We start from the raw sequence: 280,354 nt of genomic DNA, 5'->3' as shown, positions 1-280,354 counted from the left end.
ATGCAAGAAAGAGATGACTTAGCATGCTCAGCACTGAAAGAGATCATTGAAGTCTGGGCAGTGCTGAAACCCAGTAGTTAAACAAGATCGATATCTTCTTGGAATGCACAGCTGTAAAGATATCAGGCAGGACAGATTCCATTTGTCCTGCCCATGGGCGAGCAGGTTTAAGTGCTGAGGACTCGGGGGCAAAGTTGTTTTTTTCATACATAGTTATATCTTGCAATTGTTCAAGCATAAAAAAAAGAAAGTGGACTGAAAAAATCACTATCCCCTCCCTCCCCCCCCCCCCAAAAAAAAAAAGAGAAAAACTGTACATAAAAACTTGCAGTTTATTTTTCAGTTTAAGCAGCACCACAAAGAGAAAGGCTATGGAGTACTATGTGTGATAAAAGCCCAAAGCTCCACTGAGCCTACTTTCCTTCAGGCACCTGCACGTTTGGCTCAAACCCTCTGTTTGTTTACCACATGGAAACAACTGTGTAATGCATAAATCCTCATAAAGGCAATTTATTTTTCCCCTTCATTTGTTATTTCTTTCAACAGAAAAACCTACCTGAAAAGAATTGCAGCAGGTCAATAAATCAACAAAAAACTTTTTCAGATGATGTAGCACCTTTAGGATAGTGCATGCTTTGCCTACATGCATATTCTGGAGATTTATTCAACCCACATTTGAAAAGAAATGAATTCAAAGAGCCTTTGCTATAGACTGGGAGCAAAAAGAAAAAAAAAAGAGCACAATAACGGCCTACTACATAATAAACAGAGTCAAGGCTGATCTGCCAATGTCTTCTTTAAAATAAAGAAAAGTGAACAGGAATAACAGCCACCCTGAACAGTGCTACTTCCTTGGCTGAGAGGACTTGGGTCACTTTATTCAGCATAAATTCTTCCAGAAATTATCAAGGTCCTGAAAAATTCAAAAGAAATACAAGCAGTTTGTAGCATGCTGAAATCCTTCCGTTTCTACACAGAGATATGTGTGAATGGCGAGAAGCATTCTCCCTTATCACAGAAAGGCTATTTACTTGTGTATCCATGCTAAATCCTTCCAAACAGGATGTCTTTTTCAGAGACACAAAGCATTGATTTTGATGTTGTTCACGCAGCCTCTTGTCCCTCTAGTCCTTAAGTCACATTTTTGACAGTGAGCAATATTTAACCTCTGCACGTATTTAAGAAACCCCACAACAGGCAGGCAACGAACAAGCAGCTTATGACTAAACCTTGCCTTCAATCCTGACACGTGGTTTTCCTTTCCAATTTTTTCCTATTTTATGTTGATAACCATTTTGTTAAGTGTCTTACATTGTTCTGACTTTTCTTTAGCTCAGTGTACTTTCTTGTAGAGCTTGCAGAGGACAGATTTTACACCCCGCATGTTGTTTTGTAGCAGCTCTCTCAATGACGGTAGGAGAAATATAAAGGGTGAGGATGGATGTGGAAAGAACACATGGAACAGAGCCAAGATTTACTGCCCCAAACCTCATACTTCGCTACGAGAAATATTGCCATTTTTCTGCATCTATCTGCAAATTTAGGAGAAGTTCAGCCATATTCTCACATAGGCCTGCTGTACACGGCTCGCATAAGCGAATTCGAGGAATAAAGCAAAATTCTTGTTTATTTAGAAAATATATTAATAACAGTTACAATTATCACATAAAATACTAAAAAAAAAAGCAGATATTAACATTTGCAGAATACATGCTATTACTAAAATAAGGGAAATAAACCTATGTTTCTTGTGAAAGCTGGGTGTCAGCTTCTTTGGACTGTTCAGAAGTTAGTGCCACGGGAAAACTTTGTATCTTGCTCCTGGTTTACTTTTTCAACACAGCAGGAGTGCTCTCAGGGATGGTGAACAATGAGCCTTACATAACAGTGAAATGGGGCAGCAGCCCCTGCAATACATCCACACAACTAGTGCCATCAATAAGGGCTGTTTCTATTTAGACAGACAATTATTTTGACCAGGATTGAGCTCAAGTTGTGATACTGGTTCAGCTATTGCTCGACAGTGACTTTTGCTCACTACTGATCCAGACTGAATTTGTTTTTTATTTTTTAAAGAGAAACTTCTTCACCTCAATCTCTAGATGCCTCCTCTCATAGTTCAATTTGATGGTAGGGTGAATACAGTATTAAAAACAGTCTGCTTAGGTAGTTGTTTTTTTTTCTTACTGGTAAGGGAGAGAGGTATTAAAACATTCAATTTTAACTTTAGTCATCGGTATGAAAATTCAGTACTTAATTAAAACAGAGTTCCACCACGACATAAAATCATGCTGAAAACACAAACACCATTTGGCGTGATGGTGGATTTAGCATTTGACAGCCCTTGCACACCTGGGAGATGACTATGTGACCATATCTTTGTAGTCATTACAAACTGTCTGCAGTCTTTTCCTTTCACTGTGAATGAAATATTGTGTCAGCCATTACCAGGATCTTGCAAATCATCTGTTTTTGCTCTTCTTCCCTTTCCACCTGTTATCATATATCTCTTTATTTTAAATAGATTTAAACAGCCTCTATAAAAATTTCATTGAAATAAATAGAGCATTTTGTATGTAATAGAACTTCTGAAGATCTCACTGGAACAGTCTAAGTATTCTGAATTTTAAATAGACAGTAATTAAAAATTCATTGCTACTCTTCTAATGAATTAATCCAGCATTTAAATCTGCCCAGCAGCTATTCATTGGGAAAGTTCTAAATGTGGATTCTGATCTTCTCTGATTATTTGATGGTTTTCCAGATGATTTGCTGGTTTCATTTGAAGGGATGGATGCATGTGACCCTTCTCAGCAGAGTTCGTATTCACTAATTCAGAAGACTCTGAAGCATCCAGTCAATGAGAATACAAATAATTTTGCAATAAAATTTTGAGGTTTTTTTTTTTTTTTTTGCAGTTTGCACCTGCTTATTTCCTTTTAGAAAACCATGTATGTAATAAATTAACTGGGTGACTTTCCAAAGCATAATCACAGGAGTTGATGTATCATGTGACTTTTGAAAAGGAATTTTTACAATGAGTTGCAGCTATGAAATTTTACAATCATAGAGGGTTTTTCATACTATGGTGTATAAACATAACTGCTTTTGTAATTAGGCAGCTTCAGCTTCAAACTGCCAATGTGAGTAAATAGAGATTGAAAACCTTGTACAGAGAACTTCAATATAAAGTATTCCACCTGCCCTGGTTACTGAGGGACACCATGTGATGATGAAGGCACAGGATACTCTTCCAACAAACAACAGGAAATGGAAGAGGAGTTTCAATCATATACACTATGATTCCAATGATGAAAGGCAAAAAGGCAAAAAAAGGATTAGAAGAAAGGAATTAGAAAAGTAGAAAGGAAAAAAGCTGCAGCATTTTTTTTTCCTGAAGATTTACTGTTGAGGTTATTACACTCTTCAGGGAGCTAAGGAGGAGTACCAGTTTCAACAGGAATCTACATGTGCAAGGCTTTGGGTAGAAGAACTCACTTTTTTACTTTATATCTCAGCATTATTTAATTTTAGTCTTCTTTCTGGTCCAGAGAATGTCTCTGCAGTTGCTGCCATGACACTCAAATAGCAATTTCATGTAGTGAAACAAGGAAAGCTCAGTTCCTCTAAGGCAAACACACCACTACATGGGAATTCATGGACTGCATGGCTTAGAGGAGCTCCTGTTGAGAAAGAGTGCTGTTACCTGAAATGAAGTGTTACCTGAGGAGAGGCTGACCACTGCTGAAATCCTGGGGAAGGTGTTTGGATGTGGACTTGTATATAAGGTATGATCTTCTATGATCTTCATGACCAGGTGTTTTCTTTCCAGAGGCCCAAACATAAACCCAGCATATATTGAAGAGAAAGAGTTGAGACCACAATTTGCATGTTAAGAGAGGAAAACAGGTTGCTTAGGAACAAACTGTAGTTCTTGGTGGAGAGGGAAGAAGGGGTCAAATTTAAGAGCTGGAGGATTCAGCAGGTTTGACAAGAATTACTTAAATTGGGAAAAAGAGGAGACCAGCAAGAAGCAACGCTGTGCTGGTGAAAGCCTCCAAAAAGCCTGAAAATGTCTGGTGAGAGGTAAAGAAGCTGCTGTTCATCCCCCCTTTCACTGAATGTGCAAATGGGCTGAATGAAAGCTTGCCCTACCCTTTTATGTAGCATTTAACTCTTATCTTCTGTCATTAGCTAGCCTGCTTCAATACATGTAAACAGGATCAAGGGGCAAAATGGTTAATGCTGATGGAAATGCTTTATATAGTAAGGGTACGTGATAGGGAGGTGACAGGTCACCTCGTCCATTTTCCCCTATTAAGTGGTGAATGCCTCCAAGGCCCTAGTCCAACTGCTTAGCAGTGCTTTAGGACTTTATCTTTTCTCCAAGCCTCAGAAGAAAGATAGTGGTACAACATCCCCTTCAAAGCACGCTACCTCAGTGATTAAGGGTGAGGTGAAGGTGCCGGACAAAGGTGGTTTACAGCTCTGACTTAAGAGCTGTGTAGGAACTGCTCAGCCCTGACAGCAAGTCACAAAAGCCTCAGAGTTGCTGTAGTTCATACCCAGCTTTTTTATATACCCTGCAATGAATGCCATAAACCTGACCAGGTTGGATGGGGCCCTGCGCAGCCTGGTCTAGTACCTGACCTGGAGGCCCTGTCTGTGGTAGCAGGACCTTAGGCTCTCTTCCAACCCAAGCCATTCTGTGATTCCATGAAAGTATGTTCAAGTGCCTACTGATGGCAGTTGCCATCATACACTCATGCAGGAGACCCCCTGTACAGTGGATATCCCCAAAGGTATTTCCAGACTATTTAGTCTTTTTTCTGAGAAATACATATTAGAAAATAGCTAAGCGGGCCTAAATGGGAGCTCCGTATATCACTTTTCTTTGATATTCCCTACTCTCATTTGGCATATTCTTCTTCTTTCATAGTTCTCTCGATACAATTTAATAACTGAAACATCTCAGCACCGTCACCTTATCCAGTTTATTAACAACATCCATGTTTTGAGCTCAAAGAATGCACAGATCTTTTCTCATTTGCAAGTGGAACACAAATATTAAGGGAACAACGAAAAAAATTCCAAAGTGTTTATTAACGTGGAAAATTCCAGAACTCATTTTAAGAAGTGCTGGGCATCCACATGTTATAAATCTGGGAGGATTTACAGTAAAAACTACCGTCAGCAATTCTAAGTTAAAAGCGCAAAAAACTCATGTAAGCTTCAGCCAAGAATTCATTCAGTTATTACATAAAGCAGATCCCATCTTTTAGAAAAATAACCAGTTTTACTTAGAAAGTTGTTTTGGCTTTTATTTTCACTGCCAATATTTTGTAAGCATTCCGGTTATGTGTAGTCTCAGCTTCAAGATGTTGAAAGGTATGACTGTTAGATATAATTGTACTGTGTGCTGAAAACTCATACAGTAAGTATGCTTACCAGCTTGCCAGCTATGTTTATATTAACCTAAAAATTTCCAGTCGATAAACTGAATAAATCAACCTTTAGCACCTGTAAAAAGCATTTTTCCAAACCTTTAATGATTCTCCCAGTGTTTTTTGAGCAATGTCCAATTTATCTTGGTCTCAGGACACTGCAACTAATTCTAAAATTATTTACTCTAATTCTAACAGCATTTACTCTGAAAGACAAAAAAAAAAAAGGTGTAACTTCTCAGCTTATTTGATAAGCTCATGTTTATATATCCAGAAAAACAGAATATCCCTTCCAAGTACAGTGTTCCATATGGAACTTACATATAGTGCCTGTCTGCCATGATTCTCCTTTCTGTTTAAATACGATAAGCACCTTCCTACTGACTTCTATGTATTCCTGGTTTTAACTTGCAGGATTTAACATTGCGTAAATTTCCATATAGTATTTTTAACAATTTTCACCATCCCCCCATTCTGTCATTTGGTGTGTAAACCAGCTTTATTAGTTTGGTCACTCATACAGTAACTCATGCCGGGAGAAAGTTAACCTACCAGCAAGAAAAGAAGAAAATAAAGAAAAACTTCTGCATTTTTAGATCATTGTCAAAAATAGGCATTCTAGCAAGTTCAAAAGCTCTGCTGGAGAGTTAGGGACTAATGAAAGTTACTCTACACCACCTGCTGCATCAAATTAAATCTGCTGTCTGAGTAATTACATTGTCAGGCTAAACCAGTGGCTTCAATCCCACTTTTTCACAAAATAAGAAGAAGTATGGGGAAAAAAAAGCTATTGGATTATTTAGTTTATTCTCTTCAATTCCCCTACCGTCATTTTCGTTCATTTGTTCAAAGCATTTTTATAGGTTTAGAAAGACATGACAGAGCTTCTGCCCAGCTAAGAATTTACAGCCTGCTGAACCCTGACTCCTATCTTCACATAGAAGCAATGAGCTTATTTTCCTAATAAAATAATATGTCCATTTCAACAATGTCCTTACACCTCTCTGTATGTTTGGTATTCCTACACTTCACATTCCTAAAGGTCATGTTATAAAATCCTGATTTGTTGTCAGTGATTTCAGATCCATTTCATCGAAGCTCCACTCTGGCAGTCACTTCGTGGAATTCTTTCAGAGGTTGGCACGACAGGCTGCAGGCCCTTAGGGACAAAGAGACTCTTCTTTTAGTGCCTGAAAATACCTGCAATGCTTTAAGCACTGTCAAAATACCCAAGAAAAATTCAAACACAATTACTTTTTGCAATACACGTTTAGCACTGTTGGCAAAGAAAGAAAAGATATGAAATCTTTTTTCTACCACTTATTGGTGTTCCTTCCTTGCTCTGCCTTTGTAGTCTGGTGCAATAGAGTTGTGTGAATATAAAATCAGTTATAGAATGTATCATAAAAAGAAAGATGTCAGATTGAAATATGGAAGGTTTGACACCTGGAAAGTTTGTTTTCTTATTTTTTGGATGACAATTTTTTATATTTTTGGCAATCCCATTGTGTGTTCTGCATTTTTATATAGAAGTGTCAATTTTAATGGAAAAAGCTGTTTGATTAAAAAACTTAAGAGCATCTTTGAACACTTTTACGAACTTTGTTGTTACAGTTCTCTGGAAGTGAAAAATATCCCCAGCTGCCATTTTGCCCCTAAGAAGTAGCAGAAAATATCCCTCTTCCAACAGAAAGCCTGGGAATTAAGCATAGAATCACAGAATGGTCTGGGTTGGAAGGCATCACAAAGATCATCCAGTTCCAACCCCTGCCATGGACAGGGTTGCCCACCACCAGCTCAGGCTGCCCAGGGGCCCCATCCAACCTGGCCTTGAACACCTCCAGGGATGGGGCATCCACAACTGCTCTGGGCAGCTGTGCCAGTGCTTCACTGCTCTCTGAGTAAAGAATTTCTTCCTAAAATCTAAGCTAAATCTCCCCTCATTTAGTTTAAAGCCATTTCCCCTTGTAAGATTGTGTAAAAAGTCTTCTTAAAAAGCTCCCTTCAAGTACAGGAAGGCTAAAATTAAATCTCCATGGAGCTTTCTCCATTCTAAACAAGCCCAGCTCTTCCAGTCTTTCTTCATAGTAGAGGTTCTTCAACCCTCTGACCATATTTGTGTCCCTTCTGGGGAACTCCTCGAGCAGCTCCACCTACTTCTTATGTTGGGGCCCCAGGCCTGGACATAGTACTCCAGATGGGGCCTCACGAGTTGCTCTTTAACATCTTTATCAATGATATCAATGACGGAAGCAAGCGCACCCTCAGCAAGTTTGCTGATGACACCAAGCTGAGTGGTGTGGTCGACATGGTGCAAGGAAGGGATGCCATTCAGAGGGACATCAACAGGTTTGAAAGGTGGGCCCAGGTGAACCTGATGAGGTTCAACACGGCAAAGTGCAAGATTTTGCACTTGGGCCAGAGGAATCCCAGGCATCCCTACAGACTGGAAGGAGCGGTCCTTGAGAGCAGCCCTGTGGAGAAGGACCTGGGGGTCTTGATAGATGAAAAGCTTAACATGAGCCAGCAGTGTGCCCTCAGCTTGGAAGGCAAATGGGATCCTGGGATCCATCAGAAGCGGGGTGGCCAGCAGGGACAGGGAGGTGATTGTTCCCCTCTACTCTACCCTCATAAGGCCCCATCTGGAGTACTGCATCCAAGTGTGGAGTCCCCTGCACAAAAAAGACAGAGAGCTGTTGGAGAGGGTCCAGAGGAGAGCCACAAAGATGAGCAGGGGACTGGAGCACCTCACCCATGAGGACAGGCTGAGGGAGCTGGGCTTGTTCAGCCTAGAGAAAAGAAGGCTGCGGGGTGACCTCATTGCAGCCTTTCAGTACCTAACGGGAGCCTACAAACAGGAAGGAAATCAACTCTTTGAAAGGGTAGATAACTGCAGGACAAGGGGAAATGGTTTTAAGTTGAGGGAGAGGAGATTTAGGTTGGATGTCAGGATGAAATTCTTTACAGAGAGAGTGGTGAGGTGCTGGAACAGGCTGCCTAGGGAGGTTGTGGATGCCCTGTCCCTGGAGATGGCAACCCCACCAGGTTGGATGGGGCCCTGGGCAGCCTGGTCTGGTATTGAATGGGGAGGTTGGTGGCCCTGCATGTGGCAGGGGGGTTGGAGATTCATGGTCCCTTCCAACCTTGGCCATTCTGTGATTCTGTGATTCCATGATTCCATGATTCTCAGGGCAGAGCAGAGGAGCACCATCACCTCCTGCTGGCCACTCCTCTTTTGATGCAGCCCACTGTTGGCCTTTTGGGCTGCAGGAGCACACTGCTGGCTCATTTCCAGCTTGTCATTCACTAGAATTCCCAGGGAGGAATTGGCAGGGATGAGAAATAAGTATTGTTCTAAGTACTGTCAAAGGCTTAGTGCCTCTAGATCAGCAATATGCGATGAAAGAGTGATTTACTGAAATGGAAAAGTTTTTGTCTTACAGAGACAGAATTGATTAGCTCCATGGCAAAAATGCATTCAACTGGAAGCAGTGGGCAACACCCTCCTATGTCCACTATTTTTTGAACAGGGTGAAAATTATAACACCATATAAGAGGCCTTTATGACCTGTCCTTCTACTATTACATTATTCTCTATAGTTTAGACATTTTATGTAAACATCCATAATATTGAATGAATACAATATGTTGGCTGCCTGCTTATTGCAAGATCCCTGCCTTCGTACCACACAGTGGTAGAAGCACTGCAGTGGTAGAAAGGTAGAGAAAACTTTGCTTTTTCATTTAAAGTTTTAACTTCTCCTGGAGAAGCTGGCAGCCGATGGCTTTGGACAGTTATACTCTTCACTGGGTAAAGAACTGCGTGGACTGGCAGGCCCAGAGAGTGGTGGTGAATGGGGTGAAATCCAGTGACCAGTCACTAGTGGTGTTCCCCAGGGATTGTTACTGGGACCTGTCCTGTTTAATGCCTTTATTGACGATCTGGATGAGGGGATTCAGCGTACTCTTAGCAGGTTTGCAGATGACACTAAGTTGGGAGGTTCATCTGTATGAGGGTAGGAAGGCCCTACAGGGAAAGCTGGATAGGCTGGACCAAGTGTATGAGCTTTAACAAGACCAAGTGTCAGGTCCTGTACTTTGGTCACAAAACCCCATACATTGCTTCAGGCTTGGAACAGAGTGGCTGAAAAGCTGCGCAGAGGAAAAGTATCTGGGGATGTTAGCTGACAGCTGGCTGAACATGAGCCAGCAGTGTGCCCAGGTGGCCAAGAAGACAAGTGGCATCCTGGCTTGTATCAAAAATACAGCATCCAGCAGGAGCAGGAAGGTGATTGTCCTCCTGTACTTGGCATAGAGCACCTCCAGATGTCCCTTACCTGGTTATTAAATCAGCTCTGCATATCGTGAGCGATAAGGGAGTCCGTGGTGGCTGTGGTTATTGATGCTCTTTGCAGCCTAATGACAAAAATCTAATACTTTCTGAATAAAGCCTTTGGAGCAGCAGCTGGATTAACTCCAGGTAGGCACCATGGAATTGTGTAGGAAAGCTTTACAAACGCCTTAGCTCCTTCAGGTGAACTGTTTTTGTCCTAATCGTGTACAAAAAAAAGGACATAAATCACGCTGCCTGCTTCAAGCACAAAGGCCGCACACAAGTGCATCTGCGTGGTACAGCAGGAACTGAACTCTGCACACCGCAATTCCGCAAGGTACGGGCCTGGAGAATGGGCAATAAGGAAACCTCCCGTTATTCTTGCCAGCGTGCGCTGGCAACGCTTCTCTTGCCACCAGTAAATCCGATGGGTTAACGGCTACCTCAGCGACGTGCTCAGCAGTAAGAATTGCGGGGGGCGAGGTGAGGGACGGAAGTGTTTGATGTTGTACTCGACTTTCTTCTCCTGCGCTGCGGGTCTCCCGAGGCGGCTCCGCCCAGCACAGCGCCCGAGTTCAGAGAGCGCTCAGCACCGACCGCTCTGCTATCTGCTATCTGCTGTCTGCTATCTGCTATCTGCCCCTCACAGGGCTGCCCGTCCGCGGCAAGGCGGCTTCTCCTCAGAGCCCAACGGCCCCCCTCGGCGTACCCACCCCGGCCTGGAGGGGCAGCCGAGCGCCCGCCGGCCCTGAGGGGGCGACGGAGGCCGCGCCGCTGCCCGGAACTGCCCTGCGCGTGCGCGAGGCCGCCCCGCGGGCGCCCGCCCTCCGAGCCGCGCTCCGGCGGCCGCCGCGGGTTCGCGGGCGGCCGAGGCGTCGCGGAGCGCTGGGCGGGGCGAGGCGGGGCGGGGAGCGGCGCCGCCGCCGCTGGCGGGAGCGGCCGCGGGGCGGTGACTGGGGCTGCTTCCCCGGCCCCGAGCGGCGCGTCCGTCCCGCAGCCCCTGAGTCCGCGGCGGGCGTTTGCGGCGGCCCGAGCGCCGCGCCTTCCCCTGCCCCATGTCGGCGTGGCTCGGCCGGGCGGCGCTGCTGCTGGGGCGGCCGGGGGGCCCCGCCGCGCCCTCCTCGTCCTCCTCCCGCCTGGGCTCGCTGCGGGGCCCGCCGCGCTGCTGCTGCCGCCGCCGCCGCCTGGGCTCGCTGCGGGGCGGCGCCGACGGGCTGCTGCCGGCGCGGGGAGCGCCGCCCGGGCGGGCGCTGGGCACGCACCCCAAGAAGGAGCCGATGGAGGCGCTGAACACGGCGCAGGGGGCCCGCGACTTCATCTACAGCCTGCACTCCACCGAGCGGAGCTGCCTGCTGCGGGAGCTGCACCGCTTCGAGTCCATCGCCATCGCCCAAGGTGAGCGGAGCCCGGCTCGGAGCGGCGCCGGGGCCGCGCCGAGGGCGGGCGGGGAGCGGCCTCGCCCCGGCGGGTGGGAGAGCCGGGCCGCGGGCACTGCCGCCTCCGCAACTTCACGGGGCGCTCCGTGAGCTCGGCTGCTCACCGGGAGTTTCCGAAAGCTGCGGGTGGCCATTTTTCAGAACGGGAGAAGCGACGCGCGTCTGCTCGGAAATCCTCCCGCTGCTCGTGCGGCGCTCAGCCGGTTTCGGAGCGCTGAGGAGGATCTGTGCTGCTACTCCAGAAGCTCATTCATGAACAGCGCTGCTCTGCCTGGGAGCGGCTCCCTGTCACGCAGCCGTGTGTGCCGAGGGAGGTCTTCGAGCGCAGTGCTATAGAACGCCAGTTCAGTAATTCGCGCTGATGTGTTATTATTATACGTGTATTTTGATCCAACCCTTCTTTCCAACTTGACGCTTTCCCTTTAACAGATCAAAAACTTGAGCAAGCCAAATCACGTTAATTACAGCCTCAGGACTTGTGGGTGGGATGCTCAGCTGTAATGCAGGGTGCCTTACGGCTGAGGTGACAGCAGGCACCCCAGAGCCCCGTGCTCCGATCTAGGCCTCTTTGTGACTTTGGACATAGCGTGCCCTTGGGAAGGGCATTTCGGTGGCTCCTCGCTGCTCTGTGCCTTAAGGAAGCCTCACAGCGGGCAGAAAGCGGCTCAGGGGTCAGCTATAGACTGCTGCCTTCATGAAGAAGCAGAACATTTCAGTGCTGTTTGCATTATGCTTGCATGTAAACACGGGAGCAAGAGCAGGTCAGCAAAGTAGTTCCTTCTAGGAGTTCTGTGGAGTGTAAATTGGCTGTGTTTGTTTTCCAGCTAAGTAGGAAGAGTGCTTTAAGCTGTATGTTGTCCCTAACTTTTGAGTACTAACAACTAACGCTCTAAAGGTCCTTTTCAGTGTTTATAAGGATTCTTCCCAGAGGTTTTTGTGCTGGTTTCTCTCTTGGCACTTAGGGCTCAGGTGAAAGCGGGCTGCTTACAGTGCTTCTGTATCACTGGAGGATCACACTGTGGATATTGCATGTGTTTCAGTGTGGTGTCTCAAGGTGTATACAGAGATAATTCAGCATGTGCCCCTATTAAATACCTTGTTGCTTAGTTGCTGTTAGGTGCAGTGTGAAAATCTGTTTCTGTACAATATTGTGGGGGGTCTGATCACTTAGGATTTGGAAAACTGCTAGAAAAGCATTAGTTTAAAAACGTAACTAGGTATAACCTTATTAGTAAACTGCAGACTTATTTCGTAGTGAGAACTGCAGTTCACTTGTACCAGTAGTGGTGATGTTTATCACTGGAGAGAATTATTTAACAAAAGCTCAGTTCTGTGCTTTGTGGTCCCACAGGTTGCTCCAGGTATAGTAATGCCATTGGACTGCAGTCCACAGAGTCAGGTTTTTTGATCTGCTCAGCTGGTAACTTGATTTGTTTGAAAATAGCTTTTTCCTTTACTTTCACTATTTATTCATTTCTTATTTCTTTAACCTGACTACATCATGATATCAGCTGTCACCCTTTCTGTCTGGGAAGTGATTTTTTTCTAAATGTGGTCAACAACAACAAAAAATCATGAACAAGAGCTTTTAGAAAATCTTTTGAATAAAAATTAAGGAAAGGAAAGTCTTAAAACCACAGTGTGTATCTCCTGTATGTTCCCTGATACTCTAGAGAACTAAAATCACTTTAAAGGGAGAGGAGAGGAAACAGCACCGGAATCATTCAGTGCAGATAAAACAGGGGCTCTGCATTCTTCAGAGGTACACACAGAGCATGGGGTTCCCTTCTGGGTGCATGTATTGGAGCTAAGGAGGGAAGGGAACTAATGTCAGAGGGTTGGTATTGACAGAATTCAGACTTGATACGAGGAAGGGCGTCAGTTTGCCAATTATCAGATGTGCGTCGATGCTCACTGCACCAGGCGGTGATGGAAGCAGACAAAATGAATTCTGTGCTGCACTGGGAAGAAAACAATACGATTCCTGGGCTGGATGATGACGTTCTGTACTTAATACGCTTAACTATGATAACACTTTGAATGCTTGATGTTAGTATGACGACCACAGGAATGTTTTAACTGCGTATGCAGGTTGCGGTTGAGAGTAGCACATGGGGGGGGTTGTGCCCCCACTTTCCAAATACTTTTTCCAGCTCCAATCAACTGTAATCACTTCTGATTTTTACAATCAACTAGTTCAGTGTAAATAAGGTGATTTGATCGATCTGTTTCTGCTCACTCTTCTCATCCTGAGGCAGCATGTAGGAGACTTAAGTAGTGGTTGTTTTAGAACAGCTTGCTAGTTATACTCTTGTGTTGATTTCCAATAAGGTGTGGTCCAAATGCAGCCTTCACGTTTACATTCCTACCTAAGGAAGTTCCTCTGTCCTGTTTCAGTCTGGAAAATCTGTCTTTCCTCAATCATGAAATGCACGTGCAGTTTTGTTGCTCTGTGCACTTGAGCTTGTTATGTGCCTGTGATCTTTTTTACATCTATATGGAAAGTGAGGTCTTAGTCCGTACCCTTCTTAATGTGGTCTTTATTGGGTTAAGTTTTGACCTTCTTCCTTCACTACCTCTTCTGTGCCCTAACAGACCCCATAGCAGCTCGGGCAAGCTGTCAGCAATATGGGGAGATCCGGGCACATCAAGAACCCAGTGGGGCCTGTTCCTCAGCCCATTCGCAGGCCTACCACCAGAAGGAAGCAGTTCCACCATCTAATTGCCCTAGCACGAAATATGACAGGACACACTATCTGTGGCCTCCGCTAATGGCAGAGGCTGCGGGGAAACCCGGCCGCTGTCCTCACTGCTGCGCTGAAGGATGGTCCTCAGGTAGGTGAGCTGTAACCTTTAAGTTAGCTGAGTCTCGAATGCTTTGATACTTAATGCATTTGTTTGCCCTGTAGTCATGTAACTGTAGGTGGGGAGAGGTTTGTGGCAGTGTAGCTTAGAACAGTTCCTGCCACCACACTGTCTCTGTCTTACCTGGAAACTTCCATCTGGATGCTTATTGCTTCCAGGTGCTGAGCACGGGTTGTGGGTTTAAAGTGTAGCTGACAGAGAGCAGCTGAAGCTTGTTGTCATTAACAAGTGCAGAAATGATTCTGTTTGTAGTAATGCTTCGGTCAGAGGATCGAATTGATCTGTGAGCTTGCATTGAAGGATGGCTGTGAAGCTGTACTCACTTGGAAGCCTGATTAAAATAACAGGAGGCTTTTGCATAGGAGTAGCTGGGGGAAGGATATGAAACTGAATCTAGATAGAATTGTTTTTAAAAGGGATTCTGAGAAGCGTTTTAATTGAGACTATAATCTCTACCTTGCTAACTGCCTGAAAATGTAGTCAAAACATCACCAATTTCTTCTTTCTGCAGAAAAGTGCAAGACCTTTCTGCCCGGGTTTAGTTTTCCGTTATCATTGAAGTCTTTTTTCTTTAAGTAGAAAGATGAATAGGGTCTCATATTTTCCCAGGAAGGGTTTTTGAAGTGTTTATTTTAAATTACAACTTGTGCTTGTAAGCATGTCAGCTGGAGCAGATGGAGATGATGCATGTGGATTTGAATCTAAATATTTTGTGTTTTTCATAGTTACAGAAACACTAAAGTAGCAAATTGCCCAATTTCTCCTAACTGTAATAGTGCTGCTTCCCTGTCTGTGGAGGTGGTGCTCCGTGGTTGAGGCTTTGATTTGTTGGTGACACAGTGAAGCACTCCTTGCTTCTTTTTTATATGGGGGAGATGAAAATATAGAGATGGTATTGGCAATGTCAGGAGAGGCTTAATGGTTCTGACCTTCTGTATCAGTTTTCTGTTACAGATGGAGGGGGGTTAGAAGGAAGGAATAGGGTTTATGCTCAGGTTTTCTGTCTTTAGTGTCAATTGTATATTAGAAAATGATTCATGAAAGCACCTTAAAGCAGTGCAGCAAAACTGGTAACCAGGAGGAAGGAGATTTCTGTAGCTTAGGTAAGAAATAACCATACAGTAGACGTGCTGAGGGTGCTATTCTCATCTGTGCTGGTTTAAAATGTTCTCAATCCAAAATGTAACACTTTTCTATTAATAATACTAACACTGGCTACATAGGTACTCTCAGAAATCTCACATTGTGATAAGTGAATGTGTTATTTCTTCATTCTTGCTGCAGGGATGGGAAAAATTCTGTAAGAACTATGTGCAATTCCTTCAGAGCACCGAGCTACATTTCATTATGTGAAATGTTAACTTGGAAAAGGGCCTTCTGAAATGTAATGGCTTGGGTTTTTTTGCTTGCTGATGCTGCCTTAACTGGAAAACATGCAAAAACTTGGTAGTGGTGTATGTATTCTTGTCAGGTGGATTTTGCTGGCTTAATTGACAGGTTTGGAGAATGCAGTCTCTAGCTAGATTCTTTATGAAGGCACTGGCATGTCACATCATAAATAGTTAGCAAATACTCTGACCAAACTGGCACGTTCTGATTGAAAAATGTTCATAATTCCAAGGTAGTGTGTCATGGCTTTGTGAAAAATGTAGCACTGTGAGTGAAGGGCAGTGCTCTGTGTGCAATTGGTCTGACAGCTGTGGCAAGATCTTTATGAGGGTATTGCAGACTTACAATTAGTGTCGGGCAAAATCTCACTTTGGTATCAGAAGAAGCACCTCTGCTTTATAATCTATTATTAGAGCCCAGATGCCACTACTTCCACAACTCATGCAGGGATGTGAATTTGGAAGGCTGTAAATATCATCAGACAAATATTTAACCAAAGTTCTTTAGGTGCGTCAAATGTGATCTATTATGAAAATAATTCCTTTTTTTGTGTGTGATCAGACACACCATGCTATTAAAAATAAACCAGTTATCTGCCTTTGATTTCGGGAACCATCCAGATTTAAGTGCCTCATTTTGGTACAGCTTAACCTATGTTAATACAACAAAGCATGATTTGAGCTTTTTGGCTTTACTTCTCTTGTCTGAAGAGTGATTTCTTTTTTTGTTTTTCCAATGGACAGTGAAGTTTCTTGGGAGGACTGACGGATGTGTGGAGGGAACCAGCCTTGCTAATGCACACTGACTAGCAGGCACAGTGGCACCTGAGGGGGGGCAGTTCTCTCCTCTGCAGCCTCATGGATGTGGGTGAGCTGAGCTGCATGTGGAGATAGATATCTACCTGCAGTGACCTAGGTCAAGAAATGGGTTTTTAGCTTTGGTGTTTGATTGCAATTTTAAGAAAAGGTCCTCTGGCAGACCTGCTGCTAAGCGTGTAATTTGAAGTGCTCCAGCAAGCTGATAAAATGAGCAACTCTTACAGCTTGCCTGTGCACAGTGCCCTTATGCTCGTGGTCCATCACAGCTACACCACGGCAATCGCTGGTCTCACTGCTGAGTCTAAAATACTTCATGATGAAAGAAATAACGTGGTTTGGATGGAAACAGATATTACTTTTTGCTTCTGAAATTCTTTTCTTTTCCCCTCTCAAACCATTGAGCCTTTTGATGAAGGCAGAGTACGGGAGGAGTGCTGAACCAACTGCTTATTGTTTTCTTTGATGTCTGCAGATGGAATTGTTCTGTTTTCATACGTTGGTCATCTGTGTAACGCTAAATATTTTGTTACCTGTCAAAAACCATTATAAAAAAAATCTCATCAGCCCAGATGTCAATTATTGTTAATATTAAATCTGTTTGCTTGAAACTGATGCCGTTTTTCTAGCAGAAAAGAGAGCAGTTCTGGGTTGGATCGTTTCTGTGGTTGCTCTGATACTATTTTTCTTGAGACTTGCTGAGGAGAAGGGAGAAATAATAAGCTGCAGTCAGCCCCTTAGCTGTCATATGCTGCTGTATCTACAGTGTTCAGTGTATAAATCCGTGGTGGCTTTCCCAGCCTGAGTGTGAAAAGGCAGAGCTCTGCCTGGGAGCTGGGATGGAGCTCAGCCTGGGGGGGCTGTGCTGGGCTCTGCAGGGAGCTCACTGGGCACGTGCCTGGGGAAGAGAAGCTGGAGTTGAGGAAATGACAGGGAGTTCCAGTTCCTTTTATCCCCAGATTGGATTCTTATGAAATGTAGCTAAATTTTCTTCAGATCCTTTTTATGTCCTCTCTCAAGAATATGGTTGTCCAGTACCAGAAAAGGCAAAGTGCTTGGGAAGATTTGTGCTGTGCTGGTTACCTCAGTTGAGGGATTTCATACAGCTGAAATCTAATCAGAAGGTGTGCTGCATTTCCCAAGAAACTTTTCAAGAGTGAAATCACAGTTATAAAAAAAACCCAACTCAAACACACCCCAGAGCAGCAAATGCATGAATGAAATCTCATCTCTAAGATGTACTCCAGGGCATCAGAAAATTTCTTATTTCCGTTCTTCATTTCAGCATTGTTGCGTGGCATTTGTCAATCTGACATTTCCTGAAGCTTTATTACATTTGAATGCTTATGATTTATTGGACTTCCTTTTTTAGTAGCAGAAGAACTATAATTTAAGTAGCTTAGGAGAGTTTAAATTTTTTATGATGTTGTCATCTCAGTGACCATATAGTATCTTATAGAAGTTGTCAGCCGTGTAGCAAATGTTTCATGAAACTTTAACTTAGAATAAATTTAACAATTTTCTTCTCCTCTATTAAAGCTCAGTGTTTGAGTGCAGAAGCACAGCCACGTGTTCTTGCAGAGGAAAGCCAGCAAGTGCAACGTGTGTAAGACCTAGAGAAACTCGCTCTCCTTGTTTATTCAGGTTCCCTCCTGCTGGCAGACACACTGGGATTGATTGGAAGATTTTAAGTAGTGACTTACTGCCATCTTGCTTTTGAAAACTTTTAGCATCCAGATACCCTAAACCACTGGTACCACTTGAGAAGCGAGCAAAGGAAGTATTGTCACCAGAGATGAGCAGTACTTCTGGTACAGTAAAAAGCTACAAACTACAAGTGTGTTGCTAAGACATGGCATTGCATACGGCCAGCAAGCTGCTTGTTTGACAGGCTTTCTGCTTGCTTGTTTTGATGCAGCTGGCATGTATTGCTATAAGACATAAGTGCTCGGTTTTTGCTTATTTATATTAATATAAATTTGGGACTTCAGTCTTTAAGATATGATTATAATGACTTTGGTCTCAGAGTTATGTGGTTCCCATAGTTCTTTTGGGAGTTACTCTTAATGGGGCTGAAGAAATGCGTCATGTCCTGCTCTTGTGGAAAATCTCTTGAGCTCAGGAATTCCTGGGTAATCTGGGCAAGTCTTCTTATTTCTACATTGTAACAGACTGGAGATCTCAGATTTGGACAGCTCTATTCACTTGGGGAAGCTCAAGTGTTACAAAGCTTACACCTTTTGAAAGTGCCATGCATTGACTTCTGGTCCAAATATAATGCAGAAATAATGCCATTGTTAGAGAATATAATTATTCAATTAACCACCTTTTTCCATTTGCTGTAATTAATGCTTTAGGAAGGTGAAATCTGAGAAGACTGCCCAAATGAAAACTTTATTTTCCAGATCTTGCATGTGTTTAGGCATGTAACATGTGCAAAAATTTTAATGCACAAGTATTGATTTATTTAGATGGTCAAAAAAAACCACTCAAGCCTTGAGCCTATGTTGTTTTTTGACTGCATATGTCTTGTGTAAACCAGTACATTTCGTGGCTACTGGGAGACAGACTTTCCTAGCAGCTATCCTGTCTGGTGTGAGGGCTGTTTTAACTTAGCTTTCTTTCGGAAAGATCACTAAAAATGCAACTTTTACTTGCTAAATAGCTTGAACCCTTCACTGATGGGTTATCTTTCTGTGTATATCCTGTGAACACAGGGGTACTGATTTGGTGTATAGTCTATATTAGAAGAACATGACATCCATTTCTTAAAGGAATTATTTAAAGCTTAGCCATGCAACTGAAAGCTCTTATTTTATAAAAAGATGAAGTAAATGGAAAAACTGAGATAAGTGTATCATGCAAACAGTAATTAAGGAAGCTGTTGTGGATCTCCTTGATACAGTTTATTTTTTGCTGCTAAAGAAACAGTTCAAACTGGGAGAAATATGTGTGAGTTGTCTTGTGTCACCCTGTTCCTTTCCTTTCTTCCTCCTTAAATGTCATGGCGCTGTTTCAGAAACTGGAAAGCAAATGTTTTTATTGTCATTTTACTGCTGTGTAGGATAACCTCCTTTAACATTAGCTTGCCTTTTGGAATTCTGGGGGTGTGACTAACCTGTGCCTCAAGCAGGCTTTTGCTTCCTCAAACACAGTGAGTTTTTTAAGGCGATGCTAACAAGATACATTCTTAATCCGGTAGAGCCCATATCTGATTCAAAACTGTGGGATGTGAAATCACTGACATATTTTTTTTTGGGGGGGGGGGGTGGGGGGATCATTTACTTTGCATTCTTAAATATTTGTATGTTAATTATTAATAATTCACCCCTGCAGCCATAATACATCCTGATACACAGTCTGTCTTATACATACTACGCCTTGTTTGGTGGTTGGTTGTTTTTTCATTTGATCGTTACAAATGATCTTGTAGGTCTTTTCCAACCTTGGTGTTTCTGTGGTTCTGTGACTGTGCTTTAGCTTTTGGCAGATCCCAGCATGCCACTTCTTCAACCTGCAGGTTCTCTTTTAAAAAGGGCAAGTGGAAACATTGAAAGACCACAATGTTACCTGTTTGGAGATGGGGCAACCTTCCACCTTTAAACAGTCAATAGGAGAGCAGGTGGCTTTTGTTTTCTCTCACTGCTTGTACCCAGGGACAAAAGCTTTGCTCAACCTACTTGCTAAACACTTGGTAGCTTTTAAGGGTGTTGGTGCCCATACTGTAATTTGCTGTGCAGTTGTGCTTTGCTTTTAAGAAGATTTTTCTGTGTCTGTGCCAGGTATGAGGCACTTCCAGAGTTAAGTTCTGCCTCTCCATGTGACTGCAGTCACAGTTGAAGGCTCCTGCTTGACCTGGGGAAAGGACACAATCTTAGGAAATCTTTTTCATTTCTAAAACATAAAAAAAATTTGAGAGGCTTCAACAGGGAGACCAGCTGAGAGGAAGAAGCACTGTGGGTGTCAGCAGGGGCCCAGCTATTGATCCCTGGAGCTCAATTCTCAGAGACAGTCCAGGACCAGGCTTCTGGACACCAGCGAGACTTCCTGGACCTTCTGAGGGGCCTTGGGGCTTGGCTGGGAGGGGATGCAGGAAACAGTGAGTGATTCTCATCTGTGCCACAGAGATCTGTCTGCTTCTTGGTGTGTTGTGAATGCAGAGTTCTATTATTGCACAGCTCTATATTTTCTTCACGTCCAAATGCTTACTGGGAACCAACAGATAATGTTCCATTTCACCCTGCTGTGGTTTTACTTGTAAATAGCATTGATTTCAAGTTACTTTTACTGTGAAAATACCTTTAAATCATTTGTTCTCTGTAGCTTTTGGCTGTATGCAGTGATCCATCCCTTCCTTAATGCTGGCCAGTATAACTTTGTGTTCAGAGTGCAAGTCATCAGTCTCCATTAGTATACTATGCCATTTTTCATGGCAAACAGAGTAGGTAGAAATTGTTTTACTGCCTTAGTTGAGTTTCACGGAAGACTGGAGAGAAATGTGTGTAAAACTAACTGATGGTTTTACCAGCTGCTTCTTTACATACAGTTAGCTTCAAATTTCACATTGCAAATTATTACTTCATTAAGTCCTGACAGAGGGCTGATTTTTTTTTTTATAGAGCTCAAGTAGAGATATGGTGTCACAAACGTGAAACAAACTTCTGTTCAAGAATAAAAGATTAAACCTAATATCTTTTTTTTTTTTTTTTTTTTACAAATGGTCCCATTGTGGCTGAATTCCATGCTGGCAACAGTCATTTTCTATAGGTCTGGCTGTGTTGGTGGATGAGACAAGTACTAGGTGAAGGGCAAGTCCTCTGATCAAGAAAAGATTTAGGAACATAAGGGGAAAAATAACCAAATCATCCCTTGCAGCAGCAATGTGAATGGACCTCAGCATCCATCTTATTTTCTCCTGGGAAGTGCCATGAGGACTTCTTGCCTCAGGATGGAGTTCTTCTCGTCCTTCCAGCAGCTCTGTGTCACAGACAGCACATTAAGGAGACTTGCCCTGGTGAGAAAACAGTTGGTTTTTAATCTTGTCAAGAACGTGTAATGTCATTGGAGAAGCACTGTTGACTTTATATTCCCCTTACCTCTTGTATATAGGTAGGGAGCTGTCTCTCTTCCCCTTCTTCTGCTGTCTCTTCAGGGTTGCTCCTCCTAGGATTGCCGGCTGCTGAAACCCTTCCCCTTCCTCCCTGCTGAGGAGAAGGCTGTGTAACACTGCTGAATTTGGAACAGCACACAAGAACAAGGAGAGGGAACGGTGCCAAAGGCATTCATGCCTCATCGTATAGCATGAAACAGATAGGAGGAGCACAAATGTGATCCAGCTCTCCAGCAGGCACTGGCATTACTGGTAGGTCAGTGATACAGGCAATTCACTATTGCCATAGAAGAGGCTACTTTCCACTGCCAGGAGGAAAGCTGGTAAATAGATTGCTTATTTCCTCACACGTGGAAAATAGGCTTGTTCTGCATGCTGAAATCCTTGAGGATTCAGCTGTGGATTTATATTATAATTATTAATTATCAAGCAGATTGGCAGGTGGAGGATGTAACTTCAGCTCTTACAAGAGTTTACTGCTTTATTGCAGTTGAAATTATTATAAAAGAAAGGTTAAAAAAAAAGTGGGTAAAGTTGAAATATATAGCAAAATCAAATTGTCATCAGCTAGTTTCAAGGGAAAGTGAAACAAAGCATTGGGATTAAATAAATGGATTGGATTAGTGGTACGTCATGAAGCACAAATCCCAGAGCAACTTTAGAGGGGGAATGTGTGTGCAGCTCTGCCTCTCAGTGGTGTCACTTGGGCTGAGTTAGCTCTGCTGCTGGGAGCCGCATAGGTGCACTTGGAATTGGGCTGGTTAATCCTCTGGGGCAAAGGCTGGTGGTTATTGAAGTCTGCAGAAACACTGCCCAAGAGAAACATTTCCCTCTTACTTTCTTCCTATAGGCAGTTGCTTGAAATAGTTAAGTCAGTGAGTGCTGTTCTTATAGACTTCTGAGCTTTGCTCTTCCTTTGTTGTTCTGTTTTCTTATTTATGACTTCCTTTATATAACCAACAATCTTAGTAATGTCAGATCACTCTCATGAATAGAGTAAAACATTTTTTTGGTAGGACTTAAAAATCACATACAGAAGAAATTACAGAATCAGGGGGCTGCATAACAACCCAGCAGATACTCTGTACCCTTATCCAATAAAAGCCAAGAGAAAATGTTCTGGGATTCTATGTAAACTGTATTTTGTCTTTTTTCACATGGAACGACACTCAGTGCTGCAGGTACACAGGAAGGAGGCACCCATGTGCTGAATGCACAGGGCTGCCTTTAGCAGTAGGTTAAGATTAGGTTAATTGCTACTGTGTTTTGTATGTATTGAATGCTTAATATGGAGAGGTAGCAGTTACCTGAGAGTAATTTATGACTGGAACTTATGTTGTCAGCAGTTTCTTTCAGTGCTTTTTTTGCTGATAAGTATCAAAGGTTTCTTAAGGGCTTCTGGGGAGCTCATAATTCTGCTTCTACTGCCACAATGCAGTGAGAAATCAGCAGCAGCGTGTTTACTTGCTGTGATTCTGTAACCGAATAAATGCTGTTCTGTTTTTCTGTCTGCTCTCCCCCTCTTGTTCTGGGTAGCTGCTTTAGTTCTGAGATAGATGAAAAGCAAGAAACTCTGTATGCATTTAAAGTTATTTCAGAGAAAATCTTACTTCTACAGTCTTCCATACTGCTGAAGTTGTTCTTTGGCAGGGAATGAGGTTTACCAACAGGCTGATGCTTGGTGATATGTGATAACAATGGTTTCTTCAATTTTCTGTAAATATAATGATGGCATTATCTTAAAAGAGGAAAAAATCATCCCACCAGACTCACAGCTCATGTCCTACCCTGCTGTCCACCTGTGCCTGCATATGGTGAGGGCTGTTGGTTGGGTGTTGCTGTCTGCAGGAGTACAGGTGCTGATGCTGTGGGTACCAGGCACTGTGGAAGTGCTGCTGTTGCCAGCCTTGAATTTGTTCCAATGGTGAACTTTGCTGTGTCTCTCTGAATATCAACTAAGGGGCTTTTTCTGATTTCAAGACCTCTGCGTACTGCAAAAGGCAAAAGCCAGCACTCTTTGCCTGAGAATAACAGTAACAACAGCAGATGCCTTGAAAAAAAAGTGAGTGATAACATGGACTGATCTGCTGCTGCTGGTATGGGGCACGAGCTCCCTGTCACTGGGATGCTGCGGTGGTGCTGGGGCAGAGGAGAGCTGCCCTGATCCCTTGGTGCACTGCAGGCTGCTGGTAATTGCTTGCCTGGGAGGGGTAGAAAGGAGTGAACTCCTCTCTCAACTTCTCAGATCTTGTTTTAAGACCAGGGACATGAGGAGCATCATTAAATAAAGGATCTCTCATAGTTGTGCCTGTACCTTCATGGGAATTTCATGAGCACTCGCTGCTCGGGAGTCACATCAGTGATGCCTCATGCTCCTCTATTACAAGGTGATGAAAGCCCTGCACTAGATTGAATCTTTTTGGCTGCATGTAGGGCTGTGATAACTGCTGTTAACAGATCTTTTGTGGTATCCCACAGAACAGTTTTGCTTATCCTCTTACGTGAAACTGCTACAAAGGATATCTTAAAACTGAATCTAACACATTGATAACGATATTGTGATCTTTTTCGTGGTTCTGTGCTGTTGTTGAGCTGCTTCTCTGCTCAGCTGAGAAATGTGAAGTAATGGATGCTTAACCTGAAACCAGAGAGGCGCAACAGAAAACCAAAGCTGGCAGAGATGCCAAAACATCACCTCATGGTTAGGAGGATAGATTTGGATTAGTTTAATTCCACTCTAATGATAAAGTATTTATCCAGTCTTTTTCCGCTGTTACTAGTGGAAGTGTTAATAATGCCAGGGGAAGAATTTGCTGTACCACTGAGAAATGTCCCTCCATTAGCCCCAGGGAACTCATTGAAGTCCCTGAGCTTTGAGACAGGTTGAGAGAGAAAAACACAACCTCTGTTTGGGATGATGGGTATTACGTTTCTGCAAAAGAATTTGTCTTTTTGTGGCAGAGAATTGTGTCTCTGTCTCACTGCAGTTGAGAATTGCTACAAAAGCTTGTTTCTTGGCAGCATTCTTGTACCTCCTTGTTTTTACCATTCTTTGTTAAATAATATATAATGTAATTCTGTTGTGCACAGATCATTATACCATGTTATTGTTCATATTTACTTTCCAGCAGTGACACTTCCCACATTTCTGGCACTTCTGTACAAACAATCACAGAATCGCAGAATGGCCAGGGTTGGAAGGGACCCCAAGGATCATCAAGCTTCAACCCCCCCCCCTGCCACATGCAGGGCCACCAACCTCCCCATTCAATACTAGACCAGGCTGCCCAGGGCCCCATCCAACCTGGCCTTGAACACCTCCAGGGACGGGGCATCCACAACCTCTCTAGGCAGCCTGTTCCAGTACCTCACCACTCTCTCTGTAAAGAATTTCCTCCTGACGTCCAACTTAAATTTCCCCTTCCTCAACTTAAAACCATTTCCCTTTGTCCTGCAGTTATCTACCCTTTCAAAGAGTTGATTCCCCTTCCCTCTGTAGGCTTCCTTTAGGTACTGAAAGGCTGCAATGAGGTCACCTTCTTTTCTCTAGGCTGAACAAGCCCAGCTCCCTCAGCCTGTCCTCACAGGGGAGGTGCTCCAGTCCCCTGCTCATCTTTGTGGCTCTCCTCTGGACCCTCTCCAACAGCTCCCTGTCTTTTTTGTACTGGGGGCTTCACGCTTGGATGCAGTATTCCAGATGGGGCCTCACAAGGACAGAGTAGAGGGGGACAGTCACCTCCCTGTCCCTGCTGGCCACCCGTCTTCTGATGGAGCCCAGGATACCATTTGCCTTCTGAGCTGAGGGCACACTGCTGGCTCATGTTAAGCTTTTCATCTGTCAAGACCCCCAGGTCCTTCTCCACAGGGCTGCTCTCAAGGCCCGCTCCTTCCAGTCTGTATGGATGCCTGGGATTCCTCCAGCCCAAGTGCAAAAAAAGTGCACTTTTCTGCATTGAACCTCATCAGGTTCACCCGGGCCCACCTTTCCAGCCTCTCGAGGTCCCTCTGAATGGCATCCCTTCCTTCAACCATGTCGACCGCACCACTCAGCTTGGTGTCGTCAGCAAACTTGCTGAGGGTGCACTCAATTCCGTCATCGATGTCATTGATAAAGATGTTAAAGAGCACCGGTCCCAAGACAGACCCCTGGGGGGCGCCTCTCATTACCGGCCTCCACCTGGACACAGAGCCATTGATGACCACCCTCTGTCTGCGGCCTTTCAACCAGTTTCTTATCCATCAAGTGGTCCACCCATCCACATCCCTCCAGTTTGGAGATAAGGATGTGGTGAGGGACCATGTCAAAGGCCTTGCTCAAGTCCAGGAAGAACATTTGAGCTGTTTTTCTTTTCCATTTCTCTCTGAAATGTTTATCCTCCCCCTGCATCTCTATTACAAAATGCAAGCCCTTTCTACCCGGTCATCATTTTAGCTGGTTAACCTCCTTGAATCTTGAGGCAAGCATCTTATTTCACATATTTTGCAACTGTGGTTTGAGACATCATGAAGCAAAGCATATTTTGGTATGAACCTACTTTAGTGGAAACGAAAGACTGAACTTGAATAGATGAGATGCTGTTAAGGTCAAGAAGAAACGTCTCAGTGATGAAGGTGATGATTTGTGTTTCTGGGTTCTTGTTGCCATTTTATGTTCTCTCTGATATAGTGACAGGATTTCCACCTTAGATCTGTGTTTTGTTAAATGTTTTTAGAATGGTAGGGCACATTGCATGCTTGGGAAGGTTAAAAGGATGAATGAATTGCATTCTCTCACTGTTCGGTGATGAAGATTCAGTAAGCTCTGGAGTTCAAGCTGAAATGAAGTTCTGTGGTATTTAAACCTGTACTGTCCTGTATCTGATGAGCAGTAATGTAGATTTCTGTTGCTAAAAGTGTCAGTTCTACTGATTGCAGCACTCTGCTGGCTCTGTTCAGCACGTGCTCTTATAGATAGAGCAGTGGTTTCAAATAAATGTGATCATCTCCTTCCAGGTTTTCAGGGAGGGAGATGAAATGCGATTCCTGAGTGATTTTCTGCAGTGTTAGGGAGAGCGTAAATTAGTCTTTAATGCCCATAGTGCCATATGTCCAAATAAGCATACACAGTTACCCTTTTGCAAGTAGTAGAGGAAAAGAGTTCATGTCCTCTGTTCATCTCTTACTAGTGCTTTGCTAAACTTTCTGTAGTGTGCACGTGACTGAGCTGGCTAACAGCACAGTGTATATTTAGCACTGCACGAGTCAGCATCCTTTCATGCCTTAATTGCTGTAGTAACAGGAAACCATTTGTGAGTTACAAGAAATGATGGAGATTTTTTTTTTCCTTCACTGTCAACTTTTGGATTGTTGTTTCCCATTGGAATATTATAGGCATCCAATTGAAAATCAGTGAAAATATTCTTTCAGCTTTGTTCTGTTGTATTTACTGTTTTTTTTGTTTGTTTGTTTCCATTGGGGAATGAAAACTGAAAAGGAGTGGAGGGGAAAGGATGAGTGACTCAGGAGTTTGTTCGTGGAGCTAACTTGCGATCCTTGACAGTAAATGCTGACTGATTCTGAACAAAGCAGTGCCTCACCTCATTTCCATGCTCTTATCCAGAATTGTCTGCATTTTCTAATGAATGCCACCTGTAAAGGAGTGCCTCTTCTTAATAGGCACAAAAATTGTTTGGTTTCTGGTTGTATGTAAGGGAACTTTTGCTGTCCTCAGGCTGTATGTGGGTGTGATTTCTGAGATGGCCCAGACAGTTTGGAGAGAACTGCTGCCTCAGTTCTTTCCATCTGCAACAAAACTCACCCTAACTTTCAGATGAGGAATGCCTTGTGGTGAGACTGGTATAGCTCTCTATGATTAATATTTTTCATGTTCCTCCCTCATACCATCTTCATTCATCTTAAAAAGCGGGTCACTGTTTGAACTATAAAGCACTTCTTATATTTGTCTTAGATTTAACGATGCTCAGCTGTAGTACATTACTTCATAGAGCAGCCCAGGCCACGTTGCCTGCTGTGCTGCTGCTTGTTTCCTGCCCTTGGGTGGCCAACAGATTTAGCTGTAAAACTTTATTGCAGTGCTAGCTGCAGTGTGAATGGAATGTAACAATACAAGCCTTTAGGCCTGCAGGTTCCCTTGTATTGCAGATCTTAAAAAATTGTTAATTCATAAAACTATGCTAACACTTTTAACAGACTGAAAAAATAATCCCCCCTGTCATGAGATTGAGGCTTTTGTCAATGAAGAATAATAATCTTACAACTAAATTGCAGGTACTGTCTTGGTTTAAATTGGCTACAATAGGCAGAGTTGATTTAACCTGTTGGATATGAGCCATGTTGTGGATAAATGATATTATTTGTGTTATCAGATTTATATTCCCCCTCTGGTTCTTGTTTAAAAATAAAGTATTTATTTTGCAAAAAGGTAATACTGTAAAATCAAAAAGGATTAAGACCACATTTCAGAGAGTTTTAATTCCTTTTCTTGCTCAGCAGGCTTGCTAATTCAGGACTTGTGACCTGTATGGCACTTGAGCCTTGGTTTATAACTTAATTTAGGGTAATGAATGTCAATTTGAAAAAGCAGTGTTACTTATTTAGCCATTTCATTTTATTCCTTCTGTGCTGACATGGATTCTGATGTCTGTTTTACTGAGTGATACAGAATGAGCTGCTGAATGGCTGTCCTGAAATTCATTACTGCATGCTTCTGTGCTTTTGGTTTTGGCTTTTCCCCTCTCCCCAGGTGTGTATGTTCTGCATTGTTGAATTCGGCCTAAATTCAGTTTTTGAAAAGCGGCTTTGGGCTCACAGTGTTTTTCCCCTCAGGTACAACAGCTGAAGGGCATATTTCCTCAGCTGAGCTCTCTGAAGACTTTTTTCCTCTTTTTGCTTAGCCTTGAAAGCAACTTGGAATAAATATGTTGTGAAATGCTTTCCAGAATAGGGTTGCTAGAATTGTGTTTTCTTATTTTTTTTATTGCTTTAAACCATTTTATTAGTTCTTCATGAGACATGTTCACCTGGTGCCTTCATATTGTGCAGAGTTTGGAAGTCTGTTATGCTTTAAAGAGGTGGTAATGGAAGTAATATTGGCTTTCATGCCAAAAAACATTTGTTTTCATGTACTTTTTTTCTTAGTAAAAGCAAGTTCTTAAGGTCACAGCAGGATGATGTTATCTATGCAAGAGCTCCCTAGGTGCCTTTCTCCCTAAAATAAGTATTTAGCAGGAATCCTATAGAAACAGATGAAGAGATTTTCACCTGTATTGAACCCTTCCCTGTTTCCCTCCAGCCTGTGCTGGCTCAGCTCTGCTCCTTCCACAAAGCATTGTCACCTAGCTTTCCTTCTTCTCAGAGCATCCAAAGGCAGTCTCTGTTCATGTTCTGAAGGAGGAGACTTGTGTCATTTGTAGTTAATGCGAGCATTAAAATTTCCATTATTCATGGGTTTACAGATTGATTTATTTTTTTTCTCCTGCCAAACAATTGTCCTCAGCTTTTCCTTTTGGTAATAAGTTTCTGAAATAAATAATGCACTGTGTTTTGGCTGTGTAATAGCTTTCTGACTACACCAAAGAGCATGTAATTATGTAGACTGCCATGTGCTATCAAGTTCAGACAATATCAGTGGTAGTTAAGCCCACAAGCTTAATGTTCAAGAACTCTGTTCTTGATAAGCAAATAATTTTTCATCTTCTGTATCAATACCCAAAATCGATAGGGTAATTTGTGACATCAGAGATGGTGAAGGATCTTTAGGGGTTGAATGGGGGGACGTGTGAGGAGGAGCTGAGGGCCCTGGGTGTGCTCAGCCCAGAGCAGAGGAGCTGAGGGGAGGCCTGATGGCGGCTGCAGCTCCTCCCAGGGAGCGGAGGGCAGCGCTGAGCTCTGCTCTGTGTGACAGCGACAGGGCCCGAGGGAACGGCATGGAGCTGCGTCAGGGGAGGGGCGGGTGGGGGTCAGGGACAGGGTCTGCACCAGAGGGCGGTGGGCACGGCCCTGAGCTACTGAAGCTCAAGAAGTGTCTGGACAGTTCTCTCAGACATACTGTGTGAGTTTTAGGCACTCCTGTGTGGATCCCGGAGCTGGACTTGATGATCATTGAGCCCCTTCAAATTCTGGGTATTCTGTAAAATATTTTACTTGGAGCTTATTGTAACTAACTGGGTATTATTACCACATATTAAAATTAAGCAAGCTACAAAGGAGGTCATGTCTTGAGAGCCAAAAGGAGTGTTTGCTAGGAGTCTGTGTGCCGTTCCAGATTTTTATCACAAGATCCCTGTGTCTGGAGGGTGCCTCGGGACAGGCAGTACTTGGTGGGATGGATTTGGGGCCAGGAACCACGCTGGTCGTTGTAATGGCTTCCCATGGGAGCAGAAAGGGCAGCAGCCTATGACCTCCTGTGCTTGGATTCAGCACTTTGGGATTTTGTCCTTACCCAGCATCCAGAAGGATAAAAAGAGGGAAGTTTTAACAGAAATGTGAGGACCATGGTTTCGCTTTCCTGGCCACTCTGAGGGTTCAGGAGCTCTGGAAAGCAGTGACCTTCAGTAAATCTCCTGTGTTCACAGTGGCTCTGACTTTAACAAATGCTTTAAGAATTGTTTTTCTGTTCTGTGAGAAAAGCTTCTGAAATGACAGCAGTGATGTGTACAGAATGCTCGTTCTGTGCTCCTGTAAATGCCTGTCTATCCTGCATGGATGGAGTGAGGCCAGTTCTAGCCAGGTGTGGAAGTTTGTGTTGGAAAAACAGGTCCTATCCCTGGTCCCATCCTTCCTAACAACTGCTGAGATTTGTAGCATGACTTTTTCTGACTGTGGGGCACCAGTGCTGCTTACAGCATCAACATGTTCTTTCAGGGCTCCCTGCTTGTACCCACAGGCTGCTCCTTGGCCTGTCTCCACCCTGAGCTTCAGTGATATGAATTCCATGGTGTTTTGTAGGGGGGAAGAAAACTTCTATGAGTTTCCTAGTATACAGGTTGTGCTTCTCTCACTTGTCTGCTAAGTGCAAGTGGCTGTGTCTATGGGGCTTGGATACTTGCATCTTAGGCAGATGGAAACAGCTCTTCAGCAGCTTGTCTGGAGTTCATGAAAGGTAGGTCCTGCTGGACCATCTAATCTCCTTCTACGTTCAGGTGACTGGCTTGGTGGATGAGGGAAAGGCTGTTGATGTAGTCTGCGTAGACTTCAGCAAAGCTTTTGACACTGTCTCCCACAGTATTCTCCTGGAGAAGCTTGCTGCCCATGTTTTGGACTGGTACACTCTTTGCTGGGTAAAGAACTGGCTGGAGGACCGGGCCCAGTGATGTTTGGAGTTAAATCCAGCTGGCATCTGATCACAAATGGTGTTCCACAGGGGTCAGTGATGGGGCCTGTCCTGTTTAAAATCTTTATCACTGATTTGGATGAAGGAATTGAGTGCACCCTCAGTAAGTTTGTAGATGACGGCAGCTTGGGAGGAAATGTTGAACTGCCTGACAGTCGGAAGGCTCTATGGAGAGATCTGAACAGGCTGGGTAGCTGGGCTGAGGCTAGTGAGAAGAAGTTCAACAGGACCAGGTGTTGGGTCCTGCACTTTGGTCACAACAACCCCAGGCAGCATTACAGGCTGGGGGCAGAGCGACTGGAAAGTTGCGCAAAGGAAAAGAATTTGGGATGTTAGCTGGCAGCTGGCTGAACATGAGCCATCAGAGTGACCAGGTGGCCAAGAAGACCAATGGGATCCTGGCTTGTATGAGAAATAGTGCAGCCAAGGAAGCAGAAGGGAAGCAGAGGCAGGGAGATGATTGTCCCTCTGTATTTGGCTCTGGTGAGGCTGCACCTCCACTGCTGTGTTCAGTTTTGGACTTCTCACAACAAGAAAGACATTGAGACCCTCGAGTTTGTCCAGAGAATGGCAGCAAAACTGTGAAGGATCTGGAGCACAAATTTTATGGGGAGCAGCTGAGAGCACTGGGATTGTTCAGTCGTGGAAGAGAAGGCTCAGGGGAGACCTTATTGCTTTCTACAACTCCCTGAAAGGGGGCTGTGGTGAGGTGGGGGTCGGCCTCTGCTCCCAGGTAGCAGTGATAGGATGAGGGAGAATGGCCTCAAGTTGTGCCAGGGGAGATTCAGGTTGGAGATTAGGAGAAATTTATTTTCAGAAAGAGTGGCGAGGGATTGACACAGGCTGCCCAGGGTGGTGGGGGAGTCACCATCCCTGGAGCTGTTTAAGGAAAGTGTGTATGTATTAGCTGGTGTGCAGTATTGGTGATGGTTGGATCAGATGACCTTAGAGGTCTTTTCCAGTGTTTATGATTCCATGGGTTTTTTTTTTTTTTTAAGCTTGAAAATTTTTGTAGCTTTAGGACTTCAAAGGGATTGGATTCATTTGGAAATCAGTCTCCTGGTTGGCTGAATACTGTTATGGCCTAACGGATTTATTTTTACCTGACATCATATAAGTGCTCGTATTGTTTTCTCCTTTACAACAGCTTTGAGTGCAGCAGCCTACATGGATGTAGGGATGCTCACTGTGATCTGTGCAGCTCTGGTTTGATGGTGATGTCCAAATACTTTACAGCCTGTTTGCAGCATTGCATTTTCATTCCAGCTACCATTGCTGCCACACGTACAATTTAAATACTTGGGATGGTGGTGTAGGCTCCTCTTGCATTTTGCCTTTTTTTTTTTTTTTTTTTTTTTTACCTTTCCCTGAAGAAGTTACTAATCAAAGGCAGCTTGCCAGAAGCTCAGGGTCCATTATGCTTTTTGAAGCATATTTTTTTTCCTCCTTTAAAAGGAGTGACTTATACCAAAAATCTACACATGGGGCAGGGGGAAGCTGGAAGGTTGCTTGTTTTCTCTCCCTTGTCCCCAGATGTATGCTGTGAAGCAGAGAGCTGTGGGTGCCAAGTTCTGTTTACCACCACGGCTGCACAGCGTTAGCTTCCTTCAGGCAGCTTCAGGAATGATGTTCTTCAAAGCTCTTTGTGTTTTAAGTCTATGTTACCTCAAGCATTCATGGTATGAGTGACCAAAGTGGATTTGTTATTACCAAAATCAGTGGTCTCAAATGTTGTAGTGTTTTTCTTCTGTTTTCTCATACTAGCTGTTAAATGATGTCTGCTCTCAGAACAGAAACGGTAACGTTTTCTTTTTGCAGACTGGAGGAAAGAAGCTTTTCTGCTGCATGCTTGGAGTACCCTTCAAAACAAATACTAAAATATAGTTCTTTTTAGATTTTTTTAACTAACTTTAGTGTTTTTTTTCTAATTTTCTTGTTTAATTATGCAGTAAAGATGGCTTCTGGTAATGGGCTGTTCTGATGTGTGCTCTTACTTGGCGTAATCAGTTACAAATGATAGTTTAATCTTGCAATATCAGTTGAGTAGATTTTTGGCTTTTAATATCATAGTACTTATAAAAATAACAAAAAAAAGTAACAGAGCTACTTTGTCTGCTACCAAATTAGTAATATTTATAATATATTAAAATTTATAATATATTAAACTGAGTATGTGATGAACTAGCTAACTTTCTCATTTCATTTTGACTTCTCTAGAGAAGTTGGAGGTTGCACCACCGTCTCCAGGACAACTGAGACATGGTAAAATAAGAGTATTTGATGGATGTGGTTCAGTACTGTGCAGTCTTTGTGTTCGAGTTGCTTCGTCTTTCTCCTACAAGCCATTGGTCTGTCCTCATCTCTGTACTACTGCAGAGTAGAAGAAAACCAAAGCAAGCACCTACAGTGCTTTATTTCATGGCACCTCATCTGGTGAGAGAATTCCATGCTATTTAACAAAAGTAGGACAGAAAGCCCAAACAAAGAGCACAGTTCAAAGCCAGCAGCAAATGCTGTTGGTCTAAGCCAAGTTGCATTGGTGCTGCAGTACCTTGAAGATTTGTTTTCTTTTCAAGCTTAAAACTACCGACTTGCTGTGAGTTGCATAGATGTTAACAAATTGAGATGCTAGAGCAAAATTATATAGAAATTGGAAGTAGATTTGGTTGTCTTTATAAAATCATGTTTTTTCAAATTTTGATTTCTCTTCCAAATCATTTTACTTTTATGACTTCAAACTCTGTCAGAGAGCAAATGCATTTAGTCAAATATTTTCTACTTCTAGGTATTTATGCTTATATTTTTTTTTCCCCTTGATCAATGAGGTTTTGTACACTCCATGGATTCTAAAATTCTGTCAACTTTCCTGCGAGTGTGGTCCATGATACAGCTAGGTACACACATTTTGAAAGCCTTTGGCATCTGTTTGTGTGCTTTTTTTCGCTGTTAGCTTTTTGGGGTTTTTTTGTCCTGCTATTTAAAAAGAAAAGTTAATACATTCCATGCCTTAGTCTTTTATGTGTACATTCAAGAAGGTATATATGTTATTAAAAGGTTGTTAGAGAAAACCATATGTTTTCAAATACCTGAGCATGAAATGTCTTGTGTGGCATCAGTTTTTGTGTATTGGATTCATGGTGTTTTTGAGAAGTAAACCCCAGAAGAGAGCCCTGCTGGTTTCTTCTCACCTGCTTGTGAAGTTCATACACTCTTCTTTCTTCCCTCATATGTTTGAAAGTTTATGAAATGTGATTATTAATCCTATCTGAAATGGGATAAAAATTAAATAGCTGCATTTTGAATTAAAAAAGAAAAGAGTGAAAAGAACTGATTTTCTAAGCTGTGTTTCTAGTCAAGTAGTCGGTCCTCTGTGCTGTATTTAGTATGCTAGCACCTGGAGGCAGTGCTGTGCAAATTCATACCCATCTTCATAGAGAGCTTGTAAGTTAAAAGTTGAGAGAAAAAAATAGAGTAGAACAAAAAGGAATGATACAGTAATACTGTGCTGGTTAGAAATTATTCAGACTATGTAAGTAGTCTGGTGAGACTGCTTGGCGATCTTTATTGATACTGCAGAATCCATTGGAAGGATTGTAAGTAATATCAAAGCTTGTTCAGTATCAATTTTTTTTTAATCTACTAACAGACATATGCAGCTTTCATCCAAAACTGTACATGAATTTAGAATAAGTTAATTCACATGGTTCTTCACAAGCCATTAATATGACTTGAATAGCCAAGCTTGCCAGAAATAAAAACCAAACACGAGCAGAGATAGCAGGAAAGGGATTTCCAGTGTGTTGCCTTTGTTTCTCTTAAAGGTGATATTAAACTCACGTTTCAGTTGTTTGTGTGTATTGGTGAACCCTTTATAAATATGATCTCTTTGTTACTTATTTTTTAGTGTTCTTCCACAATGCATTACCTTTTGTAGGGTTTGGATTTTTGGATAACGCAATTATGATTGCTGCGGTAAGTTCATTGTTTAATTCCCTAATCAAGCCAATACTGTTTATGTGGTACTAAATGAGAACTTCAGGAAGACTCCTTTCCTTCTATATCAACTCAACTGGTTTCTGCTCTTAATTTTTCCATTAAAATTTCTGTGCTCTATTTTGACTTTGCAGAATGCAAAGTCGTCGTTTTATCTTCTGAGGGACAGTCTTGAAACAAATTTTATTGAATTAGGAAGCAACTTGTTTTTCTTCAAATCCATGCTTCAAGATACATTTATAATCACATTGTTAATGCAGTTTTGTATCAACTAATTCTAATGTATTTATATCTTCAGTGTTCTTTTATTCCCAGTGGTGCAAGCATCGTTGGTGTTGATGCTCATTTGTACTGATGTAGCACGGTGTTGCTGAGTAATGAATGGTCTTTAAATATTTTCAGTTTATTTGAAAAATGAAATGGGTTGGTGAAACAGGAAGATGATTCAAGACCAAATATGCTATTCCTTGAGTGGAGTTATAATCGACGATGTAATGTTAATCGTGGGATAGCTCAGGCAGGAAGGAATTGCAGGAGCCACTAGGCCTCTAGTCTTGCTCTTGATTTGGACCTTTCTGGGGTCTTTAGTGTCTTGCTCAAAGCAGCTTTGGCTGAAAGGTCAGATCAAGTTGTTCATGGTATTATGAGGTGGAGCCTTGAAAAGCTCTAAGGGCAGAGACTGTGCAACCTGCAACCTGCCTGGGCTGCCTCTTCCAATGCCTGACTGTCCTCACTGTGAAAAACACTTTCATATCATGCACAACATCCTTGACTTTAAATTGGAGAGACATAAGTGTGACAGATGGACCACTTGGTGGGTAAGGAATTGATTGGATAATTGCACTCAGAGCTGTGGTCAGTGGCTTGATGTGCAGGTGGAAGCCAGTGACGAGTGGTGTTCCTCAGGGGTTGTTTTTGAGATTGGTGTTATTTAACATCTTTGCCAGTGGCACAGACAGTGGGATTGAGTGCACCCTCAGAAAGTTTGCTGGGAACATCAAGCTGTGTGGTGCAGTTGACGTGCTGGAGTGAAGAGATGCCATCCAAAGGGGACCCTGACAGGTTAGAGAGGTGGATCTTCGTGAACATTGTGATGTTCAACAAGGCCAAGTGCAAGGTCCTGCATCTGAATTAGTACAGTCTCATGCACAGAGAGCAGATCTGAGGAGAAGGATTCAGGGGGTGTCAGTGGATGAAAAAGTGGATGTGAGCTGGCAGACCAGAAAGCCAGACATCCCCTAGGCTGCATCAAAAAAGTATGGCAAGCAGGGTTTGAGGGATGCTCATTCTTTCCTACTCTGCTCTCATGAGACCCTGGAGTATTGTATCCATGTTGGGGGGCCCCTACTATAAGAAGGACATGGACTTGTTGGAGTGGCTCGTGAGGAGGGCCATGAAGGTGCTCGGAGAGCTGGAGTGCCTCTCCTGTGAAAACAGGCTGAGGGAGCTGGGCTTGTTGAGTTTGAAGAACAGAAGGCTCTGGGTAGACCTTACAGTGTGCTTCCATGACATATAGGGGAATGTACAGGAAGGATGAGGGGGGAGACTGTCAGGAAGTGTAGTGATAGAACATGAATTTTGAACTAAAAGAAGGTAGTTTCAGATTATACATAAGGAAGAATTTCTTTACTTACAAGTGGTAAGGCACCAGAACAGATTGCCAAGGGAAACTGTGGGTGCTCCATCCCTGGATGTATGTGTTCAAGGCCAGGTTGGATGGGGCTGTGAGCACCCTGCCCTCATGGAAGGAGACCCTATCTGTGGCAGGGGGATTGGACCAGAATGATGTTTAAGGTCCACTGCAACCAAAACAATTCTGTGATTCTGTTTCCATCTGGAACATCTCTTGTTCTGAAGTATGCCCCTTGTCTCTAATTCTCCTGCCACACATTGCTGCTTCATCCTGCAGTTCCATGTGATTTTGCATTTCTTCATCTGAAAACATAAAGGAGATATGACTCTACATTTTATCTCTTTGCTCAGTATTTCTGGAAGTTTGCTTTCAGAGCTGTTATGTTAAGAATTAGAGTGAAGAAAATGGTATGCAGAAATGGAGATGACTGTTTTAGCCATTAGGTTGCCATTATGAGGTAATGTAAAATATTAAATGTGTAACTGAAGTAGCTGCTTGTTGTAGGGGGTGATGCATATGCTGGGAGTGTAAGAGCTATGCAGATCTAATAGAAGTAATGTCCATTTGTCCTTTCAGTTTTGACCTAAGCAGTAAGTGATACTTTACCAATTGAATAGATACTCTATTTTAAATCCATATCCATCAAATAATGAGAACTCTTATTTTTCAGGGAACCCAAATAGAATTGTCAATTGGAGTTGTCCTAGGAATCTCAACCATGGCAGGCAAGTAATAAAAATGGAGTATGCATAGACTGATGTGACACATTCTTGTATTTTAGACTGAAAGTAGGCCGCAGGGCTTGAAATGGCTCTTCTTTAGTCTTGAAGCAGCAGTCTTTCATAATAAATAAGAATGTGTTCTATTTGCAGAAATAGGATTTCGTTTCAAATACATTCTGAAATTCTTGGGGTTTATTTGTTTGTTTTAATCTAAAAGTCCAAATCCTGGGTCACTTAGAAAAGTACATTTGCATTTCTGTAATAGAACTGCTTTTAAATTCCCCAAGATCTAATATTAATGTACATATTTGCGAGTGGCTGTTTGCTTGCAGTGCTAAGTGAAGATCAATGTTTGATGTCTCTCTGCTGTGTTGTCCAGGGTTCTCAGTGATTTTCCTGCCTCTGTGCAAGGTGCAGAGGCAGCTCTGCTCTCCAGCGCTTTGCTAAAACTGATGAGCTCTGCTTCACTGCTTCTGTGCCTTGACAGTGTGAGAGGAAAAAACTGCTTGTGAACGCATTAACTGCAGGTGTAGCATTGCTTGAAAGCACACAGATAGCTTGGATGGAAGTTTGTACAGCAGAACAATTTAATCTTCTGGAAATTTGCAGCCCTTCACTGCAATGAAAGAGAGTCACAAGCAAGAGTATATCTTTAAGATCTCCTGTGAAATCATGTATTTTAAATGTGTAACTTTAAAGTGTTACATATTCAATTGCATATAATATTTATTCCTAAGCTGACACAATGTATAGGAATGATACCTGCTTTTGAATTGCTGAACAAAGCTGTATATGCTCTATTTCCAGTGCTTCTGTGTCTCTCCAGGCACTGCAGGGCTTTTTTGGTGTCCAGTATGAGCTGGGTGAAACTCAGCTGTGTGTGGCCATTGTTGGCTCTGATCTGAGAAGTTTTTATGCCAATTTCCGAGTCATCTTTTTGCATTTGTGAAGTCTTCATGTAAGCTGAGGAAAAATGTTGCTATTCTGCTGCTGTTATTCCAAATTGTAATGAAGTCAGAAGATAAGCTCAAAAATAAAATTTCTTTTAGTTTTCTCTGCAGTGTGTACTGATAAGAGCCAGGACCAATAGCAGTGTTTGTGGAAGGATGTTGGTTGTTTTTATTCAGTATTAACATTTTGCCTTCTTCCCTCTCATCATCACCAGCTGCTGCTTTGGGAAACCTTGTTTCAGATTTAGCTGGACTGGGGTAGGTCTGAATTTAAGAATGTTTTTACTCCTTTGTAACCAGTGTTGGTGCTGCTGAACTAAAACATACAAACTGTTGAAATTGTGATTTTTTTTTTTTCTTTTTGTTGGTGTGGATGTTTTCTTGTTGGCTTTATTTTTCTTTTCCTTCCCTAGCTCTGGAGTTGTGCTTCAGTAATCCACATGACATTTGATTATATTATTGAGGCCAAAACTGCAATGCTGTAGTTTTGAAGCAGAGACTAACTTTTCCTATTACATATTATATATTTAAGTGATAACATTGGGATTTGGAATTGATGTTTAACATGATTCAGTGCTGCTGTGACAGAGTATTACCTCATCGGGTTTTCAGATCCGAGCATGTAACAACGCATGTCCTTCTCCTGAGATTCAGCAAGAATTGCAAATATAGTTGTTATATCTGAGAAGAAGGGAATAGCTTCAGATCTAGAAGTATCTATCTGCTGCCAGTAACTCAGTATTTTATTCTGTTGGATATAAGCAGATGCATTTCACTTTTCAAAAGGAAATTTCTGAGTGGATCCTAAAAGAAAATTTTCTTTCATTTTTCCCTCTAGTTTTTTTCTTCTGCAAATAAAAAAACTTATTACAGAAAAGGGTGAATGGTGTGCAACATTTTTCTTGCAAAGGTTACTTGTAAGCTGTTGTAATGTACAGTAACATTAAAGCCGGTCTTGTCTTAATGCTTGAAAAACTTCTGGAAATATGGCATATTAAATCAGTAAGAAAATTCATAGAGTTACATTGATTGAAAAAGTGTTAGAAATTTGAATACTTTTTTGTATTTACCTCTCCATGGCTTTATCAGTGTGCTGAAGGAAAAGCTATTTTCAGTGCTTTAAATAGTTCAAAATCCTTTCCTGAAGACAATTTCATATCCCAAATAATTTGTTCTTGGTTTCTAATTCTTCCAGTCTTGCAGGTTATGTAGAAGCTTTGGCTTCACGGCTGGGTCTCTCAATCCCTGATCTGACGCCCAAACAAGCTGACATGTGGCAAACACGTCTTAGTGCACACTTGGTAAGTAACCTGCAGGCAATCTTTGTGGGGATCCTTTTTGTTTAAACCAATAGGTGATAGCTCCTTTTGTCACCTTTGCCATTAAGTGTTTAATAGCTGCCAACAGTGTAAAGATTTCCTGGAAGGTTTGGTTGAGAGCCTGTATCAGCATCAGCAGAATGGATTGTTTTGTGCTTGGGCATTTCTTTGTACACAGCAAGCCACAGGTGGCTGGCAGGATGGATGATCTCTGCAGTGACTGCGTGTATGCTGTGCAGTTACCTTGGTTGAGCTCTGGCTGCTGTCTGCCAAAATGCCCTCAGTATTACCTTTACTAGTTTAACCCCTATACATTCTTTAGCAAGTGCTTGTTAGTGGTGCATCTGTGCTATTATGTATTAGTTTCAATTGGTCTGTGATTAGTTTGTATACAAAATTACCTTTTATGTGAGTAAACCTTAGCATTTGAACAGCATTCACTGCTTGGGCTTACCGTAACTTCTACAGTTTTGGGGCACTCACTTGTTCAGATGCATTTTCAGGATGATTACTTCATGAACATCAAAACATTTGAAGCAGTCCCACTTCACCAGTAACAATGTTAGTTTATTTTTGTTAAAGAAATGGATTATTAGAAACTGAGTAAGGAAGCAGGTAATTCTTTCATTTTGCCAGAACAAAATTTCATGTGGGAGAATCACTTAGCAGATTTAAGGGAATAGAAATAATGCTTTCTCAATAAAAGTTAGGAAAAAGTCTACTTCTAGCAGCAGTATATGGAGGCATTGAGCAGGGAAGAAGTGGTATATTGTCAGTGGGCTGCCCTCTAGTCTGTCCAACTTACAAGCTTTCTTACTGGAAGCTGAGTCTGGCAAGTCTGTCATTCTATGACAGTTTGTTCATAGCACTTTTCTGTGTAAAGAGTTCTGAATGTCTTGGTCTCTATGCTAGCACTTCTTTCCTGTCTTTTTATTATTTACTGCTGCATGAAGTTTCTCAGCACTATTTGTTAGCTGCTGCTGACATGCCTTCAGATGTTGTGTCTTTCATTTCTTTCCTCTCCTGTTGACTTTTATATCGAGGTAGATTGTGAAATCTTTTCCAATTACTTATTTTTGTCTTCACCTTGTGCCTTTACAAACTGTTTCGTTGCTCACTTCTGACCTTGATGATAATTTACATTTCCAGATTTAAGCGAATGCTTCTTGCAGTTGTGCCTTAATTATGTTTATCCTTTCCCATCTTCCTGGCCATCGTGCTAACCCTTTGAATCTTGAGCTCCTCATTTATTTATCATATGTGCATCTCCTCATGGGTCATTCCTCTCCTCTTTATTTAGAGTTGTCTTTTACCACATAGGATTATCTTTTAGCACAGGATTTCTTAATTTGCTGATTACACACACTTGTCTCTGTCTCACAGAAAGTTTTGAGTCTGCATGCTAGGAAAAATGTCACTCCCTACCAAAAGCTAGAACAAAGTGTCCATTGGCTTAATTTTGGTGGTACTGCACACAAATAAGTAATAATTGATCAGTGAGAAACTTATTTTTTTTCCCTCTTTCTCTAGGGTAAAGCTATTGGAGTGACCATTGGCTGCATTTTAGGAATGTTTCCTTTGTTGTTCTTTGGCGATGAGGAAGAAAAACTGGAAGAAAAAAAATAACATTTTTACAAGAAGTATACAGATGTAAACTAATGTACCTCAATTACTCAATTATGCTGTCAATATTTAGGAATTAACAGACAGTAAAAATGTATAGACTTGGGAACAAAACCTTCAGCATGTCATTTTATGGAAACACTAATTTATTGTGGCTTTGTTGTGTTCAGTACTTCTTTTTATAAGATACCATTTAGCTTTCTATTTAATGTACATTTTTGAAGTGTTTTCACTTATGGCAAATGATGTTTACCACTTCCCCTTTTGACATTATCCTTTAACAGATTATTACTTTAATAGTCCACTGTGGATGACAGTAACACTCTTCAGTTGCATATTGGTTGCTTAACAGATGTAATTGCATGACAAAAAAAATTGCAGCTGTTCATCAGGTCCTTCAATACAGATTATTAAGGAGGTCAGTTATGAGTGATTTGAAGATCCCTCACTTGACAAGAAGGCTGAGTGCCCCCTCACCAACTCTCATTTTGCACTGCCTTCACATCAGATATTTCAGTGATCAAGCATCAGTCTGATTTGCTTTCTTTATAATTCTGAATCTCTGAATTGTCATCTGAGGTGATCATTTTAATGCCCTGACCAAGGTAAGTGATTGCAGTATAATATCCTTTCCAGGTTCATCTTTAGTGGTGTCTTAACACTGCCTTCTGTACTTCTGTATTCTGTCTCTTTTTTTCCTTTTTTCTTCCTGGTAAACAATAACTTGAGAGTTCAGTTGAGATCTCCTTAAGCTTATCTTCCTGAGCTTCTCATGTATTATCAAAGAGTTCAGATTTCCTAATTCAGAAACACTTTTTTCTTTAAAAAAGTTCTGTTTAAAATGAAGTGTGAATGCTAATGGGGGAGCTAATGGGGACTGACAAAGCTGGGGAGCCTTTTGAGATATGAATGAATATTGGCATTGCAGGTTTGTGATGGGTGGCTTAAATGAAACAATAAAATATTCATATGCTGTCAGTCTGGATTAGAGGACCTGGTTTGCAGATTATAATGTTGTATTTATGATTAAACTTTTTTTTTTTTTTTTTTTTGCTGTGAGGCTTCTGAAAAAAGAAAAAATAAGACTTGAGGCCTTCTTCCTGTTCCTGCCTTTTATTTTTGCAGTCTTATTTGATGTATTATAGATCTGACAGTGCAGTCACATGTAACTGTGCTTTTTTATATGTTCATAAATTATAATTACAATTATCAAGAGAATTTCAGGATCCACCTTGCCAAATAACAATGCTAAGCTGATAACTATTTGTTAAAGGGGGGCTTTCTTACCTCTTTCAATACCATTTGGAAAGATTAATAAGAGGCACAGCTTAGGCACTTTGAAAGTTCTGTCACTGGAATTGTTAGCACTTCTGAAACCAACAAATAAATGGTTTAAAAGAAAATTCCATCCCATGATTTTTATTTGCTATACAGTCTTATTGTAACATGTGTATGTTTACAGAGCTCTCTGCTTATCTCCTGGCCGTAAATCTGTCTTCTCTGTTCTAATTTCTAGAAGCCCCTTAAACAGCAGTACTGAAACTTCGGCACCAACCTTTAGGTCACCATGATGCATCTCTTTGTGAAAAGCAGGCTCTGAAAACTTGGAGACAGTAGGCCTAGTAGCATATGCTGTCTTTTGTGTGTTAAACTAATCCTGGCCAAACTGAAACTGAAAGAAATCTCAGCTAGGCAAGAATAACGCTAAATACAGAAGTGTTCTGGCTTGCATTTTCAAAGTGGGAAGCTTTTCTTTAAGGACAACAACAATAACAACAAAAACAACAAAGGGGGTCCTGTTAGAAAATAATGCACTTCCCAGTAGGGGGTTTACAGTATGTCAGTAAGAAGGTTTTTTTTGCTTATTTCTTTAAGTTTCATTTAATTTTATTTTTTTAGACGCCCATGTTTTGCCTTGCCTTAAACTCTGACTTTTCTCCCTGTGTATTTCTGTTTTTGTTATGTTTCTAGAAAAACTGTATTTTAAAAAACCTTTTTTTTTTTTTTAAATTGAAATACACATTAAAACAATTTTGCATAACTTTTTTGTATTTTTTTTTAAATGAGAATTCCAGTGGTGTTTCTCATTGCAGTACTGGCATCTTCACTGTAGTCCTTCAGGAGCGGTCGAACCTCTTTCTTTGCTGTCATTCTACCTGGAACAGTGATTTCATCACTCTTTTTCAAAGGTCTTAAGAATAATCAGAAGGCTGTTTCAGCTCTTGTGGTAGCATTCTTTTTATAACGGCAATAGGAAAGCTCATGTACTATTGTTTAATAGTTTGTGCATGTAAATTGATGACATTGTATTGCTGTATGTCAAACTACTGTACTTCAGCCAACGCCTTTAAGGAGAATTAATGAATACCATCAAAGAAATCAGTTGTGTTTTGATATCTATTTGATATTTATAAATGTAGCGGGTGACACGTGATAAGAAACCTTACGTGTTTCAGGTGCTTGTATGATGTTACAATCAAGGTGACTTTTTGGGTTTCAGTATTTGACATAAATGAAAACTCATTTGAGAAACAGTGGCTCGGAAGGTTGAGAGAAAGCATTTGTTGGGGCCAAGGTACAACCCTAAACACAGTAGGGGTGGTTTGCTTCGCCTGTGGGATCTACTTTTTTGTGGATGTGCAATTGTTTCATGTGAAGTGGAAGATATGTGCCTGATCCTAAGGTGTCTCCTGATAATGAAAGATTTTTCTGGTGTTCATAGTTGAAAGTAATCCCCGTTGCTCTGATCATTGTCTTAAAAATATGTAACTGAAAAGACAGAGCAATAACAAAAGTCTCCTCTTTGTTTTCTGTTGTTTTCTCCTTCCTTAATAAAAGGAAATCAGACACTCTCAGAGTTACTGAGCAGCTTTAGTATTACTCTGTTTTTACTCTGTCAAGCTTGTCCTGAGTTAACAGGAGTTTTTCTTGTTAAAGGGCTGGTAGACATGAAATTGTGTTTATTTTAAATACTGTATTTTATTGTAACTTAAAATGTAAGTGTATTTTCATTTTTACTGTGTGTATCCCTAGGGAGAAAGAACATGCATCTGGTAATGTGGTTACCCAGTTCTACTTGCTGATATTTTCTCATTCATGTACTTTTACATAAATTATTTGAATTCCAAAAATGTGTTTTGTATTGTCTTTAATTAAATTGCCAAACTTTCTGTAAACTTTTGAATTACATCAGATCTGTTCTGTTTCTTTATTAGACCACATGCTGGAGGGGTAATTTAATGTCTTGTGGACATTTAGTCTCAATTAAGAAAGTGAGTTTATTATGTAAATTTTAAATGAGAGTCCCATTGTCGCTGATAGAGAAGATCAGCACCAAGGAGTAGTTTACTTTTGTCTTGCCCTGTTTGGAGGAGAAAACTTCAGCACTTAAAATGTTTGTATGGTAAATTAGCAGCATTTCTGATTAATATTAGAAGTTCTGTAGTAACTGAAGTTTGTATGCAAACTAAGGTTCTTTTGAACTCTCCTGAACTGTGGAGCTATACAGTGCTTACAGCTGTCACTAATCTAGCCAACATACTCAGACATTTTATATGGTGTAGTGATAAGCTGACAGAGTGGCTGCTCTTAAACTACAGGCCTTAGTAAAGTTTTGCTACCCTCATACTGTTTTTTCTCCTAAATACTGCATAGAACTTATGCAGTGTCCAGTAGATAACTTATCCAATGAATGTGAGCCAACTCTTACTCGTGTTGAACTCAGTGTCAACAGGTAACTCCTATTCACTGGTTTGTCACAGTGATCTTCTCTGGATGAAACCGGCTGCAATAGGAAGACATTTTTGGATAGAATCTGATACTGTTCACTGACTCCAGTTTCAGAAAGATTAAAAATCATGCAAATCATCTTGTGTTGCCTTGATCTAAATTGAGTTGTCAGTATTTGTATTTGAACTACTTTACAGAAATTGCTATTGAGTCTCCTCTTGCTGTGCTGTAATAGCAATCTCCTCCATTTTTCCTTCCCCAAAATCGTGATTCTTTGCATCTTAGAAGAAGGAATGGCAGCTGAAAGGATGAGATTTCTCTGTTTGAACGTGAAGGCCATTCATCTGGGAACTTAGATTTCTCTTCTGTGAATGGTGCTGCTTATTGAATCCTCTCGGGATCTGGTGTTCCAGGCTTGAGGTGGCTCCACTTGCCAGATGCTCAACACTTAAATTTAAAGGTAGTTTGTATTAGGTGAATGTCTGTCCTTAAAAAGTGGAAAATGCTGTTCAGAGTGAGGTTTTAGAAGGTTTAGTATTCATGTGGCATCTGTCTTCATCTCTTATACTGGAAGTGGAGGAACAACGCTTTACGTGGTGTCATGTTTAAGAAGAAAGGCATTAGACACTGACCATTTCCTATAATTATCGGTTAGGTCCAAAGCATTTCATAGTTCCCTGTTACAGGCTCCTTTACCTGGGATTTTGTGACTGTTAATTACTACTGCAAGAGGGTTGGGAGCACTTCTGTGTGTATGTATGCAAAGACTTAAGCTGCTGTGAAGTATCATACCTCTTTGAAATTATTTAGAGTTTTAAACCTGATGTATTTTCTTTTGTTTTGTTTTCATGATACTGTATCAGTGATTTTTTTTTTGTCTTCCCTTATGAAAAGTGCCCTATGTTTTTGCCTGTAGGCTGTAAGTCATTCCAAACCTAATTATTATTGATGGATAATAATAGATTCTTTCCAAGTGGATTATGAAGTATCCTGAGTGGGACCATTAACTTGTCAGAAAACATGTATCCAAAGAGTTAGAGTAAGACTTGCTGCATTAGACCAGTGCTGCTGCTCCTGTTGGGAAGAGGCTGTCGTTGAGCAGAATAGCAGTGTGGTAACAAGAACGTGTTTTGCGCGGCACTGTGGCTTGGGTTTGGCAGGTGATCCCTTTGCACACTGGTGATACTTCTCTTTCTGAGAAGATGGCTCCTCTGTTTGTTCCACATAGGAACGAGGAAGAAGTGGAGGGGAGTGGGATTCTGTCAGGTCTTTTTACACAGGAGTGCATAGAGCTTCTGCTAAAAGGTGAAAATATAATAATTTGAATTTGTGCTGCTATTCTGCTTTTCTCTGTGCCTCTGAGTGCTTTCAGCCTGCTGAGAAACTGGAAAAAAGAACTTATGAGACTTCTCTCCCTGTGTGGCTTTTCTGTACGTCTCAGCTGTTTAGCTGCCAATATTCTATACATGGAGCTAACAATAAAAGGAGAAATGATAGTAACGTGTGTCCCTTTTGAACACAGGAGCTCTTGCATGGGTTAAGTCCTTGCATAAGGAAAGTGATTACAGGTGGTTTATCTTTTCAATACACATAAAAACTAGTTAGATATTAAGAGAAAAGAGCCCATTTTTGTGAAATTTCAGGATGGATGCAGCTCTGCAGGTGACTCGTTCTGTTTCTCTTATTTCTGGTTTCCCCCCCCCCCAGCAGTTGCTTGTACCTCTTCATGCAGGAGCACTGCAGGGTGCAGATTTTCTTCCACCTGTTTTCACCTTTGAGAGCACTAAAACCTGTGAGCGGCCACAGGCCTGGGAAAAGCTGCTTCCAGAGTCATTGCTTGTCAGTTAATGTAGTAAGTGGTAATGCTGTTGATGAGACACAATTAAATCTTGATTATCTTTCATAGTCTTCTTCAGTTGATTTGTAAATGCATGCAGTCTTACAGTGGGGGCATTCTTTCTGGGAAAGCAGTTTATTTGGTGGGATCACATTAGATTTGTGAAGGTTGCAGGATGAGAACTAGGGCAGTTTTTTTTGTATGTATTAAAATGAGAGGAGGCCTCTCCCAGTTGGCACTGGGAACCTGAATGTCATTTAGAATAACTGTCTCCTTATCTCTGCTACGGATGATGGGCTCTGTTTTAGGAAATTAAAATATCCTGGGAAACCAAAAATACAGCTACAAGTCATATTTCTCCAGGTCAGTCAGATGATATGTTGTCGTCTTGGGTGCTTACATGCTCAGGCACAAATATCCCACAGGCTCCAAGGATCGTGCAGGTTTTGAGCATTCCTGAAATGGGATTTCTCTGATTTCTGTGTTGCTGCTGTACTTCATCTGGGTTACATATCCCACTGCCCCTTTACTATAGAATATACATAGGATGTCACCAGCATCCTATGTCACCAGCAATGTCTTGACCAAAAAATACAATGTTTATCCTTACTGTGTTCTGATGCTCTTTGGAGTGTGTTGTAGTTTCAGGCCTACCTTTTGCTCAGTTTGCAAAAGTTCAGATCTTTCTTGCCTGTGCCCGTTGCTTTTGATCACTTAAATTATGAATTGTGTGAATCACACGGTACGTGAAGTTGACTTTTTTTTCAAAATGAAATCATCAACTCCCTGCCTGAAAACTAGTTTTTGTTGTAGGAAGTCTAGAACTTTAATTGCAATAGGAGTGGCTTGATGGCAAGGGCAGTGAGAGGGAAACAAATGACATGAAACTTTACAGCAGGGAAGATCTCTCTTGTCTGATTGTTCTCTGTGTGGGTAGCAAATTACAACTTTTGGTTTTCATTTCAGCTTCTGTGACTGAAAATGCAAATGCCACGTGTGGCACAACAGCGGGGCTCTCTGTAGTAAATGGCTATGCCTGAAAAGTGCAATCTGTTTAAAATAATGTATTTTATTGATGTCTGTGGGTTGTGGCTGACAAATGAGGATCTTAAGAGCATATTTGTAACTCGAATGTTGTTAAATGCTGTCAGTTGCTGAAAAAGACTTAGGGATCCTGGTAAATTAAAAACTTCATGAGCCAGCAGTGTACTTATAGGCTGGATGGACAGTGGTATCCTGGGCTGAATCAGAAGAGTGATGGGCAATAGGGGGAGAGAGGAGATTGTACCCCCTCTACTCTGTCCTTGTGAGGAGGCCCCATCTGGAGTTCTGCATCGGGATCTGGGGTCCTCAGCACAGGAATGATGTGGAGCTGTTGGAGCAGGTTTGGAGGAGGGCCACTAAGATGGTCCAAAGGTTGGAGCACCTCTACTGTGAAGACAGACTGAGGGAGCTGGGCCTGTTTAGCCTGGAGAAGAGCAGGCTGCAGGAAAATCTCATTATGACCTTCTAGTATTTAAAGGGAATTTATTAAAAGGAGGGAAATCAACTTTTTACAAGGGTAGATGGTGTTAGAACAAGGGTGAAAGGTTTTAAACTAAAGGAAGGAAGATTGAGATTAGATGTCAGAGGAAATTTTTTCACTGTGAGAACGATGAGATACTGGAACAGGTTGCCCGAAGATGCTGTGGATGCCCCATTGCTGGAGGTGTTCAGGGTGAGGGTGGATGGGGCCCTGGGCAGCCTGATTCGGTACTTGATCTAGCTGTTGGCAAACCTGCCTGCAGACAGGGAGGTTGGAACTTGATGATCCCTTCAAACCCCAGGCATTCTATGATTCATCTGAAAGTTGACATCATGTAAGGCAGACCAGCTAATAAGCCAGCAGTGTGAGCTTGCAAGTAACAGGTTATGTTAGAGGTGAGATTAAAATGTCAATTTATGGGAATATTCCACATCTGCCCATTCAGTGTGGGGTACCTCATTTAATGAAATCCTGAAGAATGAAATTAGAAAGGAAGAAAATTCAGAAAGGATGTGAACTCTTCCTTCAAGAGCTCAGAGAAACAGAGACAAACAAGTTATTAATTAATATTAAAATAACTGAGAAAATAACAGCAGCAATATTTGATTGTGGCAATCCTACTGATTATTATGAAGCTGAAAGGTTTCAGGGTTGCGTCTAATGAAAACCACTTCAGTATGGGTTGTGTATTGGCTTGACTCTAATTTAAACTGAGTCATAGTAAGGAGAAATCATTAATTTTGCATGTGTTTTTTCTTAATCTTTTTATTTCCCAATGCAGTAAAGTAGGATATTTCCTGTACGTGAAGTTTGAGTAAAAGTTGCTGTTTGTTCTGTTCTTGTTATTGAAAGAGGTTATTGAAAACAACAGAGTGTATTTTTTTTGTTCCGAGGTGATAATGAATCTAACATGCAGTGGGTTTTGAAACTATCTTAATGGTTTTAGTTGGATAAATGCTATTAAGATATTGTCACATGTAAACAGAAAACTTTTCTTTTTCTCGCTCTGAATCTGAAATGGGAGTTGTTAAAAAGCATTTTGTTTTCCTCCTTAATGGCAGTCTGTGTTTTGCTTGGTCTGGGTGATAATTCCTACTGCACTTCTGTTTACAATTTAGCTCTCTTCATAAAAGACCTTACCAGACACAGAGAAAGGTGCGATGGTAACTACTTGTCCACTCTGCAGGTACCATGGCATGGTTTCATTTTGTTCCTGCTTCCTCTCTGGAATCGGCACGCAGTCTCCTGTAGCTGTCTGTTACGGTTCTGATTTTATATGTGTCTTGGTGATATGCCCTCAAATGTTGTGGAAGAAACTTTGAAAACTAACCTACTTCCAAAATAATCTGCACAGTCACCAATTCTTGCATATCAGATTTTAAATGCTCTGATGAAAGCCCTTGAAATAGAAGTCTCCAACGTGTGCGGTGACTCACACATGCTTATGATCTGGTCTAACTGAGTAATGAATCTTTGTTTCAGTTCCTACGTTTGTTTTTGTTTTTTTTCCCCCTCTAAAAAGGATTTAGGAGATGCAACTCTGTTATGTGTTTGGGTGCTGATGACCATGTGCGATCCAGGCCCAGATTGTGCCTGCAGAGGGAATGCCATCTCTGCATTGCACCAGTGCCATCACCTGCCCCAAGCTGCTGCCCTGACAGCTGTGATGTGCGCCCAAATGAAGTCAGCAGCAGTGTCCTGTGCTGGCATAGTCCCTGGTGGGGCAGCTCCTGTGTTTTGTGCCTGTGAAAGTGTAGGCCAGACAGGAAAGGCTGGAAGTATAAAAGTCACTCATTGTGTCCTGCTGAGGTCAGGCAGATGTTGCTGGAGAGTGCAATGTTTCTAGACCACTTTTCAGCTGCTGGTGAAATCTCCCAATGAATATCTTTTCTGTGTCAATATGTCTAAATGTAAATGCTGCTGAAAATGCCTTAGATTGAATTGTCTGACTACCTTGAAGTCAGGTAGTGGCACGCTGAGTGAAAGCTCTGTTTGCAGGCTCAGAGCTTGCAGAACAGCTAAACCAACTTCCAGCTGTGACTCAGGAACCAGTTAGCTAAGCAAGGTGCCTGCTAGAAAATGGGAATGACTTTTAAGAAAGCACACAAGTACTGCAGGACAAGCAACAGCCCTTTGTGTCACAGTTTGTACATCTGATTCAGTGCTTATTGTGGTTTCTGTGTACTTTATCTTGCATCCTCATCTAATCTTATTCTGGGTACATTTTGCTGGTATCTTCCATTTGGTAATGTTGGTAGTGAGATGATTGTTGGTATTTCCTCCAGAGTGAACAGTGGTGGCACAGAGGACAGGGTCTGCACTTTCTCAATGTTTTCTGTTTTCATGGAGGTTGTAGGGATGCATAAGTGTTAGGGAAAAAAGGAAGAAAAAGAAAACCACCACCAAAGCAAAATGCTACCAACCCAGCCCATAGCTGTTGATGCTACTGTCTGTGCCTCTCTGCTCTGGCTCCATCTGGCAGTTGTGTGTCCAGCATGTTGTGGGTGTATTGATTCCATAGTTCTTTTGCAAACTTTAATCTACAGCTTTGAAACATTTTGCTTTCATTAGTTTCCTTTTTTTCTCCTAATCTCCATTTTTAACTGTGCTTTAGTTCACTGCTATGAGTTAGTGCTCCACAGTGCCATGCTCAGTAATTCTTCCCTATGTTTGGGGAGCATACACACTGGAAAATACATAAATATTGCAAAGAAATCCCTTCTTTTAACCACTTTTAGTCACTGCTGAAACACACTGCTCTCTTCTGTCAGTTCTACCAGTGCCTTCATCCCACATATTGCTGTCCTCTCTGCAAGTAAAAAAGCTCCATTTACCTGTGCTTATAGTCACAGAATAGAATATTTCAAGGAATGCCACAAGATAGCTGTAAAGAATAGGAAAACTTTACTGCCTTTATCTTTCCTTCCTCCTGATGTTTCTGTGCAGTCAACTTTATCTTGGCCTTCCTTACTGCACAGAGCAAATGTTCTTCTTTTCCTCTCACCTCTGAGTTTCCAGCCCAGTGGGCTTCCAGCTCTAAATGGTTGTTTCCAATTTTGGCTGCATATGCAATTAGATTCTTACTTGTATTAAAAATGTGTGCATTTCCTCCTAGCCTCTTTGAGTTCTTACAGCACCCTGTTACTAGCAGAATGTTACCAGTAGCTGAGGGTGAAAGTGCATTTGTTTCTTAATATTTATGTTTTACTTTTTCTTTTAAATGCCTGCTATGTCAAAAAAATTATTCTTGGCACAGAAGGGATTACTGACCGCCCATGTAAAGAACATCAGTATTGTTGCTGTTTTCTCCACGGTCTTTGTCTCCTTCAGCATTATTTTAATCATTTTCAAAAACTGTTGCATATTCAAAGCATGATGCCACACTGATTTTTCTAATCTTAGAAACAGTGAATCAGTTCATAGAAGCTGGCAGTTTTGCTAGAGGAACCTACAGCACATCAGCTTGTTGTCCTGTTTGGAGGGTAGATGTGTCACTGAGCTGTGGCTGTCAGAAGTTGTATCTCTGAGCCACATGGAGAGGGAGACATCTCCAGATGATGACTGCATCTCTGCTTCCACAGAGGAAGGTTAGCTGGCTGAAAATAAAAAATCATGCAGCAACCTGTAGGCTTCTAGTAGAAGGTGAAGAAAACGGAAAGTTGCTGGCTTATGGCTTTTGAGCTGAAAGCTGCTTTCTGTCTCCTGCGCTCAGGGCATACATCTCATTGAGGGCTGTAGGGCTGTGTTTGAAGGATTGCTGCTGGGTAACTTGAATCCTGAGAGGACAAGACTGTCATACATCTAAGACAGCTGTGACCTAGCCCAGTGAAATGAACACTTGCAGATCTGCTGAGAAGGGCTGTCCTGCTTTCGTTCCCCTGACTCCTGTGATTTGGCTGCAAGGTGATTTTTGATGCATGGCTTGCAGGTTCTGGAAGATTACTGTCTCTGAAATTGGTATAGATGAATAGAAGAATGATAGGGATGGATGGGGCAATTTCTTTTAACTGACTGTGCTTCAAACTTGGAGCAAGCACAAAGCTATAATCAAGTCTTTCACCTTCAGTACTAGATGCTATTAAATTGAAAATAAAGGCATTATTTCTGGTTGTGCAGGATTGGCAGGCTCACACTTCTGTTGGCAGGTAGCAAAAAAAGCTGCTGTCCTTCACTGGAAAAAGAAGGAGTCTGCTGCGTTCTCTGCCTGAAAGAAATGCAGTGTGTCATCTGTACTGGAGGTTTGCCTTAATGTTGTAAATCAAGCGACTTCTGGAACATCAGCTCAGATTCTTTGCAAAGCTGCTTTTACAGTCTCTGGTTCTCTGTAGGGCTTGGGGATTCGGCCAGAACCAATACTGGTAATGGTGCGTCAGGTTGTCTAGGTGATTTAGGCAGATTTGGCAGGACTGTATGCAGAACACATTAGTAAATGGAAAAAGTGCTAGGACTTCTGCAAAAGAAGTTGAGCAGATGATAAGGCCTCAGTCCAGTGTCTCCTAGCATGTTGCTCAATATGAAATGCATAGTTTTCATTAGTACATGACTGTCTTGTGTAAGGATGTGTGGTGAGCATCTGGGGAAGTAGGGAGACTACATTTCCTTGAGCATAAGCCCCCAGTTATGTTTGAGACTAAGACACTGCTGCCATAGAGGCCTGCTGAGGGCAGAATCACTGAGGTGAAGATGCTGTTCAGTGTCTCTTTGCAGCAGTGTTCTGGATGGAGGGCTCATGTTATATGAGAGGCAGCACCAACAACGAGTCAGGTACGAGGTTCCATTAACCTAAAAGTTGAGGACTTCTTGTGGGCATGTGATCATTTTGGGTAATTGATAATAAAAGCTGACTTCTCTGCCAGAACTATGACAAATTACAGCATGATACTGAAACTGGGGAAGTTTCCACCTCTACTGTTATAATGTGCCTTCTGCCCACCTGATAAAACTCACTCATCACCTTATCTCGTGGTTACAGACCCTCTTGCTGAACCAGTGGTTCACCCTTGATGTGGGTGAAGAAACCTTTTTGTGAACCTTTGTTTGTTCTGAGGACTGATGGCAGGCAGTACTACTGATGGCAAAGGATTGGTACAAGCTGTGTGTGGTACCACAAGAGATTGGGGTTCATACCATCAACAGAGAGCTGTGAAGCTTTTAAAAATCCATTTGGCACTGGAAATAATTACTGTCACAGCAGTGTGCTAAATCCAACTGCTCATACTGAACACTCGGTGCTATAAAAGGGAGGATTAAATATTTTCAGCATCTTGCATCTGGTGATAACAAGAAGGGTAGCAGAGGCAGTGGGTAAGGGAAGTGGGATGAGAAGAAGGCACTGAAAGGTGTGGTGGTTGAAATGGGATGTGTAAGTTTTTTGTGAGCAGAAGTATATCACTTATATGAGGGATGTCTGTGGTGCAGCTTTACTTAGAGTGGTGGGTCAAACAGGGAAGTGTGGAGAAAACAGTTTTAGGGAGGCAAACATGGGCTGATGGGGGGGGGGGGGGAGTAATAAATCAGCAGGACAGAGGACAGGGAAATGAAGAAGGATTAAGAAATAACTTCAAGAAATTGGGAGAGAGAATAAAATATTCTTCAAAAATCTCATTAAGTGAACCAGGTTTATTAAAACATCTGGGGATGTATGGTCATTTATGGATGCTAAGGTAAGCAGCAGGAGTGGTGGGTGTACCTTGCTAGTGCTCTGAGTTCTGAGGGTGGGTGAGTGTTGCTGTGAAAATCAGACTTTGGTTGAGGAGTTTGAGAGGAGTATATTTCATTGGTTTCACTGACGTGATTAAAAGGTTGGCATCTGCATGGTTTTCCTTATGATCCCCAGGGTTTGGGTTGTTGTTGGTTTTTTTTGTAAATACTTAATCTGGCAGAGCAGCACATGTGTTTACGTTTCAAAATGGAAAATGAATAAACTGGAAAAAATCTTTTTATGGTTTAATAGCAGAGAGAAGTCAACAAGTTTCTCTTTCAACTGGCTTCAAACAGAGCCGTTTTCATTAAGATGCATATTTCAGAGCACTTTGATCTTCGTTATTAATCTTCATATAGATTATGAATTCAAGTCAAGAGACAACAAGGTTAAGTCAGTGTATGAATATCTGTGGTATATTCCTTTCACAGAATAGCACATTTATCTTCATAACATCTGTGTTGAAATGTCAGCTAATGTACTTTTCTTGAGGAGGTAAGGGGAAGAATAGTTATCTCTTCATAATGCCAACCTCATGCTTATGTTTTATTATAAAGGCTGCCCTGACAGTAACGCCTCCTATTTTATAATGTTGGCCCACAGGATCAGAACGGATGTTGGTGATACAGCAGCAGAGGTTGAGCCTTCCCACCTCTGTCCTGTAACAGGTTGTTGCTGTGTGACAGATGGCAGCAGAGGGGAGGTGTGACAAAATGGTGTCTGACATAGAAGTGTGTATGGAGTAAAGGTATGGAATTGAATTCCTCTGTGGAGAAAAGAAGTGCATCCATTGACAGGTTCATCAGTGGTTGCTGAACATCTGTGGAGACCAAACAGTGGATGTGAGCACTGTGAAGCGGTGGTTGCATTTCAGCACTGGCAAAAATGATGTGAAAGACAAGTTATATTCTTGGATGTCCACACACAGCTCTCATTCCATGAAACGAAGTGTCTTGATCAGCTCATCCACACAAGTTGGCTAAGGGTGGTGACTGTTAAAACAGTGTTTTGTAGCTGAAAATTTGCTCTATCACGTAGTGTTTTTATGCCCTCTAGTAGCTGTTGCAGTTTCTGTGGAAATAAACAGGAGACATTACTTTCACAATGACCTACATTGTTCTTATCAAGCATAATTTGAATATATATTGCTTTGGATGAGCATCTAAACTGAGTCACAATTCAAGGATCATTTTTCCTCGTGAAGGAGATGCACCAGGCGCTTAGACATCTCTGTGGCCCTGTGCTGCTCCCTGTCCAATGACGGTGCTTCATCGCCATAAAAATGTTTTTCAACTTTTCACAGTGTTTTGGTGGAAAAATAAGGGAAAATGAGCTTTACAATGAGCTAAAAGTTCATTGGCAGATAGTTTGGAAGTAGGATCCGTGGTCAGGTCCGTGTTTTGCCTTATAGAATTTTCCTTTTTCCTGCCAGAGAAAGAAGAGTATACTTTTTTGTGAACTCTCTGTAAGAATTACAGTAGGAGGGTTTTGGTGGTTGAAGCCTGGTTTGGAAAAAGGGCCTTTTAATTTTCTACTGGGAATGAGCTCCTGAAATAGCATACCATGTGCACTGTAATTATCTGTATGACATACCACAACTGGGGGTGTTTCCTAGAAAAGCTTCTGTGCCTCAGCAGTAAACAGGATCAGGATCTTTGTTACTTTTAAATGACTCTCTGATTTTTTGCTTATTTCTGTTTCTCTTCCCTTCTCATGTGAGCTCCCAAAGGCATTATAACTTCCCAGGTCAGCAGCCTGGGGGTACGACAGCTGCAGGGCCCACCTGCCTGAGAGCTGATCCCTATGGAATGGAGCAGTGCACATGAGAAATGTGGTCCCGTCCTTCTGCAGCTTGCAGGTCTTGGCATGAAATAGCTTTTCTCCTCCTGGTCAGGTGTGTCTCATTGGAGCCACTTAGCTTTTAGTCTTTTTTAGCCTTAGCTTTTAGCGGTTATTTTCCAATAAGACAATAGAAATGGTTTTAAACTAAAAGAGGGAAGATTTAGAATGGATATAAAGAAAAGGGTTTTTGTAAGAGTAGTGAAGCACTGGAACAGGTTGCCCAGAGAGAGATGGTGAATGTCCTGTCCCTGGAGATATTCAAGGTCAGGCGGGATGGGGCTCTAATCAACCAGCTTTAGCTGCAGGTGTCCCTCTTCATTGCAGGGGATTTGGCTAGATGGCCTTTAAGAGTCCCTTCTAATTCAAACAACATTTTTCTTACCAACACGGGAAACATTGTTCACTTTCAGACAATAATGTGGCGGAATTTGAGTGTTCTATCTGATTTAGAGGTAACAGCAGCAGGAGTGGATATTTCTTGTTGTCTGAGAGAAGAAAAAGGAGGAATTTTATTCTAAACTGTCTGCAGTATTAATTTAGAGATGTAAGAATGGCTGGGAAGGAGATCTAACCTGCAGTTGCCTAGTAGTGGTTATAAGGAAAAGACTGGCTGTGATGTAGGTCAGAAAGATGTTAGCAACAGAAGCTTATGAAATATCATCTGCTAAACAGCAATATTGAGTTCCAGGCATTCCACCAATGCAATCAATGTGTGAGTGGGCTGTGGGATTCCAGTGGGAGAAGAGAATGTATTTATTGCTGTAAATAAAAAAAGAAAGAAAATTTTAAAATAAAAACTTCTGCTCATCTTCAGCATTATGCAAATAGTAGATAAGAAATGTGGTTTGTCCACAGTGAGACTTTAAAGCTGCTGGAGTAAAACGCTGGAAGGCAGAAGAGCTGTTATTTAATTACAAATCAAGCCCGATCTTCTTGAATATTTCTGCTTTTCATTCTTTTGCTGCTTGACAGTGTCTGTGTAACATGGGGGAGGCTGTTAATCTAACTGTGATACCCAAAGTAGCAGTGACCTTGGGTGATGCATGAAAATGACACAATGCAAACACTATTTCACAGAATCATAGAACAGTTTACAAAGGAAAATAACCATTAAATAGTTACTAACAAGTGTTTGTGATAATTTGTAAACAAGCAAGACATATTATGGTGTAAGGGTCATGTTTAAATTCTTAAAAGGCTTAAAGAGAATCAAAATGGTATTGCAGTCTGTGCTTCAGATGGCAGTTAATGAAGGGTTTTTCATCTGGGGTAACTGTCTGCTGTGCCTTTGTACAGAAGTGTTTCAGATTGTCAATGAACTTGTTTCCAGCACTGGGTGGAATGATAAAGCTGTGTGACCAGAGATAAGCAATGGAGAAGGGGCAGCCTGATGGAGCATCATGGAGGTGCTTAAACCCATCACTAGAGATTAGAGATCATGAGAGCAGCAGCATTCAGCACAGTGAAAGTAGGAGTCATCCATTCAGACATTCCATCTGCAGGAAGGATGCTGATAGAAAGAGAAGAGATTTAGATGCCTGAGAAAATTGAGAATGGTTGCACTCAGTCCTGTTTGAATGATAACAGGCATCCAGTGACCCTGCAACCATGGCAGGTATGTCTGCTGTCACCTGTCTTCTGGTAGCTTGGTTACAGCCTGGCCTTGTATGCTGGATGGAGAAAGCCAGGTGAAGAGAGGCTTTGGAGATGGCTGTAGAGGTATTTGCCACAGAGAATGTCCTTAGTGCGATATGATAACAAACACAGATGTGCTGTTTGGTTTAACCTGATGGAGATGCCCTTGTTGTTTGTTGCCTTGTATTCAAGGTGGGTTTGAGAAGAAATTTGATTTGAAGCTGAGTGAGGAATTTGAGGTTTGGCGAGCAGTTCAGTTTTCATCGTTTTTGTAACATCTGGAACACCTGCTGTAAAATTCTTGTTACCAAAACAGTAACACAAAACAAAAATACGCAGTCTGTTAGTTCTGTCTTTGTGTGGGAAGAGAGGAGAGTTGTTTCCTGCGTCCCACTTGCAGGCTCTGGAATACAGCACTGTCTGCAGTATGACTGCTTTGCAGCCAGGCCTTGGAGACAGACACAACAACCACACTGCTCCTGAAAATGAGCTGTGAGTCTCTTCCACATCTTTGAGAATGATGAGCTGGTTTCATTGGAGTGATCCAGGTGCTCCCTACTTCTGTGTTGCAAGCCAGCCATCCCACACAGGTGAACAACTGAAGCAAAATGGTAGTCATCACTTACGTGTGAGCATTTTTAATGGCTCTGTGTTCTGCAGCAATTCAGAATTACCCAGAATTAATCTAATCTGCAGGTGGAATATTTTCATGAAGAGCATAGCTTCATCAAAATGGAGATGTTTACCTGATTCCTGCTGATTTTTATGCTTGTCTAACTGCAAGGCCTCTTTTCTTCCACCCAAGTGTCAATCATTTCATTTCGAGTCACCTCTACAAAGAGGTCATTGTAATCCCTTCAGGGTAAAACAGTATTCTATCCTGAGTGAATGGAAAAGATGCAAATAAAAAGTGCCAGTGTGAGCAGAGGGAAAGTGATAGGAGTGTTTGTTCTGTAAGAGATGCACATTTAAAAGAAAAGTTAAAATGCAGAAGTTTCTTGTCAGATATACTACTTACAATGCTTGTGCTGTTTAATAATACATTTTTAGGATAATTTATTGTAAATACAATGCCCCCTGGTGTGATGATGTTTGATCTTAAGATGTGTCATATTTAGTGACCTTTTTGGGATATAGAGGAGCCGTGAAATAATAGTCTGATCTCTCACTCCTGGAATTTCATTTTATTATTCTCCAGATCTGACACTTCAGCTGACCTTTGAGGCATTGTTTGAGTACTGGAGCTTGAACAGGTTGAGGTGGGCAGTAATGGCAGATGGACCCTGGGTGCAAAGCAGGAAATGTTTTAGTGACTGCACGATGGGGTCCAGGTTGTGGACAGTGACACGTTCAAAGGCTGTTGCATTTCCAAGGCACCCAGGAGGAATCTGGCAGTCACCAGGGGCCTGCATCTCCCTCCACCTCCTTTTTCATAGTACAGAGGTGATGACTGAGGGGTCGGACTTGGTGATGATGGAGTCCCTTCCAACCCCTATGACTCCGTGACTGGAGAGCCCCAAGCCTTCTGCCAGGGAAACGTGGTGCTGGTGAAAATCATTACTGGTGGTTGCCCTCTGAACGCAGCATTTCTACAGTAAGGCTGATGTGCCAAAGGAGCAGCACTCAGCAACCAACTTCCAACAGCTAGCTTTGAAGTCATTCTCTTGTTTTGTACAGATGCCAGACTCAGGATGAGGATTTACTTATTACAAATAATGAACTTGCTGACAGGCAGGACGGTGCCCCATCTGGGCCCTGCTCAGCCTGGCCCCTGGTGCCACTGCTTGGCACAGAGCACCAGACCTCATCAGCACATGAGGCACTGAGTGCTGCCAGCCCCATCACTGGCTGCACCTGAACATCAGGTCAGAAAAACAAAAAATACAAAGTGGGATGTCCAGGAATTATTAGGAAGGGGATGGAGCAGCAGGTTTTTTTTTTTTCATTTTTCAGCTATATGGATGGTGGTTGCCTGATGGGCTCCTGTGTGCTGCCTAGTTACTAGATTGGTTGAGAATAACCTAATGTAATGGAAGATGGCCCTGCCGATGACAGGAGGTTGGCCTAAGTGATCTGCAAGGTCCCTTCCAACCCAAACCATCCTGTGATTCGATAATTCTGTGAAAACAGTTAACGCTGAAGAGAGCACGGACCTGCAGAGCTCCTGCAACTGGGTTAACAAATTTAGGAGTCTGTGCTGTACTCCATTCCTACAAAGTTTGCAGGTGCTCAGATCATATACTCTTACTGCTATCCCCATTTCAAGTGTGCTTAAAAGGAGCTGGTAGATTCAGAAGTCACTCACTGGGGAGGTTGATGAAAAAAAGTGATCATTATGAGAATCTTGTGTTCTTTCTCTCTCAGGCAACCAAGCTGACAACTGGCTTTGTGTATGGAAAACTGCAGTGAATCACATCTGAGAGCCTTTAAACAAGGGTAGCAGGGTACATCAGAGCATGCAGAGGGCAATTTCATACCCAAAAGTCATTAGATGTTTTTCTGTGGGCATCACTGAAAATTCGCAATGACGTGATGCAAGTTTTTGTTGGCACAAGTTTACAACTGAGTACAATATTCATGGCAAATGAAACTACCCCTGAGTTCTTTAGGGCTTGCTGAACAAGTGTTGAAAACCCAATTCCACCAAGTCACTGCACTAACTTTATTTATTTATTTTTTTTTCATACAGCAAAGCTAGGACGTTGTAGCTGTTGCAACTTTCTTTCCAGGCTTGATAGGGGGGAAATAAGATTTGACTCATAAGTATGTGTATATAAAGAAGCATCAGTGGCCTCTGTTGATAAATGACTGCACGATTCTGTATTGCAGCTTGTTTCCCAGCAGCTCAGTGGAGAGTATCTGGGTATCATGGGGCAGGATTGGCTAGCAAAGCCATGCTGAGAGTTTTATTTATCCAGCAGTAAGAAGCTCTTGTTTCTGGAAATTGTATTGTAAACCTGGTGTTTATTAAAGTCTGAAAAGACTTGTCCTGCTACTGAGATTTATAGAATATTAAAGAGAAACTTGATGCCTTGAGGGAAAAGAGAGATTTTATGTGTTATTGTGGGGGTTAATGAATTTTTGAAGCTTGCCTGAAGGAGCGATCTTCATTTTGCATAAATATTGAGCAATTAACACAAGACATACCATGGCTTTTGCCAGGTGAGCATCCAACCTCATGTGTAATTTCATAAGTGCATTGCAAAAGGTTTTCTGCCTTTCTCTCTGTGTAGTTGCAAGGATTGTCATGTTGATGGAGGAGATAATTGGCTGATTATGCACACAGCATTGACTTAAAACACAAATCATGAAAGCAAGTTAAAGTGTCTGTATGCTCTCTCAGAAGTTTTTGGCATGTTTTCTAACTACGTAACTTCACAACTTCAGGCCAAGCTTAAGGCTGTTTGAAATGATGTGTGATGTAAAAAATGCCCCAGTCTTAGTGGTGTTAGGGCATCAGCTGTTGGTCTTAGAGGTGGAAGGGTGCAGAGATAAATGGTATCTTCAGGCAAGGCACTAGTGGGTGAGAAAATAAAATGTGCAGAACAAGATAAAACATTGCAGGTTAATAATTCATCTAAACAGGAAAGTGTCCTATTTTTTCCTAATTCTTTTTCCCCTTTCCTTGCAGTACAGTGCTGCCCTTGAGATGTACAGATTGTCTTCCCGGGGTGACACCCTGAAGTTAATGGGTGCCATCCAGGGCTCACCACAACAAAGCAATGTTTAATTGCAGGTGATTTGGAGCATCATTCAAGACCTTTCTGGACCTAGGCTGTCAGGTGTCAGGTTCCTGGTGGCTAACGGGCATTGTAAAGGAAAACTCCTGAGGCCAGCATGGTAATTGGCCTTTCTCACACTGACAAGTGCTGCAGTTATCTCTGCACAGTCTAAATAAACAGTGCTAAATCTAGATTTTTTAGAGAATTTCAAATGGCTCTGCCAACATCCATTATTCCAGATCTGTCGGCATGTTGCTCTGGTCTGCCTGACAGCTTTTAGGCATCTGCTTAAAGTGGAAATCTCATTGCTCACCTTTTCAGTAGCCTCTTGCCCTGCAGAACCTCAGACATTTTGGGAAGATCTTTTTTTAAAAAAAGAAGCTTTTATTTTCTGGTGAGGCTTAATGCCCTTTAATGCATCAATTCAAAACCTCTATTGCACCCTAAACCCATTCCATGTAGCCTAAAACCATTCTAAACAACCAGAATCCATTTCTGTATTTCGAGTTTGACAGGTTAGCTTTGTCATGTGAGCCTAAATTGGCTAGTAAATAGCAAAGCTTCAGAATGGCTTTATGCCTCTAGGTTAAACTCAGGAACACTCAGAAATGACATTTTCAAGTCAAACATGCACATAGCTAATCCATTCTGATCTAGCTTTCTTATACTTACCTGTACGGATAAGAATTCTGATCAAATACTCTGATATATCTCTTTCCAACCACTTTTAGATTAAATATTCATTATTTTTTGTCCATTACAGCTTATTACTATTATGGCATTAAAAGAAACACTGAAACATTAGATTTAATTGTTTCAGAGTTGGAAAGACAAAGTTTTACCCCAGGAACTACTAGGGTCTCACCTCTGTGCCAGGAGAGATCATGGAGCAGTTCCTCCTGGAAGCCATGCGAAGGCACGTGGAAGACAGGGAGGTGATACAGGAGAACCAGAATGGCGTCACCACAGGCAAATCCTGCTTGACCAGCCTATTGGCCTTTTATGATGGTGTCATTTCATCAATGGACAAGGGAAGAGTCACTGGTGTCATCTATCTGGACTTTAGTAAGGCATTTATTATGGGAACTCCACAACATCCTTCTCTCCAAATTCAAAAGATATGGATTTGATGGGTGGACTGTTCAGTTGACAAAGAATTGGCTGCAGGATTGAGTCCAGAGTGTGGTGGTCAATGGCTCCACGTCTGGATGGAGATCTGATATCTTCATCAGTGTTGCTGATAGTGGGGTCAAGTGCACTCTCAGCAAATTTGCTGATGAGACCAAGCTATGGGGTGCAGTTGACACACCAGAGGGATGGGATGCCATCCAGAGAGGCCTAGACAAGTTTGTGCAGTGGTCCCAGGTGAACCTTATGAGGTTCAACAAATCCAAGTGCAAGATCTTGCAGCTGAGTCAAGGCAACATCCACTACCAATATAAGCTGGGGGATTAAAGGATTGAGTGCAACCCTGCTGAAAAAGACCTGGGGTACTGGTGAATGGCAAGCTGGACATGAGCCAACAGTGCGCCCTTGCAGCCCAGAAAGCCAACCATATCCTGGACTGTATCAAAAGAAGTGCAGCCAGCAGGGCAAGGGAGGTGATCCTGCCCCTCTGCTCTGCACTGGTGAGGCCCCACCTGGAGAACTGTGTCCAGGTGTGGAGTCCTCTGTGCAGAGATGCTCAGAAGTAAAGTCTTGGTGAGAGAAATCCTTGTCATATAAAGGTAGTTAAAGGGATTAACATCCTTTGAGTACTTGGTTATTTTCCACTGCTGTCCTGGCCTTCTGCACCTGAGTTTTCAAGGAGATTTTGGTGTCATTTTATGGGAATGAAGCTATTGATATAATGCACGTGAAAAACTGGCACATTGACTTTTACTATCTGAAATATTTTCTTTTTTTGCTAACAGCTTCCCAGGAGTCTGCTTTGCCATTACCTCCACAAAAGTGGAGGTTTTTACAGGAATGGTCATCCGGGAAGGACAAATTTGGTTTGGTTTAGCCTTGTGCTTTTGATAGTTCAGTCTATGTAACTTCTATACTGAGAAATCATCCTTTTTGGGGATTATCTAATCAACTTTTTTGTGCTTGTTTTTTACATCTGTTATAAATTATTTCCTTAAAAATTCTTTTTTCATTGTTCTTGGGGTTTTTTTGTTGTTGTTGTTGTTTTGGTTTGGTTTTTTTTCCTGTAGGTTACTGAGCAAGTCTACAGTCGGAAACTTTCTGCAGGGAGTTGGACCAGATGACCTTTAAGGGTCCCTTACAATTTTTGATTTTAAATGAAGTCATTTGCTTGGCTGAGGCTAACTGTAGAGTGGCAGAATCTTGTTGAGGCGTGAATCACCATGAAATCTGTAGTAATGACAGCAAAATAATACTCCCTGTGATTTAAAAACTGTTTTAATGGGTTGTGGACACCTTTCAATTACAGCTTCCATTATTTTACCCTGGAAACCACACTGACTTCTTACAGTCATCAAACAGAAAGCTACAGGACAGACAGAGGCAAACAAAGCCATAAATGCCTAAGCCAATACAGCTTTCATCAGAGCTTTGTGCTTTTGCAGGGAAGATGCTCTGTTAAGCTTTACTAAGTTCATTTTCATGCTAGTAAAAATATGGTTGCTTGTTGGTTGTTATTTTTTTTCTCATAGCTTTCTGATTTTACTCCTTTTTTTTTTTTAAATTAAGAATAGAATTAGACTTGCAATATGTGGCCACATCAGTCCCCATCCACCTATGTGTAGTGACAGCAGCAGCTGCCATTTTCCAGATGTGAGCTGGGACAGCATCTGCTTCTGGAGGAGCCTGTTTTCCTCTTCTGACGATGGAGCACAGGCAATGCTGGGCTTTGGCTTTGACTTACTTTTTGGTGCAGCCAGAGTTCAGGCCATAGACAAATCTATACATTTAGAATCACTATATAAAAGGTGATTAATGATACCTACTTCAACCAAATTCAGTTATTATTTAAATTCCATTAAATTTGCAGTAGTTTGGATTCTCTTTCAGATATGTAACTGGTATTACTATTTTATTGACTTGAGTTATGTAGGTAACACTTAGGCAACATCTCCATTTTAATGTATGTTCAGCTTTCACAGGAAAATTGATTTAATTTAAAACCCTTTATTAGTACTTTCTCTTGTATCTTTTTGCTCTACTATTAGTCTGCTTAGTAACAAGTCCAACTGTTGAGACTGAAAAATACGTAGAATTGAATTTTCTAGAGCCTCTAAAAAGATTAGACTGAATATTTGACTTCCTAATAATCTGCCTTAGAATCTGGTATTTTGTGACTTACTAGGTTTGGACGTAAAAGCTCTATCCCTCTGCATAAATTGGAAATTTCACCCTGGATGGAGGACACAGCCTTTGCTTCTCAGTGATGATGGGCTGCCAGAGCTTGGTGAGCTATGTGTCATTTCAGCCTCAGTAACCAACCTTGAGCACAGCTGGGATGGGTGGAAGAGAGTTATTAATGTAATCTTTATAGCACACCTGATTTCTCACTGATGGAAGATTATCATTAAGCCACATTAGCTACATTCCTGTAGCTAATCACACCTGTAACCTGAATCTTGTTTCTCGAGCTTGTTAGCTTCTGATCAGTCCTGGGGCAATGCAAGGAAGAGCCACAGTTGTCCTCTATGAAGAGGAAGCTGTAGAAGGCAAGAGTCATAGAGAAGAGGGTAGCCCATTGCAGGAATATGCTCAACTCAGCTTCCCCATCCTAATTTGTCACAGCAGATCTTGCAGGAGATGGCAGTAGGAGAGGGAAGACAGTTGTTTACTGCAGGAGTAACAGGTATCAGCCTCTTTGAACAACCCGAATTCCCACAGAGTGTGCTGACATGTTGGGGTGGAAGTCAGTAAAGAAGGAACATTGCCCTGGGAAAAGAAATGTAGTGATTGGTTTCTGATGGGATGAAGAACAAGTCATGGGGCAATGCATAGCCTTAGCTGATATGGGCCTGGGTGTGTGTGTGAGCTCTGAATTTTTCTTGGCTCCATCTAGATATTATGCAGATTGGCACTGGACAAGGAGTTCTACAACTGCCTTTGCTGGGATGTGCCAGAGCAACTCCACTCAGCAGTGTGAGTGAACTGTGCAGGAGTAATTCCAGTGTTATTTAATAGAAGGCCAAGCAGTACAAATCTTGTCTGCTTCCTTCATGTTGCACAGTAGGGGCCACAGAATTCAATTTTCCTTCTCAATCCAAACATGTTCTAGTGATGCATCGCACAGAGAGAATAGCACAGCATGAAGGAGAGGTGTGCAGGACAATGGCCATCTTGGTGCTATTCATCAGTCTTGTGTTTGTGAGCCAGTGCGATTACAGTCAGCGTTACACAACTCCAGCCCTACTTAATGCACCAGCACCCTCAAACTTGTTGCTTCCAGATAGGAAACTTGAAGAGAACAGGATGGACTTTATCCCATGAGAAGTCCTGGAGCTCTCTGGTAACATGAATAGAGGAGTTACTGAGGCCATCCAGACCAAAGGATGTTTCTGAGCAAACCCAGGCTCAGGATTATCCTTTTTCTAATAAACCCTAATACAGGAATTAACCAAAACTCCACATGACGTGAAATAGCACCTTAAAAGTGCCTCATGTTTTCTTACCATTATAGTTTTCTTATACCCTTGCTCCATATTTTTCATTTCTTGTAAGGTGTTCACCTTTTCTTGGTAGCCCAGAATCTGTCTTGTATGTTATTAATATTCCCAATAAAGTATGCCATATAGACATACTGGAATACAACCTAGGATGTGGGTATTTTTCCTGATAGAAATAAGGATCCAGATAATACCAAACTGCTTTAAAGCTGACCCACGGGTTACTCTTACAGTGTTTGGCAGACTGCCAGGTATCCATAGCATCAAATTTGTAATTGATGAGTTTCTAAGTGTGAGTGTTTAACATGGACAGCCTGCCATCTCTGAGCTGCTAACCAGACCTCAAGGGTACGTGGGCCATGGTCCTTTGCAACTCAAACACTTCTTGATCTGCTCCAGGTTTCTTGTGTGACCTTGATCAGCTTATTTTAGCTCTGTGCCTTGGGTGCCCATGCATAAAATGAGAGAAAGGCACCAGCTCAGTTGTGTGATAGCCAGATTGACCTGGTATGTACCAACAATATCCGTGGATGAGAAAGTTGCCAGTCACTGGTTTCTGTTGGCCTCCTTGCCAACTTCAGGAGCCAAGAGGCATGTGTCTTAATACTTAACATTACTTGTGTAATGGTGAATAGCCACCAATTTAACAGCTAGCTTGTTCAGAGTCATGCTGGGAGCAGACAGCACGTTATTTGCCTTATGACTAATCTTTGCTGCCTGGTGAGGAGGAGAGCTGGGGCTTCCTTTCCTCCTATGCAGGGCGATGGCAAAGCTCTGAACCATGATGAGAAATTTCCATTCAGGCTGGAAGCAATGAGCCCCATCAGAGTGCAGTGGACTCTGGGAAGGTTGGGGTCTGAGAAACCTCCACAAGGTGAGCAGGTGATCAGCAGTTGTCTGCAAACAGATGCTGCTCTTTTCCCCACAAAATGCCTAAGATGCTTGAAAGGTTAATCAGAGATTTATGAAGCTAAGAGGGAAAGGTGAAGGGATGTATGGCAGCTGGCCAATGTTTTATGAATGACAGCAGCATCCTTAAAATAAATGAGGCTGTTAACAAATCATTGGGTTCTTGGCATATTGTTATCAACATGCATAGGCAAACGAACAAGTGAATCATTTCATTAGCTTATTCAGTGTTTTGTGCCCGATGAATACTAATGTAAGCAATGTCAGGAAAATGGTGAGGTTATTTCTGGCTCATCTAATTATAACATAAGTGGATTTTTTTTCATTCTCACTAGTATTTTGAGATGCTTAGTTAAAATCTGCAGTGAACTAAGTGCCTGGGAAAAACTCCAATCTCTATGGAGCCTTTGCAGGAAGTCAGTGGAGATTCAGACAAGAAGCCTTACAGAGAATCATAGAATTAAGTTTGAGTTGGAAGGGACCCTTAAAGGCAGTCTGGTCCAACTCCCCTGCATGGGGACACCTGCAGCCAGGTCAGGTTGCTCAGAGCCCCATCCAGCCTGACCTTCAATGTCTCCAAGGATGGGGCATCCACCACCTCTCTGGGCAACCAGAGTTGTTCCAGTTGTTCCAGTGCTTCACTACTCTTATAAAAAAAACCCCTTTTCCTTATATCCTCCTTAGGAGTCTAAATCTCCTCTTTTAGTTTGAAACCATTTCCACTTGTCTTATCGCAACAGACCCTGCTATAGAGTCTGCTTTTTTTATAGCCCCCATTTAAATACTTTATTCTTACTGAGGATGCATACCTCCCTTCATCTTGCACTGCCTGCACTGCTTGGACAGGGAGACACAGTGATGGGGTGGAAAGGTGAGTTGGCAGCTCTGAGGAATAACTTTTCTTCCTTTGTTGTCACTGGGATTTTGTCCTAATGTAGCTGTGTGCATGTGCTACTGGGAATACAACATGGTGAGCTGTAAGTGATCTAGGAGACTCCTGGTGTCCAGCAATATTTTCCAGTTCAGGTATTGGACAGACTGACCAGAGGTGAAGCACTGCTGGGCCTGGTGCTCACCAGTGCAGAGGAGATCCTTAACGACATTAAGATCAGAGGCAGCCCATGCTGCAGCAACCATGCCCTGGTGATCTTAAGGAACGTGGGCCTGGCAAAGTGTGGAGTCAGAACCCTGAACTTCAGGAGAGTGAACTTCAGGTTGTTCAAAGAATTGTTGGTTGCTATCTCCTGGGAAGCTGTCCTTAGAGATAAAGAAGTGGAGCAAAGCTGGCTACTCCTTAAGGATGCCTTTCTGAGAGTGCTAGAGCTCTCCATTGCTCAGAATAAGAAAGTGGGCAGGGGAGGCAGGAAACCAGAATAGCTTAGCAAAGACCTGCTGGTCAGACTGAGGGAAAAGAAGGGAAAGTATTGCCTCATGAGACAGAATGTGTACAAGTCTGTGGGGATGGATGACATGCATCCCAGGGTCCTATGGGAGCTGGCTGATGTCATTGCCAAGCTGCAGTCCATCATATTTGAAAAGTGGCTGTCAAGTGAAATCTCTGATGATTGGAAAAAGAGAAACATCATTCCCATTTATAAGAAAGGGAGGAAGGAGGACCTGGGGAGCTCCAGGCCAGTGAGCCTCACCTCTGTGCCTGGGAAGATCATGGAACAGATCCTCCTGGAAAACATATTAAGGCACATGAGTGACGTGCAGGGAGACAGCCAGCATGAGTTCACCAAGAGAAGGCCATGCCTGACCAATCTGGTGGCCTTCTATGATGGAGTGATGGCATCAGTGGACAAAGGGCAGGCAACTGATGTCATCTCCTTGGACTTCCGCAAGGCATGTGGTGGTCCTGCACCACATCCTTATCTCTAAATTGGAGAGACAGAGATTTGAAGGGTGGGCTATTTGGTGGATCAGGAATTGGTTGGAAGATGATCAGAGGGTGGAGCACCTCTCTTATGAAGACAGGCTGAAGGAGCAGGGTTTGTTCAGTCTGGAGAAGAGAAGGCTGTGAGGAGACCTCATTACAGCCTTCCAGTATTTAAAGGAAGATTATAGACAGGAAGGAGATCAACTTTTTACATGGGTAGGTAATGTTAGGACAAGAGGAAATGGCTTTAAACTAAGAGGGGAAATTTAAATTAGATGTTAGGAATGAATTCTTTACTCAGAAGGTGGTGAGGCACTGGCACAGGCTGCCCAGAGCAGCTGTGGGTGCCTCAATCCTGGAGGTGTTCAAGGCCATGTTGGATGGGGCCTGGGCAGCCTAATCTGGTGGATGGCAACCACCCCACAGAAGGGGTTGGGGCTGGGTGGGGCTTGAGGTCCATTCTGACCCAAGCCATTCTGTGATTCTAAAGCACTGTTTGGCAGTGTCACAGAAGGTGTCCCTGCAATTGAATCTCTCTGCTCCTGACCACTGCCCCCAGGCCAGCCTCTCGCTGTGGTCCTGCCTTGGCCTGCTCCCCGCATTGATCCAACAGCAGGGTAAGTCCTTCTTTATTCCCTTTTAAAGTATCCATTCCTCTGTATCCATGTACATACATATTATCAAAACCAAAAGTGGTTTTTATTTTTTTTTCTTGTGGTTATGCATGACTGAAAAGCAGAAAACTAATTAAGGTTTACAAATCTCGATTACTGTAACAGGCTGAAGCAGTGAAAGATGAATGTAGCAGCTGACACTCATGACTCACCTTCTTTAAACAAATTGATGTATTTTTATGGTGTGAAGTTGTTAGTGAAGAAGCTGCTCCTTAGCTTGCATTACACTGCTGGGGTGTATGTGTAATGGTGGTGCCTGGGGGTGCTGCCTCAGTCCTGGGGGGGCTGGAGGGATCAGTGCAACGTGCAGGCAGTGCTGGGAACCCTAAAGCCATCATTAAGAATAAAATTTGCAGTGAGGCCACCAATGAGCAGGCTGCCCAAAAGCTGTGTGTACTCTCACTGAAGTCCCCCTCTACCTTCCTGCAGAAATCAGGATTTCAGCCTTCCTATAAGAGCACAACGAGGAGCTTAGACTTGAACAGCAAATTTCAGTCATTAAAAGCTCAGTTCTTTACATATATCCCCACTTTGGTTGGCCTTGCAGTGTTCCAAGATCAATTGGAAACACAAATAACACTGAAGGCTTTGATGCCGATAGTGGGACAGGAAAATTCTCTCATCAGCCTGCTGACAAATAATAAAAGCAGTTCTTGTTTGTGCAGCAGCCAAGCCATTGCTGAACAAAATGGAGCAGAAAATAATATGATTGCACTGTGTCCTCTTTTGCTGGCACATGTGAGAAAGGGTTAAAAAAAGAGAGGAACTGCTCTTTATAAAACTTCTATGTCCAGCATCAAATCAACCAACACGCTTTTAAGAGAACAAATGGATGTAATGTTTGAAAAGCAGCAAATGTCAGAGTGTGACAAAATCAGAGATGGTTCTGCTCTGAAAGGTCTCCCATTTATCACAGTCTCTGAGGCAATGGTAGTTTATGACTGGGGGTTTCTATGGCTCCGCACTGGTAATGTCTCTAGTCCTCCAGTGGTTACCCATCCTCTTTGCTGTACTTTCTGGTGGTGGTATGTCCCCTGACTCTGATTTACTGAATGCTGCACAAATATCGGTTCCTAAATCTGGGAAAGAAAAAAAAAGAAAAGAAAAGAAAAGAAACAAGAAATAATAAAAAAAGAAAGGATGAACAAAATTTGTCAGATAGAGATTAGAAAAGTAATTGAACTTTACCAAGCTGAAATGAACCTCTCTGAAGCAGCACTTCAGGCTGTATTTGGGATTGAAGTAGCTCTGATTTGTGTGAACTCAGCAGGAAAACTCCTGAGCAGGATTACACAAACCAGTGTCGGGTGCTTTTCTAAGTCTCTCCAGCTTGTCTTTCTTAATCATCTGAAAAACAGGACTGTAGTTAGGCAGTTCTACCCTGAATTCATGTTTCTAAGCGTGCTTTTGCAGACAAGGGCAGAGTTTTTATCGTTGTCTTTTGGAGATAGGAGTGAGCTCCCAGTGCCAGGCTGGGGAATGGCTGGCCCCAAACTAGAGTGGTGAGGGAAGAACTGCCGTCAGCAGAAGGCACTCAGCACACAAAAGCATCTGAGATCTCTTGGAGCTCCTACTGAGCATTTATTGAACCATTAAATAACATTGCAGAGTCACATGCATGCTTAACGCTCCTGCTGGCAGAGATGATTTGTCTTAATAAGACTGTATGGCATAAAAGCCGCTTGTGAGATAAATGAAAAGATTTTTTGCACCATGGTCCTGTAAATCTCATGCTCATAAAAAAAGATTTCTCTGTTTTGCTGCCTACTCTCCTCTCACATGTATGTCTTCACCCTTGTTTTCTTCCTGCCTGAAATCAGCTCCATAAGATCCCCAGAGGTGCATTTTTTATTGTGCATTTGCTTCAAAGCTCAACATATCACGGGAAGCACTCTCATTGACTGCAGTGTGTTTCTATTTGGGTTTTAAGTGAGCTTTAGAGAAGATGTGTGACTGGTGTTATTTAACAACCTTGTAGGCGACATGGACATTGGGATCAAGTGCACCTTCAGCAAGATTGGAGATGACACCAAGCTGAGTGGTGCAGTTGACACACTAGAGGTAAAGGAAGCCATCCAGAGGTACCTGGACAGGCTTCAGAGGTGGGCCCATGCCAACATCATGAAGCTCAACAAGGCCAAGTGCGAGGCCCTGCACCTGGGTTAGGGCAGTCCCAAGCACAGATACAGACTGGGTAGCGAATGGCTTGAGAGCAGCCCGGAGGAGAAGGATTTGAAGGTGTCAATTGATTCAACATGAGCCAACAATGTGCGCTTGCAGCCAAGAAGGCCAACCGTATCCTGGGTTGCATCAAGAGAAATGTGACCAGCAGGTTGAGAGAGGTGATTCTGCCCCTCTACACTGCTCTTGTTAGCCTCCACCTGGAGCACTGTGTTCAGTTCTGGTCTCTGGTGAGACACTGGAACAGGTTGCCCAGTGAGGCTGTGGATGGCCCCTCCCTGGAAGCATTCAAGGCCAAGCTGGATGGGGCTGTGAGCAACCTAGTCTAGAGGGAAGTGTCCCTGCCTATAGCAGGGGGTTGGAACTAGATGATCTTAAAGATCCTGTCAAACCCAAACCATTCTACAATTCTGTGGTTCCATTATATGAAGACAGGTTGTTAAAAAAAAAAAAAAAAAAAAACCCGATTTCTGTGTTTCGCTGTGATGCACTTATATGTAACTTGCTTCCAGTTGGCAGTGTCACCTTTTTCAAGACATCTTCAGGAAAAAGTAATCTTTCATATCTGACATACCACTTCTTGTATCTAAACAGGGAGACATCAAATTCCTTAAAGCACAGTGACAGCCACTCACTTGCATAGAAATACTAACTTGCAACAAGTCTGCAGGGATCTCTTAAATATGAAATATATACATCATCTACTTCTCAAAGAGGAGAAAAATGTGCCCAGTATTTACAGCAAGCCAGCAATCTTCTTTCTGTCTTTACACTTCTGTTTATTCAGGTGTAAAACCAAATTGAAAAATTCTTTCCTCGTGGGACTGTGTTAAGGTTTAATATCTGTAGAAAAGTATTCTAAACTCTGAGCAGAAAGAATTTCTTGTGCCAAATGAAGACAAATACTAAATTTGGGTTTTTGTCAGTTTGTCACAGTAGCCAAATTTGTGTTTATTTCCACTTGATTCATTCTCTTGAGCTGAGACATTAAGTTGAGCTCTTCTGTTTTAATTCCTCCAGTGCAGTGAAGAGCCTGGAAGCTCAAGCCTCTTGGGGGTTTGTAACCAAGATGGGAGGGTGTGCAGACCAATGGGTTCTACTTGAAAAGTACAGATAAAGAAGTTTTTAGAACAGGCAAGACTTCAGCAAACAGACTAAGGAAACAGAATGAAAGAATTTTCTCCTTGAATATAGATAATTCTAATTGACTCATGTAATTTAATGCTAACAGAAGCAATAAGCAATTATGACATCACTTATTTGCTGTATAGAAAATTTTGAGTGCAACCAATTATTTTGGCATAATTTATTTTGCTACCGGCAAGATATTAAAAAAGAACAGGCATTCTTAAGGGCAAGGGAGACTTAATTTTATGCTTCAGGAACATCTCTGCTAAGCAGAGGTGAAGACTTTGTTCTTCAGATTGTGCTTGGCTCAAATTCTGAGTAGTGAAAATTTAAAGATTGTGTTCTTTTTAAAAAATAATAGGTCCAGTGAATTGTGGATTTTATTTTAGGGAGATGTTCTTTGTGAATGGGCCAAATGTTGCTTCTGTCCTAAGCTTGTACAGCCTCCAGAGCAAAGTTATTTTGTATTTCTGAGTGCTAACAATACATCAATATTTATAGCTAATAATGATACCAGGGTGCAACTATTTTTGGTCTCTGTGATCAGTCAGATTAGTGATAGCAGGAGATGGGTGGTGGGGCTTAGAGCTGCTGTTCAATCACGGCATGAAGCCAGACTAAAACCGAAGACCACGAGCTATGCACAGGTTTTCACAGAATCACAGAATGGACAGGGTTGGATGGGACCTCAAGGATCCTGAATCTCCAACCCCCCTGCCACATGCAGGGCCACCAACCTCCCCTTTTAATACTAGACCAGGCTGCCCAGGGCCCCATCCAACCTGGCCTTGAACACCTCCAGGAATGGGGCATCCACAACCTCTCTGGGCAGCCTGTTCCAGCACCTCACCACTCTCTCTGTAAAGAATTTTCCCCTGACGTCCCATCTAAATCTCTCCTCCCTCAACTTAAAACCATTTCCCCTCGTCCTGCAGTTATCTACCCTTTCAAAGAGTTGATTCCCCTCCTGTTTGTAGGCTCCCTTTAGGTACTAAAAGGCTGCAATGAGATCACCCCACAGCCTTCTTTTCTCCAGGCTGAACAAGCCCAGCTCCCTCAGCCTGTCTTCATAGGGGAGATGCTCCACTCTCCTGATCATCTCCGTGGCCCTCTTCTGGACCCTCTCCAACAGCTCCCTGTCTTTTTTGTACTGGGGGCTCCACACTTGGATGCAGTACTCCAGATGGGGCCTTATGAGGGTAGAGAACAATCACCTCCCTGTCCCTGATGGCCACCCCTCTTTTGATGGAGCCCAGGATACCATTTGCCTTCTGAGCCGCAAGGGCACACTGCTGGTTCATGTTAAGCTTTTCATCTATCAAGACCCCCAGGTCCTTCTCCACAGGGCTGCTCTCAAGGACCGCTCCTTCCAGTCTGTATGGATGCTTGGGATTCCTCTAGCACAAGTGCAAAACCTTGCACTTTTCTGCATTGAGCCTCATCAGGTTCACCCGGGCCCACCTTTCCAGCCTCTCGAGGTCCCTCTGAATGGCATCCCTTCCTTCAACCATGTCAACCACACCACTCAGCTTGGTGTTGTCAGCAAACTTGCTGAGGGTGCACTCGATTTCATCATCGATGTCATTGATAAAGATGTTAAAAAGCATCAGTCCCAAGACAGACCCCTGGGGGACGCCACTTGTTACTGGCCTCCACCTGGACATGGAGCCATTGATGACCACCCTCTGTCTGCGGCCTTTCAACCAGTTTCTTATCCATCGAGTGGTCCACCCATCAAATCCACATCCCTCCAGTTTGGATAGAAGGATGTGGTGAGGGACCATGTCAAAGGCCTTGCTCAAGTCCAGGTAAATGGCATCGGTCGCCTTTCCCTTGTCCACCGATGCCATCACTCCATCATAAAAGGCCACCAGATTGGTCAAGCATGACCTTCCTCTGGTGAAGCCGTGCTGGCTGTCACGGATCACACACCCTTTCCTCACGTGATCAAGCATGTCATCCAGGATGATCTGTTCCATGATCTTCCCAGGCACAGAGGTGAGACTCACTGGCCTGTAGTTCCCGGGGTCCTCCTTGCTCCCTTTCTTGTAAATAGGAGTGATGTGACCTTTCCTCCAGTCATCTGGGACCTCACCTGACAGCCACGACTTTTCAAATATGATGGAGAGCGGCTCAGCAACCACCTCAGCCAGCTCCTTCAGAACCCTGGGATGCATGCCATCTGGCCCCATAGACTTGTACACATTCAGTCTCATGAGGAGGTCTTGGACCTGCTCTGTCCTCACAGCGGGAGGGGATTTACCACCCCGGACCCCACCCAGAGGTGTAGGGATGCAGGGCTCAGGGACGTGAGAAGTACTGGAATCCTGGCCGCCAGTGAAGACTGAAGCAAAGAACTCATTGAGTACCTCAGCCTTCTCTTCATCCATTGAAGCCAGTTCTCCTTTTACATTTACCAAAGCAGGTACACTCGCTTTGGCCTGTCTCTTCTGGCCAATGTACCTATAGAAAGTCTTCCTATTGTTTTTCACGTCCCTCACCAAGTTCAGTTCTGCCTGCGCCTTGGCTTTCCTGATCCCACATCTGCAAGTCCAAACAGTATCCCTGTATTCTTCCCAGGTGGCACGCCCTTGTTTCAGAGCTTGTACGCACCTTTCTTTGCCCTCAGCACTCCCAGCAGGTCCTTACCGAGCCACTCTGGCTTTCTCCCTCCTCTGCCCACTTTCTTGTTAGAGGGACAGAGAGTTCTTGCGCTCTCAGGAAGGCATCCTTGAAGAGTAACCAGCTCTTCTCAACATTTTTATTTTTAAAGACAGCATCCCAGGGGATCTTGGCCAACAGTCCATTGAACAGCTTAAAGTTCACTCTTCCAAAGTTCAGGTTCCTGATGCCACTCTTCACCAGGCCCACATCCCTCAAGATCATGAACTCGACCAGAGCGTGGTCACTGCAACCCAGGCTGCCTCCAACCTTAACACCATTAATGATTTGCTCCGCATTTGTGAGCAGCAGGTCCAGCAACGCTTCACCTCTGGTAGTTCTGTGCAACACCTGGACCAGAAAGTTATCATCAACACATTCCAGGAGCCTCCTAGACCTCTTGCAACTCGCTGTGTGGTCTTTCCAAGAGATATCCAGATGGTTGAAGTGCCCCATCAGGACAAGAGCCCATGAGCACGAAGCTTCCCATATCTGAAGCAAGAAAGCCTCGTCAACAGTCTTCCCTTGATCAGGTGGCCTGTAGTATACTCTTATCACCAGCTGGCCTTTGTTAGACCCATCCCTAATTCTAACCCACAGGCTCTCAACCTGATCCTGACTTCCTCAGAGGAAGCTCCTCACAGTCTATCCACTCTTTGACATAGAGGGCTACTCCCCCACCCTTCCTACCTAGCCTATCTCTTCTAAAGAGCCGATAGCCCTCAATGGTGGTATTCCAGTTATGGGTATCATCCCACCATGTTTCCATGATAGCAACAAGGTCATAACTTTCTAAGCACATCACGGTTTCCAACTCGTCCTGCTTATTTCCCAGGCTGCGTGCGTTGGTATAAAGGCACTTCAGCTGGGCTTTCTGTATCACTGCCTTTATAGTGGATCTAGGTTCCCCTAGAACAGCAGCATCCCCAACACCCCCCTGTCCCAGTCCATCCCTTTGTAATTCACTGTCATCGCCCATCAGGTTTGGTACAAGCCCTTGAATGACCCACTCAACCCCAGTGGCCCTGATTTTGCTCCCTTCCCCCTTCATGCCTAGTTTAAAGACCTGTCAATGAGTCCTGCTAGTTCCTCAGCTAAGATTCTCCTCCCCTTCAGAGACAGGCTTCTTCCATTTTCCTAATATGGAAGGTTGGCAGAGCCACTGTCAGATCCAAGGGAAAATGATATGAGAGTAGGAAGATGAGAATCACTGAATCACATAGAATCATAGAATCGTTAAGGTTGGAAAAGACCTCTAAGATCATCTAGTCCAACTGTCCACCTACCACCAATATTGCCCACTAATGTGTATTCCTCCATACCACATATTCATGGTTCTTGAACATCACTAGGGACAGTGAATCCACCACCCCTCAGGACAGCCTGTTCCAACACCTCACCACTCTTTCTGAGAAGAAATTTTTTATAATATGCAACCTGAACTTCCTGGCACAACTAGAAATCATTACCTCTCATCTTATTGCTGTTACCTGTTCAACTAGAAGAACATAAGGAAGAACACCAAAGCTTGCAAGTTGTTCTTAGCCTTTTTGTTACGGGGTGGTTTTCCTGAGTCATGAGGAGCTGGTGGAGCTGCTGTATGTCTGTGAATGCCTTGGGAACGTGTTTAAAAAAGAGATAGCTTAAGAGTGAAAGAAAGTCATAGATTAAAGACTTGCCCTCCAGTCTCACCCTGGATTCCTGGGTGGGGGATACAACAGTGAGAAATGACAGACAGTTGTGAAGTCTCCTGCCAGTAATTTATTCCGAAAAGGCATTGAAACCTATATTTTAACATACTGCCTGGAATGCTTTTTTTTTTTTCTTCCAAATATTTAGCTACAAGATAAATAAGCATAATGATTTCATCTGCTAGTGTGGAGTGTAAATGTGTGTCTTATAGTTCCTGGGAAACTTCTTTCTTACCTTCACGAAAAGACAGAATAGATAAATCACTATTAAATTAAAAATATTGCTGTCTTAAGACCTTTCAGATCAGTTTAATGACATTCCTTTGGGACCCATGCAAATTGAACTGTTGATGTCGTGCTCAGAAATGCTTTTTCTTATTAATCGCAATATTTCTTCTGACTGGCGTATATAATTATCCTCTTCTGCCATCTCTCATTCTCTTAATTCTCTACATTAATAATTGTGTCAGTCAAAAACTCATCCCAAATCTTTTGGTGTGGCATGTATTCAAAGCCATGGATTTCCTGGCAGTGCTGAGGCAATTACAATGATGAGCATTAGGACGGGCTGCCATGGTCTGCTCCTTCATGCTGACCCTAAAATATCAAGAAGCACTCTCTGACAGATCCTGTCACCTCTGCAGACTGCAGTTTACAGTATTCTGAGGAATATTTATAATAGGTGTAGCTTTTGTTCCCTGGCATCTAACAGATGTCAGCCCATTTTAATGTTTTGCCATCAAAGAACCACAGTTTTGAGCTTAGAAATGTGATTTCTTTTTCTAATATAAAGAAAATATTCCTTTATTACAAATCACTGTATTCATTCATGTCGTTTTGGATTGTGGCCATTTTAGCAAGTAATCCAGAAGGCTTGGCAAAGGTAACCCATTTTTCTGCTTGTTTTCTTCTTTACTGACCTTGTTATCTTCAGCCTTCCAGCAGTACCCAGGGTAGCCACTTTCTTCTTGTGGGAAACTCAGCTATCTTTCAGCCTGTGGTGACCTCCCTGGCTTCCCCAGAGCTGTTTAAACATCTCTGCTTACTCCCTTTACAACTCTTAGCTGCAAATTTTAGCAGATGGTGCTCACCTCCTCTGTTCTTCCTGTGGGTTGAACACAGCATTCTCCAACATCTCGTGGGTTAAATATATCCCCTTGTTCCTGTTCCCATTCAGCACAGGCCAGCTGAAGCCCAGTTGGCCTCAGTACGCCTCTGGGCACAAAAAGACTTTCTCAACTCTCTGCTACCCGTAGTACAGCCCCAACCCATGGAACTGATGCATGCTGTAATGTAGGACTGTGGGCTGTACCTTCTGTAGTAACTGCGGAACTGAAAAACCAACCAGTTATACAGCAGTCCTGGGAGCTGTCTGCCCAAACCTCCACATCTAAACCTGGTCAGAGCTGATCTGAAGATTTTCGTGTCAGAATGTCATCAGATCTAATATGTTACAGTGTGAAGCACTTTCATCTTCCGTCTGTGTGGTGGGCTCTGCCAGTCGGCACTGTCCGAAGCTGTTTGTGGGGAGATGAAGATACCATAAAATGACTTTGACTTTCTGGTCAGTTGCCATGCTGCCCACTTATGTGCTCCATAAAGGACTGTAATTGAAATAACACAACATTTCTCCAATAAAAGCAGTGACCACAATAAAAGCATGCCACAGATGAGCCACGTTAACATACCATAAGGAGTAATGTTCCAGGCAGGCAACAGTGTTCATAGGCAGCCCCCTGTGCTTTGTTCAGGGCTCCAAAACAGCTCTTGAGGGGAAAGTTTAAATAAGCAGGAAACATTAAACAGAGGTATTAAACACTCCTTGTGTCTTATTACCATTGAGTAGCCCATCAAAAGCAAATGCACTTATTAATGGATTTGTTTGCAAAACTGATTTTGCTAAATGTGGCTGAGTTCTCTGCTTATGGTAGCGCTCAAATAATTTGAAAATCAGAGGGAAGATTGTTTTATCTTGGTATAATAAGTAACCTCTTTGCCTCTAAGCTGCTATGCTTTTCTTACTGCATTCTTTCTACAGTTCTCTCCTCTGTGGTTATATCAACCCTCTCTCCCTGGGCACCCTGAGCTACTGCTTGATCTAGCAGTTGGCAAAGATGATCTTTGAGGTCCCTTCCAACCCAAGTCATTCTATGATTCTTTCCATGGAGAGGAATGCATCACCATATTCTAGGTCAAATTGGTGAAAGGTGATGGCTTCCTGTGACCCAGCACTGCCACAGTACGATGTCACACTCCTGGTGTGAGTTAGCCTTGCTATTACGTTTAATAGGCACTCACTGCTTGCTGGGTGCTGATGGGCAAATGAAGTCACCACAGCCTGCAGAACGTGATGCCAAAGGTGGGTTCTGTGTTGGGGGAAGCTGGTGAACAGCAGGAGCTGGTGGTGTGCATGAAGCTGGGCATTGGGCAAACCGCACACAGGGCTTCTGCCTGGGTATGCCTGCTTGAGCAGGGGTTGGAGCAGATGATCTCCAGAGGTCCCTTCCTACCTCTGCCATTCTGGGATTCCATTGGGAGTGGCAGTAGATGGAAGATTTTAGATCACTCAGTCATAGAAGTGGTCAGTCAGCTGGACTGCTACGGACTTCTTTTACACTCAGAAGTCACAGGCAACAAGATGACAGAGGATGGTATTCGAGATTTTCCTTTAGTGCCACGTTATTGGAAAAGTTCCCATTTTTACTACTTGCAGAGTGCAGCTGATGAGTGTCCTGTGCTGCCATAATGTTCCTGTATTGAGTGAGTTTTCTTTAATGAGCTGATATATTTCATTTGTGAAGGGCACCAATAACTCTCACTAATTCAATGGGAGCTGCAAGTGCTCAGCCCATAAAATATGGAAAATGATGTGTAAGGCTGGGTATGCATCTATCATAACAGACAAATGATAGGAAGCTGCAGTGCACTTTTATCCTAATCTGACACACAAGTCATATTGTATGCACATATTTCTCAAAACCATTTCACTTTTTATAAGGCAATCACATTATCAAAAAGTTAAAATTAGACATAGAAAGACAGATCCTGCAAGGTATTTGCAGTGTAGGGAGAGAAAACGGGCAGAGCATTATCAGGAAATGAAAATCAAGCTAACTATATTGCCTCACCAAGGGTCGTTTATTGCAAAGAAATTGTTTTTATTCCAGTGCTCAGTCAAATAAAAATCCCAAGCCATACATCTGGCTCCACTGAATTAATTTTCTTTCCAATTCAAAGCCATATGCTGAGAGAGCTTGCAGGAAAACTTGCTCTGCAGCCTTTTGTTGAGTTGTGCTATGGAATAATGGGAAGATATTTCAAGGCACCTTGCGAGTCTTCTACTGTTATTACTAGGAGAGATATTGATGTGAATTTAGTGGCATCCATGAATTTTGATCATTTCTTCTTCTTTTTTCTCATGTGCCTGTGAAGACAGTGGCCTTTGCTCTGTGTGTATACCTGCAACACAATCAAGACTGCAGCAGTTTGTGTCTCTCTCTTTGCTTTTATCACCCTTTTGTCTTCGTTTCTCAGCTGAACACTGAGCCTTGCTGATTTTCCTCACTTTCTGTTTCATAAAATATTTGGATTCCATTGAAGGAAAAAATAATGGTTTTTTTAGTCATTCAATCTTGAAAATGATTTCTTCTGCAGTCAGGTTTGATTATTAATCACCTTCAAATCTGAAAATAGCATGTTATGTAAACAAAATACTCTCCCCCTTGGTCTCTAAAAATATTTTTTGAAGTATATTTTTGCATTTAGTTAAAATGTTCTTGTTGATTAATCTTCACTCCTCCTCTAGACTTCACAGGTAGTGGCGGAGTTATATATAGTGACTGAGTCTGCTGGCAGGAAGGAAGATGTCTTTCCCAAGGAAGCTTTTGCTGATATTTGTAGGTAGCAACAGCAGACACAGTCCTATCCCACCAGTGAATAGTGTGCTGATATGACAAAAGGAAGGAATGCAATCCAAAGGGACCAAACAAGCTTGAGGAGCTGGCCCATGCCCCATTCCCGGAGGCATTCAAGGCCAGGTCCTATGGCAGCCCTGCCCACAGCAGCAATATGGCTCATGTGGTGTCAAAAAACACAAGGTGACAAACCCGGCTTATCTGGAGCACCTCTGCAAGGCAAGACGTGGTCAACAACCTTTGCAGCCTTCAGAAGCGTCGTCACACATTGCTGTGCCTCGCTCAGAGGTTGCCAGGACAATAGTAACAATATAGTGGTATGGATAACAGAGTTCCTGAACCAGGGAACATTTCCTCTGTGAGCTCCTGACAGAGGTGCAGCTGTGTGTCACCAGAGGTAAAACTGAAAACATGCACACGTGTGTATGTGCATAAGTTATATACAAAGCTATACTCGAGAGATTAAATATAGGAAACTTTTTTAGATGCTTGTGTTTATAGCAAAGATATTTAAGCCCCTAATTCTCAAAGAAATACCAATGGGAATTGTGCATCCATACATATTTGCAGGTCTCGGCCACAGTCTCTGTTGCAGAGAGTTGGTTTGTGGTGCCAGTATATATCTCTCTGCTGGTAGGAGTGAAGGACCAGCAAAAGAGTTTACACATTTTTCTCTGATCCTTCCCTTGCTTAGCATCATATTCACTTGATAAATTAGTTCCCTTTGGCTCATCATTCCCCACTCTGCTACTTTTTTATGCCAGACCATGCAGAGGAAGCTCAGAGGTACTTACAGTGATTTTGAGCATGCTAACTAACCTTCACAGCCTTTAGTGCCCCAGGAACAAAGCTGAAGGCCATAAATCTTATTTAAATTGCCAGCTGAGTGTGATCTCTTGAGGCCGTTTAGTCTGGCATTTGTATAGATCTGCACGTAAAATTCATTCATTTTCTTTATCCTGTTGCAGGTTTCACCAGCTGGCTGATCTGTAACTAGGTCAGCTTCATAAGACATCATTTCCATGCCAGGGCTTTGTCTTCATTTCAGAAGACATAACTGGAGAGGCTGGATAACAAATGAGTGAAACTACACTGTTCTGGGAGTGTTAGTTCATTGCTCTTACAAGCCTTGATACTATTTTCAGACTTGTGAATTGACATAAGCCATGAGAGACCAATCCACTAGCACTTGTTATTCCACATGGTTAATTACTGGGACATTGCCCATCAGCTTATGAGTCCCTACTGTAGCTGGAAGATGCCCAAAGAAACCATTACATTGGAACTCTTGTGATGTGCAAGGTGGCTACAGGCAGGGGAGAACATATTGGCAAACACACTGTGAGCAAAATTCCATTCCTTCTGAAAAATGGAGTTAAAATGGAAGTCTTGACAGCCGAGGGTCCAAGACAAGGCCACAGTGTAGGCAGCCTCCCCCAGAAAGGAGGCAGAGAGGGAAGTGGAACTGGCTGGAGAAGGAGGGGTTGCTCAGAAGCAGCTTCCTCTGTGACTTTGAAAAGCAAAGCAGAGTTGTTTCTAAACATAGAAGGAAAAAGCCATATAACAGTGCTTTGCAATAGTTAACTGAGTTCACATGTACAGCTACACTCTTAACCTTATCCTTATCTTGTTCTACACCAGAGGCCCTGTTCATATCAGTTTTTCAATAAAGCAGTCAAAATATAGTCCTTCAGTGGACTGGGAGGAATGAATAATTAGATTTCAGAGCAATCTGATACATAAAAATTGGTGAATTACCTTTTCTCTGGAGCTGTAACTTGATTTTTCCATTGCAGCTTTTCTCCTTACATAAAATCTACTTGTGCAAAAAATTAATGACCAAGTAATCTTCTTCCTGACATCTGTTAAATTTGAAAGTGATGAACTGGCTTATTACCTCAGTTAAATTTTTTAAAAATGCTGTTCCTAATCAATTCCAGCAGACATCTACAAATGAGGCAAGAGTTACATAATGCAAGTGTTTGAATTGCAGTAGTACTGGAAAGTAAAGGAAAAGTCTGTGTATGTGCCCTTGTGAATAGAAACAGATGTGAACATGCAGACAGACATCTATTTGGAGAATCTAACAATTAAACTGGCTCCTTTTAAAATAAGGTTTAGAATAGGATAAACAACTGTCAGCTTGCTGGGGGGTTCTCAGGTCAGATGAAGACAGTTGTCTGCTGACAGCTGTCGCCTGTAGAGGCTGGCCTCATAGCTTGGCCATCTGCTCTGGTGCAACTGAGCCTGCAGGGATCACTTCTCTGATCATAGAATCACTAAGGTTGGAAAAGACCACTGAGATCACCCAATCCAACCATCAACCTGTTACCACCATGCCCGCTGAACCACGTCCCTCAGTGCCACATCTCCATGTTTCTTGAACACCTCCAGGGACAATGACTCCACCACCTCCCTGAGCAGTTTGTACCAATGTCTCACCACTCTTTCTGAGAATAAATTTTTCATAATATCCAACCTGAACCTCCCTGCTGTAACTTTAGGCCATTACCTCTCATCCTACATCTTGTGAAGATGTATTACATGAAGACAATGTGCTGTTATTGCTAAGTAAATTGAGCAAGAGCAATACTTTCTAAGAAGACCTGGAGTACTGCCCCTGTTTATGTCCTCCACATAATCATCAGGCTGAGGAGAGTCACGACTTGTTCTTTTTGCTAGGCAAGTGTCTGTGTTGTTTCTTATGCTACTGCTGTTCTTGGTGCTCATGCATCCCGAGTCTGTAGTGCACGGGCTGGTTGCTTTTTGCCAGCACAGCTGTGCGACAGAGAATCACTTCACATGCCTGCTTGTCATGCCCTTGTTTTCATGCCCCAGTGGGAAGTTTGCCATTTCCCCAGCTCAGTGCATTCCTAAATCATCTTCTCCAGTTCCCCATTGCAGATCAGTTGTCCCTGCCAGTGCATAGGATCAAGAAACTCCTGGCCCACCTGAGGTTTTTACCTCCAACAAGACAAGTGTCACACTCCAGCACTATAATTTAAGTGACGTCTCTCAGTTTAAGAGCAGAAAAGCAGTCCCAAGGTGTCTTCTGCCGCACTTAGATGCCATGGGACATTGGTGAACTTTGTAGAAGAGGTCATTCTTGTTATCTCTTTTGGCTTTAGTATATCAGATGTCTCCAAAGCAAACTCCCGTGGGAGAGGCGAAATGTTTAGTCCCCATGTGTGTGATCATATTTGGGACCCCCAGTATAAGAAAGGTATTGAGAAACTTAAGGAAGTTTAGCAGATGTCACTAGTATGGCTGGGGCTGGAGTGATGAGGAGAGGCCAAGGAATTTGGACTTGTTCAGTCTGGACAAAGGATAGCTGAGGGGGGCCCTAAAAGTACCTTCCAATACCCATAGGGGTTATCAAGAAGATGTATCCAGGCTGTTATTCCTAGTGTGCTAAGAAGGGATTTGGTTTGCAGCAAATATTTTAGAAGGACACTTACCAGCTGTAACCTGTACTGCAGTCAGGTCCAGTCAGTTTGAACAAAATGCCATTATATGAGGAAAGTAACGCATGAGCAAGAATGAGTGAGGAGGAGACACAGCCTTTTTTCTACTTATAATAAATAGCAGTAGGTCTGCTGCTGCTGGGATGAAACCTTATTTTTATTATCACCCATGAATCCTGGTACAAACCTCAAGCAAGGATTACATTTCTTTTCAACTGAACTACATTGCCATCCAGCAAGTCCCAGCAAGCATTCTGCCACTGCATTTTTTTTCAGTATGTATTGGGGGATAGATTTTTTTTGTAAGCCCATTTTTGCTATTTTTAGAGCCCTCACTGCAAGGCCATTGTCTTCCCTAAGGCTGTGCTGCAGTGAGAGAGCAGCTGGTGAGAACAGGGCCAGAAGCATCCATGTGCTGAGTTGATTTCTTCAGCCAACCCCAAAGCAGCAGGCCCAGTCCCTGCAGCACCACGAGGTTTGTGCAGCCCCCAGGGTTGCTGTGCTCAGCACGTGGCACTGGAAGCCTTTCATTCTCCACATTGCTGTCCACTTGTTTAAATTGCTGAGCTCTAATGCAGCCAGGAAAACAGTCGGAGCTGCAGTTGGAGCTACAGCCCTGCTTTGTCTTTAGAACCTGCTGAAGTATTTTAGGAATTCACATTGTTGGAGGTAGTTTACTGCCCTAACATATGAATCTGCAATGTTGCCTCATTAAAACATAAAGTTACAGTTTGATGACCTGGGATGAAAATTGTTTCCACTTCAGCATCCTCTGATATCTGATATATCATATCTCTCATATGGCGAAGCACTGGAACAGGTCACCCAGAGATGTGGTTGATATCCTGTCCCTGGAGACTTTCAATGTGAGGCTGGAGCATGCCCTGGGCAACCTGATCTAGCTGTGTTATCCCTGTTCATTGCAGGGAAGCTGGACCAGATGGCCCTCAGAAGTCCCTTCCAACTCTAAGGATTCTATGATTCTATATTGGTGCAGCAGTGGCAGGCTGCCTGCTAATTGCACATGGCCCTGAAGGTGCCCACCTTGCAGGGAGCTGCTGTGGCTCTCTCCGGCCACATGGTCACTTGTTTCTGAGTGGAGCAGACAGAGCACCACAGAGTGCTGCTGTAAGAGGGAACTGTTGACAGTAGGACACTGCTCAGTACTGAGCATCCTTCTAAAATGTAGCAAAGGAACCCAAATAACTTGTTTTCTGCACAGATTAGCACCTGGCTCTTAATGCTGTGCTCACTCTGCAGGGACGTAGCAGTGTGAAGTTTGTGTTTACATCTGGAGAATAACTGAATTCTATGAGGTCAGTGTGTAGGGCACAGAACACTCTGTCCCAGGGGAAGGCTGCATATCTATAAAGGCTTTTGGGTGCAAGACAGAGTCTTTTGACACTTGTTGGAACCTGATTTCCTTTCAGGGACTGTCTGGTTTCTCTGAACTCACACAGCTGAAATATATCCTGACTTGTGTCCATTCCCATCCCCAGATTTCCCTTTCTCAGGTGTTGGCACGCTCATCCTTCATCTCTCACATTGGGCAAATGAAAGGAAAATGCTGCCAGTAACTTTATCATAGAATCATAGAAACACAGAATCATATAATCCTTATGGTTGGAAAAGATCCTCTAGTCTAACCATCAACCCATTCCACCATGCCAACTAAACCATGTCGTGCAGTGCCACGTTTCTTGAACACCCTTGGGGACAGTGACTCCACCAGCTCTGTGGGCAGGGAAGTGTTGCTGACAAGCAGCCTGTCGCTTATCTTCAAAACACACTGCATTAAAGAGAGGCTCAGTAGTATGTGTGTATTTCTAAAGGTCTTGCAGCTGATATGGAAATGTTTGACTTGTCTGCATTTTCTGGACCTAGCATTACAGTGAATTGTTTGTGTGGATTGACAGCTCCTTTAGATTTCAAGGTCAAAAGCCATATAAAAATAAAAATCCTCCATATGATGCTTTTAAATGAGCTTACTCTGTAGTTGGTCTGACCTTCTTAGTCGTATTTTCTGAGATAACTGTGTTCCAAGAGCTCAGAAAGGCACCTCTGTTCCCAGAGCTCTACTGGAAAATGAAAGCATTCTCTTGTTCCAGGACTTTGCTCTTGCCCAATAAGCAGTGCTAGTATCTTCCCCACAGGCCCATTGTTTAGATCCTGATGGCTTTTACACACAGATTTGTCCACAATGAACATCACTGATGTTCCAGGCTCATGTGCCTGTTGGGCAGAAAATTTGAAATCTGGATTTTGAGAATGTGTGTAAAAACTCAGAATAAAGGTTACATGGACACAGCCATGTCCTGGAAGTTGCCCACCTTCCAAGAACTCCTCTCCCAGATGTTTCTCATTGCACTATTATCTATAATTATATATCTGTTATTATCTCTTATTATCTATTACCTATTATTATTAATAATTGTTAATAATAATTATTTGAACCACCCTACCGCTTTGAGATCTCTACTAGGAAGGGTTTATCCCTTCAGTAAACAGAATGAACACATGTGGAGCAAGAGAGAGTCCATGGGACAGAGAATTCACAGCCTGGATAGGTGAGGTGGGAGAAAAGACAGAGAGCATGTGGCACTGGTTCAGGGTGTGAGCTCAGCACTTTGCAAAACACTTTAGGTAGAACCTTGAATGGTCAAGAATGGCCTTGTTCCTTCAGTGGATATTGGAGACTGGTTATTCTGGGGTGCCAAACTGTGTTTGTGTGTGTTGCCATAAGAAACTCGTACCCAGTTCTGTATTCCTCATACAGGTATTTACCTACAACTCAAGACAGACATTGAGCCAGACGCTGTTTTTTCATGCTATCATTGGCGAGAAGTAGTCTTGATGCCTAAACCTAAATTAGTTCACAGTTTGCATGACTCCACTTTAGGCTTTTCTGCCTTGTCACCTCTCCTGATGAGGCAGGGGGCAGACTTCCTTTCTTACTCCAACTGAGCGGTGGGCCATCTCTCACTAGCTTAAACTCTTACCTACTTAGGAAGCCTGGAAGGTTTCTTGACAACCATATGCTTGTTACTAGGAGAACACAATTATTCTTTACTCCTTACAAGGTGCTGTTTGCCTGTGTTACTCAGTTGGTGGGAGTGCACCTGTCCATCTCCAGCTATCTAAGAGCTGGCCACCTCAATTTTCTATAGTTCCAATATAGCCTCAAGAGACAGGACGTAAACACTTCACTTGTCACTGTTCCTCTTGTTTTAGATATAATGAGCCTATCTTTGGAAGTGCCCATCAGCTAGTGGAAGGTGCTTAGGTAGGTCTTTTATTCTAGAGTTTGATTTTCATGTGATCTAATTAATTGAGGTTAAAACCACTGGCAACAGGGAGACCATTTAAAGGAGCATTTAAAGCTTCAAAAGCTTTGCAAGAAAAAAAGTGGAAAAATCTGCAGCTAAAGGCAAGACCATATAAGAATATAGAATGCAAACATTGAAGGAGTCTCAGCATTATAATCAGCATTCTATTATAATCTAGGACTTCACCCTATCAACATAAAAATATCAGCTGTGTTTTGTTAAGGGTTTGGTGAACAGATGCATAATCCAGTGCAGGTTGTCAAGTAGTTTTCAGTTTCTACACAGAATTGAGCAAATTGCTTTTCAGTGTGTCTGCGTAAAAAAAAAAAACAAACCCTTTCTGCAAACAGTGGATGACAGGTGAGTTACTCAGTACACCAGTTAATGGAACAATTTCACACATCAAGTTAAAACTGGGTCATATATGCACATTTTCTAGATAGATAAGACACTATAGCATACACTGATAGTGGGAATGGGAATCTTTTCCTCCTGATATCAACAGGAGTTGATTTGATCCAGCCCAGAGTAGCTCAGAGTCTTTATTGCATGGGGAAAGGAATCAGCAATGGATACATCAGAGATAGTTACAAAATCACATTGAGGTGTCACAGATTTGGAGGTTAGCAAGAATCATGAATAACTACCAACATCCTGCAGGACAGTTTTCAAGTTGTTAGGTCCAGATATATTGAATTGAAAGTGATTGTTCTAGTAACACAATCAAATACTATTGTATTACTGATTGCTAATAAAATTAAATTTGAATAAAGGTATTACATGTCTCAAACTTTATGAAAAATAGAGAATCGTAGAATCATGAAGGTTGGAAAAGACCTTTGAGAGCATCTACTCCAACCATCAACCTATCCCCACCATGCCCACCAAATCATGTCCCTCAGTGCCACATCTCCACACTTCTCGAACACCTCCAGGGACAGTGGCTCCACCACCTCCCTGGGCAGTCTGTGTCAATGTCTCACCACTCTTCTGGAGAAGAAATTTTTCCTAATATCCAACCTCATATGTATATCTATATGTTTATAAAATGGATCTGTGCTGCTGAATTTGAACAAAGATGTTGTGATAAACTCCCATTTTTGTCTAAACATCTTTGATAAAGAAATAGGAACTTGAAGTGTTTATCTGACTCGCTTTAACCACTTGCATTTTAGTGAGCTGACCAGAACCCTGAAAGGCTTTGCAATGACTGAATATAGGAGGTAATAGTTACCAAAGAGGTAAATGTCTGCATTGCAGGCACCCGTAGTTCATAGGTAAATCTCACTTATTTTCACTGGAAAGATTAAAACAAAATAAAAATGTTTTTTGGATGAACCAACTGAATGCAAAATGGATGAACAAAACCAAGTTGATAGAAGCTGCCCTGGAAATGTTTATAAATTGGTCCTGGCTCACCTGTCATCTACTGGAAATAAGAATGTGGAAAAAAATAGCCTCGAATCCAGTGTGTCCTGGGATTGTGCTAAACAAGCACACATGACAGCTCAGTGAAGGCTGACAGTCTTTGCTTAAAACACGCTTCCTAGGTATTTTTATTGGAGTTAATCTGAGTCAGTAGCAATTTAAATCACTTTCAGATGAGGGAGGAACGCTGAGCAGAGTGAAGGGAGAAGAGGCTGTGAATGATAATACCCGTGTCTTGCTTTTGTTGTTGTAAATAGGAATAATACTGCCAAAGCCAGATTTAACTTGAATATTCACTCTAGCCTGTTATTATATTGCCCAAATTACAGGATTTGAAACTTCTCGTGTTTGATGTTTGATAGATAGGAGATTTTGGTGAGAGGCATAAGCCGCAAGAACAACTGTTTTCCATGTGACTCAAGATAGCCGTGTAACATCGTGTTCCCAAATCAGTTTATCTATCTTCAATGTTCAGAGATTTTTAAAACAGAAAATAAACAAATTAATAACAAATAATAAAAACAGAAAATTGAATTGTTGGTGCTGAAATGCATCATCTGCAAGATTCTGCCCAGAATATCTCCCAAGATGCAAGAAATGGAAGAAAGTATCTTCTAGTCCTACAAGCTCAGACAAAGCATATTTACCTCTTCACTTAGCTGAAGTTCCATTCTCATCTGCAGTGTTGAGATTTTTCTCTTCCCTGCACTCCTGCAAGAGGTATTGCTCATTATGTGGTAGAAACTCATGGAGTATCTTCTGTTCAGCTGAGCTGTGTGGGCAGGCTGCAGGGGAGTTAATGTGATGACATGAGGAAAGTTCTACTCAAGGATGACATTAGTACCTGCCACTGCAGAGCATCAACAAACACAAGTCCTCCCATTGCTGAGAGCCTCAGGAGATGTCCCTTGAACCTCAGAGCTGGAATCATAGAGTCATTAAGGTTGGAAAAGACTTCTAAGATCATCCAGTTCAACAATTCACCTACCACCAATGCTGCCCACTAAACCACCTTAAGTATCACATCTACACACTTCCTTGGCATGGCTTGTCCTGGAGAAATTTAAGAGGTACTACTGCTCCGTGTGGAGCTGGATCTCAAGGTTATGGGTCACTTTAGCCCGTTGTCCTGTGTCCTTCTCTCATGGGCAGCTCATGCTTTGCAGCCTCTTGCAGAGACATCTGGCAGATACCCCCAGCTGCAGTTGGGTTCCTGCTCTGCAGATCAAGGACACCTTTCCTCATCTACCCCTGCTGCACAGGAGGGATTATGATACCAGGTAACTAACACAATTTCACATTCAATGTATTTTGGCTTCTTTCTGTTTTCCTAAAAAGCCAAGTGCATCTCACCATTTTCTCTGTGTATAGAGCAGGGCAAGGAAACAAAATCAGGGCCATATGTTGTGTTTGTTTCAGCAACTGTGTGGCTCACAGTGCAGAACAAGGCACACAGAGCTACATATTGCAAAGGTATACAGCCCCACCCAGTGCAGTGACAACACAACCTCTGTGGTCCCACTGGAGGCTTTGGGTTCGCTTCTCTGCGTATCCGTGAGCAGCTGACCTTGTGCATTTTCCCTCTATGCCTTTTGCTTATTCTTACTGCTGGCAATAAATCCCCACTGACATAATGCCAGATGTATAGTGGGCCAAAGTACACTCAGTCAGGAAAGAGCAAAGAAAAATATGTGTTTTATTCATGTACATTTTACAGTTGCTATAAAAACACAGGCCTTGCTGTGCAGTGTTTACAAGAGCTGAAGCCCTGTTAATAATAGGGACTGAAGTGGTATTTCCCACGTGTATGGCTTCTTTAAGGGAGGTGCTGTGAGGTCACTACTGCCATCCAGTTTGGCAGTTTTGGAAAAGGACACCCTCTGTCATGTTAAGTCCCTTGAGCCTTATGTGCCCTCCCTTGTGCTGATGGCAGCCGTTCAACTACGTACAAAGGTTGGCTATTGAGTCACTGGAACCATAGCATCCAAACAGTGAGTTAGTGGAAAGCTATTTGCCAGGAATGGTGATTCAGTGACCCAAATCTGATGTCTTTTTTAACGTGAATTTGAGAATAATTTGATTATACTTCTGTTTTCCCAGAAAAAAATTCTCATTTCACTCTCTCCAGTTTTCCAAGAACTGGAGGCAGCAGAGCAGCCACACAGTGCAGGATGCTTCTGGCAATTTCCAAAGTGCTGTGAGAAGGATATGCCAAGAATTCTATATCTAAACATCCACCAAATGTCCTCTGTCTCTATAAAAGTCTGTGGGCCCCTTACCCTGAAAGCTAGAAAACTTTTTTTTATGCATAACTATATCAGAATTGCCTTTGTGCAAATTTGGGCCTTTTGACTGATAGGAGGAAACTGCCCAGAAAGCTCCTTGGAGTGAATCTCCTTTTCCCTGCCTTTGCCCTAGAACTGTGGTCACCAAACCAGACATCCTATCTGCTGTCGAAGGCTGAAACTCCATCCTCTACTTGTCTTTTTGGCATTCTCATTATACTGAGCCCTCCCTGACATGGCTTTCAGTAAGGAGGGATTCACTCTTATCTGAATGAGTGCTGTCTGGAGGAATGCAAGATAGAAAGCACTGAACAGAACCATATTCACCCTGCCACTATGCATTAGACTTAAAAAGCTGTCTTTGAAATCGATATTAGTCATGCTCAAATGCAGTGCTCTTTTCAGATTTTTTCAAGATTTGCACCAAATTAACAATATCTACTTTCATAATGGCTTTCAGGCTGAGATTTCAAAACGTTTACATGTGGAGGATGAGCACTGATGGGTAACTTGCAGATGACTCAGATTTAGTGGCAAAGCAAAAACAGAAGTTTCCTACTGAGCACACCCTGATACAGGAGGGCAAAATGCTGCCCTGTGTTTTGGCTTACCCATATGCACAATGTAAGAAAGGTAATTAGCGGAAGGTGATAGTTTACATGGTGTGACAACTGGGGTAGATTGGGGGATCAGACCTATTTTTTCATTTCGTATCTGTCTAGTACCCAACACGCTGTGTCTTTCTATTTCCAATGAGCTGTTAGTGATAACAGTATCATCAGAATTCAGAGCAGCCTCTGCAATTTCTGACCAAATATTTCTTCTGCATTTTAAATATCTGATCATAATAAAAGTGAATAAAGATGTAGTCTGCATGGAGCAAAGGTAAGATCTGCGCTATCAACCTTGGATGAAAGACAAAAATTATTATCTACTCTTCTGGTAGGCTGAACTGTAATACCACCAAGCACAGCCAGGAGCTACAATAAATTCAAATATCCAGAGGATAGCTGTAGGGTTATGTGTGCATATTGTTAAACACTGCCTGACAGGGGAGAATGTTTTCTTTACTTGACTGGGAGAAATAGTATCCTGAGTGCCGCTTACATTTATTTAACTAGGACAGGGAAATGTAAGCAGTGCAGGCCATGAATCTATGTGCCTGGGAATCACAGAGCAAATGAATGAGCTGTAACGAGAGTGGGAAAAAGAGTTTTCTTACAGCAGCAGCCTGCAAGATGCAGGCTATAGAGGTTTTATCCAAAAGAGTTGGGGAGTGCTTGCAGTCGTCTTGAGTGGGGTGCATGTATGGCACAGACACAAGGAGCTAGCTACCTTCTGTTGTAGTCAACTGAGAAAAACAGTGATTCCTACACAGCATCCTTAAAATAGACATCCACATTGACTTGGGAGAGTCTGGTTTGGGTGGCAGCCTGCTGTATTGTCCCTGTGGGATTTTTCATTTCTACTGAAAGACTGCCAGTTTTCCCTGAGGAAAGAGAGGGCTGTTTCTCACCAGAAGTCCTTCCAAGCTGTGTGAAACAGAAGCAGTCACGTGGGGGGAAGCATTGGACTAAAGGCAGTTCTCAAGATATTTCTGACTTTGGAAGGTTTTGGACCCTATGAGCATCTAAGCTGATGAAATGTTAATTCACTTTTGAGCCTGAATTTGAAGTAAATTTGCCACTTGACACCTAGTGGTTGGAAGGGTCCTCCAGAGGTCACCGGATGGCTCTGCCGTGCCCATTATTGCCATGCCCACATTGCTGTCCACCCACTGAGCTGGTACATTGCATAGCAGTATCTACAGTTGGAACTGAAGCCCAATAATGTCCATAAACCATTTTGATATTTCCCTGTTGTTTATAGAAGTGACATTTTGGTGCCTAGATATCATTCAGAAGAATTTGTCAAGGAACAGGTGTAAATCCTGTGGAAGAGCAGAAATTTGAACAACGTATCTGAAGCTTCAGCCTGTGCTGACTGAAGAGCCCTGCAATGTAGGAACATTAATAGTAACAAAACATGAAGGAGCACACAGCAAAGTGTGAGCTGCAAGCTTATCTTCCCTACCCTGGTTTGCCTAGAGATAAGTGAGATCACCACAAAGGGAAGGCAGGGATCTACTACAGTTGGGCATTGTATTAAGTTGGCTTCAAGACACAAGGCACACAGCCCAGCTGCAGAGGAAATGAGCTTACGGAGTGAAGGTAGGATGGCTTTCAAACGACAGTGCTGGCCAGCTGGTTTGTGGGTCCCTTCCAATTTGGGCTATTCCATGATTAGAGAAAAAATGAAGAACAGGTGAAGGTTAGTTTTGCTTCTGCCTTTCTTCCTCATCTTTATCAAAGTAGCTGAGAACACTTAATACCATTTTTTTTTTTACAAATTACACTTGTAAAGAGTAATTTGGCAACCCATGAGCTAGAATGAATACAATTAAATAGTAGTCTAGGTAGTTTACACTTTGGAAATTGGCAATTCAACTCAAACAAGCTTTAAAAGAGCGGCATCCTCTGATGTTATTGGTCACTCAGAAACTGCGGAATTATTCTGGAAATGATCACTTAAACCAGAATTGCTTGTTCTGTATGAACATTTGCTAAACTGTTGAGGTCCTTATCTTTCTATGGCAGCTTGAGTCAAATACAATCCACAGACTGAAACTTCAGAGCATCCTTCACATATGTGCCTGATGGGAGGGATTTTGGAGCTGTGAAGCAATGTGAATTTGAACACCTTGAGCTCACTGAACTGTGTAAAACAGAGCATGATGGTAACAAATGCCAACATCATTGCTTCTCAGAGGCTCGAGCAGCAATTGAGCACTACCAAAAAGGACTTTCTGATGCATTTAGGGGGAGTTTTCTGAGTAAGAAATTTATATCTCTGCAGTGATCAGCCAGAATATCACTTGGTTTGTCTGCAGCTGCTGCCTGGATGGCACAACCCCACTGCAGCACTGGAGCATTTCCTGCATCAGTCTTACAGGAAATTACAATGAAATTTTATAACTGCAATTGAGTTTCATACTGTTATGAGACCAGTTCAAACAATGGGCTGCCACAGCCAGATCTAGTGCTATTACAGATAATGTAGTGCCTTGGTACGAATTGAACTAGGATTTATCCCATGCACATTCCATGTGTGTAAACAAGCTCCAGACTACATGCAAAACCACAGTTCCCAGTTTTGTTTTGGCTCCTGCCATCCTGAGTACTCACCAACATTCCCCTGCTGGATGTAGAATTAATGCAAAACGGCATGATGCTTTTAAAGCAAAGAAATGGAGCGTTTCATTTGAAACAACCAGCTAAAGTTAAAAAACAAAATCATAATCATTGCCTGTTTAGCAGACAATTAAAGAATGACGTCGTTCATTAGACAATCTCATTAACACAATGCCAAGGAGATCAAGCAATTTATTGACAGCAATACAGGCAATTGGTTTCCTCATTTCCACTGATTTGCCTCATGTTAAATAGCAATCATTTTATTCTTAGACAAAAATAAATAATAAAAAAATCAGGTTGGCATTTTATTATGCAGTAGTTTTGCTAATAATTCCTGACCAAAACCAAGAACCAGCACTCTGCATGCTGCTAAGGTTCTACATACATATACATGATGTATATGCACTTATTAAACTAACCCGCTTACTTCCCCAAAATCCTTGAGTAGAGAGAAATTAGCCAGTGTAATATAAACATGAATTGGATAGGAATGTAAGCATTGTGTGCTGTTGATTGTTGTTGGTTTTTTTGTTTGTTTGTTTTGTTTTTTTTCCAGAAATACATTTAATTTTTTTGAACAAGCTGTGATTGATTACAATATACAACATAAGACAGGCTGCTCAGGGAGGTGGTGGAGTCATCACTGTCCTTGGAGGTGTTCAAGAAACGTAGAGAAGTGACAGCGACTTGGTTTAGGAGACAGTGTTGGTGGTAGGTGGGTGGTTGGACTAGATGATCTTAGAGGTTTTTTCCAACCTTAATGATACGATGATTTTATGACACTATAGAGAAAAATGCCTGTGGTGTTTGTTTATATCCAAGCACATCTTGCAAACAGGGGAAAACAGACTTTGTTCTGCATTGCTGCCCAAATAGGATCTTTAGATGCTCTGTTCCTTTATATGAACGATCTGAGAGTGATTCTTCAGTGAAGGTCATTACTGATTTAGAGAAATCATATACACTTAGGCTTTTTATCTATTGAATGAATACATCATTCAGATAATCACATCTGTCAAAACTGAGGCTGTTCCAAGGAGAACACTGGCCTTGCTAGGTGTTTCAATTTTAAAAGACATAGCAATATTTTTAACATAAAAAGACTAGATTTATGGTTCAAACTGGTATTTAATTATTTAAGTAAATATTTTTAACAAATGCAGTATAACATCATATTAAAACATTTTCTGCTAACATCAGGCTTTTCTACTTCTGGTTCCTGATCTAGAAACTAGCAAAGCCTCAAAAAAGAAATTACTTTTTAATCCCCAAGATAGGAAAGCAATTGGATGATACTTTTATTGATCACAGAAGCAGTGGTTTGGGGAGTTCATCTTCCTGACAGCCTATATGGCTAACACATTCTGGGGGCAGTTACATCTGTTATGAACTTTGTCAGCTGTCTGGCACTGGCTGTGCTGTTTGGTCAAAAGTCCCTTGGTAACTGTGTGTGATCTGAGGTTGTTCAGTGTTTATCTACACCGTTACTGAAATCCTATGGATATCACATCATTTATCCAGGCTACACCACAAAGTAGGTGTTTCTTAATATCATCTAATGTGCAAAACAAAGCAGCTGAATTACACAAAGCAATATAATGAAGTGGTAAATATTTTCATCAGGTTTTGTCTTAGTAGGCAGTAGCAGGAAGGCAATTACCTCCAAGGGGAGTGTCAACCAATTGTTTCTTGGCAAGACAATTCAGCTCAGGAACTGGGGTTAAAACCACCAAATGCTGTTCACAACCTTGTGTAGGCTAAATCCCTCAGCCAGGAGCATCCAGATGATAACCTCCCATAAGCACAAATAGGATTTATTTGAAACTATAATTAGCTTTAAAATTCACAATAATATGAACTGTCAGGAGCACCAGGTACATCAGTGATTAGAGTAAGGTAAAACCAGATTTTTGGTATTAAAGACTCATGAAAGGATATTTCAGCAACCATAGATTTTTTGGGGATGATTCCAGAATGGTGCTGACACATCCTCACAGCCTTCACGTCACCCAGCCCCTTGTGCTGTCACAGAGCTATCCCACAGACAAGTTCTCCAGAGTGCCCAGGTTCATCTGGCCAGGATGCAGTGGTGTGACTGAAGTAGCTGGAAGCTGTTGGAGCCTCAGCATGGATGAGGCAGACATGAGTGCCTGTGCTCTCTTTGGTGCCTTGTCCTTGAGTCTGGGAAGGTTAGAAGTGAGGTCTATCTTGCAGAAACAGCAGGGAATGAAACATCAGCTACAAACAACCCTTATTGACATAAGCTGATCTCTTCTTACCTCAGACTTGGGGCATTTAGGGGAGCTATGCTGATGGAGGGTGAAACAAATCCCCTCCACTCTGAAGGGTGAAGGGAGGGCATCCCATATCGTTATGGAACTGGCTGGTTGATAACTACTTGGTTTTTGGTAATTGGCCATTGCTGTTCTTTGCTTTTAATTTATATGTGTTCTTCCACGGAGTAGAAAATGAGATTGAATTGTGATTCCCTGGTACAGATGTGCCTAAGCAGGCCACCCTCTTCCCCAAACTTTCTCTCGGTCAAAGTATCCATCCATGCCTGGGGCTCTGAAGGAAAGCACTGAACATCTCTTGTGATTACTTTCTGCACTTGGCCCAGCTGCACATGCTATGTAGAGATGTATAGACACTCAATCCTCTGCACCTCAGCAGGTCAGTGCAAGCAGAGGTGTGTTGTCAGTCCTGCCCTATTTGGTTGAAGCTCCTGGTTCAACGTGCTTCTACTTAGAGAGGGTTGTAACTGTCTTAGTTTCAGCTGGAATGGAATTGCTTTCTTCAGAATGTCTGGTATAGTGCTATGTTTTAATTCTAGGAGAGAAATAATGTTGATAACACACTAGTGTTTATAGTTGCTGATAAGCAATGTTGTACAGAGCAATGCCATTCCCAGTGAAGGGCCCAAGATGCTGGGAGGGAACAGAATTAGGACAGCTGACTTAAACAGGCTGGAGAGATATTCCATACCATATGACATCATGTGGAAGGAGTTTTGAAGGGGATGGGAGTTCTTTTCACTCTCTTCCACTGCTCGGGGGTCTAGATGGGCATCGATCAGGGGGTGGTGAGCAGTTGCTAGAGCATCACTTGTTATATACATTCACATATATATATGTATAAATAGTCATGACTATTATCCTTTTCTTTTTCTCTTAGTAATTTTTTTTATCTCAACCCATGAGTTCTACTTTGAGTTTTTCCTGATTCTCTCCCCCATCACACTGGTAAGGAAGGGGGAGTGAATGAATGCCTGTGTGGTGCTCAGCCACCTGCTGGGTTAAACCACCTTGAGGTCATTCTCCCATATGATACCACTACATTGACAGGTATGTGTGTAGGATTGTGGTAAGACAAAATGTCTTCCCTGTTGTCTAGAAGTGCAGTCTGTTTTTGCTATTAAGGTACTGCATACATATTCAATCATAGCACAGAAAACATTTCAGCTGCCTTTGACCTTCTATAATTTTAGAGCTAGCCAAGGGAGGCAGATAAGCACATCTGGAGGGACCATCATCCCATCTGGCTTATGCACTGCTTTTAGGACAGCATGACTTATCTCCTGATACCTATATTTTCAGAAAAAAAATGGTTCTCATTTGCTGACTGAGAAGCCCAAACTTAAGGATGAAATTTTGCCTGTCTTTATTTCCATGATTTTTGAAAATCTGACTTTTATTAGAAAGACTTTATGCAGATATTTGTCTTTATCACTCTGTCTCCTTCCCATTTTACTGGCAGTGATATCAATACAGTCAGTAGTTCAAGAACACTGACCTCATTGATGCTAATGTAGATGGACTCACACCAGCTGTGCAGCTGGCCCCATGTTTTACTGAAAATCTGCCATGCTTAAATCTGTGAATATAACTTCCACAGATGGATATTCCTGTTTGCTTTACATTTCTGCACAATAACTGCAGGATCAAACTTATTACCTAAACTGCTATATTACAAGAGTCTGATGTTGGTGTACCAAAGGTGCCAGGTATCCAAGTGGCAGTAAAGACTTCCTGGAAATCTCTTTCCAGGAAGATTGGGCAGAACTGGCTGGGAGGAGGTGATAAAAGCCATCAGAGAGCCAAGACCTCGTTGATACTCAGTTGAATAAAATGACAAATTACCTTCTGAGGCAATGTCAGGGTTCACTGAATCCATTAATTTTCATGTGTTTCTCAGCACCTTCAATAAGTCACCTTCTTTCCCCACTCAGATGGCAGATGACTGTGCATTGGCAGGAAAGGAAGGAAGTCTGGTGAAATAGCTCACTAATTTTAAGAGCATGACCTGGCAGGACCAACAAAGTGAAAACAGAAGATAGCAGCCAAAATGTCTTCCCACGTCAAGACCTTGTAATCATTTTTGTTGCATAAAACCCTCATGTTTTTCTGGGAATGTAATCCAACTGAACACATTTCAAATGAATAAATAAGATTTCCCTGACGGCAAGCTAAGGGCAGAGTGGTACTGAAGCATTCAGGGTAGCTATGGTGACTGTATCTTCCTGCTAACTAAAAAAAATGCTAGAATTATAACAGGGCTTGTGACCAGCCAGTAATTGTGCGTCTAGGCCACAGTAGTTTGTAGGAGAGAGAATTGTAAAGTTGCAGGCTTTTATAAAATACTATTTGGATTTTGTGGTTATACTTGGAAAGTAGCCCAAAAGATTACACTCCAATTTTTCTGGAGGGGTGTAATTTGGCTAAGACAATTTTTTTTTTTTTGTCATTTGTGAAGGCTGTGATTTGTTACTGCTCGTATAAATTTCAACTTCTTTGGAAGTATTCTGCTGAACTTTTTACCCAGATGGTGTCTACTCACAGCCCAGCTGTTTATGGGTAGAGCTGCCCTGTTCATCCCATTGCTTTTGGGACCTGACTTACACAGACCTCCAGAGGTCTTGGAGAGGATTAGTAGTCAAGAGAAGGTGATCAGAGTGTGGTGGTGGGCAAGCACCTATCCTATGTATCTCCCCAAAGCAAAGTTCCAACATGAACTCCATTGCACATCAGGAAATTCATAATTTGCATTGTGCTTTTCCTTATGTCACCCAGCCCACCCACACCCATCCCATTAGGAGGTCCAGAAGTTTGCCCACAGTCTCATTGAGTTGTTGCTATTCAACACAAATATTCAGATACAGTAATACTTTTACTCATATGAATTTACCTGCTTTTTTGTGTATAATATTCATATTTTGATGTTAACATCTTTGAATTTAGCAAAGACACACAGCTGTTCAACTTACCTCATAGCTCATAGTATGTTAATAAACTATTCTTGCTACACCTACTGACATCTTCTATGATAAAGTGAGGAAATATATAACCAGAGATATTTGTAGAAAAGCATGAAACTTCGGAGTCTGAAAGTAAGCCAATGCCAACAAATAATCAAGATGATTCTCATCATCTCTATGTCTAGGTGAAGGCCCATGGTGAGTAGTGCTCCCCAGAGGTCCATCCTAGGACCAGTGCCTTTCAACATCTTTGTCAATGACATGGTGGGACCTAGTGCATCTTCAGCAAGTTTGTGGATGATACCAAGCTGATTGGTGCAGTTGATACAACAGAAGGAAGGATGCCACTCCCCTTCTACAACTGACAGTTGAACAATGAGACTCTTGCTGCAGGGCATTAAGAATGCTAAGATTTTATAGGGGGAAGAGCGGGAAAGATTAAATGGGATTTTACATGTACATTTCACATGGTACAAGTGAATTTGTGAAGATACCCAGCACATCCCACTAGACTTTCTGGAGTAGAAACACCAATCTTTTTTTTTTTTTTTTATCAGGAGTCCAGTGGGGTAAATTGGGAACACTGCTAGAGCAAAACAGCTTCTCCATCCTGGATCCATCTCTGACAATATCATCCATTTTCAAGAGATCCCTCACCTTGACTGCATACCCATCACAGAGTCAAAGAATCATAGAATGGGTTGGGTAGGAAGGGACTTAAAGACAATCCAGTTCCAACCCCCTTGCTATGGGCAGGGTTGCCAGCCAGGCCTTAGATAAGATTGCCCAGGACTCCATCTAACCTGGCCTTGAACACCTCCATGGATGGGATATTGTATGGGAACTGCTGAATCATGGCCTGAACCTCTGATTGATCACCTGAGACGAGCAATGAGTCAGCCAAGGGAGCACAGGTGAAAGCAATTCACCTGTGCTGCTGGAAGGGATGGAGACTGGCTCCACCTCTCCTAGACCCCTAGCTGTCTCCTAGACCCAGCTAGTCCCCAGCTGACTACCAGTGGGAAAGGATCTCTTCTGGTGATGCCTCCTCTGGAGTTTTGTTGCAAGCCCAGGACAAGGGTAAGCATTCTATCTGTTCTCTTTTGTATAATAACCTGCTTAGCCAAACTCTCTTGTTTATTTCATAGTTATAGCATCTGTACATTCATTGATTATACAGATATCCATTGCTCTGAGCAGCCTGTGCCAGTGCCTTACTGCCACCATCTCAGGGAAAATTATCTAATCTAATCTAAATCTCTCTTTTAACTTAAAACATTTTCCCCTTGTCCCAGGAGAATGGGCTGCCTGTACAACAGGAAATCAAATATGAAGCATTCCATAGGAAAAAGGATGCTGGTGGCTGTCTATTGGGAGCATTTCACCTATTTATCCTAAGTGAGCATTTGGGTTTGACTGCCTGCTGCAGCCAATATTGAATAGAGTGCCAACTCCTGAATTTGGCTGGATAGGCTCATTTTTTTTCTTGTCTTCTGGTCTTCATTTTATTGTCCTTAGCACTTTCACTGCATGCCTCACTAGAAACATTAGATTGTGTGGTTATTATTAGCATGCATTCAGGCTCTTAGCAGTGGTCGGACACAAGCAGCTGCACATGTAAGGACATCTAGTAAAGTGACCTTTTGTTTGTGCCAGTGTATGGGCATGAGTGCACAGATACAGAACGTACTTCAAATCTTTCTTCCCTCCCTTGTTCTATTTACAACTGGAGTGTATTCAGGGTATGAGGATATGAATCAAAACTGACTTACACTTTATTTAGCACTGCTGCAGTTCTTATTTTGACCCCATCAAGTATTTCCTTGGTAGCTAGATCCTCTTTGGCTCATTGATCGATCATTTGACACTAGAAGTATGCAGTTGTACTGCTGATTTATTGCTTTTTTTTTTACCTCTACAGTTAATTTTATGGAGTAGTTCTTCAAATCAGTAAATAAATGCTCTGTATCACAATGTGGCTCTTGCAGAGATGTGTACACCTGGTGTTTCCATGAAATTCTGGGAGTGAATCAGTGAATCTGTAACGTGAGCTCAGCTTGCTCATTAAGCATGCCATACTTGTAATTTTTTTCCTTTTTATAATGGGAAACGATGATGTAAAAAATGATCATTTAGGTATGGAAAAGCAATCAGTTGTAATATTTAGTAATTTTATTTCGTCTTTCACCTCAGGATCTGAATGCTTTATTAACTACATGTAAGTCTAATTAAGACTAAAAACCAGCAGGGTGTTACTTAATGAGTACTGAGACATTCTACTTCATGCTGAGCTGGAAATAATCTTGAACATACTGACAAATTTCTATTATATACCTCCCTATGGTCAGTATTAATAGGGGCTGAAATATTATGAACTGGATGCACATCCAGATATTAACGTCAAGGTAAAAATTGGGTTTTATAAAAGTAACAGCAGTAGTTTATTTTCAAAATGCCTCTGAGGAAAAAAAAGATTTTTGCAGTTTCTATTAATACAAATATTTATTTACCTAGCTGGGGAGAGGATTCCGCATTTAAAACTTCAAATATAAATCAAGTTCCAAATCCTATCATATTAACATTGTCAGTGTTCTCTTATACAACCATGTGGGAGAAGCTTTTCTTTAAAGTATAACCATTCACATTGCCAAGTAATTTCAGAATCTCTTAATACCAAATATTAAGATATATATTAGAAAATGGAGGAAGATAAGAAAAAAAAAAAAAAGGTAAAATTATTTGCTGAACCCTAAAGCAAGTCTTAGAGTCATGGAATTGTAGAGGTTGAAAAAGACCATTAAGATCATCCAGTCCAAACATCAACCTGTTGGTCATCTTGTTCAGTATTTTCTTCATGGATCAATGAAGATGTGCATTGTTATAAAACAACTTGAGTAGAGGGGTAATAAAGATGCTACTAAATCCTCACCTGCATAGAACTGATTTCTGTGTGGAATGGGACACTAGCTATGCTGTAAAGAGCAAAGGTGTTACAGATATGTTTTAAAGAAAGTTTGTGTTTCTTCACGTGCAAGGTTTGGTTTTACCCAAATTGCCATAAATACCCTGTCCTTGTGGTATTAAACTTCAGCAGCAAAAACCAAAAACATGCATAAGGTCATGAATTATGTAGTTGTGAGTACTTGCTGGTAAACTAGGAAGAGGAATGAACCTCTCTCAGAAAAAAAAACTTCTGAAAGCCTTTAGTAGCCACGTGCTGGCGTTCTTTAGGAGTTTGCCCAGATCCAAGTAACTGTAACTCTGTACTTGCTCAATTAATCACAAATCAAACTAGTGATAGTCCAACAAACATGCAATTTCTGTGTAAATTATTAATAGATTCTAATGATTTCTGTTAATGAGCTTGTTATATAATTATTAGATACTGTCCCCAAAGTACAATGGCTTCTCTGAAAGTAATGCCTCCTGTTTTATTATGTTGGCCCAAAACATCAGGTGCAAATGTTGGTGGTTTGACAGTAAAGACTGAAACTTTCCATCACTATTCCATTACATTTTGTTGCTGTGTGACAGGTGGCAACAGAGGAGCAGACTGACAAAATGGCACCTGACATAGAAGTGCACATGAGGGGATAGTGTTATTGAATTCCTTGGTGCAGAAAACTTTTTATCCATTGGCATCCAATGACACTTGCTGAACGTTTATGGAGACCAAACAGTGGATGTGAACACAGTGAGGCAGCGGTTGGTGCGTTTCAACAGTGGTGACAGTGACATGAATGACAAACAACATTCAGGACAGCCATGTAAATCTTCATGAAAATAGCATACAGGATCTTGTTCATTGCTGGCAAAATGCATATCTAATTGTGGTGACTGCGTGGGAAAATATTGTTTTGTAGTTGAGAATTTGCTTTATCAAATAGTGTTAGTGAGCTCTTTGTATTGTAGTTTCCAAATAAATAGGAGGCATTACTTTTGGAGTAATCTACATACATGATAAATTTTTTATCCACCCACTCAGGCAAGTATACTTTGATTTGAAATTTGATGTATGCAAACTGTGGGGCTTCCACCCATAAAAGCACTGGAGGTTTTCTCTAGTGAAGGGTGTTTGATTCACCAGGCTTAATATATTGCTCTGTCTTGGTCTAATCACATTATACTTTTGCCTTCTCATTTACATTGTGAACAGGTTAAGCACAAGGGGGCAATGTTTAGATTGGATGTCAACGGGAAGTGAGTGGTGAGGTGCTGGAACAGGCTGCCCAGAGAGGCTGTGGATGCTCCGTGCCTGGAGGTGTTCAAGACCAGGTTGGATGGTGCCCTGGGCAACCTCGTCTAGTGCCAGATCTGGAGCTTGGTGGCTCTGCCTGTAGCAGGGGGGTTGGAACTTAATGATACTTGGGGTCCTTTCCAACCCAAGTTATTCTAGGATTCTATGATTCTATGAATGAGTTTTAAAATGTGGAAAAATACTTCCTGTCTTCTGATGCAACAGCGAAAGTAGACAGCTTGAAAAAATCAGTCTGATGCCTGCTATTATATTTTCTGCTTTTTGATCAGCTGGGAACTTTTCTCTTCTTTTGTTACTTGGCAGAATGAATATGCTCCTTTCAGTACTCAGCGTTTGCCTGTTTTGTGTGTGTAGACAGCTACCTTGGAGTGAACACTTCAGTGTCAGTTTCTTGGGAAGATGTGACTTGTCCCTGCAAATACTGAAAACTATACTCATAGAAAAAATTTGTTTCCTTTGCACACGCTGTCATTTCTGCATATTTTCCTTATGTTGATCCTATCACATTGCTGGGAGAAGACTTGTGTACAAAATCATTGAAAATGTTGCAGTTAGCCCAGGGCAGCCAGGCATGCAGCACTGACCATAGGGCTCAATAATGAAATGAACTGTAAACTATAGAACATTCTTAGCAATTTTTTGTAGGTATATAGAGTGAGATGGGTAATGGGCATCTAAGGCACTGCATTCTGCAGATCCAGAAATATGTCATTGTCATGGTCTTTGGCCCAAGTATTTACAAGAGAATTTCTGAATTGAGTCCCATTATCTGACTCAATTCTTTCTGGGATGCCATGTTGCCAAAGGACAATCAACTGAGACACCCCACTACCATTGGACCAGCCACAATATAATACAATCTAATTGAAATTGAGAATAATAGATCAAATAAGATAGGGGAGAGAGTTCCTGAGGCCGAGTCAAACCTGAAAAGCTTGGAAAAGCTAGGAAAGCACCCTCCAGCACCCACTGCCAGGCAGTAAGAGAGCTCCCCACCCAGAAGGGTCAGATCCCATGACTTCCATAATGTATAGGGATAGGTACGTAGAACTGGAGCATTAACACTTTAATTCCAGTACATGATGTTTTGATGTGGAATACTGAAAATCAAAAAAACATAAAACCATGACAGTCATCAGTGAGAAGAGTGGCGGTGAGGCACTGGAGCAGGTTACTTAGTGTTGTGGTTGATGCCCCATCCTGGGAGACTTTCAAGGCAAGGCTGGATAAGGCTCTGGGCAACCTGATCTTGCTGTGTGTGTCCCCGTTCATTGCTGGGGAGTTGGACTAGATGGCCCTCAGAGGTTCCTTCCAACTCTAAGGATTCTATGATTCTGAGAGTTTTGGACCATTCACTACAAGAAAGACACTGAGGCCCTGAGCATGTTCAGAGAAGGGCAATGGAGCTGTAAATGTTCTGGAGCACAAATCTTATGGGGAGCGGCTAAGGGAACTGGGACTGTTCAGTCATAGAAGAGGAGGCTTAGAGGAGACCTTATCGTTGTCTACAACTCCCTGAAAGGAGGTTGTGGTGAAGTGGGGCTTGGCCTCTTCTCCCATATAACAACGATAGGATGAGGGGGAATGGCCTCAAATTGTACCGGGGAGATTGACGTCGGACATTAGGAAAAACTTCTAAGAAAGTGGGGTCATGTGTTGATATGGGCTGGCCAGGGAGCTGGTAGAGTCACCATCCCTGGAGGTGTTCAAAAGTCATGTAGATGTGGCACTGAGAGATGTGGTTCAGTGGGTATGGTGATGATGGGTTGATGGTTGGACTAAGTGACCTTAAAGGTCTTTTCCAACCTTAATGATTCTACAATTGTATGGTTTTGTCTGGAAAGGACAACAGTTATTTCCTCGTAAACAGTTCCTCTGAGATTCAGGGGTGATATTTTCTGGCACACCTAGAAAATTTCCTAAGGCTCTTCTCTGTACTTTTGCCTCAGTTTTTCTTTAAATTTACTGCTTCCAAGGAAGGAAAATGAGTCTCCTACCAGTCGCTTTCATACGCAGTAAATACCTTAGACTGCATGAGTCTGAGCCAGCAACTTAAACCTCAGCAGTTTACTATTATGGTACTGCTAATCCACTGTAACTACTTCTGCAATGAGTTTTCTTTGGTTGATAAATCTTACTCAGCAACAATAGAGGAATCACGTGAGTATTCACATCTATTTGTGTGTATATACATGTGTGTTTTTGTTCATGTATGTGCATGTGTATATTAGCAAAGCCTATATTCATACATTATTTAAATAAATTGTAATATTCAAATAAATATTAAAATAAAGGGTTGTTTTCTTTCTCTCATATTCTGATTTATCTTACTCAGGATACCTATCTATGTAATATTAATTGTTATTCTACCCAGGCACGTTCTCCATTAGCAGCTTCCAGCTCTTTACCTTGGGCTTACCTCCCTGCTTGGAGGAGCAGGAATTTGCCCTGAGCGTGCTAGAGTGAAAGAAGGATCTGAGCAGCTCCTGTTGAGTGAGTTGTAGCTTTAGCATTCTTTCTAGGCTGGATACTGTTTAATCACTTTTCAATATTGGCATACATCTAGGCATGCATCTCAGAAGAGATGCACAGAGACATTATTTTATAGCCAGTTGGTCACTTTTCCTTCCACAGCCAAAAAAAATGTAGGAATAAAATTTGCTTAGCTGTTTTTGGAGATACATTTTTGAGGAGTACAACTGAAATGCAGTGGAAACTTAGGCAATTGGCTGGAAAATAGAGCAACTCTCTACTGTCTTCAAAAATCCCTGCACTTTTAACTCTTCTATTAACTTCTCTGCCTCTCCAGCAGATATTGATTCTGTCAATTCTCATTTCAACCAGCCTGCATGTGGGAGAAAAGTCAGGTCTGGCTGACATGAAATGTACCACAAATTATTGCACAACTGTAGGAAATTCAATGCATTCTACAATGTCATAAGTCAACATTTGTTACAGATGCCAAGGCAACCAGGCTCAAGGGACCCTGAACATGTAGCAACAGACATGAAGTATACAGCCTGAGGACTGAAATCCTGATTCTTATGGATAAAAATACTTTATCAAGATTTTCTTAGATAGGATTTCTTGATCACCTTGTGAGAAAGAAATACTGATAGTGTATGTTGAAGGACTATGCAGAAGTCCAAATTGTACCTGGTTCTACTGCAAAGCTTTTGAACTGCTTTAAAGAGACAATTGAACAAGAGCTAGGGCAAGATTAAAGCACCTGTCTCAATAACAGGAATATCTGCAATCAGAGTAGACAGAGTGAAAACATATGTACTTTCATGGAAGAGATTGCTAGCTTATATTTTTTGGTTCACCAATTAATTAATACCTGAAAGAGACTGATGGAAGCCATCTTTCTGGGCAAATCACTGCATGAGCACCCTGGACAGGTCTTCAACCTTCTGGCTTCTCCAAACAGCCTGTCTCAGAGGTGGAAGGTAACGTGGTGTGCGGCTGGCCTGGTAGTCTCTTGCTTGCCCTACCTAAATGGTGGGTCTGATGGAAAATACCTTGGAGGTGTTCAAGGCCAAGTTGGACAGGGCCCTGGCCCTGATCTAATACTTGATCTAGCAGTTGGCAACCCTGCCTGCAGAAGGGAGTTGGAACTTGATAATCCTTGATGTCCCTTCCAACCCAAGCCACTCTATGATTCTATGGAAAAAAACAAACAAACAAACAAACAAAAAAAACAACAAAAAAAAAACCCAATCATTAGAAACTGCTCATCAAGAGACTGTATTGTGGTTGATATCTGCTTCAAGAGGCTACATCCCATTTGTACAGCATCCCTCTGCACTTCTTGGGAGAAAGAGAGAGACAGAAAGGGAGACAGAGGCAGACAGCATCTTTTCCTGTTTTATAACTCTATACAACACACTGCCTGTTTTCAGTGGGGACTGTAGTCTTGTCTAAGCCAAAATTTGCCTAACAGTTGCTGAGTTTGTAACATACATTGAAAGTAAAAAGGATGGAAAGTACTGAATGAGGAGCAAGACGCATTTTTAACTAGGAAGTTGTTGGGTGATCTGGCAGTGCAAAGCCTAGATGACAGATTTTCTGGCCCAAAAATCTATCCTTCATTAGGTCACAAAAAACAATAATTCAATGCTGTAGCCATGGGTATTTTACTAAGATAAATAAATGGACTATCCTAAGGCTTTACCTCTTCCCCTCTTAACACTATGTCAAATATACCATGAATCTATAATTATTAGTACTCTGTGCCCAGGAATGATCAGTGAGATTCCCTCTGCCTGTCCTTCCGCTGCTGTTTTCCAGCACTATTCTTGCCAAGCACAGAAAGGAGGGCTGTCCTGCTTCACTTACCACAGCAGTTGCCAGGGTGGCCCAGGACTTCGGCATATGCCATATCAGCATTTCAAACAGCTATGTGGATTTCTTCATAGGAAATAGGATGGAACAAAGGATGTCCTGGGATGGAAACTGGAATGGAACCAGGTCCTCAGTGTAGCCACTGGTAAATTCTGACTTTCATAGCACCTATAACAGCCCGTGCTCTGTGAGGATTTAAAAAAAAAAAAAAAAAAAAGTGTCCAAACTGTACATAAATGATTTAGAAACAGAGAAAAAGGAAGGTCAGCCTACTGAGTACTGATCTTCATGATAATTTACTTTTTACTTTTTTCAGACACTGCAGCTTCAAAAAGCGGAGAAAATGGGAGAAAATTCTCTGGCTTTTTAACTCTGACCTTATTTCCCTTCTGAAGAGCCTGCAGGGACCAGTATGCCTTCAGTAGTGGTTGGGGAGAAGATGAAGGGAGGGATTTGAGATATACCAGAGGTTTCAGTTAGAGAAGTAGTTTCTTTATTGGGTTGTTCGCTTTGGAAGTGATTTACACTATCTGTTCTTGTGCTTTAAAGGATCGAACAATTAAATACATTCTGTGTAATGCTACAAGACAATCAGGCTTAATTTTATGAGGAAGGAGACACATTCCAGCACTCTTACTCCTATGATCAGGGTCATTGTTCAGGTATGTTGGAAGCTGGTTGAGTACTTCATTCAGGACTGTTCTGGCACGCTTCAGAACTGACAGCATGAACTCCACTGATAATCACCCAAATAGCCGTAAATAGGAAGATGATTTGCCATGAAGTGAACAATAAAAGTTTAAAATAAGGGCTTTGATATAGGCCTTGTGCAAATAAATTGCCATGATTAAAGTCCATGGCTGGAGGTTACAGTTTAGAGCAGATACATTTTTGACAGTTTGGAAGGATAATTGGTGAGAACACAATAAGTGCCAGTAAGTTTCAGAGACTGGAGAGAAGACAAGTCAGCCTATATCACCACTGCAATAAAGATGCCAATGCTAGTTCCTTGGTGACCTGCTGGGTTTGAGTCATCAGCTTCCCGATGAGAGTGAGCACTGACAGCATGCATGTACTGCCTGGGACATCATTCATAGTCCTGGTTTCCTTATAGAGTTGAGGAATCTAAAAAATGACACCCATGCCTTGGAAGGGAATTGTTGGGTTCAAAGAAGCAAGAGAAACAAGAATTTCCTTGTGCATTTAAGATGTCATAAAAATGAGAAGTGATGCATCGGGTTAATTCCTTGTTATTTGCAACACAAGCTGCTCCCAAGCTTTTATTAGCATCATTCTGCTTACAAACTGACTCATAACTTGAACAGCAGCACAATGGAGCTGGACACACAGCCAGACTGTGACATCACTGCCTCCCTTTGGGCTCAACATCCTGGTTCTTGGAGATGCTGGACAGGTCTTAGCAACTTGTCTGCTTCCTACTCACTTTCTCAGGAGCTTATTATTGTTGTTGTGCTTATTGAAAGGCTTCCCTTTGCCGCAGGGTACTGTAAACCCCAGAAACTCAAAACCAACAAAAAGTACACCCAGAAGACCATGAATGTGACTTAAGTATCTCCAGAGTGGTGTTTGAGTATCAATTTTGTCCATCTCTGGTGCTGAGTCACTTGCAGTGTTGCCAGGTCTGCAAAATATGTCCATGGAGAGGATTTTGTGTCCCACAGCCACAGCGATCATTCAGCTGAGTCCTGTTTTGACACCCTGGGTGAGGGTTCCAGAAGTCACCCCTTGATGTGGCCTGTTTCAGTGAAGGAGCTCTGTGTCCACTTCTCCCTTTGGTCTTTCTCCAGCCCCAGAAGTTTTTCTCCAGTGAATAAGGGGAGGCACAGGACCATCCTCTCTCACTTCCCAGGTCTGGATCAGCAGGGCAGCCTTTTCTCCCTGCTTATTCTCAGCCATACATGTTCAGAGCAAGAGGTCAGAAGTGGATCTGCTCACGCTTTTTCCATACAACAGGGAAATAGCAGCAAGCAGAACTCTTCTGTGCTGTTGGGCTTTCTCCCATCTGCTGTAGTTGAGCTCGGCTGCTCTCCTCATTCTTCTGCCTCAGTGTCACCTGGCAGAGTTGCTAAGGGAAAGCACAATTAAAGCAGTGGCATTGAGCACTGACATGGCATTGTGCCCAGGAGAGTGGTTGCCATGAGAGGAACCAGGTGTGTTATGCAGATGAAGTATTTTGATTTCACTTATTCATCTTTCCAAAGGTGATTTTAGCAAAGCTGAATTCTCTCCCTGTTCTCCTTTTCTGTTATTATTTATCACCCTGCAATTAGGACCCACCATAATTACTCCTGGCTCTGTTCCTCTTGCCCCAGGAAGAAATGGAAATAATAACACCAGAGCAGGGAAGCTGAAGTCCGCTGAGATGCTTACAGGAAATTTCCCCTTACCTTCTGCCCTCAGACAGGATCTGGGTCCTTCCATTGCTCCTTCAGCATAGCTAGGAGAGTGGAACCAGATCACTCCTCACCCTGAGCCTAGAAGGAAACCTGCAGTGAGTCCAGCATCTCACAGCTGACTCGGGGAGCTGGTAGAAGCTTGGGAATCAGAGATTAATTCTTGGCAAAGGCGCATTTGATGTTCCAGTGCTATTAAATATGCTGGATATAAAAAGCACTGGCCTGACTGATTATTTTGCAGGATATTAAAAGCACTGGCCTGTCTGATTGTTTTGTGGGTGAGTCCAGCTAGCTGGGTTTCCTCATCATGGGAACTGGAATGCTGTTGTTTTCTGATGCCATGATGCACTGTTTTATAACTCTGTTTATTCATCATCCCTTCTCTGATACTCTCACTGCATATTCTTGTGTCTGATCTGAGTGACAGGAGCTGGAGTTCACTCCACATCTGGATTCTGTCTCCAAAAATGAGGATATTTTTAACCTGAGCTGAACTGCTGCTATTATTAGCTGCTCAGCTGGAGCCTCTTTTGTACTCTCCAATCCTCCCCCTCTTGTAGCTCCTGAGGCTTCTTATTTTCTCTCTCTCAAATCTTGTTAATGAGGATATTGGGAATATATCCCTGTTAGGAGGGGAGGAAATATTTTGGCATTGCAGTGAATGTTAAAAGGCATTAAGAATAAATTGTTTTTTTCACACAGTGCCTTAGATCCCAGATTTTATTAACATGAATAAACTCAAGACTTTATGTAGGAAACCATCATCAGTGGACTAATGTAGGGGAGGGTGTTTACTTCAAAAATAAATTTGTCCCCAATTTTTTTCTGTGGTCTTAACTTGCTAACCTTAAGAAAAAAAATCTTGAAGGAGAGCTACAGCTCCTGGTCTCTTACCTTTGATGTTAGGCAGAAATTCTTTGCTCAGAGGGCAGTGAGGCACTGGCATAAGCTGCCCAGAGAGCTGTGGGTGCTCCATCCCTGGAAGTGCTCAGGACCAGTTTGGATGGGGCCCTGGGCAGCCTGAGCTGGTGGGGGACAGGCAGCGCATGGCAGGTGTTGGGGCTGTATTGAGGCTCCTTCCAACCCAAGCCATTCTGTGATTCTGTGAATGGTGGAAGATGAAACAAAGGAGATAGGAAAGGAGCTGCGGAGAGGGTGCCTCAGAACTGTGGGTACAACTGTTCCTGCTGAGAGAAATTCTCTCATTTTCCCCACCTTCTGTACAGTGCCCTGAGAGAGCTGCTGGTTTGAAAGGTGGTGCTGCAGGAGGGAAAAGTAAGTGAGCTGATAATACCACCTTGTTTTGGTTTTTTTTTTTTTCATTCTTTTCCAAGGAAAGATAGTAAATTAGTTAGCTTTTGAAGCCTTAATTAATATAAGAGGCTGATTTCCCTCATTCAAATCACTTAATGTTTCACATCTAAGGCAATGTACAGGAGAGTTCCTCTTACCACTATGATATTATCCATGCCACAAACCTGGGAGAGGAGACAGCTCAGTTCACTCTCCGATTATAATGATATGTAACAGCAGTGATGGCAATAATGCACAATAGCTCAGGCATTAACAGAACAGGATTTGCTTTGAGGCAGTGGTTTCTCTTGAGGTATTGCCACACCACGAAGCTGCCAGCTGGGGGCTGCCCCTGGGGCTTCATGGTAACCAGGCACCAGCAAGAAAGCTGTACTGAGGTAACTTTTAATGCAGAGAAACATATTCCTTTTAGCTATGCAGCTCAGTGACTGTTTCTGACTGTGCTTTCTCAGGCTGGAAGGCAAAGCGGAGAGAGCTTAGCAAATTCAGGCTGCCTACCTTCCCTCTGCTCACAAGTTATGTGGAACCCTGTAAAAAAGGGACTGAGCAGCATGGTGGCTCCTGGCATTGTCTCCTTCCAACACTTTTTCCACTTTCCTCTTCAGCAAGAGCTCTGAGCATTTTCCATCGTTCTTGGCAGCACAAGAGGCAGTGGGCACAAACTGGAATGCTAGGTTTGTGCTGTTGGGCCGTTTGACATCAGCCATATCACACTGGTGCATCACCACTTCTCTTACTGGCTTGCAAACTAGGCTTAGCTCTATCCTCCATAGGATAGTTTTATATAAATAGACCATTTCATTTGCATTTTAATGTGCCTAAAATTTTCAGGAGCAGAACTGTGGATGGGAGGCGCCAGTTCCCTTTCCCTGTATTGGAGATGGTGAGATTGTGGCTCTGTAGGCTTGCTTCCCACTAACAGCCCTTCCCATTCTGTGACTCTGCATCAGTGATTTTATTTTCACGTTTTAAGCTTCACAGAAATGTCTGATTTTGAGCTAGTTTGGTTATCCAGCCACTTAAACTAGAAAGAGGCAGGAGAGACGAGAGAAATGCAAGGAGTTTGGGGACTGAGCTGTGACATGACAGATTTCGGTCACTTGCGCACATCCTGACGTTAGTCTTGGCTGAATGTGGAATGGGGAGAAGGCTTCTCCTGGGGCTGTGGCAGCAAGATAAGAGATGGTTTCTGTGTTGTTACTGCTGTGGGGAAAGTGGCCTACTGAATTCTTCTGAAGACTCTGTTTTGGAAAAACAATTAACAGAAAAATTACAGCCTGCTATAAAGGGAAAATGCGTATTAATACTACTACCTCCTAATCCTACTTTGCTTCTGCATAGCTCTCTGTAATCCCTGAGAATGGCCTCAAGAGGATCCATTTTGGAGCCCTGCTGTAATGTGATGACCAAATTAAAAACAAGTGGGGGCATAACACGCCCCATTCTTGCTCTGCTCACACAGCTGGGTAATTATCTCCTAGAGCAGATTCATCTTTAATCACTGTAATAGAGTCATAGGATTGCAGAATGGCTTAGTTTGGAGGAGACCGCAAAGCCCACTCAGCCCTAACCCCCTGCCATGGGCAGGGCTGCCCCCCACTAGCTTGGGCTGCCCCCAATAGCTCCTCACCACCCTCTGAGTAAATAATTTCTTCCTAACATCTAGCCTAATTTTTCCCTCTATCTTATTCCCTTTATCTTATCACTATCAGACCATGTAAGAAGTTGGTCCCCCTCCTGCTTCCTTCAAGTACTGGAAGGCTGCAATGAGGTCTCCTCCCAGCCTTTCCTTTTCCAATCTAAACAAGACAAATTCTTTCAGCCTTTCTTCATAAGGAGAGGTGCCGTCATTTCTTTCATTGTTTTCTCCCTCTGACTTTACCAGCCATACACAGTGCTTTGTAAACAGACCATTCAGTACTGACAAGAAATGAAAATGCAGGTGAGGATTTAAAAAGGAAGAACTTTATTTCTAGGTATTTTGAAAGTCTGCAGAATCTGGGAAATATTCAGCAAGAAGTGTATTGTTCCTCAGGAAGTTCTGATGGGTGATTAATATTCTTAGCTGTGAAATGGCATTTCAGCTTTAGAGCTGCAATGGCTCTGATTGTAATCTAAATGTGATGTATTAAAAGTTTTGTGTACATATTTCTTTATAGTCAACCTCATGTAGTAACTTCTGAAGCCGCTTCAGGGTGTTGTTGATAATGCTTGAAAACCATTGTAAAGCAAGAAGGGTGAATTACTAGTGGCAGAGCACAAGAAAACACAGATTAGATATTAGGAAAAATTTCTTTTCAGAAAGTGTGGTGAGGCATTGGAACAGGCTGCTCAGGGGAGTGGTTGAGTCGCCATCCCTGGAGGTATTCAAGAAACGTGTAGATGTGTCACTAAGGGACATGGTTCAGTGGGCATGGTGGGGATGGGTTTTGGTTGAACTGGATGATCTCAATGATTCTATGAAAATATGATTCTAAATCTGTTTTGGCCATTTCATGTCTAAATAGTAAGCTTCTCTTCTGTAAGATGTTCAGAATTGAAAACGTGCTTAGGAATCTGTTCTTTCTGTGCATCTCTTGAATGTAATGACAAAGTCTCTGTTTGCTTTAAAGATCTGTACTTTGTGAAAATAGACTAGTTTGGAAAGGATCACTTCTCTGGTCTGGTCACCTGTATAATATTCTTGCTGCAGTATGTTGATGTCAATCATGATGGTCAGGTTGGAGGGCAGGTTTAAGGCTTGTCTCTTTTTCCAACAGAGAATGCAGCATTTCAGAGCCAAAAAAGACCTGCCCTAAATAGAATTTTATGTAACATGGCGAGCTCATTCTCCTTCTTTTTTTTTTTTTTTTTCCCTAACAGATAAACAAACTTAATTGCTTATAACTTTGGCATATAGTTGTCACTCAAATTGAAATAATTCCTCAGAGGCTGCAAATTCAACACTTTGTCTTCCAACTCTTTTGTGGCTTTCCCTAGTTCATTTAATCTAACATCAGATGACACTGACAGTTCTTTTATGCCTCTACCTCTTTCTCATTTCAGATTTTGAGTCCTTTTTTTTCCAGTATTCTCTTGAAATCCAATTTCAAAGTGCCATGGTGCTGCCAGAGCTATCAGTGTAGCAAATAAATACTGAGTGAGGTTTTCTACTGACTGACTGACTACTCATGCATATCTGCAATACATCAATATGTGGAATAGTGTCTGTGGCTCAGGTCATCCTATCTCCAAAAGGATACAGTACAACTTGAAACGGAACTGAGGAGGGGAATAAGGATGATTTCCTAGCTCCGCTTTGAATTTAAAGGGCTCCTTGGTCTTGAATGAATGCAGAGTAGGAATGTGAAATACTGTAAAAGTATGAACAACAAGGAAAACATGAAAAGAGTGCTTATAACTTCACAACATAAGCCACAGGAATAATCCAATTAACTTAGTAGGTAATGGGTTTAAAACAAAGAAAAGGATGTACTGGCTAACAGCAAATTCAACTTCACAGCCGGGATTCTTAGAGGAGGTCAAACATGAAAACAGGCTCCAAAAAGGAAGTGATGGGCTATCAGTAGCTATTAGCACAGTTATTTGGGTGAAGTTTCTGACCAAAAGATCATCACAGCACTGATCAAAACACATTACAGTTATTTCAGGTAGTTATTACGGACTAGCTTATCTGAAAACTGAACACCCGTCAGCATCAGGAGCACTTGAGATGCTCTTGGAGCACAACTCACATTTTGTTTCAGCTGAAAGAAGCCCAGGTTCTCTCCAGCAGCTCACTGGGGCACAGACTGAAACACAATAAGCCAAGAGGACTGAGAGATTTATTTCTAAATTGCACTCCTGATCTGAGCTACAATGCATTTGAAGATGTAAGGCCAGGTTGGATGGGACCCTGGGCATCCTGATCTAGTGCCTGATTCAGTGGTTGGCAACCCTGCCCTCAGCAGAGGTTTGGAACTAGATGATCTTTGATGCCTTCCAACCCAAGCCATTTTATTATGATCATATGATTCTATGGCTCCCTATTACCCTATTAGGAGCAAAAGAGTACTTCATTTCATTGGATTCATTTTCTTTGGAAGGGGAGGATGGGAGCTAGATCATCGTCTTCTCATTACTATGCAGATGGGATAGAGGCAGGAAATGCATTTAACTGTAGGAAATGGCTAAAATACATAGTGATGCCGTGAAGCATCTGTGGAAGTGCCTTAAAGATGACCATGTGGGAAATGGGCTTTCAGTGGAAAGTAGGCTTGGCTCTCAAGGACAGAGAATGGATTTATCTCCTATGGCTACAACAGTGGTTTGATGTTTTGTTCCTGCAAGGGCATTTTTTCCTCCCGATCCAATACAAGAAATCTTAAGAGTTGCACATAAGTATTCACTGATTCATATTTACAGAGGATTGGATACATGTTTTGAATTTCCTTTCCTTCAAAGCAGTGCAGCACACAAAACTCATGCTTTGATATATGAGAAAAGGAGAAAGAAAACAGAGGAATTTGAAAAGGTTTCATTCTTTTTGATGCAAAGATACAGTGCTGTATTTGACAGTGATCTTAGTTCTCCTGTTCGAGGAGTGTATAAAAAATAGTTTGAGTTTTTGAATTCAGAATATATGTGCTTTCCTCCACTAGCCAGTTCCAAATGCCACAGTGATGTGTAGGACAAAATCTGGATGTTCTTCATACTTTGTGAGTTCAGCTTTTCAGCTGTGTGCTATAGTGGTGTGTTAGTGGATAAATGTTTCTCTCTCTTTGGCTACCAGCCTCTTGTCTGGAAAGGATAAACTTCCTGGTTTGAGGTGCAGAGAATCTGCCAAACATCATGGTGTTCATCCAGGTTCCCAGGTGGTGTTATTCTGGAAATCTTATTTCCAGAGGCTTTTATATGTACAATGTTTTCACCTTTCTTTTTGTTTTTAGCAGTCTCTCTTTTTCCATGATTGCATGACAAGTTGAAAGCACAACCACAACAAAATGTACAGGCTCAAGAGCAGAAAGCAGAGGAAAATATGCTGAAATACTTATTAAGAGCCTTAAAAGGATTACATCAGGCTGATTATTTTGGACCAAACAAAGACATTTAAAATGCAGCTGTTCACTTCCAGCTCACCTGGGAACGCTTTGTGGCACCATGCATTTCTGCAGAATACGAATTCTCACTGGCATCTTATTGAATTAGCTGTTAATTAACTAATCTCTTGACATGAAAATCATGCACAAATAGCACGCTAGTATTATTCACTTGACTATTAGACATAATTTTTCATTATGCTGATGATTTTCCTAGGTACAATTTAGATACAATGTACAAATAACAGATTGAAAAAAAGCCAATCTGTTAAGCTTCAGAATTACAATTAAAGACCCTACTTTAGTGTCATAGAAAGGTAAAGAAAAGCAAATGAAAAGCAAAACCACAGGTCAGACCTGCAAGATTCCTATCTGCTTCTCAGGTATGTTTTGAGATTCTTATGAATTTGTGTTTACAAGCCTTTGCCCAGGAAAGAACTAATATTAATGGATGAACTAATATTATTCTGGATGAGGAGCTGGAAGATATGGTTTAGTAGCTTGTGGTAGCAGTGGTAATGTGAAGATGGTTGGACTAGATGATCTTATAGGTCATTTCCAACCTTGTGATTCTATGATTCTAATGCCATTTTGCAGATGGTTATCTAAGGCACTGGCAGATAGAAGTACTTAACCACAGAGGTGGCTACTGTTTTAGCAGACCCATGGCTCTTTCACATATGTGGAGCCTGTGGTAAATATTATGTAGTTTGGTTTTTTTAGATCCTAATTTAGATGCTAACCTGATTTGAACTACTTCACTGGCCTAATTATCTTGCAAAGATACTTCATTAAGCATAATGAAACCAAGGCTTCAGTATCTAGAAGTTCATTTGCTTCTCTAAGGCAGCCATGTAGCTCCTTCCGTACTTAAAGGAGGAAGGAAGGCAGCCCAAAGGCTGAGACTTGTCATACCAAATCCTCTGTCTAAGCCAAGCAGAGCAATTCCACCTTTGGTGAGATGGATAAATGGGTATCAGTTGAGCCATCTGCACTCTGTGCTGCCCCTCAGCTGCTCATCTATCCTCCCTTGTCATCACACAATCATACTCTGAGGTTCAGATGAGAAAAATGGTCAGGAAAAGTAGGAGACGATGTTTCAAGGGCTCGTTGAATGTCTGATAGAGTGCCTTCATCTCAAGTCTGTTCAGAGAAGTGGGTTGTTTTCAGCAGTCATGGTGTCTGCTGAGATATACAAAGAGCTTCAAACTACTAACTACTAAAAAATCAACCAACTTAATAACTATAGTCCTTACAAGACAGATAGCTAAAAGAAAATAATAGGGCGAGCAGTATGCCCTCAGATGGCTCATGTGTTTGAAAGGAGGATGTGAATGGCTTTTATATTAAGACTACTCAGAAATTTCATTCACTCGGTTTCATGTCAGATCAGCAGGTTCTCTCCAGCTTTGGCAATTTTATTCTCTTGTTAATTGTGTGAATACATTCAGTCCTACAAACACACAAAGCTTTGCCAAACTAGAGGAAACATGCAGAATGACTCTGTCCTATCATTTTGGCTTCATGTAAGAGAAAAGGCCTTTTTTCAGTGTCTTGACATGCTATTGTAATCCACTGTCTGAATAAGTATATCCTCTGCTGGATATTCAGTGCTTCTAAGATGGAGCCAAGGGAACTCATTTTTACCAAGGTAAAGGATTCTGAGATGTTATTGAGCATCCATTCCAGTGGTTACTGCAGAAGTGTTCTAACTTGCAGGCAGACTGTAGAGAAAGATTTAATGGTTGACTAGTTCAAACAAAGTTTTTTGAAGGCCCATAGTAAAATTTAATGGAATTAACATAATTTTTAATATGCAAAAAAGTGACTGTGAAAACCGGCAAAAGTGATGCAAATCCTGCAATCTGTTCTCAAAGAACTGCCCAGCCTCACCCAGAAAGTCTGTAAGCAGGGATGAATATGACAGCCTGACCACCTGCTGCAGTGCTTCAACCTCAGAGAGGAATGCTTTCTCCTTCATTTCATTCAACAAAAGGTTAAATATATTAGAAGGCAAAGGAGGACTGTATCTAGAGTGCTTCGAAATATTCCATTTGGTTTCAGTTCTGATTTAGAAAGATGTCTGAAAAGATTTACTCTTCCAAACTTTCATCTTCTGCTGTCTCCTTCCACATATTGCTAGTTCCTGAGTTGGATGGTCCTATTTGACATAGTCTAAGCTCCTAGTAGCTATTCCTTGCAGAAAAACTTAAGGATAAATGTCATTACTCAAAAAGCAGAGAGAAGGCAAATGAGGATTTCTTTTTGCATGTTGCTTATTTCTGTTTCTTCGACTTCTAGGATTAGCAGTTTAGAGTTTTTAGAGTTTAATATGGAAATAGTTCAGCTGATAACCCCTTAACCCTTACTAATTCTGAGGAAATGTCATTTCATGGAGCATTCCTTGTGTTACCTAGAAAATCACAGCTCTGCAGGGCACGGTTGCACAGCTCTGCAGGTAAGGACCAATCCTGCCCTCATGAGAGAAGTTTCATGCTTTCATTTCTAATCTTGTGACATCTCTGGGCTGCTCCTGCAGACAGCTCAGTAGGACTATTATTGAAGCTGCAATACACCGTGCAGTCTTGTTCCTGATCCTGTGTTCTGCTGCATCCTGCTGGAGGAGGACTCTCAAAAGGGAAATGACAGCAATGCATCAGGGCCTGGGAATACACTTGTTCTACTTTTTGTAACTCAAGTTTTGGCAAAGGGAGAGCTTTGTCTCAGCTTACAGCCTGGCTTGTTTCCCCAGTGAAATCTAACCCCCTTCAAAGCAAGGAGACAAGCTGTTTACGTAAAGGCTGTATGAGATATTTTTGTATAAAGGGTAGCTTAGTGAAGTAAGGCCTGTGCATCAGCAACGGGAAGGTTTGCTTGCATCACTACCTGAGTGATGATAGCATAGAAGGGATTTGCTCTTGACACTGGCCCAACACACACTTATATGAGCTCTTATCCTGAGGCAGCACATGGAAGGGCAAAGGTTTGGGTCAGCTCTCCTTGGGCAGCTTGGAGCAGCACAGCCAATGGAGACATAAGATCCAGGGGATCATAGAATCGTGGCATAGTTTGGGTTGGAAGGAACCTTTAGAGATTATCTAGTCCCAGTCCCAGGTCCTAGGCAGGAACATCTTCCACCAAAGTTACACAAACTCCCATTCAAAGGATCTTTGGACCAGACAAAATTATCAGTAAGAATTTCCCTTCTACCAGATGCAAACAATAGAAAGAAAAAGCCCCTGGTGACAAATGCTCCGATGTACCAAAGTGCTCGCTAGTGCAGACATTACTAACAAAGGCCATGAAATAACTGCAAATGTCTTTATTTTTAAAACCAAATCAAATCCCAGCTCTAGGAAAGGCAGAATGACCATAGTGATTGTGTATCTTTTTATTTTCTCATCTGTAAACCCAAAATAGTGACACTGAACCTAAGCACAAACTGTGTGCAGAACTATACCTTAACAGTGCTGGAAATATGCCTAAAGGTCTGGAAAGGACTTTTCACAAGAGAGGAAGAGGCTCTTCTCAATGACAGTGACTTGGTGGCCACCTATTTCTTCCATTTGTTGGGTGCCTGAGAGCTCCCTGGATGAGAGTTGGAGCCAACTCAGGTTGAATATCAGGTTGGATATCATGAAAAAATCTTCTCAGAAGGAGTTCTTAAGCATTAGCACAGGCTGCCCAGGGCAGGAAAGTGGTGGAATCATGATGCCTGGAGGCATCCAAGAAATGTGGAGACATGCCATTTAGCAACGTGCTTCAGTGGCCATGGTGGTGATAGGTTGACAGTTGGACTTGATGATCTTAGAGGTCTTTCTCAACTTTAAGGATTCTATAACTCTTTAAGTCAGCCTGGTGGGGATGAGGTGACAGTTTGACTAGATGATCTTAGAAGTTTTTTCCAACTTTAATGATTCTATGATTCTAATTGGGGATAAATGAACTTTTGCCTCTCAGTAGAATGTGTAGCTGAGGCTTGTGGCCCGTGGTGCTATACTTAAGCTCATCACTGAATCCATTCCACTGACCATTTTATCTGATCGCTTTCCATAGCAGTAGCTCTAGGGGGTCAGTATAAAAGAAATATAAAAATATTTTCAGGTTGAAGAGTGAAGTCAGTATAATTTTGCTAAACATTTCATGACCAAGGATGTGGTAAAAACCCACAAGACTATAAAGTAATCAACCAAAGCCAGTGGAAATACATTCATTTGTTGTCTGGCATTTGTAATTTAAATACATCAAAAATAAAGCCAGTAAAGCTGGCTGCTAAAAGCTGTTAAAAAATTTGTTGTGACATTCTGAGTGTAGAAGCTCAGACTTTCACCTTGGGGTATTTGGACAAACAGTTTGTATTTGAGTAAATCACAGCTTCCAGAAAGGCATCTGGTTCTGTTAAGACTTCAGGACAGGCAGGAGAGTGTCAGTTCCACACTGAGGATTAGAATGAAAACTAAGTTCCACACTAAGGAAAGACTTTAAAGAAAAAAACGCGTTTCCTTCATTGCTAAATGTGACCTACTTCAGCATTAGGGTTTTTCACAAAAATGCATTATAAAGCCATGAGAGACAATGGCTGCAGTAGACTTAAATGATTGCAAGTTACTTCTAGATTGCTTCTCACTCATTAAACAGATGTTTGCACTTCTCATTTTATGCAAGCTTTTCAGTTTTCATACGTGTCCTCACTGACTTGGAGTTCACAACCTGGAGATATCCTTTATTAATATTATATACCAAATCCTAAATCAGTGTTATAGATCAGTGTATCTGCACATTTTCCAACTTACTCATCTTCATTGTTTCCTCTAGTAGGGTGAAAACAGCACATCTTGATCTATTGCATGTTTGACTCTCCTCCTGAATTACTGATGGATCTTGGGCATGGACCGATGTGCTATGTGGTAGACAGATCCCATCAAAGAGAATAAAAAGACATTACTGTGCAAGTAGTGTGTTGTAAACACTGTCTAATTTTGCTCTTGGTAGGTCAGTGTTGTGCAGTGCAATCACATCTTTGCAAGGAGCTCACTTCAGTCAGTACCACATGTAGTTACTACTTGGTGTTCAGTGGTCTGGCATAGACCACTCAAAGTGCATTGTGCCACATGGTTGCTGATGACTGATTTTTGGCTTACTGATGCCACAAAATTTCTCCCTAACTATCTGCTGCTGATCTATACTGTGGAATAATAGGCTGAAGGCATATTCTTATTGGGAAATAAATTCTCATCTCATTATTCAAGTAGATTTTCAAGCTCTCAGCATTCCACAACTTGCAAGGTCATGAATTGCATGTTGTTTCAAATGTGCATATTTGTCTCTGGCCAAGGTGCCCTGTTGGGCTCCATGTGACACTGCAATCAAACAAAGCCTATGCTAGAAGAGGAATTTTAAATGGATCTTTAATGCTAAGTTGTATAATTAGTAATAGACTTGAGAGGGAAAAACATGGAAAAATGAGTGTTAGTCTGTTTAGAAATCTATCTTCGTTGCAGACTGCCAGCTTTTCTGAATGCAGAGTAAATAATTTCTGTTTGGATATTTGGGAAAAAGTTACCATATGATTACATGGCATCTGTAGAAAAGGGCTGGAGTTGTCAGAAGCACCTTCAGCTCAGACAATATCCAAGCAGCTGAGATATGCCAAGTCACCTCTGGTCAGCTGAACTGTACTGCTTCCCTGAGTCACCACAGTGAGAGGTAATGCCCCAGATAGGAGACAGTAGGTCACATTTCAGTGCAAAGCAATGCAGGCCAACTTTAATAATGAGCTATGAAAGCTTAAGCCATGTAACTTTCCAAGAGGGAAGAGTTAATATCTCCACAGACAGTTATTAATAGCCAAGTGTTAAGAACTGTTGTTAAAATTGTTTAACTTTGCATACCCGCAGACGATCCTTGCGTCTCAGTCTCTCTTGATAGACAATGAAGACAAGAGCTCACAGAGAATGAATCATCCTATCTATTTTAAACACCATTGTACAAGAGATGAATGGCATATTAAATATTCCCAGACCTCTCTGCTGACTCCAGTGGTTGCTCACATGAGAAATTCAGGTGGAGGCACGGGTAATGTAGTCAGTGTTTACTCAGAGGAATCCTGGCCATGCTACCTTGGGAAACCTTAACTACTTAAATATCCGAACCTTCTGTTGCTTGGAATTTCTTCTTCACATCAGATCAACTCATCTGCAAAAATAACATTTTGTGTATTTTGCAAAGACTTGTCCACAAACTGGAGAGCTGAACATAGGTACATACTATAACTCACTCTCCAAAATGCAAGAGTTAAAATCCATAAAACTACTGCTACATGTTCATGCTGATTTACAGAAGTACTGTTTATTAGGTCAAAAGTTACCTAGAGGATAAAGATAATTTAGTAGTAATCATGCTCTGAAACAGAATTCACTTCACTCCTATGAGGAGCGGCTGAGGGAGCTGGGATTGTTAAGTCTGGAGAAGAGGAGGCTCAGGGGAGACCTCACTGCACTCTACAACTTCCTGAAGGGAGGTTGTAATGAGGAGGGGTTTGGCCTCTGCTCCCAGGCAGCAAACAGGACCCTGGGAAATGGCCACAAGTTGTACCAGAGGAGGTTTAGGTTAGACCTGAGGAAGAGCTTTTTCTCTTAGAGAGTGGTCAGGCACTGGAATGGCCTGCCAAGGGAGGTGGTGGAGTTGCCATCCCTGGCAGTGTTCAAGAGGTGCCTGGACGAGGAGCTGCGAGATATGGTTTAGTTTGTGGTAGCAATGGTAATGAGAAGACGGTTGGACTACATGATCTTACAGGTCGTTTCCAACCTTGTGATTCTAGGATTCTATGATTCTCTGACACAAGATGTAATGATAAGGAAACATCAGAGTTGGGGGAATTAAAGAATTAGGGCTTGGTTTGTCCTGAACCTCTGTGAAAAACTTCTTTTAGCATTTATTATTTGTCTTGCAATACCTAGATTAGACTACATCAAGCACTGGTAAAAATAAAGACTGTATGAGGTTCTCATCTGGAGATAAGTAACACAGAGTACAGGTCACATGCAGACACTCTGACATCTCTTTCCAGAGCTGAGGTTTTGGTCCTGATCTACCTACATTCAGATCTTGTTCCATTCTGGGGCCTGATTCTGAAAAGTGGACCACAGAGGTGCTGTTGTGGAGGGTGAAGTAAAAAGGAAACGCAACGAAACCAGGAGGTGGCATTTCATGGGAGATGTATGCACTCATAATAAGACATAATATACAGCACCTCCAAACCTCGTTGAACTCCTGGAACAGTTTTGAGTGCTGTATGATGGAAAGCATGGCAGAGGGGATCCATACTAGAGTACAGTCCCATGTCTTGGTTGTTTGTTCATATGCTTATGGATAGTAATTAGAGGGAAGCAAAATGCTTAAAAAATGTTCAAATGAAACAAACCAGCTGCTGATGTGCACTAGAAATACTTGTATGCATTCCTTATTAACATAGCACCATGAGATGCTGGGTCATGTGTGTGGCATGTAGGACTGAGGGTCATGTAAATAAAAGACTGATAACACTCAAAATGCCTTTTCTCAGTGTGCTAGGGAAGCATTACTTAAGGAATAAATCACTCCAGAAGCTACCAAAATTTGCAAGCAAATGCATTGGACAGCTACATTTTTCCTTAAGTAAGAGATGTAACTTTCCTTAAGTAAGGCAAGATCAATTACAAACATTTTGGATTGCACTTTCCACACTTATCAAATATGAAGATCATCTTTAAAATGAGATCTGAGGTATGGACTGGGGGAAGCCTAGTGACATGTATCCTGTGATGCAATAAGACTGCATCATAGGAGGAAAAGTAATTCAGAGTGGGATGGAACTGGAGGGGTGAGAGTAGCAGTGGTAACTCCTCAAGGAGAAATTCAGCTGGTTTAAAAATAATAGTTGCCAGACAAGACAGAAAGTCTTGGAGACAAGCACGTGGCTGCGGCAGATTTTTGTTTGAAATGCTAAGGTGAAGGCAAATTACCATATTCTTCCAGTCTTTCTGTTTCCTTAGATTTAGAAGAAGCCTGAAAAACATGTGGAAATCTCTTGTCTTCTCACTGACTATCCTCTTTTATGGGAAAATAAAGCTGATGTGCAATGTGGACTACTGTTTCTTCTCTGAGTAGGGCATTGATGCTCCCTTTGCTCCCACAATTCAGGAGGTAACTCAGAGGCCAGATACTCTTATAAATGTAATTTGATGCCTATGGTAAGACGGGATGCTCCTTTCAGTTTTTCCAGAGCTCTGAAACATTCCCTCTGCTTCTCTACTAATGCTTGCAGCCAGTTGCCACTGGTGAGGAAGGAAGGGATCAATTCTCAAAGTAACCAGATTATTCCGAGATGGGAATAGGCAGAAGTAGACAAACAACAGCCAGAATGATCCATCAGTCATTCCCAAGGGACTCTTCACAAATAGCCTTTATGTACTCTCAGTGCTGAAATTTACGGGCATTGTTAACAAACAAAGCTCAAGGCATTGCTAGACGAATGAAGTGATTTCAATTATTGTACACTACAGGCAAGCCAACAAGCAAACCATCAAAATGCATGCTTTTGCAGATAATTAGTTCTAAACAAACTGAATGTAGACTTTTGAGTCAAAAGTACTACTTCTGTTACTTGATAGGGAAAGATTAATCATACCAAAGGTTGGATGGCTGCAGTGCACATATCTCCACCCGAGCTGCTCATCCTGAGCTCCTGATAGCGTCAATGAAAGAAAAAGTACACAATTTAAAATATTATGTATGTACTGTATTTTAGATGTAGACTTTACAGTGTGATAATAGCAGACGAGGTGGCCGAGTGGTTAAGGCGATGGACTGCTAATCCATTGTGCTCTGCACGCATGGGTTCGAATCCCATCCTCGTCGGCAGGCAAATCTTTATGAGACTGAATGTGTACAAGTCTATGGGGCCTGATGACATGCATCCCAGGGTTGTGCAGGCTGATGTGGTTGCCAAGACACACTGCATCTTATCTGAAAAGTCATGGCTGTCAGGTGAAGTCCCCAAAGACTGGAAAAAGGGAAACATTACTCCCATTTTTAAGAGGGATAAAAAGGAAGACCTGGGGAAATACAAGCTGATGAGTCTCACCTCTGCATGACAGAATTAGTGGACAAAGGAAAAGCGACTGATATCATCTACCTGGAATTCTGCAAGGCCTTTGGCATTGTCCCACATGACATTCTTATTTCTAAATTGGGAGATATGGATTTGGAGGCTGGACCATTCAGTGGAAAAGGACCTGGTTGGATGGTTACAGCCAGAGGGTCAACAGGTCAGCAGGTGGAGGCTGGTGACAAATGGTGTTCCCAGGGGTCCATCATGGCACTAATGCTCTTTTACATCTTTATGAACAACCAAGGCAGTGGGATTGAGTGCACCCTCAACACATTTGTAGACAGTAGCAAGCAGAGCTTGTACAGCTAATGCAACAGAACTTTGTAAGGAATGTCATCCAAACAGACCTGTCACCCACGTTCAAGGTTTTGCAAGGGGGTGATCTCTGATATGAGTACAGTCTGGGAGAAGAACACATTGAGAGCAGCGTTGCAGAGAAGGATCTGGAGGTCCTACTGGATGAAAAGCTGGATATGAGTGTGCTCTTGCAGCCTGGAAGGCCAACAGTATCCCAGACTGCTTCAGAAGAAGGGTGGCCAACAGTGCGAGGTTGTCCCCCTCTGCTCTGCCCTTGTGAGACCCCACCTGCAGTACTGCAGGCCTGGTGCCCCCCAGCACAGGAAAGATGTGGAGCTCTTGGAGCGGGTCCAGAGGAGGGACACAAAGATGATCAGGAGGACTGGAGCTCATCTCCTATGAAGAAAGGTTGGGTGAGTTGGGCTTATTCAGACTGAAGAAGGAAATCCATGTGGAAATGTGGGAATCTGCTTATAGCCTTTCAGCATCTAAGGGGAGCTTAAGAAGATGGAGAACAAAAGTACTGGGCTAAGAGGGTTTATTTTACCAGCATGTTCTATAACACTTGCTAATTTTGGTCAAATAGCTTCCCTCCAGGTCGCCCATGGGTAGCTGGTATAACCAGCAGGATACGCATTGTAACTATCAATTCTGGAGTGAGTGCAAGTTTTTTTGCTGTTACAGTGTCTGTTTGGCGAATAAAGTTTCTGGTCATAAACTATGCCGTAAAAGATGGAATCGCCTTCTGTGTTTGTGCAATTAAAAACTAATTAAAAAGTCATGTTGTAATGCCAGTAATGACCTTCTGTGCATATTCAGGCAGTGAGTATTTTCCCTGTATTCCTTTTTATTTGAACAAAATGATTTTGTTCTTCTTAGTGTCTTTTCTGTGGCAAAGGTAAGGAATTCTAGATGCATCTCTGGTGTAAACAAATGTATGAAAAATAAGGAACAAATTTCTTGCAGTGAATTTGAAGAGCTTTCATCCAGCTAATAGAAAATATGGAGATGAAGCATTAGAAAGAGCACTACAGGGTAGAAAGTGATTTTGTTCTGTGCATATGTTAAAGAAAGCAATATGAATGCATATTTCTATATGCTCAGAGCAAGAGGGAGGGGATTTTATGTTGTGGACAGTTGAGCACAAACTTCTTAACTATTTTCTGTGTCTGAGCTTTAACTGGTGGAGTGCTGCCCTGGGGCTCTGAGTGAGTCAACCCTGTGGAGACAGTACAATCATCACCTTGTTTCACCTTTGTCCTGGCCTTCTAATGTTTCCTAAGTGAGCAACAGCTGCATATGAGAGTAAACTCTGCTTGTGCCAAGGCTCGACAAGCATCCTCTTCCCACAGCACCCTCGAGAGTGACCTCACTGCCAAAGCACCTCCAACCTCCTTTCTTCTTCCCTTCCTTTCTTGCCTAGTCTACTGTCCATACCTGCAGTCCTCAGGGGAGACAATTGTTGTGACATCCATAGATGAAATGAATAATTATAAGACCTTATAATTTGTATCCTTCATGTTTCTCAAAACATTTCAGCAGTGTCTGTAAGTTGGCATCTCATTTTTCCGAAGCAGATGTACCTGAGGCAAAAAAGAAAAATAAGGACTGTAGTTCAGTATTTGTTCCAGGCTTTAGATGACTCACTGGGTCTTAACCAGGCATTAAACATTTAGTCTTAACTGGTTGAATGTACTTCCCCTGTAGCTATGGGCCACCCGAGAGAGTAACTCTTAACAAAGACTGAATTAGGAATCATTGCACCCAACTTCACACGTCTCCATTTGGATTAGTTTCCTTTTGAGTCCGGTTTCCTTTTGAGGCTGTAGAGAAAAGTAACATACAATTCATTATGTCTACTGTAGCATGAGATAGACTGCACCTATTGTTCTCCTTTGATCATAAAGATTATTCAGTGACAACTGGCTTGACAATTGATGACTGTATTTTAAAAGCTGATGTTCATTGAGTTGATTTTCATCCATTGTGATAAATGCCACTGTTATCTAAGGTTACTTCTAATACACCACGGAGTCTGTTTGCTGGCCTGTGATGTACATGATGTTCTGAATCAGCTGCAGGGTACAAAACAGACTGGTATTTCTTGGTCTGGTGTGTAACTTGTAGTTCTTATGGATTCAGATAACATTGTAACTTAAAAGTTCTACAAAGCTGTTGACTACGAAGGCCTTTTGTCATCCAGAACTTGTGAAAGAGGATGAGGAAGCAAGAGGAAAGGACCCTGCTGTGATAGGGGGGTTGGAAATTGATGATCTTTGGGGTCCCTTCCAACCCAAGCTATTCTATGATTCTATGTTTGTGGTTCTGGCATTCCTCAGCATTACAGTGAGTTTTAGAGCTGATTAGCCTTGGCTAAGGAGGAGATAATAGGAAAAATGAACTACTGTACAAGAAATTTATTTGTAGAGTGTTGTAACTACTGAAAGCCACATCTTCCCACCCATCATATTATGGTGTAATCTCTGAAGTGAAACAGGCTTTTCCAAGCTTGTGCCATCATCAATCCCAGGCAAAAAATGAAGCTTCCTCACTATTATTCACATTACCAGTACCTGCCTGTTTGGAAAACAGCATTCATAGGATAGGAGCTCTAGATAGTAGTATGTACATGACATATTCCTTTTCAATTTATTATTTTATAATTTTGTGTGATAAAATTGAGTGCTTTTCACTTATTACCTTTTTCAGTAAATGAGACCCAAGCCATGTCTCTTGATTAAGCAGTATAGAAAGTGACTCATAACTCTGTGAGACACCTCATCTCAGCACAGCCTGCTATGTGAGGCTGGGATGAATTATGGTCATCCCAACCTTGCCCATGCAGCCACTGGGATATGCGTCTTCCCGGAACAGTTAATCTCAAATTCCATTTGAGCCCCTCCTGATAGTACCACTAGAAATATGCAGTCATGCCTCAAAGGGCCATTTTGATTTAACTAGAGAAACAGAGAGATAAAATATAATCACTCCTTCCTGATTAAAAGAAAAAGACCTCTCTGAAGTAATTTTAATGGAATGGGAAGATGAGTATATTTGAAGACTAATATCCATTTGGCTAAATTAATTACTGAGATAAAAAGTTCTGATGGGACCAAAATAAGCCAAAACCCAAAGCCTATTCAATCTGTGATAAGATACTCGCTGGTTTTGATTAATTTGGATGAAGCCTTAAACTTAAACTGTATGCTACTCTGCTACATCTCCATAGTTAGGAAGCTGCTCCTGGAGCTATTCTCCATCATGTAGCTGTTTTCTGCCACAAATCCCATAAACACTACAGCCACACTTCTAATATGGTCACAGTCTGGAGGGTTGTATAGACCCCTGTGCTTCCTGCCAGCAAAAGTAATGCTCCAGATTTCAATTGCACCACTCTTATACAATATGAGTACACCACAGGTATTAGAATGAATGTGGTTGTTTTATTCACTATAGAAAGAGAAAAATATCCACAGAAAAAGAAAAGAATGCAATACAGAACCATTAAAGGTTGGCTTGAAAGAAAGCTCAAGAGATTACCTGATCCCCTTGCCTCTTCCTGTGCAGGTGCAGAATTAACTCTGTCTGAGCTACAGTGGGCATGAAATCATATCCATTTCCAAGGGACTTTATATAAGCACATTTTCTTGTTATTTCAATCTCTTATTCTTCTCTTATTTTCAGCCAATTATATTTGGTTAAAAAAATAAATAAATAAAAGTGATAGGAAGGAAAAAGTCCAGAAAAAAAAGAGTTATCCAGAGAAAGTGCACTTCTCTAAACCTTACCTGTTGAATACAAGTGGAAGGAAAGATGTGCCATGTTCTGTCTACAAATAATTGATATTTCTGTACTGGCTATTTTCAGAAACACATTTGTGAAAAATGGACATGCCTTACAGTCCCTGGTATTTAATCCAATCTCATGGAGAAGTCCTTGGGGAGACACTTGTTGACTTCAGTAACAGATAACTTGTGCCACATTTCCTCAAAGAATTCTGATGAAGGATCCAAACTGATTGCTGATGAGTTTTGTATGTATTCTCTACTGTCTGCATTGTAAATGCCAAATTTCTGCACACAGGCCATTAGCAATGTAAAATGCACACTGGCATAGTTCTCTAATGCACTGAACAATTTACTAGTGTGATCTATGAGGAAAAAATTTGTTTTCATCAGTTGTTACTGATTTTGTGTTTTACAGTGCCTCTGAAATACTCTTTGAACCTCATTAGCTATGAAGCATTGTGCTTTATCTCCTTTTAAAATATCTAGACAGAGCCAGTGCTGAGAACAGAAAGAGGCAGGACAAGATTATTTTACGCTTATTTCCTTACATAGGTGACTTTGCCACTTCATTCAAGTCCATAACCATTTAAACATGAACATGATGAGGATATGATGAAAAGCCAGGCTCTTCCATGCTGGTACATTAACTGAAAAAAAAAAAAAGACTTCTTTTCTCATAATGTGTCCTACCACTATGAGAGAAAATCCTGAAAAATGTTGCTTCTGTTCCCACTCTCTCCAGTCACTTGAGTTTCATGGATTTGAATCCTCAGTGCAACACTTCCATAGGGTGATAATTCCCTGCTACCTAAATTCTCAAGTATATTTGACATCTATGACTGTCTAGGCAACACAGGCTGCTATTTAGGTGTTATTGCCTCTCCCACAGTTTATCCAGTTATCCAGACCTCTCAGACCTTACATTTTTTCTACCACTGAGCATTTCCAAACCTACATAGAGTGCCCTGCAGCAACCTGCCTAGGCTACTGAGCCATCAGATAAAGTACAGAGGCAACAAAGCTGTATTTCCTAAAAGTGCAAAATACTTGGTTATATAAATGTAGTGAGATGGAGGAATGTGAGGAGAAAGGATGGGAGCAGTGGGGCACTGGATGCAGAAGGGATACCTAAGTAGGTGGTCTAGAGTGAAAAAGAACATAAAGGCCTGTCTGGGAAATGTCTGTGACCCATTAGCCAGATATATTCATAAATTGCCTTCACTCTGAGATTGGAGTTCAAGGCTGAAACTTCCTAGTAGATGATCAGGGTGACAAAGCTGAGCATAACCCCATTTACATACATTTGAAGATTTATCCTCCTGCCGTTTATACACCCTCCAGCTGAACTGCTTCTGACCCAGTGATGGGGCAACCAAGCTCACTGTGGGCTGCAGCATGTGTGTCCATAAAGGCAGCACTGTGCAGCCCTTAGGGACTGCGCAGAATGGGAGAGCTGTCGTGAGGGTCACGAGGAGGTGCCGGCAGATGGCACTCAGGAATATTCAGGAACACTTGGGAACAGGGATTACCTTGGATTTTCAAGAACAGAAAGAGTTCTATTTCCATTATTTTCATTTTCTGTGGAGGAAACAGAGCTCCAAGTGGAATCCACTTCTGCTGGTGTAAAGAGAGGCAGCTGATTGCCATCACCAAAAGACCAATCACACGGTTGGGACTGGGCAGTGATTACATTCATCTATTGCTAGATCAGATAAAGCTGAATGCCAAAACAAAGTAATGTTTTTTATGCAAGTACTGTCACTTCTTGCTCAGGTCCTCAGTGGCTGAGCCTCCAGGCACAAGACAAGGGTCATTTCTGTTCTGTAGGTGTCTGATAGTCCTCCAGTCGTCAGACCCAGCCTCTTTTTACCATGTTTTCCTTGGAATTTAAAATAATCTCAACATCAGTTGGTTATATTTGAATGTCTTTATATAGGTGATTCCTAAATAAGGTCATTCCCCTCTAACTTTCTGGCTCTTTACTGAGAAATTTTGCATCTGTAACACTTTGCCTCTTGCAATGTTGCAATAACATCTTTTATTTTGCATCTTCTCACACTTACCTGCTGACCGTATCCCAGCAACAGCAACTGGGGGTCTGACTGAACTTCATTGTCTTCTATTGGCACAGGGAGAGCAAGGAACAGTGAGACAATGTATTTCCTTCTCATTTAAGTGTAATGGAATCTACATATGCAAAATGGCATACTTAAGCTATATGCAAGCCCACAGAAACAGGTTTTTCTTATGAGCCAAATGAAAGATTGCTTTGTAAATTGAGAAACTGAGCAAAAGCAGAAATTTACATTTGACTTTTGACTATGGAAAAGAAATAAACAAAATTTATATACATCAGCCTTCCCCGGTTGAAGTGCTGTCATTGTGGCATTGTTCCATTTAGTGAGTGATGGGACACAAAGTCTTTCACTGTTTGAAAAGATGATGATAAACTGTAGTCATAACTGAAGCATTAACTGTGAAAAAGATTGATAGATAAAGGTGAATTTAACTTTTCCTTCCTCCCTGTCACATACCCTGCAGTAGCTTAGCATCTGTACCACTCTTATTTACCACGCTGGCATTTGTGCAATATGATTCATACATCACACTGAATTTAGGTGTTGGGCTCACTACCAGGGATTTGGTGATGGGGTAGGTATATTCACAATGCTGGGATGCAGCGTTTTGACAGCCCCCTTCACTGACCTTGCCCACTTGGCTTTAAGATGCTGCCATGCTGGGTCATTTCCAGCCCCTGCTTGATGCAATATCTCGTTTCCCATAGAAGTAATAGAATCATAGAATGGCTGAGATTGGAGATTTTTCCAGTATAGGTTTAGAGATTACCGAGTCCTAACCACCTGCTGTGGGCTGCTTACCACCCACCAGCTCAGGCTGCCCAGTGCCCTATGCAACCTGGCCTTGAATGCCTCCAGGGTTGGGGCATCCACAGCTCCTCTGGACAGCCTGTACCTGAGTCCTCTGTATTTCTCTCTTTTCTATGCTGGACTATCCTTTTAATATCCACTTTAAATTTCCTTCTAGAAAACAGAATATCCATTTTAGAACAGTACATTCATTCCTTCCAGCCAGCAGAAAACAGCTGCTGTTGCACAGTTCATCTCTTCTAGTCTCTGAAATGTTTTCATGCTGCACTAATACAAATAAATAAACTGCAGTACACTGTATAAAACTCTTATTAACGAAGGACTAATCTTATTAAACAAAAGAATGCTCTGAAATAGAAAAAGACTGTTCAAAATGCTTCACTATCCGTGATTAGTCAAGGTGGAATGCCAGTATGGTTCCCTTGGCTTTATAGCTGATTTACCTCAGATGGAGCTACATTACAAAAATAAAAAGAAAGGAAAGGAATTTTAAATGAATTCAGCAATATTCTATCCAACAATTTTTGAATTAGAGTTGCTCTTAACTAAGTCCTTCATTTCATTTCATTTACTGCTCTTTGGATAGCTGAATCACTGCCTTTCAGTGCACCAGAAGAGGGATCACAAAATAACGGGAATAATCAATCTGCAGGCTACTCTGTCATGAGTAATCCACTATTGACAGAAGTGGGAGGCTAAGCTTTCTGTGGAGACAACCTTTGGAGCGTACAGTTATATGGCACATCTTTTGTCTGATTATTGTGATCTGATCTGAGCTCAGTAAAGGACACAGAATACAGATGTCACACAGATAAGCCAAATTTTTGGATTTCACTTAGTTTTTGAAATATCCATGTTCTCACTGAAGAGAGAACAATCAAAAATACATAGAAAAATGTGCAGATTGGAGAGCAGGATGCATTTTCAATGAGATCAACAAATGAGGAACAACTCACTTGCCTGCTTTGAAGGCAGGATCCCTTCCACCCATAATAAATACATCTCCTGTCACTTGTCATTTTGCTCAGTTTTAACCACTTGAGCTGAAACTTCCCAGCTTGGGAATTCTCCCTGGACCTGAGGTACAGCAAAACTTCCAACCAGACCAACAACAAAGTTTCAGTTTCCTCCAGTTCTCTGCTCTGTTGCTGATTTGAACTGGAAGGACTGAGTTTGGGAAATCTTCAATCTCTGCTGTTCTTGATCCTCTGATCCAAATGGGAGAAACTACTTTAAAACAAACAAACATTAAAAAAACACACTTCTATACAAACACAGTAGAGACATTTGTAGTTGACAAACAGAAAGACTGCATTCAGAGTCAGCCTCAACCTTAATGGCCTTTGAAATAAATGATGTATGCCTAGCTATTGGAGAAGATCATTTATTGCTACTTCTTGCAAGATGTGAACGTCTCTCAAAACACCATTAATGTCTTGCACAGAGCTTTCCCCTGCCATCTGAAAAAAGTGAGAAAGTGATGAAAGTGTCATTCATTTCCTCTCCAAGAGCTGCTATAGAAGCAATCTCTGTCTCTTATCTCTGCAAACTTTAAAGACTCTCACTGAATTTGGAGACTGAGATGAAGCACAACCCTTTGATATCTATTCAATCTCAGCGTGCCAGTGTCACTATGTCAACTGCTTCTGCTGCCATAGCACAGTATAAAGCTCCTAACCTTCTGTATCTTGTTGGTACCCTTAGGAAGAAAAGGCTGTTCAGACACTATTAGATTTTCCGAATGGGATCTGCTCACTGCTGCAGTTCTTCTGGATTGGTTTCATTATGAAATGGCTTTATTTCAGTTAAACACCTATATGCAGAATGAACTAACTCCTCAGCCAATTAGCTTTTTTTCTGAAGTTTCTGCAATGATTTTTTCTGCTGATTATTTGCAATATATATGCAATATATGCAATGCTCTGAACACCAGGCAGGAATATAAGAGACTTCTGTATTGGAACAGTTATCCAAATGCAGCCCTGTCCAGCCTAAACTTGAATTAATGGAGCATCCACCACCATACCAGTAAAGTATCAGCACTTAAACCTTGGCAAAAGATTACAAAACAGTAAAACAAGATAAAGAAAGCCAACCTCAGACCCTTCCCATCCAGAATTGTTCCTGACATTGACCAAGGAGCTCTAAGGTACTTGCAGCAACTGGAGAGCACAAATAGAAGTTCAGGCCTCACCTCCCTGCATACTGCTAGTCTGCATCTGATCCTACAGATTGCCTGAATTCTCAGCCTTGGCCAGACTTGTTCCGCATGTTTCCCAGGGCATCAGCTATGGCCCTTATCTCCCATCTGTATTTGAATTTCACTTGCTGGTTCCGCCCTGTAATAAGAAGGCAGCCTCAGTGAATCAGACTGTTGTTATATGGGGCCATCTGTTCTAACATCTTCCACTGAATACCTTTTGGAGATAGATTTGGAGACATACAAATGTAAAGGAACTCCCTTGTCCTCCCAGCTGGCCCTGCAGTTCTAGTGCCTTTTTAGGATGGGTATTTCTTTTGCTTTACTAAATCACACGTTGTAAGATGCTTTTATTGTACATACACTGTAGGTTACTGAGCTTTATATCTCTCCACTAAGAGAGACTAAGAGCTATAAGCACTACTGCTGCAGATGGAGTTGGCCAATCTTTGTTCACTCCCACACCAACCCACACTTGTGTTGCAGAGGTTCACTGGTGATTTTTATTTATTGACCAGTGGGGTGGTAGAAAGCAGCTGAAGGGGTTTTCATAACTCTAGTCACTACCTGGGAGCAGGATACTGAGCAGAAAAGCCAATGGAAAAAGGAAAATCTGCATTATTTTTTCTTAACAGAGCATGTGAATTAAGTTTCATATGCTGATAACCTAATGCCTGTGTGGTGGGGGATGCTGTGGAAGTTTGGAAAAGCCCATAGTAGTTAAGGACAAAAAAACAACTCTCAGACTGCAGCCATGCTGAGCATCCATTCAGATGAGGAACATACAGTATTTTTTCCACCATTTAAAAGAAAATGTTCTTATTTTTCAGAAATACAGTAGTCTTTGGAGAAATTCACAGCTGCAGTACTTTGGCTGCAAAGTTGTTATTTAAGTGTTCATTAGCAGACGTGTCACAGGGAACAACTTTCAACTAATTGTATATTTCAACTTTAAACTAATTGTATATTTTGAAAATGGTGCAGTGATTCCCAAGGCGAGCACATAATAGTGGATATAAACACATGCTGCTTCCATCCTCCCACTGCTTCTCTGGGCTTTGGGTGGTGTCAGAACAGAAAGAGCTTTGTAACTGCTTCAAATGGATCAGATGTGGGATTTCTTATCTGGGAAAGTCTGCACGGATTGGTGCCACTGCAGATATCTCTGGCATGAATGATGTATGAAATTCAAGCAGACTGCTCAGTACAGTACAAAAAAGGTTAAATGGTCGTGAGGATGCTATTCAGAGAGCATATAGGGGCACTTGAGCAGCAGGGTAGTCTCAAAGCCACAGAGCGCACCTGTCTCTAACTGGGGCAATACAGTTTGTGCTTGTTTTCAGGCACATCATCTAGGGGTGACCAGGCACACAATTTGTTGATTGCCACTTCTGCACTGAAGATAATGACGTGCAACCTAGAGCCCCACTGTCTTGCACAGCTATGTCCCATTGTGCTGGCGTTGTTCTCAGCTGTGAGTCATATCTGAGTGCCCAATTTCATAGCGTTCAGTCTCTCGTCAGGATGCTGCAAGGCTACACAAATGTTTTCTTCAAGAAGCAGAAAGGTAAATCCTGTTGCAGCATAATTCTTGCTACTCAAGAAGAAAACAGAGAGAGAAAGAAAAAGATAAAGAAAATAAAAAATGAAAAAGAAAAAGAAAAAGAAAAAGAAAGAGAAAAAAAGAAAGAAAAATGAAAAGGAAAAGAAAAAGGAAAAGGAAGAAAGAAAAAGAATAAGAAAAAGAAAAAAAGAAAAAGAAAAGGAGAGAAAAAGGAAGAAGAAGAGAAAAGGAAAAGCTAAAAGAAAGACAAAAATGTCTTCTGTCAGTGACTTTGTCTTTGCTGTTCTTCTGAAGGACGGGTTTGCTCTAAGTGGGAATCAATGCATCTTCATTGCCTCTGAAGACTCAGATGTGTCTGCCCATGATTCCCATCTTCTGCTGTTTGTGCTCAGTGGCTCTCACACCTCTGACTATTATTTGCCATCTCAGGCTACTTTTAAGTTCTGTATGAATAGGTCTATCTAAGTCTTTCTTTCATTAGAGACCTGGAAATGAGGCAGGAAGCAGCCTCCTAGTGAGTCCATTTCCATACATATGGGTTGGACAGGTTTTTATTTATGGGAGGCAGTCTGCAAGAGTTTGAATTAATTCTCCCAGAAAGCTTCCAATTTGTCTATGTTTAATAGAGAAGGCATGTCATATTGAATGAAGACCTGTTCTAAAAAATAATTTCCACCCCATCTAACATTGATTACAGTGAACAAGCAGAATAAATTGGGAAAGCTGAGAAGAGGGATGGAAAGTATAGAATCACAGAATCATAGAAACACCAAAGTTGGAAAAGAACCCCAAGATCATCCAGTCCAACCATCCACCCATCTCCGATATTTTCCACTAAACCGTGCTCCTCAGTACAACATCTCAGCATTGCTAGAACACCTCCAGGGACAGTGATTCCACCACTCCCCTTTTCCAGTGCCTCACCACTCTTTCTGAGAAGAATCTTTTCCTAATAACCAATATGAATCTTCTCTGACACAACTTGAGGCCATTCCCTCTAGTCCTATTGCTAGTTACATGGGAGAAGAGGCCCTTCTAAGCCATTAGAAAGCTCTGTCTCATAGCTCAGGTGGAGGATTCTGATGCTGAACTCTGCTCCCTCCTGTGTTCTTGGGGCTTTCTTGCAGGTGACATTTGATTTTATCTTCTACACTGTAAGAAATGAATGGGTCAGTGTTAGAAGAAGGGAAAACTACATCCCTTCAGCTGTACAAGGAGTGATTGAGTATCTTCCAGGTTTCTGAGCCTCTCTCAACTACATTTTCCCCTCTTGTTGGCACTAAGAGTAAATTACAGTGACTTTTCCCTGCTTTTTCTTGTTCTCAGTGCAACTTTCTGCTGAACTGTGGCTGTCTTTGTGCACGTGCTCAGAAAACACAGGATATCCAACTCCCCAACAATGCAGCCATTCTCCCTGTGCCCAGAAGCAGCCCATTTGTATGCGGAGATTAGAGAATGTCTGTCCTTCAAAAATCTATGTCCCAACATCACATTTCTCCATTTTCCCAAAAGTTAGCGTGCAAAAAGTAAATTTCCATACATCAAGTATGTTCAGTATGTTCCCTGAAATTACCCAGAAATCCCATCTCCGTCTCCTATGGCCATTTCAGGCAGCAGCTTGCTAGGGATGGCCTCTCCTACCTGGACAAACTTTTGGCCTTTAAACTATCTTGCAGGTATGAGTATGACTGTACAGAACTAATGTGTTCTTAAATATGGAGGATTTAAATAAGGATGTTAAATATGGAGTTATTAAATAAGGATGGAGCATGGGGACATTGGGCACAAGACACCGTCCTGGCTGCATGCTCTTCAGATCTTCAAAGTAGATATAAGTCTTCCCTGAAGAGAACATGAGAGGTTATGGAGGCTGTGTTTTTAATATATGTGCTGGATATTCAAGAGTGGAAAGTGTGCTGCATTTACCCTCCATTTCTGCTAAGGTAAGCTATTTAAAGGCTTTTTAAAACTCTCTTTACTTGTTTGTTCAAAAACTGAATTAAGGAAGCTTAGAAGACTTATGCCAAATATGAGAAATTAAATTCTGTAACTTTATTCTACCCCAAAACCAATGGCTTTTTAGCAATGGCTTTTTATGGCATAAAATTTCTCTTCCTGATAACTTCTCCATGTTCCCCTTTTTCCATACAATGTTGCCTCAGGAGATAACTGCCTCAGCACCCTTCTCTGTGTTCCATTAACATCTTTCTACTTGATAGGTACCAACCACCTTTCCTTCAGAGATGGCCTGATACACAGCTAATCAAACTGACAGCTTTTCTCTTCCATTACCTGTCTTGGAAGCTTCCTGCTTCTATTGCAGAGCTGAAGAAGCTCATGTTTGCCTATAAGCTTTCTGAAATTTTTCTTTTGAGCTCACTGGTCTGAAAACCAGATGATGTCTTTACTTACATACCTTGTCTTGAATTAGTAAGTTTTATAGTATTTATTTTCTAGAGAAATGTTTGCGTAGGCATTTGTTTTAGGATGACAGAATGACAGAGTTCAGTGCTGCAGTCTGCCAACAGTACATGCAGTGACACATCTGCATTATCAACATCCTTATTAGTCTGGGTTGATTTAGAGGACCCTGCAGACTGGTAACTACACTGGAATATTCTAAGGGACTTGCTCAAAAAACAACAACAACAACAAAACCTGCATATAACCTGTTGGTCTTGGCAAGCCAATATATAAACATTCAGAAAGATGGTGAGATAGACTTCTGGCATGAGGCTGCACCACTGCAGTCAACAACAAGAGGTGATCAGTGAAAGTACAGCACAGATTATGGTTAAATGTCAGATCATAGAATCACGGAATGGCTTGGGTTGGAAGCAACCTTAAAGCCCATCCAGTTCCAACCCCATACTGTGGGCAAGGTTGCCAACCACCAAATCAGGCAGATCAGGTAGATTTTGTAAAAAGCATCAAACGATGTGCTAGAATCTTCTCTACCCTGTTCATTTGGTCACATTCTTAATTTCTGGGTGATGGGTTGATGATTGGACTAGATGAACTTAGCGGCCTTTCCCAACCTTTATAATTCTATGATTAGCAGCACTTCAGAAACTCTGCTCTGATAGCACATCTCAGCAGAAGAGCTCTGCAAGGCATGAGCAGGATACGTGCTAGCTGCTTGCAGCTCAGCAGATGCCTGGCAACTGCACACAGGGTGCTCAGAGCCATGCTCCACGTGCCTACCTTTCAGAGAGGTGTGCAGCAGCAAGCAGAACCAACTCACAAGGATTCCTAAGACCCTGGGATGAAAAGCATTTTGCTGAGTTATGAAGGAGATCACAGCCATGCATATTCATAAGAGTCTAGTTAAAGCTCTGAGTTAATATAATTATAAGCAAGGCAGTCAAAGAGCTCTCATGTACAAAGATCTCTAATGTACAAAGTACTCACAGACTGCCCCAGGTTAAAATAGCATTTTTTCACTGACAAATTTGCCTTGCCTCCTCAGAAGCACTGTATGTTGTTGTTGTTGTTTGTTGGTTTGTTTGTTGTTGTTGTTTTCCTGTGATACAGATCATGATTTATTTAAGTCACTTCCAGGGGAAGCTGGGTCTCTCTTGGATTTGTCTCAACCATAGCATGTAATCCCACAGAGATAAGATATGAACAGGTCATGTGGGAGTGGACTCAGATGTTGATCCTGATCAACACCAAGGGATCTCAGCAGCATCAGCATCCTCCATCATGTGTCCCATAGGACATCTAGGTCCAGCAGTAAATGAAATTCTTCATCACTCCAGGTGCAGGTGCAACCTACACCTTTGGCTGCAATAGAAAGAACCCCTCAGGTCACCAAACTCTTGCTGGGAAATAATTTGCCTGGTGTGATTTCCACCCTCAGATTCGATTTGTTTGGGGAAAAGTGATGATCTTGGAAATAAGCCATAAGTTTTGAGATGTGATTGAGGATCTGCAGGGCTCCACAGTCAGTGGAGTTGTAGGGACCTATAATGAAATTTGGATCACAAACCTATGAGGGCTGCTCCAAAATTGTGTCCCTGTTCTTACGATATAGGCCCATGATGTCAGAGTCTGATGTTGATGGTATGGCAGTAGAGATTGAACTTTCCCACCAGAGTCCCATTGCATCTTGTTGCCATGTGACAGGTGGCAGCAGAGGGGCAATCTGACAAAATGGCATCTGACATGGAAATGTGTATGAAACAGAGGTGTGTCACTGAACTCCTCCATGGAAAAAAAAAAAAAAGCACCCATTGGCATTTATTGACACTTGCTGCACATTTATGGGCACCAAACAGCAGATGTGAGATGAGTGATGTGGCAGATGGTGCATTTCAGCAGTGACAACTGCAGGTCATCTCTGCTACTGCAGACCATTATAAGTGCATCATGCAGGTGCTTGTTCATCCCTGGTGAAAATGCACAGCTGATGGTGGTGACTATGTTGAAAAATACTGTTCTGAAACTGAAAATTTGCTCTATCACATAGTGCTATTCTGCTCTTTGTATTTGTTGTAGTTTCCATGGAAATAAATAAGGGGCATTATCTTCTGAGTGACCCATCTAGATATTTGCAGACTTGATATTTGCAGACTTGATGAGACATGATTTTTTTCTAGCTGTCTGTTTAGTCTTTGTTCTTAAAAACCCAAAAGGTCCTAATCAAAACCCGTGGAGTCAAAAACAAAGTTGAACATTTTCATCTCTTCTCTCCCCAACACAGATGCTGCAGAAATAAAACTACAACTGTGACAAAGCATCCCAGCTTCACTTTTCAGAGTGGAAACTCTTCAGGCATGTGCAACGCTCAAACAATGGGAGGAACAAACAAATTCCTATTCCTTAAGCAGGTATATTGTCCTCAGTATGCAAGGTCAGTCCTGGCAGGCAGTGAGCATCTACAAATGGAAGCCAAATTCTGACATAACCTTTTGAAGAGCCATTTTGGGAAGATGTCTTAACGTTGCATTGACATGCCTGCAATGCCTGGTGAGAAATGGCTAATGCAGGCTGGGGACAAACATGGAAACTGGAGATGCTTTCCTTCCCCTTTGCCAGCCCACCTTCCCTCTGGTAGAAGGAGCAGCTGCCACCACCAGAGCAGAGGCAAGACACTACTGGGGCATCTTCCTAAACCAATAGGTTAAGCACAGCCCTTTCAAGAAGTTGCAATATGGAGAAGTTCTGTGCTCTAATGAGCAGTTAAATGTGGAAGGGTAGGATGCTGGAATTAGCTCATTAATTAGATGTCAGTATAATCACAGAGGGCTTAGCCAGGACTAGCTGAGCAGCAGGAGAGAGGGGAGCAGCCTGAGATCTTTACAAGTTGCTCTTAATGAAGGCAGCCTCTGTTATCTCTGAGCCACAGCAGAGAGGCATCCAGGAAGCGCATGCATGCTCTCCACTAATTAATGTAGCTCTAATAGGCCTCCATGTCTGCTTACAGCAGTCCTCAAAAAAAGACACAGGCTGGAAGATTATTATAATCATCTTTTCTCAGGCAGAAAGATATGGAAAGTTGCTATCTGTTTTCTTTTGAGATGGGAACTTAATTAGAAAATGGAAGGGAGTGTGTTTGTCCTGAACCAAATGTCTGGGAGTCTGGAGCTTGGTCTTGAGTTGAACTTTTCCCCAGTCAAAAATACCAGATACAAAAAGTATCAATTTGTCTGCAAGGAAACAGCACCCTGCACTTCGGAGCTGAAGGCAAACCAGACTACTCAGCCAAACTCATAAATATCCCTTTTGGAGCTCATAGCAACACACAGCACAGCGAGGAGCTTCTCCAGGCAATTACTATAACTAACGTATGGAGGAAACAAATTCTTCTATCATCTTATCAGGGCACTTGTTTCTTGCAAATGTAAGTCATTTTAATGTACTCATTAGTCAGTACAGAAGCTAATCTGCCTGGTGCAGTGTCCTAAGCTGGCTGGGGGCAAAGCAGAATATTGTGCTATACGCAGAGCAGGGCAAACCCTCTGCAAGCTCCCACTGATCCCATTGATTTCATGACCCAGATAAGTAACCTTTTGAACAAACTCTCACTGGCACCTCAGAAGCAGCAGCAACTGCAATATTGAAAAGATATTTTTTGACTTTATGGAAAAAAACAGTGACACAAACCTTGCACTGGGACTGAGATTGTGTTTATAACATTCCATGCAGTCTCTTTTCTTAACATGTAATGTTTCAAGAAGTGTGGAGATGTGGCACTGAAAGTCATGCCTTTGTGGATGTGGTGGTGAGGGGTTGACTTTTGGACTAGATGATCCTAGAGATCTTTTCCAGCCTTAATGATTCTGTGAACCTATGATAACTTACATGGATGGAAGAGTATGAAAGACCTATAGGGTACCCTTAGTTGTGGAATAATATTTGAAAGTGTGGATAATGCCCTCCTAATTCACATATGTCCATACCATGTCCTGAGAGACTGTGACCACATTTTTCCTTAGTGAGAACTGGTTGGATGTGGAGGAGACCTTGCACTTGCTGTACAGTACCAGGACTGGTCTAAGACAGTGTGATATGGAGAGTGAAAAATGGAGAGAAACCTCCAGGGAGTAGGAGTAATGGTAGGGCGATGCCCATGTATTGAGTCTCTGGAGCTGTGGTTATGTGAACATCAGTCATAGTGTCTTTTAATATTTTTTCAGTAGGAGAGAAATTTGTCTTTAAAATGTCTCTTAAATTTGTCCAGAATTTCAACTTTCAGGAACATTCAAGGAAAAAAAAGTAAAATCCTAAAAGTAAACAGAAAACACCCACCTCACCAAAAGCCAGGAGGTCTCAAGATCTCAGGCTACTTCATACTGAATTTAAAAAACATGAAGAATTACCTCTGCCAAGATGCATGAGAGCTTTTGAATTTGTTGTCTCAGAATAATGATAACTGCATGATAAAGGTGTATATAGTCTGTTTTTGAGCTTAGCTTTTCCCCCTTGCTTTGCTTTGCAGGAGAAATTGCTTTGCCAAAGATGAATCCTATATCCATTATGCATTAATGCTATCTGGGTATAAATGGCTGCTTTTTATATGGTAATCCCACCAAGAGCGAGTAAGCTGTTTATAGTTAGGTGTCTCTACATGGAAAGTTGTATAGATTTAACCAGTTCTTGATCCTTTTTGTGGTCTGCCTGAAAACCTGACTCTGTGTACATGGATTGATGTTTGGACTAGATGATCTTAGTGGTCCTTTACAATCTTAATGATTCTCAATTCTATGAAAGGCAAAGGGGGAGAGTCAATGGCAGAGCCAGGAAATGGTGTAATATCTTTCTATTTGTGGTGGTTTTCTGCACAGAGACTTCAAAGTCCAGAAACTCACCTGAGACATGGTTATGCCCTTGTGCTGGAAAGGACTGCTCTGACTCTGGCAAAACCTGATTTATCCTGAAAGCCTTAGTCCCCACGAAACATTCCAGATATATGGGATAATTGATAGAGTGATTTGTTTTCAATTGGTGTCAAATCCCCTAAACTGAGGGGCTGAACCACCTGTTTCTAGCATTTTGGAGCATTTTGAAGATGCCAGCTGCTACACTCAGCCATGGGCGTGCAACCCAGATGCTCTTACAGCTGGAAATCAGAAAAGGCTGTGGAAGACCCACTGTGGTAGCAATGCTGTTGACCGATACACTGGTGAAAGCTGTGGCTCAAAGAAAGCAGCTACAGCACCAGCAGAAAAAAAAAAGAAAAAAAAAAGTTTTTTTTTTCTGAGGGTTTTTTGATGGAAAATGTTATTTTGAGTTGGGAATAGCTGGTAATGGTGCTGGTAATGGTCCTATCCTTAACTTTCAGCAACTTCGGCAATCATTTAACACTATTTTATTTTCCAGACAAGGACACGTAAACAGGTGGTGTTCTGCAGCTAGGCTTGGGTAGCTTTTGCTTACGCAGGTAAAAGTTGGTCTGTATTGCAGTCTTCCCTAGTAAGAGCCAGAAAGAGCAAGTTTATTCTTTGGGAGTTGCTCTGCTGTGGACTGTAAGACTTAAGAATTTTTTTATTCTAATTAACTCTATGAGAATGCAAAATTACCAGAAGTTGTCAATACCCAAAGAGCCACCTTTCACCATGACCTACCTGCCATCATGTAGCCAGATCAGTGCTAGCAGCTCTTTTCTGCTCATACAGATGGAAATCAGACAAGGCTGTGGAAGACCCACTGTGGTAGCAATGCTGTTCACTCTCTGCTTTCACTGGCCAAGCTCAGTACTTCTGCTGCTTCTGAGGCATTTCATCTGCTTACTTGCCTGTAGTATTCCCATGCCGCCATATATTCCCTAATCAAGGCAATGGAGATGACGGAAGTTTGAATTCACAGATATTTTCTTTGAAGCCTCGCCGTTTGGTAAGTTGTTGAAGTTTCTTTTTCAGTATCTTTCCCTCTAGGGGAGGCCCTGATGGCAAATATCTGTTAGTGATTTTCTGTCACTTTCCTCTTGTTCCACTGAAGTGAGTGGTTCTACATCTCTACTCTGCAATGGCAGCAGTGCTTCTTTCTGACTTAGGCAATAATGGTATTTACAAAGATTTCATTTTAATGTACTTATGAATATGACTGGATTCCTCTTTCACATTATATCTTGATTAGGTTCTGCTTTGTTTTTCTCCTAAAAGCAGACTTTCCATTTATTTTCCTTGGATGTTTTTAAGCTGTATCACCAGAACAAGTGATCCATCCAGAGGTCTATTTTCCTCTCACTGTTTCTGCCATTGTGCTGTTGGACACTTGATGGTACCATTTGTAAATTTGTACAATTTTTTTTTAATGTAAAGTTTTAGTTACTTGTAGACTGAGTCTAGAGCCAAATGAGATGACCAACAGAAAGCTTGCTCCACAAAAACTTTGTCACAAGACTCTCTTCCTACTCTGCTCCTGAAATGTCAGCAAGTGGTGAGTTTGTGTCTAAAAATCATCCCCAAGGTACTTGAAATTGGGTACTCAAAAATTATTAGATCTCAAAATTGAATCTGTCTTCAGCAGTACAGGCATTGGTGTCTCCATTTTTCAGGTTTGCCCACCAGAAAAACAGCATCTACTCCTACCTGAATAGATTTGTGGAAGCAAAAAGCAGTGTTTATTGCTGCAAGACAAGTGTCTCTAAGCAAGACATGCCTTTTTAGATCAGCAGTGGTAGGCTATTATTTCCAAATATTTTTAGGATTCATTCTTATATTCTCAGTTCTTATATTTACCAATGGAAGCATTCGGCTATTTAATGAGCTATTTCTGATCAGCAACCAGTTGATAAAGCTCCAAGTTGTGCCAGCTGGTCTCAAAATTAAGCCAGTGTAATCGCAGACCAGTGCTGAGATAACTGCTCAGAACAAGGAGCTCTTATTATATGAGACCAATAGGAGACCTTGGTAATAACAGTAATCCTCAGTATAAACCCCACTGTCCGTTAACCACAAAGCCATGCCACCATAGCTCACATAAGATACAGAACTATAACATCTGGCTTCTATATGAGTGGTTCAATATAGAGCAGTGCTGTGTTTTGTCTCTTTAATGCTCACTGACAGCCCAAATTCTCCAGCTACTTTGCAGTCATCTGGAAGGTAATGAAAAAATATTTAATTTCTCCTTGCCTGGTGAGATAACATTATCTAGCTCAGCCTACATGCACTGAGTGTTCTTATAGGACTGAGCCTGAGCAGTTTAAGACCTATGGAGGAGTTAACTTCCTGGCTTTTTGAATGAGTGATGCCATATTTAGCCCAGAGTGCAGGGCTCTCTGGATGAGTATTCAGCAGTGCAAGGGGTCAGGAGCAGCTGTGCTGCAGAGGATTGAAGACCCCAGAGGCAGCAGGGGTGAAAGAGATGGCTAATTGCTAGGGGATGCAAGGAAAGAAGGGGGACAGGTTATTTACAAGGTCACTGCTCATCCAGACTCTGACCAGAATTTACAGGGAGATGTCATTTCAGGCATCTCATAACAAGCGCTGCCACTGTGCTTGGTGCTGGGCCCAGCACTGGGGCCTGGCTCTGGAGCCATGCAGCAGGAGTACTGTGTTCAGTTTTGGGCCCCTCATTTCAAGAAAGACATCGAGGCCCTGGAGTGTGTCCAGAGAAGGGCAATGAAATGTTGCAGAGTCTGGAGCACAAATCTTATGGGGAGTGGCTGAGGGAACTGAGACCTTATTGCTCTCTACAACTCCCTGAAAAGAGGTTGTAGCAAGGTGGGGGTTGGCTGCTTTTCCCAAGTGACAGTGATAGGGTGAGAGATAGTGGCCTCAAGTTGAGCCAGGAGAGGTTCAGATTGGATATTAGGAAAAATTTATTTTCCAAAAGGGTGATGAGGTATCGGCACAGGCTGTCCCTGGAGGTGTTCAAAACCATTAAATGTAATTAGAGACATGGGTTGGTGGTATGATGGAGATGGGTTAATGGTTAGACTAGATGATCTTAGTGGTTTTTCCAACCTTAATGGTTCTATGACCCTCTGGCAAGGGCAGGGCTTCCCAGTCACAGTACAGTGCAGTAAGGACAAACAAGCAGAGTAAGAACACACGGACACAAAAGCTGCCATGCAGAATTGGGCCTGTTATCCTGGCACACTGGAAGAAAATCGGAATCACTGCCTTTATGACTGTCACAACATATTCCAGTTGTTGCAATTCATCTCTCATCTTCTGCATCAAAATAATTTTATTTTCTCTTATGGAAGCTTTTAAACCGTTATTCCAGAATTCATATTATTTTTATATGGTGGGAGAAATAAGATTTCCTTTTCTCTTTCATAGAAGATCAACTGCAAAATAGCTCAAAAGTGAAAAACTAAAGGTTCGAGAGGAACGTGTCACTGTAGAACTGGAGGCTGTACCAGATGAGGGCCCCGTGTAGGTGACTGTGATGAGATGATGGACTCAAGATATGCAGCACATTCCCACATCCTTTTCTTGCACTGCTGTGTTTATCTGGTGCAAATTCAACCATTTAACTGCTTCTTGAACTTTGGCAAGCTCAGTGCCATGACCAGTGTCTAATTGCAATGTCATTACTCTCCTACCTAAATAATTCAGTTATAGTCATGGTGTACTTAGAATATGAGATATAGAAGAATTACAAAGAGACACATCCTGCTGGCCAAGCTGGGAAGCTTTCAGCCTGCATTTCCATCTGCCTGTATCATCAGGGGAAGGAAAGAGGAAGAGACACTTTCACAGCAATTTTGATACTTTAAAATTTGCTAAAGGTGAAGTCTTTTCAAGGTGCTCACACTTTGTACAAGTGGAGTATGATGAATGGCATTTTCTCAGCAGTTGTCTGCACACTAATCACAAGTGAGGCTGGAGGAAGTCTTCATGCCTACTTCACATTCTCCCATGCTGAGGCCAGGTGGGACCATTAAGTTATCAGGCATGACAGCTCATGCATCACAGCTGCAGTATCTTTATTTCTAAGTAGGGTGAAGATTTTCATATTGACTATCCTGTAAGTTTTACTCCTTGTTTTCTCTAATCCTTCATGACTTGTTCCACTCTTCAGCCTTTCCCTTTTTCATTTCCCATTCCCTCTGTTCCAACATCAGGACTCTTCTTCCCCCTCCATCACAAGGATTATTTGCTACTGCAGTGCCTGCATTAAAGCCTACATCTTCTGATCCCTCCCCTCCAGCAGTCTTGAGCACTTTCAGACTGCAGATGAAAGAAGTTCTTTCCATCTCTTCTTCTGCCTCCTCTCATCACTGCCACTTACTGCGTTTATAACTGTGGGACGTGTTTGTAGAGCACAGAGCTCCTTTTAAGAGATGCAGGTTGAATTCTGCTTAGAACACCAAAGGAGCCAATTGAACTTCTGATTTTTTTATAAACCTTTTAGCTCAAAATAGTCATACCTTTATAAAATCATTGAAAACAACTCCAAATAATTAATTGCAAAACTGTGCAACAACAGAACTGTACATTTATTTGAGCACAGATTTTTCTCTCAATATTTAATCATTTTTTTCTGTAATAAAATGATTGACAAATCAGCTTCTGCATAACATTAAAGAATTCACTTCTAAACTCATTTTTAGGTGCAGAATGAAGTTTTCACTGCCACTGAAGCTACAGCAGGATGTTAATGATGATGTACAGTAAGGCTGAACAAGCAGCCAAAGAAGTAAGATGTGAAAATATTCTAAGATAGTTCCAGTTCCTCAGGGGAGCAGTTATGCATTCTGTTTAAAAGGAGTGAGATGTATTTCAGGTTCACTAACTCTGCCTGATTTTTATTTTTAACTGAAGTGTTTGTATACAATTGGTTACCATGAGAGCTGTAATCCTATGTTCCTCCTACAACTAGCCTACGACTGATTGCACCTGGCAACGTGTAGATGAAGAGCACCAGGAAGACGACGAGAATAAGCAGAATTATGCCGATGATGATGTACTTCTTGTAATTTCTCCAGATCAGGTGGTACAAACACTTGAAAGGATTGACAAACCAAGAGAAGGATGTGTCTGGTCGGCTAAGGAAAAAGAAAGAAAAAAAGAAACAAAAGCTTTTGTAAAGGCAGATACAGTTATTTTCAAAGCTACCTCATTACAAAACATGTATTTCACTCTAAAAAAAAAGACCTTTAGCTCCTGGGAGTCCACTAAAGGGTTTAGAGAGAATTGCTATGATTTTCACACACTCTTGGGTCATCCATCTGTCCCAAGTTCAAGTTCTACACTGCTAAGAATGAAATTCCAGTTCACATTTTCTAACTTCTCCAATTTAGGGCAAGATATTGGGTTCAGAATTAGAGAAAAGATTGTCCTGAAGAAAAATCCAAGCTTCTTAAACTTGAGTATGAAAGCTCTCTATTTGTTGCAAAGAATTTAGCATTGCAAAAGGAATGAGTCACTACAAAAAGTCTGTGTGGTGATAGTCACAGTGCCATAACAGGCAGTCAGCTCAAGTCTAGCATACTGCACCAAGTGACATGTTGTCAGGGTTTTAAAACAGGCTTCCTGAAAATAAGATGAGAGAAAACCCAAAATCTAGGTAGATTGTACATGGGGAAGACTAGCCACCTTATGGTGGGGCATATCTGCACTCTGCAATCCTGTGTTTCTTCCAAATGTTGTTCCATGTCATATTCTGCTCCATAACCACTTTCTTCAGCCGGCTGCATAGCCAGGGAAGCAGCGTTCACCTTAGGAAATATATTGCTGTAATCTACACTCTGGCACATCACATAACTTTGGAGGTCATTACACCTCTGACTTCAACAGCCTTACCCTTGCAATGAGCTGAGCTAACATCTAGCATGTGTAATGGGATGACCTGCAGAATGCACTATGTGCTGAGCAGCACCAACAATAGCAAAATTGGGTGCAAATTTTCTGTGTTATCAAATACCACTATAGTAGTGCAGATGGTAAAGCAGTAAGGAGAATAAGATTAAGACTAAGGGTAACAAAAATTAATGGACATATTTTACATCAGAAAGCTGCTTAAGAAATTTAAACAATAACTTAGTCATCAGGAGAATTCAGTATTCAGAATGTAAATCTGACAGAAACTCAGGAAATCTCAAAGGCCAACTGAATATGTTTTAATTGAAGACTGTTTTATAGTGAGAGTGGAAATGGCCAGGAAATAAATATGTAAAAAATAAGCCCTCTGGGTTAAAAGGAATTGCAAAAAAGTGTATGCAATAGAGTGCAATAGAGTCATTATTTCACATGTTCCAACTAGAGGGCTTTTCATAACCTTTAGGGGGGAAAAAAACCAGACTGGCTTGTTTAATTTGTTTTCTGTGCAACACAGGCAACAGAATTCGGTACCAGTTATAGCAGCATGTGTTGTAACAGAGAGCATTTACCCAAAAAGCATCCTCTGGAAGAGATGGAGAGATGGACAACCTTATAGTGGTTTTGCCAGTAGGAAATCACACCCACTACTAAGAACCATGCACCTTATTTCTCATTTGTTTTAGTCTCCAGACATTTAATCTTTGTCCACTCTTTCTGCCTCTGGGTAAAGAAAAATATTGGATGAAATGATTGATTAAAGGCTTTCCAAAGCTCATTCTCAATGAGTCTGTGATGCTTCTAATTTTCAAACTAAATTTATATCCTTCATGTGGCTATTGGCAATTACACCTTTATGCCATTTTCTCATTTTTAATGTTTCCTGATGTATATCAAACAAACAAAAAACAAACAATTTGCAATGATTTCCTTTACCAATCAATTTGCTATTGATTTTTAGAAGCTTTAATAGCAGGATATGTAACATCTACTTCCTTATTATTATAGAACAAAGGACTTGAGATGATAGAGCGTATTTTTTTCCTACGTGCAAAACCCTCAGCTGATTAAATATTTTTTTAATGTGGCAAAAAGTGTAAGATAAAATCTTTCAGATCATCTGCTTCTGTTAAACCACTTAAAATGCCCTCATTAGAAGCATTATGATAAAAAATAAGCATCTTCATTCTTTTGACTGTGAAGTATTAAAAAAAAATAATAGAGATGTATTCTTTGTTAGAGTGAAAAGATCCCAGTATGGCCTGATTTTAATGTTGTACATGTGATTAATTTATGCAAAAAGAGACAGGTGCAGGTAGGGGTCAGCTTTTAACTAATATTTAGCAATTTCAAATTTGTGCAGACTAGTCATTTCCTAACACTAAGGCTCTAAGACTCCTAATGGTCAGATAAACAACAACAACAAAAAAACCAGACATAACTATTAAATACAATTGTTTTACAGCACTTGAAATATTAATGGATTATATTTATCCTCTTCATATAATAAATATCCCTCTGACTTTAATTGATGGTCAGGTATCAGGTATGGACAGGTAGTAGCTGAAGAGGTTATCATACATCAGATCAGCTATGGAACAAGCCTGTCTGTGAACTCCAGCTGAGGACAAACAGGCAGCAATGTGATTGATTTTGGCTATCAGAGGAAGACAATTCAGTTCACCTGAAACGTGTTGCCAGCTCAGAGCGCCAGCAGCCAGCCTTGTCATGAGAGAGTGCAACAATGCACAAGTCAGCCAAATGGCCTGCTCAAGGTTATAGTAGGAAAGAGAAGAGCAAGGAGAGCTGCTCTTCCCCAGCCCTGCTGAATGCCCCTGCACAGCATTTTAATGAATCCGTTCCCACTCACTTGGGTTTTTCCAAGGGCTCCGGCTCTTTTCGTGCTTTGCCTACTGGATTCTTCTCAGCTTCTTCTGCTGTCACTAAGTGAAACTCAGCTTCCACTTTGCCCTGCATCAGGGAGATCATATGTAAGCATCCATTACTGGGTAATTATAATTAAATCTCAGCAGGAATTGGCTTGTGGAGAAATTATGGAACCAGATGAGGATGAAGGAGATTGATTAAAGAAAATAAGAGAAAGTCTTTGCATTTAAAGAAAAAACACAAAGGAAAAGCCAGGCACAAAATCCCTGATTTATGCTACAGGACCATGAGGGAGGAGAGGTAGGATGCTTTCTCCCAGACCCACACTTTTTTTGCTTTCTAAATTATAATGTAATTCATCTGAGAAGACTTGTTGCAAAATTTGTCATGGAATCATAGAACTGTTTGAGTTGGAAGGGACATTTAAAGGTCATCTAGTCCAACTCCCCTGCAATAAACAGGCACACTTACAGCTAGATCAGGGTGCTCAGAGTCCCATCCAGCCTTACCTCGAATGTCTTCAGAGATGGAGCATCCAACACCTCTGGACAATGTGTTCCTGTGCTGCACCACATGTCTTGTAAAAAACTTTTTCCTTATATCCAGTCTAAATCTCTCCTCTTTTAGTCTGAAGCCATTTTTCCTTGACTTATCACAACAGGTTCTGCTAGAGAGTCAGTCCCTTTCTCTCTTACATCCCACCTTTAGACATCGAAAGGTTTCGATCAGGTCTCCCCAGAGCCTCCTCTATTCACACCAGATATCACATGTCCCTGCAGAGCTAAATGGCTCTGCTGGAAAATGAGTGACTTGGGTGGACAAGACACAGTCCAGCAATGGGGAGAAATGTAGGCAGTTATAAGTGATTAAGCAGTAAGGTCTCACATCACAAAAATAAGATATCTAGAAATGAGATCTGTGTGCAAAAAATGTCATGCAGTCCTAGAGCTTTGCTCAGGTGATGGAAAGATTAGAAGATTCCAGCAGCTAGAATGAAAATCAGTTTTCTTTGTGTGTTGTCAGAAGGTGATACTTACAGTATGACAAAAGGATAGCTTTGCTCAGCACCAATTTACTGATGATTTCCACAATTCAGAAAAGCCATAAGGGAATATAGCTGATGTTCTACTGTTTGTGTCATTACGACAAACCATTAAAATTTGTTGAGTAATCCACACAATACTAGCACTGATAAAATACCATATCTGCTACACCTTGCAGTAGAAAGATGAGCAACCTGATTGAGCTGTAGATGTCCCTTCTCATTCAGGGCATTTGGATGAGAAGACCTTTAAAGGTGCCTTCCAACTCAAACAACTGTATGATTCAGCGATTCTATGAAGTATATAATTTGAGTTAGTTGTGTTCTTAGAATCAGCCATTACTTACGCTATGGAGTTTAGAGCTTCCTAACTATGAGTTAGATCTTTCACCCTTGTGCTCACAGAAACACCTGATTTTCTGCTCTACCCATCAAATGTGCTGGGAGATGAGCAGCGGAGGAAAGCAAAGTAAAAATACAGAGTGTTCTGGTTGCACTGGGATTATCTGAACCAAACCTCTGCGGAGAACACAGAAGCACATGAGATGTCATGCACTGACAGCGATGGTTGTTCTTCAGATGACATGTTCATAATTAGTATCTGTCTCTGTCAGGGTCTCAGCAGAGCATATCACCTTCAGAGAAGAGCTGTACATGGGCAGTGAGCTACCTACCGTGAGCTCCCCAGCCTTGATGAAAGGCCACCAGCCTCTCACACGCTTCTGCTGAAATATGGAGATCTTGTTTTCTTCACATGCTGCCACAACCATGCCTACATCACAGCTCTTGGCTGTCTTTGCTGCCCGAGGGAACCCATTCAGGTTCAGCTCAAGAGTGCCTGGAGGGAGAAGGGATGTAATAGCACTTGGGGACCATGAATATACAAATGCATTCAAACAAGAAGGTGCAGCAGCTTGGCCCAGTACCCAGAAAAGTGAGGACCATTCTGTACTATCAGTGATTCATTTATATTACCTCTGCATTGCCTCATCAGAGTTCCTAATCATTTGCTCTGCAAGAAATGGATAAGGTGCTAATTTGGTGCCCCAGGGAAAGATATGAAATATCTCAGACACCTCCTTGTATGTACCTTTATGTAATATGGGTATAGAGAGAACTCAGGTGAAATTCAGATAGTTTCACTGCATACTTACCCAGGAAATCATCTGAAGAGAGCCTTTCAAAGTCCCACACCTGAAGCACAAGCTCAGCAGGTATTTTGCGCTCTGTTTTTTCCAAGGAAAATATGTTTTCTCTTTTACTAACAACCATTTGTTTTTCTGCTGGGAGATAGTGGAATGGGAACACAAAGCGCCAGTTGAAGTTGCCCTCTCCTGTCAAGGAGTTGTAATGTACATCTGTCTCCTGTTTGTCCTCTTCCAGGCCCTTTATCCACCTATGGAAGCAAATGAAGGATTACACTTGAATTGCCATTGTTGTCATTTGGTAACAGGCATAATAATTTACTAAATCTTCCCTAATCAGCAGGAAATAACACGCTGTCCAGGATTGTCACACACAGTAAGAGCCCTAGCTCAGGAACTATAGTTACCTCCAAGCCATTGCACATGGCCAAAAGTGAAGACTGAAAAGGAAAATTTTATTTAGATCAACCTCTAAAATGCTAGTGGGCAATTTATTTATTTATATTTTATTTTTATATTATATATTTACAGGCAAACACAGCATCATTCCTTTATTCATTACTGATCACCCCATATTCATGTGTCATCCTAATAGATTCTGTGTCAATTAAGTGGAAAGTACTAGAGTCTGTATTGTTTGCTGTTTCAGTCTGAGAGTATGAGCACTGCAGAAATGTGGCTGGAGAAGTCTCCTCAACTTTTCTTGTCTTTTTCTCTTGACTTATACTACAGCATGCATATAGAATCATAGAATTAGAAAGGTTGGAAAAGACCACTAAGATCATCTAGTCCAACCAGCCACCTACACCAATATTGCTCACTAAATCATATCCCTCAGTGCCACATTAGCATGGTTCTTGAACACCTTCAGGCATAGTGACTCCACTACCTCCCTGGGCAGTGCCTGGCCACTCTTTCTGAGAAGAAATTTTCCCTAATATCTAACCTGAACCTCCTTTGGCTCAACTTGAGGTCATTCCCCCTCATCCTATTGCTTGGGAGAAGAGGCCAACCCCATCCTCACCACAGCCTCCTTTCAGGGAGTTGTAGAAAGCAATAAGGTCTCCCTGAGCCTCCTCTTCTATGACTGCACAATCCCAGTTCCCTCAGCCGCTCCCCATAAGATTTGTGCTCCAGACCCTTCACAGCTTTTCTGCCCTTCTGGACACACTCCAGGGCTTCAATGTCTTTCTTGTAGTGAGGGGCCCAAAACTGAACACAGTACTTGATGTGCAGTCTCACACGAGCTCAGTACAGGGAAATGATCACTTCCCTGATTCTAACATTTTTGTACTGCACCCAAAAAGCAGCATTTTCCCTGCAAGCCTTATTAGTTCAAAAAGAAGTGTGGAAAACCGTAACAATCCCAATCACCACACTGCTCCAGGGCAAATCCTTGTCTGGTGACATATTCAGTGCCAAGTGCACTCTCTGAGCATAATGAGATATGCGTCTTTTTCAATAAGGCAGAAAAGCAGACAGCTCTGGCAGTGATAGCAATGTCCTCATACTATCACACAACTCAGTACAAAGACTGGCTGCCTATTTGTTTCCTTGGTTTTTAGCTCGCATTGAACGTTATGCTCTCAGAGCTATTCTGCTACATCTCTGAACATGTTCAGTTCGGAGGTGGCAACATCTGAGCAAACACTGGAATAACAGCTTCTCTCAGGGAACTGAAAGGGAAGATTTGCTCAGCCAGTGTGCACAATAGCTTTACTTGCTTCTTACTGAGACCACATGGCTATGCTTGTGTACACCTGAGCTAAAAGCACTATTTCAAAGAGACAGCTACCACACAGCATGGTCAGAGATAACTCAAGTTTCCCTGGTAAAATGTGTAGATGCATCCTAAAAATGAGTAAGAGCTGCTTTGTCCTTCTGCTTACAGAATCACAGAATTGCCAGGGTTGGAAGGGACCTCAAGGATCATAAATCTCCAACCCCCCTGCCACATGCAGGGCCACCAACCTTCCCACCTAATGCTAGACCAGGCTGCCCAGGGCCCCATCCAACCTGGCCTTGAACACCTCCAGGGACGGGGCATCCACAACCTCTTTGGGCAGCCTGTTCCAGTACCTCACTGCTCTCTCTGTAAAGAATTTTATTTTGCATTTTCCTGTGATTTTCAGTACCTGCAAGGGGGAAAACATCCTCCCTTCCCAAGTCCATCAGTCCCAGTGTTCCCTCATCCAGCTTTTTGCTTCTGGTCATTGGCAACACAGGAATAGATTTTTAGGAACATTATTTTTTTCTATAGGCCTAGTGCCCTACAAATACAGATTTTTCCAGGACTGCAATAGGAAGTAGTCCAACACAGGAAAGGAATTTTAAGAAATAACCTATTTCATTCTCAAGAAATAACTAGTTTGAGTGGTTTGGTTTAATCTCATTTAACTGAATTCTCCCCTTTTACTGATTATCCCACTATGGGCTCTGAAGCTGCAACAGGCATTTTGTTTGCAGCAGGGAGGAGATGGAGTGCAGAAAGCGCTCATGTGAGATTCTCCTGAATGTGGCCAGGGTCATTTATCCACACACAATCCACAGGTAGAATCACAGAATGGCTTTGGTTGAAAGGGACCTTAAAGATCATCAAGCCCCAACCCCCTGCCATGGGCAGGGCTGCTCCCCACCAGACCACGCTGCCCAGGACCCCATCCAACCTGACCCTGAATGCCTCCAGGCGTGGGGCATCCACAGCTTCTCTGGGCAGCTGTGCCAGTGCCTCACTGCCCTCTGAGTATAGAATTTCTTCCTAATGTCTAATCTAAAATGAAATTAGAAAATATATCCCAAAGAAATAGTCTGGTATATTCCAGCTGTTTTTCTTTCTGATGACTCTAATTCCCTTTTCTCTAGTTATTTCATACGTCTCTGATTGAGTGTAATTCCTTGCAATTCAAATTTTGTGTTTGGTCTCTGGTGTGGTCTGATTTGTGGGATGTGATGTGATCTCTTCCCACATAGGAAGAAAGGACAAGAGACATTTCTTACAGTTGATTTTAAGTAAGAAAAATAGTTATACAGTACTCATTATAAATGACCAGTTCAGAAAGGAGTTTGGAGCAATGTAAAATAGTTGGAGCTATTAAAGAAATAGCTCCTCAGATAGCCCCACAAGATAATTTTTGTAACTGATCTTTGAATCAAAAATTATTTGCCCTTTTGAAGACAAATCCTAAAGAACTTACCCTTTTACATAGATATCGCTTGATTTTTGCCCCGTAAAAATATTTTCATCTTCTAGAATTACATCTTCTGTATTCCAAATGATTACCCTCAGTTCATAGCTGAAAAAGAAAAGAAACATTTTGCATAACTAAGATCATGGTCATTGTTTTCATAGGCCTTTGTATGACCACTGTTTGGACACTAATGTAGGCCTCTACCAAATCATGCTTTTATAAAGTGAGAAATGTTGTATTTGTGCAAAACTCTTAAAATAGCACCAGCCTCGGGTCCCTTCTGTTTACAAGTGAGTCAAGTGATAGAATATGGATCATAGAATCATAGAATGGCCTGGGTTGAAAAGGAGCACAATGATCATCTAATTTCAACCCCTCTGCCATGGGCAGAGTTGCCAACCACCAGACCAGGCTGCCCAGATTCACATCCAGCCTGGCCTTGAATGCCTCCAGGGATGGGGCATCCACAACCTCTCTGGACAACTTGTTCCAGTGCATCACCACCCTCCAACTGGAGCATGCTGAATGACAGCAGCATCACAGCCAGCTTTGGGGGGATGGAAAATTCCTTGCTTTTTATGTGCTTGTTCCTTTGCAGTTTTCTTTACAAAACTGCTGCAGCGAAACAGGTGAAGTTTTTCTGAATGACATCATAAGGGCAGCCTCCAAAACTGTAAGGAGCTTGTAATAAAAAATAGAGCTCCGTAAGAAGTGCTTTGCAGAAGAAATGGCTAAAAGATTATATTAGGTGCAATTCAATGCATTTAACAGGAAAAAAAAGTAATGTTTAGACATATTTTCACTTAAGCAAGCCCAATCATCATCTTCAAAAGCAAAAGCAAAAAGAATTAAATCTTTCCAATCCTTTCCACTCCCTATAGGCAAACATTTCTGGCAGCCATCCAAAGCTCTAGAAGTTTGAACTGAAATACAGATACTGTAGGTGACATAAAAAAATCATGTTCAAAAATTTGAGTATGCTTTTTTTATGGGCCGTAGAATATTAATAAAAAAGTATGTTTGGGAACACCAACAAATGATTTTTTTTATTATGATATGCTGCCTTGGAAATGAACTCAGTCTCAGATGAGAAACTTGCAAAGTCACCGTTCCTGGTGGTGTTCAAGAACTGTGGAGATGTGATACTGAGAGACATGGTTCACTGGGCATGGTGGGGATGGGTTGGTGGTTGGACTAGATGATCTTAGAGATCTTTTCCAACCTTAATAATTCTATGATTCTAACTAGTTAACTAACATGGAATGTTTTCACAAATGGTTTGAGGACCTGTGGAGCCTGGAGTCTCTTTTGCTGCAGCAAAGACAGATATAGGCAAAAGGCATAACTCATGTTTGCATGTTAACTCTTTTTCTCATAGTTAATGGCTTGAAAATATTTTTCTATAGCTCTTGTAGACTACAGAAAAGGCAGCAGCAGTTTGTTTTTGTAAGTATTATTTGTTTAAAACCTCTTTTTCCTTGGAAAAAAACCTCTTGTTAAGGAGAATTACAGATAGTTCTGGTCTGAAGAAACTAATTGTTACAGATATTCTTGTTTTGGTCAAATATTAGCTTTTATAAAAAGAAAATAAAATAAGCAAGTCTTTATTAAATTGCACCTGGTTCAAACATAAATGAAACATGAGTAGTATCCGCTGCTGCTTCAGACAGAAAATTCCCAAGAAAGGCTTTACTAAAGATAGGAATAAAAGTGACATAGCGTGACTTGAGAACTCTGTTGGTCATTTTTTATTTTTCACTTCCAAGCATTAAACAAGCTTGAAGAGCTATATGTAATACTGAATATAAAGTAGTAGTGTCCATCTGAAATTTGAGAAACTGCTGTTCCAGTTCTGTCTACTGCTGCTTTATGTGTTTCTTGATCATCTCTTTGAACCAAGTACTGAAAATCCAATAGGTACAGCACTGCATCGCATTAACGATCTCACTCAGTTGCTAAGCACGTTACATAACTGGAGGAAGCGCTGAAAACAGGATTACTTCTTTCAGTTTTACAAATGGAAGATAATAACAGAATTATTGCTTCTAGGCACCTGAAATTTCAAAGTGAAAAGAGGGAAGTCTTTCTAGAAGAGGTGTGGTAGCCTTGGATGTAAAAATCACCAAAAGTTCTTTGACTTGTTTAATTAAAGAGACAAAATTAAGCATACTTCTTTGAGTACAGTTATGTGAATCTACAAAAACTTTTCTCAGGATCACAGAAATTTGTTATGATAGCTCTTTTACTAGTTCTTTCTAGACACTTAAGACTCAGTCTCTGAAGACTTATGCCATCATGTTTGGAGGAAAGCATAGACTATTACCCTTTGGGTTTTCTTGGTGAAATGTCCACTGGGGGTCCTGGCAGAGGCATATGTTTTGGAAACATGTCAACCCACATCTGTAAACGACCCTTGAAAAAAAGAAAAACATTTCTGTAACTATTGAGACTTTTGAAAATTTGTAGTGTAATTCTGTCTTATAAAACCACTGCTCCCTCTCTGGGCACCAAGCAGTTCATACTCTAACAATCTCATCCATAAGCTATCTACACAATGTATTTTTTCATACGTATATTCTAGCAACCTCTCAGTAGTTTGGTGAAGTTGGAATTGAGTTCAACTTTACCTTGAGGGTAGCCTCAAGGTAAAACCCATACAAAAATAGTACATAATGAAAATTAAAAAAGAACCAAATTCTAAACACGAACAGTGCTTGTGTTAGATTAACAAACTAAAGCTAAATTTAAAATAAGTAAGTTCTACATTTATACATTGTGCGGCTACTGCATATTTAGGCAACTCACTGTATACAGATGTGTAACAATTTCCAGGTTGATACTTAAAAATTCTCATGTATGGTACAACACCTGAATGCTGTCTCTGCAAGTTTGCAGATAAAAATTGAAGTCACAGTACCTGGAGGAAAGGAAAACTTCTCCTGGGTCTACCATCACCCTACCATCTCTCAGCTGCTCTACCTGTTCCATGCCTGGCTTATCCTTATGGTAGAGAGGCCGAGTCTCAATATGTTCTGGGACCAGTTTGTATCCAACTTCAGGGATTTCTTCCCATGAACGTAAAACCTTTAAGGAAAGATGTTCATACGATTCAACTGGCTCTTCTATAGGAAAGGTAAAACAAAAAGAACAACCAGAGCCAAATTAGCATGTCAAACCCCTGTATAATACGTTCCATTAAGTATTAAAGATGGTCATTAAAAATCTAACTAAATTAAAAGGAAGATTTTATGTACCTCAGTTAAGGAGAGTCTTATGCGTATTTAATTCTTGTAAATGAGTGTACTCACTGTGGTAAATAGAAAATAGAACTTAGGCAACAGTTTTTCTATGCATACAGCAAATCATTTCACCAGAAATTATACCTATAGTTTTGGTTTGCCTTTTGATGGCAACAGCAAAGATTCCCCTGGAGAACCAAAGCACACCTCAGGAGAAGAGCAGCAATGTGAGGCTGAAGGCCATGGGCAAGGACTCATCTTTTGAGCAGCTCAACTTTGCCAGCCTCCTCAGCCTGTAAGAGGGCATTTCAAGGAAGTAGCAGTCTTAATAGCTCAGGTGATGTGGTTATTGAAAAGGAAAGGAGGCCTTCTGAGCCCTTGAGCCTCTTTTTTCCCTTTTTGTGTAGGTTCCCCTGGAGATTTGAAGCAGGATGTCTCGCTTTTCCAAGAGTGCTGCTATTTAAGAGTTGCTGGTAGATTACAAAAGATTTGATTTGTATTTAAACAGCACTGAACCCTTCCTAGTGGCACAGCAAGGAAGGATTACTCTCTGGTTCTGAGTCTTGACTCCCTTTTTCGCAGTAGCATGTATTTGAGATGTGATATGTTTCATCTAATTGTATCCAGCTAAGGCAAGGTCTTTAGCATCTGCTACTCAGTCACGGCTCAGTAGGCTATTGGGACAGATTATTCCTTGATAACCAATTCTGTCTGTCATAGGCACCTTTCTGAAGACTGTTCTCACATCTTCTGAAGATGCTGTTTGTTCTTACTGGCTACAAGCAGTCCTAGACTGCCTTGGAGTAGATATCTAACTTCCATACTTCTAGAGCAAAGTTAAATTATTCTTTCTCTTACTATTTAAATCTGGATGTAAGTCTTTCAAGTATTGTTTTCACCACCTGTAAAGTAGAAATGTTACTGTTTCCCCTTTTCAGTACTTCTCTAAATCTCAAATCTGTGACCTTTTTTAGTTTTACAGGCCCAAATGATGAACAACAGAAGGACTCAGCAGGAAATAAGGACCCAGATGGACCTGTCAGAACAGCATTTTGGTTAAAAAGCATATAAAAAACTGTGCTGTAAACTATTTCTTTACAATATGATGAAAAACTTTTGTGCAAAAGCTTTACAGGAGATGGAATTCACCATCTGGTTCTGTATTTCCTTTCTTTTAGTTTTCATCATTGTGTTTGACACGGATTGTTCTGATTCTCATTTTACTGAACCAGATTTTGATCTAGATCAGGGAGTCACAGTTGTTCATGTTCTGGTGAGGAAAACAAGCAGCAATATTGGAAACTCTCTCAGGCCGACAAAATGAAAATAGACCAGCACTTCTCTCTCTAGCAGTGCTGCATGAACAGCATTCCGCTGGAGGAGTGATTTGTATTTTTTCTGATGCCAAAAGAAATTTGCTCTAAGATGAATAAACATGGAGAAGTGAGGAGAATGTTCTCTACTATCTCCAAGACTACCTCCTTTAGTTCCACCTTGTCTTCATCCTCACTGCTCTTTCCCTTACTCTAAGGACACTGCATAGATACATAGCAGAAAAAGGTCCTGACTATAGGTATTACTATAATTAGTCAAAGAATGATAAACTACTTCATTACCATTCTCATCTTCAGTGAAGACTGTCTGTCCCTTGAAGACTTTTGTTCCTACTTGTATCTCTCCTGGCCGCATGAAAGGCCCATTTATTCTGTTGTCCTTACACAGCTTAGTGAGGATCTCACTTGGTTTGGTTGCATCTCGCCATGCGTTGTACCCTTCTCTGCAAGGAAGGAACAGAATTGAGAGAAATGGCTGAGATTTTCCCTCACAAAAATGGGCAGCCAAGAGAAGAGAAGAAAAGGACTAGAGATTCTTCCTTGTTCTACCTGAAGGATTCAAATCTACATCTTCTATCTCCAGGATGACATTTAAGGAAGACGCATTCTGTTGCTCCCTTGTGGAAAGGGAGAAACTGAGATAGTCTTGGGCCTGGAACAAGGACATAAAGAAATACTTCATACTATAGCTAGCAAGGGCTTGGGTTTTGGTCCATGCTACATGGACCCCCAAATTCTCATCTCTAAGGCAACTGCCCCACCCCATGGCAATGGGGTTATTTTAGTTTGGTTTTCTCCATACTGATTAATCTTTGTGCACAACAACAACCTTGAGAGTCCAGCTGTGTGATTGGGCTCAGGAGCTCAGTGTCACTGCCTTGTGAGTCATTTCCACTACAGTGGCCCTATATGCCTGTCCAAAGGCAATATATCAAGCAGATATGCTATACAGAAGCTGTTTATTACTTAAAACACTTAGTGAACAAAGACTGTTGTTAATTTTAAGCTACTCACTTCCTGCTTAGGCTGACAGGTACCTAGAGCTACTGCTAAGCTCTGTGGTGAAACTTAATTAAAATACCTCCTGTGACTTTTGTCCTGGAGAAATTTTAATTTTTGGCCACATCTGGAATTTCTCCTTCAAAACATTCATTCACCACATGCTGCTCTCTGTGGCTGTCTGAAGAGGTACTTACATTTCATACTGACTTTGTAGCCCACAGGTAGCTCTATGCCTGCTGTAGAAACGATTTTCCAAATCAATTTTAGTTTCTCCAATCAGATCATCAGTTCCCACAAAGTCATGGTCATAGATCAGAACTGTAAGTAAGGAATCCTTGGGAAATGTAGCCTGGATTTCAAATGACCTATGGCAAAAATTGGGAAGAACATGAAGTCAAATTAGTTTTGATACCTAAAAAAGTAACTTAATGAATATAATGTGAATAATGTGTGGATAGTTTGCTCAACCTGCAAATTTTCTCTTCTAATAAACAATGTTTTTTGGGTTTTTTTGCTTGTATTTTTTGTTTTAATGAAATGTCTGAATATACTGGAAACATACTGTGCAAAATATTTTTCTTCTACTCCCCTACCACCTCCTGTGCTGTTCTAAAATTGTTTTCACCTATGGTGACAGAACAATGGCAAGCAGTGGAACTGTTGCAAAGATTTTTCCTTAATCTATCATAGGTGAACACATAGAAATTATGAGGCTAAAGAAACTCTATATGTGACAGTTTTTATACACTTCTCAGAATCTTCGAAAGGCTTTAAAGGAATACATGAGTCTTTTCTATTTTATTCCAGATCTGCTGGATTAAATATTGAATATAGGATTTGGGGACAACAAAATGATCAGGTAAAAGCTTTACAACAATTTAAAAAAGGAAGAAAAAAAAAAAGCAAAAATGAGAAGTCTCTTTTCATTGAGAGCAAATTTTAAGGGATAAGGAATAATTTCATGAGATAGTTTGGTAAGCTGGAAGTATACTTAAGAGGGGCTTGATAAATTGTTGGCAGACAGGATATCCTCATCAGCACATCACTGGCTCCAGATTCCTCCGAAGAAAAACTGATCACTGTCAAATTTTATCCTTCTTCTCAAAGGGATCAAAGTCTAATCTGTAGCAACAGCAGAGCAATTTTGGAAGGAAAGAGAAGTTTAGGAAAGCTCTGGGGTTGTTCTGGATTGGTGGTGCCATGCTGACCAGGGCTGTTAACAGTGTTGAAAGTTGATTACCGTGACTGATACCACTGCCATAGAACACTTGCTGGGCAGTCACTTCACTATTGCTTTTGGTAGCAGCAGCAAGTATTATCCAAGTGAACTAGCCAGTTCTTATCTAAAGCAAATACAGTAGTGGTTTCCCTTCTATCTATATGCATCTATAATCTTCAGGGTTTAGCACAATAAAGGCTTAGCTGCTACCTCTACTAAAGGAGAGCTTCAGTCACAGAGACTGAGATGGTGTGTAATGGAGGGATCACTCTTTTCTTGTCTTCTTTCCCTTTTTACTTCAAGTCTCTGCTGTTGTAGACAGGACCCTCGAGTGACTAATTGGGCTTTCAGTACAATGGAGTACAGTTCTTCTAGATCACTTCCATCCCAACTCAAAACATTTTAATTCACCTTAAAACAAGGAAATTTACTGTAATAAAATGATGGCTATTGGAATTAACAACATTAAATAAGTATAACACCTTAATAATACTAATTTGATTTTTTCTGAAAGTCTGAACCCCCATTCAGAAGACTGGGGCATGTTAAAACTAGTCCTTTAATGGTGACATTTATTTAGCATTCTGTTCAACCTGAAATGGAAACAGATTTCGAAATCACACTCTTCTGTGCATATTTATTTCCCTTTAAACTTTATATTAATTTGCTGAGACAAGATTATTGTTGCTCCATTCCTCTCATGCATCACTTCAAGAAACCTTTCACAGATTGCATTTCATGATGAATTGATTGTTATGAAAATGAAATAATTTGTAATTATACAGGTTGACATAAATGTTCAACATTTCAATCAGTAGAACATCTGAACAGGCTGACATCAGCATCCAACAAACACTTCGTAATGGTTACAGCAAGACAAGGGACAAAAGAGAAACCTCCAATGAAAATGAAAAGAAGCCTTCACTGACCTTCCAAACACTGGGTTCAGCTGCTTGGGAATGTAGTTTTCTCTGTCTTTAATTTCTGTGTTGCCCAGTCTCAGCACAATGTAGGGATCTGACTTGCCATCTGGATCGGCTGGGCTGAGGTTAAATGCCTGTTAGGAAGAAAGACTGCATCCTCAGGAAGCTTTTCTAAACATAGTATGGTCACAGCACAACTCTGTGGGTTCCCTGCCTGGTTTGCACATGCTCTGGGGATTCAGGAGCCTTACTTGAGTAATAAAAAATTTGTTATTTAGTACTGCAAGTTGGGAAAAGACAATTTGGATGAGAGGAAGATTACCAAAGATGGAGCAGATGGAAGTATCGCAGCACCACTGCTAAGACAGGAAAAGAGATGGGCAAGAGAGTCATTGCTGAGGAAGAAGCTGGCTGCAATAGTGCAGGCTGGATTCAGGAAAGGTTTCCCTGAAAGAATGGATGAGATCCTTGGACAATGCAGTACAAGTCCTCTTTATATCAAGGAAATAATGCAATCACTTCTTACTCTTCAGTTTTGTCATTCTCTTGTTGTATGGCATACTTTCCTTCCTTGGTCACCTGCAAGCTCCTGTTTCATTTTTCACATTGCACTCCCTCATTATCATGTCCTCTGTATTTTTACCTCCATACTTTTTCCATAATATCTACCACTCTGACTACACCCAACACACAGCTCTTACAAAATGTTCTTTTTCCGCTCACTGAGAAGGCTATATTTACATTTGTGTGATTTTGACACAACTCTACTGATTGAGACTTACCAAATTCGCATAATGTGTCTAGAAGAAGTTGTCCATTATATGCTATTTTTACCCCTAGCCCTTTCAGTTGTAACAAGTAAAGTGATTCTTCTGTCTTTGATTCATCATGAGGAATGTGGAAAGTTTCCTATTCTGAACACTCTTTTCTACAGCATGAAACATTGTCTGAAATAACAATAAGAAACTACCACATGGATGAGGACTTTCAGAAGCTTCAGTGCAAAACACTGGAGCTAAACCAAGTTGAAAAGCAGCATCCCAGTTACTTCTGGGTTAAAAGAGCAGTTATCTACTTACTGCCACAATATACACCCTGATAAGGACATTGACAGAATGGTTTGGTGGTATCCCTTGCAGGATGTGGGGCTGCCCTCCGTCCAGCAAGCTGCCATCCTCATGACTTGGGTATATGCAGAAGGAGCCCTGGTAATACAGGTAATACACTGTCCTTATGTATCCTCAAAAACAGATCAAGTGCAATGTAGAAACAACCCTTCAAATGCAAGCAAAACATCATTCATGCAGCACATGCTGCAGCACATACATACACACAACTTGTTTTGTGGAACCACTCCAAGGGAACACAGGATTCCGTGTGCTGAACATCATCTGTTAAAATGCTTTTCCTCTAAAACATGGTACTCATCTTATCTAGATGACTGCAAGAAATATATATGCTCGTAGATCTCCATTTTATTATTTAAAGACCTCCAGATGCCCTAGATCTGCTTTTCTTAGTATTAATGGTCTATATACAACATTTTGATCTTGTCTACATATTTGCAAAATGATAATTACAGTGAGATAGTTTCACAGCAGTGTGACTGGAACCCAGCTTGCCATATGTTTTTGAAGCCACATTACAACTCATATAAATCAATATTAACTCATGCTGCTAAGTAGTTCATACAGCCTGAAAGCAATTGGTAAGTCATTTGAACAGAAATTTGCATTGCAAAGTAACAAAAGTATCAATGAGTTTAATCAATTCCTCTGAAGTACAAATTGCTTGATATTCTACTAATATTATTTAGGCTTTGAACTGCATTTTCAGATTGCCTAATGGTGCTCTGGATCAGACCATGCAATTGTTTTCACATGGAGCATATAAAAGGGCCCCCAGTTAAACTATTCAAAATAACATAAAAGGAGATGTGACTGACAGTGTAGTAACAGAAGTTGCATAAGGGGAATCTGAACAACATAATATGTCTCTTGTCCTCTTCTGTGATTTAAAACATTTTGTAATTCCTTGTTTCAAATCAGCAGTGAACGCTTGGTCCTGGATGCTACTTTCATCTATTGGAAAAGGAAAAATATGACTCTGGATCCAATAAAAGAGATGACTCTATTTACAACAGACTACAATTACTCCTTTCTTCCATTTCTGATACATCCAAAATGCGCATGAAAACATACAGTCTCTAAATTATTACCTATTTAACATGAGAGCTCACCTTAAATTTTCCTATTATTCTGTCTTCAGAGTCAGCATGAACTTCATCATTAGATTTTCCTCTTAAGAGTTGGAAAGTTTTCACCCAATCCTCAAAGTTATTAAATTCACTCTCCAAGTCTCCTTCATAAATCTTTGAAAATACAAGAATGCTTATTTTTTTGTGGTGCAGTGAATATATTTATAGCAACTTTCTTATTACAGGATGATTTAAAATCCATTTTGACTCAAACTACGGATTGTAATAACACCAAAGTTTTTGCAAAACTCCTTGAGGGGAAAAAAAGTTAATTCCCAACTTGAAACAGGAACAGTTTTGTCCTCAATCAAAGTCTTTCCTAAGGACTGAAAACAGCACATTAATGCAGTGGGTTGAAGTGGCTCTTGAAGAGCCACGATGAACATTTAATAAGTACTGATGTAGGGGAGAAACAGTGTAGAGCAAAGTAGACAACAATAAAGTGCCATGGGGACAGAGCTTTAGGTAACAAGATCAATCTGTTTAAAAAAACTTTTCCTCCTATACTCTCTGTCTGTAGTTTATAAAGCATTATTTGGTGTGAAAGAGAAGGAGTTAGCTTAATTATTTCCTAAAATTTGGAAACAGCAGTTTCAAATTTCCCTTTATTCAGCTAGAATGTAATCCGAAATGTCCTAACCTTTTCATATATCCTCACCTCTTTGTGACATATCTTTTTCTTTGAATTCCTTCTATCCTTACCCAACCAACACAAGCTAGATATTACCACCCCAGCAAGGAAGGTGCACTGGCTGTTGCAGTAATGTTTTCTACACTCTTTTTTTAATCATCCTTAATAGGTTGTAATACACTATTATTGCATGTGTTGTATTAATGTCAAAGTGTCTGAAATAAATTTGTTTGGCTAAACTCTGTCCCTGGGGCTAAGGGAATTCGAACAGACTGAATAACAACCTTATTTCTCTCTCACCTGCAGTGTTGCTAGGTTTGGAGTTGTTTCTTGCTGTTTCCTTTTGAATGTCTTATCCTTCTTTTTGTTTGGCTCCTCTTCTACAGTCAGCACAGTGTAGTCTGACGTTTGCTTACCTACAGAGATTTCATGACATCATGTAGGTTTCTGCTCAGTAATGCATATCAAGTTCTTCAGATAAGAATGCAAAATACATTTTGAAGATTCCCCCCTTGCTCCTTCCTCATTCATCCTTCTGCTGTGAAGCAGAAGATTCCCTCTTTTCCCAGTGCTGCAGACAGAGAGGTGGCAATTCGTACTGTCTGTGGCTGACTATCTTCGTGATTAGCTTGGTGGACAAAGAATGATGATGTCCTGCACAACTCCTTCCCTGCTGCCACCTCCCAGAACACTGTTGCTTCTTCTCTCACTCCTTGCAGATCTTAACATCTTTCATATAACATTTAAAGCTTATTTAAAACTGGAAGCTGCTATTGAGGCTGACGAGTGCTTCAAATATCAAAAGGTCCAAGCCATTCTCTGTTCAAAGGTGTCATAAAATAAAAAGTATCTCACGTTGGGAAAGCCCAGATGTAGGAAAAATGGGAAGAGGTATCTGCCTAACCATGAGCCAGACTCCAAACAATGACAGTAGACTTATCAGCAAAAAGAGGATGAGCCCCCAAAAATGGCACTGAGATCAGTTCTTGGGCTGAAGTCTGAACTTTGAGTTCACTTCTCTTTCAATGTGAGAATAGTTTGTGCGTGTCTGATACCACTACTACTCAATACTTAGAACTGCACGTATATGTACATATTGTATCAGTGCCACCCTTTATGTATATGCTTATCATCATGGCTTAACGTAAGTAACAAAAAATAGCAGATGAGAATTTACAAGGTCTTGAATCATGAGACAAAAAATAACATGTCACAACTGCCTTGACAGCAGAGTTTATCAAGTTTATCAGAGTTTATCAACATATCAAGTAAAGTATAATTATAAGTGAAAATTATATCTTTGTAGAATATATTTATCTAAACATTCCCTCCCTATGGACATGTGAGTTCCACCTTGAAAATGATCTCTTCTTTATCTCCTAGCAGCGCCTATGATCAGTGAAATACTGTCAGCTGCAATTTTGAGAGCAATAACATCAGACATTCAGTCTGTGTTCTCAATCCACAGCAATTTCATCATCATCTTTAAAATAAAAATCACCTCAATCGCTGGCAATACCATGCAAAGTTGCTGTAGTTTAACTTTGAACAACCGCTCTGTGCAAACTGTGAGCATTTCTTTGCTTTCTCAGTCTGTTCAAAAAGCACCTTTATCAAAAATAATGACTAGAGCTGTGTTTGAATATTGGGGAATCTGTCAAGCCATGGACTGTTGTCTTTGGGTTCAGCATATTTGCATACATATGTACACACATATATGTACACATCTCGAGTACTGTGTTCAGTTTTGGGCCCCTCACTACAAGAAAGACATTGAGGCCATGGAGCATGTCCACAGAAGGGCAGCAAAGCTGTGAAGGGTCTGGAGCACAAATCTCATGGGGAGAGGCTGAGGGAACTGGACCGTTCAGTCATAGAAGAGGAGGCTCAGGGGAGACCTCACTGCTTTCTCCCCTGAAAGGAGGCTGTGGTGAGGTGGGGGTCGGCCTCTTCTCCCAGTTACAGTTATAGGATGAGGGGGAATGGCCTCAAGTTGAGCCAGAGGAGATTCAGGTTGGGCATTAGGAGAAACTTCTTAGAAAGAGAAGTTCCAGCACTGGAAGGGGCTGCCCGTGGAGGTGGTAGAGTCACCATTCCTGGAAGTATTCAAGAAATGTGTAGATGTAGTACTAAGGAACATGGTTTAGTGGGGAAATATTGGTGGTAGGCGGGTGGTTGGACCAGATGATCTTAGACATCTTTTCTAACTTTAATGATTCTATGATTCTACATACAGGGACATAAATATATATATATATACACACAGTGCCTATTTCTGGCCAATTCTTTTAGGAATTCTGTGCAAAATAATTTACCCTGAACATGATCAACAGCTAAAATTTAACAGCTATGAATTACAAATATGATCATGGACTCTATCAGCAGAATCTGTTCCTATGTTATTAATCCTCAATTGAATTCAAAATTGAGAGAAGCTCCTTTTCTGAACCTGTTACAAATTCAGTATAAGATTAGGATAATGTTCATTTTCTACCATTATAATTTTGACATTAAAAATCTTTGAGCATAATACTGGAACAACAGAAAAACTTATGTTTAATCCAACACTATCTGTGAAGTTTTAACCTACTTGCCATTTGATCGTCTGTAGAGGAAAGAATCCCCTATACCAGCAGACTTCTGTTATCAGACATTAATGATTAGCAGTAAAGCAACAGAGAAGAAAAGTTTTAGAAATACAAAATAATAGAAAAATGCAAATAATTTACTTACAGTCTTCAGCTTTCCCCTCACTGGGAAAAATTTCTTTCATCTTTTCAAGGAAAAAGAAAAGACAATGGACAAACTCTTCAGTATGAATGCAATATCAGATTCATCTAGTTTTACGGTATGAGTTAGGGCTTACTGGATGACTTACTTTTTGCATTTTGAGCATGGATGCATAGTATTTTGACCACCAGTCAATAACATTCTCAGCTGATTCATCTGCAATTGTTCTTTTTTTCCTCTTTGTTGACCGTCGCAAGGATTTTTTCCTATCCTACCAAAGAATACACAATAGAACTCTAGAACAGATTCAAGTTAATCCCTTATACATGACATCAAGATGTATATGGGAAAAAATCTCTACCTCCAAGAGCTACATAAAATGCAGTATGAATTAGCATCTCTGTCTTTTATTCCAAGACACTTCATGATGATCATCGTATTAATAAAGCAATCTCTATATTACTTACTAAAATTTTGAGTATTTGAGACACTGCTAAAGAATCAATCCATACAACACGTAAATATACAGAGTCATAAATCATAATATTTTAAGGGATATAAGCATGCAGGTACAAATTTCATGTAATTTCATGTAAAATCTAAGAACTCTTCATTGCCTTTTGAAGATCAGATCAGCTGTATTCTTCATTAAAAACAAACAAGCAAGCAAAAAGCTAAAAACATGCAGCAAATCTTAGTAGCTTCATTGTTGTTTAAGAAGCCTAGGCCCTTCTCAAGTACTTCATCCTACACCCTCACAGAGAACTGTTTATTTGGCTGTAGGAGTAGGATCATGCATAGAAAGTTCTTATTAGATGATATCTAATATAAAATGGAGAGTTAAAATACAGATTTCCCTCTAGGAATCCTTTCTTACTATATTTGTTATAATACATTAAAATTGATCTGTAAGAAATGAAAGATTCAGGGAGGTGTGTACATGCAGGTATGAGAAACTCCTTCATTTTTCTTGACCTCCTAACTATGAAGGCTTATGAAAGCACCTCACTGAATCATCGTGGGTTAAACATGCTTTGTGCAGCTGCAGAAATAACGTGTGAAATGAAACTCATTCCTGTGGCCTCTGTTTTTAGTTTTGCTAATAAACCAGTGACTGTGGTGGGAAAAACTGCAGAGAAATGAAGAATATGTGTGCATGAACAAAAGATAATGTTGACATTATATACTGTGTGCACAGTAATATGTGCACATACTGTACAGTATGGGCTGTGCTGGGAAGAACTGCCTTGCTTATTTGTGCTTTTCTCTCTTTATTACATCCACACATTGTCACCAGCTTCATACTTCAACTGTAACATGTTTTGAAAACAGACTTTCCTCTCTATTTTTATACAACATCTAACACAATGTGACTTTCATCCATGCCTGCACACCATCAGCATAGAAACAGTTGTTCATAGTGACAATTTTGTAATTAAGTAAATCATTCAAAACCAGAAGCAAAAATCCTACTACAACAGTACTGCTTGTCCATAGGATGAGAACAAAAGGGAAGAAAGGCAGTATCTATTAATGGAATTAATTACATTACATGGAGTCAAAGCAGCATTGATAACCAGTCCTATTAAGGTCCAGTGAGAAGGGTGGGTGCTAACATTAGAACCCAGAATTTCTAGTAAGCTGTTATCTGGAAAATACCATTCTACTGCTACAGTATCTAATCTGTAGCAGTATCTAATCTGGCTAATCTTGAGTTCAAACAAGAGATTACCATTTTATAAGGAAGGGTTGAAGTCTACAAGACTGCAGCAGACTGCTGGCAGTCTCAGTGATGCTCACCTTCTGTTTTCTGTCTTTCTCTGGTTCGGAGATGGAGTGCTCTGGTTCAGCAGCAGGAGGTGTTGTGGGACCTGGTTCTAGCTCTATCACTGTACATTTACCCTGCTCCACCTCAGCGTAGATGTGATCAGCTAAACAAGGTTCCTGGGGTAAGTCAGGAGGCTTGGATGTCTCAGGTGAAGCTGAAATTTAAATTTTGCAACTTAGGTAAGATTCTGATAGAAATGCTATCATCACGTCTGATGATGAATAAATCATTAAGTGTTTGACTCTATGCTTCACTCAATAAAACAAACCTAAGCGTGTACCTGGTGTGAAGCCTCTGAGCAGCTGCTTCATATTTTCACAAAACACTGCTTATTCTTTATATTTGGGATCTGGCTTGTTCATTTACCTTTCTCTGTTTCTGCAATGTCAAGTCTGCTTGGTGTGGCTTGAAGATCCAACTGGGGCTTAAATAGGAATTGCTTAAGGCAATTGATGGTGTGTGTTCCAACAAGAGTGCTCCTCCCAAAAGCTCTCCAGTCGACTACGCAGATGCTTAGTGGGGGATGCAAGAGTTCATTTTCTGGCAGTTCCTAGTGGAGAAGGACAGACAGCAGTATGAGACGTGCTAGAGAATATAGCTCACCTGTCACATATTTGTGATGCACCTCAGTGAGGTTGACACTTTTCTCTCCTTTCTCCTTCACATCTATTTATACACTCAAAGACAAAATGCATACAGCACAAGCAACATAATTCTGGCCACAAATTTCTGCAACATCTGATGTAAAGTTCCAGGGAGATGATGAAGTCACTGTCCCCAGAGGTGTTCAAAAGGGTATATGCAGTACTGGGGGGCATGGCTTAGTGGATATGGTGGTGATGGGTTGATGATTGGACTAGATGATCTCAGTGTTTTTTTTCCAATCTATTCTATGATTCTATGAAATCCTTGTCCTTAAGAATACGGAGCAAACCATATGAACTTACACAGTCCAGTTGCATGCTGTCATAAGCAAGCATATCTTGTAAGGTTAAACTATGAGAATCAGGAATGTTCAAAGGGAATGAACATAGCACTGGAGATTGTGAGTCCTAATGCCACCACTGCTTTGCCTGAGACTATTAGATCCACTTGTCTTAGCCTGCCCAACCATGAGATGGGAACATTCAGTGGTTGCATGTTTTACAGAATGAGTTACAAAAGGGAAAACAGCTCTTTGGGACATGTGATGTACAATGGAAAGTAAAAATGCTGCAGTAATTGTACTTCAATATCCAAGGCAATGTTTTTATATTCTTCTGACTTATAAATAAACTTTCTCCTTTGTTAATGCTGCCGAGTAGAGCAAATTGGACACAATATTTTTTTCTGATGTTGACCTTTGCTTAGTGAAACTACTAGCTCTTACAACGCAGGAAATATGCAATAATTAAATCACCAGACCATAGCAACAAAGGTTATAATGTGAAAAGGTCCAGAGTTCATGAGCAAGAAATGACCAATCCTCTGAATAGCCCAGTAAGACACTGGGGCAATTAAATGAATTGAAAGAAATTTAAAAAAACAAAAAACAAAAAAACAAAAAACAAAAAAACAGAGCTGTACCCTGAAAAATGGGAAATAAGGAAGAAAAACATTCTAAAAGCAGCCCTGTTACCTGGCAACAAGATCCATTCTATCATTAAAAACCTGGTTGCAAAATATTTCCTTGCCTACTTGAGACATAACGAGTAGTATCTTTTTCTTTTATCACACATTTGTAGCAGCAGTCTTTTTAAAACACCTTCAAATCATTATCTTTTTCCACGAGAATTGTCGTGCCTTAGTATTTATACAAGAGACAGAGGAAATAATTTGACAGGAAAAGAGGGAAATTAGTAATTAACACCTTGCCTAGAGAGAGCTGATAGTCAAGAAGCAGCATACTGTACGCACCACTTCAAACCAGTCTGCAAGGACACTGAAATTGGGATTTTTCTTGTAGCTCTGGATGACAGAGGATTTCACTCCTCTTCCTGCACACTCAATGAAAACCTGGGGGCGATCAACGGAGAGAAGCTGGACTTTCTTAAGTTCTCGAACACCCCAGAACAGGACCTGCAGTGGGCAGAGAAGAACATCAATTGCCCAAAGAGATCCCTCAATCAGTAGGAAGCCACTGCTGGGATTCCATCCCCTTGTATCCACTTGAGAATGCAGTACTGCTGGTAAAAAAAGAAAACAACAAACAAGAAAACTCCATAACCTAAATCTCATAACTATTAGCCGTCAGGCTTATGGTGGAAATTAAAGATAAAGCAAGCAGTAATACTGGATTATTATCAAGGATTTATTACCAGCAGCAACTGATAATGAATGGTGAGGTCATATTTTCAGAAGGGCACAGGGACTATCAGTCTGAACAGCAGAGTCTTGGTTTCTTTGAGGTGTCTGAGAGAAGAAAAAACTCTCAATATGAGCAGATGTGATTAACAGAGGTTTGCCAACTGAGCTGGCCATTAAGTCTGCAGTAGATAGCATGCAGTCTCCAAGAAGCTTCTTTCAAAGAACTATGATCCTGAGCTGGAAGACAAAGAGGAGACTGGGCCTATGAATGAGGAGGTCTGCAGGAAAAGTGGGACTATACAGGACACACAGCAGGAATCTGGAAGATAGGGCTGAGCAACAAGAGATGGTTTCATTACAATTGGTGAGAGAAGCCATGAGTCTTATGACACTGAAAAGACTACTGGGACCAAAAAGGACCACGGGGGACTTTGCGGACAGACTGAACACCAGCAGGGCTGGAGATGTGTGTAAGTCTCACCAGGCCCATTAAAGCTATCTCAGTGGCAGAGGACCAGTGAGATCCTACTCTACTGCCAGCAGTTCCCAGTTGAAATGCAATGTCTCTGTGGCCATTTCTACTACTGTAGGATATAGATCACGAGATCTTGACAAAAATAGTTATCTTTATCTGGTGTTGTCATTTCCTTGCTAGAATATGAATTCATGATTCATATACTACTAAATGCACAGTTCAACCACAAGTCTGTTCTGGTGGCAAACTATCCAGATCTGGATGTAATTTCCCTGATTTTAAGGTGCAATCATTTACAAGCAGGCAGAAGACAATACTTGGTTGAAATATGGGACCCAAACTTATGTCATTCCTATAGATTAGAATTTTAAATTCATCATCACAGGTAATTAAAACTTTACAGTTCAGTAATAGAATAAAAGAAGCTGAGATTTGTAAATGGATATATTCCAAGTGACTCACCTCTACTCTGTACTTGCTTAAAACAGGTCGAATGTTAGCTGGAACTGGGTAGATCTGGCTAACATCTGGTGGATCCACAGGGGGAAGTCTGTCTGGATCAGAGTCAGGAATCTGAAAAATTCAGCAGTCAAGAATCAGGCCAAGTTTTGGAAGAATAAAAACAGTATCAGAAGTATCCGTGATTAGTATGTTGAACACATCAATCTGATGCATTTTTTGCACAACATGTTGCAAAGCAGACAGGTTGTGATGAAAGAGCAATGTGACTTGGATTGCTATCTGTCCTGCTGTGATGCTAAAACACTTGGCAGGGAGTGCGTTCAATAGATTGGGGTTATGCACCTTGCTGGAAATAATACTCTCTGCTGTCATAGCAGGACGTAGTCTGCCCTAAAGACACGCATCCATCGAAGCGTGGTAATTCTATTGACTAAAAATGAAAAGCGTGGTAATTCTTTTTACTAAAAATGAAAAGCATGGTAATTCTATTTCATAAAATTTTTGCATAAAACTGCCTGGAAGGCTTTCATAGGAAAAGTATAGATCTGATTCTAGCTGAAAAAGGCTGGTGAACAGACAGCACACGTGAGCTAAGCTATATGTTTGCCAGCCAGAGATAATGCTAGTGTTCTTCAGCCACATTATACTCGAGTGTAATACTGCACCACAGTCAGCTTTTTAGAACTTATAAACCACATACAGCTTCTGGGATAAACACACTCTCTGGAGAGCTTCATCACTCCCAGGCTAACTTGTTGCTGTTGAAAGGTGAAGCATCTGAGAAATACTTCTCAAAGGGCCTGTAAATTTGAAGTCTTCTGCTTGTTTTAACCAGGCCATCTGTGTATACAGCTATACACCGTTGCGTGGGAGTTTAATCTGCCTAAGGGAGAAAGTATTTGTTCCCTAGAACCTCGTAGGTGAAGGAGGAGATTGGTGGAAAGCACATCTTGTACTATAGGAACAGTTTTGCCCAGAAAGCACTGGAACAGGTTGCTCAGCAAGGTTGTGGATGCCCCCTCTCTGGAAGCATTCAAGGCCAGGCTGGATGGGGCTGTGAGCAACCTGGTCCAGAGAGAGGCGTCCCTGCATATAGCAAGGGGTTGGAGCTAGATGATCTTTGAGGTCCTTTTCAACCCAGGCCATTCTATGATTCTCTGATTCTATAGCACTTGCAGCATAACCTAGTAATAAGATAAAAGCTTATGGCTATGGCTATGGATTCTTACTCTTAACTGTAAGAATTCAAAGCAAATCACTGTGTCGATTTCATGGAGCTTAAGACCAGAGATCTAGGCCTTGTTTTCTTCCAATATATCTGGTTTATATCAGTCACCTCTGTGCTGATGTTTAAAAAGCCAAACAGAAACACACAACTTTGTGAACAATACATGCCTGGCTAGAAAGACAGCTGTTTGGCTTTAATTATAGTTGCTCCAGTTTTTCATTCTCAATAAATTGACACCTAACACTCCAAAAATTGTTTGACAATAGGTTATTGATCTATAAAGTACTATGAAAAACACAGGGAAAGATAAGAGAGGCGAAGACCACATGAACTAGAACATGTATCAGATACTATGCCCCCATATATAATTCATCTTTCAGAGTGCTCTCTTTCATTGTGCTATTTGACTTGTGTACTGATGACAAGTGATCAGGAAAAGTATGCTCATGTATATACAGTGTCTAATGAAAATGTAATTTCTATACTGCTCAATTTATTATCATTTTCATTCAACTAGAAAATGCTTAGCTATTTGAGTAGCTATGAGAAAGGACTAACTTCCAAAGATACAACTCAGAACTGGAAGACTAGAGACATCAGAAAATCAGAGAATCAGAGAATGGCTTGAGTTGGAAGGGATCTCAAAGACCATTAAGTTCCAAACCCCTTGCTGTGGACAGTGTTGCCAACTATTAGATCAAACACTACATCAGAGATATCTCACTTTTAAAGAGCAGAATTTCCTCATAAAGAGTTTTATTAAATTCATTAAACCATCCCATGCATTTGAGGACTGCAAAGCCTGCCTACATTATGACATTTGATGAAATAAGACCAACATCAAACCAAGAATCCTTGGATCTTCTTTTGTTCTGTTTAAATATTGGAGTTAAATGAACAGCTCTCCACTGTATTGCAAGGTATTGAAGTTTTTCTGGATCTAACAACATATAGTAGAGTTGAGAGTATTTCTGTATTACATAGTGAAAATCCATTAATTTCAGAGGAATTCAGGTGGTAGAACTCAGAGAGAACTTTGCTTTATGGCTAATTTTTTTTTAAATGACAAGATGTTACATCACAAGAACAAAGTTAGCCTTCTAGCATAACAATTTTCATTTTGAGTGCTCACTTTTCATACTCCACTCTTTCAACTGAATCTACCACAAATCAGTTATGGAGTGTAATATGTCACGAGAAGGATTCTGGGCTTGGATGAAGGAAATGAGTTGGTGATTAGAGATATTCATTTCCATCCTCAGACAGAGCATGATCAGATACTGGAAGGAGCCACTGGCACAACAGCTCTGGAAGTGCTTTGAAACCTGGCAGATGTTTATATGTTCTTTTTCCTTTTCCATTTCCTAAAGAAAATTTCTTTAATGTTCATATTGCTGATACCTGCCATGTGAGATGCTTGAGAAAGCTGTCACAGTGAAGAATAATATGAGGACTACAGGGTCTTTGCTTATGATTCTTCTCTGATCTCTGGAGGTGTCCTAGAGGTATATTTGGATATATCCCCAGTGCAGTACTGCTTTTCATGTCCCGAAAGATAGCAAAACTCTCTTTGTTTACAAATAAATGTATTTCAATAAAAAAGAAGGAAAATTATTGCTAGGGTACTAGACTACCTCTAGGTACCCATCATAACGAGGAGATGGTCCCAGTGGTATCATATCACAGGCTTTCATGAAGAACATAATTAGCCCATCATGCTTAAAAGCCTATTTTATCCTGGGAACATCTGTAAAAGTATCACAGAGCTTCATATCTTTCCCATTACTGATTTGAGATTAAGCTATTACAGGTTCAGAGCAGAGAGAAGCCTGATGTAAGCAGTGGCTCTGCAAATACCCTGGGGCCTGAAATCCCAGGCATGTTACACCACACGTGTGCATTTGCTGGGCCAGCCCCAGAGGTACTCCGACTTATTGGGAAAACAGTGTAACATTTCTCCTAGTATGTATGGGAATCAGGAAACTCAGTTTTCCTTATCCAATTATTGTTATTCACTGCTCTCTTTTTCTAAGTGAGAGAGCAATACTGAGAGTGTTTTCAAGCTGTTAAGTCAGTGCCACACATTTGCCCAAACAGCCGGTCATTGCAATGGTGGTGGTAGTTTAATATTCGTTTCTCAAGCTAGAGTCCAATTTAGGGCAGGGCAACTGAGAGGCAAATGATGTGCAGAGCACATGAGGAATTGGCCACTGTGTGTACATGGGCAGTGTCCCCTGTTTCTGTAGCATGACAGAGGGAGTGATAAAGACTGCATAAGAACTAGATCAGCTGCTGTTTCCACTAATTCCCATGGTGTAAAATCCAATGGTCCAGGAAATCTAGTTTACCTCTAAGAGCTCAAATGCAGCAAGAATGTCTCCTCCAGAAAGATTCCCACAGTACACTGGGTGGTAAGAGAGTTTAGGTGGTTCATACTTGTGGTCAGCAAGTCTCACCACTGGCGCAGCCACTGTAGACCCAATATATTCTGCTTTACCCTAGAAAAAGGAAACACAGGTGTCAAAGGCACATGAAATGATCTAGACACTAATGTTTGTAAAAAAAAAAAAAAAAAAAGCTTTTCTCTTGAAGTAAACAGCAATGAAAATTCAAGGCAGCTATGACAGTGGGGATCTGGGTGGTGCTGAGTAGTCAATAGCTCTTCAGGGCATCCAAGGTTTCTCAGCTACATTTAGCCAGTGAGACTGTGCCAGAGTTGCATGGCCAGAGATAAACTCACATTTCCACAGACACAGTTACAGTATTTACAGATGTGTGCAAGGACAGTAGGTAAGATTCTTCTTATTGCTCTAAGCCAGTTTTTGGAAGCAATCTTCACTTGGGAAAAACAAAGTCATAGCTATGCAAGGGCATAAAGTTGAGTCTCAGGGCTGTTTTCACATGTTAAACTGCAAACTATTGTAGCACTGAGCTCCATTCAGCAAGGTTAACCACGTTACTTGACAATTTGCCTTTTAATGCTTTTACAGTGGCACAGCTTTGCCTAAACACTGACAGAAAGATGGAACAGTCTGGGTTTCTTCCTAAGAAGAAGTTCAAGTTTACCACTGCATCGTCATCATACAGCTCAATGACGATCTCTGGAGGGAACTGAGCGATTTCCTCCCCATCCCCATGAAGCACAATGCCATTGAAGAGCAGCATCTGGTTCCAAGTAGGGGACAATGTCTGAGAAATGATCTAATGAAAAAGAAGAACTGTTCAGTAACCTGTACATTACATCAAAACTGAGAACAGCTTTCACTTCTGCAGGGTACACCTTTTTCGATCTTGTTTTGCTGCAATGTAATAACATGTAACACTTTAATCACACATAATAATTTTTAATTTATAGTAATTTGACTTACAAGGATGCTTATAGCATTTCATCACTTAAAATGCTTTAACTGGCTTGGAGGGAAATGTATTTAACAAAGACAATATTTAAAGAGGAAAAAATATGCCAACCACAGAACTATTCATAACCTGCTGTCACTCTTTCAGATGGAAATAAGGCTCTTGACTTCATTTTATTGACCCTTGGCTGAAAGTCTTCTAAATACGTGCAAGTTAATTTATTGACTACAATATTTTATTCAAGCAGTGAATAAATAACGATTCTGTGCCTATAAACTACTGCTTCCCATGCCAACTTCTACTTTCCTGAACTTGTTGCATATAAACACTAATCTCACTGACTTCACTCATAAGTTTCTATTAGAAGTTAGAATCACATTACAGGAAAAAATCAATTCATACCCTTGAGGCAAGAGGAGCACAAACAAGAGCTTAAAGCACAGAAGGCTTTTGGCTTCCCTCTCCCTTAAGCATGTGCTACAGCACTTTCTTCCTAAGAGAAGGTATCAGAGAACTTTAGAAGATCAGTCATCATGGTTCAGGAAATGAGCATTGGTTATCTTCTAAGTCAAGGTCTTCCCTCTAGCACAGGGTGAGCAAACTCAAAAGCCAAAGAGAAAACAGATGCCCTTTTATACTTGTGCTACTCTGCTTGCCTTCTGGTGATCAGCCTGCACTCTTTCATTCAGTAGAAGTATTTATGGCACCTGCTAATTACTTCTAGTCAGTCTTCTGAGGAGTTTTTTGGGGGAAGAATTCAGACGAAAAGAAGATTTTAAACACTTCTATCCCAGAGATACCACATTTGCTGAAGTAAATTCTGGTTGCGTCACAGGTTTCAGAACTCCAAGCCCCACTTTAAGACAGTTGTAGAGGACTTAGGACTTCTGAAAGTCACTCCTTACGTTCTAGGACCTTGATCATTTTCAAGGTTGTACCTCAACTCTTCTAGCTGAAGCTGTGAAGAAGTTTCCACTTCTCTTTAGATGTGTCTTCAGACATCCATGGGCAACCACTTGCACCCCAAAATGCCTGGGGAATAAGTGGGATCACTTCCTATGGGCACATTTTGCAGCATTTAAGCCACACATGGCTACAGATGTCATACAAAGGTCTTCTTCGCTCTTTGATCAATTATTACACTAAGTCTATAAGGAAAGATAATTTTTCATACTCATATCAAGCACTGACAAAGGCTCAAAGTGAAAATATACAGAAAAAGATGTTTGCTTGCTGCAAAGGCCCAGTAGCTCCAGACAATCTGACGTCTGAAGGAGCTAAAATAAACAAGTATTACTGCACCTCATGTTTGAGCAGTGAGTACACCTATGCTTTTGAAGTGAACTCTCAGAAGCTGTCTTTTAATGGCAGACATCTAACTTTTCTTGCTAGGCATCTCTTTGCAAAACCAAGATTTTTCCTTTTTGTGGCTTCACTGAACAAAAAATAACCATTCAACTAAAGCTCTAACCATCCAACTAAAGAGTTTTCATTTACTACAGAGGACTTTGCAACTCACCTTTGTGGTCTGGCAGTGTGACGTGAAAGTAACTTTTGCAAAAGGATCAGAAAGTCCGGTGCTGTCGGCTGCAATGAGCCCCCTTGCCTGATACATGTGGGCTCTCAGCTGGAAGAGGTGCACGTCTGCATCATTGCAAAGAAAACAGCAACATCAGCATCATGGAAATGAAGCAGCACATAGGAAAGAGGGGAAGATCCACCACTTGCCATGCAACTATTTCAGCCAGCACCCTCAGAAATGCTGTCCATGTAGAAGAGGGTGGGAAAAGGAACATCATTCTGAAAAGGATCCTTGTCTACAACTCCCTGAAAGGAGGTTGTAGCGAGGTAGGGATCTGTCTTTTCTCCTACGTAACAGTGGTTGGATGAGAGGTAATGGTTTCAAGTCGCCCCAGGGGAGGTTCAGCCTGGATATTTGGAAAAATTTATTCTCAGAAAGAGTAGTGAGACACTGGAACAGGCTTCCCAGGAAGGTGGTGGAGTCACCATCCCTGGAGGTGTTCAGGAAATGTATAGATGTGCACTGAAAGACACGGTTCAGTGGGCATGGTAGGGATGGACCAGATGATCTTAAAGGTCTTTTTCAACTTTTATGATTCTATGATTCTTTTAACTAAGGGATGGTTCCTCGTTGCAAGGAGACAGACTGATAATACAGGGAATAGAAAGTAAGGAAACAGGTCTTTTCTTTCCCTGACACTTGCAAATTGGAAGTGGTAGAACCAAGGAGGCAGCAATGAAACAAGCTTTTTTTTTTTTAACCAAAACTTTTGAGCTGTGATTAACTCAGAGCAGTTGCTTTTAATAGAGACCTTCCAGCCCTCTGAATTAGAGCTTTTGGGGACCACCTGTTTCTTTACAAGACCTCTTTCATTACTATTATGGAGAATAAAAAGTGTCTCACTTTTATACCGCAGGAAGGCAGGGGAGGGCACCATGCTGTGCCCTGAGCTGGCACTGGATGGTATTTCAGTCTCATAACCTACAGGTAAATTATCCATGATGTGGTGGGTGTAGCTGGCAGGTCCAAGCCATAGGTAGATGTCCACCTTTGCCTGCACTGTCCAGCCCAACGGGCGCTTGCCAGGTAGCTTAAAAATAAAAATTAAAATTAAAAATTAAAAAATGCATTTCTTCACTGTGAATGGCCCTAAGACCCATTTAGTACAAGTAATTTCTGTGATTCTTGGGGAAGAAAGAAGTAGTTGGTTGAAACTTCGTAAAAGACGTACTGGTTACTATCGCGTTTGTGCAGAATAGCTATAAGCACACTAGTGATAACACACTGATAACACACACTGATAACCTACTTTTCCCAAATTTCAGTCCACTTCACATTACATGTACTTTCAATGGCCTCCAGTAGATACTCCCATGTCCTCCTAAAAATACTATCTCACTGGGCAGATCAGAAAGCATATTCCAGCATAAAACATTACTAGTCTTGACAAGCAATGAGTATTTCCTTACCTTACTCACTACATCTAGCTCTGCTCAGTGTTTATTATTATCTGTTCCTAAGGTCATTCTTGATATTGTAGGAGCTGCAGGATGAGTTATAGCACTTCATTTTTTGTCTGCTTGTTTATGTAGGCAAATAGTATTGTGTTTAACAAATTCCTGTGACAATTATCAGGGGCTTAGATATTTCTATTCAGTTGCTCTTTAGCTATGCCTTATAGGCATGTTCCCAGCTGCCCCAGGTGGAAAAAAAAAAAAAAAAAAAAGAAACCCATACAAAAAATAATTTTACAGCATTCCTATTGCCTTGTGTGTTCAGACTTCTCCTTCTTGCCAAAGTAACAATTCCACTGCATAACATTCCACTGTTGGACATTATTAGGTACACAGCTTTTGTAGATGTATAATATCCACTCAGACTTCCTTTCAAGATGAGTAATTCCAGAATAATTATATATATATATATATATATATATATATATATATATATATTGCACAAAGTTAGTCATATTTTAAATAGCAACTGCTCTTTTAGCTCAGAATACCTAGTTCCCTTGCTACCAGGTTGCATGCCTGCTGAGCTCTCACCATTCTCTTCCTAACTTCCATGCGCTGCATTCTGATGTCTTTGCCAGCTTAAAGAAGGACAGGCATAAACATACGTAAATGTTAATGGATGACATATATAAACATGTATACATTTTTAGTATATTACAAAGATAAACAAGTAAAATACAGTCCTTGGGTGAAACCTGAATACCAAAGTCTCCTCAGCCATTAGCTATGATCAAATACCCCAGACTCACTTTCAGGAAATGGGTTTTAATCTTCCCACAGTCCTTGCCTCTCTGATCTTTCTCCGGGGAATACAGTATGGATTTTGCGGGGATTCTTGCGTATGCGACTCTCTTGTTGTTGCTGAGCATCCAGATGAACACATCAGGCACTGTATTCTGTGGCTGTTACACAACAAGGAATAGTGAACTAAAACACTTCTTTCTGTGAACCATCACCATTATTTTTTGTTAAAACACTCTACCAAGTGCAGATCCCTCACCTCTCTTGTGTGTACCCTGAATAAACGAGGCTGTCGCTTCCTGCTTTGCAAGCTGTATTTTCACTCATAAACAGACATAAAAGTAGAGAGCTTTGCAGGGTGTTTAAGAAGCACCCACTCTGCAGATCATTCCAGAGGAAACTGAAACTGCAGGAAGCCACTAACCCATAAAGTACCTCCCATTGAAATGTCATCAACTTCATCTTACAAGACAAAAAAAGAGGTCCCAGGCCAAACACAAGCCCTGTTAGGGTAGTATGGTCAGGCTGCGGTTGGATTTGATGATCTTTAAAGTCTTTACCAACCTGAGAAATTCCATGATTCTATAAACTCTGGAATATCCATAGTCCTGTTTGGCTTACTAGCATTGACAGCATGCAGAAAGAGAATGCTTGACTGGCTGGATTTGGCCTGACCAAATACAGCTGTCCTTCTATTATTCTAAGGCTTATTAGTATATGTCTAAACAGTATCTGCACAGTCAAGTAAAATATAGAGACCATTGAGTCCAAATCACTGTGCCATACAAGTGGAGACAGGAACCTGGATCAGAAAGCAGGCTGTCTCCTCCAGGAAAGCGCACAAATGGGATGGCCATTTTTAAAAACAACCTAATCTGTGTTCCAAATCTTCTCAATACCACTTAACTCTGTTTCCTACTCCAGCTTATTAATAGCTCTGTGAATTGCAAAAGAGGTTTAAGGTCAAACATCCAAAGAAGGACTCTTTGGTCAGATGAGATTTGTTATTAGCACTGGATTATGAAAATTAAATTTTAAACTTATCTCAGTTTCTGTATGGATTACCTCATCAACCAAGAATCGAATTTTATCTATAAATATCTGAGTTGCACGTATCATTTCGTCCAATGACATCTTTTTCTGTTGCTGAACAATTCCTTTGGCATCACTGGACATTGCTTCCTGCAACCAGGAATGACAACATGTGTTTTTATTCATAAAGTATTTTGAACAGGACACAGACGACAAAAACAGTCTTAGATGCAATTTAAAAAGAAAAGATAGGCACAAAGTTAGAGCTTATTTTATATATCTACTTTGCCAAAAGATGGCTCTAAGTCCATCTTCATAGGCAATAGATACAATCTTAAAAAACACGTAGGTGATTCTTGTGCTCTGCTTAGCCTAATCCAGATGTTCACTTATGCTAATGTCTCTCTAGCACCCAAAGGAGGGTAAATGTAAAGAAAAATTTTAAGTGTAGAAATGAGGAACAGACCGAAAGAACACGCAAGAACACACCGAAGCTGATGTCTGTTTGTAGATATCCAGGCATAACAAATGCCAGGCTCTACTAGTGTTGAAGCTCAGCTGCACCGCAATAATTAAAAATCCAACAGCAATGTTGATTAGTATTATTCTACTGAACTCAGCATCATCCCATTTTAAAGAGTAAAGAAAAGTCAGTTCATTATTATGATGTCTTATTTGTATTTAAAAACATGCTCTGAATTATTTCAGGGTGTCTTACAACAAAGCACAGTGGGAACGAGCTTTATTAACAAAAATGTTCTAAGATTATATATTCATGTTAATTATAAAGCATTCCTGTGTGGTTGAAATCAAATAGAAATTAATACTCATACAACCCATGAGCTTCCAGTTAACATCACTGCATCAGTGCTTGTAGTAGAAACACTCGTACCAGCTCTTGCCTGAACAGCATGAGTCTTTTTTTGTCCAAAGTGGTGTAGTTCAACCCTTTGGGCTTCTTTTCAACAATGCTCATGAAGGCCCTAGGACACAACAATAAAAGTTGTTTTGAATGTGTATTTGTTTGGTTTGAGTTGGGTTGGTGTTTTGTTTTTTTTTACATGAGTTGCTAGTGTAGATTTTAATGAAATGCTCCCTGCCTGCTGCAGTACATCATTCAGAAGACAGACACTGAAATTCTGTCTAAAATAAATAACAAGTGCCTATAGGATTCAAAGAATAGAGTCTCCAGACTCTTCACCAAACCTCACAGAATTAATAAGTTAAGGTTTATATCTTTTTTGAGTCAAATCATACCGTCTGACACAGACCCCATTGGAGGTTTTATCCCAGCATGTGAAATCCTTTGTTTATATCTTAACTTTGCACATTTTAGCAGAAAATCTATCACACGCTGTATTAAATTCTGTTTATTCACACATGTCTTATCATGTCCAGAAGGCCAAAATAATATGTATATGACTGGAGTAGTCTCCTGTAAATACTGAATATTGACTGTAGCGATAAAATATTTTCTTTGTGTAAATAGAAACTACAATTTGGGAAGCCCTTTGCCAAACAAATATATACATCCCAGAAAGTTTATTGTACTATTTTTGCTATTATTATCATCAGTCTCCTTGTCTAGTCTTGAATTTGTGGCCAACATATAAGGCCAATTTTCAATATTCCTTTAGTAAATGTACTTACCTGCTCTGATTGATGAAGTCACTTAGGGTCATCCTCATTTTCTCCTCAGCTTCAATCTCTGAAATCTTGATCAAATCCTTTACCTGCAGTAATGATTCCTCCTAAAAAAAACGCATGAAAATGTTGTTATGCAAAATAGGGTTGTCATTCTGCTGTTCTCGTGATATCATTATTCACTGTACCACTAGCAAGAATGAGAGAGGTGAGCTTGTAACATGACAAAACAGGACCTTTGATGTACAGCAAGCTTGGTGCACAGCATGGCTTGCTTTGATCCTTCCCCAGCCTCTACAACATGCTTCTACTGCTGGAAGCTGATCTGTTTCCACTCTTTGATGAAGACTGGTTGTGGGAAACTATCCACTATTTAGGAGGAAAATCGATAGATCTCCTTTGCTATGTTTGCAGCCTTGCTGCTTAAATTTAGCAAGATACTGGAGTTAACTTCTCAAACTTCAGTGGGCACAGAAGGTCTACCCTGACATCTACTGCCACTGAGAATTGCAGCCTCATTGGCTAAGATAAATGGCTGAATGGCAAGAAACAAAGCTGGGGTAAATTGCAGAGGCCTGTTCTGGGGGAAGTGACATCCCACTGTCATGCTCTGCTGAACACCTAAGCCTGGGAATTTGGTTGCCACTTACCAGGTGATGTGCCATTTTTTCAAGAGTGTTAGAAGAGTACAGACGAAAGGTTTGGTCACCCCAGTAACTCCTGACACAGATGCAGGGCTTCCTCTCATCATATGGCAAGTACTGATAGTTCCTGTAGAAGTAAAGTACAGGGTGGAATGTAAAAGTGAGAAAGGAGTTCAGGGCGAGGTGATGGAATGAAAAGCTATTTATTTGGTTTCCTCTCATGAGCTCTGCAGTAAATATGTAGGAAGAACAAACAGAAGTACCACTTATTTACAAGATCACATGCTACCTATGAGATCCCTGAAAAGAAAAACTTGAAGTTAATGGCTCTAATTCCAGTACTTTCCAGAGTGAGAGAAAAGTCAGGCAAAGAGGCATTCAGAGGTCTGAAAAACTTGGATAATGTGGGAAACTACAGCTTCATTGCTACATTTGCGGGTGCAACATACAGCACAACCAAGGGCAAAAATAAAATCCTTATCATGTCTTTAAGGCTCTGTGCACTGCCTGGCAGGAAAGGCATGGCAGGGGCGCAATGCCATTTTCATTTCATGGGACAGTTTCTTCAGAATGAATGGCTATTGGATATTGCCATATCTTGACAGATCCTCAGCAAAGGCGATACCTAGCTCATAACTCAGTGATAGAGCATCAGCTGCTCTCTCTTTTCCCACTTTCAATCTTAGGGCCGAGTTGTGGTATTGGCTTTTTTGCAGAGCTACATTCTTTTCGTTCGGTTTAAAAGAGAGTCTTGTACTAAAAGACGTGCAAGTTACCAGCACAAACAGGGTCTCTACAAACTAACACATGCCCTGCACAGAGCCTGGTGTTTTGATTAGAGTTGTGGTAGCCACAGTGCCAAAGCTATGTACCTGATGAGCACATTGTCCTCACTTTATATAATGTGCAATGAAACATCACATTTAGCCATACTGGACATTACACCAGAGGCCTCATCACTTTAGCAATTAACAGTAGGACAGCAAAGAGCTTTTTAATGGAAATAAAGCTCTGTAAACTGATTTATGTTCTTTTGGGACTGGCTTCGATCCAATGCCACCAATACATACTCTGCAGTTAGAAAAGGCTGTAACAAAGAGTTATTTTCTGGTGTGTACTCATCTTGTGACCCTGAAGAATTTTGCCACCAAATTTGATTCTCCAGATAATAAAGAACAAAAGCTCCAGAGCCCTCTGCTCTTTCACAGTGTTCAACAACTGGCAGAAAATAAATAGTTGCATTTTCCATTTCCTCTCCTTTGGGAGAGGCTGTGGTACCCAAGAAGGGAGATTGTACTTGGTAGGAAGAAAAGACTTGACTTCTTCCATCCATCTGAGCACAACCACATTTTTAGAAAATTCTGACCACCTGTGCTTGAAATCTGGAGCCCCAGACTCTGAATTGCCCAAATTTGGGCATGCTCCTGTGGGCCCAGAATGGTCTGCGTCTCCAACATTTACTTCTGTTGATGCCTCAGATACCATTTCAGAAAGAACTGCACCCATGAGTTTAAGCATTAAATCAAACCACAAAAACCAAATCACCTGTCACTCCTGCCAGGCAGTGCACAGAGCCTTAACCCTATCTATAAACTCTAAATTCCACATAACACTAGCAGTTTTATGTATGAGCTTTTTGTTCAAAAAATATGAAGATCACCTCTACAATTTTACTGTCCTATGGGATATCGAATAGAAACAAAATTTTCAACTTACTTTCTCCTCAGTAACCTAAAGCAAGTTGAGCATTACACAGCAAATTTGGTACGTAGCAGAGCTATGTAGATCTCAAGCAGTAATGAATTTAGTGGTTTCATAAGAGAGAGGAACAATTCAACTATCTAAGTCAGAACTTCTTGACCAGAAATTCTAGAGCTCATGAGTCCTTTCATGGAATTTATTAAGAAAATTATATGTCCATGAACTCCAACACTCATACGGAAATTATAGCCTTCTTGTCTATTACCTGTTCTGGGGGAATTTAAGGGAACTGATTTTTCAGTGTACCCATCTCATATGTTTTGATAGAAGTGTAGAAAATTCCTGGCAATTTTGTGATTGTCTACATTAGAAGTCTTATTGTTCTTCATGCTTAGCGAGTGCTTTATTCTCCAAAGCAGACACTTGCTATTGTTTTTTTACTGTTCATTTATGATTCTAAGACACAGAATTTATTTAAAATATCCCATTAAATACTGATTAATGCTAAAAACATTCAATGATGAGACCAGTAAAATTCCAGCAAAAGGTGACAGCCATAAAGTCAGTATCTGTTTGGCTGGCCAAACTGCTTTAGATAGAAGGGGAAAAAAGTGCAGCATTTTACATAAATTTGAGAAAAAAAGACTTTTAATGAGAGAAACTTGGTTAATATTGCCTACAGAAAATAGCAGATTTGAAGAATTATTCATTCTTTTTCAACAACTCCTTAAATTCTTGTTAAGGGAAAGCTAAAAGTCCCGAAGTCTCTCATGGAGGATAAATAACCTAGCATGTAGAAAAATCTGCAATCTTTTTAACAAGGAAAGGCAACTATCTTTATATCAAAAAATTGTTTCCACTTTTAATTTACTAATTAGCTACAGAAACAAAAATTCTGCTATGATATTTTCCTATATTTTCTTATTTGTTTTGTTCCACTACATCTTATTTAATTTGTCCGAACTGCCAATCAAAAGAAAGGATTAAAGCACTTCTCAACTCTAGGGAAGCCCAGAAACCAAACAGATCCAGGTTCAAATTTCCCACCTGGCCCTTCTATCTGTACACTTGTCAGTGCCTGGCCTTCTACAGATTGAGATACCATCTAGTCTTGGCATACACCAAATATCATGGATTGTTCTACCTACCAAAGTAACAAAAAGTACTTTTCATTGGCATCCTTGAAATGAATTAAACATTTTCACTTCTGTTCATAAACAAGAATTCTTCTGCATATAATTATCCATTGCTCCATCCTTCTTTTTTTTTTTTTTTCTTTTTGATTATTCCATTCTTCTTTTATTACTACTTGCTATTTAAATCTACATCTATCACAATTAGCTCTCAAAAGTGTTTTGGGAAACTATTTCTATCTTGATCACATGTCAGTATTTTCAATGTGTTATTCTACTGCTGGAGATGGCAACACGATAGATGCCTCTTGTGATCAGGATATGGATCCTAAACCAGAGGCAGCACTGATTAAGGAAATGCACTCTTTCTTACAGCTTTGTGAAATATAACTGGCATAACACAGCCCTTTTAAAAATCACCAGAAGTTCAAGAACCATGAAGTCAAGATCAGAAAATATTGAAAAATTGGATATAGACTATTCACTGCAGTGAAGCCTGGCAAATTTATTATCATGAAAGATGCAATCAAAGATGCACAAAGATCCCCTTTGAGAGCCTTAATTCCACTGAATAATTTTAATGCTGTTAGAGTTTATTAATTAGTCCCACAGGATTATAAAAGAGGAACAAAGTTTGTGTATGATGAGGCCTTAAAACACAGATCCTCACCTGTTCCCACCTGTGATTAGTGGCCTCTCAGGGTGTGTGGTGGATGCCAGGGGTACTCCAAGCTTATGACACATTTCATCATCCTTATCATGTAGTAGGCTTTCTTCCATTTCTTCATCACGTGCCTTCTTTTTCCCTCCAGCTCCTGCTGACACTCCATCAGTAACTTTACCAAAGTTACCTAGAGACACAGTATTACAAGTGAGGAGATGACTAGCAAGGAGATGGTAAACCTGAATGAGGCTTAAAAAAGAAGAAAAATATTCATACTAGTGAAACTTCTTTGTCCCTCCACTTTTATCATTATCTGTTCCTGACATACCAAAGCATAGAAAGGTCCTGACTGATTATGTTCATCCCGATGTCTGTTCAGACTCCAGAACCATGCTTCCATTACCAGCCCTACCCAACAGGCATATGGAATACCAATGCCCATCACTGAGAGATCCTCTGCCTGCTAACCCACAGGAACACCACAGGAGGACAACAGTTTTCTTTTGGAATTCTTTTACTAAAGAAATTCAGAAGCAAAATCAATACTGTCGCTAATATTTCTAGACCCAGAACCCTGAGTATATTTGTCTTAAATAGTAACTGTATGTTTCTTTTGCAACATGTGGATGATAATTACAAAGCCTGATCTCAGAATCATTATAGCTCATTTTCAGCCAAGCAATTTTTGTTAAGTAGGGTTGCAAAGAGACCTTTAGTAAGAACAACACCTTGAGGCCACAGCCTCATGCTTGACACTAGAATTCTCTGCCAGTAACACAATCATCTTCTCTGATAAGATTTTTCCTTAAAAGGCAGTTATCAGCACTGGGAAAGATGTTATCCCTGAAAGTGGCAATTAGCTTAAAGACAGGCAGAACAGATTCACTGAAGGAGAGGAATGTGCTGAGTCACCCCACACAGCATCCCCATCTGGATTCTAGATTCAGCCCTTCAAGTAACTAAAGACCTTTTGCCAAATTTGGATCCAAATTTCAACTGCACATATATCTGGCAGATGTTCATGTCCCGAGATCAGAGCCAGACTCATCTTTAGTAGTAACTCCAACAAGAATACAAAAATCAGTATCATTTCTCAACCAATTATACAAAATGAGTTTATTGCTATTCCTAGCACTGCTTCCTGCTAAGTTTCAGCATGAATCAATATCACTCACTGATTGCTCTATTTGTGAGAGCAACCTCTCCCTGCACAACTATCCTTACTGCTGAGCACACCAAGGTACACAGGCACAAAGATGGCAAGTGTCAGGGTGCTACAGTCCAGAATGAGCATGGTGCTACCCACGTGTTGCCCTGATGATCAGGGTTTAGTTCCAACTTGTAAGCCTTGTTCTGAAGGTGATGCTTGATACACAGCATTCTGTAGCACACAGTGTCCACATGCAGGCGAGACATCCTCTCTTCTTTAGAGAAGAGCTTAACACACTCACCAACAGAAACCTCAAAGGTTATTGGCTTGTCTCCAACCTTCCTATCAATCATTGTGGCTTCAAAAAATGTCCCAAAGAGGAGGAACTCTTCAAATTTCTCTCCATAAATCTGTTGGAGAAGAAAAAGGCAGAAAAAAATGGCATTTATTTTACTTTCTACTCTTCTTTTGCAGCACAAAGACTTGACAAGTATCCAGCAGCTGTGTTACTGCTGTAGATCTAACGGCCTGAGATTGCCAGTGATTATACAGTGAGAAGTAATACCACTCTGCTCTTACTGGAAAAAGAGAAAAACATGAAGGACTTTGGTTGTATCAGCAGTATCCAGTAATATCAGTTGGTTACATAAAAGTAATTTCTTCTCACTCCATATTCGTCTTCACCAGTAGTCTCTTACACAGTTCCTTTATTTCCACACACAGTTAAACCACCAATCCATCAATAAGTTTCTGGTAGTTCAAGGGCACTTTTTGCTGCTTGCCCAACTCTGTTCCCCAGGAGTGACTTTAACCTACTGCTCTTGTGTTCGCATTATCAAGGTGTCGACCTGGTGGGTTATGAAGTTCTCTGCTGTTTGCCTTCCCCAGCATCACAGCACAGACACTGGTAACTGTTGTCAGTTTTTCACATAAAGTGGAAGCACAGGAACCAAACAATCATGACACAGAATCAGGCACTAAAAAATGTCACTTCTTGGAGTTTTGAGACTCAGTTTCGTTCTGTATAAACTCATTCAAGGAAAGCCAGCTGAGACCTTCAGTCCTCTTGGGCCATTAACAAAGCAACCTATTAACCTCAAATCAAGACTAAGCTCAAATGAACTGAATTTAATGGCTTAAGTTCTCCCAGGTTCATATACTGACTGCCGCAAACTCCACAGAACAAACGCTACTGATCTCCTCATATGAATATCAGTGCACTGAAGCCCATCAGGCAAGATCAGAAAGAGCATCTTTTTGAACAGAGTGAGGAAATGATTAAAAAATCATCTATCTATGAACGTTAGTTTCCCTGCCTTTTGCAAAGCAGAAACAGCTTTTGACGTAGCCTACAGTCTCTTCTTTTTGAAAATAACCCTCTGCTATCCACAGCAAAGGAGCGTATGTTTCCAACAAAAGAATTAGCAGCATTTTAGATCAAACACAACTTCACAAGCAGATTGCAGCTCCAGAGAAGCTTTAGCTTCTCTGCACCTTGATTATTTTCAGTATGAACCCAAAGCAAAGTGTGCCTACTAATGCTGAGGCTCAGAGACTGTGACACACATTTACCTCCCATTACAAAGAAAGGAAATAACAAAAGTTTAATGTCTTCTTGCTGTTGGAATCAGTCAGCAAAGTTCACCCGTGGAGCCAGGTAATTTGCCTCTGTTGTCTCAGAGGCTCTATGAGACATTTTCCAACTTATTTGTAATGGCTCCTTTTCCCACTTTACTTTTCAGAGAGATGAAATACAATTACTTCGTCTATTATAGGCATGAAATATTGCTGAAACAAAAGAATATGCACTGCATTATGTTGCTACTTCTTACTCATTCCATACTGGAAATTGAGGCATGGTTGCCAGAAATAAAACCTTATTACTGCTATTAATATTTATTTGTGATACCGCAGGGTTTGTTCCTCTGCCTGGAGTATTTAGCTAGCAGCTAAAGCCACATTGTTTGAGCCTCTTACAGTAATGGACTTCTTCTGTATGGAAGAAAATCTATATGAAAATAAATTTCTTCTCATGTCATTGCTATTACAGTCTCCAGAGAAGAACAGAGCTAGATAGGTACATAAAGTAAGACCAGGGCCCAGACTTGCATGTTGGCCTGCAGTTATCCATACAACTTCTCTGCCAACACGCTCCTTGACTTGTGTCATTTGGCAACTCTTACCTCACAGGTTTCTAATAGGAATACATAGATACAGACAGTGCAGAAGGACTAATAATACAGAAGATAAGTTCTATGGAAACCCGAGTCCTAAGCAGTACTTTCTCTGAGTTTCTGATACATATTAATGTTCCATTTGAATTACTTTATTATCAGAAGATACAAAGACTATGGGGGCAGCAAGAGGGGAGCATATAACAGAAGTATTACATGATCTAAATGCATATATATAAATCAAAGGCATCCTCAGAAGTTTAGGGGCATGTGTCAATCAACCTCTTAATATCATACCAACCTCTGAAGGCACATCAAATTGCTCAACTTCCACTTCAGTTGAGTTTGTCTTATCTGAAGGAGAAGCTGACTTTCCATCCTCTCCTGTTTTGTCAGTTTTGTCTTTTCCTTTGGCTGCTTTATCTTTATCTTTAGCTGGCAACTTGATATCCTTGATGATTCTTGAAAGTTTTGACTCACGAGCTCCTCCTGAAAGTATCTCCACAGCAATCTCAATGAAGAGACGCCCCCTGAAAGATGCCCCTTCTCCAAAACCTTCATTAAGTTCCTGGTGGTCGTCCATGAGGCTGTTATTCCTGGCTGAGCCGTAGAGATTGATCCAGGCAGGCCCAAAGGTAGGCAAGAACCCTGGGGATAAAGCACATTTTATGGCATTTCTATTAGGCATTAGCACACACTCCTGGCAGTCTGTTCCATGAAGTTTGCCTCTCTTGCTCCAAAAGCCAAGCCTGGGTCCATTTCTGTGCAGGTATAAACCAATTCCTATAGACCACTGTTTTGCAGGGCAAATCTTAGGCACTCAGTAGCTGCTGTTAATACTCAACCAAGGACTCTGTCAATCTGAAGTTCTTTATCAGAAGCTATTCATGCTTCATGTGCTGGGAACATAGGACCTATCAAACTTCTTGGAAGAAAATACCTTGGTCCCAAAGGATGAGGACTGGGACATGGTGGGAGAGGCTTTCTCACCTTGCTGTTCACAGGCTCATGTCACTTCTCACCTTTTATGATTTCTCATATGATTTTGGTTTAAAGAGTCAGATACAAATTTGAATTGCCAAGGATAACTGGCTGTGTTCCACACTGTGATAACACATTATAAATTAGGCTAGAGACATATGCTCAGTCATCAGTGAAAAGAGTCAAGGCAGTGAGTTTCATCCATGAGGGTTTACAAATTTGTTTATGGTACCTCTTTGAGCTGTGGTAGCACCCAGCTGAGTGCTAACAAAACACGTTTCTCTTCCTGGATAAATGCCTGCTCTGCCTATGGCGTGCACTTTGTGCTTTCATTGGCAAAGAGATACTAGTATAAACTGTAAATTTACATCAGTTATCCCTAATGGTCTGGAGAAAATTTTTGCCAGTCACAAAGAAGGTACCAATTAATGCAGCAGCCTTTTAACAAGTAAGGAAGTAGCACACTACCATACACCAAACACAGTGCAGTAGAACTTTGAATTCAACAAAGAGAAGGACTTTGAGAACCAACAAAAGTCATGATGTTTACTTGAACACTGGGAATCCGTAAAATGGGATTAATCAGTGCTCAGGTCTCTAACAAGTGGATTTTACTGTAGGGGCATATTCTGGAACAGCCATTTTTCCTTTACCTTTGTCACCATCTTGTTCATTGGATATTTTCTTCAAATCAATGAAGTGGGTGGCTAAGGCAACATCGTTCATGCTGCCCTCGTCCCAGACTTGGATTTTGACTCTTCGGCAGAGAGGAGGGAACATTTCCTTGAAGATAATCTGTTCATGCCATACAGGATCTGCACAGTTCTTTTGCACAGTTGTCCGACCCTGAAATGAAAGTCCAGTATATGCAACTCTGCACGGATTAGACTCTTGAGAACAGCAATGAGTATTTTAATTGCACTCAGCAACATTTCACCAGTTAATTTTTAAGCACAAATATCCTGTGATACAAGTACTTCTGCTTTTTCTATTAGCTTTATTCTTCCCTCAGTATCTAATAAAAGACCACATTATGGCTTAAGAATTCTTAGCTGCGCACAGCACACCTTAGAATAAAATCTAATTCATGGAATTATAGAATCTTTTGAGTTAGAAGAGACCTTCAAAGGCAATCTAGTCCAACTCCCCTGCAGGGACACCTACAGCTAGATCAGGTTGCTCAGAGCCTGGTCCAGCCTGACCTTGAGTGTCTCCAAGGGTGGGGCATCCACCACCTCTCTGGGCAGCCTGTTCCAGTGTTCACTATCCTTATTATAAAAAAATTCTTCCTTACTTACAGTCTAAATCTTCCCTCTTTTCATTTGAAAGCATTTCCCCTCATCCTGTCACAGCAGACTCTGCTAAAGAGTGTGTTGACCACACCATACAACTTGGTGTCATCAGCAAACTTGCTGAGGGTGCACTTGATCCCACTGTCAGTGTTGTTGATGAAGATGTTAAAGAACACTAGTGCCAGTACTAACTCGAGGAACACCACTCATCGTCAATCTCCATCCAGACATTGAGCCATTGACCACCACTCTCTGGGTATGATCTCTCAACCAGTTCTTCATCCATTGAACAATCTACACATCAAATTCATATCTTTCCAATTTGGAGAGAAGGACATTATGAGGGACCCTGTCAAAGGCCTTACCGAAGTCCAGATAGAGCATGTCAGTGGCTCTTCCCTTGTCCACCAACATGGTTATGCCATCATAAAAAGCAGCAAGGTTGGTCAGGCAGCACCTGCCCTTGTTCAAGTCATGCTGATTATCCCATATCACCTCCCTCACTTCCATGTGCCTTAGCATGGCTTCCAGGAGTTATCCTCCTGGAATCTTGATCTTCCCTCGCACTGAGGTGAGCTGAGACAAACAGGTTGGTCGTTCCCTGGGTCATCCTTCCTACCTTTCTTGGCCCTTTTTCCAGTCACCAAGGACTTCACCTGACTGCCATGAGTTTTCAAATATCATCAAGAATGGCTTGGTGACTACATGAACCAATTCCCTCAGGACTCTGGGATGCATCTCATCAGTACCTATAGACTTTTGGATGTTCAGGTTCCCAGGCACTCATAAACCTTATCTTCTTTCACAGTGGGAGAGGCATTGTGCCCCTGGTTCCCACCTTCCTACTGTCTACTCAAGGGCAGTGTGTAGAGTAGTTGCTAGTGAAAAGTGAGGCAAAAAAATTGTTGAATACCTCAATCTTTTTCCAGATACACCCTTCTGGACTTTCCTTTTCTTAATTCTTCCTTCCCTTAATTCTTAGTTCTTTCTCTTCCCTTCCCTTTTCTAATTCTTCAGGACCCTTATGCACGAAACATATCTGTGAAGCCAGACATTTATGTTTATGCTATAAAACGCACATCTTAAAGTGGCTTTTGAAATATCTTGGTAGTAGTAATGCCATGCATTTTGTCTCATAAAAGCTTAAATTCATTACTGCTGCCAGGCTCTATGTACCAATGGAATTACCTTAATCGAGGTAATAAAATATAAAATATGTATTCTGTATAAAATATGATTTCTGTGGCTCATGCTCTAGGCACGTATCTGTGTGCTACAGATATAGAGATTGGAGCTTCTCCTAGCCTGAAGGAGATGGCAGGACCATATCACAGCAGCAACAGATCTTCTATTTTCACATTTGATGAAAACAACTAAGAAAGGAAGTCCAACTGGGCTAGACCCATATTTGACATGCCAGCATGCAAACTCACACTGATGACCCATTCCTGTGTTTTCTTCAGATCTCTACTAAGTCTAAACTATCTGCACACATTTGACCAATCATTTTAACCCATACTCGTTTCAGACTTTCAACACTTCACCATTTGGGTTCACAGCAAAACATGAACTCAGCACAAAAGACCTCATTCTCATGTCTAAAACCTGTAAAGGATGAAATATACTTCTCCCCTCTCTCCCCTGGGCTTTCTTGCACACAGAAAGTACTGCTGCTTTCAAATAATTTTCAGTTAGGTTCTTTCATTATTTAGGTAATAATCAAAACAAGCTCCTTGACATGGTCCTTCATGGTCGTAACAGGGGCACTGGATCCCTGGGCATCTTCTCTTTTCTTCTTTGCCATCAATTCAATCCAGATTAAACCTACCTTACTGATTTCAATCCTGTTTCATTTTTTCACTTCAAGGAGATCAGATTATAGGACTGACTTAATACCACACTGCATAATTTGCTGTTTTGTAACTTGATGCTTTTTAAAAAATCTGCAGAATTTGCTTTCCCTTACTGCTGCCTGCCTCCAACCTACTGCTGTGAGGATGATACTGTTTTTTCTGCTGACATCAAGAGTTTATTTCACTTTTTTTCCTGCGTAATTTAAGATCTGAAAAATTTCCTTCTGTTGAAAGAAATATGTGTTTTCCCTATTTTACACAACAAAAAATTAAAGGACATCAGCTCTATTGCCTGCTTGCTATACAGCTAGCAAGAAAGAAGGCCTACATTTGTGATCAAGAGGATCCCAATTACCATTTGACCTGCAAACATGACCACCACATAGGGATCCACAAGGTCCTTACTGTCGCCTATGAATGCTTTCGTGACATTTGCCATGATGCTAGAGTTCATCTTTGGAAGTCCTTCTGCTTTGTAAATTCTCACATAAAATCTGGCCCATGGTCTTTCAGATGGAAATCCTTTGGGGATCAAGAGATTCCTGAAAGGAAAGAGAAGACACTTCTTTAAAATTGGAAGTGATGTTTTTTTTCCAAAATTGTTATCTAAAGTTAGCTTGCATTCTGAGAATAAATAAAAAAGGGGGTATACATTTGTTTTTGAATTTCCAGAACCGCAACATTTCTGGTTACTATGAGAAAATAATACACCATTATTCAGCAAACATGTCTGTTGACATATATGTGGTTCTAAAGGCACAGAAAACATCATTTCTAGGTGACCTCTGGATATTTCAATGCCCTTCTCAGAGCAGGTATAGCTGGATCGGGTTGCTCAGCACTCTGATAAATTCTGAGTATCTCCACTTTCTCTTGGCCTTTGCTACATTTAACCACCTCCATGGTACAAAATATGTAAATTTATTTATTTCTGTTCGGCAATTCCCTTGTTCTAACTTGTATCCAAAGCCTCTCATTCTTCTACTCTGGAAATAATCCAGCTTTGTCCTCTTCATTATAGAGCTGAAGATGGCAGTAAGATCCCCCTTCATTTTCATAAATAACGAATCTTCCCAGCTCTCCTTGTAGATCATGCAATCCAGTCCCATATCTTGGTGGCCTTCCATGAACTTGGTCCTATATGTCAGTATTGACTAGAAACATTCTCTTGTAAAATCTAAAGTATACTGGCAGCTTGTTACCACCTCAATTTCTGTATTTTTCATGGAGAGTGCATGTGAGTTTATTGAAGAATGTGGAAAATATAATATGCACATATCTGATAGATAAGAACTAATAGCTTCTCACGCTTTTTCTTCTTACTTCACTGCTTTTCAAAAATATTTCAATTGATTTTAAATCAATGAATCTTCTATCAAGGATAATCTGGCACTTAGCCACAGGTTCTGGTCAGCTCTATCAGCTACAGATAAGTGACTGTGACATGCTCTTCAATTTATTTGAGAGGATTATAAAAACCTCTCTTTGAGTACATCAGAACAGCCAGGCACATGATAACTTCAGCTATTAACCCTGTGTTAGCAATGACAGGAGTGAAAAGAGAGCAGAGGACTTTTCTGGTACTTAGTAAAGAAGGATGCAGTAAGAAAGAAACTATTGCAGTACTTTTCAATCTGCTCCTCAGTATCAGCTGTTTTTTGTGTGGCTTGTATCGTGTCGCCTTTCCCAGTCACACTGATGTCACACTTCAGGTATCCCTTGGTTCCTGTCCTGATATCAGCAGGATCTGTGAGAAGCGCCCACTTGTCGCAAAATTGATGACCTGTAAGATGGACAAACTTAAGCACCAAGATGGAAGCTGCAAAACATGCAAAACTTGCTCTTTTCCATTTGCGTCAAGGGTACTGCAATCATTCATGTTTTAAGCTGGATTTGAGGATCGAAAATGTTGTGTGAACAAAAAGGAAGACAAGAGAATTGATGTAGGTCTCACTGGGAAGAAGGTTATTTTCATCAGTGTTTACTAGGTTCAATAACTGAAGACCAGGGGAAGGCTAGGTAAGGTTTCAGCAGCTAAGCTAAGGCTGAGGCTTTAAGAATGACCTGATTTTTCATGAGAACTGTCTGAAGATTTCAGTACTCTCCTACAGCAAGAGGGTGGCCTGAATGGCTCTGCTGTTATGTCTCTATCTGTGTGATGCTGTATCTGAGTGACACCTACAGCAAGTGGCCTACATGCATCCTTTCCTAAAGACTAGGAAGAGATCAGGTCATAGAATGGCTTAGGTTAGAAAGGAATTTAAAGAGGTCCCTGAGTAACTGTGGAAGAGAAAAAGATATATACTTTGTAGGTGGCTGTAAAAACAGGACACAAATGGGATAGGTAATCCTTCCTTAATCACAAATTTCAGTAAGCGCTGGATATCTCTGAAGATGGCAGTGGAGCCATAGTCAGCTCTTTGCCATTTCCTTCTTCTCTCCTCCTTTCTGGTCTGCGTCTCCTCTTACCTTGTGCTCTCCTCACAATTTTATCCACACTCTCTCCTCTCTTCCCACCTCCCCCCACTTTTGCCAGCACAAGTGGTAACAAACAGGTAGGTTCAGATTTTGTAAACACTGAGCTGCCCACTCTGACCCCCTAATTAAATGCTGACTCTAGCAAAGGGCAGATTGTCAAGGTGTTATCAGTGCTGAACTTTCTTCCTTCCAGAGAACCAACTTTGCCTGGTCATCTGTCATCCATATAGGAAGACAAACCTTCCAAAAATCCAGCTAAGTTCGTCCCTTGACATACACCTCAAGCACCTAAGTGGAAAAGCAACACACCTCCCCCTTCCTTCCTCCCAACTCATTTAACAGGTTTAACAGGCTGGAATCCGCTTACCTGGCTGAGCATACACCGTCCCCAGATCTACCTTAAAGGAGCCTATCAGCACACTCCCGATCAGCTTATGGTGCATAACCTGTTACAAAAATGCAGTGTTACTGTTTTTTTCTATCACCGTAAGAGCAATTTAAAGATCACATTTGGTTCAGAGGTAGTAAACAGTGACACTGAGCAGCACATGAAGATGACTGCTTATAGCTGCAGATACAGGGAGCATTTGGAATTTCTTCCCTCATGCCTTCTGCCAATCTAGAAATCAATTCAGTTGCATTCATTTGGAATCACCCAGGTTCATCCCAGGATGTGTAAGAAGGTTTACTCCCAAATAAGGAATCAGATGGATATGTCTTCAGAGCAGATGTAGTTACATTACTTATCCCAGTAAATTTAAATAAATCATAATAAGGACAGACACATGGGGCACAGCTGGTTCCACATTAGGCTGCAGAAACTGTATCACTTTTTGTGCAATAGCTGAATTGCCATATGAACTGAGTACACCCACAGGAGAAAGAATTAAAGTGTTCCTTTGCAACATTTCAACATGTATTAAACAAAGAGACTCAGTCCTGATTTAACCCCCACCATATTAATGAAGTCAGAGAAGTGATGTGGATGTAAATGAGATGGCAAGCAGGTCCCAGGGAGTCTGTCTCTTTAGCCTTCCTGCCAAGTAATGAATTTGATTTAGTTCAATTGAACTCAAATTTGATTAATAACTTTCCTTTGTCAGATGATTCCTACATCTCTGTACTTTTGTGTTTGGTTTTCAAATACGTCTGTGTGTTCCATCTTACAGGCAAGGCAGTGCTAGCAACATATTCTAAGGGAAGACTGGCTCTGGAAATGATTTCTTAAAGAATATGCCTCTCACCAAAATAGCTGACAAGGTTGGAATCCACTCCTTGGTTGTGAAATACTTTCTGAAAACAGCCTAAGTCATCTAGAAAATCTTGGCCCAACTGCAAATTAGTCCCTGTGTTTAGTTTCACAAAAGTGAAATTGAGAATTTGGAGATAAATATTCACACATCTGAGAGCATTTTAGGAATTTGAAAGACTTCATACTCTGACTTTGGACTTGCACATCCATGTTAGGGACACTGGACTTTTTATTGGATTTATCATGTGACTTCAGTTTCTGTGTTACCCTCCAGTGTGCCTCTGTGATTTTGTCCTTGGTAAAACCTCACTTCAACATGGAAACTGTTGAAGTAGGACAGAAAAATCAAAAGACAAAGGAGAAATTTTATTCAACCCTATTAAAGCTTAAAAACTAATTGAGCTTTGTGTAGGAGAGGAGTCAGCGTCAAGCCAGTGAGTGCTTCATGCACAGGTGCTGCTTTTCTCAATCCCTTATGCCACCAGGTTCCTTCACAGTGCTGCTGCTTTGCTCTGACAAGGCTGGACTAAGGTACCCATGGAGGAATAAGCCATGAAAACTGGTGGGTTTCATCTTGCCATGTGACAAGATCATAGTTTTGGAAGAACCACATGGGGACAGAAGCTTACCCAAATCTATTGTCCCACCAGTAAGGGTGGGTGGAATGGGGAAGTAGGATGTAGGCTTTCCGTGATCAAAACACTGAAGTTGCTTTATGACCTTGGAAACAAGAGGATGGGGTGTGCCTAAGTCTGACATGATGTTGTCTCACTGCTCTTTGTATTTTCTTTCCAGGGTATGGCAAGGTATTCAAGCAGCGTTAGATGTGTAACCCTCACTACTCTATCTGGAGGTTTGCTGTGTAAAACATGATGTCCTTGGATGAGCCCTCTATGGCACTTTTAACTGCTGAGGGAATACCTTAATGCTTGTGTTAAGTGCTCTGTATTTCTCCTGGTACTTCTTCAAGCATAGTTTTGTTTTTTGTTTTTTTTTTTTTTTAATGATAGCGAAGTATGCAAGCATTAAGTTTATTGTAAACGTCTCTTGCCTTCCCTGGAAGGGAGCATCACATCTACACTGCACATTAAAGGTTTGTATCTTTCCAGACTAGAGACAATTTTCTTCAGATTTTCTGAATGAGGATAAAAGTATAAACAGGTTAAATTGAGGAGTATTTTAGTATTGCAGCATAAGGGACATCTCAGCTGCACCAGAACATTACTACAAGGTTTCTGGAATGTACTGGAAAATATAAAAGGAGAAAAGTATTTGTTCACTAGTAGGTGCTAGGAAATGGAAAATCTCATTTTCTTCTCAAATTCAGAGTCTGAATGCACATGAACTGCTGAACTCATGCAAAATAGCACTAATCTTTTTTGCTTTCCTTGAGCTTCCAGATGCAGATGAATTTGTTTTCACAGATTATGTGGATTCAGTGCATGAGTGATTGCTGATAATGGCAGCTACCAATCTTTGTTTTTCTTTAAGTCATATTCATGCTAAGCAAGTGCCTTGAAGCTTTCCATCCCCCAAGGTTTCCTTCTCTCCCAATGTATATTTTCTTTCTTATTTATTTCTATCCCAACATGTCACATTCTCTAAAACTGTGAATTTCTCATTTCTGTAGCATCAGTGAGCATTGTACTACGCTAATATTTTCTTTTTAAAATGTCATTTTTATCTAGGACGCCTTCTTTAATTTCACCTTCACCAGGTTTGTATCAAAATGTTCTCTGAGCCCTATGAAGCTATGCAGATTGACATCAGTTAATGCTGGCACATTCCCCATATATCAACACTCAGAAAGCTGACATATTCCTGTCCACCACTGGAGATATATAAGTATTATGTAAAGAATATCAGTTCCAGAAGACTGACTGTACCTTGGAGAAAAATTACTATACATTCCCAAAATGCAGTAGTTCACAATATTTGATGTGTCAGTGTTGTCCTTATATGCTATCACATCAGAAGAACTTACGAAGGCCATATGCTGTGATATAATCTTAACAGTTATACAATATCTACTCCCAAACAGAAGAGGGAACAATGTCAGCCTGTAATAAACTCTGTCCTTGGGGATATGTGAAGGTCAGATCTGCAGATATCCTGTACAGCTATGAATTTCATGTATTTGAGATGTGTATGTGATTGAGTGGATCTGAGCTTAGGATTCTGTCAATTTACTACCAGCACTGGGAATCCAGATGTTCAGATGGTCATTTTTAAATGAATATTTTTGGTTTTTTTAGCTGGGAAAAGTCATTTCATAATCAGCTCTGCAAAGCAGGCACATTCTGAACACCTCAAGAAGGTTTTGCTCATGTGCTTTCCTGCAGCTCCTGAGCATAGCCTGACTTTGTCAAGCACAGCTAACACAGCATTTCCTGGTGTACTTTTTGAAATGGACAAGGCACTTTAGGAAAATCAATGATCTACCCTAGGACAACAACTCACTGTTCATCCCAAGTGGTGGGACTTCTGGCAGTAGAAATGGAAAACAAACAAACAAACAAACAAAAACAACACCGCATGAAAGGTTCTGGATGCTTTCCTGCTCAACTTGATGTAGGTAAGCTGCTTTTAGCAGGGGGTTGGGCTTGATCTCCAGAGGTCCCTTCCAACCTCTATGATTCTATGATTCTATGATCTTGTAATGTTTCTAAGGTGAAGTTTATCTTTCTGTCTCACAGAGTGCCAAGCCAGCAATGTGTCTCCCTGAAAATCAACACCTCATCTTCCTTTATGTTTAGCTTTGCTTTCCTTCAAATAATTGCCAGCTGCCTTTCCTCCTTTTCCTCTCCATTCTCCTTTCCTCTTCCAACACTTCATATTGCTTTCATAGCACCCTTGGTACCGAACATTATTTCTCTTTTTAATTGCATTAGGAAGAAACATTCAGAGCCAAAATGACACAGATACTATTACTTACTGTACTGGGTTTTCCTAGGTACTTACAGAGATGTTGATTATTTTGTCAAACAGAAACACCTGTGGTCCAACGAAATCAAACACAAAGTACTGTGGGAGAAGGGGACAGCAGGTCAGAATCATCTTTGTGCTGGTAGCAGCACTGTCAGCATCATGGCTTAGCTTTTTCAGTTACCCCACAGAGCCCTGAGAATAAAATCTGGGAGCTAGAGAGGTGGTGGTGGACGTGGCAGACCTTTCCCTGTTCCCAGGACAAAAGGGAAAGCCCAGACCCCTTTGCTATAGAACAGATGTCCCTGCTCAGATATGCAGATGCTACCAACTTGTCCATTCCAGTTCAAGCCACCAAGTGGAGACGTCTCAGAACCACTGAAGAAAATGTCTTCCCCAAAAGAAATCACCAACCTCATTGTAGAAGGGAGCATTTGTGCCTTCTTTCACTGTTGTTTGCTTCTTCTCATCACCGATCTCAATGATCACTACGGGGTCAATGTTCTCACCCACCAGCTGCCTGGCCTCAGTGATGGTGATGGCAATCTGTGGGGAACAGGGACAACACATATTTTCCCAGCTCATGTCAAAGGTGTGTAAGGGCTGCCACCCCCTGCTCACCTGGTAGTTCTGGGTTTTCATCTCCTCTTCATGAATTCTGGGCACCAGCTTTGCCCTGTATCAACCACAAAATAGTTCATTAGGCATCTCTGGCTAGACCTACTACTTGGATGTATGTTGCAAAGAATTTTTGTAACTAAACTGTTTTTGGCAGGTAGCTTTGTTAGGCTTGATTTCACCAGCAGTCATTCAAGCACCATCAGAGGGACATGTGTGGCTCCAAGGGCTCAGACCTGTGATCAGATGGCAGCTGCATCGCAATCTCAACCACTGCAGCTGTCTATGGGCAAGAGCCATGCACATGGAAAACAAAATAGCCCCCTCCTCTCCTGTTGGAAGATGGGTACAAGCACTGCTCTGCTTGTGCCTCTCATTAGCACATGCGAGGTGCAACTCCAGCTTCCATGCAGAAGAGTGCCAGTTGGTCTTTTACTTTTTTCTATTGCTTTTCATAAGACATGAAAATAGGATGGCACATTTCTTATTTAGTTCAAGTGGCAGAATCCAGCATAATCACTCCTTGAATACCATAAAATTTTATACCTGGATTTACATGACATCCCTCTTAGATCTCTCTGTCTTTCATCTATTTGGTAATAGGGAAATGCTTTGCATCTGCACAGCCCAGAACAGCTTCCTGCCATTCAAGCAAATGATCTCACCCATTGATCCCATCAAACTTAACTCCTTGAAAAACAAATACATAAAACACCTGATTATAGAGACTGCTGGCCAATTTGTCTCATTCTCATTAGCAGCAGAGTTCAGGCCCTCTAGCATCCATTTCAATCTCTCCCTGAACTAGATAGCACCTGGTGACAATCTGCCCTGAGCTGATAATATTTTGCTGACAAGCACATTTACTCTGCCACGTGGAAGCAGTGAAGGGATCACTGCAGCAAATGGATTTTCTGTCAACAGATGCATTGTCCTACGCCAATACAATTCCTGAGAAAGATAGAAAAGGTGTTTTGAGGGACATAAAATACACCAAGGAGAACCTTTTCCTCTCTGGGCTTAAGGATCCAAAAGCACTGGACAATGCATTGCTGTTCATCAGGTCTTCCTTTCCCTCTTCTTGTCTTCCAAGAGTGTCATGGTGAAGATTTTCACTTTCATCATGATCACCTGGTGAGTAAAAACAATCAAGAAAATAAACCCAGTCTCTGATTTCTGCCAGAAAAAGCTAACTTGGAGAAGAGCAGTGAATTCATCAGTATGAGGTGCATATTTTATTTTTTTGGGTATCACAGTGATCACAATGAGGATTTGTACTGAGCAGCCCTGATGACAACAGCAGGTTCTCTTCTGTGCAAAAAAATTATACTACATATAAATTGAGGGTACAGCCCTTCTCATCACACCATGTGCATTTACAACAGGCACATACACCAATGGCACCTGACTGCCTCATCTCTCATCTACTAGAAAGATGGTGGGACAGATAATCACCGTTACTTGCCTGTATTTGCAGCAGTGAATCTGTCATTCAATCCAACACCCTCCATTTCCCTCTAAGTTACCAAATTGGAGCCTAGTTTTGAAATCATTCCTCACCTTTACCTGCTGCAGAGATGACAAATGGTAGATCAAGGACAGAAAAAGAGAGTTGAACATGATTCATTGAATCTCTTGTAGACAGCTCTGCTCAAACGAGACAAATTGCTTTCAGAAGTGCCTATTTTTCTTCCTCACTCTCCTGAGTCCCAGTAACGAGCTCAGAGGTACATATCTACATTTGGACAGTGTGGCCTTTCCCACACTGCTCTGCTTAGTTCTCCTGGCCCACCAGAAGTTCTGCCAGCATCTTTGCCCTTTGTTGAGTGTGTCTGTGTTCAGTACCCGCCCTGGGAAGGGACCTGTCCATTTTAGGTGAAAGTTTAGATATTGGTTGCCTGTCATTTGTTCTAATATACACAGATAAGCAAGAAATGTTCAGTGACTCTGGATTTGAGCTATTTCTGGTCTAGAAGATGTCAGACGGTGCCCACAAAAGTCAAACTGACTTGCTCAGCAATACTTAAAGGCTTAGACAACCTTGTGGAGACATCCTTGCATCAAATGAAAGGAAATACATCCAAATGTATCTTCTGCAAGTGTTCTGTGGCACTGTATCCCAACTACAAAACTAGATAAAGATTGCCCAGAGAAGCTGTGGTGCCCCATCCCTGAAGGCATTTGAGGCCAGGTTGTACGGGGCCCTGGGCAGCCTGATCTGGGGGGTGGCAGCCCTGCCCTGGCAGGGGGGTTGGAATTGGATGTTCTTTGAGGTACTTTCCAACTGAAGCAATTATTTGATTCTATGAAGGGTTTTAATACTGCTTCCACATCCCTTTAAAAGGCATGGTGATTTGAGTAGTACTTAGAAACTGCTGATGGTAGCAAAGGACCATCCACCGTACATTAAAACTCACTTTCTAATTACAGCACTTGTCAGGTGTGAATGTGGTCCTTCTGCAGCTGGATTCCACAAGCCCCTGCTCCCAGCAAACCACCAGACAGGTACAGAGACAGGACTTCTGCTTGTGCTGGAAGGTGATCAGACATGAGACAGCATAGAAGCCAGCCTGGGTGCCCTAGTGCCCTGTTATGCAGCTCTGTGCTTGAGCTGACATACCCAGCCTCTTAATGGAGCAATCTCATATACTATATATGTTCTCTGACTGCCCCTCTGGCTCTTGTTCATTCTGCCCAGAACAGGGAGAGTGGGTTGACTCTGTATCCATGTAGACATGACTTGAGTTACAGTCCTTGAGTGAAAGGTGTCTGTCCAGAGTTTTGCATCTGTAGTACCAAGTCCCCATGACTACTCCCCAGATCCTATTTACTCTAGAGCATGCTGTTTAATTAGAGGCTTGTAGTACTCTGTGTTGTTTGCTTTGTAGGCTAAAGCAGAAAAATCTTCCCCTCCACCCCACAGCTGGGAACAGACGTGTGCCAGTGCCTGGGCCACTCTCTGCAAGGTCCACGTTTCTGTTGAGATGTAAACTCTTTGCAACACTTCTTTTGCTTTACAGTTCCATTCTCTTGGCATTTTAGTATCTGAATCAATATCCTTTTTTACTCAATAACCATACATATATTGCACATAACAGCAGGAATTATTCCTTTGTGTACATACAGCAACTGGTTTAATGAATCACCACACTCCCTCACTGCACACTTCTCTGCTAGGACTCCTAAGCCCAAATCCCCATTTAACACAAGAAAGAGATGCTAATATCTGCATCTTTGCTAGTTCCAACTCTTCCACAAAACAGTAATTATAATATGAAGAAGCAGCATAAGGACCCCAATCCATCCAAGGTCTCAAAGATAGAATCATTTGAAATAAGCAGTTACACAGATACAAATGATTACATGGTAAACTAAAGCAAGTTACCATGTAGTTTATCTCGTAGCATATTTTATAGAGCATAAGGTAAATAAACTCTAACATAACTGTCATTACTGAGAAGTTTAATGGTGTTGGTTTCTCTTCTCCAGAAGTGGAGTTTCCTTGCTGTAAGGACCAGAAGAGAATCTTTTTGTTTAAAGTAGTGCCCTTTAGCTAAATAGTATTTATGACACAAAATAAATGTTCCTGTTTCTGCCCAACAGTGAGTCAAGATACACATGGCTGGTTTATGGCAGCACTGTAATTTACAGACTGCACTAAACACTAAGGAGTCCACATTTTAAACTTCTCATTAAATTTGAGGCATGAAACGGTAACATAACATCACAGAAAGCAAAGAATTTGTTGTGGCTGAAATGTGAGTTTTTGTGGAGGTGAATGAGAGGACTATGGGAAAATGGCAGTGTTAGGAATGCTGGAGAGCATCTCCTTTGCTTGGAAAACAATGATATGTTAAAGAGTAAGAAATAAAAGACTCTGCATGTCTTATGGATGCACTTACATCTGTTAAAGATAAAAAACAAAAGCAAAAACAGAGGAAGGAAGCAAACGAAAACCACTCCACCATATACTTAACAGGAAAATTGCTTGATATATCCAGCCTATCCAGCCACCATTCTGCAGGTTTCTAGAAGAAGCAGATCTTCAGGAGGAACTGTGAAATGATGTTTCCACCAGATCAGAAAAAACTGTTAAAATCCTGCCACTTGCCTATTTTTGTTTTACTTTATCAGATACAGTAGTTTGAACTTGCAGGATCCAAAGGTGGATTTAACAAAATACTTAATGCAAAAAGAGTAATCTCTCTGTTTACCTAAGAGTGATAAAGAATTTACTGCCCATTTTATCAACACTAAGGCAGCAACTGTAAGACACAATTCAAAAGAGTTCACATGAAATGAGGTATAATACGATCCCCAACCTGCTCTCGCCAGTTGCAGTATTGATTTATGAGGCCTTACCCAGCGCGTCTTTGTTTGCAATGGTCAACCCTTTCTCTCCTTTTTTCTTCTTCTTCAGCTTCATGCCACCAAACAGCCCCTTTCTGAAAAAATTAAAGAAAAACAATCATTGTAACAGCTTCCAGCCCATTTCTGTGCTGGACTCTGATTTAATTCAAAGACCTGCTGAGAGGGCACTTTGATTTCCAAGCAATATCATTATATTCTGATTTGCCTTTCATTGAAAGCAAACAAGAAAATGCTCCAGTTTCATGCTTCATCTAACTTAGTTTATTTTAAAAATTTGGCAGTATATGGGCAAGCATGCTGACAGAGAGCCAGAGCTTCTTTTCAAACCAACAGCAGGAAGAGGCAAAAAAAGGAAGTTCAAGTTTCCAGTTCTACTGACTTGCCACACATCATTCTCACTCTTGTGGCAATACTAGAAACAAAAACTTCCTACAGATTTTAGGTTCCAGTCCAAAAGCAGTTTTGCAGTGAATTAAGACAAACATAAAATCATTTGTTTAAACTTCCTTGGTGTGGATGTGCACAGCACTGGTGGCATATTCACCACAACAGCTTTTGCCTTTCATTTAATTAGTTCTCATTCCCTCCAGCAGCAAAGCTACAAGCAGAGCTGGACAAGAGCTCCTCCTCAAGCTGTTTTATGGGGACAGTTTAGCCTAGCACCAACCCCAGCTACCACTGCATGTGGCTTTTCTGCCTCCCAATCCCCCCCATACTGAATGAGGGAATTCAGCAGCTTAAAACCAAGCTTTCTACGATCATGGTTAAAGTGGCTTTGCCTTCATTAAGGATTTCTTATGTCTTGCATTCATTCTATTTTAACCACAGCCAGGACCCTAGCACAGTTATTTGGGAGCAGCAGGCACCGATAGGCTGAGATCCAGGCAGGCCAGCACTGACCTGGGCTGGCTGCCATAACAGAGAAAACATGACAAGACATTCATCAGGGATGCACTGCAAATCTCCCTCTGGCAGCAAGCAGTTCAGCTGATGAACTAAGTTAAAGCATTCTTCAAGCAACAGCAAGGAGCCAGGTTGGTTATTCAGAGCTTTGTGCTGTTCTGCCTTTTCCTATTTTACCTTCCCATTGCTCCTTCAGCTTTTTAGAGAGTAGAGAGACAGAGTAGTTTGTTTTGCAGTTAGTTTCACAGAAGAAGACAAAAGGAAACATCTCTGTAAGTCATACAGTGTTTTCCCCTCAACAAAGAGTCTTCTTGGCAAGGTACTAGAAAAGGCTTCCCAGGGAGGTGGTGGAGTCACAATCCCTGGAGATTTTCAGGGAAAGAGTAGATGTCACACAGAGGGACGTGGTTCAGTAGTCAGGGTTGTGGTGGGTTGATGGTTAGACTAGATGATTTTAGTGGTCTTTTCCAACCTAAATGATTTTATGATTCTGTGATTCTTATTCCTTCCATAGACTACTCCAAGGAATGCTCCTTGGTGGCCAGATAACATAATCCTATCAAATCCCCTTTGTTTGTACTGTGGATCCAGGAGCACTGGCCCTGGAATGGGGCATTGAGGCTGTTCTGTCATTTTACAGACAAAGAACAAAGTATGACTACAAGAATAATAAATGTAACAATCTCCATTCCCAACCTGACCTCCTGCTCCAACTTCTGATTCTTCATACCCTAGAGCCAAGGTAGGAGTTCATATACTGCAGAGAAAAGCCAAGGGGGGAAGATCATAGATTCAGCGAATGGCTTGGGTTAGAAGAGATTTCAAAGATCATCTACTTCCAATTCCAGATCATCAGGATCCAACAGAAGATGGGACCTCACCCCACTGTCCTTGAGGCGAGATTAGCACAGAATCAGTCCTCAGCAACATGGAAGATAAACTATTTTTGTGCTAAAACTGTGCCTGGATTTCTCCTTTTAACCCAAAGTTCTGAGCAGTGGGATGGACATACTTGCTGTCCTGCATTTGGTTCCCTGAGAGACTGAAGTGAGGAAATTTAACACAGCTGTCCTTACGCTTTGGGAAAAGACTGGTTGGTTTTTACTCATCTCATCGTTTTCTTATCTTTTTTTCCCTTAACAAAAAGGGTGCTTTTAAGCTGCAGGATTCAATGTTTGAGAGGAGACTGAGGAGCAGCAATCAAACCTCTGAGCAGTGGAGTGTGTTGTTTCATTTTTTCTGGTTTTCTAGAGGTTTAAGCCAGTGTTTAATAATGACCCTTACAGTCTGCATGCATCACCTTCTGATGCCAATCGAGGTTTGGCAAAACAGTTACAAGAATATAGGAGCCATACACAAGAGTTCCTCTTTAATGATCAACTGAACAGTGCTTGGGATAGGAGTGGGCAATAATGGACTCTGCCCTTTGAGGGCCTGAACTAAGACCAAAAATAGGGGGGGGGGGGGGGGGGGGGGAGGAGAGAAGGGAGCAAAATAATAGAACCAAAACAGATTTGGGAAGCTATTTTCATTAGATAGAACCCCATAGACTTATTTTGAATTAATCATACCACTCTAGCATATAATCAGAAATCCAAAGTTGCTGCAAATTATTCACTTTGCTTTACTTCATGGTGAAAATGTAAGTTGCATTCTTGCAGATCTCCCCTGCCCACTCTCAGCTTTGCTCAGTTTTCACGTTCTATGTACTTAGAGTGAAATAAATAGTTCTGTTTGCAGGCATTGTGAAAAGTTACAAAGAACACATATCAGCATAGCTGAAATGTTGAAATTACATGCTTTTATATTTTGAAAACATAGTTCTCTACATCTATTTTTTAAAGCTGAAGCATTCACTGAAACCCACACAAATCTGTGAGCAGTGGTAGCTATCAACCCACCTAGAATTTCCCCTGTTCTCTATCATTTTCCCAATTACTGGTAACATTAGTTCAAGAAGAGGTCTCCATGGGCATGATTTCATACTACAGTTTTTCCAAGGAAACAAATATGTCTCATATTTCAGAGGGAGAAACAATCTATACTACTTGAGAATTTTCTGCTAGTAATGCCAGTGGTAAGAGTGAAAACAAAGCATTTATTACAATGGCAACATTTTATTCCCCTATCATCAAAGGATTTGTTTGTCTAAATTTCTGTATAAATAAAAACAGGTTTCCTGGGAGAAAGTACAGTCCAGCTAGCTCAGACAAACCAGCACACACAAACTGGGCAAATCTGATGCCAATCAGTGCTCAAACACCTTAACTCACCTGCAAACTCAACACGCATTTAATTTTGAAGAAAACATTACAGCAAGCCAGAATGAGAAGCTGATAATATTTAAAAGCCATATTGAGAGACAGATATAATGAAAAAGTTTCTCCAGTGCTCTGCAGAGAATCCCCTGGCTGTCAGTCAGGAACAAATACAGCACTCTGAGAATCTGGTGAATTGGGAAGCACGTAGGGTGCAGATTATTTGGGGTGCAGAAAAAGTCTTTCATCCTGAAAGGCTGAAGGTAGTGCTGACAGACTGCAGTGAAGGTTCAGACCCCATATATTACACAATGCATTAAGACAAAGAAGGATTTCATTCTTTCCTGAAGCCAAAAAATTTAAGATACATGTAGAACAAATTAGTTTCCAAAGCGGAGGTAGGGAAATTAGTTTCTACAGGTTACAGACATGCTTACCTTGGAATTTTCCTATTGTAGTTACCTTAAAAAGAAGCAATTAGAAATTTGCCATCACAGCTAATTGAGAGCATTGCTTAAATAAATAAATAAATAAATAAATAAATAAATAAATAAATAAATAGAATCTCTCAGTTCTGTCTGGATGGGGATTGTGAAAAATCTAGAGGAAGGATAGTCTTTTTTCTTCTGAATATGCACAGTGACAACAGCAGTCTTAGTTTGACCGCAATTAATTGAAGTTTCCCCAGCATAAGTAGTAAGTAAGAGTGGTTCACCAATTGCTCAGTAGCATTTGATTATAGGGAGAATGTGTTTGATTTATAAGAGTTCATTTCCCTCTACCATTGTCACAGGTCCTTTGGGGTTCTGACTTCATTATCATACTTCTTGAAAGACTCAGAAATTGTATTCCCCTCTCATCAAGATTTACCCATTACAGCTTCCAGCTTTTGAGCTTGTCAATTTTCTAAAAAAATCCTTTCATGCCCCTTCTTTTTCATTTAAGCTGTCCTGTTATCACAGAGGCTTCGTGATCACACCGTGCATTGCATAATGTTCTCTCAGATATCCCATAATTGCTATTTGCAACATAATTTAAGGGAAAGATCACAGAAAAGAACACTTCAGACTTGTAAGCATAAGAGTGCAAGTGACCTTAACACACACTGAATTTTCTTTGATTTTTTCTACAGTAAGTTTAAACTTACTGTTTCATCTTCCAGTAAAGCACTTCCAGAAATCCATGTGCTTAGAATTCACATTTGAGGAGAATCCCTTCTTCTTGTATGAATGGTCACACATAATCCATTCAGTCTTCACTTCCAGACATGGATAGTAGACTCCATCCCGAAAAGGTACTGGAGAGACTCATCTCACCCAAGTCTGGTGTTGGCTTCTGACATCCCAAGTGTTTTCACCATCCATGGAGACACTTCTAGGGTGCAGGTTACCTGACCCACTTCCCATGGGATGAAGGAAATCACTTTTTTCCTGTTGGTCAAGGCCAATCTGTGCAACCATCAGCCTTGGAATGGCTTTCTGTAGTGCTGACACATGAACTGTGTTCCTAGTTGGCGTAGAGGAACACAGCCAAGGAGGTGGATGTGGAGAACCCTTGGAAACACTGAGGGCAGGCACACAGACGAACCCAATTTTATCTGGAATGTCTCCAGAGACCATCCAGAAGTCCACATAAGGACAGGATGAATGAGCTGCCAGCACACTCCTGGCAGGAGACAATCTTAGTGGGACAGCCGCCTTCTTTCCCCCGAGGCCCATTCCTCCCTGGAAGAAGCAGCCTCAGCAAACCTTTCAGCACCATCAAAACCATCAGTTCAGAGATGATCAAAGGTTTGTGTGGCTCTCACTCCAATCAGCCTGATCTGAGTGTTAGAAACCAAAGAAAGAGAAAGAACAGCCTTCAGCCTTTTCACACATTAACACAGAGCTTGTTAGGTAGGTCTGCATCTTTGCATTTTGTAGTTTGCATATTGCCTATTGTTAGGTAGCTTCTATATTTTGCAGCTTCTTAAAATTCTGCCTCTTTCAACAAAATTTAGTTATCCAAATAATTTTGCAGTAAATCAAACAATATTGCATTAAGAGAACAATCATTTCTATATAATTCCTATTTTCCTCAAGTAATTCTCTAGATCATAAAAATATTTTCTCACTCCTTTTTAAATTAAAAAAAAAAAAAAAAAAAAGGAAAAATTCTTGGCTTATTTTATCACTTCCAGAATAGGTACAAGTCAAGGAAACTGAAAGAGAAAGTAAATAACATCCTCATTTAAAGCCACTCATTTCAAAGTTCAAAATATAATTACAAAATAAAGATGGGGGTTCAGATTAAGCAGTCTAATCAATCTAAACCTTTAATGCAAGCATACTTAGTTAATTAAATAGAATTTTTATTAAGCTAATATCTCATTCCTGATAATAAATTCTCAGGGAAGAAATGTATTGAATTGCATTTAATTGTCACAGAGAAATTAATAAAATATCTATATAATCAGTCAAAGCAAGAAACACCTCAGTGAGCAGTTAATGGTGAATTCATTTCATGCTTTCTCTTCTCAGGATCATAGAAAGTTAAGCTATTGTCTGTTTATTTGTTTAATTTATCTCTTTTGCCAGGGCAGGATTGCTTCACACAACACACTGTCAGATACTTTACACTGATACAGTAATGAGATTCTCTTTCTCCCCAGATCCATTATTTCTGTTGCTGTTCTTTCACAGCCCATAGCACTGGGCTTTTAACTTACTTTCAGTCATCCTGATTTCCCATCTGACAAGTCCATGGATTTGCAAATTAAAACCTTCAAGTTCTCAAGAAGGTGAATCTACAATCCTACCTGACAAGCTGCTATTTAAAGACCAGCCTTGGCGTACACACTGCTATCAACTCCTAAACTCCTTTTATTTTTCCCATCTATCTTTTACTATGGAATTATGTACCTTGCCTGAACTATTAATTTATCATTAGCAATGCAAAAACAAAACTGCACGATGACATTAGTGTGGTCCCTGTTAGTTCTACACTAAATCTTACACACCATCATAGGCTCTAAATTAGCCATTACTACTCAGGGAAGAAATTTTATCTCTGTCAATAATTCCACATTAAACATCAGTTTGGTGCACTGCAACAGCTATTAAGAACTGTAAAAAATGAGATTAAAATATGATAGAGAGCATTGTATGGCACTGAATTATTGTATTTTGGCTACTGCTCGTTGTTTTGAATGGCTCCTCTCAGAAATGACACAGAACTCAGCAATGTTCAGAAAACACAGCAGAGTGGCAATGGCTCCTGGAAGAGTTTATTCAGCCAGGAAAAGAGATGACAACCTGTGCTTTAAGGTGGTACTCTGAGGTAAAAAACAAGCATATGTGGCACTGAGCACAGAACTGGCAGTCAGTTCCATGGAGATGGTCATGGAGTCATCACTGATGAAGTCATTTCTGAAATCAGCAGCTCAGAGTGAAGCACCAGTCAGGAAAGGCAGCACCATGCTGGGTATCATCAGGATGGACTTCAGAAACAAATGCCATTTTGCCTCTAGAGCATTGGTGAATCCCCATGATATCATAAACACAGATCTGAATCAGATGGAAGTCATGCTAGATTTGAATCATGAGAAGGTTCATTACTGCGTTTCTGTCAAAATGATCAAAGCACACCATATATGTTTCTGCCAGAATTATACCCAATCAGGTGTAAAGGCTGATAATGTAAAACTTGTGCATTCTTTGAGCACATTTGACCAGGAAAGTGATTTTATCTCAATTAACGCTGCCTCCTGTGACCACTGTGCTCTTGGTTAAGTTCTTGAATCTGCTGCACCGTTGTACCACCTAATTGCAGATGAAGGGGTGTTTCAAAAAGAGCTACAAAATATGAATAAAGAAGGAGTGTCTCAGCTTCTCAGTCCTCAGATCACAGTGCAGGAGCACTCAATCAGTTGATAAGCTTAAAAAACATGAGCCTAAGTGTTCCACTTAGAAGTATAAATCATACAGCAGGTTGCAAGGAACACTGTTGGGGCCAAAGGATCAAAGATGTTTTGCATTTATGGAAACCTAGTCACAGTGGGGTTTAATGTCCATCCAGCACCAACTCCCTGACTCTGTGCAGCTGCTGAGGACAGGATCATTTTCTTACACCTGTCTGACAGACTCATTTCCCAAGCATTCTCTCTCTGTCCCTCTTGGGAAAACAAAACTGATGTGAAGGAGACTTAAAATTTGACCCAGTTGCTCTCATGTTCTTGGTGTGTTAATTAAAATGTATTTCCTTAGACAATATATATATTGTCATACCCAGAATATTTAAAAAATGGCCTGGAGGGGCATATTCATTCCTCTCTCCACAGGCAGCTTGAGCCATCATCTGCCTGGCTGAGCAAATGTACCCTGACCTCATGCATGTAGAAGTGATGAGAGAAAGCACAAGACTGTATGGAATATAGAAAGAGAGGCAATAATAATCACTTTTGACGTGAGCAGATAAACATGAAAAAGAGGATTTGTGTATTTTCTCTTCCTTCTGGAAGAATACTTCAAAAGCAACCAGCTGAATTAAAAACCAACCCTTGGAAAAGTTCCCCCAGAGTATCAGACATACCTGTGAGCCCGAGGTGCCACCGCTGTGGGCTCCATCCTGCTTTTTTACTTCCACCTGTTGCCTCTTACATTGTGAACAGGTTCTCCAAGCTTATATTTGTATCTAAGACTCATCTACTTTGTGCCTGGTCACTCCAGTTGGTAAACACTGAACCGGAACAAAGACTTTTCCCTGTGCAAACATTAACTCTTGCTCTGGGGAGATCTGCAGGAGAAGCCAGCAAGCCACACACGGCTCTCCTCCAGCAGCTCTGAGCTTTAAAAACGTCAGCCTCTTCACCTCACCAAGAGACCTTGGAAGGGGCTGGCTTCCAGACTGAGCTATCACCCTCTGGAACATTAGTCTTGTTTGAACTTTCTGTGTATTTATACTCTGCTGTAATTAAATAAGAACTTCATTTTCTCAATTTTCTTACTCTTTCCACCCGTGATTTTCTCATCTTTTTACTGCAGCCCAACATACAGGGCTCTGGATTGTGTCTCCCTGTTCTCCTCCCACCTTCCCAGTTAATAATGCATGCCAATTTTAGTTACTAACCTTAACAAATTACTCACATTTCCTTCCTCTAATCCTGTATATATAACTGCTTCCTTAACACTTCCTCTTGACCATGCTCCAATCCTTAAAGAGAACAGGTTAAAGATGCACAAGATCTATTTTGTTCTGCAGTTCCCATAAGACCATTTTCACAATGTTCTTTACCTTTTCTGATGCAAATAAGACAGAACTGACCCTTAGAGCTGAAGGACTATTGGCATGAAGCTGCACCTCTCTTCAAGGACACCTTTGAAACTGCATTTGACTCATCTGAAGATACATACCTAAGTTCACTGCTGTGATGAAGTATCCATAGCATTTGAAGCAACTACAGTTTTATGGGAGTGTGAAATGCAGCAGACAAATTAAAGAGCTTTGTGCAAATGATTGGCTAGGTTCATATTTCATAGAATCATAGAATGGCCTGGGCTGAAAAGGATCTCAAAGATCATCTAGTTTCAAGCCCCTGCTACATGCAGGTCGCCAACCACCAGACCAGGCTGCCCAGAGCCACATCCAGCCTGGCCTTGAATGCCTCCAGGGATGGGGCATCCACAGCCTCCTCAGACAACCTGTTCCAGTGTGTCACCACCCTCTGAGTGAAAAACTTCCTCCTAATATCTAACGTAAACCTCCCCTGTCTTAGTTTAAAACAATTCCCCCTTGTCCTATCACTATCAACCCATGTAAACAGTTGTTCCCCCTCCTGTTTATACGCTCCCTTCAATTACTGGAAGGGAGCTACATCCTCTTGCTTCTCTTGGATGATTTAGGGAGATGGCTGTATCTGCAGGCCTGCTATTTCATCTTTTTGGTTCAATGAGGTTCAAGCTTTCAGTCAGGAAGCTCCTTGTCCTTCAGTGGCAGCAGTCATATTCACTTGACTTGAGCAGATGGGCAAAGCACTGCTAGGAGGAAAAATGCTTCCTAAATCAGCTATCTCATACAATCCTGCATCTCTAAAAAGCACATGCAACATCCTTTTTTTCTCCAGTGGAGCAGAAAATGATTTTTTTTTTAGTTATTATTTTTTATTCTTCCTTCTGAAGTTTTTATTTAGCTTCAAGTTCTTATTCCATCGTTTTATTGCTGTATTTTGGTTGATTCCTTTTTTCACTTTCTCTCATATTCTTTCTGCTTCTACTCCAGACAAGCCAATATAAAAAATAATAATGATAACAAAAATCACCAGCAGCACATGTCTTAGATTGAGGTGATGACATGTCTCTGCCCTGGTTGGCTGCAGTTGCTTTAACTATCTAATTCCCCTAACAGGCTTAGTAACTTCATCAGCAAAAAAAAGCAAAACCTGTACTAAAGAAGGGCATGAGAGCATGTTTGGTAGCTCATCTAGTCCAGACAGACTTTTCATTGCATAACTTCCAATAACATTTCCCTTGCATGGCTGAAATCAGAAATGATTCATTACCAATAGAGGATCATTTCACTTACTTGCAATAGATTTTATCTATTATTCTCTTTTTATTTGCAAGGGATCTTAGAACTCATCTAGTTCTAATCCCCATGCCATGGGAAGGGGTATCTTCCACTAACCCAGGTTGTCCAAAGCCCCATTCAATCTGGCCTTGAACAGCTCTGGGAATAGGGCATCCACTGCTTCTCTGGGCAGCCTGTGACACTGCCTCACTCTCTGAAAAGAGTTTCTTCCTAATGCCTCATCTAAATCTCCCTTCTTTTATTTTAAAACTGTTATCCCTTGTTCTATCACGACACTCCCTGAAAAAGTCTCCCACTGCTATTCTTCCAGCTGCATCTCCTGCTCATATTTCCCAAAGTTTACATTTTGAGGCTATTGTGCAATAAACAGGGCAGAAGAAGACTCCATACATATGTCTAGACATGCAATGAAATAAATCTCTGTTTGCTCTGTGCACCTGGTACAATTGTGAGTTCTCTCCTAGGAAATGTACTTTTATTATTGATCAGTAAAAAATGACAGCTGCTATCCAGAAGGTAAATGCTGAATTATTGGAATCACTCTGTGATGTTTCCTTCCTGCATGACTGCTGTGCTGATAATTCTTCATTCCTCACACTTCGTCTGTCTTCACTAGTAAAACTAAATCTGCAGAGCTGTGTCTGTGCAGATGTCCTGTCCCAAACACAGTAGGGTCCTGGCCCTACCTGTTGTTGTATCAAGAGCTTTTTATATGGGCATGTGGTAACAGGACAAGGGGAAGTGGTTTCAAACTGGAAGATGGTAGATTTAGACTAGATATCAGGAAGAAATTCTTTACTGCGATAGTGGTGAAACACTGGAACAGGTTGCCCAGTGAGGTTGTGGGTGCACCCTCCCTGGAAGCACTGAAGGTCAGGCTGGATGGGGCTGTGAGCAACCTGCTCTAGAGGGAGGTGTCCCTGCAGGGGCTTGGAGCTAGATGATCTTAATGGTCCCTTCCAATCCAAACTATTTTATGATTCTATGAAAAGTTGTTTTCCCTCTTGTTTATAATCTCCCTTTAAGTACTGGAAGGACACTAACAGGTTTTTCTGGAGCCTTCTCTTCTCCAGGCTGAAGAAGCCTATCTTCCTCAAACTTTCTTCATAGCAGCAGTGGTCCATCTTCATGGTCTCATCTGGACCTAATCCAACAGCTCCATGTCTGTTTTGTGGAAAGTGATGGGATAACAGTCTTCAGAGAGAAGATAGCCAGAAGCCACCTTCTTCAGAAGGTGGTTGACGTAACCATATTGAAATTGGTGCTAAACAAAGAGCGTTGGTCTTGGACATGCTCTTAGGGCAGGAAGTGGTAGCAAACAGGCCCAAGGACACCCTGCCCTCACCACTGATCACAAAACACTCGTACCACCAGGCCCTGATCTGCTCTGTGTCATGGGAAGAGCTGATCACCACTACAGTGAGCTACAGAAAATGCTGTGAGTTTGAGTCTTTTTTTTAATTATTTACTGAATGTGAGACTGAACAGAAAACTCCCTTTTATTTACAAAGGAGGTGTTACTCTGAGCTGCTTGATAAACCAAGGTGGGGGCTTGGATTGTAAAGGAATAGAAAGCTTACATAAGGGCAGCTTTATAATAGTCAATATGTTAAAAAGAGTGACTCAGCCCCTCTTCTCATAAATAAGCAGCGCAGTCTTGAGCTAAGCCAGGCTTCCAGACAAAGGAAAAGAGTAAGAAGAAAGTCAAGATGGATGTGCAGTCTGCTCCCAGCCTTACTCCTGCCACATCCATACAGTCTGTAGCATTTGGGAGACTGTTCAATCAATGGATGTAAATAATTTGTCACATGGAAAGAGCATCAGGAGTCTACAGCAATGTTTGAGTAGTGTTGTGATCTGAACTGCAGTATCTATAACAATGGGTTGGTGCATCAAAAGAAAGACTCCCTTGAACAGCATGGTTCCTTGCAACTACTGGTGGTGCTCAGCAATCAAAAAGTTTTATTTATTTATTTTATTTATTTTCTCTAATCAGTACAAAACATTGCCCTCAGTTGTCTTTGAAACTCAGAGGGACCCAGCACCTTTTGCTCTGTCTGACCTGGATGGAGCCAAGAGGTCCTAAACTTGCACAAAGATGCCAAATGCAGGCAGCTATCAAAAGGAGTTGACTCCTTTTGTCGCATGGCAGACAGCCTGAATCATAAATCATCTGATGCTAGGGAGTCCTCAATGTGCTGGGAAAAAAAAAAAAAGAAAAAAAAAGTAATTTGAAAGAAAGCAATACTTTTTTAGAAAAATCAAGAAGTTCAAATAAGCCACTTGTTCAGCAGGTATGAATTGGCACAGTTATCTCAGCGACTGAGTGGCCTCAAAAATGAGATTGTTGTAATTTTTGAGGGAGGAACTCTAGACAGACATCCAGCTAATGATCCACTTGATAGCAGGTAAAGAGGCTTGATGGAGCAGCATTTGACTTTCTGAAGTGGTGCTCCAGAGCTGATCACTGGTGGAGAGAAGTGTGGATATGGAAGCATCCATTCAGGACCAGAGCGGGAGCACTGACCCCATGCTTATGCGGGTTTGGTGGGTGTGGTGCAATCTTTTTGTGCTTACTTTCTTAGCAATTTTAGTTTTAGGAAGAAAATAGTGAAGTGCACAGGGGTGCTCAGAAGACCTGAGCTGTGATCTCAGCCATACCACAGCAGGCAGCAGTTGCCAGCACACAATTCTACATCCCTGCCCCTGCTTTCACTCCCACCTACCTGTTTGTGCAGCACTGTGGTCAAACTGCACAACGCAGCTCAGAGCCCTGCTCTCAGCATTCAGGCCTGTGTTTTGCAGCTCAGCTGCACATCCTATTCCTCCCCTAGGGACTTGTTATTTTACAATACTCCAAACATACTTAATCTTCAACTTTCCAAAGGCTGTTAGCAAGATTTGTCAGGAAATTACTGTGGAACTGGAAGAAAGAGGAATAATAAGTCCCATCTGGGTGGTTTTAGCACACAGTAAGATGTAAGTTTTGAATGTGGCTGTAGGATCAGCCTCACTTTAGAAAGCAGTTTCTTGACAAGTCGGGGACTAAACCACAAGTGATTTAACTCGTCTCCCTCCCTTACCCATACAGACGTTCCAGGTTGTTGAAGGCTGCCTGGAACATGGATACAAACCATCTGTAGGACTGCTCCGTCCTTCTGGTCTCAAAGGTAGAGCCATGATCTCTTCCGTAATGGAGAACTGTTGCTCTGCTTTCTGCTCAGTACAGCACCCTGCACACAGCTGTTGGGACACATTGCCCAGAACTGCAACCCACAAATTGCTGGCCGCTTCATCCCTCTTCTGTGAAGATGCAAAATATTCTGGGAATGCTGGTGACATTTGCAAAGATGCTTCTGGTTTGAAGCACTGGCACAGGTTGCCCAGAGATGTGGTGAATGCCAAGTCCTTGGAGGCATTTAGGGTCAGGCTAGACGGTGCTCTGAGCATCCTGTCTGAGCTGTAGTGCAGTTCAGTGTAGAGCTGTTCAGTGCAGGAGGGTTGGACGTGATGGCCTTTAATGGTTTCTTCCAACTCAAACAATTCTATGATTCTATGATTTTATGGACATTTTGGTAGCACTGGAGCATAACCATTAGCTTTCCAGCAGGGAAACATCAATCCCAAATGTATTCTTTTTGGCACAGAGACAAAATGAGAATATTTGCTGCGGGAAGTGCTTAGCATTTAACTGATTACATAGATGGAGAGATTCTCTACCAAGTAGCCATGAAGTTTAAACATTGTTCAGAAGGTGGAGTAGGCAAATTTCCATTAAAAAAAAAAAAAAAAAAAAAAAGGTCCCTGAGCTCCCTGAGCACAAACAGCTCATAAGCCACGCAAAAGACTTCAGAAATGCTGTCCACCTCATGCGGTCCATCACAAGTGTCTTATTTACTGAAGGTCAGAGAGTAGCTGCTGCCTTCAGCCATGCTAGAGATACCAAATTTAAATGGAGCATTTTAAGAAATGGCTATACAGTAATTCTGTCGGGGTTCAGACAGCAGTCACTATAGGTGAGGTGAGATCCATCCTGGATAGCTTGTGCTCTGCTAATCTGAAAAAAAAACAACTCCTTCCTCTTCTGATTCGGAACTAATCAGAAGAGAGAAAAATCTAATATCATCCTGAGCAGTTATTTTTAAAGCACTGTAAAAGCCAAAGCCATGGGAATCTTCCAAGGACTCCCTGTAGGCCATGGGGTTCCTTGGTCATTTGCAGAGACCCACTGAAGGTGGTAGTGATGATCAGCCCATGTAATTGTGCTTCACGATAATGATACCAAGCCTTTTTAAACCAGAATGAAAGTCGGTTTCCATTGGTATTGCAGCAACTTAGCTTCCATTTGCTTATAAATAGAAAGTATGCAGCCAGTCCACCTTCCAAAAAACTGCCTTTCCATCTCCTGTATCTTGCAGAAAAGAGGGCCTGAAGACAAACATCTCTCTTTACTTCTACTATAGCCAGCAACATAACATCATTCATGGCTGGACTAGATGATCTTAGTGTTTTTTCCAACTTTAATGATTCTATGATTCTATGATTCATCAGTATCTCTCCTTTATTTCACTGGAGTTAGAGAAAAACTGTTCAAACAAAGGCTATATAAGATGACTAAAGTGCCAGTGCCTCAAATAAACATCTTTACATCTCAGTATTTGCTTCCCATCACCATCCCTGAAGGCACCCTGCCTTCACAAGGTGCAGCGCAAAGGAGATTGCTCTTCTGGGCTATGAGTCACCCTCATCAATAATGAGCACATTTGTTTGAATCAAGTACACTTGGTTCCTTTGGCATTTCTCTAGGTGTTTAAAGCAATCAAACTCCAGCAGTTGCCACTAGCATTGTTTATATCAAAGGTGGAAATGGCTGCTTAAAAATAGCTACCTACGTAGTCTGGTGAGGTGCCTGTTTCAAAAAAAAAAACCAACCAACCAAACAAACAAAAAACCACCTGGAATTAAGCCCTTTGAAAAGGGTGTGCAGCTCTTACGCGTCAAAATCCATTCATTCTACAGAGATTATTTAATAAAGAAGAAAAGCAAACAGAAAAGGAATAAAATATATATTGTTATATGAAGAAAGTTTGTTGGAGAAATGACTAAATGCCCTCTTCTTTATAAGCATAATTAATAATTAAATCTCCTATTTACATTACTGAAGGAGGAAAGCAAACATCACTGAAATCTTTTTTTCAAATTCACTTTCACAAGACCACCTCTTCCCTAGACCCAAATTCATTGTTCCTTACAGTGCAAGGGATAGAGACTGAGCTGTAACGAATAGATCTGTGGCCCCAGACTTGAACCAAGTCACTCACCAGGTTCATCATTGCTGGATTTGGGGACAGGAATGTCCCATTGTCCACCAGCAGGCAGAACTTCCCTTGTGCTGCTCTGCCAGTGAGGAGATGGGAATGCACAAGGTAGAAGGGGCAGAACCAGGGCAGCTGACCAAAGGGATATCTCTAGCCACATGGCATCATGCTCAGCAATAAATGCCGGGGTAAAGAAGGAGGAAGGGGAAAACTTCTCGTTCATATCAATGGTGTTTGTCTTCCCAATAAACTGCTACACATGATTAGCCCTGCATTAGGGCTTAACATCTGCCTGCCAGTGGGAAACAGTGAATGAATTCCTTGTTTTGCTCTGCTTGCACACATGACACCCATCTTTTCCAATTCTCTCCCCAGTCCCACCTGGAAAGAGTGAGCGAGTGCCCACGTGGTGCTGAACTGCTTGCTGGATTGGGCCACTACATAGCATTATGTGAACTGCTCTCAGGAGGAATCCCCCCCAGCAGTAAACAATCAAGAAGCTTGGATCCTATGTAATACCTGAAATTAAACAGGGTGAGTAGTGTCACTCAGCTTCCCAGTGCCTTTTTTCTGTGATAAGCTATTTTCAGGATACATTTCCTCTTGTTTGTTTGAAATGTACTGTAATAGAGCAGAAATATATATCTGATAATAACTACCAATATGTTCTTCTGAGGATTTCAGAGGGCTTTGCAAGGGCAAGTATGAATTCTTTTATAAAAACAGCAAGATCAAGGAACTGAAAAAGTAATGCTCCTACAGAGGCTAGACTGTAAATTATAGCTATAGTTCCTATCTTCTGGCCCAAAAGGCAGGCATATCTGGTTCATAGTTAAAGCATGTTAAAAAAAACAGCGAGATGTGAAAGCTAGTTTTGTCTTTAGAATGGATTACTGCTTTTTGTCACAATCAATGCATTATAGCAAGTCTCTTTTTTATCTCCTTTAATATTCTGCCACTGACAAATCCTCAGTACAAACAACCATCAGCTGGTGTGATGAGAGAGCCAAAGAGAAAACACAGCAGTCTACTTTTGGTGCTGAGGCCATCCTCCAGCATCTCTGCCCTGCAGGAAGTCGCTAGGCACAGCAGAATTTTTGAGCTCTTTGCCTTCAGCAGGGACAGACCAGAGTTCTGTAGCTTTTCACAAAATCATAGAATCATCAAGGCTGGAACAAGACTGAGATCATCTAATTCAACCATCAACCCATGCCTGTGACAATTCTAGACTATGTCTATCCATCCTTTTCTTCAGCACCTCCAGAGATGGTGAGTCCACCATCCCCCTGGGCACCCTGTTCCAATGCCTCATCACTCTTTCTGAGAAGAAATTTTTCCAAATATCCAACGTGAACCTCCCTTGGAGCAACTTGAGGTCATTCTATCATTGCTAGCTGGGAGAAAAGGCAGATCTCCAGCTTGCTACAACCTCCTTTCAAGGAGTTGTAGAGAACGATCCTTTCCAGAAGGATGCACCTTTTTCCATCCACTTATAGAAGGACAACGTTTCTGATGGTGCTGGCTGAAAAAGTTCACCTGCAAGCCAGTGGTATCATATAAGTGCTTGGAAAAGCCTTGAGCTACAGCTGCAAGAGACACAGTTGATGAGGACAGGGTTCAGATGCAAATGAGTTTGTGTGAGAACAGACCATTAACTGCAGGAAAAACTAAGTAATTTAACTTAACCTAAATGGCTGCCATTGCAGGCTAAATTAAATTAAATTTAAATTTACCTCCTATATTCTAAGAGTATACAAGTACAGAGTTACAGCCAGAGGCACAGTGTGTGTATTCAGCCTCAGGCTGCATGTGCCGATTGGATAAAAGGGTAATTTGATTGCTTTTTTTCAAGCTTTTTCATGGTTCCCATCTGCACAACCAGAAACATCAGTTTTTAAGATACCCACTGTAACCAGAGAGATTGCGTAGTTTAGAAACTGTAGTAAAATGCCCAAAAAATCCACTTATCTCCTCTGAAGGCAGCAAGAGCCTGACATTTGTAAAAGTGAAGCTTAAAAAAAAAATATGAACAACACCTCAGACCCCAGGAAACAAGACTTCATATGAAAAGAGGCTGAAACCTAGTTCTTACTGCCCCAGACTGAACAGGGCATTGGTTGGAGGTGCCAGCTTGTTTTTCAGTGTCTGCACATCACCCTGGTCCATGAAGATTTCAGGAAAAAGGAGTAAAGCATGTGGGAGGAAGAGGAGGAAGGCTACATTTTCTGCATACTCCAAGCAAAAAGAATGTTCTATAGAAATTTGATTTAATTTTATATTTCTTGGCAGAAAACATTCTCTGGACCTCATAAGCCACCACACTTTAGGTAGATAAAAAAACCTAGCAAGTGGTTTTCTGCTCTTTTTGTAGGCTTAACACCAGAGATGTGTCATACAACTCTCAAGCTGGCTTCACCCTTCCCAGCAAGCAAAACTTGTGTCCATAGCTTATGGCTCACCCTGAATTAAGAGTATCTTGAACAACAGCCTGATGCTCAGAGCTCTGTATCTGAAAACCTCCGGGTTTTCACGTGTCACAAACTTTTACATAGGGGCTGAGATCATGCTGACCTGAGCCTACCCACAAGCACTGAGACTATTCAGAGCCCATAGTTGGACACAACTCATCAAGTCAAGAGAGGTCAACCTACAACACTGAGAATCAGTGCCCTAAGGTGCTAAAAACATCGTCACAATCCTGGTAAATTAACAGCACTTCTTAGCCCCAACAGGTTTTCATTTCATGCCACACACAAGGATTAGATTGTGCTGTTGATGTATGGGTTGACAAGAAACAAGATTGTCCCTGGGTATTCTCTCATTCCTCATCCTTAGCATCTGTGCAGATGATAATCCATAGCGTATAGACTGTGGGGTGGCAAAGAGATAAATTCAAGTTTAAATTAATGTGCTTTACTTTCCATTGTCAAAGGATTCGGGGTCCCACTTATAACAGTAGTGCATTACAAAAAAAAAAAAAAAAAAAAATTTGGTCATTTGCACCTTCATAATTTGCAGTGTTTATTCTCAGTGGACCAATTTCTGCTGTGAGGTATGCGGGTGTAATCTCTGAACCAATTACTTATTTCTCTAGAGCTGTCCCAAAACTGCATTTGAGATAAAATCAGGATCAACATATAGAATGTCAGCTCTAATATTACCCACATTTTCCTACCATCTATCAAAACTGGGATCACTTCCACAGTTATAAAAGCAGTGCATGAACTGAATGAAATGGCAAATACTTCAGTATTCTCACACTAAAAATCTTGTGATGTCAGATAGAACAATTTAAGAAATGAACATCTTGTCTTGCAGCAAATAAGCAATCGATATTATTATTTTTTATTGTATTCACTTCATTGTGCTGTTTCACATTTTCCTGTGGACTGTTCAAATTCCCAAATGTGCTAGTATTGCTTGTTTACAGCCCTTATCATTTTTACAATTATGGTTTCTTAAAAAAAAAAAACAAAAAAAAACAAAAAAAAACCAACTGCATCCACAGAAATGAAATACATTGAATCCTTGCAAAACAATCCATTATCCATTATAAATTATTTACAGCAAGCTTGAAAAAATCTGATCCTGGTAATTTTCTGGTGCACAGCCTAATGCAACACCCCAGGCATCCGGTGAAAAACAAATCTGTTTCAGCAGAAGGAATAAAAAAGTTCATACAAATGTTATCAGAGCTAATGCTAGAATTGTTTTATGCATGTTTTCTTGGTCTGTTTCAATGAAGGAAGCCAGCAAATGAAATAAAACATGTTTTTCTCTTCAAACTCACAATCTTGTGTGGTTGTCCTAAAGCTTATGGTAAGCACAAATTCAAATTTGTCAATAAGCGAATTATTTATGTAACATTAATCATTCATTTACTATTTATACAAATTAATTTATACTAAGTTCTCAGGCAACATCTCTAAGCGCTTTGGCCAAGCTTTGATCTCAGTTCCACATCTCTGAGTCCATTGTGACTCTACAAAATCCATGGAAGTGTTCTCCATTCAGTCTGCTCCAGCAAGGGCACAAACTTGTTTGCTAGTGTTACATTCAGCTCTACTGCAAAAGAATGTAGAAACAAGAAAATACTCAGACACTCAGAGGTGCAAACACCCACGTTTCCCTCTTCTCTTTCAGAAAAAAAAAGCCAGTATTCCTTCCTTGGGACAAATAAGCGCTTCGCAGTTTAGGGAATTGGATTGAATTCAGGAAACCAAGGTTATTTCCAAAAGCTGCCCTAAGTACTGAAAGATTTAGGTGTCAAATTTTGCACTGAGATGCATCCTATTGAAAACAAAGAAGTATTCAGTGGGTAAAATCAAGTACGCACACACCTAGGAAACACAGCACACTGCTTTTATGTACTATTAACTTGTTCGAGGTAGAATTACAAAACTGCATGGAGAGAGATTAGTATCAGACCTATTAGAGTGGCTATAGAGAGCTCTTTTGCACATTCAAGCCCCAAAGCCCCAAACCAGAGCAGTACAAATAATTTGTGTTCTCTAACTGGCACTGCAGGGCTGATGCACACCAACTGTGAGCCAGGGTGATCCCAAAGATGCCACACTTCCAAAACACAGTGAACAGGAAAAACAAAACAAAACAGAAAACTAAAAGCACGGTAGAATAGGCTTACAAGAGGAATTTATCTCCTCCCACTTTCAGCTCAGTGGAATTAATACTCTTTCCTTAAAGACTTTTAAAGGATAAGCCTGTAAGAGTTCAAAACTTGCTGACATAAATGAAGCACTCACACAAGCTGCCAACATTAGAATTATGAGTATTTAAGTATTTCTGAGCATCATTTTGTCTCCCTGTAGGATGTCTTGCATTTTCACTGTCAAAGAAAAAGAAAAAATAGAAGAGACATCACCTTGGCTTTTTTCCCTCCATCTCCTTTGCTTTTCTTTAGTCCAGTGTCAAACTGGCCTTCAGCAGCTCATCCAGTGTATGCAAGACAACACTCTTCTCTTGGCTGCCATAGGGATTCTGCCTGTGTTTATGATTAACTCACCCAGATATCTGCAATACAAGGGCGAGGCTGTTTAAATAATTATATATGCAACTCTCTTCTTATTCTAGATAAGGTTTTCCAAAGCACTGGAATGCACAAGTATAGTTAACTGCTTAGTAAATCATTTCAAAACTTGGTGGTTTTGTTTCATGGAGCTTCTTTACAGGGACATTTTTCCTTCTCCTGCCATCAGAAGGTTCTCCCTGCTACCATGGGCCAGGCAGGACCAGCTCACATTACAGATGACTTTTTGGCTCATAAAACAGCTCCAGAAATACAACAGTCTGATGTTCTGGAGGGTTACCATGCCAAAATTGAATATGCATTTCCATTTGCAGATTTTTAGGTAGTTCAAGTGTTTGCTGAACTGATAAACTTTCTGCTCCTCCACAAGCATATACTGTCTCCATCCTTGCCGGTACAGATTACTCTCCCCACTGTATCTATACCTCAGTGAAAGCAATGGAAGTTTGGCTAGGGTGTTAGAGACTGGTGAACTGGGTAGGCACAAGAAAAAGCTCAGGAGGTCAGTTCCCTAGGGGTTCAGAGGCATTACTCCCTATAAGTCCTGGATGCATTAAAAACAATTTTCATGATGAAGACAATTAAGTGTTAGCACAGGCTGCTCAGTGAGATTGCACAGTCTCGGTCCTTGCAGGTTTTCAAAGCCTAATGAAAGTCCTGAGCAACCTGGTCTGAGCTCATGGCTGCCACTACTCAAAGCAGGGGGGTTGCACTTGAGATCACCTGAGGTCTCTTCCTAACCCGTTCTCCTCTGATCCTGTACTATGATCCTATATTCTGATACTGGTAATGGTGTATGCAGGTGTAGATTCATAGCTTGGGTTCAGAATGAAATCTGCTCCCTATAGTGATGTTGATGTTATTGTGAATACACCAGTCATATTCTTTCTGAACTACAAGTTATTCATCTGCACTGTGGAGATGTATCTAGTTTCTTATTTCCCTAGGGCATCTGCAAGCATAATATAAAATTTTCAGATGATTCATACAGGAAATGATGCTGAATAATGTCACAGAAATGCAACAAATACAGTATTTCCATTAGTCCTTGGAGAAATCTGAATGTAAACTTTGGGACAAAGCACAGTCATATTTTAGGCAATGCCTTGGTCAGCCTAATTAAGTCAGCTGAACTTGCTGACCAAATACAGAGGGGCTGACTAGCTGATCCTTTTATGTCTCACATCAGGAATACACACATGCTTCACTGCACTGCAAAGTTTTGTGAAAGCAAACCTATCAAAAAATGCCATTCATACAACGGCATAAACAAGTGAGCACAGTTAGTACAATTAGCATAAAAAAGAGTATGGTGTCTGTGAAGTCATTTTACTGCTCAGTTCAGTAACCTTGCAACTTATATTCAAGTGTTGCCAAAAAGTCCTGTTGAGGAGCACATGGGGAAGAGAAGAAAAGTCTGTTCGCCTGGTAAGAGGAATGACTTATTATCATCATGAATGTTAATTTGGGTCTTTCCAAACAGAAAGTGCTCTCTACACTGGCTAAAAAGGTTATCAGAAAGACACAGTAAAGAATATCAACATTTATTTTTAATGTTTTGGGACTTTTTAAGCTGTGTGGCTGTTTTAGCACATGGGCTGCCAGCACTGACATTCTGTGTGCTTAAGAAAACATAGAGGGACATGTTCATAATATCTAGTTCAGATATTTTTCATTCATGAGGTTTCACACAGCTGTCAACAGCCTACTGACTGGGTGGAGTCATCACTACCATTTGCCAGACCCTTTTTCTGCTCTCAGACATGTCTCTGCTGCTTATGTTATGCCAGCTACAGCAATACTCTCTGAGCTACCTTACCTCACCAAACCATCAGGAAAAAAAAATGGACAATTTGGAACTGGTTTGCAGGAGTAATGAAAGAGTCTGGAGCTGGAGCCCAGGAGGAAAGGAGGAAGAGCCATTACACAATGGAGAGCAGGAGGGAGGATGAGAGGGAAGATGGAGTGGGCTCAGATTCTTTACAAAAACTCAGTCAAAAGCATGTTTTAGCTTCACTTGCTCCCAGTGCTGCCTATGAAGTCACATAGCCTCCAGCTATGGAGAGCTGCTTCCTCCTTCATTGGTCCAAAGATAAGTTTGGGCCAAGATAAGATCCTGACATAGTAGTTTTGGTAGATGAAGAAAGTTCTAGGTATGTCCAAGTAGGTGCTCTTCAATTAAACAGCTGGTGACAGGAGAGGATCCAGGTTCAGAAATAAGAATTCAAACAGAGCAATTCAACTACAGTCACAGAACTGTAGAATAATCCATTCTTTGGACTCCACTAGTTTTATATCCTTATACTGTGGCCCCCAAACATGCACCCAGTGCTCCATGTGAGGCTATAGCAGAGCAAGCAGAGCAGAATAGGACAGTCCCTTTCCTTGACTGAAAACTGCCTCAACAAGGGCAGCCAATGCTATCTGTGATTCTTCAGGACATCCCCCATCTCCCTTCTCTGCTCCAGAGAAGTGTGCATTTCCTATGCATTCTGTGCTATACCTGCCAGCCCTTGTGTGTGACTTAGATCCCTAACAGCTGTGATGGCACTGGATGCCAGTGTTTATGCAGCCCAACTTGCACACTGTATAAAAGATTATGGGACTTGAATGTGACCTACTAATTTTCAGTAGGCAGTACTTCAGTGATGGATTCTGAAAACTCTGATATTTTAACCACCACTGGTGCAGTTTGTTTCACATTTAGTTCACTGATCCAGCTTCAGGAGGAAGAATCACCCCACATGGTGCCTGACATCCACCGGGTCCAGCTGCCCTTAGTTCACCTCTGGGGGCACTTGTACCCATCCAAAGAAGGCCAGCAGAGCAGAGCCTTGCTGCTCCCTGTGGACAGGAATTTATGAGATTAAGCGACAGTAATCTTGTTTTAGGTATTTTTATTTCCCTACTTCTCTGAAAGCCAGTCTCCTGGCTCTCTGTGGGAGGCTACTGAAGGCCTTATTGTAAGGGTGGCCCAGAGGAGCTGATGTGAATTAATTTTGACTGTGGGCAATTTCAGCTGTATTAATCTCTATGAAGAGACATGTGCTGCATGACAGCAGTTTGGTTTGGCTTGCTTATGTTTGGAAGTGAAATAAATGAAAATGACAAGATGCAGATCTGGGAGAGCTCCTAGCTCAGGGTTACATAAGCTGAGCACTTTCCTGGTTCCTGGACAGGTGACTTACAGAAGCAGCTGTGACTCACCCGTGTTTACACACTGCTGTTTGCTCAGCCCCTGACTGCAAGGTGAGCTAATGGAAGAGCATAGTTGAGAGTAGCCTTAAGGTGCGGTTAGTTTTCATTATATTTGTATCAGAATTAGTTTGAACAGTGTCATCATCCCAAGGGAGAGCTTGGGTAATATGTCATTTGTTGAAACGATGAGAAGCACAGTTTGGGTAAAGCGTGTTGGTGGACAGGAATGAGGGAGGGATCCGCTCAGATGTAAAGCTGGCAGAGGTTGTCATACACTCCAGAAAGGAAGGATGAAGTGCAACAAAAGCAGTGGTTAATTGCAAAAATTCATGCGGGGATTTTATCATGTGGATATTTTATTCATGCTGCAGTAATGCCTGAGAGTGCCTTTTGCGGACCAAGCATCCATCATCTGTCTGTTCTGTAACAAAAAGGAAATAATGTGCCTCTCTAAAGACACATTTTTATTTTGTGTGGTTTCATTTTCTGTACAGTCCTCCCAAAAGAGAATGGCAGAAACTGCACAGGAGGGTGACCAACGTGACCAAGTTTCCAGACAAGTGATACCTACAAAAGTTAGGACAGTGATGCTTGGAAAAGACAAATGATTGGGACAGATTATGCTTGTAAAATTATTAGTGGGACAGCAAGGATGAAAAGGAAACACCTGTTCACCTTTTCTCTCTTTAGAAGTATTTTGCAAAAAATTCGTAACTACTGTGTTGAGCAGATGAACTACTTCAGCTGTCAATGCTAGCATAGGACTGCATAATCTTGATACACCAGTACAGACTCAGGCTAAAACTACTCCATTCAGAGCACAGAAGACAAGATTCGTAAATGAAGAAGTTTTCTAAAGTAAGATTTTTTTAATTTATGACCGATCAGTTTTCTCCAGCAATTCAGACTTCTCAGAGAAAGTCACCGCATTTCCAATGCATAAATTCAGTCCTGAAAAGGGAGTTGTTGATATAAAAGGATTGGAATACATTGCATACACAACTACTGTATAAACTTTTTCCATGCACTGACATGGAAGAAGAGATCTCAGTTAAGTAACTACAAACTGCCATAAATATTGACGGCTCTTTTCCCTCTGCTTTCTCAACCAAGGGCCCTGAGGCAGACAGGTACCATCTTGCACTACCTAATCGAAGCTGGTATTGAGTCTGGAGAATCACAGAGAGGCTGCAGCCTGTCTTTGCCTTGCCACATTCTGGTCCACCCTCTCCAGGAAATGTCTGGGCCAGGCATCCTTCAGGCACAAGGTCTCCCAGAGATCCAGGCCTTCTGGAGAAAGCTAGCTGGTGCCTGAAGGAAGAAGCAGAGAGAGCAGCAGTCATGTTGCTGTTTCTCTAGCCAGTTTTGAACTTTATGACATGACTGCCTTAAGTACTCTGTTTTGTTTTTTCCCCCTCACTTGCTGTGATTAAGTGCCATGAAACTAACTAAGCAAAGATCTATTATCTCTGTAACTCCTACAGTAACTCCTACAGTGCTGGCATTTTCTCTCATACAGACCTACCCATTACATGATTGTCTTTACAACAGAAACATTTGCAATTCTGCTGAAAGCATGCACAATATTAGTTTCCAAAATAATGCAATTTTTACTGAAACAAAGGCACTCTTTCATTTTCCCTCACATATCTCATCAGATTACTTCCACATTAACATAATCCATTTCCCTGCTAAACCCACAAATCTAACATAAAAAAAAAAAAAGGTGCAAAATGAAGACAGCTGCATAACACCCAGTGCTCAAATCAACAGAAGGACTTGAACTTGCAGTCAAATTTCCTTTCTTCTGCTCTATTCACTCCTCTTTCTGCTGAGAGGCAGCTGCTTTGTAACTCACACAAGGTGCTAAGTCATGATCCATCCAGTGTGGCTGAGAGTGGCGGCTTTCATCTCTTCTAACTCCAGATGTCTGCAGACCTGATGTCCCCGTGTGAATCAGTTACCTGGAGCCTCTTGGTCAATGGAGATTGTGGCATTTTGAGAACCTGGCTGACCCAATACACTCGTAGAGAACTGATGTGGGGGTGAACACCTACCAGAGGAATATTCTGAGCAACCTGGGCAGGGTCAAGTTTAACATTAGTGCCATGGCCCAGAACAGAGAGTGGAATAAATGTGATTCTATACTACACTGGCTGGCAGAGAAAGAAGATGTATCTAATAACTAATACCATGAAAGGCATCTGTTTGCATACTCCTCTCAAGCTTCAAATCTTAGACCATGGTATTTTTGCTAAAAATGCAAGCTCCCCATACCAACGATCTGATACTACCAAGAGCTCTACAGTGTTTGATGTGGCAAGTGGAACAGACTTCATGTAAGCATACGCCAGGCTGATCTGCCCTTCCATGTGACAATCTTATCCACAGGCAAAATTTCAACCATATCTTTCATCTGCTTTTACTTAACAAAATCAGTGTTAGCTTATAAAGGATTTTATCAGTGGTTTGAAGGTATCACACAGCAGATGTCCCTGCTTCACACACATCCTTTTTTTACTTACAGTTTGGTAAAACTGGATTTTTCACAGCCATATTCTTCTATTTGAATCAAATAAATTTCTTCTATTCATTTGCATCCTTACAAGTTTTTATGCATAGATGCTTTGTTTCCTTTCTGTGATAAAATTCTGCATGAGTTAAGCACTCCTGTACACAATTGCAGTTACAACATGACAAAGCTGGTTTGCTTCTTCCTCAGCTGTGTTGCATTAGAAAGAAAATATCTGGCAACTGCACATCTTAGTATTCTGTATAGATACGCTCTGTTGGTTTATTTAATCCTCGACAAGTTTATTCATTTAAATTGAATCTAAGATCCTGTGGGTGATGTTTTTATGCTCGTATGTCAGCAGATGGCTATTTTGCTTTTTTTACTTCAGCTGAGATGAATTTGTACAGAATTTTCTCAGCAGTGTCCGTAATAGCATCCCACCTCCAGGCAAGCTTCCAAGCCTCAGGCCGCCTGGTCATATGAATGAGGGAATGTTTTGTGCTTTAAAACCTCACTCAGCATTGCCCGCACTAATCTTTCATTCTCCTTTCCAAAATTCATCTTACTACCCTCCTCTGATGCTCTCAAACCCCTTTTGTACAAACAGGTTATATTAAATTTAACATTGCCCATAGAACCATGTAGTAATTGCATCTATAATGTCACATTCCTCTCATTTTTGGTCTCTGTCCCACAGCACATGCTTTATAAAGGAAAGACAATTATACCTTTGGAATGAATCAGATGGAGCCCTTGGCAAAACAATGTTTTTAATTCTTTCTCCTAAATTCTGCATTTCACAGATTAATTCCTTCTATAAGCACACGTGAAACAACTGCTTCTTGTTATTTTGGATTGCCATTAATTTCCCAGCCTCATCTTTGCTTCTGTGTCATTATGGAGGATACTTAGCATCAGAGCTTCACACAGCTCCCCTGTTGCTGTTCCAGTCTCAGCTTCACTAGCACTGCTTGGAGTACTTTATCAATTTATGGACAGCTGGCCACGAATTTCCATAACAGACATGGAGCTTCAAAGCACATCCAGCACTAATGGATTTGAAATTGCTCCATGTATTTTATTTGCAGCACTTCTCCTGTGGGATAATTTGCAAGGCAGTTTTTGTATCATCTCCTTATTTAATTTTCTTTCATGATGTCTCAAACCAGAATGAGACCAGAATGATGATGTCTTCATACGGCTTTGCTTCAAAGCTGCATGTAGGTCTTAAACAAGGGGTTGCAGGAGTAGTGGGTCATAGTCTCTCTTCTTGCTGCCCTAAATCACTACAGACCAGCTCCAGAAACTGAAATCCAGTAGACAGCCAGAACCAAAGAGTCTGTCTTCAGCTTCTAGTATAGGCATTACAGTCCCTAAAATGTACAGTCCCACAAACACTGTAAATAAGAGCCACTAAAATAATTCCATAAATGTGATAAAGCCTTCCCAGGTCCCACTTCCCAATAGGAGATGTCACCCTGCCCCTTCCTTGGCTTTCTCATGCCAAGGCAGCTCTCAGTTCCATGTGCTGCTGACCAGGGCCAGAAAACACCAGCACTGCCTCAGAGCTGACATCTTTTGATTCAGATGACGCAGGATTGAGTTTTTAAACAAACAAGTCTTCCAAAATAATGTGTTACAACTCGGGCGTGGAGGACATCTTCACAAGTTGCCACTACAGCACTTCTCATAATTTGGCCTCCATCTCAGCATCCCAGACAGTGCTCAGCTCTCATCAGTTCAGACCAGGTTCATCTTGATTTTACCATTAGAATTTTTGCCAGCTAACATTTTCACCATCTGATTTTATTTTTGAATAACCTGGCCTATAGGAACACCACCACCTGAAAACCTCAGCTGTTCTTTAAATACTCCTCTCCATCTCCAGCACACTTTGGTTGCAGAGAAACTCATCTACATCTGCAACAAAAGCACCTACAGGCTTAGAAGTCAGGGAATAACTCCAGGGTCTTATCAGCTAGAGCACTCTACCCTTGAGTGGTTTGCAGATGTTAATGTTCCCACAACTGTGCAAATTGTTCCTAAGAGATCAGAAAATTTGGTGCAATTATTGCAAATAATTCAAGCATAGTACATAATGCAAGCTCCCACCCTTGTTCTGCAAGTAGGGCCCAGATTTTCATCTTTTTATGGCTATTTTCCAGTTCTTGGCTTTCTTATTGGCAGCCCACAAAGATTGATAAGTGATGTAGCTCTTAACAGCAAGTATCACAGGGCAGGCTGGGTACAAATGTGGAACTGGACTATGATATGAAGTTTCTGCTGTGTAAATAGCCCTGGTCATCATGCATTCAGACCAGCTTAACAACAAACATACAGCTAAATTTTAAGAATCCTCTCATTATTTCAATGCTACAGTGTGCCAGTTATTGAGATAAATGTGAATTAAAATATATTTTCAATAAATTTATGTTAGTTTTGTGAAAGGCATTTGTATGCTGGTAACCATGGTTTTCAATTTGAATGTAGATATTAATTATTAAAAAAAAAAAGATATGAGCATAAAATTGAGGTGAGCTGAAACTTAAAGAATATGAGATTGAATCCAAAGTAGTACTGCAAAAATCATTGATGTTGGAAATGCAGCTGTCAGTCAGCTGTGATATAACTCACATCACCTCAGTATCTTAGTACATATTGCCTTTACATTTTCCAAAATCTCTGTCAAATGCAGACCTGGATTGTTCTCAGAGTGGGTTTTTCATGTCCAGGGATAGCTTATCAGACATCTGATATCGAGGAACTGGGATGGTCTAAGAATTTTGCAACTGTCCCCCCAAAATCACCTTCCTTCCCTTCCCTTCCCTTCCCTTCCCTTCCCTTCCCTTCCCTTCCCTTCCCTTCCCTTCCCTTCCCTTCCCTTCCCTTCCCTTCCCTTCCCTTCCCTTCCCTTCCCTTCCCTTCCCTTCCCTTCCCTTCCCTTCCCTTCCCCTATCCCTTCCCTTCCCCTATCCCTTCCCTTCCCTTCCCTTCCCTTCCCTTCCCTTCCCTTCCCTTCCCTTCCCTTCCCTTCCCTTCCCTTCCCTTCCCTTCCCTTCCCTTCCCTTCCCTTCCCTTCCCTTCCCTTCCCTTCCCTTCCCCTGTAAATGCACCTTGGGAGACTTTGAGGAATGGTGTTAATGTTTTCTATTTCATTTCTTGGTCAACTATCTCCAAAACCAATTGTTCTGCAGGAGAGAGCCAGCTATATTTAATTTTTTCTCATGGTAATTCCCAGAATGTCAAAACATTCACATTGACTTTTATTCCCTCTCTGGCTGGTTCTTGAAGACATCTGACCTAACTGTAAGAGTGTTCAAGAGCTCAGGTTAACAGAGGTTGATTTAGATGCAGAGTATGAAGCAAATCTATGGCTTGGAAAAACTTGAACCACTGCCTGCCCAGAGTGACTGTAGTCTCTCTACCTCCAAAACAGAAAAACCTATGGTGATCAGCTTGGCAGAGCTGAGATGTCAGGATGGAGACCAGAGTTACCCACACTCCCATGCTGTTAGAAGCTCCAGTGGATTTATGACACTCAGACAGATTCAGCCTTAAATCTTGCCAGCAGTTGTCTGAATAACTCAGGCCTACCAAGGTCACTGTTGGTCCAGGTTAGCACACCTGAAACTGCCTTTGTATTTACGTATCTGTCCCACCACTCTGCAATGACTGCAGCATCAAGGTTAACAACAATCCTGTCATTTTCCCATGAACCAATAAATGCAGGAGTAAGTAAAATTCCCAGTTTGACAGTGGGATAAAACCCTCCCATGGCCAGCATTCAGGGACAGGTACATGCTTTTCCCCAGTCTTTGGAAATATCTGGCTGTTTTGACTTTTTACTTGCTATGCCAAATCCTTAGTGTCAGCACCATCAGGGCACATTCACAGCTATTTAACCAAAGGTCTGCCAGAAAGTGTGTGTGCTTAGAAATACAGCCCATTTCCAGCTATACAATGCAAACACAGCTGTAGCTGTTAGCAGTAAACCCAGTACTTCTGAAAGTACTAAGCAAATGAATTTGCTGGTTATGTTAGGAATTGGTCTGGTGCATTGGAAGACAATACCTTTGTCCTGTTGTTACATATCATATTATTTGGGTTGCTCTGAAGAGTGTAAGCAAAATGCTTGATAACAGAATACACTTAGATGAAATCAGCAAATAGTTCAAAAAGAAAAATTTTAAAAAAGAGCTATTTCATTTACATTTTTTCAACATACAAAATATTTGTCTAAAAAATGTCAGTCAAATGGAGTGCCGCAGCTCCAGCCTTCAGCTTTAAGTGGCTTGTTTGCATTGGGAAGGAAATGGAATGGCATTTCAGCCTGAATTTTTTAAAAATATGATGATGATTCTTTCAGGGATGATCAGAGGCAATAACATAATCTCATACATAAGCATTTTGCCATTAGTGTGAACGTCTTATCCTCTTCTGCAGATGAAATTGCCTAAACGATTCGCTGTTTCATTTTATTAGATGTGAAACAGATTAACACCTTTTCTCTAGAAATGTGAATACCGTGCTCTTCAAACTGAGTGGGAAAGAGCAAAGAAGAGTTTGATGCAGACATGAATCTTTTTGCCATGGCGCTCACTGCACAGGACTGCTGGTTGGTTTGCAAACTTAAGCGTGTGAGAGTGAAATCTTTGGATAAATTAGAGCAGCAGAAGATAGATTACACACACAGCAAGAAGAGCACAGAAAGAGACCTGAATGTTTCCTTTGTGACTGGCATTCTGGATGCATAAAACATTTCAGTTTTCAGAATTTGGAATGACAGGCAGTGGAAGTGAAATTCAACCAATACTGGCATAAACAAAAGAAGATCAGAAGTCCTTCAAGTGATTTTTATTTCATAAGAAGGGCTGCTGACATCCTGAAACATCTGGTGTCACAAATTGTCCAGGCAGTATTTCTCTTACACAATCTTTTCATCCATAATTCCCAGAACAAAACATAATGGAGGAAGGAAACAAAACACAGACTACGGAACACACCCAGTGCCCCATCACCCACAGCTTGTTTCCTACATAAGGACACTAAGAACCTCCAAAGGGCATTTAACATAACAGTTGGAAAAGGCTACGTGCACGTCTTGGCCAATAAGCTAGTAGAAAAACCTAAAACCACCAAAAAAAACCCACTAGAGAACATGGTTTCTCCTTGGCTTTGCCCCAGCAAAGAGAGTAGCCCAAGTTCGTGTTTTTTGCTAAATACAGGCTGGAATCAAGTCCAAAGCAAAAGTCAAGAACCACTGTGTGGCATTCCTTTGGGAGGAACAGCAAGAACAGAGCGTACTCCAACAGCAGTGCAGCTTCAGTCCCAGCCTTCCTTCCCACCGGCTACCTTCACTCATCTGCAACAACTGAGGCTTAAAGCCAGGTTTTTGAAGCTCCTCCCCTTCCGACATTATAGGAAAAAGGAAATACAACATCACACATCTCACTCCACATCCACTGCGTACTGATGAAGACCGAGGGAACAATGATCTCTCAGCGCTTGCACCTGCAATGCAGCCATTTCATTCAAAAAAGACTGCATCTGTTGCTGTCGCCATGATATTTAGATCTTTTTGATCTTCTTGCTCTCCTGGCTGTGATGAATTAATGACCTCAGGTTCTCAGTACTCTTAGGAGCCCATGCTGAATACCATTGTGTCTCTACTTTCTCCTTGACGTGGTCCTGCACACCAAAAACATATTGATTGATGTTCTGCTTTAGCCATGTTAGATCTGGAATTTTGAAAACAAACAAGGCTGAGGATGTTCCTCTTGGCTGTGACAGCAGTGGGATGTGAGATTTGTGATGTCAGGTAGGTGGCCCTCCATGGGGATATTTCAGTTACCACTTCCCAAAGCTGATGCCCCAGGTGCTTGCTGTTGCTGTAGCTCAGCCCAAGCTGTCAATGGGGTGTGACAGAGCTTTATTCCTAGCTCTTTCTACCCATGCCATTTTTCGAGATGTGACTTTCAGGTATGTTATTATATAGTTCCCTCAATCTTTCCTCACAGGAGAGGTGCTCCAGCCCTCTGATCACCTTAGTGGCCCTCCTCTGGACCCACTGCAAGAGCTCCATGTCCTTCCTGTGCTGGGGGCCCCAGGCCTGGATGCAGTACTGCAGATGTGCCTGCTGCCCACACCTTTTTTAATACAGCCCAGGATATAGTTGGCCTATATCGGAAATATCAGAAATATCATTTGTATTTTTTTTTGTTTTCACGTATTACTCTTAAAATGTTTTCTCTTAAAATTTCCATCTGATGTAGTTCTCTCTTCAGAAAAAGTTAATGTCATGCTCAAGTGATCTGCAATGCTAGCAACAGTCTCCCCAGAGTCTAATTTGGAGACTTTTCAACCTCTTCAAAGCAGATAACTAAAATCCATTTAAAGAAATGTCAGCACCCTACAAAGCTTTAGAATAGTTTGTAGTGAACAACTACAGTGTCAAAGCAAATGCTTTGTAGCTGCAGGTGTAAGACAGGGATTAAAAACCACAGGGAAGACAGACACCAAAATATCACTTTTTTTGCAGGCAAATGCTAAACCCTCCAACCATTTCTGCATTACTCTTCCCACTTTAAAAGCACAACACCATTTAGAAGCTACTAACACAGATATTATCAGTTCCATAAAATCAACATTCAAACCATGCTAAATCTCTCTACTTACAACATTTTAATAGGTTTTGAAGCTGTAAATTGTTACAGTATGACTATACATTATGTATTTGTTTGGGGATTTTGTGCCCCTTAGTTTGCCATCAGAATGGTCTGATGAAAATGTCAACTTGAGTCTATGGTGGCTGGTATGCAAAATTAAATACTGACAGTAAAAAAGATAAATATTAAAAAACACATCAAAATGCCACGGTCTTCAGGCAAAGTTTGTGGAGGCTGTGATAAAATGTGAAATCACCGTGGCAAAATATCATTCTCAAATCTCTCTGGCATCCTTAATCCCATGTTCTAACGAATGTTTCAGACCCACAGAGTTGCGTGGTGCTGGGCGTGGTGCTGATGGGTTGATGGTTGGATTAGATGATCTTAGTGGCCTTTTCCAACCTTACTGATCCTATGATTCTATGCTTTGAGCATCCCCAACTGCTGCTCAGCCTGGAGAACGTTGGCTTCATTTTGACAACCTCTAGCCTGCCTTCCTGAGAACTTTCAAGGCATATCTATTTAAAAGCTTTAACTTTGTCTCCCTCACAGTTTAAGAATGCAATCCATACTTCACTGCATCTTTTCACTCACTTTTTCCTCTCTGCTCTTGAAATTCAGCCACCTTATCTCTGTCTATAAGAAATATTACTTGTCATCCCTTCTTTACCACAGATGAGGATAAAATTCGCAAACTGTTCCAGAGACAACATCAAAGCACATGTTCCTGGGGCACAGGCACCCACATTTCCAAGCCCAGCAGCACTCTTCCTCTCCACCAGCCTTGAGTTCTTTGCCTTTTGGTAAAAGAGAAAGATGCCAAGTCAAGCAAAAATGCATTTTCTTCACAAGTTTTACACAGTAAACAGTCTGTAGGCAGACAGTTGGATATTAGAAAAAATGTCTTCCCAGAAAGAAGTGGTGAGGCATTGAAACAGGCTGCCCAGGGAGGTGTTGGAGTTACCATCCCTGGAGGTGTTTGTATTTGTGATACAAGTGCCCATTTTTTATTGCTGAAGGGAACACAGATTTGTATAGTTTTCTTGCTGCATATCTGGTGCCACATATAACAGCAGCTTTGGGTTTCTTCCTGGAGCTGTGTGACTGCATTTGTTTATCACATTCATTTTGTTAAAAACTACTTTGGCCTATAATCTGAGCATAAACTGCTGCTTCTACAATCAAAGGCAAAAATCCCTCAATGTATTGTTATATTTTATAAGTCTTCTTTTAGGTTGAGAAGACTCATGCTGGCTGAACACTCAAATATTGCATGTATTGCATATGGAATAACCATCACTTTGGCCAATTTTTGTCACTTAATGAGAATTTGTTGACAACTGTATTGATTATGTTTCTATGAATTAATATATTTAAGATTTGTCTCTTAAAAGCTCCTAAAAGAATCCACATGGAGGATCTCTGACAGTTGCAGGCTGGCAGGGTTAGAGGGTCAGAGGCTTTCTTTCATTTCACATGTACAGAACTCAGCAGTCTGAGAGCATCTCTTCCAGGGATACCTATTGCAGAGCAGGGAAAGAAGGCATGGAAGAAAGGAACACACAGACGACATTAAATATGAATGTATGCAGACAGATGCAGATATTCCCAGCTTCGTTCAAAAAAATCTGTTAGACCCCTGGGTTTCATTAGCAATGCTGTGCAGCACTCTCCACAACAAGGATATAAAACAACTTTTCAGTAACTGTCTTGGCAATTAAAATTCTAAGTCCAGTCAGTCTTGCAAATAACATGACAAATTCATCCCCTCAGGGCTCTATGCTTTCTCAACAGAGCACAGTAGAGGCAGCACAAAGCTGGAGCATCTCCTGAGACATTTTGCTTTTGTTCACCCACATTTGACCTTCTGCTGACTTAAGCCCTGGCAGGAGCTCCAACATATGAGCCTACAGAATAGTGTTGATGCTCCACAAGAGTGTGAAGACGGTTGGACTAGATGATCTTATAGGTCGTTTCCAACCTTGTGATTCTATGATTCTAAGAGATGGAGACCTCTCCCCCACTGCTTCCCCCTTTCCTGGGCTGCTGTAATGCATCCTTCAGGGACGAAGCATCATGTTTTTAAAGAGGGTACTTGTGCTTCTTATAGGTAGACCAGAAGTAAGTTTTCTGTTTTCACTTAGACAAATAAAATGGCACAAAGCAGTCACAGTTGTTTTCTTCTGTCCCAGTTAGAGCAAAGATAAGCCTGCAGCAAAATAACTTATCATACAGCGCGATTCAATAATTTTCAGAGATAGGGACTCTATTTTTAAGTATTAATAGGATGTGCCAAAACCCAAAAGAACTTTGTTCATTTTCATCTTTATTCAGTTCAGGCATTCTTTTCTCCCCAAAAAAGTCCCCTGCCCCCATCACCTATCTATAAACAGTCTCATGCAGCACAAGGAGAAGCTGAGCACTGAAATCTCAAGTCTATAAGGGACACACACAGTAACTAAATATGAATTAACTGAATGCTCATTCTGTTATAATGATGAAGTCTAAAACTGCTGCTGTGATTAAATACAGATCTACAGCAGATGCAAATTCTGACCTGTGCCTCAGCAATTTGGATGAGTTGCTGTCAGACAAGGCAAACCTTTCCACACAGCTGCAATTAGCTTGAGGGTTTCATCATTATGTGGAAATTATGGCATTATATGGGAATTATGTGGGCATTATGGCCTGTTCTCAGCCCACTGAGATGAAGCTCAACCAGGGAATCTGGCAACCAGGGAACATCTCCACACCAGGATGAACTGTTCCAGCCCAGCCCACCTCATCAGAGTTTCCTCAGAAAGATCAAGATAAACATATTCACTCTACTTTTTGGTGCTGGCATTTTCAAACCAATCTGCCATGCAGACATTTGCAAGGTAGGACATTTCCAAAGGCACGGGGCAAAGCCTGTCTTCCCCCTGCAGCTAGAGCCAGGAGCAGGACTCAGTGACCCATATGGATCCCTTCCAACTTGGGATGATCTATGATTCTATGTCTGTCCTGGTATAAAATGAGCTGAGGCTGTAACTGCTCCATAGTGCCCAGTAAGTCAGGAAAGCACCAGCTATTGGGGCTGGAGATGAGAAGGGGCCTGACCACAGGATCAGCACCCACCAGTAAGCCTCAGATGGCCACTGCTTCAAGCACAGCTGTGACTGAACCATGGAGATGTATTTGGCAAATATAAGATCAGGAGCCACTTTCTTAATAGTCCATTAAATTGGTTTGAAATCAGCTCTAGCAGCCCCTGCATAGAAATGGGTCTCCACAGAGCAGGTCTACGCAGTAAGAAAACTGTGCAAAGCTTCCCAGGACAGAAGTCTGCTGTGGAGCAGGGATGGGAGGCAGGGAGGGACAACTGCAGCCAACCTGTCAATGCATTCATCCCCAAAAGTCAGAATTTGTTTGTAGATAACAACACAGTTCTGCAAAATATTTTAATTTTTTCTTTTTTTCCCAAATTAATCCTGACCCTAGAGGAGGCTGCGGTCTTTACCAGATATACATGGTGATATAAGCACATTTAAACACACACAGAATAAAATAAACCAAACACTCGAGCACAGCTGACAACTTCATTGAAGCACTTGAAGATTTTTTGCCATTTTAGCTTCCAGTGTAAGGCTTGACAGGCAGTTTGAAGCGTTCTATTAAATTAGCTGCTATTTTTAGACCTTGGGAGCCATAACTGAGTACAGAGCCCACTTCAGGCAGATGAAAGCTGAGACCACATGAGGACAGAGAGACAGGCAGCTCTGATATACCAGTGTAGGACCCCAAGTGAGCACCTAATCCCAAATGGAAAGCAACCCCGTTCCAGAAACATGACTCAGCTTTGAGAAGGAATTATCCTCTTTCAGAGATGCCATTCAACTCCTGGATATAGAAAAATAGCTGCACAGTCCCACCTATTCTTTCCATTCTACTTCAGCCAGACTTCTTCCCTCGAAACTCACCTCTCCTGCACAGAAGTCAGTACAGAATAACCTGTCTCCAAAAGGCCAAGTTTCTTCATCGTGGTAACTTTCTTCAGCAGCAGAGTATATAGTGTTTAACCAAACCAACTGATCCTTCTTGTATTTTAAGAAATCTATCTGTCTGAGCTCTTCCCAAGCAAATGGAAATCTATTGAGAGCATTTACTCCCAACTTCTTTTTCTTTGACTCTAGTAAGATCTATACAGCATGAATCATTTCCCCATCTCTCCCCTCCCCTCACTCCCCCCCACACAAACTATTACCTACATCTCAGCACTGAAATAGCCCAGAAAAAAAGAAACAAAAAGGCCGAAGTATAATCCATAACCCGGGAGGACACCAGTCCACAAATGACATGGGACAACTCATCACACCATGCCGCCAGCTGTGTGGTGTGACCAACAGCACAATGAGAGCAGCAGGGAGCCCTGCCTCATTTTGCTCACTTGGAATGGTCCAAAGGGGGCAGACATGGGGATGAGACTCCACTTTTGAGGACCTTTGAAGTGCAAAGGGACCAGGCACCATGCCAAGCAAAAGGAGAAGTCACTTTTCTACTCTGTAGTTCTTGCAAAGACCAAGCAACAAGGCAGGCCAGGAACTGAACATCTTCCCAACAAGCTCCTCCATCCCCTGCATCAGGTGATTCTGCCAGGAGGAGGAGAGGAGAGGGATGGATTTAAAAACTGAGAGTATGTTTTTTTTCTAGAAACAAGAGTTCCTGTGTTGCTGCTCTCACTCTTAGCCTGGGAAGAGCAGACACAAAGAACTTCTCTACAATAGATAAGCATTTCATTTTTTGATGCAAGAGTGCTCTCTGTTGGTTTGGATACGCCATGCCTGCTGTTTGCGTCCTATTAAAACCTTGCCAGGCAGCACTCAGTACTTTTCCAGTAGCAGCAGGAGAGTGGTGCCACTGGCAAGGAGTTAAAAATCAGTTTATGATAAAAATAATAGTTTGTTCTGCACCATGAGGAGGGCAGTATCCTGATACTTCCCTCGATAAGCAAAGCAGATGTTCTGTCCAGCTCAGGCAAGGTGATGCTAATTTTTCTTCCCCAGTTGTAAGGCTTCCATCCTCACAGAGCCTCTTTCTTTAGCACACATCAATTTACATAAACTATATTAGTTCCAGCAAAGAGGAACACACATTTATGAAGTAATAGTTCAGCGGAGTGCAAGTCCTGCAGACACATCTCTATGCTGCAGGAAAAAAAGTGGTCCATTACACATATACACAGGGACCATGAAATTTTCAGTGCAGTAAAACAGCACTTTCTATCCAAGATCACTGCTATCCAGATCCACTGCTTTCCATAACCGGAAGCTGACTCGTGTACCCTCAGGGATGGCTTTGTAGCCAAAGCCAAGCTCTTTGAGGCTGCTGGCTTTGTACAGGGATTTACAACACCTTGCTTAAAATAAACTGCCCCAGGAGCAGCAGGCTCCATCAGCTGATTGCAAAGGCTTTGACACAGTGAACATACAGCAAAAGAGCCTTGCAATAAAAGGCTGCCATAAATTGACCTTTTGAACAGCATAGAATCATAAAATCATTTTAAGGTTGGAAAAGACTTCTAAGATCATCTAGTCCAACTGTCCACCTATCACCAATATGGCCCACTAAACCACATCCCTCAGTACCACATCACCATGTTTCTTGAACACTTCCAGGGGCAGTGACTCCACCACCTCCCTAGGCAGCCCATTCCAGTGCTCAATACTCTTTTGAGAAATTTTTCCTAATATCCAACCTGAACGTCCAATGGCACAACCTGAGGCCATTCCCTCTCAATCTATCACTAGTAAGCTGGGTCAGAAGACAATCTCCAGATCATCCTGTCCAGAAGTAGTAGCTTCATTTCATTTCATCTTGCTTCACTCATACCACACAGCATCCTCACCCCCATACAGCCAGCCTGAAAATGAATATACAGAGCACTCCAATTTTAGATGCCGCCATCTGCTTGATAATGGATTTGATACATATCCACTCTGAAGATTAGCCATGAAAACGCTGTATCTCCTCCCCTCTTCTGAAACATGACCATGTCTGTGTCACTGTGGATAAACCTTCATGTTCGTCACCGACATCTATTCAGTCCCCTCAGGCCATATTCTGCACAGCTGTAAAATCAGCTCTCAAGGAAGAAAGTGAGAAGTATTGGACAAACAAAGAACATTTGCCCACATTACCAGATTTGTTAGCCAAAGAAAATGATATTTTAAGAACTTCCATATGGAAATTAAGCTAATACTGTTTATACTGCCCACTAACTGATAAATTAAGGTAAACTTAAAAAAAAAAAAAAAAAAAAAAAAAAGGAAAGCAGACTATAGTTAGTGGTTGTTCAGGAGTTGCAATTCCCCAGGATCTGAGCTGAGCTGGCAGGTAATGGCATGAAGCTGAGCAAAGTTCAGACACTCACAGGATAGTTCAGCCCCATCGGAGCACAAGCTCTAGCACACTGGCAGCCAGCACTGCTGTGGTTGTATCCATCTTACATGAGCTGGCAGACCCAGAGAAGTCTGATTGTACTTACAGTATTTTCTGGCAATAGACACAGAAGTGACAAAATAAGTCAAAATAATTAATCAACTCAAAATCAACCTTGCTTTTTGTCTCAGTCAACCTGCAGCTAACGCTTAAACTAAGACAGGCTCTCATATATGACAATGCTTACGGAGATACTTTGTGTACCAACAAGCTGCATGACAACTGACGAGTGTTATTCATCAAATCAATATTTGCTAAAGGCTTGGTCCTATTATTTAGCTGGTTTTATAAGCAGGTAGACGATATTTTGCAAGTAACATTTTAACTGGGTCTATTTTCTTAAATCTCTTAATCTGGTAAGCAGAGCTCTGATAATTACATAAAATTGCTTAGCTTAGAAATGTTCTCAAGCAAAAGATACACTTCAAGAACATCTTCATTTAAAAAAAAAAAAAAAACAACCGTTTTTTTTCACTGGCTCTGCCTGTCCCTGAAGTCAGGACAATAGCAGAAGTAGTGGCACCTATACGGTGTGTAGAAACCTCAACTAGTTGAGTCCTGTTCTATCACTGCCGTAAGGCTATGAAGGTGGAAGGCAAGGTGTGTGAAAAGCAGTTGAGGTCCATGGTTGTTCAGCCCAGACAGAGCAGAGGAGCTGAGGGAGGCCTGATGGCGGCTGCAGCTCCTCTCAGGGAGCGGAGGGCAGCGCTGAGCTCTGCTCTGTGTGACAGCGACAGGGCCCGAGGGAACGGCATGGAGCTGCGTCAGGGGAGGGGTGGGGGGGGGTCAGGGACAGGGTCTGCACCAGAGGGTGGTGGGCATGGAACGGGATGTGGATTTGATGGGTGGACCACTCGATGGATAAGAAACTGGTTGAAAGGCCGCAGACAGAGGGTGGTCATCAATGGCTCCATGTCCAGGTGGAGGCCGGTAACGAGTGGCGTCCCCCAGGTATCTGTCTTGGGACCGGTGCTCTTTAACATCTTTATCAATGACATCAATGACGGAATCAAGTGCACCCTCAGCAAGTTTGCTGACAACACCAAGCTGAGTGGTGCGGTCGACACAGTAGAAGGAAGGGATGCCATTCAGAGGGACCTCGAAAGGCTAGAAAGATGGGCCCGGGTGAACCTGATGAGGTTCAACATGGCAGAGTTTTGCACTTGGGCCAGAGGAATCCCAGGCATCCATACAGACTGGAAGGAGCGGTCCTTGAGAGCAGCCCTGTGGAGAAGGACCTGGGGGTCTTGATAGATGAAAAGCTTAACATGAGCCAGCAGTGTGCCCTTGCAGCTCGGAAGGCAAATGGTATCCTGGGCTCCATCAAAAGAGGGGTGGCCAGCAGGGACAGGGAGGTGATTGTTCCCCTCTACCCTGCTCTTGTGAGGCCCCATCTGGAGTACTGCGTCCAGGCCTGGAGCACCCAGTACAAAAAAGACAGGGAGCTGTTGGAGAGGGTCCAAAGGAGGGCCACAAAGATGATCAGGGGACTGGAGCACCTCCCCTGTGAGGACAGGCTGAAGGAGCTGGGCTTATTCAGCCTGGAGAAAAGAAGGCTGTGGGGTGACCTCATTGCAGCCTTTCAGTACCTAAAGGGAGCCTACAAGCAGGAGGGGAATCAACTCTTTGAAAGGGTAGATAACAGCAGGACGAGGGGAAATGGTTTTAAGTTGATGGAGGTGAGATTCAGGTTGGATGTCAGGGAGAAATTCTTTACAGAGAGAGTGGTGAGGTGCTGGAACAGGCTGCCCAGAGAGGTTGTGGATGCCCCGTCCCTGGAGGTGTTCAAGGCCAGATTACATGGGGCCCTGGGCAGCCTGGTCTAGCACTAAATGAGGAGGTTGGTGGCCCTGCATGTGGCAGGGGGGTTGGAGATGTATGATCCCTGAGGTCCTTCCAACCCTGGCCATTCTGTGATTCTGTGATATTGGGTTTGAACTTTGAGTGGCGCTGCATAGAGCCGGGAGTTGGACACAGTGATCCTCGAGGGTCCCTTCCAACTCAGTCTATCCTGTGATTCTATGATCAGTCACACTGGAATATCAAGGTAAGTGTGCATATGAATTTCAGAGTATTTGTAGCTACTTGATCTAACTTTCAAAATTACTAGAGTGAAAATCCACCATTCATTTTTTCTATGTTTTTATACATTGGTTATAAAAGCAATACAGCTACTGGCTTAGATGAGTTCAATGAGCTGGAAGATAAGCCACAGGGTACTGTCACAGTTCTGCTCTTGCCTATTCCCCAGTTGGCTTGCACCCTCAGCACCTCTCATTTCTTCTGCTGTCATCAGGACAACCTGCTTTAGCTGTAGGTGTCCCTGTTCATTGCTGAAGAGTTGGACTCAATGATCTTTAAAGGTCCTCTCCAACTCAAATGGAGATCCTGTGCAGTCTTACAAAAAAAAATTTGTTCTGCTGTATAGTTTGCCTGCTGTAAAACCGGCTGCATGCTCTGCTATATCAGCTCTCTCTTGAATTCTCTTGAGTTGTTTCAGGTACTCAATTCTGCCCTACTTTAAAGCTAGTGTATGAGATGGCTTTCTCTATTTTGTAATCAAGAATACAGAATAACGGAGGTTGAAAAGGGCATCAGGAAGGCAGTAGTCCAACCTCCTGCTCAAAACAGGGTCAGCCATGAGCTCAGGTAAAGTATGTCAGGGCTTCAACCTGCCTGTTTTTGAAAACCTCCACAAGTGGAAGATGCATAATGCCTTTGAGATACTGTTATATATATCCCAAAAGACATACACAAATCAAAAAGAGCTTCCAATGCAACATCGCTTGCCTCTGATATCATCCTGGTATAAGTCAGATTGCAGAATAAAGAAGGGAATTGCTATAAGCTGAAAACTGTCTTTAATTGATGAAAATGGGTAAGACGATACCTGTGACTGTTTCAAAATATCTATACACTGCAGGCTATGGCTGAAGGTGAAGTCAGCATACGTGACTTCTTATCATAGAATGGCTTGAGTTGGAAGGGACCTCAAGGACCATCCAGCTCCAACCTCCGTATCTAATACTAGACCAGGCTGCCCAGGGCCCCATCCAACCTGGCCTTGAACATATCCAGGCATGGGGCATCCACAACCTCTTTTGGACAGCCCGTTCCAGCACCTCATCACTCTCATAGTAAAGAACTTTGCCCTGATATCCAACCTAAATCTTCCCTCCCTCAACTTAAAACATTTTCCTCTTGTCCTGCCATTATCTACCCATGTAAAGAGTTATGCTTTCCCTTCTAGAGGTTAAGTACAGGGTACAGAAGAGACTACACGAAAAAGGGATTTCCCTTGATAAAACTGCATTTCTGCAGGAGTGCAAGTATATGGGAAAGATATTTTAATAACATTGGGCAGTCTTGAGCACTACAATGACAAAGTGATATTTTACTGCTTTGCACAAGATAACAAAACTACTGCACATGAAGGATTCTGCACATGGTTTTACCTACGGCAGTTTATTTGTAAACAATTGTTACATGTGCCAATAATTTAATTGAACACAGACTTTGTACATTTCAATGTATAATGTTAAGAATGTCACACCAGAAGAATTCAACTGGATTCAGTTACAGCCATACTTTAAAAACCTTCGAAATACAAACCATCAGGAATACTGTACAAGCAAAAGGAAGATCTGAAAACAATGGTGGAAGAAAAAAAAAAAGAAAAAAAAAGAAATAATATATCATGATCAGAAATCTGAGAACAAATAACACACACTTTATAGTTGGCTCTTGAAGACCTCTGGGTACACTCATCTGGAATAACCACTACTTGGGTTGTGCCAGAGCACAAAGCCAACCTCTCCTCGACGAATTAAAAATAGATCTTGCTGAAGACAAACTTCAAACAACTTGCAATGTTACAATGCGTGAGATTTTTCACTGACTTTCAATAAAACTACCTGAAGAAAAGAAACTGATTTCATTAGACTTTATTTGCAATACAATATAAAATAGATTCTTTTGGTATGAAGATCTTGGAGACCTTATTTTTTACACCACATTTAAAACAAAAATCACATACTTTGAGTCTCTGGACCATACCAAGCACTGGAACCGTAGTTGAGTTTCAGGTATTTTATGGACTTCTTTGGTTGCAATCTATTCAGTAAACTATTCAGTAAACTTCAAATATGAAGACTTAACATTCAAGCTCTAAACTAGTGTTGAAGCACCTAAATTATAGTAGCTTGATTTCTAAGAATTGCCAACGTATCTGGAATTTTCACCATTAACAGCAAGATTTGTGGGTATTAAACAACTCTGAAGAGCAGACTACTTTTATTTAGAACCTAGTAACATCCTTCATTCAGTAACACTGAAGAGTACGCAGTGGGGAGAACTGAAAATTTAATCCATGCTTAGACTTTCATACAGCAGATTTAACTTGTACTATCATCAATTCTGTGCTTGTATAGACATTGTGCATGGCAAAATTTCATACAATATGCCAAACTAGCTCATCTATTACAGTTCACTGTAGCACTGAAAGTATCGCCTATGGTACTGAAAGTGTAAATCATAATCTACTGCTTAGTTCCCCTACAGCACTCGATATTGAATTCATCTTCACATAACAACTCTCACAGTAAACCTATATCCTCTGCAATTTCTAGCAGACTGACATCCATTTTCTTTTCAATTCCTTTGAGGGAAATACGACAACTTAAAAAAAGACTATGAAAAAATAAGCACTTCCAGTTCAAAAGTAACTGTAGTGTAAATAATTTTCTGTAATCTAGCTCTGTAATTTACGCAAAATTCTAAATTCAGTTGCTGTTGGTAAAATACATAACACAGCAGATGTAAAAATATATATAAAAAGAAAAAAGCAGCAATGAGCAAACTGTAGTACTACAGACTTCCAGTTCTTAAAGCAGACATCCCACACTTACACATCAGGAATGTATATAATGCCAAGGAGAAAATAAAGGGACTTTCACAGTGTCAGCTGCAGTCGCTGCATTATTCTCTTGTGGTACATTTTCCCTTTTCAAACCTGTTATACGTTTTCCTACAGCTACAAAGAACAGGATACAAACCCAAACGTTGTCATTTTTCTCCTTGTTATTTTCCAGCATCATCAATGCCACAGATTCTTGGTCCGTTACATAGTGTAGGCTAGTAAAGACAGGATGGTCATCCTATTTTTACATTATTTATATCAAGGCAGTTCCAGCAAAGAAGAGAGCTGGCAGAGTACTTAGTCACCTGGATTAAAGGTCTTTAGTATTCCACATCTTGTTTCCTTGTGTGCTAAAAGGGACAGACTTTTTTTTTTGTTTTTTTTTAGCTGGAAAGAGGTTGTTAATGCCTAATATAAACAAAATGAAATCATGACACACAATATCATCCCCTACAAATACATCCAGAACATCATTTTAGATGAAACAGTGCACTGTTATTGTTTGTCAGAATGAACAGCTAATGGTTAAAAAGAAAACAGATTCAGAGAAGTCTCTGCCTACACAACTTCTGCTGCTATCTTCCTTTGTTAAGGACAGTCATGAAAAAATTAAGAGATCTTTTCTTTCAAACATTAATCAACAGAACATATCTAGTTATCTACCTTGAAGTCAACTTATAACATCAAGAGTTTTCTCACAGCAATCATCAGCAATGTCAAATAACAAGGTGGAACCAACACACAGTGTGTCCCAAATCTCCAACTCCCGGTTTCATACACAGAGCAAGACAAATCCATTACTATAAAGAACTCTACAGAGAGGGCCAACCACTTCAGCCTTCCCACAATTTCACATCTTTACTGAATTTTACCAGAGATGAAAGCACACCATCCATCTTCAAAATGGCCTTAATCATCAATAGGGCTTAAAGCCTGCTCTAACATAGACCCTGAAAGAATCAAATTTCCTACTGTGCTGATTTGTCAAGGCCACAGTATTAGGATGAACTTCATAATTCAACAATTCTTAATGCCCGTATCACCATGATACATTTTTTAAACAGTTGGTATCACTGAGCTTTTAGAGGAAGAGCCAACTCTCCTACCTTTATACAGAAAGGCTTTCAGTATAACAGTACAAAACTAAACAGAATTTATGTCTGAGTAACGAACATAGAAAACTACTATTGCAATTTTGTGGTGATGGCATAGAAATTTAACAATCATCAGAAAGCCTACAAACAGCATGTTTAGTTATAAAAGAAAGATTGTCTTAGGATAAAAATAGTGCTGACAGCTAAAAAGCTCTTTGTTGCAGCAAGATACGCAGTAATGAGTAACAGGTTCTAGACAGTTTAAGCAATTCCCCAATACTGCAACACAGCACGTTTTTGTAACACTACTTTTACAGGGATTATGCTGCAGCAACAGTACACTTCTTAGTGGTTGGCACTATAAATTAACCATAATAGAAGAAAGGCATTGAGTGATCAATGTGTGAGAATCTCTATTTGACCTGTTCCTTAGGAGCGGTTGAAATAAAAACTGAGGAAGGGGACCGTCCATTCCATTCAGATAATACACCTTCTTTGAACATGAGATTCTTGGCAGGAAGTGGAACACCCATATCTGCAGAAGTTGGCTGCAAAATTGAACTTGAACAACCAGCATCATGGAGCTGATCCAGCGTTGAAGTACTTTCCTAAAAAGAAAAATTAGAAAACTGTCTTAAAAACAAGAGAAATAATGAAGGATTTAATAGCTAGAATATAACAAGCTATTCCAATCAGCAAATTTAGTATTCCTGAAGTTTGCTTAATCCAAATCACTATGAAAGTAAAAATAGAACAAAGGAAGGCATAAAATAGGCACACAGTTACCTTGGTTACATCTGTGTGCACATGTTTAGGTTCCAAGAATCCTTCATGGAGGGCTGAGACTTAAAAATTAAGGGAAGATCTAGCAAAGTGAATATGCAGCTATGAAATCTTCAGGACAGCTCTCACATCAGTCTGAGCATGTTAAGCACTGCCACAATCTCATATTGTGCTAGGAGGTGAATTCAGATATATTCAGAAGTACTGACTTGATCATAGTATGAGTAGACCTATTTCCCATAAGTTTGGTTTCTCAGCTTAAAAAAATAACTTCAGTGTTTTTCCCCTCCCTATACAGATGATCATCTACATAAAAAGTGCATCCCAGAGACAGAATCTAAAAGGTTAGGAAGAAGTCACTTGAGACTGATGGATGGTTTTAATGGCTTCAAACTTCTGGAAACCTCTAAGGTTCTCAAGAAGAAATGGTTTCAGGATCACACCACTTGTAACACTACCTAGGGTAAGTAACCTGCAAGTTCCTCACCCTACTGAAAGGACAAATGTATCAAAGCATAAGCAACTAAGTAGATCCCATGTCACATGTGGACAGGTCTTGCTAGCATATATTTCCATGCAGAAATACAGGAGGCTGTGGAGCAAGCATTTCTCCTCTCTTCCTGTGCAAGGTCCCCCTTTCTGCCTTTGCCCTTCCCCCAGCATCTGTACTTTTATGTATTTATACTCATTCATCATCAGGGAAGGGAAGAATTCACATTCTGCTACCAGAAGAATTTGAATTTTACAGCACTTAATATAGTTGCCACTTACAGGAGTGTAAGAAAAAAACAAAAAACAAAAAACAAAAAACAAAACAAAACAAAACAAACAACAACAAAACCCCACCACGCACACTTTTCTATTCAGCCAAGAATAACAAAGGAGAGCAAAGAATATCACATAGCAAACAGAATTATTTACTTGTTGGTTATTCCTCCTTACCTGGAATGAATGAACAAAATTAAGGACCTGCAAGGACAGTTTTCTACTGGAATGTAACAGTTTTTGAAGGCTGTAAAAAGTGAAAGAGAAGAATCTAAATACAAATACAGAAATTCAAAATACATGCCATAAATTCCCAAGCTTCCAAGGTGCCCCAATTTAATCTAGTAAAGAATTATCATGGTAAACTGCTCAAAAATTACTTTTGTAGTACCAGGCATTACATGACAAAATAAAAAGCTTTCAGACAGGAAGCCTGACAATAACATTAGCACTGATGAGGTACTCAAATCATCTCGTGTGCTTATGAGGTCAGCCAGCTAAATGCTATTTTCTTGATTTATTGTGTTAAAATGGAACTACTGCAGTTGAAAAAATATTATTTCACATAAAATACATTAATAAATTAGACTGTAACATGTTTTCTTCTTATAAAGGACATTATTGTGGATTTCAGAAGCAGGTAAATGATACACTGTTAAAAGCAAGTCAGCTACTATAATAAAATCCATAAGCTATGTTTTCAAGCAGCCTTTTATTTAGTTTCCAGAACCACATTCTGGAGGAAAAAAAAAACAAGCAAACAACAACAACAAAAAACACGTTGCTGGGTGAGTAATCTTTCATAAAGAAAAGCTATTGTCAAAAGCAGAAGTTAGCTTGATCATAAGGCGGCACTAAGCTTAGGAAATAAAATGCCAAAATCAAAGAAAATTTCTATCAAAACCAAATGCATTTTACATCCAATCATTATTAAAAGAGTTTTTTTGGGGGGTCAGGTGGTGAAGAAAAGAAATCTGTGATATGTCAGGAAGGCATTCTAAACTTACCTGATGTTCACATAGCTTCCTAAAAAGAATTTATCTTCTACCTTGCAAAAACAAACTGAAAAGCAAGCCGATTTTTTTTTTTTAGTGGGCTAAGGTTCACTGGGCATTAACATTACAGATGGTGCCCTTGAGTCAAAAAGGTTTACACCATCACCTTACACACTTGAATTAGAATCACTATGAAACTTAAACTGGTTCTGGTCCAATTGTCATCAAGCTGTAGATACCCGAATAGTTTTGCAGGAACACTGGACATAACACAACTATTAAACCTGCAGCTGGTAAAATAAAGCTCACCTTTCTTTTCTACATAATCCATGAGTGGCAATTTTTCTGCAGACTTTCTGATTCAACTCAGAGCTGAAGAGAGGAATGCCAAAGCATAATTCCAGAGGAACCCATTCCAGTTCTGATGTGGGTACTAAAGAGACAAACAAATTAAAAAAAAAAAAAAAAAAAAGAGAGAGAGAGAAAGCAAATATTGATCCCAGAACCAATTCTGTCAAGTCAGATCTATTCCCTCAGATCTACAGGACAATTCGTGCTTTTTTGAGGCAGTTCATTTACTCAACTGCTCAAAGATTTAAGGGAATCTGTATTTTAAGAAATAAAAACACTTACTGTCTGAGATGCCAAGTACAGCAGTATCTAACAATAATATGTGTTCAGATCCTTAAAAGGAAGGCATCTTACTAGATAGGGAATGTTTAGTACAAAACATTTGTCAAAGTTTTACCTTCAAGACTTTGCTTGATTGTAGAATCCATTGATGTTTCTTCTATTACCATCTCAAATGACTCTGTACTCCCATTTACGTCAGATCCTGATGCTAGATCAGCATCTCCTGGAGGTAAAATAATCCTTATATAAACATTTAGATGAGTATATGTTTAATTACCAACTGATGTAAGGAACTTGACACAAGTTTTGCCCAAAAACCATACACAAAAGCTGCTCTGAAAATAATGCCTCCTATTTTATTATGTTGGCCCACATTGTCAGAGGCAGATGTTGGTGAGATAGCAGAAGAGTTGAATCTTCACACCCACATCCTGTTAATTTTGTAGCAATACAACAGATGGCAGCAGAGGAACTGACAAAGCAACGTCTGACATGAAAGCACACATGAAGCATTGGTGTGGGATTGAACCCCTATATGAGTAAAAAATGGCACCCATTGATGTTTATAGATGCCTTCTGAATGTATATGAAGACCAAAAGTGGATGTGATCACAGTGAGGTGGTGAGTGGTGCATTACAGCAGTGACAAAAGTGGGTTACATCTTCTGCTGCAGATTTTTACAAGAGCAGCATGCAGGCTCTTGTTCATCACTGGCAAAAATACATAGCTAATGGTAGTGACTATGATGAAACAAACAAACAAACAAAAAAAAAACAACAGTGTTGTATAGCTTAAAATTTGCTCTATCACATAGTGCTAAGTGGTCTTTGTTTCCATGGAAATAAATAGGAGGTACTACTTTTGGAGCAACCTACATAACTATTAAACCAGAAGAAATGTTACAGAGAAATATAAAGTCTTACTGATTTGGGGACTTTAGAGCTACTTAGGGATCTTCAACACACCTACAAAAGATTAAGTTCTGGCATATGAAAACAACACAACTTACATTTTAATGTTTTGAAATGATTTCTTCCCCCTTCTGCCAGTTATTTTAGTCCAATGATTTTCAGTTTGTATTTGCTAATTTAGGCTCAAAGGGCAATTAGGAAGTAAGTCTACTGACAGCAGATTTACACTCAAGATGGGGTTTCACTCTATGTTGGATGATCCAACACAGGCTGGGAGAGCTGGGGCTCTACAGCCTGGAGAAGAGAAGGCTCCAAGGGAACCCTGTAGCAGCCTTCCAGTACCTGGAAGGGGTCTTACAGGAAAGCTGAGGAAGAACTTTTTAGAAGGGCAGGTAGCTACAGGATGAGGAGAAATGTTTTTAAACTGGCAGAGGGTAGATTTAGACTAGATATTAGGAAGAAAGTCTTCACTGTGGGAATGGCGAGACACTGAACAGGTTGCCCAGTGAGGCTGTGGATGCCCCCTCCCTGGAAGCATTCAAGGCCAGGCTGGATGGGGCTGTGAGCAACGTGGTCTAGGGGGAGGTGTCCCTACCTATAGCAGGGGGTTGGAACTAGATGATCTTAATGGTCCCTTCCAACCCAAACCATTCTACTGATTCTGTATCATACAGAAATCCAAATCCTTTGGGTGTAATCCTTTGCTGAACTTTGCTGAAGTAACTGTTCGCAAATTAACAGAACACACACACAAAAAAAATACTAACTAACCTCTTCCATCAGAAGCATCACTCAGCTTCCTGTTAGCTTGTCGACTTGTAGGATTCAGCATAGTGACATAGCCACAAAAATGCTGCAAGTCTACCTTGTTTCTCAATGTCTTTAAAGCTGAATGAATGCCCATGTTCACACGAGAGAAGTCTAGAAGAAAGAAAACACACATCCCAGTTTACTTTAGCGAAAACCTCCTCCAAAGCCATATAGTTCATGTCTAGTCAAACTGCTTTTTATCTGGATTTTTTTTTGTCTCCTTTAATGCTACAGATCAGTGATAATATGGGTGGACATGGGATAACACTTAAGAAGATAGCTATCTTGCACACAGACAGCAGAGATGGCTAGGTTCAGCTAACAACAAACAACATCCAACCCTCTCAGTCTCACAGTCTTTTAAGAAAAACCCAATACAAGAACTTACACAGATCTGATATTCTGAAGAATTATAGTACAGTAATAGTGGGTAACAAGGAGTTTCAACACTGACTTCTTAATCCTAGAATTTTTTAAGTTTAAAAGCAGACAGCCCAGAGAGGACATACATAAAAGGCAATCCATTTTGAGCCTAATAAAAATTAGACTATGAAATTAGCTTTATTTCTAGTAGCCTAAATAATATTAGGTTTCATATCTGCAAGTCTGCAGTTTTCCTCAAACTCTTAGCTAGAAAGCCTATGGCCAATCCAAAGCCTCCTGTCGCCAAGGAGTACATCAGAAAGTTAATTTCTGCTTCTTAAACTCAGTTGAAGTAGGAAGACTTTGAAGGAGCAGGATTTGCTAACAAAGCTCTTTCTTTGGTGGAAAATCCTCCATCATAGTTCCTAGTACTACTGTTTGCTTTTGGTCTCACCTCTCATAGTTAAATGCTGAACAAAAGTAAGAGTATACACTATTTAATAAATACGTACAAATAAAGATTTAGAAGTCTTTGCTGAAGTTACTTCTCAATGCCTGCACTGGGAGAGAACACAGTCCAGAGAGAACATATTGAATACTACAGAATACAGAAAGGAGCGAACCATATCTACAAGCTTAGGACTGACTTGTCAATAATTTAAACGTTCGTTCAATTTTTCATCTAACTTGGCTCATAATTACTAGAAAATCTGTTTTACAAGTATTTTTGCAACCTTGCTGCACAAGGAACATTCAATATGGTGCCATAAAGATTACGTTAAATAAAGTTACCTCCCTGCTGCTCAGCTTCATCAAATGGAAAAGGTATATGCACAGTTTCTCCCATTCCATGCATACCATGCCCCTGAACATCAAGAAAATCACATTAGGCAAAAAAAAAAAAAAAAAAAAAACTCATCAGCTTAGCTTAGTCCTAATCATGCTCTCTTTTAACTGATGAAACAAACATAGAAATATTTCTATATTAATACTCTCAAGATAAATAGATTGAATAAGATACCCCATCCTCTTCCCCCTAAAATGCATGCGAATGAAGATGATTAGTTAAGCTTCATTGAAGAGGAGCAGTTTCTTGAATAATTCATATTGTCAGTTACCTTATACACCACTATCATCCAAAAGACTTGTGGATTATTCATTTTCATTTCAGTTTACTATATCCTCAATGCTCCTATAAATCCCTATCTCATTTTCATTGAGCAAAGCTCTAATATTTGCTCATAATGTAATAATGCATATTACGTATGCATTGAGTTCAAAACTTATGGTCTTTATCCCCTCTAAACCACACCAGCAATGGCTAAAGTTAAACATTTTTCAGCTCCCAACAAAATTATAGGTCTCCTACATTCTTAATCTACTTTTGATGTAATAGTTTTACTCAAAATTATATAAGTTTTCATCATTTATAGAGGGTATTCCATACCTGAATTAGAACAGCTGAATGTGTTAAAGCATCATTCAACATTGTGAGCACATTTGAAGTAGGAACTACTCCTGGGTCATGACCCCAAGACGTTATAAGTAAGCGATCATAACCCTAGAAGACAGAAGGTTATTTAGAGTAGTAACGGACTATCCAAGCACAAAGTGAAATGCTGCAGTTAGGCTAATAGCATGTTGGTACCGTTGTCAAGTTACTGCAGATTACAACTCTATAACATTATACTTTCTACCAAGGATCACTTATGCTCATATTTCTGGTAAAGTCAGAAGTTTGCCAATCTCAAAATTAAGATGGTAGTTTGAGTAGAACGTATCTGTTAACCATCCCTATAGGACTAGGTGGCCCTTGCAGCAGTCTCCTAACAAATATGAGATGAAAATAATTCCAAATAAATCTAAATGCTAAGCTAACTTTGCTAAGTTGTCAAAAGAAAGCAATGATATATATCAACTCCAGAGTAGCCATCCAAAGGGAAGGGACAGGAAGGCAAAAACACTGACAAACTTCCCAGATTTCAAGACTGAAAATGTCTGTAGGAGTTTTAGAAATGTCTCAACAGTTTCTCAAGATGATGTGGCAAAATAAAAGCAGGAGAGAAGCATTTACATCAGTACACAGAAGGGCTCTAACAAGTTTGTGATAACGTAGAACGTGAAATCAAATAGTAGAGGAAAAACAGACTCATCTCTCCAAAAATACAAGTCACTATAGAAATGTTCCAAGGCAACTACACTAAATGTTTTATATTAATGAAAATACATAATCTATTTACCATCAGTTTAAGTTACTGACAAAGTTTCAGTCAACCTCTTAGAAGCCTTATGGAATGCCTTCTACTGTATATGTCTTGGTTCATTTAATCCTGTTATTTTAAAACAGTCTTAGAAATAGAAGTACAACATTTTTCAAATTGGAAAGGACATGAAGAGAAAGAGAAGATACATGAAAGAGCCTGGAAGAATGGAATATACATCTACACATCCAAGAGCCAGAGATAACTGCTTATGTGGGTACATCTAAGAATACCCATTCCTCTCTGAACACCTCCATGCTATTGCAGTATACTCAGCTCAAGTGTCTACTCTGAATTAAGAGGTGCAAACTGTAGAGATCACCCTCTGCTTATAAATATGAACAAGACTACTTTGTGAACATTGCTATAATCAGTGAGACACAAACACGGCTGTATGTCTGCTGTGTGTTGATTAAAGTTAATAGATACCACAATTTTTTGGTTCTGCCAAGTTTAAAAGTTGCCATGATCACTCCCAGCTAGATTTGCCAAGGCTACCAAATACCTAACAATACTCCTTCACGGGGCACAAGTCCTACTGAGGGCCAAAACAGGAAAAAGCAGCATCTGAAGTCTTTCAGGCTTGAATTGGACATACCAAGAGCTGGGGATGTTCAACTTGGAGTAAAGAAGGCTCCAAGGAAACCTGATAGCAGCCTTTCAATATCTAAAGGGAGGTTATAAGAAAGAAGGACACAGACTCTTTAGCAGGGCCTGTTTTGCTAGGACAATGGGAAGTGATTTCAAACTAAAAGAGGGGAGATAAAGACTGGATATAAGGAAAAAGTTTTTCTACCTTAAGAGTATAGGAACAGGCTGTTCAGAGAGGTGGTGGATGCTCCTGGAGACATTCTAGGACAGGCAGGACAAGGCTCTGAGCAACCTGCTCTAGCTGTAGGCGTCCCCGTTCATAGCAGGGCAGCTGGACTAAATGACCTCCAAGAGTTCCTTCCAACTCAAACGACTATGATTTTATACTACATAAAACTTTTTTCTAAAAAAGCTACAATAGCTACTTGATTATACCTCAGATTTCAACTGTGTGTGAATTCTTTAGCATACAGCACATCTCTGAAACATTAAGAGAAGGGAGAGAAAAATCAATCTGCACATACACTACCTGAAAAATATCTGGAAGTTTTCGAAGACGTGTTCCTTTAGAGAGCAACAGAGAGGGTGGTCCTTGTCCAGTTATGTGGTAAATATACAGTTTGAACCAAACTGAACTGACTTCTGGTATTGCAGGTCCAATATGCTGAAGAGATTATTCAGAAAAAAAATAGAGCCTATTAATTGCAATTCTTACATGTACAGATATAATTTAACAATTGACAGTTTTAAAGAAACATAAAACTAGTTCTGCAGCATAGGAAGGAATACAAATTGTTAATTTACTAAGGAGGGATGATATTTGCAGGGGGGCTGGAACTACATAATCTTAAAGGTACCTTCCAACCCAAACCATTCTATGATTCTATGTGATTCTATGATATTCTAGGTACTTACTCTCTATAGTATTTTGTATCAGCACAAGTTCAAGAAGAAAAAAATCTGTGGTTAACCCTACTTGATAGGTAAATTGTTAATAATTTAAAGTAGTAAGTATTCACATTTTTCTCCTTTTTTTTTTTTTTTTTTTTTTAAGAGTAATTGTGATACTATTCTATACGCCAATAATTACGGTTCTTTAGAAGAGATACATAGCAGACATACATAGAAACAAAGCTACAAAACTATTTCTATTACTACATACTGTTTTTTCCCCTAGTATTTTTTCACCTGGGGTGTACAGCTACTAATAGGTCGAATTTCATTGGTGAGTGGTGCCATGGAAACCAGAAGGGTATAATTTTTGTTGAGAACTCTACTGCAGGTAGCTGGATCCAAGCCAAGCAAACTCTCACATCGTAAGAGATCCAAGGGAAATCCTGTGATGAGAATGTAAGATTCTTGATTATTTGGAATGGAACATAAAACCTAAAGCATGGTTTCATATTTTCCATTCCACCCTCTAAGCCATTAATACAGTATTTTCCAAAACAAAGTTTTAAGTTACGTACAGACTTATTCAAGTTAATCCCAGTAAGTTCAGCAGTTCAAGTAATACAGGACTCCCTGGCAGAGCTACCACTGTCCTCACTGACTAACTGATCCCAGAAAAGCAAAGCACACAGAATTCTAAAAGAAAAGTTAGGCAAGATTTTACAAATATCTATCTTCATTAGAAAGAATACACTCATTGTCCTAATACAGAAAATGTTTTGTTGTTTTGGTTTGTTTTTTTTTTTTTTAAATAGAAAATTCCACTTGAATAAAAGGATTACTTCCTTTATTACAGCCTATAGAAGCACACAATATAAAACCAAATCCTTCCTCAAGCTCAGCTCATCTTACCACCATTGCCATTAAGCTTGATCTTTGGACATTAAGCCCAAGCTTGTGCACCAAATCTGTCATTCAACACAACTCAGTACCACAAACTCAAAGGATGAAGCAATGTTTTTTTGGCTTCAAAATACTTTTAATCAAACAGGGTACTGATTGCCTTCTGATAAAGCTGAGTACATGGCAGATAAGTAAAAACACACTTAAAATATTTCCTCAGAAGTGTTCACAGTACCGTTAGTTGGTTGGTCAGGCTGTACAGCTTGTGCCCCTAAGTCTTTATTATGCCGTAAAAACAGTATTGTGTTTCTCAGTGTAAGTGCATGATCAAAGTATCGCTGTGCTTCCCCTTCACCTGTGCTTTGAACCTAAACAAGAAGCAAAATAAAGGCATATAAATGGCATTTTGTTTGCACAAGCATTAATAACACAATAGGAAAAATCAGCAAGTTATCATTTGAAAGGTTTTTACTGCACAGCAACCCCAAAGATTATACACAGCAACTATTAAATGAAAAGTGAGTCTTTGTCATGTTAGTCAAATTGTCAAAAAGTACATAAGGACATCTATAAATCTGAATCATGCCTCAGTTTTCAAGCAAAAAGATTTAAATTTCCAGTACTCTTGACTGGTGTAAAAGAATTCTGCAATTAACAGCACAGCCCTCTGATATAATGCTGAAGTTGTCTTTCTAGAATTATCTATAAAAGGTGGATTGGTTAAACATTCTAGAATATAACAGTTATATCTAGTTTTTCTAAAATAAATGATACACAGAATTTCAAAAACATTAACATCTTACTAAAAGGTGATTTGCATTTAACAAACAAGCCATAACGCAGGTGTATGTACACACAGACTTGGGCAAACATAATTCTTTAATTCAATTTGCTTACCAGACATTCTATACATTCACATACATGCATAGTGTGTTCCACAAAGTCACCTGCAGCATGGATACTGTTAATAATCAACAATTAACTGAACCAGTTAGGTTTGGTATGATGAGAAGCATTCATATCATTCTATTGTTAAATGAGGCTCTTAGAGCAGACTTACAAAATGAAAATACTGAAGGCTTTTTGTCCCTTTACACTAGTGCTGAAAAAACATTCGGCCACACATGCAACAGATTACCTTCTCCAGCTCCACCAAGAAACTGTCAAGGGACTCATCTGACAGTTTCCCTACTTCAAACATAGTGACCGCATGACTTTTCAAGTTCTGGAATAATAAAACAAAACTGTCTTAGTTCTTTGAGAAGAGAATGGGCAAGCAAAAATTTTATTAAGCAAGTGTTTCTTAGCCACAACAATATACGTTTTTAAAATAATTATAGTTGTGTTATATGGAAGCAAAAGCATCTTCAAACTCTACACGCTGAGCCTTAGTGTAATACGCTCAACAATTTGGACATACTGGTGAAAGATTCCCCATCATTAGAAAGGCAGTGAGGGTAGAATCAAACAGGAAGGCAATACGCTTTGTGTGTCCGCTGGACAGATTCAGGCTGCTCACACTGGCTGTTTCAGCTAATAAAGAACAAAGAAAAAAAAAACAAACATGATCACATTTACTTTAAAAATGAAAACATCAAGTCATACAACTATTTAAAATAATCAAAAAGCCTCAGTTAAATGTCATGCTGAGTGCAAGGGAATTCCCTTATCACTGCTGAATAATCAATGTTGATCATTCATGTATTGGTACCTTGGCATCAGCTAATATTGATAATATAGATGAGCAAAATACCTTATTTTCTAACAATGAGGCTGAATAAACCAAGACTTAGACATCACCTCCTCCCCAGTATAATTTATACCAAAAAAAAAAAAAAAAAAAAAAAAAAACACCCTCACAGATTTTACATTTCATTTGTTTATAAACCCCTTTACAGACTACAATGCTATAAAGTAATTGTTCCTAAAGTATTAGATTCATTGGTCATGCTAACCTGGATCATCTTGACTGTTGGTGTCTGTATCTGTGGCTGATGACCCAGCTTCCTGTACAGGACTTCTGTTTTCCCCACTGTCCCATGAAAGCAGCATCTTTTGAGGATCCAAAGTACTCCTATTAACATAAATTAAAATCCACATCTATCAGTCACTGCAGCACCAGAGATCTAGTGCTAGTATTCCATGCACAGGCATGCCCAACACAGGCCTTTCAATGTTTCTGAGCCCTAAAACAGTCTAGCTTGATGGCTCTCAGAGCCCTGCTTTTGCTTCAGCAGAAAAGTTTACTTGGTGGTTTGAAAAATACCAGGTTTTGAATAACAGAACTGAAAAAAAAGTGATCAAAGCACCACTGTTCAAGAAAAATCCAATGAAGAGTCTTCTCCATTTTGTTTTCACATTCTGAATTAGCATTAATGATAACTGTTTTTTTTTGGGGGGGGGGAGTTGGCTTTTTTTTTTTTCTTTAAGTGGCTTAAGAGAAACTGAATTCAATAAAGTACCTGACAATGCTTAGATCATGTAAACTGGCACTCCAACTTGGAGAAGCATTTGCTTTCCACTATCAGGATTTTATATAGATAAATGTAGATTAAGAGTGTCTATGACTGAACTACAAGATGATCTCACAGCAAGTAAGCAAGCGTTATTACATAATCACATGAAGCAGTACCAACAGGCATCATCTCTGTACCAGCACAGTAAGAGCTGCTGTTTCCTCCCCAGTGCTTCAGAACAAGCGCACACTTGTCTGCTTCAAAAGTAAGCAATGAAGCACTTAAAAGTCAAAAAGCCACCACTAAGTAATGGCAACAGAAGTAGTAGTTATAGGACAGATTACCACCCCTAATCCTCAGATTAGAGAGATAATCAAGTATTCGTGTCACTACACACACACACACACACACACACACACACACACACACACACACATTAGTAAGCCAAGTGAAATTAGAAGTCAAAAAAAGGAACCAAATCTAAAAAGAAATCAAAATCAAAAAAAGGAATCAAATCTAGCTTTCTCTTCAAAGAGAAATACACTTTGTAAAAGAACACTTACTTCAGTCTGTTCACTGAAGGAACATTCTTCCACGATGGATGAAGGTTATCCAGATTTATGACTTGGCCTTTTTTATGAGCAAAGCCTAATCGACAATACATGGACACAGCATTCTGAAGAAACACACAAAAATTACAAACATAACAAGGAATTGCAATGTGAAACCCCTCCACCAAGCCCACTTGCAAGACTGAGATTTTCACATCAAATAACACAAGTGCAACACACATACCTTTACTAAAGATAAGTCAATCTCTAGGACATTTGCAAGCTAAAAAGAAAAAAAGAAAAGTCAACAATGCAAAATTAATAACACAGAGTAATCCACAATTTGGGAGCTTTGGCATTTTTTGCTGGTTTTGTCTCTTTATTTTTTAATACAGACTGTAATGGTAAAAGGTATCTTGTCCTGACAAAAGCAATGGGGAAAAAAATGGGATGAAGTCTCATGATTGTTCCACTTTAATGCATGCAAAAGAAATATGAGGTTATCTTCTATTGTAAATTTTTAGGTTAATCATGTATATTGTAAGACATACAGAGAAGAAAATAAAATCTGTGTGTGTTCATAAGGTATTTTTTCGGGTACTTTTTCCCCCACACGTTTAAGAATCAGACTTTATGAAAAAAGCATTAGAATCATAAATATTTATGCAAAACTTAGGTTCCTACTTTAAGCCAACACCCTGCATGTTTTCACAATCAGAAATTTTTATTTTTGTCTTTCTTAATTCACCCTAGCAAAATAGAACCAATATGGCTGGGACAGAGGGAAAACAAATTCCAATTCTAGCCAGTACAGAACAAGCTGCACAAATTATTCCCATATAAATTCACTCCAGCTGATGGAGTTGCTTCACTGAATGTGTATCTTGCCTGCAGAACTAATGAAGTTATATTCAATACTAAGGAAACCTATTTATCTCAAACTCTGCAAGTCAGACAATACTTATTACTATAAGTATCATAATACTTATTATATACTATAGTATTATGATACTTATAATACTGATACCTATCCAAACTTCTGCCTTAAGTATTGCACCAGTGTGCCTTGGGCCCTTTCATGGTTTTCCCATCACCAAGACTCCAGGTGAGTTTTTTACTTACCTCTGCCACATTAGTGTGTTCATCTATTGAAACAAATATCTTGTACAGGAGTGTTTCAAAGTAATCACCTTGCACTCTGTTCATCACAAAACCTTCAAGTGGTGGCACTGAAAAGAATTACTTGCACGATTACAATTTGGTAATTTTCTTTTTTAAACTGAAACCGCATAAAACAGAAAATAAAGTAACACAGTGGTACCTTTACTACCATTTTACAATGGTATCTGTATTACTCAAGTCTCAAAGAATAAAAGACTAAAAAGAGTTTATATGGTACTAAAATTTCTTCTAGCCCTTAAGAAAATAATGGTTGCCAAAATGTTTTCTAGTATTAAAAAAAAACCCACTCTGCTTTGCATCACTGTCCTTCAGATTCCTGCTCATCCACTACATCCACTACAGATAATTTCTAGACACTCAGCCCATAAAATGGTTTTCTAATGCCAACAGAGAGTAAATTGTGAAAGAAAAAAGCAAGTGGAAAGAAAAAAGTCACCCTTCTTCCACCCTGGGCTCCACCTCTCCACCCTTTGGGAGAAGCCCAAAGCTAGTATTTCAGTAGCAACTCTCTTGTATTTAGAGGGCATTTGCTTAATTGATCTCTACTACAGTAACGACATGAAGTTCTGCATGGGCAGGTTTCAACAGTGTGTGTCTTTACACAACTCAGAAACCCTTGAGACTTAGCACAGCGTGAGCTGTTCAAAGGCAGCCGTATGCTGCACTAGTTTAAGCTCCTAACTGGTGCCCAGACACAGCTGCTATAATTGAGGTGACAAAACATAAAGGATGATGGAACTGATGTCTATTAAATAAAATTTAAAAAAAGCTGAGTCAAATAAAAAGAAAAGGCTGTACAGGAATCAAAAACCTCAAGCCCTTTTAGCACGGCAGCTACATTTCTTTACATTGTGATTCCTTTCCATTACAGATATACAGGAAGGTACTTAAGTCATACTGTGAATCTTTAAAACAATCTCAACTTACCTACATATTTATATCAAAATATATGAATTCAAGTTGAAAAAAGTCCTACGTACAATAAAACCATTGTCTTTATAACAACTGAAATAAATCCAAGAAAATGCAGTTTTATATTACAGAAATATTTACTTACCTGCTATACAGCTGTCATCAGATATTGGTACATCGAGGTAAATAAATCCCTTGTTATACAAGCCTGTATAAATTAAAGCAAATCATTAGAGAAAAAGCATTTTGCAGAGTCCTAATGATACAAGTAGACTTTTCCATCAGTCAGTTCAGAATGTAAAGCAGTACTTCCTATTAGATTATACAGTACATTATTTTGCAATACACGATCAATAAACTACATCCAATATTCAGCAGGTGTTATCCTAAAACAGAGTTCTTTACTTGAAGTTTGATGCAATATTCCTGGAGCTTTACAACTACTTTCAGGACAACAGAGCACAAGAGAATGACCAGAAACTGAAGCAGCTATATTTGACAGCACCTACCTCAGGCTCTGGCCACCACTTGATTCACCCAGAGCAATATCTGGCATTCTCCCAAGTGCTCTGCAGTTCTTGTGCCCAGTGGTGCTATGGGAAAAGGCAACCCTTCCTCCAGTCAGGAGGAGACTTCCCTGAACAGGACCTGCAGGGCCACCACTTCCCTCAACACTTTCTGAGTCACAATGTGCTTTTCCAGAGGTCTCATCACCCTACCAATTGCTTTCAGTAGACAGAGCTGTGGCTCTTCAGCCTGGAGAAGAGAAGGCTCAGAGGAGACCTGATAGCAGCCTTCCCCTATCTGGAAGGGGACCTACAGGAAAGCTGAGGAGGAAATTTTTAGAAGGGCAGGTAGCTACAGGATGAGGAGAAATGGTTTTAAACTGGAAGAAGTTAGATTTAGATTAAATATCAGAAAGAAAGTCTTTACTGTTGTGTTCACAGTGAGGTTGTGGATGCCCCTTCCCTGGAAGCATTCAAGGCCAGGTTGGATGGGGCTGTGAGCAACCCGATCTAGAAGGAGGTGTCCCTGCATATAGCAGGGGGTTGGAACTATATGATCTTAAAGGTCCCTTTCAAACCAAATTATTCTTCAATTCTATGATTTACAGATGATTTGTCCATGAATTTGTGCTCCCTTGTTGATTAATATGATTTGTCTATAACACTGGAATAGGGAGAAGCACACAGTTTTCATTAACATTTGCAGACATCTGAGGTAGACAACCTCTTAGACTCAAGCTCCATTTTTTGATAGTGTTCAAATAGTAAGAAATTTAAAAACCTTTTCTTTGAAAAGCAAAACAGTGAAGTTTTAGCTCCCAGCAATACCAGTTTTGTCATTTTTATTTTTAGTTTCTCTCATTCTCATATACCCTCTGTTCCCTCTCTGAGCCCTTACTATCAGTTTATAAGAAAGGAATGTGTTAAATTACATGGAATAATATCAGAGCAACTTCTCCTAATGGCTCACTGTTAAATCATCACAAAACTTAAGACTGCAGCCTGTACAAGCTCTTGAGTGTTTCCCTCCACATCCTCCCAAACTTTAGCTAACTTCAATCTTTTTACACCTAAGTTTTCAGACAACGCTCTCTAAATTTACTGAGTAAGATCTACATATAGAAAAGGAATGCCAGTTAAACACTTACTGTGAACTACATTGAAGTCTAGTGAACCAGCAAGCTGAGGACCTGAATCAATTATCTTATCAATAGCAGACTTTTCCGATGTAGTACAAATCTAAGTAAATAAAATCATGTTAGTCTGATGCAGAAATGAGTCTATGCAACTTGAATAATATTGCTCAAAAAAAAAAAAATTAAAAAAAAGCAAACCATGAACATTTCACATTCAGATCAGTCACAGATAATACAAAAATACAGAAAGTAACCATGCTCTTCATTAAAATGCTTGCACTGAAGAATTCACTGCGCTTCTTACTGATGTTTTTACTCTTGTCCTTAAATAAAGTTACATGTGCTCTAGGAACAGTATTTAATTGCATAGGTGTTTTACAATAGTGTATATTAGCTTTGCTTTTTAAAACTTCTAAATTAAGTGTTCAAACATGCAACTAGAACCATTCTAGAAAGAGGGCAATTTCAATATCAATTTTCTTCAGGTTAACTACTTTGGAATGTCAGAATGTATATAACCACTGCCCAAGATATTCCCAATAACAGTCAAAGGAAGTTTCCATCACTGCATTAACTATGTTCCAATCTAAGGTAAAAGGTAAACCAACAGAGAAGGAATTAAATACAGATTTGGTGTACTGATGGACAGTTGGCTGAATATGAGCCAGCAGTGTGCCCAGGTGGCCAAGAAGGCCAATGGCATCCTGGCTTGAATCAGGAATGGTGTGGTGAGCAGGACTAGGGAAGTCATCCTGCCCCTGTACTAGGCACTGGTGAGGCCTCATCTTGAGTACTGTGTTCAGTTTTGGGCACCTCAATACAGAAAGGACATTGAGCTACTGGAGCAGGTCCAAAGAAGGGCAACAAGACTTGTGAAGGGCTTGGAGAATATGGCCTGCAAGGAGAGACTGAAGGAACTGGGGCTGTTCAGTCTGGGGAAAAGGAGACTGAGGAGAGAACTTATTGCTCTCTTCCAATATCTGAAAGGTGCTGACAACAAGAGCAGGGTTGGTCTCTTCTTACTGGTGACAGGATGAGGGAAAATGGCCTCAAGTTGTGCCAGGGTAAGTTTATGTTGGATATCAGGAAACACTTCTTTACAGAAAGGGTTGTCAAGCACTGGAATAGGCTCCCCAGGGAGGTGGTTGAGTCACCATCCTGGATGTGTTTAAAAACTTTTTGGATGTGGTACTCAGGGATATGATTTAGTGGAAGGTTGTTAGTTAGGGTAGTATGGTTAGGTTGTGGTTGGACTCGATGATCTTTAAGGTCTTTTCCAATCTGAGCGATTCTATGATTTTATGAGATCAGGAGACTATGGCTGACTGTAGAAAAACTGTGAGAATGAAATAGGATACTATGAAAATGAAAGTAGAATGATGACAAAACATGAAGCCAGCTCACGAGTTTTTCAAGTTTCAAATGAAACAAATAGAGATACAATGAATGACAAGAAATGAAGACAAGTAACAAATAAGGTCCACTAGCACTGAAGGTGAAGATTTAGTCAAAACCAAGATGTCAGAGCTAAAATGTGAAATTTAAGAAGGCACATTTTGCTGCCTGTTCCCTATAAAGCACAGCAGCACACACTTCAGTTCCCAGTTCTGCTGACACAAAGTAACCTCAGCACCGTATGTGACACAAAGCACAAAGGAGGAAGAGGGCAGAATATACCAACAAAGAATGATACCACTTCTACCAGATCCAATCTCTATTTCCATGTCAGTTGTTATAAAAGCTCCAATCTTCAATCAGTCTTTGTGTAGAATACACAAAGAGAAGTCTGTTTTCAGGAACCATGAGTATTTAACCAAAATTAGAGCTGCCAGCTGCACTGAAGTACCTTGATGTCATCCTCAGTGATGTAGCCAGACTGCACAACCCACCAAGCTTCTATGGTAATTTCCACAGGTTTCACAGGTAACAGATCACGCGCGGTTTTCCTTCTGAAAAATTTCTGCAGTGGTACAGTCCATTTGAGATAGAAATAAGTAGCACTTCACACGTGCAGGCAACCATCTACCTTTATATAACCTGATTTTTAAGTACATTATATTTAGACTGGGCACACAAATACTATTAACCTTGCCTTTTAGTAAAGGCCCACATTTGATCAGAAACAGATGTGCTTCCCTCCTCTCTCAAATTATATGAGATTGGGATGGAAAAAAATTATTTACACCTGATACTGTCAGATGTAATCTCCACATACGTCTGTATTCTGTATGTCACTAACTAAAAGACTACATAAAGACATGAAGATCAAGAACAGCAGACAAGTATACAATCGGTCTACTTTAAATAAATGCAGCAGTATTAAAATCCATTTTAAGAACACAGTTTATCTACTTTAAAAGACCAAGATTTCATATTCTCAGTAAGTAAGATGCTATAAAAGTACAGTGAATTTCAGTACAAGAAAGAAAAACTAAAGTGTACTGTTCATTTACACACTTAAATAGCTCATTCTCCATTCTCTTCCACTGTATAGTTGTTATTTTTAGATTCAATCTGTCTACTTCATATTTTGGTGTCCACCCTTGTATTTGTTGATTGTTATTCTGTTTTGTTTTGTTACTTTAAAGTAATGCTGAATATCCGTTCTTTAGTCTATTTTGGTTTTAGTACTTGTTGTTGTTGTTGTTAAGAAGCAGAAAATAATTAGCAATATGTTATTTTGTGCTTAATTACACATAGTAGTAAACTAACAAGGCCCACAAATTTTTTCCACTACATCCTTTCAAATCATGCACTATAGGTGAGGGAAGAAAGAAGAAACAGAAGACAAACTTACCTTTGAAGATCTACATTGGTTCATTAGGTCTATATATTGGTTTCTTCCTATACCAAGAAGTCTTAGACCTGGAAAATAATCAAAGTTTTATTTCTCTTGGAAGGGTTTAAGCTGAAAATACAAAAAATCTTCTTGAAAGAATCAAACCTACTTGTAATTAATACTTCTACTTACTCCTTCTTCCCAAAATAAAAGGATACCTGAAGGAACTAAACTCAGTCCTAAATGAATTTATGAATTTGTCCAAGAACCATTCCTATTCATTTACTTTACATACTATATATTTTAAGTATCCAGTTTCTCTCAAGTCACAGAGTAGCAGGGAATAATCCAACTCTTTTCTCTTCTGCCTTCACTCCAACAGGTAATTACAATGCTTCAAATCAAGAGAAATAAAATTCTACCTATTTTGATCAACAGGGTGTTTTTCTACCCTACTGCCACACCATGCACTCGATTAAAACTCTGTAAACTAAGAATTAGAGCACAAAAGGCCATGTAAGCCTTAAGGAATATGACTAAGATTAAGCTCTGCTCAAGTAAATCAGAATTTAATTCTATCACTGCCAGCCTTCAACCATTAACACATTATGAAAAGATACTGGAAAACTACCCAGGAGCATTAACCCATATTCTGTCTCAGTTGTCAAGGGGTGATCATTCTGTTCTCCTTCAAATTAAATATGAGGTTATACATTCACATCCCTAATCTCCCCTTCTTGTGCCCACAACAGTCTAACAGAAAGCAAGACAGTCTATCTGGCACATTCAGGGGTATCACAAAGTGACAATCTCTTTTCTTGTACATTTTTGTCCATTGGTGCTAATTCATAACAGAGCCAACAGCCTTTCAGAGTTTTCCCAAAGCTTTCTGCCCAACACACACCAAAACACATAGTGGGAAAGTATCAGCTGCTCAGCTGGATGACACAACAACCAGTAAGACTTTCCACCCAGAAGCTCAAACAAACAGGAAGGCACTACATGCAAGGATAGAAGCTGGTTTTGTATCGTGTCTAGTAGTACTTAAATCAGCCCAATTCCTGTGCTTATCATACAGACAGAACACTGCACGGAGAGCACACCTTCTTGAATACCACTATTTAAATGCTTCTATACCTTCATTCACATATTTGTGTTCAAGCAAATATATGCCCCATTAATTCATTTTCAAGATGGTCCTCAACTCCAACTCACTGAAAGCAGTATTGCAGCTAGATAATACTTACAGTCAGCAGCAGTAAAGTTGGGTAATGAATCATAGCTTTTTTCACTGTTCATTATATCCTGAAAAAGACAAGAAAATTTAATTGCAATACGAATGTCATTGCTTCAGAGAAGCAAATGTAAAATTCATCCTTTTAAAAAAAACATGAAATTAAATCAGAAATCTATTAAAGTCAGTACACTAATTCTGGCTAGGATAATGTTGATTTTATTCATGGTAGAAGATGTTTTGGATTTGTGATCAAAACAATGCTGATAATATATGAGTGTCTTAGCTACCATGGAATACTGTGCTTAAACAGACTCAAGGACATCTCAGCTTCTTAGCCTGCCTGCCAGAGAAGGAGCTGGGGGGGACAGAATCAGGACAGCTGACCCAAACTGTCCAAAGAGATGTTCCATATCATATGACGATATCATATGACATGGTATTCAACAACACAAGCTGCAAGAAAGGAGGAAGAGAGGAGAGAGAATGCACCAAACTACAGCATTTGTCTTCCCAAGTAACCATTACATGTGATGAGCCCCAGGAAATGGCTGAACATCTGCCAGCCTATAGGAAGCTGCCAACGAGTTCCTTATTTAGCCTTGCTTGCATGTGCAGCTTCTGCTTAACCTACTGAACTGTCTTCATCTCAACCCACAAGTTTTCTCACCTTTACCCATGACAATTCTCTCCCTCATCTCTCTGACATCCAAAGAAAACAAAAAGGTTGCCAGAGAGCTGACAGAAAACAGAACCATTTTAGTACTCATAGAAAAAGCTTTTGATATGGTCAAATGCCATTTCTGAAGAAGAAAACAACTGTACAAATGTGTTGTTCTTTTCTTGTTTAGTTGGGTGTTTTGTTTTTTTTTTTAAAGCAAAATTCCCTTTGTTTTATTCAATCAAAATTTTTATTAATCAAACAGAATAGGGTATTTCTTTCACAAGCAGTTTGAAATGAAGAATCACAAATCTCAAGGATCAAAAGAAAGATGGGCTTAAACATGAGTTCCACCCAACTCCACGTGACAAAGTCCAGCTCTTGAAAGGTTTATGGGGGTACAAGGGTGAAAAAACAGCAGATACAAGTACTTATCTAAAAGCTGCAATTTGTTAGCAGTTCCTACCCAAAAACAAACAAATCACCTGACATTGTCTTGCATACACTGACATCTCAAGGACCTAATACACCATTTCTCACCATAGTTTTACACTCACCTCCATTATGCCTGTGTAATACGAGAACGGTGTTACCCTCAGCCCTTTCACCATTATGTCAGACAAATGGTATGGGTACAACATCAGGTGGTCACGACTGTATTTTAACAGATCCTCGTAATATTTACGTTCATCTTTCTTGACGTGCTTAACTACAAGAAAACAGGAGAAAAAGTTGCATTGTTAGATCAAGTTCAGTCAAAAAATGTCTAAACAGAAAACTAAGAAACAGTATAACAGAGATTGACAGAAAGCTAAAAACAAGATAACGAAGGGCTACATGGCATGTAGCATCCAGGGATTCCTACATACAGTATAATTACTTTCAGAGCCATTACACATCAGAACAGAGCAGACTTACTTTGCAGGTTAGCAGGAAGTGGCCCATTGAGACAACTCATGCAGGCTCTCTGGAAAATGATCTGTTCATCAGTCAAATTATTATTTACTGTAAAAGAGGACTGGATGCAGTCAATGCAAAATAAAATGGAAGCCTGCAAACAAGCCTGGATTCAGATGTGAAGACTTCTCGTGATGTTTTGTCATTCAGAATTATTTCAGGGACGGAGGGACCTTTAAATAGGACTAATTCTTGCAGTTTTAGAGTAAAGACAATTTTCCACAGAAAAGATTTGGGCAGCAACTAAAAGTTAACTGCTGCACTCACCTAAGTTATTCCGGTATCGTAACTGATTGCGGATGCTGTAGAGTACAACCTGCCTTTCATATTCCCTCTGAGAGTTTCCAAGAGCCTTAAAAATAAAAAAGCACAAAACCTGTTTTAGTTAAACCAGCACAAGGCATCTCATAAGGAAGCACATGCATGCATATGTTATTTAATGAGTCCCCCACATCATTACAGTGATAGTATCTTCAGTTCCTCTATGAGATCAGAAGTATCTTAAGTTAAATGGGTCCCTCCACACAAGATGGAGAATTGAATAGTGATCTCTAGATATTATTTCTTTTCCTAGAGCCATTGCGACCAAAAAGGGAGTCTGTCATCTTCAAATCAAAGGTTATAAACATTCTTTTAGGTTACATGAAGCACTGAGCATTACACCAAGCATTCAGCATCTTGCAGCCTTGAAAAAGCACCTAGAATTAGTGCAGCACGAATCAGTAACTGTGAATGACACAAAGTTTCAGCTACGGCACCTAAGAAGCTTATAATGAAATAAATAATGAAACAGTTCAGCTGTAATTTCCCACAAGCAGGCAATCAAGTGATCTTTGGTCACAAGATTAAGGCACACAGTGCTTCACTATCCCAAAACAAGATAAAAAGAGAACTTTGGTTAATGTTTTAAATGCCTTATTTCGAAAACAGTCCTGCAAAATCCTTCATATTATTCTTCTGCTCAAATAAAAAGTGAGCAGGTTTTCTCTGCCTGGTTCCCTCACTTGATGCTCATATTACAAAATATCCTTAGATTGAAAAGTACTTTACTGAATATAGGGGACCTCTTCTGCTCTGCCCTGATGAAGCCACATTTGGAATACTGTGTCAAGTTCTGTGCTCCCCAGTTCAACATAGGGAACTGCTGAAGGAGAGTCCAGCAGAAGGCCACAAAGATTATTAGAGGTTGGGAGCATCTCCCATTTAAAAAGAGGCTGAGACCTGAATCTGTCCAGCCCAAAGAAAAGAAGACTGAGAAGGAATCCTATCACTGCTAATAAATATCTCAAGTGTGGGAATCAAGTAGATGGAACCAGGCTCTTTTCAGTGGTGCACAGTGACAGAATAAGGGGCAGCAGTCCAAAAGGGCAGCAGTCCAAAACTGCAACACAGGAAGTTCCATATAAATATGAGGAAGAACTTCTTTATCGTAAGGGTACAGAGCACTGGAACAAGCTGTTGAGAGGGGCTGTGGAGTCTCCTTCTTTGGAGAAGTTCAAGACCCATCTAGATGCTGTCCTGTGTAACCTTCTGTACAGAACGTGCTGTAGCAGGGGGGTTGGACGAGAAGACCTCCAGAGCTACCTTCCAAACTCTGCAACTCTGTGAATATACAGGACAAACAAGGACAGTACCCATGCACTGCAGAACCAAGCATTAGAGAAGAGAAATACACTCACAGGCAAGATCCATAAATGACTTAACTTCAAAGTATTTTCTCCTAGTACAAAAATATTAAAGACTACTCTAAAACTAAATACAACAGAATCCTGGAAGCTACTTTAAATAAAATAACACATTATACACTGCTGTATTTTCCACCTTAATCACACAGCATGGCAGTCTACTGGGGCAAGTAATGTAAACCACCATTCACATTCCTCTGTAAGAGGAACTACCTGACACTTGATGGAGTTAACTATTCAGGGCCTGCAGTCACTACTCTTCCTCTCCATCCTTTGTGCAAGAGCAGGAGTTGTCTTCCACCACCTGCTTCAAACAGCACTTGGCTTTGAGCGGAGATGGAAGCCTTCCTGTTGGCCTGACACACTACCTGATGCTGCTGTCAGGGACCTGTGAAACCCGGCACATCAAACTTTCATGAGCTGTTTTTTCCCCAGGCCACACAGTGCTCAGCTCCCTGAGCACAGAGCAGCGCCGCTCTCTGACGGCACCAGGCTGGATCAGCTTGCCCCCAAGAAAAACTATAGAGATGCTCACATCTTTCTGCCTCCACACATCCCGATCCCAACAGCCCCCCCCACAGATAGGCACCACACCACTCCTACGTGCCCCTCTCCAGACACACCCCCAAACCACCCCTCCACGCCGCTCTCCCCACATAAACACCCCAACGCTCCAGCAGAACCCCACATTTCCTTCTCCACTGGTGGGCACAGGTCGCCCGCCCACCTCTGGGCTGGCAGGGCAGGGCAGTGCAAGGCAGGGCAGAGCCGCCACCTCTCCCCGCACAGCGCTGCCCGCGCCCAGGAGCTGAGGCTGGTCGCCCGGCGGTACCTGCTTGACGCTGGCCGGCAGCCGGGCCCAGAGGTAGTTGTGGCGGATGTGGAACTCCACGTCGATGTTCATGGCGAGGGGAGCCGAGCGCGCCGCACGGCCCCACCGCCGGGGGGCGCTCCAGCCCCGGGGCCGCTCTGCTCTTAACCCTCGCCGCCACCGCCGCCACCTCCTCTTGCTCGCCCGCTGCCGCTGCTGCTTCCGCGTCACGGCCCGGAAGTGATGCCGCGTCACTTCCGGTGGGACGGGAATAAGCTGCGCACGTGCGATGCGTGAGAAGGCGTGCGGAGTTGCGCGGGCTCCTGCGCGGGCTGCTTGCTTTTCTTCCTTCCGTCCCTTCCTCCTTCCTTCTACTGACAACCGCCTGCCGTCCCTCTACGCCAATGCTGGTGACTGCTTAACGTGAGGGCAGTGTCTGGAGCAGAAAGAAGCGTTTCATGACGTGGAACAAGCAGGAATGCTTCTTTCAGCAGTAGCCCTGGGTTACTTCAGCTGATTGTGCCCCCAGTGTAGGGTCTGCAAAGCCTGGGGATGAAAACCTGCGGA

General features: G+C 41.1%; 3 protein-coding genes, 1 long non-coding RNA gene and 1 other non-coding gene across 6 annotated transcripts; 3 read left to right on the top strand and 2 right to left on the bottom strand.

Annotated features, from left to right (window-relative positions):
• Nucleotides 1–10,703: 10,703 nt before the first annotated feature.
• On the top strand, nt 10,704–42,366 carry TMEM65 (transmembrane protein 65). Of its 2 annotated transcripts, XM_090137967.1 has the most exons (8): nt 10,704–11,172; nt 13,809–14,048; nt 32,941–32,985; nt 34,628–34,695; nt 37,020–37,074; nt 38,237–38,279; nt 39,217–39,322; nt 40,871–42,366. In XM_090137967.1, exons 1-8 carry the CDS (start codon nt 10,833–10,835, stop codon nt 40,964–40,966), a joined length of 993 nt encoding a protein of 330 aa, XP_089994093.1. In that variant the 5' UTR covers nt 10,704–10,832; the 3' UTR covers nt 40,967–42,366. The 2 variants fall into 2 exon arrangements, with proteins under 2 accessions (XP_089994093.1, XP_031447055.2); XM_031591195.2 differs by lacking the exon at nt 13,809–14,048 and having other exon boundaries at nt 10,715–11,172.
• Nucleotides 42,367–63,180: 20,814 nt separating this feature from the next.
• Nucleotides 63,181–148,041, top strand: LOC149918716 (uncharacterized). Its single transcript, XR_016465318.1, has 4 exons — nt 63,181–68,987; nt 138,585–138,851; nt 141,614–141,740; nt 147,645–148,041. It is a non-coding gene; the product is annotated as an uncharacterized LOC149918716 (long non-coding RNA).
• Nucleotides 125,837–125,918, top strand: TRNAS-GCU (transfer RNA serine (anticodon GCU)). Its single transcript has one exon. It is a non-coding gene; the product is annotated as a tRNA-Ser (tRNA).
• Nucleotides 148,042–148,137: 96 nt separating the features above from the next.
• On the bottom strand, nt 148,138–214,932 carry FER1L6 (fer-1 like family member 6). Its single transcript, XM_090138302.1, has 42 exons — nt 214,605–214,932; nt 213,652–213,676; nt 210,045–210,127; nt 206,687–206,813; nt 205,686–205,740; nt 205,479–205,610; nt 205,101–205,163; nt 201,255–201,333; nt 200,036–200,192; nt 198,765–198,951; nt 195,918–196,110; nt 194,585–194,931; nt 192,411–192,519; nt 190,966–191,146; nt 187,468–187,588; nt 186,824–186,924; nt 186,066–186,156; nt 185,207–185,323; nt 184,150–184,302; nt 182,787–182,973; nt 181,881–182,005; nt 180,071–180,205; nt 179,353–179,502; nt 175,777–175,887; nt 174,450–174,611; nt 172,920–173,103; nt 172,526–172,707; nt 170,874–170,996; nt 170,729–170,768; nt 168,296–168,411; nt 167,347–167,478; nt 166,187–166,312; nt 165,114–165,241; nt 163,160–163,330; nt 162,246–162,406; nt 160,370–160,512; nt 159,714–159,802; nt 157,397–157,495; nt 154,212–154,453; nt 153,732–153,895; nt 151,999–152,099; nt 148,138–149,356 (listed from the first exon to the last, which is right to left on the bottom strand). Exons 1-42 carry the CDS (start codon nt 214,930–214,932, stop codon nt 149,170–149,172), a joined length of 5,907 nt encoding a protein of 1,968 aa, XP_089994428.1. The 3' UTR covers nt 148,138–149,169.
• Nucleotides 214,933–252,926: 37,994 nt separating this feature from the next.
• FAM91A1 (family with sequence similarity 91 member A1) lies at nt 252,927–280,047 on the bottom strand. Its single transcript, XM_031591193.2, has 24 exons — nt 279,809–280,047; nt 277,559–277,643; nt 276,892–277,043; nt 275,687–275,744; nt 274,458–274,525; nt 273,507–273,620; nt 271,673–271,763; nt 270,164–270,226; nt 269,047–269,153; nt 268,169–268,207; nt 267,937–268,049; nt 266,873–266,991; nt 266,338–266,450; nt 266,056–266,142; nt 265,153–265,285; nt 264,312–264,460; nt 263,653–263,787; nt 261,719–261,832; nt 261,064–261,136; nt 259,870–260,019; nt 258,302–258,409; nt 257,863–257,986; nt 256,736–256,805; nt 252,927–255,618 (listed from the first exon to the last, which is right to left on the bottom strand). The coding sequence occupies exons 1-24, from the start codon at nt 279,878–279,880 to the stop codon at nt 255,424–255,426; spliced, it is 2,532 nt and encodes an 843-aa protein (XP_031447053.2). The 5' UTR covers nt 279,881–280,047; the 3' UTR covers nt 252,927–255,423.
• Between the last annotated feature and the right edge of the window lie 307 nt (nt 280,048–280,354).

Source organism: Phasianus colchicus, chromosome 3, assembly GCF_987193195.1.
Source record: "Phasianus colchicus chromosome 3, bPhaCol1.hap1.1, whole genome shotgun sequence".
NCBI lineage: Eukaryota > Metazoa > Chordata > Aves > Galliformes > Phasianidae > Phasianus > Phasianus colchicus.
Note: the sequence above shows the minus strand (reverse complement) of the source record. Positions and strands in the feature narration are given on the sequence as shown.

What these genes read in the sequence shown, in the direction of transcription:
- TMEM65 (XM_090137967.1), top strand. Translation starts at nt 10,833, where the DNA reads ATGTCGGCGTGGCTCGGCCGGGCGGCGCTGCTGCTGGGGCGGCCGGGG. An exon ending in GTCCATCGCCATCGCCCAAG is followed by an intron (nt 11,173 to 13,808) that starts GTGAGCGGAGCC and finishes GTGCCCTAACAG; the next exon opens with ACCCCATAGCAGCTCGGGCA. An exon ending in TCAGATTTAGCTGGACTGGG is followed by an intron (nt 38,280 to 39,216) that starts GTAGGTCTGAAT and finishes TAATTCTTCCAG; the next exon opens with TCTTGCAGGTTATGTAGAAG.
- FER1L6 (XM_090138302.1), bottom strand. Translation starts at nt 214,932, where the DNA reads ATGGGCCTCGGGGGAAAGAAGGCGGCTGTCCCACTAAGATTGTCTCCT. An exon ending in TTAAGCCCAGAGAGGAAAAG is followed by an intron (nt 205,741 to 206,686) that starts GTTCTCCTTGGT and finishes TGGTTGATACAG; the next exon opens with GGCAAAGCTGGTGCCCAGAA. An exon ending in AGCGATATCTATGTAAAAGG is followed by an intron (nt 154,454 to 157,396) that starts GTAAGTTCTTTA and finishes TTGCTTCCATAG; the next exon opens with GTGGATAAAGGGCCTGGAAG.
- FAM91A1 (XM_031591193.2), bottom strand. Translation starts at nt 279,880, where the DNA reads ATGAACATCGACGTGGAGTTCCACATCCGCCACAACTACCTCTGGGCC. An exon ending in CAACTTTACTGCTGCTGACT is followed by an intron (nt 274,526 to 275,686) that starts GTAAGTATTATC and finishes ATTATTTTCCAG; the next exon opens with GTCTAAGACTTCTTGGTATA. An exon ending in ACCAATGTAGATCTTCAAAG is followed by an intron (nt 273,621 to 274,457) that starts GTAAGTTTGTCT and finishes GTACCACTGCAG; the next exon opens with AAATTTTTCAGAAGGAAAAC.